A 288358-nucleotide genomic window follows, 5' to 3' on the forward strand; every position below is an offset into this window, starting at 1 on the left:
GCCCCTGGCAGCGCTGTCCAAGCTCTCCTGGAGCTTTGGCAGAGTTGGGAATGTGCCCATTCCCTGGAGAGCCTGGGCAGTGCTAGCACCCTCTGGATAAGGAATCTTTCCCTGATATCCTAAACCTGCCCTGGCCCAGCTCCAGACGTTCCAGTTTTGTGAGGAAAAGATAATCCTTTGGCTTTTTATTCCACCTTCTCATCCCACCCTCCTCCACCTGCCCTGCATCTCTCCAGGGCTGCCTGAACCTTGCTACATTTCCCATCCCAGCTCCCGTTTTCCTGCCCTGCTGGCAGTTTTGGGGAGAAACTTGAGGAGCGTTTCCATCACAATGCAGGGGACTCGTAGTCACGGAGAGCCCTTGCAGACAGAGCCTCCCTCTGGTTTAAGACAGAGCCTTTATGAGAGGTTAAGGACAAAACCTTCCCTTACAGAGGCGCTCGCTGTGACAGCCTCACTAATTAGTTGTTATTAACAGTGATAACGGAGCTATCCGATCTAATCGACAGCAGATTATGGTAATTACAGGGATTCTCCGGCTACGGGAGCTTTGGCTCTGGGGACAAGCGGGTTTTGCCGGCAGCACTCACAGGGCAGTGCGGCTCCGGGGAAGGAGAGCGCGGCCGGGAGGATGCACCAGCCCCGGAACCTGCCGTGATTTTGGCAAGCCCACGGCCTGTCCCATTAGCCACGGGCATGGGAACACCTCTGGGGACCACCTTGTTAGCGCTGAAACACATAATCCCAGAATGATTACATGCAGGTGCTTTATTGAAGAGCTCTGGGAATCAGGGGTACAGGATACAGACCCAAATCTGACTCCAGCATGGATTCGGGATGGACGTGTTTTTATACCCTTTGATTATATAACTACATATTAATTATTAAACTCATATTGTTCTGTTGTATGAATTCTCGTCGTTTTCATCAGGTCCCCCAAATACCATTTCTCATGATTCTTAAAGAGTAATCATATTCAAGTACCAAACAATCATTACATTTAACAATCAATCATTTATCATATGATGATTATGCAGGTGCAGTTTCTTCTGTACATGATCTAGTAAAGAAAAACCTAACCTTTGTTTCCAGAGCCTGCGTAGTTTTGGTTCCCTTTCCCTGGCCTATCCAGGCCCAATCTTTTTTCCACCTCCTCTGAATCTGTTGTATACAGTTCCCATGAATTTTAGAAACATTTTAACCCTGTGCTATCAACCTCACCCTCCCTCCCTGCCGTGCCCGCAGCCCCTCCGGCACCGCAGGCATTTATTTCCCTGCGCACTTGCATTTCATTTTTCTCTGCTGGATTCTTCTTCACTCAATCGGCCTTGAGAAACAAACCCCAACCCAACACACAGACACATCAGCTCGTCCCTGCCCGGGGAGGCGTTTCCCATGAGCAGCTTTCCCAGCCCCACCGCTGTGTTCCGTGTCCCTGGAGCTGGCGGGGACATCCTCCCCTGGTCCCTGTGACACACACACACAGTCCCGCCCCACACAATTCCACTAGCCCTGGGCTGGAAAGGTGATCCCCCACACGGACAACCCTGGGGCCGCTGCTCCTCCAGCCGGGACTCTGCCATGTGAGGCAGAGCCTAAAAATGTCCTTTCACATGAGAGCAGGGGTTCACAAGGGGCGGAGGAGAGGCGAGGGGCTGAGCGGATGCAGAGGTGGATCACACCGAGGTGGATCACACCAGTCCCTGCACTCGCTTTTTCAGCCGAGCTCCAGGGGTGTCTAAAGAACCCACTGGGGTCAGCATCTTGTCAGGCACCTCCCGCTCCAAAGGACACGAGAACCGGGCTGGGAACACCACGGGGGAACAGGAATTCACAGAATCTGCGAGCTTGGAAAAGACCTCTAAGATCCCTGCGGGGATTTCAAAGCCCTGTGGAGGTGGCACCTGGGGATGAGGGCATTGCTGGCCCTGGAAGTGCTGGGAGCGGTTAGACTGGGTGATCTGAGAGGGCTTTTCCTTATTTACTGCTCCGAATCCACTGAGAGCTCACGGGAACAGGAGCTGGTGTTTAGAGGCTGGGACCAGAACCAGAGAAACACCTCAGAAACAACCTCTGCAGAGGGATTTTCCTGGCAGGAGAGGGATGAGCTCAGCCAGCAGGTGCAGCACTTGCCCACTGCCATGGGCTGCTGCCTCTAGGCCTGCACTGAAATCAGCCTTTCTGGTACATCCAGAGTCATCCAGAGCTGACATTTAGGAGGGATTTTGGTTCAAAGAGGTTAGACTAAGAGGTGCACATACTGAAAAATTATCTCCCTCATTTTTTTTCTCTCTCACAAAGCAGAATGAAAATGCCACAGACTCAATTTCTATAATGTTCTGTTTTCATCTGTAAGAAGAAAATTTTCAAGCTTAGGTGCCAAAAGCAGGAAAATTAAATCTCTATTTAGACAGTTAAATAAGAGGCTCAATTTTCAAAGGCACAATACCCTGTATTCTTAATTGCTGCCAGAAGAGACTGAAACCTTACTTTACTTTTAAAAGGGTATTTTCTAAGTCTATAAAGAAAACTTTCTTATTTGTAAGCATTTCAACAGAAAATGTCCACCAGGGAATGAAGGACAGATGTTCACTGAAAAACAACATGCTGGTTTTTCCTTTTAAAGTTCAATTCCTCGCAATAGGCAACTGAGATGGATTCAGGAGCAATGGAGGGACAGAACTCAAAGGGAAATCAAAGGTCCCATGCTCAGCTCTTCTTCCACTCCTCTGCACTGAGGGGCTGCATCCAAGGTACTGCCAGTGGAAATCAGGGAATTCTGGAATTGGGGAAAGGTCTGGAGCCCCAGGAGCAGCTGAGGAAGCTGGGAAGGGGCTGGAGAATTCCTGAGGGAGCTGGGAAGGGGCTGAGCCTGGAGAGAAGGAGGCTCAGGGGGACCCTGTGGCTCTGCACAAGTCCCTGCCAGGAGGGGACAGCCGGGGGGGTCGGGCTCTGCTCCCAGGGAACAGGGACAGGAGGAGAGGGAACAGCCTCAGCCTGGGCCAGGGGAGGCTCAGGGTGGACAGCAGCAGAATTTCCCCATGGAAAGAGTGGTCAGGCCTTGGAAGTGCCCAGGGAGGTTTGTAGTGCCCATCCCTGAGGGATTTAAAGCCATGGATGTGGCACTTGCGGACAGGGGTCAGTGCTGGCCCTCGCAGTGCTGGGATGATTGGACTGGATGGGCTCAGTGGGATTTTCCATCCTGAATGATTCTGTCATTCCAAGTTTGCTCTTTACCCCAGTTTGTGGAATTTTCCTTGCTGGGGGCAGCTGCCTTTGCTCCCAGCTCTAAGCCCTGTCCTGACAGCAATCCCACTGCCCAGACAGCTCCAGTTCCATTTTTCCTCCATCCAGGGCAGGAGAGACCCTGAGCAAGGTGACATGGAGAACCCACAGTGCCTGCGGGAGGTCAAGGCTGTGCCCACGCTGGGACAGACAGAAGAGGGAGAAGCTTTTATGGAAACTGTTCCAAATCCCAGCAGAAGGATAAGAAAACCATAGTTTAAACTTGCTTTCAACTTCATTTCTCCCCTCATACAACAGAACTTCTGCTGACACCTTGTCCTCATCCTGAGCTGAGTACATCCCTGCATTCCCCAGGTTTTAAAAGTATAATTCCATTTCTGTACACTCTTTGTTTTAATGGTGATCTCCTCAGCCCTGAGCACAGGCAGGGAGGTCTCCAAGCAGATGGGAATGTTGTCAGAGTGCAAAGCCTCAGGATCTGACCTTGACTGGACCAAGTCCTGAAAGGCTGTAGAATTAGGTCTGGTGCTAAACACTTCCCGTCATTCCTCCCCACATGCCAAGACCCAAGATTAACACTGCCAGGAGATCAGATGCTCTGAGATAACTTAATGCACACTGGAAGGGCTACCAGGGTCAGAAAGCAAAGGAAAATACAGCCCATAATTCTGAGGGGAAATGGAGATTTGTCATAAGCCATTGAAAAACAGCCTGGTGCTGGGATGAATAACTCAGTCTGGAGAAGAGCTGTCATCTCGTGATGGGTGAACTTGGTCCCCTTGTCCTTCCCAGGAGCTCTGGGAGTGCCAGCACAGTCTGAGGGGAAATGCTCCCAGGGCCACCCTGCAGGACTTTGCTCCCCAAGGAGCCTCAAGACCATCCCAACCACCCCAAAGGAAAAATCAGTTCAGAAAGCAAATGCTCAGGCTTTCCAAGAGGGTCTCCAGCCCGGGGAAGGTGACTCTGTGCCCCAGGCTGTATTTCGTGTTTTGTGCTGTGTTTATGCTTGTGCTGACTCCGAGAAGATGGTTTCAGTGTGTGTGTGATATTGTGCAAACACTGAACAAGTGAAATTTCCTTTTCAGAAAGGATCAAGGGCACCAAGCCCACATTTCAGAGTGAGAGTTGTTCAAGCAGCTGCTGTTTCTGGAAATACAAATAAATCGGTGCTGCTGTATCAGTGTTTTCATAACGCTGGGGTTGTTCTCCAGCACCAGGCACCTCTAATGAGTTCATGGGATGAACTGTGGGTCACTGCTCTGTGGAATATTGAGGGGTGGAAAGTGCAGCTGAACGAGGCTCTGTGCCCTCGAAGATGCTCCTGCATTACCCCAGACAATGATGGCAAATCTCAGTTATGAGCCACGGTCACCTGGATAACACAGCAGGACTTAGGCTTCTCCTCAGGTCATTAGAGAAAGTTTAGAAATTAGCACAATATCCCCTCGTTATTAACAAAAGGAGGAGGGAAGGAAAGCAATTCGGCAATAAAAACATCAGTCTCTGGTTTATTTAAAAAAAAACTAAAACAATGAGCTGCAAATGGGGAATCTAGAAAACTCCTTTGATAAATGTCACTACTTTTAAATTAGGACAAAGGAATTAGAAAAATGGAGGCTTATGTTTAATTCACTTGAAAGCAAATTAAAGGGTTCAGCTTATGGATGAAAGAGAAAATTAGGTTATTTTCTTCCCTGAGAGTTACCAAGGCTACTGCAGCCCAGGGAAAGCCACACAGCTTGGCGAGCTGCTCTTGACAGGGCTGTTAGCACATCCTGGGTGGATTTAGGAGAAGTGGCTTCATCTCCGGACTCGGAAGATGGAGCAGACTCTGTGTCACATCCTGGCAGGGACAGCACACTGTTGGGTCTTCTGTGTAACCCGGGGGCTTTTCCCAAAATAGTCCTTCCTCCTCCGTGCTTCACAAGGGGGGATGAGTCTGAAGCCTCCAGCAGTGAGTGTTTGATTCCTTAGAGGCTCAGGTGCTTTAAAGCACTTCCTGCAGCTGGGCATGGTGCCTCCAGCATTGCCAGGTAACCAGAAATGCCCCTCGGTCCACGTGTGCCTATCCCCGTGTGCCCATCTGCCTGGCTCAGTTCTGTCCAGCACAGAAAGGATTTTTCAAGGGCCTTTTTCAAAAGAAACTTTTACTTGCAGGTTCATGACTTCAGACTTCGAACTAATTCATCCTCTTTCTGCTCATTCTTGAGGTCTTCTGTGAGATATTCAGCTCCTGCTACGTTTCATGGAGGTTTTTCATTAGAACTTCATTTCCATCTTGAGAGCCAAAATTGTTATGGCTAATCCTAAACAAATCAGCTATTCAGTGCCAGGTTGGACAGGGCTTGGAGCTCTCTGGGACAGTGGAAGGTGTCAGGGGGTAGGACAGGATGGGCTTTAAGGCCCCTTCCACCCTAAACCATTCCATGAATCTGTAATTCTCATTTCTCAGCACATTTTATTTCTCAGCGCTCTTTGCTTTTTCCACCCTCTTCAGTGGTTCACAGCACAGAAAGCAAAGTTGTCACATTGATTTTTTTCTAAGGCATCTTACAGACACCAAGGCAAACACACAACTGGGCATCAGCCATGGTTCTTCCTTCATTTCTGGACAGTGTCTGTCCAGCTGCTGTGTTTTCCTTTTGAGCTATCCCCTGAAGGAATATCCAAAGAGTGCAGGGAGATTGGGGTCATCACATCACCCAAATCCCCTCTTCCCTTTGGAAACATCAAAATTATAAGTCAAGCCTGCCTGGCAATGAGTTTACACACCCTACAGGTGCTGAGACACTCCAGAGTCCTTGGAAGAATGAAGATATTCCTGAAAAGGTTTCACAGCAGCTGCAGTTATTGGGGTTTGGTTTGGTTTTATTTGATCCTAAATGCCAACAAGGAACTCCCCTACTCTTCTGTCCAGTTTCAGAGGCTGAATTATTCCAGAAGTTCAGCAATGTCCCACAAGAGCACATCTGCAAGCGATAAAGAGGAGCAGGAGGAAAAGTTCCTGAGCACAACCCCCTCAGATTTCAATTCCCAGCTGTTCCTCTCTCACAAATAGGAGACAGGCCAGCACCAGCACCTCCTCCTGCCCCTCCTCAGAACCAGGAGCAGCTGCCCTTGACTGGGGAAGTGATGCAGATGGTGAGAGCTGGTGAGCAGCAGGAGGGATGCACACCCAGCAGCTTCCTCAGGCCAAGAGAGGGTCACCAGCAGCCACTTCACTGTCCATGAACAGTGTCAGTGCACTTCCCTGGCCTTGTTCCCATGGCTGTTTTGGGAGTTGGAGACCATCTCTTGCCATAGGGTTGTGCCTGGCAGGGTCTTGGCAGTGACCTGACCCAAGGACACAGCCTGACTCAAGGGACACAACCTGACTGTAGGAACACAACCTGACTGTAGGAACAAAACCTGACCCAAGGACATAGCCTGACTCAAGGGACACAACCTGACTGTAGGAACACAACCTGACTGTAGGAACACAACCTGACCCAAAGAACACGCATCAGAGCTGTGCTCCAGTCTCAGTGGGAGCAGTTTCACTCTCAAGTGCATTTCCTTTAATCAGAGTGTTGGATGTGCTTTGTCTGCCCAGTGATTTCTCCACGGATCCACCCAAACAATTCCTCCTTTCATTGCCTTTGCTGAATCTGTTGTCTGGAGCTCTGGGGAGAGGCTTTTTGGGATAGGTCTAACAGCAGTAAGAGTGGGATGTTTTTCCAGCTGACTGTTCAATACCTTGACTCATCTGCAGAGAAAGGCAGCAGGTGACTTTGCAGGGGGGTGGAAGGAGTGTGGCTTTACCTCACCCCATTCATCTCAGCACCCACCCAGCAGGGAGAGGGCCCAGATCTGATGGGTGGGGCAGCAGGGAACAATGGTTCCTCTCTCTCCCCAGGATCTGTAGGGTCTTTTCTGGGTGGCCTTTCCCAGTGCAACACTCGTCTGTCTGTCCTGGTTGCCCCACAAGCAATTCCAGACAGGCAGGAAATGCCTCTCTGCTGGGATGGGCAGGGGGGTTGTCTGTGTCTGGGCTTTCCTCATCCCCAAACCCCCATTTCTTTTTTTCCCCTTCAGACTAAGGAAGAAATGATGCTTTCATTGCACTGATCCCTTGACAGCTTCCCCTTGTCCAGGGGAGGAGGCTGCAGCCTGTCCTGAGCCCCAGAGGTGACACCAGGGCAGCCTCCACGCTGTTCCTCTGCCTGCAGCTGTGAGGATGGAGGAGTTTCACGCAGCTTCTCTGGTTTGACCCAAAGGAAGGTTTTCATGCTGCTCAGACCTCACAAAGGGACAAGACAGAGCCAGGGAAAGCAAGTCCTCACATTCCAGCCCTCGTGTGTGAGGTGGGACACTGGGCTAAACCCATCCCTTCCTTCATGTGCAGGGTGATGGGGCTCCCCTCACCTCCTCTGGTCCAGGAGCATCAGAATTTCTCGTTCCTGAGGGATGCAAAGGCATTTTCCAAGGAATTTTTTTTTTTCATTTGTTAAAATCGCCACTAAAACTCACATATGTTCCAGTGATTTTTTTTTTTCCTGGACAAACAGCCACTTCAAAAATAGAACACTGAAAAAGAATCTGCAAAATAATTAAAAATAATAATAAGCAGAAAAATCCAATCATTTCCCCAGTTTCCCAGTTGATGTTTCAACTGCAGCTCAGTGCAATTTCAGCTCAAAATTTGCTTAAACATAATCATACTCTTCTTAAAGAAATCAAAAAAACCCAGCTCCAGAGCAATGTTTTTTACTGCAGATGAGGCTTTATTAACACTTTCTTTTTCCCCACTGAGTAGCTCAGGAAATGCTCATTTTGGGTGTGAAATACAGTTTCTAAGGACATTAATGTATTTACAACTTTTCAGTTCTGACAGAGGACTAGGAAACCTGTTAAATGAATAGTTCCAGACTGGAACATGGTAGAAGCTTTCAAAAGGAGAGGAAGGCCAGGGAAGAAAGCCAAGGATCACACTTTCCTTTTGATTTGCCAAGAAGGAAGTAAAAAAAGGAAAAAAGAAAATAAAAAGTATTTTCTTCACTTTTTCTGTTTGAGATATAACTTCCTCAAATGGCCGCATGAATTATTTCCTTTCTCTGTTTTACTCCTGAAAAATAAAAGTGTGCAGTTCCTCTGGTTTTGCAGGAAGGATTAATGAGGTGATGCCACGAGGAAATGCAAGTTAAGAACCCTGAACAGCTCCAGCAGAATAAAAAAACCCAAACTCTCAGAGCATTTAAATACCTGTGCAGTGAAAATACCTGAGCCAGCAGTGGGGAAAATCTACCTCTGCAAATATCCAAATATTCCAGGGTGGTGTGGGAAAACTGTCCTGGGCATCCCCTGGATCATCAGGGAAGGGAAGGGAAGGGAAGGGAAGGGAAGGGAAGGGAAGGGAAGGGAAGGGAAGGGAAGGGAAGGGAAGGGAAGGGAAGGGAAGGGAAGGGAAGGGAAGGGAAGGGAAGGGAAGGGAAGGGAAGGGAAGGGAAGGGAAGGGAAGGGAAGGGAAGGGAAGGGAAGGGAAGGGAAGGGAAGGGAAGGGAAGGGAAGGGAAGGGAAGGGAAGGGAAGGGAAGGGAAGGGAAGGGAAGGGAAGGGAAGGGAAGGGAAGGGAAGGGAAGGGAAGGGTGAATCAGTCTGTGTCAGGAGGAGGAGGAGACTGACTTGGGAACGAGGCTGTTCCTCCTCCATCGGTCAGTTCATTACTGGGGAACCTGAAGATATCACTTCACGTTCTGTGTCTCAGGTGCTCCAAGCATGAACTGGAGGCAGTGAACAGTGATGCTCCCTCATCATCATAACGATTAAGGAGGCAGGCTCTGCTGGTCCCCAGAACAGGGTCCCTCCCTGGGGATTGGAGCTGGGGAAGCGCCAGAGGATGGTGCTGGGGAAGGTGTGGGAACTGGATGGAAAGTTAAGGAAGCACATCACCTGAATGTACAGAGGGTTCTGGAGGAGAACTGGGAGGGCTTCACGTTGCAGGGGATTAATGGCAGATGTCACGGCCGGGAGGGGGGCAGGACGTGGCCCAAGTCCTCAGGTCGCTGCCAACAAGCAGGAGCAGGACACACGTCCAAGGCCATGAGGCCGATGCTGCCACCCGAATGGGAAGGTCAGGGATGTGAGGAGAGGAGCCGGGACGCTCCGGGAGTGCAACGGGTGAGGAAGAAGCCAGCCCGGGGCTTGCAGGGTGAAAGGGGCCGTGCAAGACACAGGAGCGAGGAGAACCCGCCTGGGGCCGGGGGATGCGGGGCCGGGATGCGGGGCCGGGGAGGGAGCGGGGGCAGGACCACCAAGCCCCTCCCCGAGGGCCGCGGCGGGGCGGGGGCGGCCCGGGGAAGGCGGCGAGGCTGCCCCGGCGCTCGGGCACGGCGGAGCAGCGCCCGCCGCAAGTTTCGCTGCTGAGAGCGGAGGGAGAAAATAGAAAATAGAAAATAGAAAATAAAAAACACACCGCAAGGAAAAAAAAAGAAAAAAAAAAAAAAAACACAAAGGAAAAAAAAAGAAGACAATAAGAAGAAAGGAAAATTAAATAATTAATCCGCATAAATTGATTTTAAACGCCACGGGAGCGGCCCCTCGGCGGAGCATGGGGCGGAGGGCGGCCGGCAGCCCGCGGAGCCCGGCGCGGCTCGGGGCATGAGGCGGGCCCGGAGCGGGGCCGGAGCGGCCGCGGGAGCGCTCGGGCCGGGGGGGCCGGGCCGGGGCGCGGGGCCGCCTCCCTCCCTCCGCCCTGCCCAGCCCTCCGCGCATCCTCCGGCACCGCCGAGCCGCGCCGAGCCGCGCCGGGCCGGGCCGGGGGTCCGAGCCGAGCCCAGTCGGTGGGGCCGAGCCGTGCCCAGCGGGAGGATGAGGGGCATCCTCTGCTTCTGCACCCTGATCCTCCTGGGTGAGTAGCGCGGCGCGGGGGGAGCGGGGGCACAACTTTCCGCCGGGCTCGCTTGCGGGGGTATTTGGGGCAGCCCCGGGCAGGGGGATCTGCGCTCCCCAGCCCTCCGGGAGCGGCGATGAGCCCGGGGGGGTATCGCCGGAGCCGGGCGGGACGGGCTGGGGACAGCCCGGGCGCTGGAAGGTGTCGCTGCCCTGGCAGGGGCTTGGAACGAGATGCTCGCGAAGGTCCTTCCCAGCCCAGACCGTTCCACGACCCCGCGCTCATCATCCGCTTTCTGTGGTCTCCCGTGCTCGGACCCGAGCGCTGGACTCTGTCATGCCGTCATTTGGGATCGTCCTGCTCGCCGCGGAAATGCTCCGATCCACCCCGCGGGTTGAGGCACTTGGTGGGGAGAGGAGCTCGGAGGGGCTGCGCTGGGGCGGCGGAGGCGGATTCTGCACGGCGCCGGGAATCCCCCGGCGGTGCCGAGGCTGGGAGATGCCGGGGCTGGGGCAGGTGTGTGCGGGGCGGCAGCCCCAGCCCTGCCCCCGCCTTGTGCAGCCCCAGCCCCGCGTCCTGAGCCCCGACTGAGCCGCACTCGGGGGTCCTCGCTGCGGGTTTCCTCACCCCCGGAGCCCAGCTGTCCTCTGGGCTTTATCCCTGCACCCAGAGCAGGCAGTAAGGACCCCAGATGTTTCTCCCATCCCCGGGGAGCCCTAAGGGCAGCCCAGGTCCCCCGGCGGGGCCGGGAGCCGCTGTCCCCGTGTCCTCGGGGCTGTGGCTGCAGCTCCCGAGCTTTGAGCATCCCGCTCCCATCCTCGCTCCGCTCCGAGCGGGTGCTTCTCCCGCGCGGAATTCCCGCCGCTCCCGCGTCCCTGGGGAGAGGGAAACGGGGGTGAAGGGGCTCCAGCCCCCGGCGGCGGCTGGGGACCGCCCGGCTGCCACCCCGGCTCCTCCCCGCGGGGTATTCTGTCCCCTCCCTGTGCTCCGGTGAGGCAGCGGACCCAACATCGAGCCTGTGCTTGAACAGAGCAGGAGAGGCTGTGAGGAGGCTGGGGACGGGACGCGCCCGTTCTCTCCGGGCGGCCGGGGGAGGAGGAAAAGGTCGTGGGGTTTCTGAAGTGGCCGGGACCCCGAGGAGCGCCCGGGGGTGGCTCCGTGCACGGCCCGCATCCCGCTGGAGCCCCGCGGGCTGAGGCTGTGCCGGAGCTCCAGGTGACTCCCTGTCACTAGATGTCACCAGCAGCAGCTCCTCCGAGCCCCAGAAGTGGGGGGAGGGGAAACTCGGTCCCCCAGGAGGGACAGACCATCCCCAGCCGGGGAAGGCTTTGCTCCAGGGCTTGGAGCGCGGGACACGGCCCGGGCTGGGTGTGGGATGGGCGCCCGGAGGGGCAGGAGCTGTGCCCCGGGCTGGGGCTGGTCCCAGCCTCCCTCATAGCTGCAGCTTTTCCCCGTGGCTCCCGGGGCCTCTGGGTGCGCGTTCAGGTGTCTGCAGGACTCGTTCTCCAGGCGGTTGGGATTGGCTGCCTCATTGATTGACTGCCTGATTGACTGACTGGTGCCCGATTGATTTCTCTGGAGAAAGTGGAGAAAAGAGCAAATGGCCAGTCCTCCATCATGGGCAATGCCACTGGGAACTGGGGACATGTGTTAAGCAGTTGTCACCTCTGCTCCAAGCCAGAGCAAAGCCATCAGCTGCCGTTCACCCTTTGCCGTTCTCATCCTGGGGTCTGCAGAGGGACCTTTCCAGCCCTGAACTGACATTTGACTCCTGCAGGCACAGCACCACCGCAGCGGGTGCTACTGCACACCCTGAGCCTTTTCTCTGGGTAATTCTGGGGTGTTTGTGCCCTGGATGGACATGTGCCTGGGGGATCCCTCTGTTGCAGGGATCCAGGGTGCCAGGCTGGGGAGGGCAGACACGAGCCTGGCAATTCCCAGCTTCATCCCCGCTGGCTGTGCACCCTGTGGGCTGCAGTGCCAGCTCCTCACTCTTGGTGTGTCCCCCTTTGGCATTTTGGGATGATCCTGGCTGGGGGAGGCAGCTGTTGGTGAGGTCAGAGCTCTCCAGGGTGGCACTGGGCAGTGTCACCATCACCCAGCCTGCATGGAGGTCCCAGCTTCCTGAACTGAAGAACTGAACACAGGGTTGAACAACGTGCAGAATTGAACAAGGTTTTTGTTTTCCTCACCTGTTTTCCAGGCAGATCAGCTCCTTGCCCTGTCTGCCCAGCAGCCACACTGATGGCAGTGCGGGGACAGAACGGGAGCACAGTGCCACCCCCGGGGACAAGGGGCTGCGTTTGGGGAAGGTTGTTGCTGCTGTAGTGTCCCCTGATATTTTCCTGGATGGCATTGGCTGGAATTCCCAGCACGGGACAGTGGTGAGGCATTCAGGAAGACTCCATGGAAAATCAAGGGTGCAGAAGCACTGATGCAGTTAGATATAAAGTTATATTAATTAGTTATATTAATTTCAGGAGCACCCTGGGCCCCACCTGTACCCAGCTCCTAGGGAAGCGTGCAGGTGTCAGAGGACACAGCCCAAGGGTGAGGATGAAGTGCTGGGCACCGCTGGGAGCAGCAGCTTGCTTTGGGATCCCCCTGGGTGCAGGAGTCAGTCGTGGCCCTGTGGAGGAGGGCAGGACCCTCAGATGGCAGCGGGGCTGGTTCCTGCTGCAGCTTTTCCTGCGCTGTGTTCCTGCATCATTCCTGCCGTGTGTTTCCCACGGGCTCTTCACAGGTGCAATCAAACATCTGAGGTCGTCTGGCAGATTTTCACCTGGTTTGGGAACTCAGATCCCAGGGGAAAAGAAAAAAAATCCCTTGAAAAATGCATCTGTGTGTGTGTGTGAGAGAGGGAAACTCTCCTTAAATTAGTGGCTTTGTCAGTTCTGACAGCAGCAATCCGTTATTTGCATCAATAGGAATGTGATATTTATGTCTGTCCGTGGTGGTGCAGAGGAGAAATAAAACTTCTCCCTCAACAGGCTGCCCTCAAACGCTGTGCAGATCCCTCTGCAAGGATCTTACCACACCCAGAAAATATTTTTTCCAGAGCTCTGGAGCCTTAAATAGTAATTATTGCTGGGCAAAAATTAGTACTACTTAAGACTAGTAATTAGTATGAATTACTGTGAATAGCATTTTATTTTGCTTTTGGAGACAGAAATGTCTTCCCTGCTCTCCTGGCAATTTTCACAAATGATTCCTATTGTGCCTGAAATTCCCTTCATCATTTCCACACAAGACTTGTTCATTTTTATAACTTTCCACTTGGTCATTTTAAAACATGACTTCTAATGTCTCTAAAGTTTGCCACCTTTTGATAAAAATACCTTGCTACCAAGATATTCATGATTTCTTTTTCCCTCTAGTGGACTTTATATTCCTTTTGCTTCCTTAAAAAAAATATAAATGACCTCTTTCTTCTCAACCCAAAAGTGCGAGAGGACAAATTGAAAGGTAATTCTCCTTCTAGAAGAATTTTTTCAGAAAAACACATTTCACTGGGAAAAAAAAAAAAAAAAAAAAAAAAAAGGAACAAAACTGTGAAAAGCTTGTTCCTGTCAATCTTCAGCTCAGTACAGCTCCCTTGTTTTAAAAGTATCTGTCAAAATCCCCTCTGGTAACACCTCCTGGCAGTGAGCTCCGTGCCCGGATGGGCTGAGGGTGGGAGCTGAGGGAGAAGACCAAGGGAGATGTTCCCAGCTCCTGGATGGGCTGAGGGACAAGGGCTGAGGAGGGACATTTCCTGTGGCTGCCTCCATCCCTCTGGTCCATGCCATGTCCAGGTTCAGCTGGGGCTGTGTGGGCCTGGGTTCCTGGGAAAGCCGAGAGCAGCCTCCTGGTGGGGAGGGTGAGACTGCAGAGGTGGGAGGGAAGTGGGGCCGATTTCTCCTGCAGATGGAAAGGGAGGAAAGCCAAGCTGGTGTGGCTGGGCAGGGGTGTGTGCAGGAGGGGTTGCGGTGATGGAGGCTGAGGTCCCAGGGCTGTGGCACACAGGGCAAGAGGGGCTTCCAGAGGTGAAGCCACTGTTTATCCTGGGCAAGGAGATCCTGGAAGAGGCATAAGGAGGGAAAATGAGTCTGCAGGAAGGTCACATCACACTTAAATCACCCGTGAGCCTGCCAGGATCTGGCGCTGATGCCACAGCTGATGGCTGAGCTGCAGTGAGCTTGGTGGGTGTTCTTGGAGAGATTCTTGAGTTCATGGATATTTCCAAGCACCTCCCTGCATCACCAGAGAGTGGTGGATGGAAACATTCAAGCTGAGGCTGGACGGGTTGTGAGCAGCCTGGTCTAGTGGAAGATGTCTGCTCTTGGAAAGCTCCTTTCAACTCAAACCAGTCTGTGATGGAGATTTTTGATTAAATTAACTTTGAAAGGTCCTTTCCAACCCAAACTGTTCCATGACTCTGTGGTGAGAGGTCCTGCCCCAGCTGCAGGTCTGCCTTGGGGCCCTTGAGTCCCTCAGCAATGACACATCCCTGCCCTGGGGTGGATCCCTGCTCAGCACATCCCTGCTCATGTCCTGCCCCACCTGACAGGAGCTGCCGGGGCACTGGGATTTCCCTGCCTGCAGCAGGTGGCTGGAAGGGCTGGATGGCCCCCAGAGAGACAGAATAAACCTCACTGTCCACTGTCTCAGTGTCCTCATGGGGAAAAAGGTTTTCCCTGTAGCCTGTTGTACTGGATAAATATTCTCCAGCTCAAAACTGCTCTGGTCACATCCTGCCATTCTCAAGTCTCATCTCTCTTCACCTCCCCTCATGTCAATCCATCTTCTGCCTCCACAGGTGTCCCCTCCCAGCACAGGAGGCTCAGGGGGGACCCTGTGGCTCTGCACAAGTCCCTGCCAGGAGGGGACAGCCGGGGGGGTCGGGCTCTGCTCCCAGGGAACAGGGACAGGAGGAGAGGGAACGGCCTCAGCCTGGGCCAGGGGAGGCTCAGGGTGGATATTTGGAATATTCCTGCATGGAAAGGGCAGGGCTGGAGTCCCCATCCCTGGGGGGATTTCAAATCCCTGCAGATGTGGCACTTGGGGACATGGGGCAGTGGTGGCCTTGGCAGTGCCAGGAGTGGCTGGACTCAACGGTCTTTTCCAATTTAAAGGGTTTTTCCAACTTAAATTATTCTTAGACTCTGTTTTTCTCCTTCTATGCAAATCCATCTGGGAAGCAGCTTGCGTGAAAGATGCAGTAAAAGCAGTTGTGCTGTGGTTGTGATTTATGGAATCCAGGTGGAAAAGCCTGTCTGTGGTACCTGTCCCCCCCAGTGCTCTGACAGAGTTATTGCAGCTGTCCCCACCCCGCTGGTGACACACGGCTTCCAGGGCTGCTCTGGCACACAAGGGCAGGTTTTGAGGAGAAAGGAAAGGGATAGATTTTTTGGTGCTTCTTCCAAAAGGAGGATCGAATTGCTCATCTTTGAGACACCTCTGAGCCCAGCCATCTCTTTGTTACCCCCAAGGGGGTGGCAGTGCACTTTGGGATGGGAGTTTAAACAGCTCTGGATGCTGATGGGCTGTGAGTGAAGGCCTGAGGAACCGGTGGGGTTTTACCTCCTCACTCCCTGTTACTTGTGAAGCAGGCCAAGCCCGTAATTTGGGCTGGAGCTGCCCTGCATTGCTGCTGCCCGAGCTGCAGGTTTGAGGCTGCAGGGTTGGGGCTGCAGGGCTGGAGCTGCCCACAGCACACCCGGCCCAGGGGATTCAGCTCTCCTGTGCCACCGAGGGCTGCAGGGAGCAGTGGAGGTGCCCTGGGAAGAGTTCAGCTCCAGACTGGCAGCAACAGGAGCAGCTCGGGGAGTCCCTGTGTGCCCTGAGCTCTCTGAGGCCCCAAAGCTGAACTGGACCCAGCCAATGCTCAGGACAGGTCCTGAGAGAGCTCCAGGGTGCCTTAAGAGGTGGCAAATTGAACGCAATCTCTGCAAAATAATCAGGCTTTGGCTTCAAGCTTTGCATCAAATGAGGCTGGCTGGCGCCTCCTGGGAGATCCCATCCTCCTCGATTAATCAGAGCAGAGGAAATACGGGGCAGCCACAGCCCCGTGGGAGGGGAGCCTTCACTTGGAACACGGCTGTGAATTTCTGTTTTCAGCAAACACGGTGTCTGGGCCACCACTCTGCAGAGTTCATGTGGTCCTGTCCGTGAGAATTTTACATAAACGCTCAAATCAATCATAAAGGGGGTTGAATTTCTCAATTCATCTTCTTTTACTGTTGCGGTCTTTATTGAACTCTTTGCTCTTTTTTTTTTTCTCCCTCCTGCTGCCCAAACTGGACCCCCCTAAGCGTCACCTCCACCTTATTTTACTGTTGCAGCCTTTATTGAACACTTTGTCTCATTTTTTCCTCCCGCTGCTCTAATTGGACCCGCCAAAGGCATCACCTCCGGCGTGATCGGAACTTCAATGTCCTTCTGTTCCTTGCTCAGGCTCCTGGAAGGTGTCCCTGCCCTGGCAGGGGGTGGAACTGGTGAGCTTTAAGGTCCCTTCCAGACCAAACCCTTCCACAACTCCATCCCTGTGCTGTGCATCCCCAGAGCTGGGGTCTGGCGTCTGCACTCCAGCTCCAAAGGTAAATGCCATGATGTGTCCTGCAGCCAGCCCGTCTCCCCTTCCTCAACGCTGCTGCAGTGAGAAAATCCAGGAGGAAACTCACAGTCCCCTGCGTCTGGCTGTGGATAAACAGTTTTGGGATCAGGCTCCCCGTTTGTCCTGGTCCTGTAACTTCTCCAGGGGGTGCAGAGCCATGACGTGCCCGCGGCAGCCTGCCCGGGGTGTCAGCCCTCCTGCCTCAGTTCCCTGCAGAGGCAGCAGCTGGCCCCTGCAGTTCCCTTCCTTTCCCGCGGCCTCTGGTGTTTGCTGTGTACAGCACGAGGCACGCTAAAAACCTGACACAGGCTGGAGCTGACAGAACGCCCTGGAACCTTCTGGAATGAAGGCTGCAGGTGAGCAGATGCTGTGTGGTAATGGAGAGGAGAGCAGAGCTGCTCGCTGAATTATCAGCCGGGCCTTGGGAAGAGCCGAAGGCGTTTATTTGGCCTGTTTGTGTGAGCCCCAGGCGAGGCTGGGTGTGCTGCAGTGGCTCCTCCGCCTGCTCAGGAGTCCGCTCCTCCCTGCAAGGGTAGCTGATCTGACACCAGTTACGGCAATTTCACGGTACATTTTTCCCCCTTCCAAGACATTTGTTTTGTTTCAGCCTCTTGGTGAGAGAACATAAGGCAGGGAGGCTGCCTGAGAGACAAAGTGCTCACCTCAGGCTGCTGCCACAGCCCTGTCAGCCCTGGGGGGAGCACGGAGCTTTCCTCCCAGTGTGGCAAAGTGCTCAGGGGGTCGTGGGGCCCAGAGCCCAGAAAAACTTTCATGGATGTCTCTACAAGGAGCTGGGATGAGGAGCAGCTCCAGCTGTGTGTTGGGAACGTGGTACCTTCAGAACAGATCGTGCTGTGGCTCTGACACCTCACCCTGAGCGCCCCAAATTTGGGAAGACTCTGGGCTGGCACCTTTTGTCTGCTGCCTGGCAGGGAATTGCTGCTGGAGAAACTGAGATCACTGGACTCTCTGATCTCAGAGGTCTTTTCTAACCTAAAAGATTCTGTGATTCTATTAAGAAAAGCTTTGATTTCAAATTACTTCAAGGAAGGGAGAAGAGCCAGTTTCCCCTTAGGGGGTGATGAGATACCTGGAGGACTTGTCAGGCTTTGGGGAATTAACAAACCTTAAAGCAAAAGTGCTGCCCCATGGACTCCTCCAGGGTACTCGGGTGCCCCGTTCCCTGAGAAAATGATGATTTTCCCTACCCAGATAGAAATCTTGTCTCCTTTTTGTGATCTCTTGGAATGTTAAAGGGAAATGTCCTGAGAAACCTCCTGTAGGGCTGAGCTTTAGGGGCTCTCCTGCTGCTCTGGGAGCTTTGCTAAACTTGCCCTACAGGAGTTCCCCGTCAGGGCCAGAGGTTTGGGGAAGGGAACAGTGGAGAACGTTCTGAGCAGTGTCTGGGCTGGGGCTGGGAGGGCGAAGAGGCTGCTGAGGGGTCGAGCAGAAGGGGCAGATGGAGCTGCCCGTGATAATGGAATTCAGGAGTGGGGAGGAGGAACGTGTGGGACTGTAAAGGTCTGAGAGGCATTCTGGTCCAGGAAAGCCCTGAGGGTTGGGTTTCCCTTGCGCAGGAGGGGATGTGGCTGTGTGCAGGTGCAGTAGCAGCTCGGGGAGCCATCTGTCAGCCAGGAGTGTGGACACACATCCCGGGAAAGGCAGTGTCGGAGTTACCTCTCTCCTGGGACCAATGCAGGGAGATTTATCTCCCTCTCCTGGTACTGCTTCATTCCTCCTCCCCACAGAGCAGCCGGGGCAATCCTTAATGTGTGCTGGGAAGCCTGTCAGTAATGAAGTGCCTGACTCCAGGGGGTCCACATCTCTAATTGAGTTCATTAGATGCTATTGCATTACCAGTAAGTTTTGATCATAATGGAAGGGCTGGAGCAAAAAAACAAAAGAACAAACACCAATTTAAAAAAAGCCAAATAGCAAAAAGAAATCCAGTGAATCCCCCCAGAAGTGTTTAATCTGCAGACTGGGTCTGTCCCATGGGATGGGGAATTGCAGCATTTGTTTCTGGGTCTCTCAGGTTTTGGATAATGATGCAAATTCACTCATCCAGGTGTAAAATGAGGATATTTTTTAAGAAGGGGAATTGTTGTGAGGCAGAACCAGGAGAGAGCTCTGTGTTGGACCCTGGACATTTGTGTTTGTGGGAAGCAGCAAACCACAAGCTGGGATCCAAATTTCTGTGAGGAGCGGTGTGACTTTCAGCAGCTCCTACCTGAGCACAGCACTAACTGGGCTCTCCTTGTGCTCAGGCAGGAGCCAAAGTCAGGGGATGCTCTGAAAACCTTCCCCCATCCCATGCACAAGGATCAGGGATCCTGCCTTGCCCTGGGACTGGGGATGAGCTCTGCTCAGGGCCTGGATCAGCCAGGAGCCACAGAGGGGGAGCAGCCCTGGAGGGTGAAAGGTAAAACCTCTGACAGAAGAGCAAGCTGGAAAACAGAAACTCATTTCCCAGAAAAATATTGGGCTTTTGGTACAGTTTGACTTTCCAACAACAATGACAGATCAGGAGCAGTAAAATTTGAAATAAAAGATAGTGAGTGGAAAATAAAATGCTTATTAAGTATAATTCCAAGGGATGAAAAATGAGGGCTAAAATGAAGCCGCAGATGTTTCTCTTCTGTTTTATCTGCTTTTATTAAGGAAACAGAAATTGGTCTTCCCGGAGGGACCCTGGACAGGGAGTGAAATGGAATTTGTCTCTCACTTGTCCCCTGCCCACACACAGACAGGGATGGTCCCAGCAAGCTGCAGGAAATGGGTTTCATACCACCTGCTTTTCACCTGGTCTTCTGAGCTCCTCCTTTCAGTGGAGGGGAGAAGTTGGCAGGCCTGGAGGGGCATTGGCCCTCTCTGCAGGTTGGTGTTACCTCCATGGGCTGCAAAGCCAATCCCAGTGACACCTTGGCTCTTTCCTTGACCAGTGAGATGAACCCAACCCAAGCCTCCAAGCTCTCGTGTCCTCCAAGGGAGCAGCTGATGCTGGAGGGAGAAGTCAAGGACCCATCATTTCAATCTGTCCAGCTAAAAAACTGAAAGATAAAGAAAATCAGATTAAAACATTATTTAGTGTTTTGTTTTTCTACTTGCAAAGCCCAAATTTTCCCAGGGAACATATTTTCCATGGTTAAAAGAAGAAGAAAGAAATCCAGTGAGAAATTTCTGTTTCACAGACCTGATGGCTCCAGTCCTCATGGTGGTTGGAACCACGTGGAGTTGGTGACAGAGGTCACAGAGGCCACCCAGAGGCCAGGAGCATTGGGAGCCATGGGAATTTGCCTGTCCCACCTGTTAAAATCCCTGAAGAGGTTTTGGCCATGGCTGGGCATTGTTCTGCAGCCAGGGACCATCCCCAGCTGGGTGCAGGGAGTTGCTCTGCTTTGCAGGGCAGGAGAGTTCAACAGCCTGAGCCAGTTCTGGGTCAGCTGGACCAGCACCTCGGGCTTCCTTAATGGAGTGCGCGAGGCAGGGCACTGAGAGCACCCTTTTCCCTTTCCCTTTCCCTCCCAGGCACTGCCCCTTCCCCAGGCAGCTCCCAGGTACTGCTGGACAAACATGTTTCAGTTTAATCTCCTCCAACCCCCTGCATTCATCTTCCTCCTTGCTGCTCCCAGCTCAGGAAGCAGAACACTCGCAGTGACACCAGATAATACAAACAGATGATGGTACCAGCTGACGGATGGGAAGCGGGTGAACGTGGCTGTGCAGGACATGGAGGTGTGTGCACATCCACAGCTCACACCCCCAGGCACAGGCCAGGCTGTGCAGGCAGGACAAGGCCATCAGGAGCTGCCTGCAGCAGCCCTGCCTTGCCCTCTCCAACAGGCAAAGCCTCTCCTGGCTCACCATTGCAGTGTGTGACCTCAAGGAGCAGGAGATGGCATGTGAGAGATACCTGGGGCTGCTTGGTTTATCCAGGGTTGGAGAGGGAAGAGAGACACAGGAAAGAACATGATCACACTCTATAAATACCTTCAAGGTAACAGTGCCAGGGAAAGAAGAGGATTAGTCACACTCCTGTAAGACAGGGAGGGGAGGAGAGGCAGCAACAGCGTGAAGCAGCCAAGGAAAAAGTTTTGAGTGTTAGGAGTGAAATGTTTAGGCTATTTTTCTGTCTCATTTATAATGAAAAAAGAAATTGCAGGGTCTCAGTTTGAGTTCTCCTTGAGGCTTGATGGAATTTTTTCAGGAGAGTTGTGAGTCATAGGCATGAGGAGTAATGAGTGCATGGTTGTGTAGGATCTGCAGGTTCTGGGTGCAAAACAAGGGGCCAGTGTGGCCTTTGGGACAGCAGCAGTGTCACCAGGCAGAGGGTCACACTGATGCCTGCAGCACCTGGAGCCCAGGGTTGGCCACAGTTCCTTCCCTTTCCCCCAGAACATCCCAAATTCATGTTGAAGGTGCCATGGGAAGATGGTACTGCTCAGCCCGTGGTCTCAGTGGCCATGGGGTGGTGGAGCTGGGAGGGCTCAATGCTGGATGCTGGGTCTGGGCAAGCCCTGAGCTCTGCTCTGGCTCCCTGGTGAGGAGCCACACCCAGTGTCACCCTCTGCACCTCCCAGGCCCCCCTTGCTCCCAAGACAGAGCTCCTGCCCTCACACCTGGCCCAGAGTTTTGAGGTGACCTCCCTGAGGGGCTGGCTCCAAGTCAAGCGTGGACAATCACTCCTCTTGTCACCTTCCATTATGCTGGCACTCAAAAGTAAATGTTTCCAAAAATAATATGGGTTGCTGCTGCCAAGATTTCCCCCCTCTCCCCAAGTAAGTGCCAAGAACTCTGTCTTCCCATAACAAATCAAGTGGGCAAATACAGGTGTCCCTGGAGAAAAACTTTCAGGCTGGTAAGAATTAACAAGTTGATTCAACTAAAGGTAAACAATTTAATTATGTCATTCTTCCAGGTGTGTTTTCCAGAGAAAATGAATCTTGTGTATGTCAGTCTGTCCCCTCTCACTCGTTTCTGAGCCCCCTGGGCCAATCAGACAATCAGAGATCCATGGAAAGGTTTGGGTTGGGATCTAAAAGCTCATCTCCTTCCACATCCTGCCACCTTCCATAGACCAGGCTGCTCCAAGCCCCATCCCAGATGACCTTGTTTGACAAGAAGTTTCAGAAGTCCAGATCCCACAGGTTTTGGAAATGGGAGTGAGCTCCTCATGCTGTGGGAAAAGTTAGTTCAGAGCAGAGAACGTATGTGCGGACTGAGAGCGAGAAATCCAGCTGCTTTCAGGGTGCATTTGCTTTGTCCCAGGTGAATGTTTTTTGTCTGGAGTGTGGGTGGCTTGTTGCAGGACCTCCCCAGGCTGTGTTTTCCTGCTGTGGTGTCACCTTGAACATGCCAGGGATGTGAGAGAATCCCTCGGGGGCAGCTGGTGGCTGCTGATGGTGAAGGGAATTGGGGAAAGGACTGGCTGGTGCTGAGGTTTGGGGCGGTCCTGGGGTTTGGGTCCCTCTCAGTGGGCAGAGCCTGGAGGACAGGGAGCACCTGCCATGCCAGGGCTGTTAGTCAGCTCCAGGTCAGGGTCAGTGCGAGCTGCTGTGGCTCCCACGGGCTGCTGGCTCAGGTGGGACACACGGACAGCTGTGTCCCTCCCCGTGGGTGTGAGGGTGGCAGAGGGCAGTGCCAGGGCAGGAACTGGCTGGGCAGCTCCTGTGGCCTTGCTCAGGGCAGGGATTGGGGAACTGCCTGGGGCTTTCTCTGCTCCTCTGCCTTTGAGCTGTGTGCACCCACCTGAACCTCCCTGCCCCTTCCCCTCATCCCTGTCCTGCTGCCCCACAAACCCAGGGCCTGACCCAGGGCAGCAGAGCTTCTGACCTGCCCCTCTGAGTTAGACAGAAATCACAAAGTGATAGATCCCAAAGGAAAGAGGCTGAAAGAGCAGGAGGGAAGAGACGCGTGCGTCTTCATGGTGCTTTTGTTTTCTAACAGTGTTGACATTATGTGGAGTAACCGAGTATAAAATCTGCCTATCGTTGGGGAGCTGGTGTGCAGGAAGATGTTATTATCCAGCCTTTTATGCCTCTTTACCCTGTCTGCATCAGAGGAGATAAATGTGTAGATAGGAGCCTCAGCTCCTGTCTTTATTTAAGCTGTCAGGTACTGCTGCGTTATTTTATGATGATTGTTATAGAAAGCCTCCACAAAGAGATATATGTTTCTATATTCCCCCTTGTTTGCTATTTTAATCTATAATTTAATAATAAAAGAGATGTATTTCCCTTTATTATTTTTATTTGTAGTGTCAGTGCTTCTCGTTCACTCTTATTTTGCAAATAAACATTCACAGTCACAAAGCACTTAAAATATGCACATAATCAATTTTCTGTGCTCTCTTTTGGGCTCCCTTTTGACTATTATTGCAGTCGTACTTTAATTTACACATTAATGCCAAAGCATCTTTAGTGTAGAGCAGGTTCCCGATGGGGACACACCCAGGAACACACGGCCATTGTCACCTCAGCCACACCCCGCGGCTCAGGTCAGCACAGCCACGCGTGGAGTGAGGCCGGAGCACTTCTGTTAATAGTCCACAGGGTTAGGAACAGTTGGGAACAGGTTCCCCGGAGAAGCTGTGACTGCCCCATCCCTAAAACGTTCAAGGCCAGGTTGGAGGGGGCTCTGACCAGCCTGATGTTGTTGAAGATGTCCCTGCTCATGCCAGGGAGAGGTGGACTAGGTGACCTTTAAAGGTGCCTCCAACTCAAACCATTCCATAATTCTGTGTTTCTGTCACCCCAGAGGCAGAGGTGCTGTCCAGGCTGGTTTTGTGGAGGCATGCAGCTAAACCTCAGTGCCTGGGCTGAGCTCAGCTCCCAAAGAAACACTTCCCAGCGGCACCTGGCATTTCTCAGCTGCCCCTTACAGTGTGCACACTCCGGGGCTGAGTCACACGGGGCAGCAGCCAGTGAATGTGGATAGGAAATACACGAGGCCCAGAGCTTTGCTGGGTATGTCCATCTTCACCATCCTGCTTCTTCACAAGCTTCTTCACAGGGACTTTCTCTTCCTTTCCTCTGCTTAAATCTCTGCTGGTTTTACCTGTTCATGCCCAGGCAGCCAATGGCCCTATGCTGGTGGAAGGGGTTGCTGGAAAAGTAGGTGACACATCAAAGGACAGAACCACCGAGTCACAGACTGGGTTGGGTTGGAAGGGACCCAAAAACTCCTCCAGTGCCATCCCTGCCATGGCAGGGACACCTCCCACTGTCCCAGGCTGCTCCTAGCCCCAGTATCCAGCCTGGCCTTGGGCACTGCCAGGGATCCAGGGGCACCACAGCTGCTCTGGGCACCCTGTGCCAGGGCCTCACCACCCTCCCAGGGAACAATTCCTGACCAAATCCCATCCAGCCCTGCCCTCTGGCAGTGGAAGCCATTCCCTGTGTCCTGTCTCTCCAAGTCTCTTTACGTCTTTCTTCTCTGCTCCTTTCTGTTACTAGAAGGCCACAATTAGGTCATCCCACAGCCCATCCCAGAGCCTTGCCTTCTCCAGACTGAACAATCCCAATTCTTTCAGCCTTTCCTCATAGCAGAGCTGCTCCATCCCTCAGACCATCCTGGTGCCTCCTCTGGACTCATTCCAAAAGTTCCAGGTCCTTCCAGTGCTGGGAGCAGAGGGGGAGCTCTGATGCCCAGGAGAGAAATGTGGGGGCCAGGAGGGACAGTGCAGATGCTGCCCTGGGTAACTGACCAAAACTGCTCTGTTTATAATCAAAAAGCCTTCAGAGATCAAACCAATCACTTTGATGTTTCATTATATTATTAATAGGAAAAAAATCTTTACCATGGGAGCCATGAGGCCCTGGCACAGAGCAGCTGTGGCTGCCCCTGGATCCCTGGCAGTGCCCAAAGCCAGGCTGGATGGGGCTGGGAACAGCCTGGGACAGTGGAAGCGTCCCTGCTGTTATAAACAGGCCAGGAGACCTGCTCCTTTGAAAAGCCTTTATTAGTCAGCTCTTTCAAGGGGAAACTCGAGGGGTCGCCTGCACCGTCGCCGCTCCCGTCGCCGTTCTCGTTCCGGCCACCGCTGAGAAGGTGTCAGGCGAATCTGCTGCTCTCGTCACAGAGTCGGGAGTTCTTGCCTCGTGGGAATCCCCAGGAGCTCAACTGGGCTCGTGTGGTCTAGGGGCGTCACTTCTTCCCAGTCTCTTTGTGGTCATGGCGAGGTGGCAGAAGCAGAATTCGGTCTCTAGGTAGCTGAGGGTCTTCTCGGTGTTGTAGTGTTTCCCTTTTATCTGGATTTTGTGCTGGGTCCCGGCTTTTGGGTCCGTTTGCCGGCAACTGCACTTCGGTTTGGAGCGGTGCATCATGGAAGTCCTTGGATTTTCCTATTAGGCGGGGCCAGCAGTTCGAGGAGCCGGCGATAATGGCGACAGTCTAGCCCGACGGAAGGGGAGGGAACCTGGGGTTTTAGAGGGGGTATACAACTTGGAATAAGATTTTTGAGGTTACAAACTTTGGTACAAACAGCTTAACAGACAGGTTACAACTGGCATAACATTTGAAACAGTACAACTTTTTAACAAATGACAGACTGTGTAAGAAAGTGGGAATCTCTTACATTTTATTCATTTCACCTGCCATGGCAGGAACTGAATGGGCTTTAAGGTCTCTTTCAACCCAAACCATTCTGTGATATTCAGTGGTTCTATGATACTATTAACAGATTCTGGGATTTAATTATCCATCAATGCTTTTATAATACCTTCCAAAATATTGAGGTATTTTCATTTCATTGAGCTTCCCATGGGTTCCTGGGGGAGCTGGGAACCAGAGAAGGAGGTGCAACTGTGGGCCTGAACCAGATATCTGCTGTACCTCCAGGTTTTGGGTGAGTTTGAGCTGAGCTCATCACTGTGATTTCTCTGGTTCTTGTTCTCCCTGAGTCCTGTGGCCTTCCCTGCCTGAAACATCCATGTCCTGCAGCCATGGACTCCAGAAAGCTCCACAGGAGTGACCAAGGTGGAAGCCAGCAAAGGGCTGGTGAGCTGGTGCTCTCCTGGGTTAAACAAAGGTCACTGAAAACATCTCATCCCACTTCTTCCTCTGCAGATCTGTGTCTTTTATCCTCTATAGAGACTTAGAATCCCTTGTCTTTTGGGGGAAAATATCTCTCTTCTGCTTTGTCTTTATTTGTATTTAAAATTATATCAGAGCCTTTACAGAGCTAAAACTGTTCAGCAGGCAGGAACAGGGCAGGCTGGGGAACATCACTGTGATGGACGCGAGGATGGGCTGTGGGAGCAGATCCATCTCCCAAGGTGCCCCATGGTCACGTGGGAGCCTGGTAACGACAGCTGCTTGGGCCCTTTCCAAGTAGGAACTTGGCACCACTTCAGATTTAAAATACAGACAATTAGTGGAAGTGGTTTCAGTCTCGATTATATCCCTCTTATGGCAGAAAAAGCATCTGTGAAAAGCTGGACAGTTTATTTCCAAGAGTGTTGAAATCGTGTCCAAAGGGAAGAGGAGGGAATCCCAGAAGTGGTTCAACATCTCTAATTCCTGCACATCTGAACCCTGTGCCAGGCAGTGCCCACCCCTGCCCAACATTTTCTCAAGTCCCGGCTCTAGAATCTGCAATAAGAGTTACAGGGTTTGTCAGCAACATTTTTACTCTGTTTAGTTTAAATTCAGTCACTAACATCCAAATCAAAGGAGTTACATTTTTTAGAAAAAAATAGGAACAGTGAACATATAGAAATGAATCCTTCTGCTCCCAGGCTGAAACTTCCAAGAGAAAAACCCACATGAAAGAGCACTGGGACACTCTGAGCCTAATGCAGACTTGTCTCTGTTCCATGGGGATTTTTCTCCTGGGTAAGCTGATATTTCTGTGATTGCACTCAGCTCATGCTCCTGCTGGCAGGTCACAGGCTGGAGGACGTTTCTCCACATCCATCACTTGTTACAGCAGCAGTGGGAGGGTCCTGGGAGATGTCCAGGAATCCAGACCCATGGATGGCCCAGGGCACAAAGAGCTGCCCCCACGGCACTCAAAGCAGGGAACAGGAGAGCAGAGGACGAAAGCTGGTTTGGACTCTCCTTAGCTGGCATTTAACCTGGCCAGGTGCACAGACCATCATTTCCAGCCCATTTCCCGAGAGCCAGGAAACCTCTGTGCAAACTCTGAACTGTTCTCCCTGCACCCCTGACCCGTGGTGGCTGTTCCTGCACTTGCTGTGCCCCTGAGACATGAACCCCATCCCTGCACACCAGAGCTCCATTTCTCCGGGGACAAACTGCAGGACAGGCTCCAGCAGAGGCTGGGGCATTTCCTGCCCCAGGGACCTGTCCCCATGTTGTTGTTCAGCACCCATCAGCACCCAGGCCTGCAGGATCTGCAGGGATTTGGAGGAGCCTGTTTGGGGTCACCTGCTGCAGTCCTGGTCCCTGCAGCCCTCCCAGAGATGTCCATGTGGGAGTTGTCACTGGGACTGACAGCACAGACAGTGGGTGTGAAGGGCTGGAGTGGTCCTGGCGCTACCCATGACCTGAACCCCTGAGGAATGACACATTTTCTTATTTTGTCTTCTTTCCTACACAGGCAAGGGAAGGGCAGACATTTTGGCCTCATGTAGGAAATTATTCAAAAGCTTATGTGAGGGAATGACCAGCTTGGTCTCACTGCAAACTTTGTCCTCCTCCACCCCTGGCCACCTTCCCTGGCAGTTTGTGACAGCCAAATTCTCCCTGTGGCTGTGCCACAGGCCCTGGAAACCTGCCCATCTCCCCAGAGCCTGCCACCCCCAACCTCAGAGATCTGGTCTGGCCAGAAGGTTTGCAGAGAAAATGAAGGTTTTTTCTTCCTGGCTGGCTTCCATCAGCAGCAGCTCCCCTCTCCAAGGCACATCTCAATTAATTAATACAGTCAAACCTTATTAGAGACAATCGTTGGGCAGGAATTATCCAGTCCAGAGTTCTCTTTTCTTTTCTCCTTGTTACTTCTCACCGTTGCTCTCCTCCCTGGTGCCTTTCCCTCCAGTGCAGCATCTCCTGCAAAGCCTGGTGTGGTGTGGGAGCACTCAGGGTGGAGCAGAGGCTCAGCCTCTCCCCAGCCCAAAGCCCAGAGCTGCAGCTGGGGAACCTGAGTGGATCCCAGCACAGCCTGGACACATTGCCTGTCACCATCCACGACTGGGCAGCAGCAGGTTCTGCCTCTCAGAGTCCTGCAGCTCTTCTGTCACCTCAGATTTGGTGGTGTGGGAAGAGCAGGGAGTTGGTTTTGTGAGAAAAGTGAGAGATGACCCTCAAAGCCTCTGAAATGGGTGGTCCTGGAAATCCTCCAGGGAGTCTGAGGTTTGACTTGAGAGATTGAGGACGGAAGGAAGGAAGGAAGGAAGGAAGGAAGGAAGGAAGGAAGGAAGGAAGAAGGAAGGAAGGAAGGAAGGAAGGAAGGAAGGAAGGAAGGAAGGAAGGAAGGAAGGAAGGAAGGAAGGAAGGAAGGAAGGAAGGAAGGAAGGAAGGAAGGAAGGAAGGAAGGAAGGAAGGAAGGAAGGAAGGAAGGAAGGAAGGAAGGAAGGAAGGAAGGAAGGAAGGAAGGAAGGAAGGAAGGAAGGAAGGAAGGAAGGAAGGAAGGAAGAAGGAAGGAAGGAAGGAAGGAAGGAAGGAAGGAAGGAAGGAAGGAAGGAAGGAAGGAAGGAAGGAAGGAAGGAAGGACGGAAGGAAGGAAGGAAGGAAGGAAGGAAGGAGGAAGGAAGGAAGGAAGGAAGGAAGGAAGGAAGGAAGGAAGGAAGGAAGGAAGGAAGGAAGGAAGGAAGGAAGGAAGGAAGGAAGAGGAGGAAGGAAGGAAGGAGGAAGGAAGGAAGGAAGGAAGGAAGGAAGGAGGAAGGAAGGAAGGAAGGAAGGAAGGACGGAAGGAAGGAAGGAAGGAAGGAAGGAAGGAAGGGAAGGAAGGAAGGAAGGAAGGAAGGAAGGAAGGAAGGAAGGAAGGAAGGAAGGAGGAAGGAAGGAAGGAAGGAAGGAAGGAAGGAAGGAAGGAAGGAAGGAAGGAAGGAAGGAAGGAAGGAAGGAAGGAAGGAGGCAAGAAAGCAAGGAAGAAAGCAAGGAAGGAAGGAAGGAAGGAAGGAAGGAAGGAAGGAAGGAGGAAGGAAGGAAGGAAGGAAGGAAGGAAGGAAGGAAGGAGGAAGGAAGGAAGGAAGGAAGGAAGGAAGGAAGGAAGGAAGGAAGGAAGGAAGGAAAGGAAGGAAGGAAGGAAGGAAGGAAGGAAGGAAGAGGAAGGAAGGAAGGAAGGAAGGAAGGAAGGAAGGAAGGAAGGAAGGAAGGAAGGAAGGAAGGAAGGAAGGAAGGAAGGAAGGAAGGAAGGAAGGAAGGAAGGAAGGAAGGAAGGAAGGAAGGAAGGAAGGAAGGAAGGAAGGAAGGAAGGAAGGAAGGAAGGAAGGAAGGAAGGAAGGAAGGAAGGAAGGAAGGAAGGAAGGAAGGAAGGAAGGAAGGAAGGAAGGAAGGAAGGAAGGAAGGAAGGAAGGAAGGAAGGAAGGAAGGAAGGAAGGAAGGAAGGAAGGAAGGAAGGAAGGAAGGAAGGAAGGAAGGAAGGAAGGAAGGAAGGAAGGAAGGAAGGAAGGAAGGAAGGAAGGAAGGAAGGAAGGAAGGAAGGAAGGAAGGAAGGAAGGAAGGAAGGAAGGAAGGAAGGAAGGAAGGAAGGAAGGAAGGAAGGAAGGAAGGAAGGAAGGAAGGAAGGAAGGAAGGAAGGAAGGAAGGAAGGAAGGAAGGAAGGAAGGAAGGAAGGAAGGACAAAACCCAGACCCAGCACACCCAAAACCAAAGCCCACATCAGCAGTGGAGTTCAGGAGTTTGATTTTGTGCCACCAGCCACAGCTGCTGCAGAGTCCCTCAGCTGTTGCTGGGACACTTTGGGAAGTACCAGAGTGCAGGGCAGGGTCTGTGGGGGCAGGATGGGATGGAGGAGAGGAGCTCCAGGACGGGGCCATGGAGTTGGGGCAGCAGGATCCCCTGCCACCCTCCCTGGGGACAGATGCTGCTTCCCTGGAGCCTGTGCTGGGGCTGGGCTTTGCTCCCAGCTCTGCAGGAGCACCAGGAATGTCCCCAGGCCTCAGCCCCTCGCTGCCCCAGCTGCGCCGTGGCCACGGGCCCAGGTGTGGGACACCAGGGACACCAGGGCATGGAGCTGGCAGCTGCCCCAGTGCCCCCAGCCAGGGAACAGAGGATACAGGTGCCTGAGGCAGACTGGGGGTGATGGGGGGGTTTGTCCTCAGCGGGGAGCAGCCGTGTCCCAGACCAGGCAGAGCTCTAAAAGCAGAGCTGGCACTGCAGGAGCAGAGGCTGCTTTGTGTCCCTGGCTAAATGAGAGGCATTTTCCAGCATTGTCAAGGCAGAGCTTTTCAACAGCCTCAAATTATTGTTATTATTTTCTTTTTACAGGAATGCAAATATGTCAGCCTTTCTAGGTGGCTTCATTAAGTACCCAGCACATCACTCAGAGCCTCACAATTCTTGTCAAGTGCTGACATCCCCATCCCTGCTCAGGGCAGAGTCTGATTTCCTCTGACTCTGCCTCGTGATGACAAACAGATTCACAATAGGATTAAAAAATACCCAAAAGATAATAACAGTTGTTTTTCTTCCATACAGCTGCTAAATAGCACAGTAAAGACGTGCCAGGGTCACTGCAGCTCCCACCCCGAGTAACTCAGTGCTATGCTGTGTCATGACTGTCCTTATCCACAGATAAGGAATTAGGGCTCCTCCTGGGGTTTAATGGGCTTGTTCTGAAATGTGGGGCAATGCCTCGTCCCCTCTGTGTTCAGGAGGGAGAAATTCCCATCTTTCTCATTTTGCTGTTTCTTGACTGAACAGGAGGGACCAAGAACAGTGCTGCAGGGTCATTATTAAAGCTGATCAAACTGAGACCAAAATAAATGGACTAACAACAGAAAAATCTTTTTATTACATAAAGGTCTTGATTAGTCTGGTTATTTTCATAAATGCATTGAACTGTTCTCTGACCCTCAGCACATGACATTCCATCTCCCAGGAACATTACCCACCTTCTCCCCAGATATCAGATCAGGGGTGTCCATCACTTTGCTCAGAGTGTCTCATGGTCAGATACCCCACAAGTCTCCCCCGTGTTTGTTGCACCCTTCTGAGCTGCCCCAGCACCTCAGAACATTCCCTCTTCTCGAGTCTACCTCCATCCCTGTCAGGTCTGTCTGGGCTCATTTTCCTTCCCCACTGCAGCTCCCTCCAGTGCCTTGTAAGAAGCTCTTTCACTCCTCAGGCTCATCACATTGAGAAGAACTTCTTCAGAGCCCTCTAAACACGGGACAACTCCTGAGTAAAATTCCTGAGTAAGTGAAGCACAGAGAGGTGCTTTCTACATCATATTCAAGTATGGGGCCTTCAGTTGAGAGATTTGGGAGCACAGAAGCAAACACAGTTATACACAGGGGGTTTTAAGAAAGACAAATCATGACCAGCCACCCTGGTCCTAATGCATTTCAAGAACAGTGACAAAAATGTGTCGAATATTAAAACAGAAGGCATAGCACATGGACTGGCACAAAGGGGGATTGCTCCAGATGTGGGTGGACAAGACTCTGCTGGCTGATGTGCAGGGAGAGGCAGATTTAAGTGTATTTTAGCAGCACTATGTCTAAAATGCCTGAGCCTTGACCTCCATCTGTACAAAAAAATCAGGTATTTCAGAGTCCAAAGTCTTCCAGACTCTGTGTTTTAATGAAGGATAGGCACTCCAAAAATTACAGACTGAACTGGCAGAAGAAATGAAGGCATTTGGAGGCACTAATTAAAACAGCACGGGTGCTGTTCTGTCACTCACACAGCCCTGAAAGCTGTGGGGAGCTCACACCGAGCTTTGCATTTGATGATGCAGTAATGTTCTCTAGCTGAGATAACTTAGGCTGGGTTCATTATCAGCCTCTGCAGAACCACACCTGGTTTCTGGGGGCTGTGACCCCCTGGCCACTGCCGGTGACCCTTTGCACATCAAAGGTGCTGTGGCACAGACGAGGTCTGGGGGATCTGAGAGCAAAGGCAGCTTTGGAGAGTTCACAGCTAAAACTTCCCCAGGGCCTGGTGGGGAGCAGGGAAATGTGAGTGGGAAACAGCCTGCCAGCCTTTGGAGAGCAGGGCTGGGAGCTGTAACAGCCACTGTGTGTGCCAAAGCCAGCAGAAGTTGGGGAAGAAGAAAGACCAATCTCCTGAGGTTAAATTCTTCCAACTTGAGCCAATTATTCATTCAATACAAACAACCATCAACACTTGAGGGGGTGTTGTAAAAAAGATGACAACAAGCTTCTTTACAAGACCCTGTAGTGATGGAAAAGGGGGAAATGGTTTTAAATTAAGAAAGTATAGGTTCAGACTGGATATATGGAGGAATTTTTTTATGAGGGTGCCAGGCCCTGGCACAGGGTGCCCAGAGCATCTGTGGCTGCCCCTGGATCCCTGGCAGTGCCCAAGGCCAGGCTGGACACTGGGGCTTGGAGCAGCCTGGGACAGTGGGAGGTGTCCCTGCCATGGCAGGGGTGGCAGTGGTGACGTCTACATGTCCCTTTCAACCTTTTTGTGATCATGTAACATCCATTGGCTTGGACCAGGCATTGGGAGAGCAAACCCCTGAGGAGAGCACACCCTCAGCCACAGGGAGAGAGGAGCCGTGACCAGCTCAGGATGCATGGAGACACCAAAGGCAGGTGGAGCTCTCTGGTCCCTAGGAGTTCACCCAGGGGTGTCACAGAACCACGGAATGGTGTTTGCCTGCCCTTCCAGCCTTGTGGCTGGGTTTGGACCCGGGGAGAAATGGGCACTGGGAGGGTTTGGCTGTGCTCCCATTGCTGTGCCCGCAGTGGTGACACTGCTGTGGGACAGGCACAGCAGGGCTCAGGGCTCCTCTGCACTTCTGCCGTGCTTCGTGCTTCGGTTGGCAATTCTTCACACCCTCACACTTCAACATACCCTGGACTCTTGACTCATTGTCTTTGGCTTTTCACAACAAAAGCATTGCTAATTTCCAGATTTATCCATCTGTGAGCGTCTCCTCACCCCTCCACCCCAGGATGATCTGCATGTGAATTGTCAGCATAAAATCTGACCAAGCCATGAATTCACCTTTAAAGCACACATTCCTTCACTCCAAAGCCCCCACAGCAGAGGAAACTTTGTGCATTCCTGACTCCGTGGCACAAACCCCCATCTGTGGGTTTGTCTTTATCTCCTGGCGCAGGAGCCCAGGCTGGAGGCCTCAGCTTTGTGGGCTTTCTTTGCTATTTAGACCTTAATATGCAAATTGGAATGGTTTGCAGTATTCTTTGTATGACTCCAAAACACTTTGCTTGGGAAGTGCTGCCAGGCACAGTTCCTGGCAGGCTGCTGAGGGAGGTTTCTCTCTGCGCTGTGAGCAGAGGTGGGAGCTCTGGTCTGCAGAGTCTGTGCAGAGCCCGAGTGCTGCCTGTGCCCACGGGGCTCCAGCAGTGGACAGAGATGTCCCAGGGCTGCAGCAGGAACAGCCTTTATCGTGGGAGGGTCGGGCCGGGAGGAGCAACAAAGGAGTTGAAAACAAGGATTTTTAGCCCAGCAACCAAACTAAAATGAAAATCCATCTCGAGCTGGTGGTTAACAGGCAAAAATGGGCTGTGCAGGCTCCAGTGGCTCTTGGGGGAGATTCTCTTCCACCCATTTCTTAGTGTCTGGGAAAGCACGCCCTCCCTCTCAATTAAAAAAAAAAAAAAAAAAAATTAACTCCTCAAATTCCTTTAAGAGCGAGTGAATGCTGGGGAGAAGTTGCTGCTCTCAAGGTCATACTCGGGGGGCCTGTCAGGGGATGTTTCATGCGGGTTTTCTCAGCACCCTGAGACTAGAAACTTAATAAACTTGGACAGGAAAAGGAACATGCCTGCACCCCAGCAAAAGGGAAACCCTATTTAATGATGCTGGTCCCCGTGAGTGGGGCCTGGGGCAGTGGGAGTCAGCTTTCCCTGGGATTTCTGACCCTGCTGGGGGCAGTGGACACAGGCTGTGGTGGGGGAAAGGGGCCTCACAGTCCCCCTTCAGAGCCTGGGTCACAGACATGGCACTGACAGATTCCTGGGGTCTCTGAGAATCCAGGGTCTTGTTTCCTTGTCCATTTGTCCCTGTGGGAACAGTCTCTCCTCAAATCCAAAAGCAAGCAGCTGAAAAACCATTCTGTATTTTACATATTTGCAATGGATTTCCTCCTACCTACACTCTCATTTTCACTCTTTTTCCCTTCAAAGGTCTGACCTTAAGGCAGAGAGAGTGATTCTCTTAAATTTTACTTATGGCTGCAGTTGTCCTGTGGCTCGGGGCTGTGGTTTCATGGCCACTCCAAATATCTCTTGATATTTTCCCTTCTAACTTCATTTTCTCCTAATCCAAGAAAAGATCCAGTAACCAAAGCCAAGTAGTTAAATCATCCAACTCTGTTTCCCCCCACAGCCGCCTATTCCTCTTGCTTGCACAGGACCAGTCTGTTGGCATCACAAAAGGTTATTTCTCCTTTTTTGCAGCCTTTCTGTAATATTTTCTTTATTTAAAATATTTCAAGGAGGCTTTTACACTCTGCACTAGGCAGCATTTGTTTTGCATGTTGTGTCAAACACCCATTGTATTGTATTTATAGTGTTTAAAACGTCAGAAGAACTTTTCTCCTCCTGAACAACATTTCAATAGAGATAGCCCTGGGGTGGATGATTTCTTCTCTATTTTCCTCAGCCTGGGGAGAAGGTTTACAGGCTGGTGAATCACTTTTTGGGTTCTGGGTGTCACAGGACAGACAGAGGAGCCACAGCTGAAACCCTCCTGCAGCAGCAGCACCACCAGGCACCCAGGGTGGAGGGACCCTGATGGGAACTTCAGCATGAAATGTCTGTCAAAAATAAAGCTGAAGGGATGGAATCCCTCTCCTGTGTCTCTGCATTGTGCAGATCCTCCCTGTCACTCCAGAGAGGATCCTTCTCTGGAAGTTCTGGGGTTCATGGGGTGGTTCAAGGCAGCAGATGTCAGACAGACAACCCGTGGAAATCCTCCCAGTGGAACATTGTGGGTGTTCACGTGGAGAACCTGGATGTGTTCCCCAAAGAGAGATCTTTGAGGGTCTCTGATTTGCACAGAAACCACTTTGTGCTCAGGGAGGGTGTCCCATCCCTGGGGTGTCCAAGGCCAGCGTGGGCAGGGCTTGGAGCCCCCTGGTCCAGTGGGAGGTGTCCCTGCCATGGCAGGAGGTGGGACTGGAGGTCTTTTAAAAGCCTTTTCCAACCCAAATAATTTTGTGACTTCATGGGCACAGGATGAAGAGCTGAGGCTGGAAAGGTACCAGGGACAGCATCATGTGCTGCTCCCACTTTCACTGTCCTCCTCAGGCATCTCCAGCTGGTCACCACACCCCACAGGGACCCTGGGAGAAGAGGGGCTCATTTTGATTTTTGCTCATTTTGAGCAGAAGCCTCCTCAAAATCTTGTGCCACGATCCTGCAGCGTTTTTCAGCCTCAGAGGGAGGAAGGGAGGGAGGGAAAACAGAGAGATGAACACAGCAGAGGGCTCTGGCTGAGACCCACTCGTGAGATAACAGAGTAAGACTGAGAGGGAAAGCAGGGAGAGAAGGGGGTCTGGAAAGTAACTGAGCACAAACAAAGTAAATGAAGTTCGTGTATGTGTTTGGAGTTTGTGCTTGCACAAAGATCAGCAGTGCAGGACCTGTGAATGCTTGGCAAGGGTAGGAGGAAGGAGTGTTTGTGTCCTGGGATTAATTTAAATCACAGAAATGTGATCCCAAGCAAATGAGATGATTTCCAGTGCCCAGGGCAAAAGGAAGGGAAAACAAAGTACACAAACCAAATTGAAGAGAATTGCAAAGATATGTAAATAAACACGGGTGTATCCACACCAAACTCCCCAGATTCCCAGCTAAATTCTTGGCTTTCCATCCCCGTGTTTGTGAGCGATCTCTGCTGGTCCAGGTGTGCTGAAGTTCTGGTACAACAATTTTAAGTGGCCACCATTCCTTTAAAAGACAATCGGTGCCTGCAAAGGCTTTTCTTCCTCCTGTCCATCTTCTCACCAGAATAAAAGATTCTCCCACACAGCAATTGGCCAAAATGGAAATTGCCCACGTTTTTCCCTAAGGTATGCACAGCCAAGCAGCTGTGGTGTGGTCTCAGCTGGGAAGTTCGATTTTATTCTGCCATTCAGCCCAGGTGTTCAATAAAAAATGCAAGAGCGACAACAACAACAACAAAAAAAATCAAAAATCAAAGGGCAAAGGAAGGGAATATTGCTGCCAGCTAAACAGCTCCTTTTAATCTGAGCTCTGTCCTCCTCCTTTTGAGGGGGAATGGTGTTGCTATTAAAGTCAGATGAGAGGGAGAGATGGGATCCCAAGTGTGTGGAGCTGGAGTGGTTTGGGGAGATAAGATTTAATTTTCAGAGGCAGAGGCTGGAGCTTTGTTGTTGCAGGAGGAGGTGTGTGTGTGTTGGGAAGGCTGAGGGGAGTGTGAGGGATGTTTAACTTCCCTGGGTGTCAGTGCAGAGCACGGCTGGAGCTGTGTGCTTGTCCAAATGCAAATCCAGCTGGGAAAAATGCCTTCTGTGTGGTTCTGGGTGGGTATTTGGTCTGAAAGCTTCCACCCCTCGTTAGAAAGAGGTGGGAGCTCCTCGTGACACAGCCCTGCCCCGGGGCAGCTCTCAGGACCTGTCCCTGCCTCCTGCAGCCCTTCAGTGGCACTGAGCCCCATCCTCCCATCACAAACTGCTCCTGGAAGTCCCTTCATGTCCCTGGCACTGGGGTTTCCCCCTCCTGGTCCCTGGTGGTGGCTGGAAGGACCTTTTGCTGCTGATGAAAATGCTCAAGGACATTTAGCCACAGAGGTTTTGGAGGAGGGTTGGAGATACCAAGTGCAGTGCAAGTCCAATTTCTCCAGACAGAGGAATCCCTGGACACCAAATAACCAGCTCCTTTTGGACAGCTGCTGACTGGCCCTTGTGATGCCTTGGTTCTAGAGGAGCATGGACAAGGTTTGGCACCTCTGGCAGGCAGGACACTGTCATGGCAGAGCAGCTGAGGCAGAATAGATCCAAGGCTCAGCTGAATTCCTCAAGTCAGGAGTGAATACAAACTGGAAACCACAGGACTGCTGTGAGACCTGGGGAAGTTTGGGTGTCTCTTCTCTGCCACAGACTCTTTGTGTTCCCTGGGGAAACCTCTCCACACTGCCAGGCCCATTTGCATTGTCTGGATGGATGGAGGCATGGATGGATGGAGGGATGGAGGGATGGATGATGGATGGATACTGCTTTTTGTTATTTTAAAAAGACTTCAGAGTACAATAACTACTCTCAATGCAAGATAGCAGTGAAATAGAGCAAAGTTCAGCAATAATCTCAACTTGACAAGAACTAGGTGTGCTCCAAAATGTCCATTTCTCTTTGTCCCAAAGCCCTTAGGTGCTACTGGGAGAAAAGGCGAGAGAAAAGGGGAGGATTTCCTTGCTCTGTGAAATTGGAATAGTCTGGACACCAGTCTGCTAAGGAAGAAAGGGGAAAAGCATCAGTCAGAGCAGGGTTTACAAATTCCAGCTGAATTTGACACTGAGCCTCCTGCTGCAGTCCTTGCTGAAAGACCCAGCAGTGTTCAGTTTGAGTCCTTTTGCAGCTCACCCCAGACGCAGCCTCAGGAACGGGTGCTGTGGGTTATGTTTGAGTTGTGCCCATGGATCCCCATCTAGAACCTCTCAGAGAGCAGCTCCAGGTGCCCGTTGGGCAGAGAACAGGACCCTTGTGTTCGTCCTGGCAGGAGGGGATGGAGGCCTTGTGTGGGTGCTCGGTATCAAACGTTGGTGCAGTGCACTGCTGCTCCCCTGTTCCCAGCTCTGTTCTGGTCCACTCTGCTCTGGAACTGCAGGGTGGGCACCAGAGGAGTCCCATCATCACCTGCTGTGGACTGAGATCCGTTGAATGAGTTCCCAGAAAAGGCACATGATCCCTCCCAGGCTCTATGGCAAAAACTGAGTTGGGCTGGTCTGAAGCTGAGAACACTCTTGGACTCCCCACATCCCAACACCACCTTTCCAGTTATCCTTTTTTGTAGGATCAGGGCTTTCTCTTTGGTCTTGAAACCCTTCACAGCAGGGACGATCTCTCTCTCTGATTTGGAACAGGCTCCCCAGAGCAGCTGTGGCTGCCCCTGGACCCCTGGAGCTGTCCCAGGCCAGGCTGCACTGGGCTTGGTCTAGTGGAAGGTGTCCCTGCCCATGGCAGAGAGTGGAACTGGATGATGTTTGAGGTCCGTTCCAACCAGATCATTCCATGATTCCATGCTCCAAAGAGAGGTGGTGATGAGGAGGGGACTCCTCATCAAGGGACTGTTTTCATTCAGTCCCAGAATGAAATAACAGAGAAAGGAAGTGGCTTGTCCAGGGCTGTGCCACCAGTTTCTTTCAGAAGTGGGAACAGCCCTGAGGATTCCTGGTTGTGTTTGACGCTTATTAAGAGGCTGTCAGGCTTTTCAATGAGAAACTCAACCTCAGTCCTCACTATCTTGATGAGCTTTTTAGTGTGTTAACCAGCTGCCAAACACTTGATCAGGAAAGTGTCTCTGAGCTAAACAGAGTGAGAAAAAAACCACACACTTCCACAAAAAGGCAGGGACATGAGCTCCCAGAGCAGACATTGGTGTGAGACAATGAGAACCCTCGAGATACTGAGTATGTAACATCCAGACATTCTCCTGCATCCATAAAATTGGGGTCAATAACACCATTATTGATGCTAACTATGGCAGCCCCATTTCCCTGAGTGTCAGCTGTAATAAAACAGCTCCCCAAATGTCAGGCTGAGCATAAAGGATATTAGGAGGCTAATGGAGCACATTCATACTTCTAATTGGGAGTAAAATATCATCAAACAGCCGAATACTTTGACAGGGTTGTTTAATAATTAGGCCGGGATGCAAGAGAGAGAGAGTTCATCTTGCTGCTGAAAATGAGGCAGGGCTTATGATGAGGGGAATAAAGACAGTCTTTTACAAAAGCAATTTGAGAGGAAATATTGCTGAAGAGTGCTGTAAAAATGTCATGGCTGTGGTCTCAGCCTGCACAGTCCTGGGGAGGGTGAGTCCAGTGCACAGACTGCCCAGGGAAGAGTGTCAGAACTAGATGTTGGTGAATAAGCTTAGTTTAAAGAGCAACTCTGTCCTGTTTGCTTTCATTTGGATTTTTATATCAAAGACCTCATTTATCCTCTCCTCCAAGCAAAGGCTACAACAGGCAGAGACGCCCTTCTACCTGAGCAGTAAAAAAATCCAGAGGCTTTGAGCTAAAAACATGAAACACCATCTTTGTGACCCAGCTTTGACTCTGACAGTCTCTGGAGATCCTCCCTGTCCCTTGATGACTGAACTTCTCCAAGTGACACCATCCCTCCTGGAACTACATTAAAGGGGCAGGGAAATGTTTGGCTCTGCAGAGATGGGAAATTTTCTTTGTCCTACGTGCGGACACAGCTCTCTGACCTCCTTTCACCACCATGCAGCAGCACCTGCTGCCCCAAGGCTGCATCCCACAAACTCCCACAAACACCCTGGGGGCAGAGTTTGGCCAGAACTGGCCCCTGGATCTGTACGGGGCAACAAGGGTGTTGTGAGGAATGGCTGAGGGAGCTGGGGTTGTTTATCCTGGAGAAAAGGAGACTCAGAGGTGACCTTCTCACTCTCTACAACTCCCTGAAAGGGACCGTGCTCAGGTGGGGTCGGTCTCTTTCTCCAGGCAGCAGCTGAGAGGACGTGAGGACGCAGTGTTAAGCTGTGCCAAGGGAAATATAGTCTGGATATCAAGAGAAAGTTTTTTACAAAAAGGGTAGTAAAGTACTGGAATGGTCTGCCCCGGGAGGTGGTGGAGTCACCATCCCTGGATGTGTTTAAAGCAGACTGGATGTGGCACTTGGTGCTGTGGTTTAGTTGAGGTGTCAGGGCTGGGTTGGACTTGATGATCCTGGAGGTCTCTTCCAATCTGGTGATTCTGATTCTGATTCTGAATACACACAGGAGAAGTGTGAGGAGGTGACCAGGTTCTGCTGTGGCAGAGGCTGCTGAAAGCCTGTGACACACACACAGGAGGTGTTTGAGAAGAGCAGAGTGGATTTTAGGGTGCAAGTTTCCTGCCAGCATAGGGCTGGCTGGATTTTGGGAGAGGAGAACAAAGGGATGGAGCACTGCTCCTACAAGAAAAAGCTGAGAGACCTGGGGGTGTTCAGTCTGGAGAAGAGAAGGATTCGGGGGCAACTTTAAACACCTTCCCGTGCCCAAGGGGACTAAAAAAAGATGGAGGCAAGGGTTTTAGCTGGACCTGCTGCAACAGTACTAGAGGTGATGGTTTTAAAATAAAAGAGGGTTGATTTAGATTAGATAGAAAAAAAATGTTCTGAAGATGAGGGTGGGGAGGCCCTGGCACAGCATGCCCAAAGAAGCTGTGGCTGCCCCTGGACCCCTGTAAGTGTCCAAGGCCAGGCTGGACAGGGCTGGGAGCCCTGATCTGGTGGAAGGTGTCCCTGCCCATGGCAGGGGTTTGGAAACGGATGGGCTTTAAAGGCCCCTCCCATTCCAGCCCAAGCCATTCTCTGAGCAGGTGAAATAATCTTCTCTTGCCCCCACCAGTTGTGCTAACAGAACAACTCCCGTGGCACCTCTGGCAAGACCAGCAGAGTGGGATCTCAGCATCCTGGCCCTGCTCCAGCAGCAATAATTCCATCCTGCCTCCCCAAATTCCTCCTGTTCTCTCAATTAGAAACAATTTTCTTCTTCACTTCATGGCCCAAACTGTTGCCTCAATTAGTTGCTCAGTGTTGATTAAACAAGCCAGTTCCTATAGATGGTTGGAAAGGAGTCTGTGGGGATTCAAGCACTAATGGAATGCACAATATTAACTGAAATCAATAGAATTAATGGGTTAATTCCATGCTAATACATAGTGCTGGAGGAGAAGTTAGGCTAATGAAAATGCATGTATTCCCTAAACTATTCCATTTGCATCAGATGATTCATCCACCACTGCTTCTTTCAAACATTAATGAGATTAAAAGCACATTTACTAAGTGTACGTGGCCAAGGCACCAGCTCTGCCTCCCCAGGTTCTCTGGGTGAGGTGCTGTCTCTGTTCCTGTTTCTCTGCAGGTTAGTTGGGCTGCAGAGGAGACCTGGGGATCTGAGAAGAGAGGCTCTGCCTTGAAGGCAAGCAACTCTTTGCTAATGACTGCAGGATGATTTGACACGGACCTGCCCCTAGGTCTGCTCTGGGCTTGTGACAGGGTAGTGAGAAGTGAGAAATGAGCAGCTGTGGTCATTCTGATGCCCAGATAAATCCTTTTTGCTGAAAAACAAAACTTCTAGGCTTTTCTTCTCATGTTGATTTGTAATTGGAAATGGGTCTCAAAAACTGCAAATGTCTGAGCATTCAAGAAGAAATGTACATTTTCATCAGAGTCATGGAATTGTGGAATCATTAAGGCTGTCTTTGGGCCCCAGCCTTTTTCAGGGGGAAGCAGAGGGGCAATGGGATTCATTTGGTCTGGAGGTGTAGGGGGATCCAGCTGGGAGCAGCAGAGGAGGGGAATCCATCCATCCATTGCACACTTTCATAAAAGGAAAGGAGTCAATAGCTTAACATAAGCCAAGATTAGAGGTTTCTGAGCACTGGGAGGAGAAACACTGGGCTTAAAGATGCCATGGAAGTGTGCCAGGTTAGGTGCACATCTGTCAGGGATGCATGTGCAGGGCTCAGAGATATCCAGGTACCAAACTGCCCAGACTCCAGTAAACTTTTCAACCTTCTCTTGTCCATGCAAAATCTAAAGATCCCCTCAGGTGAGCCCTGATGACCACAAACCCAGGTTTTCCTGCATAAGATAGGGTTGATAGAAACATCACAGAATCGTTTAGGCTGGAAGAACCCTCTAAGACCATCAAGTGCAATCATTCTCCAGCAGTGCCAAGGCCACCGCTGACCCGTGTCCCCAAGTGCCACAGCCACACAGCCCAGGGATTCAGAACCAGGTGGCATCTGAGTGAGCAGACACTGGGCACTGAGCACACCTGGAGCTCTCTGTCCCCTGTGCCACGTGGTAAAGCTGCCTTGTGATGCTGTGCTGCCTTGCACTGCTGTGCTGCACATGGTGGATAACACAAGTGCGTTGTTGCACATGCAGGACCAAAGAGCATTTTGGCTCTGTGTGGTGGGGCTCATAAAACAGCCCTTTTCCTCCCCAGGCCACCCAGGAGGATGTGACTCACCCCAAAAAAGGCCAGAGCTGCTGTGGGGCCGTTCTGACATGGCCCAGCCCCAAGCTTAATCCAGCCCCAGGGAGTGGGTGGAGGATCTAACTGAGAGAGGGCTGCAAAACCTTTGGAGTTTGTCTCTCCTCTGTGGGAAATACTGACAAAATCAGGGGCAAGAAAGATGGTCCCAGCAAGCTGATGAATTTTTGGCAAAAGAGAAAATGGTTTTGGCCAAAAAAGAGGTGGTTTGGCTCCTGAGCTGCATCTGTAGAGATGAACTCCAGCTGCAAAGCTCTGAGCAGAACTGACCAGATTGCAGGACACCCGGCGGCAATACTTCAGAGACCACATTTGTCTTGGTTTGGGGACATTTGGGTTTTCTATTTATAGGCAAAAATATGACATATTTTTGTCTGTGCATCTCCATTTGCTCTGTGGGTGGGTAAAAAAAAATGTTTGATCCCACAGCACCTTGGGAGACCATTCTTGGAGAGATTATTAATTGGGAATTGAAACTAGATGACCTTTAGGATCCCTTCTAACCTTTAATCTATGATTCTGTATAATAACTCATTCCATGATTCTAGAAGAAATTCTCTTTAAAATTTTGATATTTGGGACAATTTTCCCCCAAACTGAGAATAGGCCTTGCCCAAAATAAAATGTAGGGAAGAGTTTGTCTCATTAGAGGAAGGGAAGGATTGGTTACATAAGTTGAAGCAAACCCTTCCTTTTTGGTTTCGGTGAAGTTTCTTATCAAGTCTGGTTGGTAGAGTGACTCTATTGCTGACCTTGGGTCTAACCCTGCAATTTCACCACTCCGTGGCAGAAGCAGTGAGGTAACAGAGGGTCTCTCCCCTTCTCCATGGGCAGCCACCAGACAGTGCCTTCACCCAGCCAAGCACTGGTCAATACAGGATTTTTCTTAATTAAGAGAAGTGACATCGATTCCCAGCTGAACTTTGCCATTTCTCTGGACTTGAGCACCACTGTGGTTTTCACATAAGGAGCTCTGTGTTCTCTGTGTTCTCTGTATTCTCTGTACTCAAAAGCCCTGAAGGGATGTGGGAGCCTCATTTGCAGAAGTGTTCTTCAGTATTAGGAGCGTGTCCCTCACAGAGCACAGGAGAAATCCCTGGTTGCTGTGCCCATTGCTGGCCATGTCCCAGCCCTGCACCAGGGGCTCAGGCTCTGCCTCCAGCCCTACTCTGACCTGTGCTGTGGCAGCCATGGGAAGGCAGCCAGGAGGCACAGCCTGGAAGGACCTGGGGAGCAGCAAGACAGGAGAGCTCATTCCTGTGAGTCCTCCTCTCCTATCTTGTAGTTATAAAACCCCAGAACAGTTTGGTTGGAAGGGACCTGAATGCTCATGCAGTTCCCTGTCGTGTGCAGGGACACCTTCCCCTGGAACAAGCATGGGTCAGTTTGCTGTGTAGAGGAGGACGAATATTCCCTGGGACTCCCTTGAGTGGTGGCTGCTTGCACAAGCCGTGGATGTGAACAGCCATGGCACACACAGAGTCACCTGTGCTGTGTGTGCACAGCCAGGTCTGGTTCACACTCCAGCCAGAGGCAACACAGACATGAGGTATCTCTACATTTTCACCTGACCATGACCAGCACAGACCCTTCCTCTATTTCCAGCCAAAATGGGAGATCCCACCTGCCCCCAGGTGCCTTGTGGGGACACCAGGGGCTGCAGAGGGCGAGTCTCCTGTAAATGGTTCTATGAAGGTGCCACAAGGCAAGGGATGGCACAGACACATCCAGCACACAATTCTCTGCTGCTCACATGCATTGGAGGACTCTGCTCTGCTCTCAGAGTGGATGCAGTCCTACAGCGCTCAGCAGCAGTTTGGTTGTGATGCTCCATTTGGTGCAGTCCTATAAGTGGCAGAGGAAAACCAAGCATTCGGATTTTCATTTCCTGATTTTCACCCCAAAGAGGACGTCACTGAATATTGGGAAGAATTTCTTCACATTAAGGGTGGTCAGGCCTTGGCAGGGGCTGCCCTGGGAGGCTTGGAGTGCCCATCCCTGGGGGTGTCCAAGGAGCACCTGGATGTGGCACTCAGTGCTCTGGGCTGGGAACGAGGTGGGATCAGCCACAGGGTGGACTCCATGGGCTGGGAGGGCTTTTCCAACCCAAATGATTCTGTGATTCAGAGCAGAAATTCTGCAACGACCTTGCTGAGCGCTGGCAGGGCCAGGGCCTGCCCAGGACACGTTTGTGAGTCCAGGAGAGGAAGCAGAGCTACCCAGCCACACCAGCTCATGAAACTTGCCTTTGATCTCACACTTTTATACACCACTGACTCCACTGCAGAACTGACACCATCAAAAATAAGATCAAAGCCTGTTCCTTGTGCACTGGAGGCATCTGTGATGTCAGCAAACACCCAGAGTCACCAAACTGAGCTCTGTGGAATTTCTGTGGTTTGAAAGTGGTGTAGCTGTGATCAAAACCTTGTCCTTACATTAATTCATATTTCACAGGCCTTTTTTGAGATGCTTCACATTGTGAGTCTGCTGGGGAAATTCCAGCTGCATGTTCTAGATTCATGATCTCTGATTCTGTCATCTATTCATCCTCTTGTCCCCATGGCTACTCAGTCAAAGGGAAGAGGAAGCAGTGTGGCTTTCCCCCAGGCTGGTGTAAATCAGCATAACATCAGTACAGTCTGAGTCAGTCCCGTCCTTACTCAGCTGTGCCAGCTTCTAATTCCGTGAAATTGGGGGTTTCTACGTGGACAGTGGCATTGGGAAAATGCAGCTCCAGTGTAGAATAAAATTCCCAGCTCACAAAAGCCAGCCAGAGAGGGACTGCCTGGAGGGATGGGTGGACAGGGGTGGTTCTCTCCAGGACCAATGGACAATGAAGTTTGTGACCAGCATCACTGCCAAGGGAACTGTGTGCTCCAATTCCTGGTCCCCAACCATCAGCCCAGACCTGCAGTAGATGTGGGAGGCTTGAGGATGCATGCTGAGCTCAGAGGAACTTCTCAGGTCACAGTTCAACCCACCTCAATTGTGTTTCCGTGAAATCTGTCTCTGAAATGTCCTGTGAGAGCTCAGAGGAAACTGGAATTGGGTGCAGCATGAAATAAGCACTTCAGAGGGGATGTGGCCATCAGTGGTCCAGAAGCACCTTGAAAGAGAGAGGATTCAGCTCCAGAAAACAAAGTTAGGCTGAAATGATCAAAACTTCTCAAGGATTTAGGAACTTCTTCCTTATTCAATCACACACTTCTGAACTGGCTCCTCGCTCAGCCCTGGAGGCTCAGTGTGCCCTGGTGGGATCAGTGGCACTGACTTTGGGATCTGTTCCCAGGCACAGCCCTGAGCAAATGCCCCTGGCCAGCTGAGCCAGCCATGCACAGACACAGCTCTGCAGTGCTCCAGTTCACTCCAGAACCAAGAAAAACAAACACCCTGTGACTGTCACCTACTTGGCAGGACACCCAGGCTCTCAAAGCTGTGTGCCAGCATCTCCAGACCCACCTCCCAGTGGGAGAAGCCAGGGCATGAACTGGCTGAGGGAATTCCAATCCCACTGCTCGAAGCTGGGCCAGGAGCCCTCACCTGAGGTCATCCCAAACCAGGCTGTGATCCTCCCTTGAGGGCATGGGGCTCACTGCTGCTCCCACACGTGCAGATCAGAGGGGTCAGAAGGGAGGAGGTTCAGCAGGGCAGGATGGTGCCTGTGCTGCTCTCCAAGGCAGCTGGGAAACTTGAGAAATGTTTAGTGTTTGTTTTGTGTTTATTCTGGAGATCCTGAGGACAGGGGGAGGTCAGCACAGGTACATTACAGCCCCTGGTACCTTGGCAGGGAGGATGGCCAGATATTATCAGGGAAGGGTGAGGTAGAGCAGCCAAGCAGTCAGAGGACAGGCGGTGACAGATCCAAGGCTGTCTGTGCAATGTAATTCCTTTCCCCCGGTGTGTTTCCAGTCTGATACTGTCTTTAACTGCATGATTAAAAATATTGATACTCTTCTTGGACAAGATAAAAATCTGTACTGTGGAGGTATTGAATAACTGAAGACACAAATCCTCATCTTTGGTAGACAAGTGAGGCAGATGCTGTGAGCATTTCCTTTAGCTGAATGCAGGCTCTGGGTTCCCGGGATGGGAGGAAAACACAATCCCTCATGACAGAATGGTGATATTTCAGCAGAGAGAGGAGTTAGGGGCCGTGGCAGACAGGCAGTGCCGATGATTTGCTGAGATGTTGTGTGCAGTACTCAAACCCTTCATGGGCACACAAATGAAAACTCCACACTGTGGAGAGCTGAGGTGGGTGTCAGAAAAGTGGGGATGGGCACCTGCGCCGCGCCTGGGAGGGCAGATTTTGAGCCACTGGATCAGTGGATTAAAGGACTACAGTAATCATCTGTAATTCTGCAGGGATAACTGTGTCCCAGGGACAGAGGAGGGAAATTGTTGCAGAAGGAAGGTGAGTGATTCTGTTATCAAAAGGTTTCCAAGAATTTAATCCTCACAGGAAAGGATTAAAGAATCCTCAGCAACAAGAGGTGGGGGAAGAATTTGGACCAGTTACAACCAAAGGAGCCAAAGAAAGCACGTTTTGGCAAGAGGAGTGATTGACCATTGGAACAAACTTCCTGGGATAACAGATTTCTTTCTCTCTTGAGGTTTCCTTATCAATGAGAGCTTTTCTCTGGGAAGCAGACTTGAGCCAAAGACAAATTACTGGGGCCATCACCACCGTGAGTGGATGCAGAGCTCTGTGCTGAGTGAGGGAGGAGGTGAGCTGTGCCTCCTGGCCCTGAGCTCATCAGTCACACGGTGCTTTGCTGTCTGTGGGCCCTGCCTGGCTCCCCCAGGCTGAGTGTGATCAGTGGCTGCCTGAGCTCAGCAGAACAGGACAAAGCACAGGGCAGGGCAGGTCCTAGCAGGGGAAAGGCAAAGGCTCCCCCTCTTCCACCCATGGGTGGTGTTTACTCCAAATACCTTACACTGACCTGCTCCTAGACTCTGTTCTAGACACATTGGCTCTGTTCTGATCTGTGAGCACACCAGCCTCTGTTCACCCTCCATTCCTACAATCTCTGTGCCCACCCTAATCTGCAGCCTCTCCTTGACCGTGTTTCCTCCATGACCCCTGCCAGTGATTCAGGACGAGACCACACAGGCTGAGGAGTTTGCACTCACTCCACCATCCAAAAAGGGCCCACGTGCTGCTTCTCCAGCACTGTCCTTCTCTGGGATCCCCCCAGCACTGTCCTCCTCTGGGATTCCCCCAGTTCTTCATGGGCGTTTCTGGTCTGAGACAGGATCCTGCCTGTGCCCTCCTGGCTGTCCATCCCTCGTGGTCTCTGTCTTTTCAAGTGGGTGAAGCCATCCTTTGTGGCCCAGGGACAGCACCAGGGCAGGGCTGGAGCTGGGCCAGGCTCAGGCTGGAGATCAGGGAAAGGCTCATCCCCAGAGGGTGCTGGCACTGCCCAGGCTCCTCAGGGAATGGGCACAGCCCCAGAGCTCCAAGAGAGTTTGGACAGCACTGCCAGGGGTGCCCAGGGTGGGATTGTTTGGCGTCTGGGCAGGAACAGGAGCTGCACTGGATGATCCCTTTGCATCCCATTCGTATCACGGGATTCTGTGAGTCTGTGATCTTCTTTTAACAAGCGCACTGCAGTCACTACTGGTTTAGTGATTCCCAGCCTGCACAGAATCCCAGAATCAGATATTCTGAGTTAAAGGGGACCTTCCAACTCTCTCCTGCATCAGAACCCTTCTGCTGTTGAGCAGAAAGGCCAATATTGAGGGTGCTATGGGGAAATGCTGTAGCAGCTTAATTCTTCCTGGGGCACTGGGATCCTCAAGTCCATCCACAGCTGAAAAAACACTTCCAAGATGGAAATCAGCCCTTTGCCTATCCCTGCACTCAGCCAGGAGCGCTGCCCCTGACTGCAAGAGCTCTTGCAAACACAGCTGTGACTCTATAAGGTGAAAGGCAGCAGGGAACTGGACTGGATAGGAATATTGCTCCTGGCCAGGCCCCAGAAAACCCAGAATGACTTTTCCTCAGGAGGTGGAGGAAGGGGCTCCTCACAGTCGGCTGCTGGCACAGTTTTGTGTTTTCTTCAGTGGAGTAGCACAAGGCTGGGAGCAGCTCCATGATGGGGAAAAGGGTCATTGAAATAACAAACACCATTCAAGGAGAGCTGTGATTAGCTGGATTTTAGGCACTTAGGACCAAAGCTGAACTTTATTACTTCTGGCTTTTTCAGTTGCCTCTGGTCTATTCAAAATTCATGACACTTAAAATTATATTGAGCGCCGAGCTTTTCTGCATTGAGAAACTGAAGTCAACAGGGAACAGGGAAGAGAGACCAACAACACTTTTACCTACATTGATTAGATTATAAAAAATGTGATTTTCCTTTAAAGGTTTTGTTGATTTAAGTGTCTGAAATGCACTGATGTGCAATAGAGTTTTTAATAGTACACATGTTTCTGGTAAATCTTCATAATCAATTTTCTTTATACTCTTCTCTTGTGTTTTCCATCATAATCATCTTTCCCCATCTCTTCTCAGCAAGTAATTCTGAATTTCAGGCTTGTTTGCAACCTGCTGACCTCTCCCCGCCCCCAATATGAAACCTATGAATAATCATTGACAGTGTGTCATAAATAATTGCGTGCGAACTGCAACCAGTAATTAAATATTAGGATTCTGCTCCTGTTGCTGGGTGAACTCTTGTTTTACAAGGGTAAAAGAAGCCTTCAAGCAAGTCACTAGACCTTTGTATGGCTCAAGTTGTCTTGGATTACAAGATAATTTCTCAGAGCAAAATTCCTGTTTGGTTATTTAGGCTGAGACCGAAAACAGATTTCCATGACAGAAATAGTGAGGGCACAAGGAGAAAGTTCAGCACAAAGGTTCAAACCTTGCCTAATAACTTATTATTATTTAATTTCCTTCCATCCCCTGGGATCTCCGGGATGGAGAGAACACCTGATTTCTGTAGCTGCAGATCTGGTTCAGGTACGGACACCGTGGCCCCAGGATGCTGCTCCTTCCCTGGGGTTTGGGCAGTGCAGCTATCGGGGTGTTTGTGGCAGGAGCTCTGCTGGCTCTGTGCTGCTGTGCTGAGCAGGGAAAACTTGCCCCAGCCTCAGCAAACTCACTCCAGGTGCTTGTTTTGGTCCCTGGCACAGGTCAGGGCTCTTCTCTGAACAATGAAGTTCATGGTCTCTGCTGTGGCCACGTTTAATGCCTGGGACTTGCATTTTCACCATCAGTTCTCCCTGTTTCAGTGCACCTTCAGCCCTTGTTGCTGTGGGAGCAGGACTGGGCTCCAAGGGCTGTATCCCTCCAACTCCATGTCTCAAACCACAGTTGAGCTGCCGCCCTGCCCAAGCTCTGCTCAGCTCCTGCTCCAGAAAGGGGCAGGATTCCCACGGCACATCTGTAACCCTGTTCATAGCTTGGAGCACCCCAAGGTGCACTGAACACCCACAGGTGGGCAGCTGGCTCCCCCAGGGATACAGAAACAAAGATCCCCATGCCAGGGGAGGGAAACCAAACGACTGTCAGCACCATTGTCAGAGAACCATGGAATGGTTTGGGCTGGATGAGACCCTCAAGCTCACCTTGTTCCACCCCTGTTCCAAGCAGGCCTGGACTTCTTTCCCTCTGTACCACTCCTCTATGACAAATAATTTACTATTTGCTTTATACTCTATACTTTATATTTTATTTTTTTACACACTGCCTTTGTTGTTCATTATCTGCCCATTTCTGCCCAATGCCTCAACTCAGCAGCCCTAGGGGAAACCAATTTATCATCCTGGTTTTGGAGCCACCCCAAGACATGATCCATTTGTCTTCTCTCTTTCTCATCATGTTTCCACTGTTTTTCCTTATTCTGTGTCCTCCACATTGGTTTTCTGCTTTTTATGACTCAGTTACCCAGCTGAAATATCTCTTTTGCTCTCTCTTTTATGAGATGTATTAGAGAAGCCTTGCCAAGGCTGTGTAGATCTCACAATGCAGCCTCTCCCTGCTCAGCAGAGCACTCTAAATATTACACGAGGTACAGCCACAAGGCTTCATTGCTTCCAAAGGTACAGTTCTCACCCAAGTTTGATGATTAAAATAGAATCTGTGGTGTGATGGTCAGCCAGCTGATGTTCTGGGCAAGGCAGATACGTGTAATGGGAATCACTGCTGTGTGTGAGGATGTGTTAATGCACAGGCTGGGGCTGCTGTGTGACTGTGCTGACACAGACTGTGCCCCTGTTGGTGTGGGATGGGAGGGTGGATTTCAGCACCTTCTGGATTATTCATGGCATGTCTCAGATTGTGAATCTTTTCATTTACAGCCTCGATACCTCTTTAGTGTGGAGTCTTGTTTATTCCAATGTAAGTTCTCATGGTTTTGTGGTTTTGCTGTTCCAACACATCCTGCCTTTTCCATCCACGCCCTCCCGCCCTGTTTGTCTGACTCCCCCTGAGCCCCACAGGCTGTGGGGGTGATCCCAGCCAAGTGAGGATCCCCAGGCTCTCCTCAAGCCACTGAGGGCACACAAGTGATTCCAGAGAGTAACTGCAAGTACTTAATTTAGGTTCCTCTTTGTATTTCCTAACTATTTTCCTATATATGTAAATACGTATGTGTGGCTGTGTGCCTGAATTCCAGTTGTGTCACCACTCACTTCTCACTGCCTTTTCCCATCCTCAGCTAAAATCTTCTCTTGTTCTTCCAACTTGGCTTCTTCTTCAGATTTCACTGTATGCCTTATTCATTCTCACCTGTGATTTGGGCTTACAAACTCCAGCCTTCATGTCTAATATTTAGTGTCAGAAGAAAAAAAAGTCAGTGAGAGATGAAGGGATGATGGATAGATGCAATGACCTGTGCTGGTATGGACATGTACACAATTTTGTCTTTGAACCCAGGGCTGCCTGGAAAAGTGGCACTGGAGGACATTTATTGGAGCCCTGTGATTTCATAACGTCAGGAAAAGAATCTCTGGTCCTTGATTTTAATCATCATTAATCTTCATCAATCTTCAGGAGGGTTTAGCTTTTGTTTGAATGAATTTTGCGACTTCCAAAGAAAACAGAGGTAGGGAGTACAATTGAGTGCTTGTTTAATGCCAAATTCATCTTCAAGCAGGGAATGCAAGTCTCATAGCAAGTGTTGAATTATATATTATTAAAACAGTTTCAGCCCTTGCAAAGAAAAAAAAATGGCCTTTTTATTCACTAGTTAATCATGTGCAAAAAAAAGTCTATGGAACAAAAATGAACTTAATCACAGGAGAAGGGGTCACAGCTCCTGCTTGACACATGGCTGGGATCCCCATCACAACCACGCAGTGCAGAGCACGATGGCATTTAAGTGCTTCAAAGAGGTGCATTAAGAAGAAAGTTCATTGATAAATGACCCTTTAAAAACGAGGGAGATTCTGTCCTTAGCAGTGAATGCTCAAGGTCTGCACAGTTGTCTTGGCCCATCTTGGCTGCTCTTGTGTTTTGCAGGCAGAGCTGGGAGGTTTTCCAGTGCTTAGTTACAGGGAATGATGTGCAGGACAGATAAGAGTGTTGAAATGGCTGAAGGCAGCATCCAAATACTGTCCATTTTTGCTAACAATTGTTAGTCTGGCAGCAGTTCAAACTCAACACCCGTGGACTTTTCCTATTCAGCAAATGCCAGAGATCAAACGAGGAAAATGTAATTTTCTCCTCAGTTCTCTACAGCAAGAACAGGAGCCTGAAAATGACTCCTGGACCCTGCTGAACCAAGTGCATCACACGTTTTTAGGGCTGTTTGATGCAGTGGGCATCACAACTCCCCCGGAGAGCTTGAGGAGCTCTGTGTTCTGGGAGCTCTGCCTTTGAAGGCATTGCTCTTACTTTGTTACTGGCAGCACTGACAGGGGGCTGCAGCCTGCTCTGCCTTCCAAGCTGCTCCGGACACAAAGGAGGTGCAGAGTGAGCAAATGGGCTCAGCTTGTCCTGGAGCAGCAGCTCCCTCACATCTCTGGCCAGGATGGCAAAGGAGGACACAGACCTCCAGCAAGGTGTTGCACGTGCTTTAAAGCTCCAGCCGCCTTTCTGCAGTCTGGTGGAAGTGTCAGCAGTTGGTGGGAGCCAGTGGATAAAAACAGAGTGTTTGTAGCAGTGCTAGAGCCTGGTGAGGCAGGGAAGAGCTACCCAGGGAGTGCTGGCCAGGGGCACCTTCTACCTTCCCAGGTTCTCCAAGCCCCAGTGTCCCACCTGGCCTCGGGGAGGAGGGAGATGCCTTGTTCTGGGAGAGCCACACTTCACAGGGACCTTATCCCCCTTCCATTTGTGCCTGTCTCCAGTGTGGTTTGTTTGATTTGGAGGTGCCTGTCCTCGTTTTACAAGTCTACACCTGACACAAGGTCTCCCCTGGACGGTGCCACAGGGACAGAGGAGGGGAAGTGACCACGCGTCACTGCTGCTCCAGCAGAGAAGGGAGCATGCTGGAGTTGTTTCTGACAGCTGATTTTGTAAATAATTCCACTGCTGGGGGTTAAACAGACCTTCCATAATCTGTTCCACTTTTTAACTTCCCACGTAACATTTTTCTTAACATTGATCTAAATCTCCCTCACTGCACATTTACTCAGAATTACTTCTCATCCTATGTCCCACAACAGTAGAGGGATATCTATTACTGTCCACATCTAAAATGTCTTGTTTGTGTATTTGAGTGCTCTGATCTTGTTTCTTCGCAGCCTTCATCCTAAAGGATACAAATCCTGTTCTTTTATCCTCCTCTCAGCCTGCAAACCATTTACAATTTTAATAAAATTCCTCTGGGATCTTGTCATCTTCCCTAACATGTGTTGTCCTATCAAAAAATGACCCAAAGTCCAGCTAAAGCCTTCCTGGAGCTGAGAAGTGCAGGATAATTGCTTCCTGTGATAAATGTACCCCTTATGCCCTAGACCACGTTTTCTGGTTTTCATCCTGTTTCCTTTCCCTGTTCAACCTCTCACCTCATGGTTACATCCCCCTTGCTTCTATTTCCTGGGTTTGCTTTTCCCTCCTGTCTTTTCACACTCACATCTCCCAGTGTCACTTTTGCTTCTGGTCAGTGTCATCCTCCTGATTTCATACACTGCCTCAAACAGACGAAGACAATTTTGAATTCCAGTCTTGTCTTACCCATCACTTGTGACCCCCTCCTCATCTTCTGTCAGCCACAAATTACAGAAATCTATTCTCTGTTCCATCACTGGAGTCATTATGGGAATATTGAACAGTACCAGGCTCAGGACAGACTCTCAAACACCTTCTTAGGCTGAAAATGTTCCTTTTCTGGTTTTGGAGCTCCCTGTTCATGGGCACCCACTTGGCTGTGACTGCTCAGAGGCCACTCACTCTTGTAGCACCCCGTGTGGACCTGCAGCAAATAGCCTGGAGAGGTCAGATCACACATCACCCCCTGCTCTCCTGGACAGCCTTACCCATGAGATTGATTCATGATTCATCTGATTCCTTTGTCTGCTTCTTTAAAAAGGGAATTCCTTTTCCACTCCTTTGGGATCTCATTCTTCACAGGAGTTAGAGAGATAAGGATATTACTGTTCTACCTTCTCTAGGAGCTGATACACAGACTCTGAGAGGTACCAGCAGCCCCTGGGAGAAGGTAGCGCTGTGTAAGCAGTTCTGTGGCATGAGGGGAAATGGATTTTAAAGCAGAATTTGGAGAGGAAAATCTCTTATTCTGTGGAGAGTGCAGTGGGACATGACAGAGGCAGCCTGGAGGTCACTCTTGCCCAAAAGGGTCCAAATGACTTTATCTCCTTGGAGCTGCTGCCCCTCTCATCACTCATCACATGTTCTGGCCTGTGCCACAGCAGAAGTTCAAGGTCTTGTTCTTGGTTATGTCCAAGAGGGAGAAACCCAAGACACGAATGCCAGATCCATTTCTGTTCCCAGTGTGTGAGGCAGCAACTGTCCATCAGTGGATCACCAGCACAACCATCCCTCTCCTCACCATCAGCCTCACCCCATCACCTCTTCTTTGGGCAACAGCTCCTCCACAGGAACTGGCTGCAGCCAGAGACTCCTGCAGGTGGAATGTTCCATGTGAATGTGAAAAAGGATGTGAATCACTGGATGGAATCTGGAGCAGGAAAGTGATACACTGCAAAGAAGTGTAGACCAGGGAAAAAAAGAGAAAATATGACAGTGCTGAGATGTCTTTAATGGCACTGGTGAGCAGGGCATAGAAATCTATGCTGTCAGCTCCTGAGCCATCAGTGCCTCAGCCTCCAGAAATGCTGCTCTGTCCATGAGACAGGAGTTAAGGGAAGGGTTTGGACTATCTGCAAACACTGAAAATATTTTTTTAAAATAGAAGTCACTGCAATATTCCTGCCCCTGGGAGCAGCAGAAGAGAAGGACAAGTCACTCAGATAGAGATTAGAGCCCAAACAACTCAATAGGAATATTCAGGGAATTTTTTTTCCCTTGTGTACCAAGGGAGAAATTTTGAAGACAATAGCTGGAGATGTGGGGGTTTTCCATGCTGTGATCTGCCCCTCTTGGGTCTTTGCAAATTGCCCTGATCAAGAAGACTTTACAAGTTTGCATTTCCTGTGCCCCTGGTGGGACAAGTTCCTTATAAAAATCTCCCTCTGGTTTTTAGCTTGCTCCTTAGGTTTTCGACAGGGAAGTGCAAGAATTATTTGAAAGAAATAAGGACATTGCAATTTACATAGACTGGGGGGTGGGGGAGAGGGCAGAAAAAGGGTCAAAAAATGGGGCATGGCAAAAGAAATCTAATTTAAAATCAGAAATGTGGGATATTTGGAAGGAAGTATAAGTGAATTGACATCTACACGGACTCTGGCCAAAGCCACGTGATTACAGAAATGCTGCTTTGACAGCTAAGAAAGATTTGCAGGCTTTGTCTCCTGGAATTAAATGAGCTGGCTGTTCTTTCTGAGATGTTATGCAAAAGGATTCCAGGTGAAACAGGAGTGCCAGCATGGACAGGGAGTTTTGCCAGCCAAAGAGAGGAAATCAAGCACCTGAGTTTGTGCAAGCTGTGCCAGATGATCAGAGAATAGTTTGGGTTTTGAAGGTCATCTGTGCAACCCCCTGCAATGAGCAGGGACATCTTCCACTAGATCACACTGCTCAGATCCCCTGATCTTGAATATATCACCCCAAGATCAACCATCTGGCCAGTAAACGCCTCTGTGAATGACTCAGGACAGTGTGACAGAACTCTTGTGCACTTTGGTGGAATTGTTTTCTCAAACACTCTGCAAAAAGCACCTTCATGTACAGAGGGATGTCTTTGCTGCAGGAGATGTTAAAGAAGAGTATCCAGGTAGGGAAAATGGATCTCAGGAAAAAGTTGACCTCAGTTTCACTGTTCCTAAAGAAATAACTCGTTTACCTGTGAGAAGACAGGAGGGTGTTCAGCTTGAATTTCCCAGCTGCATCTGCGGAGTCTGGGCAGTGTAAACCAGGAAAACAAGAGCTGAGAATAGGCACTGTCCTGGGAGTGTTTGAGGCTCATTCTTGATGCTGTGGGGAGAGCTGCACAGGCCACACAGATCTGGTGGAAGAGATCTTATCTCTTATCTCAAACATCATTGGGAATAAACTTCTGGAGGCCATGGCAAGAGAAGGCACTGCAGAAATCTGTTATCAGTGCCACTGGAAGGAGGCTTGGGAGCTGCACATCAACCCAGATCAGAGCTTTCTGTAATTGAGAGTACAGGGCACAGACGCAAGAATTAGCAGTGTCAGTGCTACAGCCCTGAGGGATTCTATAGGATCTGTGAGATCATGAAAAATCCATTGCAGTGGCCACCAGTGAACACAGGGAAGGAAGAAATAGATATCTGTGAAGTGTGTCAAGCGTTTCTGCCTTGGAGACAAAACCCAGCGATGCTGGGTCAGGTGTGGTGGACCTGTGGGATTATCCATGGAACCCTGAGACTGCATTATTAGATACTCTCATATTGAGTTACCCTGTAGGAAACAATAAACCTTTATGTGGCACATATGGGCTTCCAGAAGTGGTCATTTTTTACATCAGTGCACAGTTAATTAATAGGACTTTGCAAGATTTTGAAGAGTTGGTGAATGCCAGGACTCTTCAGTCAAATTATTTGAAGCAAAGTGGAGCTAAGGGATTTAAAAAATCTCAGATGTTTAATTGTATATGTGTATAAAACCATTACAGGCACTGAGAAAGATCTGGATCTCACTCTGCTGGGCTTACAGCAGCCTGCCTTTAAGGCATTGGGTACTGTTAGCTGAAATTTTGCTCAGAAAGATGAAAATTAGACTGCATTGCTTATCTAAATCTGGGCTGGGAAGCTGAGCTCATCTTGATGCACAGATAGAGAAAAGAAAATACATGTACAAAATCAAGTGATGTTTGAGGAGCTCAGTTACTTCTCTGCCTGATGACTCCTGAATGCTGCTTTAGCGGCAGACGAGCACAAACTGCAACATGAGAAGAATTTTTGCTTGTGAAAGGAGAAGATGCAAAGGGTTTAATGATGGCATTGGTCTAGGAAAGACACCCAGAGAAAGTCGCAGTGTGTGCTCCAGTATCCAGTCACAATATTGGCCAATGAAACTTCTCCTTTGAAGATCAGTCCTGTCCCATGTGTGAATGGTTGAGGAACCCCAAGCACCACTGTGCTGAGCTCTCTGGGGATCTCAGTGAGTGCAGCTAAGGATATTGTGTTGAGGCTGCTCTGCCTTGAGCAATGCAGCCATTTGGAGCACCAGGGACAGGTTGTACCAGGAGCTGCAGCACACAGCACTTTCTTTCCTCCAAAGGCTGGAAAATCAGCCCCAGGGCAGTTACTGATCAGGAACCTGAGCATGTAACCCCAGTGGGGGGAGACTGTTGAGTGTCCAGCATGTTGCTGATAGCACAAATACTGCCCTGCTCAAATTAGTCTTTAGTTCTCCCAATTTCCCCATATACAGACCTCACCTGACTTTGCATGCCTCTGCACATGGCCAAGACCCCTTTTTCCTGTGCTTCCAGCATCTGCAGAATGCTCGTTGCCTTTGACTGATACCCTTCTGCTTGTTCCTCATCTTAGACTTATATCTAGGGCATGGAATTTTGATTTCTTTTGTGTGTGACAAACCCAGCTCATGACCAAGGTCATTGGTTTCTTGGAGCTGGCACTAAGAAAGTCACCAACATTACAGCTGGAATTGTTTGTCCAAGGAGGTATTGGCTGCCCCATCCGTGGCAGTTCATGCTTTCCCTTTTGCAGCCGTGGCCACTTGCACTGTGCTGTAGCTCTCCAGGAAAACACGTAAGGGATGTGTTCCTCTTTGTGGCAGGGTGCTCACAGGGTCTTGGGATCAGCCAAACTTAAAAGTTAAGGTCATCTGAAGATCACAAATCCTCATTATTCTTACTGAGTCACCTCCCTTGTCTTTCTGCAGATTTTGGTCAGGCACTGGGTTATGATCAGGCATTGGAACAGGCTGCCCAGGGCAGGGGTGGGGTGTCCATCTCTGCAGGGATTTCAAAGCCCTGTGGATGTGGCACTTGGGGCATGGGGCAGTGGTGGCCCTGGGCAGTGCTGGGCAATGGTTGGACTTGGTTGGATCTGGGAGGGCTTCTCCAACCTAAATGGTTCTGTAATTCTAGTAGTTCTTCAGGTCAAATATTAGACTTGAAGCCACAAAAAGACAAAGGAACAAACTTTGTGCTCACCATCATCTTTCAGGTGAACAGGGACATGTCTGAGCCCTGTCCAGCACATGGGGAGATGTCTGCATGAAGAACATCCAGGTCAGAGGTGGGAAAGAAGATCACAAGGTGATATGATGGAGCAGACCCAGGCAGAGTTAGACCCAAAAAGGAGTTGTCCTGGTTCTGTTTTGGTCTGCCTCTGCCATCAGCTAGGACATTTTAAAGTCAGATTTAGGTGGAACTTGAGGCCTTACATACCTTCTGTAAATACTTATAGATCACCTCTGGCCCTTGAGACCTCTGTTGTCCTTACTGCTGTCTGCTAAATGTTGTCTCATCTTGACATACAAGGAGCTGATATCCAGAGACCACCAGTTATCCCCCAGGATGGGATGCTCTCTTTTAGGCACCAGTGTTTAAGTCAAGACCCTGTTGATCACAAACCCCCATCACCCTGTCTGGTATGACTGTCTAGCTTTGGGAGTAGGGGAAGAGCCTCTGTTCCAGCAGAAACCAGGGGCTGAAGCTTCCTAATGCACCAGTATCATGGTGTCCCCAGATTTCAGCAAGGAATGGATGTGGCATGCATCATTTTCTCTCGCAGAACCTGTGGCTAGTTGTGTGATCTGTGTTTTAGATACCCAGTATTTCAGAATAACTTGTACCCACTTTGGGACTTCATGGATCCCCAAAAGTTTTAAGCCTTCTTCCTGGTCTGATGGATTAAACTTATTTAAAATAGAAACACAACTATTTGCAACCAGGTCATGCACTGAGCGTGATGGTCTGATTTTCATCCTCCTTTCATAAGAATATTGTTTATAGCTGATTTGCTGGTTAGTCTGGCTGAGTCAGTCCAGCAGGATGGGGCATTCCAGAGGCATCTTTAGAAAACAAAGGCTGAAGCCTTGTCAAAAAGGATGTGTTAGTGTAGGGGAATAATGATATCTAGGGAGACTTCACCCCAAGTCATCATGAGTGTTTTCATGATGAATTTTGTTCTCCTTAAGGGTAATGGAGACATGATACAACTTGTCATGGTATCTGGGTGTCATGTGTAAATCTATGATAAACAGCAAGACAGATCAGAGGAATGTTTTCTTCTGGATTTGAGTCCATACAGCGAGTGATTATCTCTTAAATGGATCAGCAATTAGAGAAGAGGGAAATATCCCGTGAATGTTGCTGTGTTTATTTGTATCTCCTCGGCACCTGTAAGGTCCTGCATGGAGACACAGATCAAACACAGAGAAAAGATTGCCCCTAATGTGGAAGGAAGGGGTGACAGCTCAGAACTGGAGGGACAGAGAGTCAGGCAGTACATTTTTAATGCCTGCTCAAGACACCCCGCACATTATTGGTCTGAACTTTCCACCCTCAGACCTTACATTCAGTATTGCTTTACACCCACAGAGCTTACATTCCTGAGATATTCCCAGAAAATTCCACTACCCCAGTGCTGTCTGGGAAGGGTCCCTGGGGAAAGACCCGTTTGCATTGTAGGGTTTCACCTTGTGTGTGTGTTATGTTTGTAAAACCATGGAGGTCCACAGAGGACTGTCAGCAATGAGGGGTGTTGTCCTCCTCAGGTGAGCTCCTCTGAGTTCACACAGGAAACACTGGAGCAGCCCTCAGGGTGGCCATGGTGTTGCGGCATGGAACCTGCATTCAAATCAAGGCAAGACAGGTGGAGGAGAAAGAAATTTTCCCTTGTGTGGAGAGCAGCACCCCAAAGGAGGTTTCTGGGCACTATGAAGTCCAGGTGACAGCTCCAAGTTCTGGACAGGGCATGTGGGATCTCGTGGGAGGGCTGTTCTCAAGCAGTTTGGGGGAAGGAGCACAGGTATGGCAGAGGTGTTCATTGGGGCTGCTCTGCAGGGATTCCAGCAGCAAATGGGAAATGAAATCTGAGCTGTGTACAAGAGTTTGTTCCTTGTGTGATCCTGAGCATTTGGCTATAAAATCATGACATGAAAACACAGTTTAAACAAGGTTTAGCAGGAGTCACCTGCATTAGCCACCTGGGCCCATTCATGGAGTCATCATAGGATTTATGGAGTGGTGGGAAATAATAAGAATATTTCTTCAAGATTACCTTTCCCATCATTTTTCATTCCAGGACAGCTGTAATGACCTGTTTCTGACAGCTCTGGGGAAGTACAAATGTGCTACATATCAGACAGTTGCCTATTAGCAAGTACCAACATTTAGTTTGTGTTTGATTTAATCTGACCCGGACTGTGAGGATGGTCCAGTGGTGGCCATTCCTACCAGCCAAACACCAAGGATAGTCTGGTGCCCAGTCCCTGTTGCTGCCAGTGTCTCTCACACCAGCACAGGATCCAAGTGCTCCTTGCAGTGCCCTCTCCCAGCCATTTACAGGCCTGGCTGGAAAACCAAACCTGGCACAAGGGCCAGGATGCGGGACTTGGAGCAGCCTGGTCTAGTGGAAGGAACCAGAGGGGCTTCAAGGTCCCTTCCAGCCCAAATCTTATGTGGTTCTGCAAAGACAACCATCCACCTTTGCACCACAAATCAAGGCTAACCTAGAAGGGTAGTAAACCACTCCTGTGGCTTTCTTGGAAGTTTTAGGTGGTTATTCTCCTATTAGCTGCAAATATTGTAAAAGCAAGTACCAAATGTTTTGGAGTCAATAGCTTGTCATGGAAATAAAGTGTTCATCACTCCATGAGCTGTGTGTGGATCACAGAATCATGGTGGAGTTATTGAGGCTGGAAAAGATCTCCAAGACCATCAAGTCCACCCTGTGACTGATCCCAATTTGTCACCCAGCCCAGAGCACTGAGTGCCACATCCAGGCATTCCTTGGGCACCTCCAGGGATGGGGACTCCAAACCTCCCTGGGCAGCCCCTTCCGAGGCCTGACCAACCTTTCCATGAGGAAATTCCTGCTGCTGTCCACCCTGAGCCTCCCCTGGCCCAGGCTGAGGCCGTTCCCTCTCCTCCTGTCCCTGTTCCCTGGGAGCAGAGCCCGACCCCCCCGGCTGTCCCCTCCTGGCAGGGACTTGTGCAGAGCCACAGGGTCCCCCCAGAGCCTCCTTCTCTCCAGGCTCAGCCCCTTTTCCAGCTCCCTCAGTTGCTTTTCATAGCATTTACTGTCTACCTCCTTCTCCAGCTTCATTGCCCTTTTCTGCCCTTTTTTCCCAGCCCCTCAAATGAGGAGTATGAAAAGATTCATGCCGAATTCGTCTATAAACTGGAGCCCCCAGTGGAACTGGTGTGGTTCCTGCTAAAACATCTAAAGCCCAAGCTGGGTAAGAAAGGGGGAGTGACAGGGCTCCACGTTGGTGCTCTCCAGGCATTTTATTCACTATTTCCAGCCCACACAGAATCACCTTCACACTTCTGTACCCCAGGCACAGCTGCACTTCCCCGAGAAAGGAAATTATCTCCTTGGAGGAGAGTCAGACCTGCTTGGTCAGCACAATGCGCTTTGAGACACGTATATGAGAGGAACTGAGGGTCTGTTAAAATGGGAAGAGACAGGTTTTTCTCTCACTCCCACAGCTCCCAAGTAACTCTGGGTGAATGGCACTGAGATAAGAGTGAGCAGAAACAGATGTGGAGCACAGCTACAAACAGGATGTGAAAATAAACTCATTACTCCATCTGCCCACCGTAAACAGCGTGAAATTAGCAGGGAGTGAGGAATAAAACTCCAGACAAATGGCCTTTTAAAGAGAGCAGAGGGAGCTGGAAGGGCTGCTATTAGAAAAGCTGAGACACACAAAGCCCCAGCCACACACAGCTCGGTGCCTATCCCAATTCCCTGGTCAGTCAAGGAGAAGGAAAGCCCTGCAGCACAGAGCCTGCCAGGAGCTATTTTTAAAGGCATAACCAGAAAGGCCACTCCATCTTTGGGAGAGAAGACCTAATATTGCTCTTGTCCCTGCCTGTTAGGAAGCACCATCAATTTTATAAGTCATGGAGATTTATTTTTTTTCCCTAAGAGGTGCTGTCTTAATGTTGCATAAAATTACTCTCTCAGGGGCAGTGTGAGGAGAAAAACGTGGTGTTATGTTGTCTCAGTTGCAAAGACATTGCTAACAATAAAAGCCCCTGAATGATTTGGGTTTTAAGTGACACAATTACGGAACGGGTCATTCGTGACACTCCAAGCGGCTTCAAGCACCTCTGCCATAAAGTCTGAATGGGGGTGTTTTATGCCATGGGTTTGGGTTGTAAATATTCACCCCTGGCCTTTGTTCTATGAAGCAAGGCTCAGTTTGAGGATATATTTACTTAAAATTTTGCAGGAAATTTTCTCAAATGGTCAATTTGCTTGATTTATTTAAAGTGAGATCCCAAAGTGTTTTACAGCTTTTACAGGCTGGTTGTGTTTATAACCATCCTGGGGAGTATCTTCTGCAATTCACGTAGCAGAGAAAGGGAAGGAAGGTCATAATTTCTATTTTAACCTACTTTTCTAGCAGCTGACAGGACACTGACAAAGTCATCTCCTCTAGAATACAACCTGCTGGGCTTTATCCTCATTCAGAGGAGATCCTTTGGAGAAAGCCAGAGTAAATTAAGTCAAGTATTTTTTCCATTACTCCTATGGATTCTGCACAGATACGTTCTCTAGCTCATTTTTATGGATCTCAGTGAAATTGCAAATTGCCCAAATGATATTTCAAGGAAACTGGTTCCCTGTGTTCGAAGTTCTTCAGTATATGACAGCCCAAGGCAGAGTTTCCCACATGTTGGGAATAATTTCTCTCTCCACATTTGGCAGATCCAAACCAGCCTTGAGTGCTAAATAAACCAGGTCTATGAATAAATCAGGGGCAGGAGAACTCAAATTTGAGATGGTGTGAGATTTGAAATACCTGAAAACTTGACATTGGCCATGAGGCACTTTGATATAGTCTGCAGTTAGATGAAAGGTTTTTCATTTGAGATTCCACTGGGATATTTCAGGAGGAAACCTCCTGGTGGGTTCACCCAAAGTTTGTAATAAACATAATTGAAGTATCTGAACTCCAGCTGCTACTTTCTACTCTAATCAAGAGCAACAGAGGCAGCTCCTTCTTAGCAAACATACTGTGACTGCTGAGGGAGCAGAAATGGAAATACTGGGCTTGAGTGCTGAACTGGGAGGTGCAGAAATTAAGGAGAGGTAGCAGATGGAAGGCAGAAAAGGGGACTTTATGAAGAGATTTGTAGAGTCATGGAGAAAGCAGAGATTTCTTTCTCCTCAGAGACGGAGGTCAGGGACTCACATTCTTTTCAGGAAGCAGGATTTTCCAATATTGTCCAAGCTGGGTCTCACCAGAAGCAGACACTGGAGGGAGTCAAAAAGCAGACAGTCTTTTCTCTCCTTCCCCTTCTGGTTCCTATACAAAGAGAAGACAAGTTATGTTAGAGACAGAGAGTTCCTTTGGGAAGTATTTGAGAAATTCTCCTTCAAGGTCATGACAGCAGTTTATGTTTTTATAGTACAGCAGGATCCAAAATTACTGTACAGGCACTGGAACTGATTCTCCCCTTCCATAAACCAGGTTTCCCTCTCCCTCAGTCTCCCAAGCTGTGGTGCAGTCACGCCTGAGCTGTGTCAAATGCTCCAGACCATCACACCAGCCACCTCTCTGCCACCTGTGTGCCACACAACCACGTCCTGCTGAGCACAGCTGGGCTGCTGGCTCTGCCCTTTGCCAGCAGCAGCAATGAGGACATGAGCCTTGGGGTGGGCTCATCCCCAGGAGCCAGGCTGGATGTGTCCAGCCTGCTTTAGAGAGGAAGAGCAGTAAATAATACGGGATTGGTCTGCTCCTGGCACTGAGGCACAGCACCACTGAGCCCTGATGAACTAATTTAGTAGTGTATGTGTAGCAATAACATCTTTCTCCCAGGATCGGCCTCTCCTCTCCAAATGGGGAACACAGCATTTTGTGCTGGTAAAGAAACTCTGAGGATAATTTACAAAAACTTGGAAAAAGCCAAGACAGAAACAGTGGGAGTCCTGGGGAGATGGTGACAGTGAATAAGGGCCACTTCCTGGGATATATGTGGGCTGACTTCATGTCAAAACACCCACACAGAGCTATTTATACCTCTAGGAAGGTGTAGGCACAGTTAAATGATATTCAAGGAGCAGAGGCCAGGGTCTCCATGACACTGGGCTATTGTTAACTTTGGAGGGCAGAAATGAGATAGGGAGCTGGGAAAGAAAGGGTTTGAAAATATTTTTGTTCTCCAAGAAGGAGAAAATTAATCAAAAAGTTAATCAGGAGCTGGTCAAGTTTCTGTCACTTATAATCCTGCTACCAGGCAGTTCCTGTCACAGAACCATAGAATGATTTGGGCTGGAAGGGACCTCAAAGATCATCTGGTTCCACTCATCTGCCATGGGCAGGTGTCGTTGTAAGACACAAAAGAAAGATGAGAGACTCTAAATATTTCAGAAGGCAAATAGCATAGAAAAAAGGCTTTATTGTCTAATTCTTACTATTTTTTATAAGGTGTTCTGATACAGACTTAACATGATTAGTGAATAGGAACAACACCTCTCTAATCCCATTGGTTAAACTAGAGAAACAGCAAAGCACCACCTGGAGAAAGATTGTTTTGAGAAAGGATAGTTGTTTGCCAAGATTGTTTTGAGAAGAAGTTTTCTTGAGACGTTTTTCCTCGGGAAAAAGTTAGCAGCTGCCAGCAGGCTAAAATCTCTCAGATCCAGAAATATGAGGCCCACAGGCAGGGACACCTTTTACTATCCCAGGTTGCTCAGGGCTCCATCCAGCCTGGCCATGGACACTTGCAGGAATGGGGCATCCCCAGGTTCCCCAGGCAGCCCAGAAGGAGGAGATTGCAGAAGTCCATTTCCTACGGGGCTGCTCTGTAGCCCTGGTTCCATGCCTGAGGTGTTTTGGTTTTCTGAAATTCTTTTCCTAGGGAATTTTCTGCAAATAAGAGGAATGTTTTTGTAACAGTACCTATATTATTCATTCCTTTTCCTAGGAGGGACTTCTTCTTGATGTCCCTCTGGACTGACCAAAGTGATTGAAGAAGTTTGCCTTTGTTTTACCAATCAAATTGGTCTGTGTGAAATAGTGTAAAAGGGAGACACATCCCAAAAATACCGGAGTGATTTTCAGCCTACGGAATGTCAGAGTCTGTGTGGCTGTGACGTAAAACAACGTCACTGCTCCATGCACTGCCTCTCCGTTCCCTTGCAGACGGCATGGCACAGGCCGCGGGCTCCAGCAGGGACTGCCTGCAGGCGGGGGAGTCCTGCACCACCGACCCCGTGTGCAGCGCCAAGTTCCGCACGCTGCGCCAGTGCATCGCCGGCAACGGCGCCAACAAGCTGGGCCCCGGCGCCAAGAGCCAGTGCCGCAGCACCGTCAGCGCCCTGCTCTCCAGCCAGCTCTACGGCTGCAAGTGCAAGCGCGGCATGAAGAAGGAGAAACACTGCCTGAGCGTCTACTGGAGCATCCACCACACGCTGATGGAAGGTCAGTGGGACGGGGCGCTCCTTTCTTGTCGCTGTAGGACACGAAATGAATGACACGCACTCAGTCAAGTCGTCAGGGCAAAAAAGAGGGGAATTTATTTTTCTACTTCGGTTTATATAGATTTTGGATGATGACCACGGATTGGAGGATGAGGTTGCCACCTCTCCAACCACACTGGTCAAACTAGAAGTCCGTCAATTGTCCCTCCTCAAGAGAAAAATGATAAACAAGAAAGACAGTTGCCATAACGTCACTTTGTTTGCATAAAAATCTATAAAAACTCCACTACAGAAATGCAAACATCAGAAGGCTGAAAAAAATAAAAGCGACACTTTCTGATGAGTTTCCTAAATAGGAATTGCTCATGGGCCGTTCTACAGAGCTCTGAAGTTGCTACAAAATACCCCTGTATTATCCTGTTCTGTCCCAAGACATACTGATAGGGCATGAGGGAACAGCATGGAGCTGTGTTGGAGGGGGTTAGGTTAGATATCAGGGAAAGGTTCTTCCCCCAGAGGGTCTCAGACACTGCCCAGGCTCCCCAGGGAATGGTCATGGTCCCAAGGATGCCAGAGCTCCAGTAGCATTTGAATAACACTCTCAGGCACAGGGTGGCATTGTTGAGGTGTCCTGTGTAGGGCCAGGAGTTGGGCTTGAGGGTCCCTGTTGGCCCCTTCCAACTCAAGAGATGTGATGATCCTATTGATCCCTATGGTATTGACATGTTGGGGAAAGTAGTACTGAAAATATGAGATGCATCTTTTTTTTTTTTTTTTTTTTTAATCCAGCTTCTCTTTTATGACATTCCCAATATACATTGAAATCTTTTGCTGGAAAAATGTGCAGCCTATTTTGTATCTAAGTATGTTAACCAAGACGGTGAACACTGTAGATTTTATAGAAACACAATATAAAGCACAGGCTCTGAGAAAAATAGCATGAACTTCAAAAAAATCACTCTCTTAGAATGTCTCAAGTGCATCAGTGTCTTTGGGTTAGTGAAGATCTGGGGCTGGTGACATCAAGTTGGAACTTAAAGTGTTGCCAGAGCCAGTATTCAATAAGTTTGGATTTTGACATTTTTTAAGAGTCACCATAAAATTGTACCTCAGTGACCATAACTCTTCCTTGTCAGGCTAGTGAGTATTTTATGCACCATGAAAATTAAAATGGGGAATAAAACAGACCCTTCCAGCCATGGGCTGTGAAACACTGCTGGCTGAAACCCAAAAGGAAAAGTGCAGGGGTGAGACCACAGGCCAAAAGGCCAAGCAAAACAGAGAGGATGGACACTGCAGTGCACAGGCTTGCCAGGATGGAAACTGGTTGATCAGGTTCCAGGACGCTTTCAGGTGCCACAGCTTGCAGGGTGCAGGGCTATGAGCTGACTGGGGAAATACAAGACTTCAGCACCCTCCAGTATCTGGTCTTTCCCATAATTATGTGTCAGATTTGTTTCCATTGAAGGAGAGCCTGGGGAAGAGGTGCCAATCCAGCTTCTCCAATTCATCTCAGTGGGCCGTGTCACAGACTACCTTCAAGGCTCAAACTTTGGAAACAGGTCACCTGTGACATGGCTGTGTAGGGCAGTGCTGCCATGAGGGTTTCCAGCTCTGGGACACAGAATGGTTTATGATGGAAGGCAGCTGAAAGACCATCTAGTTCCCAGCCCCAGCCATGGGCAGAGAGGGCCAGCTTCCACTGGAAGGAAGAGAAGAGAGAGGCTGGCAAGGAGTGCTGAGAGCAGGCAGGGGCCAGCTCTGGTGCAGATGCAGAATAGCAGTTTGGTGTGGGATGGACTCCCTGCTCAGTGTCTTGGGACTTCCACCTTGGGAATGACTGGGAGAGGGCTGTTCTTGGAGGCTGACAACAGCTCTGCTCCACTTCTCCGCTGTCATGTCCTGAGCCCCACACTTCTTCAAACAACTGACTTCATTTGCAATGCAGATTCACACCCCAAACTTTTGATTTCCTTGCCTTAATTTCCCCAGGGAAATATGTTTCGTAGAAGTCCCATGTTTCAGAGTCCTTACACATGTTTAATTGACTGAGAACGGAAGCTAATCCACACGGTCCGTGTAGAGCTTTGTTTCTCAGTCACATACCCGGGAGGCTACAAAAAGCTTCCTAGAAGCCCCTTGCAAAAACAATCGTGGAAGTGTGTGCTCAGGGAATTTACAAAACACACTATTTACTCAGCTTCTCTTGAGCATACCCGTGTTTAGCCACCTTCCCATTTAGAGACACAATAACATGATGACAACGCGATAACAACTCTCTGATAAGGTGCTTTATCATCAGGACATAAAACTGTTATGCTGGAAAATACAAATGGGCCCCTCTCCAGTCAGTAATGATGCAAGATATTTCAATGAAGGTGTAAAGCTGCCTTGTAATGCACCGGTGGTAATTGCACACGGCTGTGGACACCGGAGCCATTTCTTCCTGCCCACAGCTGGAGGTCAGCATATGCCTGGAGCGTGAGGTTGGACACTCCTTTTATCCCAGCCAGTACAGCTGCTGCTGCTGTCCACATCCATCTAAATGTCTAATAAAAGAACCAACAGGTACTGAGCTGTTTGCTTCGATAGTATTCCATGGTATCCATCAGAAAGATGGGGCATTACAGACCATTGCACAGATGAAAAGGAAGCACCAGTTGAATAAAATCAGGCTCCCAGAGATGTAAAAACAAAGAGAGGAAGTTTCTGCAGGGGCTGTGTGTCATTAGCTTTGTGCCAAGTAAGAAAAGGCTGTTGAAAAGGAGAAAGGGAAAGGTGGCAGTAAATATGGAGTGTGTTACCACACACATAACCCTGTGCACAGCCTGTCTGTGTCCTAAAAAGAGGTGAGGACCTTTGACCCAGGGAGGGCCACAGAAGAAACAGCAATAATGGTGATGGAAACCCTGTGTGTGTAGGGAGCTGGTGATTTGAGCTCTGCCTGTGAGCAGGAGCCTGTGCTACAGCCTCTCTGGCAACCCCTGAAGTGTGCCCCAGAGCTTGAGCTGGAGTTGCAACTCAGCAGTTCCTGACAGGCTGCCCCACTCCAAAACTGAGATATATTTTTAAGAGCCAGTTACATTTTATGCCCTTCCCCAAGGATGTGTCGACACGCCTGTTCCTGTGACTCTGAGTATCCATTTCCTTGTGGCCTTTAGAGCAAAGTTCCCTTGGACACACCAAACAATCTTTCACTGCAGATGTTGAGCCTTGCACATCTCAGCCATCCCTCAGGAGCCTCATCTGCTTTCTCACCAACTTCTCTCTTCCCTCAGGCATGAATGTCCTGGAGAGTTCCCCTTACGAGCCGTTCGTGCGGGGCTTTGATTATGTCCGGCTGGCATCCATCACTGCAGGTGGGTGTGTGAGGATGCTCTGACACCTCCTGGGGTGGGCAAGGAGGGACCTGGCTGCGGGGCAGGCAGGAAAGTCCTTTGTGCTCCCTGTGAGCACAAAGTGCTCACATGTGTTAATCCATATAGAGATTCAGCTCTAGCAACTGTTTTTCCAAGGAGTTGCCTCTGATTCCTGTGCTAAACGGTCACATCAAATGTTCTGGGAAAAAACACTTGTGATTTTGTCTTTTGGCTGTTTCTATGGAGGACTGGATTTAGAGATGTGGTACAAAGACCCCCTCCAATGACCCATCCCAGGCACAGTCATTCTCCATAGGAGCTGGATGATCTGTTCCATGCACACACCTCATCAAACCGGAGCTGCTTGGGCATTGTGAGGTTTGAGAAGGTGCTTCCACACCAGTCACAGGATCAAACTCTGCAGGAAAAAGGGTCAATAACTCAACCTATGTATTGATCCCAGCCTTTAACCACCTGTCCTGAGGGCGACCTCAAGACCCAGAGCTGTGTTCTGCTCTGCATCTAATCCTGTTAACAGCTGAGCAGAGCAGCCTGACACCCTTTAACTCCTCGAGGGCTCAGCAGTTCAAAGGTCAGAGTGGCTGCCAATAGCCTGTCCCTCACCAATGACACAGCCTATGCACCAGAGCCGTGTGGAAGCTTTACCAAGAGTGGGTATTTCACCAAACTCCCTGTCTGGGAGCAGGTAATGTGCTCCTCCTGTGTCTCTGGCAGTTGTGCCCAAACAGCTTTTCCAAATGTGTGCCTTGCTCTGGGGTGACATCCACAGTTGGAGTCCACCCAAGCAAGGAAGGAGCAGCATGTCCCTGCAGCTAGTGAATGTCTGCAGTCTCCACCATGGCCAGGCACTTTTTGGGTGAAAATGTCCTGGAGCAAATTAACCCATCAGCCCTGGACAAGTGGAGCAGAGGGGAGGTACTCCCTGACCTCTCTCTTACTGACTCCACCTGGCAGATTGGTGCACGGACAGGGATTTTTTTTTTTTTTCTGGGTCATGGTTTTATTTACTGAAGTTTTTCCCCTTCTGCTGAATCCCAGAAAGCTTCAGAGCAAGGGGAAATCAAGGAATGGGGAGTTTTATGCATGGTTAACACACTCTAAGGTTTTTAAAGCAAATTAAAATAGGTTGTGCAGAAAAGCAAATGGGCCCAGAGCAGCAGGGATTCTTTAGGGGACTTGGCATCCACTTAGACACACTAAATTTCTTAACCTTTTTGTCTTTATTCATACTGATCAATATTTTCTACAACATAACTTATGACCTGTTGCTCTCTGCCTACCCAATGTCCAGGGTCATGTGGTCAACACTGCCAAAGGACCCTCTTTCAAATTTACCAAAAAGAAATCCCAAGAACTTGTTGAAACATAAGACACCCCTGTGACCATAGGCCAAGTGAACAACAGGTATATTAAACTACATTTTACACAAACAATATATGGCCACTACTAAAACTGCACAAATGGAACCATATTCTTCCACTCTAATTGTAGCAGTGATTTAAAAAGCACATCCGCTGGTGTTGCGTGGGAAGAGGAGAAAATCCAGCATGTTCCCTGTGATTTATTGGCTGAATGGGTAATGAAACTCTTCCAAGTAACTGTTTCCTACACGTTAGCTGGCAGCTCCCCAGCATAAACCGATGCTCTGACAATATTCATCTCTGGGCAGCTTTAAAGGTAAGTTTTTAGTGATGGGATCACAACAAGCAAAACTTTCATCCATCATAAAATAACTGAAAAACTTGGAATTTGACTTCCAGTTCACTGTAAGCAACAGGGGGCAACAGGAAGGGAAAAATAAATGCTGGGAGAAGGAGTATCTGATAAAGTCAGGCAAATAAAGGAGGGCAGCCAGCTCTCATGTGCTCAGGGAGACTGTCAATGTTTCAACACTTGTCAGCAGTGACTGGCTGGTTTTAACTTTCAGTCAAAGAGGGCTTGACTCTGTGTTGGGAATTTATCATTCTGGGGATTTTTCCTCATTGGAAAAATCTTTCTCTGCTGGGGACAAAGTCCTTCTGGTGTGCTGCAAGTCATGATTTTAATTCAGAGAGGTGAAAACCAGCTTCAAATTAATTTTCTCTCTCCAGCTTGAAGAACCCTTGTTTTATCTGTTCGATGAGACACAGTCTGATGTTTCCACTGACTCCTGCCAGGGACCCAGTAGCATTTTTCTCCTCTATAAAACAGACCCCCATCCACCTTTGTAGCAGTCCTACAATGAGTGTTAGACAAATATCTTTCCCTTTTCCCTGTACATATAGAGAAAGCTGTTGGCATATAAGCTCATGAGGTCCCTACTTTCCTACTGAAGACACTGTTTTTCTCATCCATCACTACAGTTTTTGCTTTATTTTCCTGACCTTTCCCCTTGCTGCAAGTTTCCTCCACCTTCCCTGCATCCCACAGCACATGTCTGCTCTCCCACCCAGACTGGGACATTCTTTCTCCTCCTGTTTAGGAGGGTGGACATGCAGAGTGAAGGGTGACCCTGCAAAGGGTGTGAGGAGAGCCCCACATGCACTCACGTGCAGGTAGCATCAGGTCCCAGAGGCTCGGAGCTGGGTGGTACCTCTGACCCCACCCTGTGAGGCCACTGTCACTGCTTAGGACATGGGGACACTGGGTCAGACTGGTCTGGGTGGGCCACATTGCAACCCAGAGAAGTCTCGCTTAGCTGAGCAGATCCTGGGGTGAACAAACAGAGCTGCTGCCAAAGCCAGACACGACCCTCCAGAGGCCTAAAGAAACTCCCTGTCTAGGGCAGTGAGTTCGGAAACTAGTGCAGACCACCCCTGTATCAGAGACCCAGCTTTGCCCTCGGCTCAGTCTTTGACCTTAAGCAACTTGCAGAAACAAGAAAGTTCAGTAGTGGAGATCCCAACACTCAAGTGGATCCCCTCATGGTCAGAAGCAGATGCACTTTCTAATCCCTGCTGTCTTCCAAGCTTCAGGCTGGTTAATTTGCATTAGTAAAGTGTTACCAGATGCCCAGATTAAAGCCGAATTCATTTTATCAATTATAGGAGCTTGATGAAGTGATCTCTGGGGGGTGAAGTCTGGAATGTGATAGTGGATACATCTGGGAAGGGAATTTGGTCCTACCAGGACACGGAGAGCAAACCCACACTTCCCAGGAGCAGGTGTGGTGTCCCCGAGGGGGCGGTGGATGGAGCAGGGTGGGCAGGGACGTCTCCGGGGCGGTGCTGCTGGCAGAGAGGCCAGCTCAGAGCTGCCTCACCGTGTCCCACCACCCCAGGCTCTGAGAACGAGGTGACGCAGGTGAACCGGTGTCTGGACGCTGCCAAGGCCTGCAACGTGGATGAGATGTGCCAGCGGCTGCGGACCGAGTACGTGTCCTTCTGCATCCGGCGCCTGGCCCGGGCCGACACCTGCAACCGCTCCAAGTGCCACAAGGCCCTGCGCAAGTTCTTCGACCGCGTCCCTCCCGAGTACACCCACGAGCTGCTCTTCTGCCCCTGCGACGACACGGCCTGCGCCGAGCGCCGCCGCCAGACCATCGTCCCGGCCTGCTCCTACGAGACCAAGGACAAGCCCAACTGCCTGGCGCCGCTGGACTCCTGCCGGGAGAACTACGTCTGCAGGTAACGTGGGCAGGCAGGGCTGGCCCGCGTGGGGAGCCCTGCCCCGGGCAGGGATGGGTGACGGCCCCGTGACAGAGGCAGAGCGCTCACCCACAAGTGAGCCCTGCTCCGGGGCTGCTCCAGCCCACCACAGCCGCAGACACGCCGGGGCCCTTCCCGTCAGCCGTGGCCTTGTACCCCGCAGAACGTCTCAACGGGCAGAAGGAGACGTGATCATGCTGAAGTGTTTTAGATGTTTTCTATGGATTTTTGGCTTTGGTCCTAGGGAAAGACCTGCTGTAGAAACAGTTCCAGGAATGTGCAGGCTTAGCAGGAATATGGGGAGGGGTCCTTACAGCCACTTTCACCAATCCATCTCCCTCACTGGCCCTCTTCCCCAGCCCAGAGCACCCTCAAGGGGCACCAAGATAGCCTGACAGCCACACACACTTGTGAAGGCCTTAAAACCATGTTTGTTTGCTTGCTTGTTTAATTAGAAAAATTAATCTACACATGTAAAAAAATATACCCTTCTGGTACAAGGCTAAATGTTGGAGAGACCCTGTAGCACCTTCCAATACCTAAAAGGGGCCCACAAGAGAGCAGGAAAAAGACTTTGAAGAAGAGCAAGAAGTGATAGGACAAGGAGGAATAGCTGGAAACCGAAGTGGGGTAGATTTAGATGGGCTGTTGGGAACGAATTCCTGGCTGGGAAGGTGTTGAGACCCTGGCACAGGGTGCCCAGAGCAGCTGTGGCTGCCCCGGATCCCTGGCAGTGTCCAAAGCCAGGTTGGACACTGGGGCTTGGAGCAGCCTGGGACAGTGGGACGTGTCCCTGCCCATGACAGGGGCTGGAATGAGATGATTTTTAGGTCTCTTCCAACCTAAACCATTCTGTCATTCTGTGATTCAGGGAGTCTGTGTTTTGGTGATTGCACCAGGAGTTTTACAGTCCCAGTGTCATTCCAGATCCACCACACCGTCTGTGGCCACCTTGGTTTGCTCCTCTGTTTCCATGCAGCCACAGTCACACACAGACCCCTCCCATGTGCACACTCACTGCAGAACCCCTTCAGTGCTTTTCCTTCATCTGCACTATTTTCACCTCCCTGTTCCTCAAAAAGAGTTTGATATTCCAGAGGGTTAATCCACATAAAGCTCTCAGGAGCGGGGCCCACCTGGCAGTGAGAGATGTAAGGCAGTAACAGCACCATGGGGGCCCAGCCCAGTGCCCTGCATGCAGCTGGGCCGTGAGCAGACACCTGGGGAAGAGCACAAGAACAAGTGTAGGACATACTCCCTGTATTGTCTCAGTCTCTAATTGCTGTGGGGTTTGGGAGCTCTGAGCTGAACTTCCATCAGCCATCCCCTACCAGCACATCATCTTTTAATTACCATAAAAATATTATGTATTTTCACAAAGGAAAGTGAGAGCAGCGGCATCCTCTTGGAGGCACAAAAGTACAAATACCCTCAGTACTCTGCACCCCAGAAACACAGAGGCAGGAGAATGACTGAACTGTGCAGAAGTAGATTCTGAAAGATGAAAAGCCTTGGGCTGACCAGGCCCTGCCCAGATGTTGTCTCCTGGCTACCCAGGGAATCCAGAATGGATAGATGCCGCCCTCTCCCAAACAGGACAAGAGGGCCCAGTGAGGAGGAAGAGGTTCAAAGGGGAGACTGTTACTCCCCAGGAGACTGGAAACTATTTCCTGCAAGCAGCACAGCTGTTAATTATCTGGTCCCTTGGCCTCTGGATATATAATATAAAACATCCTCTAGAGACGCAGAGGGAGCACGAGGTTGACATATGACCTGGTCAATGCCAGCAGTGCAGAATCCACAGGGAGAGCCAGGAATAAATCATAAAGAAATGGGGTGAAACTCTCCAAGTCTCACCCTGTCTGTACTGCAGCTCCTGCACTGCTCTTGCCCTTTGAACTTCCAGGCTCAGAAGGGTGGGTTCTACAATATGGATTGTATAAAATCTGCCGTCACTATCTCCCTTCTCTAAATCTCTAAACAATGGAGTAAGTTCTGGAAAAGATTTTTCCTGTCCATGTTACAGGAGAAAAGGGTTGGTATGGGGCAAATATGGGAACAAAGATGAGGAAGAAAAAAGAAGACTGGAGTATAGGGGAGAAGTGGGCTGGAAAGAGCAAACTGGAATGCTGACACTGACCAGGAGCAGGAGCAATGTGTCTGGAATAGAGTGGATGAAGAGAGGGAGCAGCATGCTGAGTTTTTCTGAGGTTGCTCAGGCAGGGTAAACATTTGAGGTTCTCAGTTCTCAGCTCAGACAGTGCAGGTTGTCACAGAAAGGACCCTCCCTTCAAGTGTTGTCAGTGGTGATGCTTGCTTGAGTTTCTGTGAATTGAGTGAATTGAGATGGATCTGGATCTCCAGTTGTTGCCATGTCCTGCCTGAAAGCCCTGTGTTGATGCCTCAGATGTCCTGTGATCTTCAAACACCACCATGTGCCAAGAGCTGACTGATGCCTAAAGAATTACATGGCAGATAACTGGTTGGCAGAATGATTTGCCAGTTCCACAGGCTCCAGAGGGTTCTCCTGAGAATGGGTATCTGCAGCAGAGGATGGGGCACAGACGTGGTGATGGGTAGGACATTTCGTATCTGAACCTCTGGACATTTCCCTTGATCTGAGGTGGCCTCAGCTGTATTTAGAGTCTTTGGAGACAGAAACTGGGCCAGAGCAATTCTCTATTTCATCAAATCAGACAAAAAATGAAGGCTGGGGTCTTCAGGCAAAGTTATTACCCAAAAGAGAGAAAATGGAGACACAGACTGATTTCCTTCCTGGCTACAGCTCGTCCCTCAAAAACCAACCTCACACAACAGAAAACAAACATTTCTTCCAAGACTCGACTTTTCTTGCAGTCCTGGAGGAAGCCTGTAAAACATTAACTGCAGAACCTGTTCAAAACCTCCTCCTGGGTTTGTTGGGGTGAGCAGGAGATTGTAAAAGGATGTCTGTTCAAACTGTCCAGAGAATACCCACAGCAGCATTCTGCAAAGGCTTTCCCTTCTGTAAACACCACGAGGGTGCTGTTGCAGCCCCTTTTTCCCAGTTACCTTTGATAACGTGTCCTGTTTTGTGCTCTGGCTCCATCAGGTCTCGCTACGCAGAGTTCCAGTTCAACTGCCAGCCGTCATCCCAGGCCGCCAGCGGCTGCCGCAGGGACAGCTACGCTGCCTGTCTGCTGGCCTACACCGGCATCATCGGTAAGGGCTGTCCTGCCAGGCCCTGCCCAGCCTGGGGACACCTCTGCCCAGGGGGGAATGTCCCCTCTGCCCAGGGGGCAAATGCCCCCTCTGCCCTGGGGGGAAATGTCTCTTCTGCCCTGTGGGGGAAATGTCCCCTCTGCCCTGGGGGGAAATTTCCCCTCTGCCCTGGGGGGAAATGTCCCCTCTGCCCAGGGGGGAATGTCCCCTCTGCTCTGGCTTGAGGACAGTGAGTTGGGCTGCTGAGCTCCCAGGGACACCACAGAGTCATGGAATGGTTTAGGTTGGAAGGGACCTGTAAAGCCCATCTCATTCCAACCCTCTGCCACAGGCAGGGACACCTGTCACCAGACCAGGCTGCTCCAGGCCACATCCAACCTGGTGCTAGTCTTTCTCCCTTCATTGACATGACTAAGCCATGGGTATGGGGTAACTTGAGGATGGCTGCAGTGGAGGGAGAAAAAACATGGGCTACTGCAAGATCTGACCTTCTCTTTCTGGTTGAAATAGATGAGTTGTCCCAGAGTGTCTGCTCTGCCAGGGATTCCCTGATGCCATCACCAGTGATGCTACTGGAAATTACCATGCACTGCCATTTTTCTAACTTCAAAGGGTACCACATTGGGGTTTCAGATGCTGCAGAGCCCAGCTGGCAGCAGTTGGCACAGGCACAGACAAGAGTCCAAAGAGAAGTGCCAGTGGCTCTTGGACAAGGTCTGTCCTGATGGATGAGACAGACTGACATTTTTGGGCCAACATTTCATTCTGTTTTAATCCTTCATTCTGGAGATTGAGATTGGCTTTTTCAATGACAGCATGAAAATCTTTATATACATTCCCATCCAGTTTTTGAATGCTCAGCTGGGAAAATAAAAGGCTTCCAGAAGAACTTAGAGCCCCTTGCAAGGTCTAAAGTGGCTCCAAGAGAGCTGGAGAGGGACAGAGGACAAGGGCATGGAGTGCCAGGAAAGGGGGAATGGCTTCCCACTGCCAGAGGGCAGGGATGGATGGGATATTGGGAAGGAATTCCTGGCTGGGAGGGTGGGCAGGCCCTGGCACAGGGTGCCCAGAGCAGCTGTGGCTGCCCCTGGATCCCTGGCAGTGCCCAAGGCCAGGTTGGACACTGGAGCTGAGAGCAGCCTGGGACAGTGGGAGGTGTCCCTGCCATGGCAGGGGTGGCCCTGGGTGGGCTTTTTAAGCCCCCTTCCGACTCAAACCATTCAATGATTCTCTGAATGTTATTAGGGAACCTGAATTCCCAGAAACTGCCCCTTCCTTGGACTGATACACTTTTTAATTGACTGAAGGCTGTGGTGATGGTGATGTGACCAAAAGGGTTGTGACTGCTCCTCTTCTCTCCCCTGGGAGCACAGCAGCCCCATGACACCAGCACTGGAAGGGTTGTGCTGCTGTCATGGAGGGGCCTGGCTGAGGCAGAGCAGCCCCGGAGAGCAGCACGAGGGGATGTCCCTGACCCCCCGTGTCCGGCTGCAGTAACACTTGTCCGTCGGTCCCGGCAGGCAGCCCCATCACCCCCAACTACATCGACAACTCCACGTCCAGCATCGCTCCCTGGTGCACCTGTAACGCCAGCGGGAACCGGCAGGAGGAGTGTGAGAGTTTCCTGCACCTCTTCACCAACAACGTGTGTCTCCGTGAGTGTCACCGTGCGCCCGGGGAGGCTGGCTCTGCATGGGGACATGCCATGGGGTCTGTGGGCATCCAGCTCCCTGTGTCACCAGCAAGGAGCTCTGAAGAGCCTCAGGCATCCATTTGGGTGATGCTGAGAAAGAGGCTGGGAAAGGGATGCTTTCCCCTGCCCTGACAACCCTTTTCTCCATCTTTTCCACACAAAGAAAATGCCATTCAGGCGTTCGGCAACGGGACTCACCTGAACACGGCCGTGGCCCCGTCCATCCCCCCCACCACACAGATGTACAAGCAGGAGCCAAATGCCAACAGAGCTGTGGCCACCCTCAGAGAGAACAGCTTGGAGCACCTCCAGCCCACCAAGGTAGGAGAGGGCAGGCCTGGCCCAGAGAGGTGATGGGCCATGTCTGTGCCTCCTGCAGCCTCCTCACCTCAGCTCCTTCCACCTGTGTCATTTCAGTCACACGCAGGCATCGAACCTACCCTCCACCTCCTGGAGGCCTGATTCACCCTTCCCTTCCCTTCCCTTCCCTTCCCTTCCCTTCCCTTCCCTTCCCTTCCCTTCCCTTCCCTTCCCTTCCCTTCCCTTCCCTTCCCTTCCCTTCCCTTCCCTTCCCTTCCCTTCCCTTCCCTTCCCTTCCCTTCCCTTCCCTTCCCTTCCCTTCCCTTCCCTTCCTTCCCTTCCCTTCCCTTCCCTTCCCTTCCCTTCCCTTCCCTTCCCTTCCCTTCCCTTCCCTTCCCTTCCCTTCCCTTCCCTTCCCTTCCCTTCCCTTCCCTTCCCTTCCCATTATTCAGAGATATGTCTCATTTAGAAGTACTGGGAAATCCATGGTGTTTTCAGCCAGGACCACTGGCTTGGCTCCTCACCATCCCCCAGAGCATCAGTTCAGCTTCAGACAAGCATTTCAGCTTCCCAGGACACAAGTTCCTCCCTTGTTAGATGAGGATTCCAGAGGTCATAATGCAGAGGTTTAGCTAAGGTTTGCTAAGCATTGGAGAATTTGAAAGTAAAGGTTCTGTTCATCAGCAGATTATTACTATCAAAATAATATTAAATTGAAATTATTTTAAAACAAATAGCATGTTCATTTACTGATGATGTCCGTGATAGGCATTAAATATTTTATTTTTAAATTTAAAAAAATGACCTTGACTTGCCACACCAGAGTAATTTTCAGATTCAATTATTTTACTATTGAATAATTAACAGTGACCCTGATTTGCTGAATGTTCAGGTTACAGAAGCTGTCAGTTTTAACTAGACTCTGAGGACCAAGCGTTGGCTTTGCACAGGGCTGACTGATACCTTCAGAGAGCTTCCAAATGTGGGTTACTTTAAAGCTTATCCCAGCTTCCTTGCTGGGAAAACACCTGATTCACCTCTCTCCACCCTGTTTTCACAGAGCAGTTGGTTGGGAGGTGGAGAAAAGTGGCCTCAGTTCCCCTCACTGCTCTGCAGGGCACTGGTGGCACTGCTGCAGAGCCCAGGGATACCTTCACTGGGCCATAGGCTGGGCACCCAGCAGATCTGGAGCATTTCCCTCAAGCTGCTGCTACCCAGACCTTAGAGAAATCAAAGTAGTGGCCTCAAGTTCAGATGTAGCCCTGAGAACTCCATCCTGGAAGTGATGGGGAAGCTGTGAACTGTCTGTGACCAGGACAGTGTTCCCAACAGCAAGTGGGAAGCTGGAAAAGGCAGCTGCAGTAAAGGATGGCCCTGCCACATCTCCATCCTCCTCGTGGCACCAGCACGTCCCTCTGCTGAGGTGTGAGTGCTGCTGGCACCTGATCCCTGCTGGTACTGCAAGAGAAACCAGAGATTTGGGTCTTGGCTTCAGCCTCAGCTTCAAATCCAGGTCCCATTCATTGTTTAATAAGGTTGGCACCTCTGGACCTGAGGGGGAAAGCTGGTGAAATGTCTCCTAGCACCATGGAGGTACATTCCACACCACCTTTAAGGTCACCAGGGCAAGCCACTGGATGGCCATTGACGTCACACACACCTCCAGCCTGTGTCCAAACATTTGTGTGCCCACCCATGACTCTGCTGTGACACCACCTTCACCAGCATCCCCTGAAGGGCTGTGCTGACCTCCAGGTCAGAGTCTGGGTGCTGGAATCAGCCCTGGCCTCTCTGCACATGCACACACCTGGGGCTGCACAGCCTCGAGCCCCAAATCCTCTGAGGCACCGAGGAGGGGCACCAGTTTGGTTAGAGAGATGGAGCCCCTCTCCTGTGAGGAAACATAGAGAACCGGAATTTTTTAGTCTGGAGAAGAGAAGATTCAAGGTGACCTAACTGTGGCTTTCCAGTGCCTGAAGGGGTTCCAAGACAGCTGAAGAGGGACTTTGGACAAGGGCCTGGGATGACAGAACATCCAGGGCAATGGGGAGTGGCTTCCCACTGCCAGAGGGCGGGGTTGGATGGGATATTGGGAAGAAATTCTTGGCTGTGAGGGTGGGGAGGTCCTGGCACAGGGTGCCCAGAGAAGCTGTGGCTGCCCTGGGAAGCTGCTCCAGGCCAGGGTGGACAGGGCTTGGGGCAAGCTGAGATAGTGGAAGGTGCCCCTGCCCATGGCAGGCGGCTGGAATTGGGTGGTGTCTTCCAGCCTACCCCATTCCATGATTCCATGATCAGCCACACCCCTCAGGCTGTCTCCTTTCTCTTCCAGGTGTCTGGAGAGGAGAGGCTCCTGCGTGGCTCCACTCGTTTGTCTTCAGGGACCTCCAGCCCAGCAGCCCCTTCCTGCTGGGCAGCCCCTCTGCTCCAGGTGTGGCTGCTCCTCTCCCCTGCTGTGCTGAGCCTCCCCGTGATGTGAGGCAGGGCGGGCACACTCCAGGCAGAGACTCGATTTGTGTGGGTTTCCTTACTGAACAACCAGAGCAGTAACTTTTTCAGGAGAGCAGGGAGAAGGGAGGGGATGGAGAGGCAAGGTGAGTGTTTGGGCATCCCTTCCTCCTCCTCATCTGTCTGCCAGTTTATTTGATTTTATATGATCAGCATTGTTGACAACCAGCTCATTCTTGGTCCTGGCCACCTTTCCACACCACAGCTTGGTTGTTTCTCCAGCTCTCTATGGATAGGGCTGGAGTCATGGACAATCCCCTTGAAAAAGATGAAGGAGAGAGTTGATCCAAGAAATAAGAGCTGCAAAGGAAATGCTTTTTCCTGCCCCAGCCAAGAGGGGAAAGACTTTTGATGGATGGACAAATGGATGACCTGTCAGGAGGTTTCCTGAGACCCACATTGAGGGGCTCTTGACAGGACATGTCAAGTGATGTGGAATTCAAACTGTCTCCAGGGTTGTTTGGGACCTGAAGGACAATGCACCTGGTTCCTTCAGACTGGAGAAACCAGAAGACTGGTGAGAAGGCGGTTGGTTCACTGGAAAGGAACCTGAAGCACCTCTGGGGAGGACCAAGTAACCACATTCTGAACTGGCTGGTAGGGATTTTCCACCCTCTCAAAACCATGGCCCGAGTGCAACCAGCATCCACGTCCCAGCTATCACCTGCCCCTCAGGCCCTCCTCCTTAGGGGAACCTGTGTCCTGTATTGATGGTTTTCAGGAAGAAACATGTGTGTTGCATTTTGTTTACAACAGAATTTTTTGTGTCCCCACACAAACATCTCTATCCACTGGTCCTGTACAGTGTTTGGGGCATTTTTTGTCACATCCAAACAACCAGAGGCAAATATTGTCCCTCCCCAGGCAACCCTTTCTGCATCAGGGGCCAGTGTGTGAGCCCATGGGCAGGATTTGATGTGAGCCCAACATATTCCACTCTCCCGCGCTCCCTGTCCATCCACTGGTCTTGTAGGCACAGGGTCTCCAGCCAAGGGATTTCTTTAGTTTTCCTGGGGAGAGACAGGATAGGAGATGTTTGCTAAATACCACCCTGAAGACAGAAATACCCAGCCAAGAAAGTCCAAGTCATGAATTGTATCATGGGTAGGGACTGGATTGCTACAGTTTCCCCTCCTTGAAGAGCAGGCAGAGGACGCCACCAGTGTCCAGGTGAGCAGGTGAAGGGCTTTGCCTCTTGCCATGCCCTGTTTTTTCAGTGAAGATGTCATTTAAGCAAAGGCTGCTGAAGTGGCCCTTTCTGCCGAGCCTCAAGCAGAGCCCCGGGGAGGAAAGTGAGGATGAATGTCTCCCAAGTGTCTTGGGGCACAGGGAGGCAGGTGTGTGACCTTGGACTGCCTGAGCATCCCAGGGTCTTTCCTCGAGGAGGTGACCTGAGGCATCCCAGTGCCCTCTTGGGAGGCTGAACCACTTTACTACATTAAGCCAGGAAAGAAGATGGTATGGGAGAGTGAGAAGGTTTCCCAGGATAAATCTTGCCCAGGCTGAGTGCCATGGGAGGAAGAGCAACAGCCCCAGAATCCCGAGTGTATTTAGGCCTGGCCTTTGCAGCAGTCCATTTATTCCTTGGTTTGTGCTCCTCCAATAAATATCGTTAATCCCTTGGCATTAATGGAAAGGCTTAGGAAGCATCTGACACAGGAAAGTCCATTGCTTTTTATTCCCATTTCCTGCAAAACCTCTCCGATTGTTTATTGCTTCAGATTTTCTGAGAAACTGCAGCAACTTCCTTGGCTTTTGTTCCAACAAGGAACCACTCTGGTTTTCAGCTGTGGATGTGTCTGACATGAGCAGAAATCCTCCTGCTGACCCTGTCCCAAGAGCTGCTCCTGGGGGTCCTCAGGGCTGGAGCATCTGCTTTTCCTAATCCGAGGTTCTGCAGAGGAACTCCTCAAGTTCCAAGGCTGGTGTGCAGGGTGATGAGCCACACCCTGAGCTGAAAGTCATGTGTGAGCACTTCATGGCCAAGGAGCTCACTCTGATCAGGAAAGCAGACAAGGAGGGAGAGCTACAGGCAGGAAAGTCATTTCCAAGTGACCCCACACGGGCACAGAGTTGCTGTGAACATCTCCCCTTTACCCAGGACATCAGTGTCCCCTGAGAGACCAAGTGACACAACTCTGACCTGCAGCTCTGCAAAGCTTGTGTCCTGGGAGCTGCAGGTGGCAGAGGATTGAAACCCTGATTGCTGAGCCCTTTAGAGGCAAGGAGCTACCCCAACACCACAAGGTCATGCTGTGAGTTGCCAGCAATTGTTCTTCTGCCCCTTTCCTTTTGGGCCCTGGAGTCCTGCTCTGCTTTCCCACACACCTGGCCCCATCAAACCAATCTCCAGCAGCTTTCAGTCATGCACAGGCTGAGTGTCTGCAAAGGACGGGGATACAAGTGTCAGCTGCTTTCCAGGAGCACCCACTCCTGTGTCTCTCATATGTCAGTGTCAGTGATGTTGAAGTGCCACTTTGCCATTTCCTTCTCATTCAGCAGAGAAAGAGTTTTTCTGGGTGGTCAGGATGCCTGGTGGCCCCACCTCACCTCTCCCTTCAGACTGCTTTGCTGTAAAAAGGGATGTGGAGAATCCTACTCAAGGACTGGATGGGTCCAGAGGTTACCCAGTACCGTGTCCCACATCAGCACCTCCTGTAACAATTTCAATGAGAGACATCATCATCTCCCCTGGATTTATATCATAGAATCATGAAATGAGTCAGGTGGGACCTTAATGCTCATCTCCTTCCAGCCCCCATGCCATGAGCAGGGACACCTTCCACTGGACCAGATTTTCCCAAGTCCCATCCAACCTGGCCCTGGACACTGCCAGGGTTTAATCTTGCTCTAAAGACTCTGCAGATGTTATTTGTCTCTACGCAACAGAGGCCAACAAGATCCTCAGTTCCCATGTCCTGTCCTCCCAGCCCTGTCCCAGGCCAGGTCCTGCCTGGATGCTTTGGAATGGAGTGTATGAGGCACAGAGTAAGGAGCCTCTCACCCAGCAGGAGGGAGTTGGGGGGTGGGAATTAACAAAAAAAAAATTGTCCCCAAATTTTCATGGCTTTGTTCTGATTATTTCACTCTTTTCACCAAAATTTAATGTTGATTCTCCCTCCAAGCCCGTTCATGAATCAAACTTTGCAAAAAACGATGACTTTTGAACTTTCTTTTGGAGGAAGCCAACATGATTACTCTCCTTCCACCCACCAACATGTGTGCACAGACCACTGCTTTTTCCTTGTGAAAAGTCAGTAATTTTTTTGGATGAAATTCTGTCTCTGCTGAATTCTGTGAAGTGAACCATGAATCTTCATTTTTAAGTCTCAATTAGCCACAGAAGTCATAGCAGCTGCTTGTAAAGGCAAAAGACTGAGCGAGCCAAGAGACAGAAAGGGTGACAATTTTTTTTTTAGGAATTACTCCATTCCTGACGACTTCCATAAGCACAAAGAAGAATCATGGGAAAAAGAAAGGGAAAAAAAAAACACAGTTAAAGAACCAGCCAGAATTTCTGTAACCACTGAACTCAATTTTTTTGGCAGCACAGCACCACTCCCAGTGGCTGGCAGCCCTGAGAGCCTGTGAAATACTGTTTATGTACTTCTACTTGTCACGTCACGTCGTCATGTGCAGCATTGTCCAGGCTGGAGCAGGAGCTGGGAGGAGCCCCAGGGCTGGGAGATGGTGCTGGAGCAGGAGCCCCACGTGTGCACCTGCACGAGGGGAGGGCGGGGGGTGCCAGCACAAACTGGGGTCAAACCTGTACTTACCTTTTCTGTACATGTCAATATTCAAACATATCCATGAATAAAGCACACACGCATTTTCCTGAGCCTCTGGCTGCTGCCTGCCGTGCCAGCTTGTCCCTGTCCAGGCAGTTGCTGAGCTCATGGCTCCCGTGCTGTAAGGGCAGCTGCAAGAGACTGGGGGATGTTCTGTGGGGGTTGGAGGAGTGGTGGGCTCAGATGAGCCGTGTTTGGCTGGAATCAGAGAATCCTGGAATGTCCTGAGCTGGGAGAGACCCACAGGGATCATCCATCCAGCCCCTGGCCCTGCCCAGACCCCCAACAATCCCACCCTGGGCACCTCTGGCAGCGCTGTCCAAAGGCTCCTGGAGCTCTGGGGCTGTGCCCATTCCCTGGGGAGCCTGGGCAGTGCCAGCAGCCTCTGGGGATGAGCCTTTCCCTGAAATCCAACCTAAACCTGCCTTGGCACAGCTCCAGTTGTTGGCTCAGGTCTTGTCCCTGGTCTCATAGAGAGGAGATCAAAGCTGTCCTTTGGAGGAAGCTGTGGAGAGCTCTGAGGGCTCCTCTCAGCTCCAAACCCAGCTCCAGTTCAGTGTCTCCCAGCAAGGAGGGATGGCAAACAGCTCTGCTGAGATGGAGAGACATCAGTGTCATCAGGGAAGGAGACACGAGCCCACACAAGTCCTGGGGCTGTTTGTGTTGCCTCCAGGGCTGAAACACGCAAAGGTTTGGGAGAAACTTGGGGCGGGTTTGGCTCAAAGCTGGTGCCAGCACAGGAACAGGGAGGCACTGCAAGATACAGCGGGATGGGAATAGTTGCACCTGCAGTGAGAGGTCTGGGGAGTCTCTGATGCCAGGAGGTCACCGTGTGACCCACTGTGGGAAATACCTGGGACAGGCTGTGCTGCACCCCTGTGCTGGGCACAGGAGGAGGGGAGATGGAGGAGAAGGGAGGGTGATGGTTCATGCCAGACAGGAAGACTTCTGTTCCTGCCACAAACATCTGTGAGCTATTTTTGGCAACTTAAAAAATAAAAGAAATCACAGGAAAATTGATTAGAGGCAAATGGAATGTTTTCTTGCCAATTCTGGGTAGGGAAAAAAATCTAGACAATAAATATATATAGAATCTATATTAAAATAATGAGTGAAATTCAAGTCAGTTCTTAAAGTGAGTTCAAGGTTGAACACATAAATGTTACACTTTTTCCTCCCAGAAATCATGTTTGCCTCCGTGTGTGTGCATGGAGCAGCTGAGGATGCAGAGCAAACCCTGAGGGTCATGGATGGACTTGGACTCTCCTCAAAGCCTGGACTTGGACTCTCCTCAGCGCTCAGACTGGGGCTTTGCTGACTCAAAGGACAATTCCTGTGAAGGTTCCAGGCAGCTGAACCTGGACCATGCTGGGAAAGCCTTGCAGGTCTGAGGGGTTTTCCCCGGCTCTGGGCAAGCAGCTGCTCCACCAAGGTCAGCACCCAAAAAGCTGCTGGGGCCAGTCCAGGGCCAGGCAGTGCTGGGGTGACAGGAGCTGCTGGGCCGCAGGGGGTCCTGACACTGAAGGGGATCCCAGGACTCCCCGTGGGACTGCCCCAGGCTCTGGGGGACAGGAACAGCACCTGGGGCTCAGGTCAGGGCAGAGCTCAGGGCTGGCTGCAGCAACCCTGCCCTGAGGTGTAACAACTGGCTCCAAGGAAACCTGGAAATCATCCTGAATTTAGGGTGAGGAGATTCTGGAGCAGGAGAAGCACTAAGAGGTGGAAGAAGCTTTGGCTGACCCTCACTTCTACCCCATCTTTGGGCCTGGGTATGGTTTTAGGGGTGCTGGCTGTGTACTGAGCATTTCCTTCAGCCACAGACATCAAACACTGAGGAGAGAGCACAGGAAGTCATTTTTCCACATTCCCAGAGAAAAGGTCTTACAACCTGTGCAGCCCCCAGGACAGGATGGACAGGGCTTGGAGCACCCTGTGGAAGGTGTCTGCCCATGGCAGGGGCTTGGACTAGAGGGTCTTTCAAGGCCCTTCCAGCCCAAGCCATTCCATGTTTCCACGACAGACCACAGCCTGGGGCACCACGGGAGGTTTGAGGGACAGACCAAAGTCCCCATCACGCTGACTGCAGGCACGAGTAAAATCCTGCAGCTGATGTTCAACTGCTGCCAGGGGATGTTGAAATCAGAAACAATTTACCACACGTTATCTCCAAGCAAACGGTGCTAAAATGCTGATAGGGATGGAGACATCTTGCTTCAGTTATTAAAACACTGAATTTCTGCAGAAACAGTGGATGTTTGCCAAAGGGGAAAGCTGCAGAATTAGCTCTGACATGAAAGATGTTCAAGTCATTTTGTGGGGTTTTTTCTAAGTGGAGGTGGAAATGATTTCTGGTGGGAGCAAGGATCCCAGGCAACATGAGAAAGGAAATCCTGCCAGTCACTCTGTTGGAGGCACATTGTGGCGGCAGCCTGGAAGGCAGAGCTGATAAACCAGCCAGTGAGCTGCAGGTGGGATGGATGGAGACCCCAGATATGTCTGTGTTCTGCTCTAATTCCCTGTCCAGACAGTGCTTCACAATCAGCCATCGCATTCAGACCTACCCATCAAAGTTCTGCTTCCAAACTGAATTCAGGAGTCAGCATGAGGACCAGGAGAGATTAAACCCCATCCTCCCGTGGCACTGCTGCTGGTCACCATGGATGGGGGGAGATCAGAAACAGCCTCTCCCTGCAGGCTGTGGGCTCACATGGAGCTGCACCTGTGCTTCTTGTCAGCAGCAGGGACATAAAGAGGAGAAAGATTCTGTCCTTCTTGGTAGAGCCAGAGCAGCCCAGTCGGTGGTTTTGTGGCTAAATACTCTGCAGATGTGGTTTCCGAGTGATGCATGTGGCCTGAGTGAAGGCCCAGGAACACAAAGAGGAGAGGGAAGGAAGGGCCTGGTCCTGCACCTAATCACAGAATCATGGAATAGTTTGAGTTGGAAGAGGCTGTAAACACCATCTTTTTCCACCCCCTGCCATGGCAGGGACACTTCATTATTCCAGGTTGCTCCAAGCCCTGTCCAGCCTGGCCTTGGGCACTGCCGGGATTCCAGGGGCAGCCACATTTCTCTGTGCCAGGGCCTGCCCTCCCTCCCAGGGTGGAATTTATTGCAAATATCCCATCTCACCATGCCCTCTAGCACTGGGAAGCCATTCCCCCTAGTCCTAACCCTACATGCCAATGAAAAACATCCCATTTCAATACAGTTTGAGCCCTGAGATCTTGCTCTTTGTTTGTGGGGAAGATTCATGTCTTCTGAGACATCTCTAGTGCAGATCCCAAATCCCAAATCTGTCAGAGTCTCTGGAGTGACCGAGGAGAAAAGGTGCCTCTAGGACATCATGTATCTTCCCTCAGAGCTTCCACAGGGTGATGATGGTATCCCAAAATCATGTGGCCAAGGGTGTTGGGACTCTGGCACAGTCTGGGGAGGTGTTGCTGTTCCCAGCCACCCTGCAATGGGCAACAGCGGCAGCTGAGCCCATCGTCACCCCCAGTGATGCTGACACCTGGGCCCAGCAGCCTCATTACCAGGCAGAAACCTCATCAGCAGGTGCTGACACTTCGTTAGGAAATCTCCCCCCACCTTATGCCTTTGGCATCAGGGGTTCCACTCTGTCCCTGCAATCCCTGTTTGAGTAGCTCAGAACCCAAAACTCAAAAATCTGCTAATTCTATTTTCCCAATTAGCAGTGCACTGGTGATGGGACTCTGGCTGTTTTGTACACATCTCTTCCTCCTGTCTTCCCATCAGTGGGCAAAAAGGAAATGTTGCTGCTGCTGCTCTTTTGTAGATGATTTACCACCAACCAACAATGTGGAATTACCCAAGAGCTGCCCCAAACCTCACCTTTTCCTGGGTGGAAGAAACACCACACAGCCTCCAGTCCAGGATTTCCGGGGGAGCTAAATTGTTTTTTAAAAAGGCTTATAGTCCCCTTTTTCTGTAGGTGGTTGATATTTAAGGTTTGTGGAAAGAAAAGCTGGACTCAAATTCCTCTCTGGTTCCTTACCCAAAACCATTCATTAATGGCAGCTGATGACAAAGATCATCATCCTGGATGTACACAAAGCCTTGAAAAACCTCCCTGCTCCCTTCCCTTCCTTCTCTTCCTTCCCTTCCTGCCCTTCCTTCCCTTCCAGCCTCTTTTCTTTGCTACAACACAAGAAAAATCAGAGCAGGGATGAAAAATGGCTCCAGCCCTCTGTGGTTTTTCCTGCTGTCCAAAATAAACTGAAAGCAGCTTTAAAACCACTACCCCCTGCCCATTTCATTTCAAGCCTGGACACTGCACGCTGTGCTGTCAGCCTGGCATCCTCTGCTCAGCTCTGCAGCAATTGCTGGGAATTGGGCTCCTGCATCCCAGCTTAATGCCATGGAATGAAGCAGCACAACAGTCCTCAGAGGCGATGGTGGCTGAAACCTTCATGGCTCATAAATGTCAGGTTCAACTCGGTTTCATCCCAGCAGTGCTTAATTTCAAAGTTGGAGAGTGACATAAAAATAAATGGAGAACAACGGATTGCATCCCGGCGGGACTGGAACTGTGGATGCCGGGGTGTTCTGGATCAAGTGACAGCTTTAGACAAACCCTGCCTTAGGCTCGGAGTTTTGGCAGCAGCTCTGCTTAGGTGACCTGCACCTCAATCCCTCTGGCTCACAAGTTTTTAAGGCTGGCTGATTAGGGCTATTATAAAATGTGTTATTTATTGAACAGACAGGAGGTAACAGGCAAAAGGCCTTGAACAGTTACTTACTACACCGTACAAAACAAGAGAACTCCTGGGAGATCACATAAAACAGTGCACCGTGTTAAGGTTCCTGTATTAAAGCTAGCAAAGACACGGCAGAGAACAGGAAGGAGTCAGTGGAAATACCACCAAGCTGCCAGCAGAGTACACAGGGTCCTTCTGCTCAGCCCTCCAGAGAGTAACCACAAAGTTGGTGCTCCAGCTGTGAGGAAAAGCCCCACAAATTTCTAGGGAATGTGCAGAAGACTTTTGCTTTGTGAAAGTTTGCTGTAGCTTTTGTAGTTTGTAAACTGGAGTGTCTATCAGTCAAAAATTCCAGCTTACCTTTCCACGATCTTTCTTCCACAGCAAGATGTTTATTGTCAGCAAATAGCGTCACTTTCCCTGTTCTTCAGTGCCTGAATGACCGTGGGACAGGCGGTCTTTAAAGAGTTATTTCACCACATTGCAAGCTTTTTGAAGGGTGAGAAGTCTTGCGCCAGCTAACAAACAAGAGGTCGGTTTCTGTGCTGGGAGATGTCCTGCTACACCGTGGGCACTTCTGCCGTGTCCCTCCGGCGATTGTGTGGCCCTGAAACACCAGCTGGTGCTGCTGCTGGAGACTGATAAATCAGCAGCAAAACTGGTGATGCAGTTTCCATGGAGGGCAGCTTTTCCTCTTCGGATTTAAACAAAGAAATTTACTGGGAAAATGATTAGTGAGAGTAAGAAGGGGAAGGGGCTGAGATTTCCGTTCTGTTGGGTTGTGTCATGAGGGGCAGCAGAGGGGCAGCTCAGATCCCTGTGACAGGGACAGGCCCAGGGAAGGGCTGGAGCTGGGCCAGGGCAGGTTTAGGGTGGATTTCAGGGAAAGGCTCATCCCCAGAGGGTGCTGGCACTGCCCAGGCTCCCCAGGGAATGGGCACAGCCCCAGAGCTCCAGGAGCCTTTGGACAGCGCTGCCAGGGGTGCCCAGGGTGGGATTGTTGGGGGTCTGGGCAGGGCCTGGGGCTGGACTCAATCCTTGTGGGTCCCTTTAAACTTGGGCTATTCTGTGATTCTATTTAAACCCTGAATGGAGAACCTCTGAGTTTTGGGACTGTGGAACCACTGAATCATCTGGGTTGGAAAAGATCTTAAAGACCATCAAGCCAAACCGCTGAAGGATCAGTCGTATCGCGACAGCTGACAGCAGTGCTGAGGGGATGGGAGCAAATAAATTCCTCCTTCAACCCTGACCATCCCAAACGACCTGCATGGAGGAGAATTTTCTATATAATCATAGAAATATATAGGTTGGCAAGGACCCTTAACATACAGAAACTTTGACGCCTCATTGGGATTCTCCTCCCTTCTCCCACCCTTCAGAGACAGCCAAGGAGCTCAGGGATCACAAGCTGCCCTGAGGCTCCTGGGGGAAAGTGAACCTGAGGGTAGAAATGGAAACTATTGAATGGGCGTCTCTACCTTTGAAATCTACAGATTTAACCCTCTGTATTACACTGATGCATCCCCCCATCCTCTGGCAGAGGACACGTCCCTCCTTCTTCCTCCCAAACCCAGGACTTGCCAGGAGCCCACTGATACCCAGCACCACCACTCACCTCAGCCAGGAGCCTTCAAAACCACCTTGAATTATTTCCCCTCCCATTTTAAGAAAATAAACAAGAGGAAAATTTTAACCAGATCATCTACTTTTTATTTCAGAGGAAAGATTTGCATTATTTACTTTTATTTATATACATGTTCTTCACATTTGTATTCAAAATGCACAGACCTCCCAAGAATTTTCTCGTTCCGGCTTTAAATTAGCTGTTATTTTACAATACAAAAAATTATACCAAAAAACTGCAATCCTAAATGTGTGTATGTATAACACCCACAACCCCAGCAATGAAATACTTTACAATACTTGCTCCTATTTACATATGAATGCAATAAATGCTAAATTATACATATTAACAAACTAAGCTCAAGTCTGAACACAGATAAGAATCATAAATAATTACAGAGTAAAGAGGAAAAAAAAATCCAGAGTACAATTAATTCAAGGATCTTAGTTTAAAGAACATTTATTGTGCACAAATTTCAGAGTAATATAAAACTCTTTTTCTTTTTTTTTTTTTAAAAATGGACTGACATATGATACACTCTGCAACAATTTTTTTTTCTTTCTTTCTACTGGTGAGGTTTGTGGAATCAATACTAAATGGAGAGGAGATGTCTAAAGAATTCTAGTACCTGGAAGACGCACACAAATAGTCTGTGTGTAGTGTCAGAATAAAGAAACAGACTGAACAAAACCTGCCCTGATGCAGAAAAAATCAGCATATACACATATTGTAGTAGTCCTGGCGTGGAAACTCAGCTCACTTCAGCAGCTACCAACAGAAAAAGCAGGAATTTGACTAAAATTGGAAAGAACACATCCAAAAATGAGGAGCACACCCTGAGCCATCCTTTCCCTTCCTTCTGCAGCCCCAACACTCGGCGAGCACCTAAAGGCCACTGAAGACCAGCCAGCTGCTGCTGCTGCAGCTCAGCCCCGAGGCTGTGCCAGGGCAACCCCTTCCCTCCCTTCCCTGGGCTGCTCCCAAGGGCAGGGAAGCGTTCCCAAGTTCCAAATTCCCGGGAGGGGCACAGCAGCCGCCCCTCACTGGGCTGGGCAGGGCAGGAGGGAAGTTACTCTTGGCACACAGAGTCTGCTCGGTGCTTTCTCCCAGTGCAGCAAATCCCCGTTTCCAGGGGAAAGGGGTTCAGGCTTCTGAGATGCAGCCGGTGCCTGTCCCCAACTCAGGGTCTCATGGACAAGGAAAAGCAGCCGGGACACCTGGAGCAGCACAGGACAGAGGGGCAGCCCAGTTCGGTGGCACCAGAACTCCAGCGGGTTATGGAAAAGGCCTGAAGTTTGATTTCAGCCTCAAACCCTCCTTCCAGCTCTTTCAGGGCCAAGAGCTGAGCTGCCACTGAGAAGCATCCCCAAACCCAGTGCCTGGGGACCTTGGTAACGTTTCCTGCAGAGAAATTTCTTCTGAGCCATCCTTAGTACAGGAACTGCCCTGAGGATCTGCCAGCAGAGGCTGCCATGCCCATGGCACCACACCACTGAATTTTGGGACATTATACACCACGGCGTGATGTCAATCACAGGCATTACCCCATCATAAATAGCTTTATTTTGTTAATTTCAATACAATGCATTTTAAGCCCAGGGAAAGTGATAATAACAACTGAAAAATTTGTCTCATAAATCTCCTTGTATCCAAAATACCGAGCCATAGCATGGCAAGGTCATGCTACAACAGCCCAGAGAAAATTCTGGGCTAAAAGCCATGGTAAATGGTGAATTTTTTAAAAAAACTATGTTATTTAGAGATCCACTGGCACCATTGTTTTCTAGAAGAAAAGGGCCAAATAGTTCTGAAATTTTATTACTAGTTTTTTTAAAGGCTCCTCTCAGAGAATGGAAATATTCTGAGGGTTGAGACATCGAATGCTGAATTTCAGCCAGTTATAAACACCTGAAAATAGTGATTTTCAATGGAAACACGGCCACAGTTTCAGTAACAAAGGCCTTAAACTACTGATTTAATCCTCCACGTAGTGACCACTTTAAGGACGTTTATTACTTGTCTCCAGATGTTGCTTTTCCCCCTTTCAAATGGAAAAGCCACTATTTTACTTGGTTTCTACATTTAACTGAAATGCATTTGAACACACAAAAGTCAAGTTACGGCTCCCTGCTTTTGCAAGATATCACAATATAATCTGGTGTTTAAAGCTCTGGAAAGTTACCTAATACTGATCAGATGAAGGAGTTATTAGGACAAAACTCATACATCATTTAAAATGCATCAAAAATACATTCAGTATTTTTTTTTCTGGTTTATTTACACTTTAAATCTCTCCATGTTCTGCACATTACCGTAGAGTTTATGTACAAGTGCAAAATCTGTGTGTCATTTGTCATTTATTTACAGCTTCTCCCATGAAATAAGGTTGTTCTTTCTCCCCCACCTCACCTCCAAATGAAATAAACCCCAAAATCCTTCACTTTTGATACTAGCCTGATAATAAATTGCCAGCAATTCTTCTTTCTCCTGTCCTTTTCCACTTGTTTCCCTGTTTGCCTCTGACCTGGGATGAAACTGCAGCAGAGCTACATATGAGAGTTCTCTTCTCCCTCATCAGGATGGAGATCAGGATGGAGACGCAGGGCAGAGCTACAGCCCAAAGGAGCCAGTTCCTTTTGTTTATGTAACTAACTCTTGTCACTCTGTTTACATTTTTTGGTCCTGATAAACCTTGACTTTGATCATTCTTGCTCATTTTTCCAGTACCTGACACCGCATGTTGGCCACACTCCTGGGCACACTGTAGGCTTTGCAGACCAGACAGCCCAGTTCTCCAGGAGTGGGAAAACATCTCAAACTCTGTATTTATGTCTTTTTATTAATGTAAAAAATCTATCACCCCTCCAGGCCTACAGTTCTGAAAGCTGTTTGTGATCAGGAAAACCCAACAACTTTAAACACCTGCTCAAGTGCTGTCCTGAACAGGGAAACTCAAGTGCAGGGGCTTTCACAATCTGGGCTGGCAGTTCTCCCAAAAACAGCAAGAACAAACAACAAACATGAGGATGTGCATCATGGCTGAAAACATGCAGGAATAGGGGAGGGATTTTAGTCCAGTCTTGTTTCTCCAGTTCAGATTAACCATATCACTGAGCAAGTTAGAGAATATTATCAGGAGATGAATCTGTCTGAGGTAATCCGTGCATCAGGTAAAATTAAATTGCCTAAATCCCTTCATTCTAAGACAAGCTCAACCCGTTTCCCCTCATAATTCCTTCTTCCCAGAGAGCACTGAAACTCCTAGTTTAGAAACAGATGCCTTTATATATATTTTTATATATAATGCATTTTTTCCCAGTAATTTTCTAGTCCCGATATTTTTTTGCAGTCCCACTGCACTTGTTAAATGACACATTAAACCAGAATTATCATCCACCACAGTCCTTAAACCATCAGGCTGTTCCCATCATCACCGTCCAGATACACAGCAATTCACCTCTTTATTGCAATGCTGCCAAGCTCCAAAGAGCTTCTTCAAAACACATGGTTAGAAAAAAACACCCCAGAATTGAGTGGCAGATATGTGACTGATCACCAGAACACGCACAAAAGAGGAGCAGTTATTTGGGTTTCAGTTTGGAAAGGTGCTGCCTGGCCAGGCCCGAGAGCACTCCCGTTCCACGTGTTACTTCTCCATTTATTAAAAATCAGATGTCATCACCAGAACCCACCAACTCAGTGACCTGATGGATGCACAGTTACTGTGATGAAGCTGTAATGGTTTGGCATCTTCACCAACATCTTCCCACCAGCTCCAGCCCCACGCTGGCAGCCCTGCGCCACATCCCCAGAGCCAGGGAGACACTGGCACCATCAACACACAGATGAGTGGGTTCAGTCCAGCCTTGAGCCTCCTAACACAATCCCAGCTTGCCAGAGTAGTTCAGATGGTTTGATGCACCCCCCAAAAGCCAAACCTTCTCTTTGCTGTTTGCAAGTCTCATCTTTTCACCAACCAGCCACTTCTTCAACATCTAACAGAGCTCAAGCCCAACAGGAAATACCAGGACCTGATCGTGTAGAACTCAAACCTGTGGAAAAACAAAGCTGCTCTGCTTGATTTTTATTTAAAGTTCTTTTTTACTTCATCCTCAAGTGATCAGGCACTCGGAGTGTTGCTTTTTACACCCTGTCAGAAGATGGAGTAAATCATAACCACTGAGGAGCAATGCCTCCAAGCTCAGCTCTCATCCAGAAGGATGGCGGGAGGGAAGGGGAAGGAAAGAGGCCAAAATCAGAAAAAACGTGATGTATCTGGCCTGGAACACAGACTGCTTCTGTGAAAATGCTGGTGAAACCGGGAGTTTTCATATGAGATATTGAAACTCTGTGTGCCTTCCAGATACTTCCATCTGGGTGAGTAGTTGGTTGGTCAGGAAAATGCAATTTTCCTCTGACTGCATGTGACAGAGGACACAGAGTGCCTTGGGTGACTCTAGATGTGAGCATACATACCTTTAAAGGAATTTAATTATGTTGAAAAGCAGCATGTGTCGCAGTCTCCTCACTCCCTAGATCTGTTCACGTCTAGGCACTTGTGTGTGGTGTACTCCAAGCAGGTTAAGACTATGTAAACACTGAGTCTTTCCAAAGCAACATCCAACTTTCCAGTTATTTCATGTGGTCTGAGCAACATCAACCTTTAAACCAACCCAGCTTTTGCATTCGTGGACCATGACGACTACAAAAAGGCTGTGCCTGGAAAAGAGTTCCACTGAAATAATGAAGGAACAATTAAATATTAAATGAAAACAAAGGATGAAGATGATTTGAAGATTAATAGTAGTGTTTATGTGTTGAGAGCTGACACCTGTAAACACCGGATCTTTTTCTTTTTGTACAGTTTGATAAATACATGAACTACAAAGCACTTTCCATGTAGGAACCTGAGTGTCATTCATATTGGACTACTGTTGTATTTACACTGACCAGGAATGGTGACATCGGACCTTACCACACCTGCAATAAAATTATTTTGCTTTAAACTTGAAGAAAACAAAGGAGCAATCTGAAGCCATGTGTCAGTAAAACTTAAGTGGAGCAGTTGTCAAATAAAGCCAACTAGCACGTAGATGAGAGAAAAAAACTGGGTTCAAGGAAGTTGTGGTTTTTTCCGGGTGCTTCTAGTCTCTTGGGACACAACTTGGAAATCTTCCTTCTCCTTGGTATTACTCTTCCATTTTGTTTAAAACCCTAGACAGTTTCTGATGTCCATGCATCAAATACAGGTTCCTGGCTGTGCAGGGGGCTGCTGCTTCCGATTTCGTATGGCGCCCGATTTCTCTTTGTAGGCAATTGGCATCTGTTGTGAAATGTCCACCAGTGCACTGGCCACAGCGAGACCTGGGGCAACACAGCCAACAGTCAGGGAACAGAACAGCAATAAATCCTTCAGGAACAGCTGAGAAAATCCCTCTGGGCCACAAAATGTGTACAATTTTTTTTAATAAACTAGGGAAGTGTTTTGGCTTAAGAATTAACTCCTTCTGAAAGGAGCTGAAATACTGCATGTTTAATTAGGAGCAACAGCAGGAGGAAAAGATGCAATAAGGGTGGGTGTTACTGGATGTAAAACTCTAAATACTGAAGCCTGAACCCTTAACATTGAAGGTGCCTTTCTCTGCATCAGTAGATGTACCACAATAAACCTGAAAGCAAATGTGCATGGAGGTTTCGCTGTACTTCCTGTGGATACATCACCTCTGCAACCTCCTCACAGCAGACCAGGGAGTCATGGAATGGTTTGGGTTGAAAGGCACCCTGAAGACCACCCAGTTCCACCCCCTGCCATCACCAGGGGCGCCTTCCACTATCCCAGGTTGCTCCAAGCCCTGTCCAGCCTGGCCTGGAACCCCTCTAGAGATGGGGCAGTCACAGCTGCTCTGGGCACCCAGTGCCAGGGCCTCCCTGCTCTAATCACAAACAAACCACATCTGGGACTCAACTGGTTCCAGCTCAGCACCAAACCATCCAATTCAAACCCTGCTAACTCTGCTCTTTCCAGAGCCTTTGCTTCACTGGGCACTGGGGAATCCCAGGTAAATCCCACACTGCCCAGGAGATGACATCCCAGTGCCCTGACATCAGGTTTAGACGTGAAGGGGTTGAGAACATGGAAACCTTTAACTGGATGAGGAAAACCTCTTTGTCCAGAGCTCCTATGAGGAGAGCAGAGATGCTCTGAAAGGACTTGTAGTGACAGGATAAGGGGGAATGGCTTCAGACTGACAGTGGGCAGGGTTAGATGGGATATTCTTCCCTGTGGGGGTGGGGACGCCCTGGCACAAGTTGTTCTGTGACTGCCTTATCACTGGAAGTGTTGAAGGCCAGGTTAGACAGGGCCTGCAGCAAACTGGTCTAGTGGAAGGTGTCCTTGTCCATGGCAAGGGGTGGAACTGGATGGTCTTCAAGGTCCCTTCAAACTCAAATCTTTCCATGATTCTGTCATGTGATGTTCCCCTGCAAATGGGGCTGGGAATGAAGTCAGATAGGCCAAGTGACAAGTTACCTTCACAAGTAACTACTGCAAACGCGCTTGTACCAGACCTCTCTTTCCTTCACCCAGCTGTTAATTAAAGCATAGTCCAATATCAAATGTTCATCCATCAGTTGACCTTAGTAATTCACTCAAAGCTCATGCTGGAAGCCAGCAGGGCCCAAACCAAAGAGCCTAAAATACCTCAAGCACATCCCAAGCTGACCTGTGGCTACAGCAGCTTCTGTGGGATCTGGAAAGGTGAATCTGTAAGGTTGGGGAAGGAGTACAGAGTTAATTCCCAGCCATCAGAGACAATAATAATCCTCACCTGACTGTCCGGGTGGTGGAATACCTCCAAGGCCTCGAGGCAACCTCACAAACACCGAGAGCACAGCTGCTTTGTTCCCAAAGCAGGGCTCCAGCGCAATTGGCTTTGGTACAGTCTGCAGGGAGGGAAGCAGGGGGAGAAAACAAATGTTAAACGGTGTGGTTCACCCTCCCTCTTCCCCCAGCATCGCCTTCTCAGCTCGTACAAGCCCCAGGGCATGAACCACCAGGAACCACACTGCTGTGCTGGGCGAATTTCCAGCATACAGCCAGCAAAGCTAAAACCACTGTCAGCAACAATCAAAACACGAGTCATCACAAGAAAACACATTCACTTAATAAAAATCAGGCTATTAAAAAGTCAAGCACTACATGAGGCTTGTATTTTCTCCTGAAATTCAATAACAAAGGAGCAGCTTATGTAATCAACAGGATTGAGGGTTTTGTTCCATCGACCCCATCAGCAGCATGTCACTGATATCAGCACGGTGAGTCCGTACTCCAAATTCTATTTCCAGAACTGAAGTCCATGTACCACCTGAACAGCACTCAATGCATTAACACAGTAAAGAACATTTTTTCAAGAACAAAAAAAAGTGATCAAGGCCAGGCCGAACGGGGCTTGAAGCAACCTGGTCTAGTGGAAGGTGTCCTTGTCCATGGCAGGGGTGGAATGAGATGGGCTTTAAGGGCCCTTTCAATCTGTGATTCTAATACATAATGGGCAGCCAGCTTGCTCCCACCCTGGAGGAGCAGGGGACTGGATCCCTTGCTGACCCTCAGTGTCTGTGACTGTCTCCCTCCCCTGCACTCTCGGGAAGATTTTACCTGAATGATCAACAGCCAACTTCAGTATGTCATTAGAAAGCCAAAATGCAACAGCCCAGCCCAGAAACTAAAGTCTGTTTTCACCTGGGCCTGGCCTCAATCTCACACACAATTACACAGGATCACTGCTGCTGTGGGATGCAACAACAGTCAGATGAGGATGCAAGTGTTCACCAATGAGTACAGGTTCAGAGGAGTCTCTTCTTTTGTTTCACATCAGCTACAAAAGCTGAAAAACACTATTTTACCCCAATATTCTCAGAATTTTCTGTCTTCTTGTTTAGTATGGACAAATTTCCCTCTGGTGTTAATGAAATAATTAGTGCTTTTTCCATCAGGCATCAAACTACACCACAGTTCTCAAATGTTCAACAGAAACTCAATGCAGTATCAGCCATGAAAAAGCTCAAACAGGAGTCAAACATGCTGTTAAATTACTGCTGCTCAATAAAAAAGACAAAAGGAGACAACAGCAAGCAAAATGAAACTTAAAACTTTCCATATCTCACATTTACTGCAATGATTGCAGCAGGATTTGCTGGCCTGTGCAAGGCAGATAAAGACGTGCTGCACAGGCTGGATGATGGAAGCTGCCGCCTGCCTGGTTTATGACAGCAGATTTCTTCATCTCCCCGCCCCCAAGGAAGGGATCACACTCAGAGTAAAGCTTTTCCCAGAAGGAAACAAGCACACCCTGGTGCTGTATCCCACAGCGACTCAACTGCCAGAGGGAATGGACAGAGCACGGAGAAGGCAACTGCAGGAATAAAGCCCATGGACTTTGCCATATGGGTGGGAGCAAGAACCCAACACAAAGCTGATTTTCTTTTGGAGAGACTCGAAGTATCTTACTTCTTCTACTGTTAATAAAACAGTTCTGCTGAATTCCAGAGTTTGGAGGATGGTACTTGGGTACAAAGAGCTCTTGTGCTCACCCTCAGCACTGAGCGGAACGGGCAGCAAAGACCACACAGAGAAGTGATGGAGGGAAGAGAATGAAGGAGCAACTGAATAAGAACAGATCATATTTTTAGTACTTCTTAATGTATTTGTTTTTAACGGATTAATAGCTATGGAGATACTCCCAGGGCTGGAGCCCCTCTGCTCTGGAGCCAGGCTGGGAGAGCTGGGAATGTTCCCCTGGAGAAAGGAAGGCTCCAGGGAGAGCTCCCAGCCCCTGGCAGGGCCTGAAGGGGCTCCAGGAGAGCTGGAGAGGGACTGGGGACAAGGTCTGGAGAGACAGGAACAGGGAATGGCTTCCCACTGCCAGAGGGAAGGGCTGGATGGGGTATTGGGCAGGAATTGTTCCCTGGGAGCATGCCAGGCCCTGGCACAGGGTGCCCAGAACAGCTGGGGCTGCCCCTGGATCCCCGTCAGTGCCCAAGGCCAGGCTGGACACTGGGGCTTGGAGCAGTCTGGGACACTGGAAGGTGTGCCTGGCACAGCAGACAATGGAAAGATGACCTTTAGAATCCCTCCCAACCCATAAGGATGCTCAGCAGCACACTCACTATCCTCCAGCCAAACTGCAGAAACAGGAGGCTGGAAAATCCATCTCAGGGTCACCAAATCCAGCCCTCCACTTACCCAGGCAATGGCACATAAAGGCACAATCCTCTGCTTTAAGAGTAGTTACACTTTCAGGCCATGCCATCATCCCTCTGAGACCTTTCCAGAAGCTCTCTGGTCTGGATCTCACCACTCTGCCACCAGAAACTTTCTTCTAACCTCAAATCTTTCATGATTTAATTTATTCATCTGACGTTCTTCTGTGCCTTAACCCTCTCTCTGGGCTTTCCCCTGCTGTACATCTCAGTCTTCTTTTGGATCAACTGAATGAGCCATGCTCTGAATTCCTTCTCTGCTTGAACACAAGCACTGCCTCCCCCAGCTCTCCAAGAGCTGTCCTCTGCACCTCGTTCTGCACCTCCAGTGACCTGAGAGGCATTTCATGCTCTGACAGTGCCTCTGTTGTGGTATCACAATCACACTGAGTCTCCTGCACATCATAAAATAGAAAGAAACAGAAACTGTTCATTATATAGCGCTCAGTCACAGAGCTGAAGGGACTTGGAGAGGAATTTAGCTCATCTCTCAGCCCCAGGCAAGACCCTCTCTCCTCCTCTGCCCTTTCCAACTAATGAACCCTGAGTGTGCAGCAGAAACTCTCATTATGAGTCCCTGTGGGCACAATCTTCCCTTTCCATGAAATTTTTATTTTGGTCCTCAAGGTCACACATCTTCCTCCTCTCTGCTCTCCTGGTTCCACAGCACAGATAGCTGGGGATAGGATGTAGCCCTGATCCTCCTTCCTTCCCTTGTCAACCTGCTCAGAATAGAATGAGAATCATGGAATGTTTGGGGTTGGAAGGGACCTTGAAGTTCATCTCATGTCCTGCAGTGAGCAAGGGCAGCTGCCACTGTCCCAGGCTACTCCAAGCCCCATCCAACCTGGCCTTGGACACTTCAAGGGATCCAGGCGCAGCCACAGCTGCTCTGGGCACACTGTTCTAGGACTTAGCCACCCTCCCAGGGAACATTTTCTGCCCAATATCCCATCCATCCCTGCCCTCTGGCAGTGGGAAGCCATTCCCTGTGTCCTGGCATTCCAGGCCCTTGTAAAGTTTTCTCTGCATCTTTTCTGGTGGGCCCTTCAGGTACTGAAAGGTTACAATTAGGTCAACCCAAACCCTTTTTTATTTTCCAGGCTGGACAACCCCAATAAAGATGAGAGTTAGTAAAATATTGTTAATATGTCCCCATGTGGGGAACTTTGTTTCTCTCAACCATGCACAGCGAGGATAATGATGCACCCAAAATCTGTCAGGCACTTGCAAACTAATTTGGAAGGAATTAAGCACAACACCACCTTGCTGCAGCTAAGCTCCATCTTAAAACTAAAAGGGGAAAAAAAATGGCCTGCTGTCCATCAAACCCAGCTTTTCCTGAGACAAGCTGCAGTTAATAACAACAATAACTCGCCTAAAGAATCAAGTCCGGCACATTTATTTTTGACAGCCCCAGCTGAGGCACCTGTTTTGTGAACTGTGACTCATTGTGCACGGTCTCTGCTTGCCGGGCCCAGAGACGAAGCGCAGGAGGCAATGACTCAGAGTGACGGAATGAGGGATCGGCTGAAGGAGGTCAGCCGGAGTGAAGGACACGCTGTGCCCTCTGCAAGGCACAGAACCAGTGCTGGGGTCAGACTCCGCACACAGGCAGCAAAAGGGGAGATTACAACTCACTGCAGCTTCACTGCCACCTGCACTGGGGATGTCACCCACCGCCAGCCCTGCCCCTGATGTGACCCAGGCAGGTGCCACCAAGGCACAGAGGGACTAAGGAGGAGCTAGCTGGCTTCATCATGTGGAGTTTTGTGGGGAGACCTCAGGTCTCCTTTCTTTGACACTCCAGTGGTTTCTGAGTGCTCTTACCATAGAATTAAAAAAAAAAACCCTGAGTTGAATGGGATCCACAGGGATCACCCATTCCCACCCCTGGCCCTGCACAGACCCCAAACAATCCCACCCTGGGCACCCCTGGCAGCACTGTCCAAAGGTCCCTGGAGCTCTGGGGCTGTGCCCATTCCCTGGGGAGCCTGGGCAGTGCCAGCACCCTCTGGGGATGAACCATTCCTAATCTCCAGCCTGACTCCACCCTGGCACAGCTCCAGGTCCTCTCTTGTTGCAGATCCAAGCTGTTCTCCCGCAGAAGACTTTGAGTGGACTTGGAAAGCAGAGATCAGATGTGAGAGATGGCTCTTAAAGGTAAACCTTAGAAAGATGCATTAGTTAGGTGTATTTCCAAACTTTGCAATAACCTCTATCAGATGTTTAAAACCTGCCTCTGCCGCAACTTCCATTCAGAGGTTTTGATAAACCCACTGTTGGATTATAGAAGTGATTCTTTTTTACTGAAGGCTTAATGGCACAATAAAGTAGACATTATTCAAATCTATTCAAATAAGGTGCATCTCTCAGACACTCAGCATAAGAGGACTGCTTTGAGAGGTGCAGAAGAGCAGAGTCCCATCTTGGGAGTGGATACAGAGGGGAGAACAAAACCCTGGTGCTGGACTGGGTGGACAAAGCCCACAGTCAATGGCCATGGACAGACAACTGCAGCTGCCTGAGTCAACAGACTCTGCCCTGAGGTGCCCCATGTCCTCAAAGAAATATAGAAAACTGCCCCCAGCACACTAGAGAGACAAATTCATAGAGCTGATCACAGAATCATGGAATGGTGTAAGTTGGAAAGGAACTTAAAATTCATCTTAAAGCCATGGCAGGGACAGCTCCCACTGTCCCAGGCTGCTCCAAGCTACAATGACCATCCTGGCCTTAGGCACTGCCAGGGATCCAGGGGCAGCTACAGCTGCTCTGGGCACCCTGTGCCAGGGCCTCACACCCTCCCAGGGAACAATTCCTGCCCAGTACCCCATCCAGCCCTGCTCTCTGGCAGTGGAAGCCATTCCCTGTGTCCTGTCCCTCCAGGCCTTGTCCCCAGTCCCTCTCCAGCTCTCCTGGAGCCCCTTCAGGGACTCTGAGCATTCCCTGGATTTTTCCCTTCTCCAGGGGAACATTCCCAGCTCTCCCAGCCTGGCTCCAGAGCAGAGGGGCTCCAGCCCTGCAGCAGCTCCGGGGCCTCCTCTGGACTCTCTCCAGCAGCTCCACGTCCTTGTGCTGTTGGCCCCAGGGCTGGGGCAGCTCTGCAGGTGGGGAATCACCTCAGGGGCCACAGGGACAGAATCCCCCTCCCCTGAATAACCTGAACCCTCCCCTTCAAAGGAAACCCTTCCCATGCTCCTCCACAGCAGCAAAGCAGTTGTCTATGGAAATGATGAGAAAAAAACCAAGAACCCCAAGAATTAGAAAGGAACAAATGTCAAATAAAGAGCAAAAAAGCCAGTCAAGCCCTCTTAGCCTGGAAACCATGACCATCCTTTTCTGGGTAGGAATAGGCAGTTAATGGTATCACTTTGCTAAGCAGTGACACAACCCCCTTGGTACCCAGAGGCAGTAAAAGCTGCTGTCAGCTGTTTTCCACAGATGATTCCACTGGCCCAAACCAGCACTAAAAAGTCAAGTAATTCCAGTTGTTTCTCAGTTTTGGTGTGTATTTAGCATGCAGAAAGTGTAAACCACTACAGACATTAAAAGCAATAAGAGACGTATTAGGTGGTTTAATTAGTCCAGCTTCACCAGCAGGATTTTCCACATGAACAGGGCATTTCCCAGGAATTTGTCTGGGCTATTTCTACATGACCCAGGTGTGGAATACACCACCAGTTCCCCTGGGAGTCAATTTCACAGCCAAATACTTTCCCCAAGTAGGCTGAATTGTGTGATGCTCAACCTAAATATTTTTATTTCATCTCATTATTTCTATTTACACAGCTTTTACTTGACAAATTCAAAAAGTTAATAATGTGTCACATAAAACTAATGGCTAGAACAATAAATATTCTGTATAATTTCACAAACACAGCATCAGTTTTATTTAGGTTCTGTGATACGCTGCCAGCATATCATGTTTCAAGATGCATTAAAAAAATACAACAGAGAATTTTTTTTCCTTAACAAGAAAAAATGTTTCTGTGGTTTGATCAAATAAGTCTTACATGGTTTTTCATTTCCAGGAAGGAAATTAAAATAAAGGAAAAATCTTACAGTGGTGGATGAGAAAAGGAACATTACCCAAACAGTTCAGTTTATTATTTGATTCCACTTGTTCAGGTGATTTCACTCTGTAGAAAAAGGGTCAAATTCCATTTGCAAGTTTTTAAATTGTTGCCATTAAAAGCTGAGTGAACATTTGCAAAACAAGTTACAAGCAATTTCCTATTAAAAATAGATTATTAAGCTTTAAAAATCATATTCTCAGGGTAATATGTGTGTCCTGCAAGATAGAGATGAATGAATTTCCAGCAATAATTCACACTAAATGAGTTTGGATTAAAAATTTACATTTACCTTGTTCCTGATATCTACCTTGGAATTTTAGAGGGGCTGGGGAATGAACTGACTTGGTCCCAAAACTGGGTTGCTGCATGAGAGAAACTAAACAAAAATCATATTCAACCCCTCAGATGGATGTTAACAGTCTGAAATGGAAAACACAGATCTGAGCAGCCCATATCTGGAGCCCACATGCAAGCAGCTCCAGGGGCCCCCAGGTCTGCTCCCCCCTTATTTAACCACTGCTCTGTATTTCCAGGTGCTGCTGTCAGTCCAGCAGCAGCCAGCCATCAGCTCAGGGTGAAGGGTTGGATTCTGAGGCCAGTTTGGATCTCCAAGGCAGCTCCTCCAAAATGACCAAATCTCATGTCACAGTTTGAGATTGGCCACTCATGGATGCCAACACTCCTCCTCCAGTTCCCAGCCGTGCCCCAGGGAGGGGATGGATGAGGCAGCAAATCTGGGAGATATGTGTGTATATATATGGTCAGTGGTGGGCATTTATTTTGATTTTGGACAAGTGAAGAGGCATGGCTTTTACAGAACTTTTCAAGCACTAAGCTGGTTTTTGCACAGGAAAACAGAGAAGTAAAAAACCCCAATGAAATGGGACAGTTGGATGAAGATTGCAAACATAACACACAAAACAACTACTTGGCATAAATGAATGCAAATAAGTCCTTGATAATGCTGCTGAGAAGCTGCTGGTGTTATTAGTACTTCAATCAGAGAGATGCTCGTTAGAGGGAAAAAATCAACTTAGAAAATCCTTCTCCTGTGGGAAGCTTCATGCTCCTTCCTCTCCTTCCAGCAAATTCCTCTTTATCAGCTAAAATCACAGTCCAACCTGCGGAAATGTTTACAGTCTTCAAATCTAAAACTAGTTAAAATCACTTATCAGCCAAATATTCCCTGAGGACAAGGCAGGCTTAACAGATATGTCTGCTGATCTCATGACAGCTCCCTTCCAAATATCTATAGTCGATATTATATTGTGGGAGTAGCAGAAGTTTCCCCTAATTTTTTCACCTGATTTTGCAATAAAATCAAAACAAGATACTGGGCAGTTGTTTACTGGAAATAATTAATTTAGGTGAAGCTTTTATCAGGTGTTTTTGTTGATGTTTTGGTAGGAGGGATCACAGCCAGCCTATATGGAATTCTAGTGCAGCTAATGTGCTTCACACACTTCAGCTGCCCAGGGAACACTCCCTTCCTACCACTGGCATTCCTCAAAGGGGATCCCACACTTTTCCATGCCCTAAAAGTGGGCCAGCAAAAGAGGAATAAACACCAAATAGAAAGTCCAAGCTTGGGTGTCCTCCTGGTGTGTTCCTTTCTCACCTCAATGCTCCAGGAGGCTGTCTGAAGAGCAGAAGTGGTTTTGCTGAAGACAAGGAGACAGCTAAACACAGACAGCCTTGGAATTCCTCAGTGTTAACATACAGAAAAGCTCCTGGAACGAGTAGATGCCAGAAAGCCCAGAATTAAGTCTTCAGAAATTAAGCTACCTTTCCAAAGGTATGTTGAGAAACCTAGAGCCTACCTTAGGCAGGTCAGGCAGAACCACACTGGCCTTTCTGGCCTCAAAGGCTGCATGTAATCCATCTCCAGCAACTGCCACAGCAGATCAGGACTATTCAGTTTCTTTCCCCCCCCCCCCCCCCCCCCCATCTCTCAATTTTATCCTCTTCCTGCAACTATTATCCTTCTGAGGATAGGAATGACTTTCAGCCTATTTATATTATCCTTGAAAAACCCTAAGCTGCTCTGTTCCCCTCTAACACATCTTGATCAGACAAGAAGAAAGAGGCTCAAGTTGTGCCTCAGCATGTTTAGACTGGGTATTAGGGAAAACTTCTTCATGGAAAGAGTTGTAAAGCATTGGCACAGGCTACCCCAGGAAATGGGCATCACCATCTCTGGAAATGTTCAAAAACCTTGTGGATGTGATACCTGAAGACAGTTTAATGATGAACACGGTGGTGGGGTGCTGTGCTCAGGAATGCACAGGGTGATTTAAAGGCCTTTTCCAGCCTTACCAATTCCATGATTTGGCACAGCCTGGTCATTTCTGCTTATTGTGGCTTTTGTAACTCATACCTCAAGCCTGCCCCCCTTCCAAACCTGCCTCTTGCACAGGACCCCCAGTCCCAGCTCACTGGAGCTGTCCTTGCCATGCCTACACCAACCCAGCTCACTGCAGGTGAGCAGGTTGGGAGAGGTCACAAAAGCTGGACCATCAGCAAATTTGATGGACCAAATGCAGGTCAGCAATGTGTGAAGTAAAGGGGAAAGTTAGTCATCAAGAGTGACAACTGGAACAGGATAAAAGCTGTAAAAACCATCAGTTCCTTGGCCTTTAGTTCTTCACTGAACTCCAGCTGCATGAAACAGCCCAAAATCAAGCTACATGTCAGAATTAAGATGAATTCACCCTGTAGAAGTGCTGGAGCTGGCAGATGCTTCATTTCAAATCATTCCTCACCCTGCAGCTTCCCCAAACCCTGCACCCTGTGGCACAGGACTTACTACTCACTTCTCTGCTCCTTTACTGCTGGATGCAACTTCATTGCAATATAAAAGGAATGTAACAAGGGCATCGCTCGGACGCAAAATACAAATAGACTGAAAATACATTAATTAATCTGTGGTACCCCCTACCCCCTCCCAAATCAGCTCATCACTTTAGCTCTGCACTTCTTGAACAGATGGGATCTTCTGGCAGCCTTTAAACCACTCAAAAGCACTTTCTCCCATAACAAAGCAAACTAATTACTAGAGTAAGATGCTGTTTCCCATCAATTTATCTGCTATTTTTAAGGAATCAGCTCGCTGTCTGATTCAGGATTTGCAGTGAAGCCCTCTAACAGCAGAATTAAAGGCACGTTGGTACAATGGTACAGAACACACTACATGAACTTTGCAAGTATTTTGCCCACCAAATGCCTCTCCCTTTCCCTTTAGGAAACTAAGGATCATGGATGCAAAGACAATCAACACTTAGCACTTCATGGCTTCATGTGCTGGATCCCTAAACACAGCACAGCAAAGACTGCTCCAGCTCTGCTCTAGAAGATTCCAAAATCATTTTTTTCCAACTTGAGGATAATTTTTCCCAGTGCAACAATTTTTTTGTTGACCCTATAATTGCTTTGCTCAACCTCAGCACTTGCTTGCCAGGCTATGCATGTTTTTTCCAAGGTAACTTCTTGCCTTTAGCAACTTAAGATACATGGAAATCAATGTCAAAATTATAAACTTCCCAAATTCTTTCAGGAAAGCTTCTAAAAATGGCTGCAGAGGATTACAAGACTTAGATAAATCCGATAACAAGCCCTGAAAAAGCCTGAGCTACAGCAATACCAGTTCAGACACTTGGATGAGTCCCAGGCACCCAAGGAAGTTAAATACTCTTAGAAAAAAAATTGCAATATTCAGCACCTCTGAATGCACAAAGAGCTCCAGAGAGAAGCCAACAGATTTTGTAATAACTAAGCAAATTTAGTGGTAGATTTGTGATTCAGTGGGTATTTGTTGAGTGGCAAATAAACCAAAGCAGCTAGCTACGTGTTGCCTAGCTGCAGCCTCTAATAGGAATTGCTTCCCTGCAGGTAAATCACTTTCTATTACTCATAAGTACCCCAGGAAAACTACTAATTGAAAACACAGTTCTAATACTGTCCAGCTGGAAAACATTAGCTTAGGATGGAACTAGCTTGACACTGGCTGCCAACTGGCTATGGACAATGGAATAGGAAATTAATCTTTTGCAGACAAGACATTCCATTTTCCACTTCTCCTTTGTAACCTTCAAATCAACTTGTCATTAATCAATGGTTTTGATTCCCATGGGGAAAGAAAACCATCACTGAATTCATGATAATGCAAGTCTGGCTTTCTTGTATCAAAATGAAGACTCAAATTTTGACACAGTGGATGGCAGAGGAACTGGAGGGCGGATACAACATCCAGCACCACAGTAACATTTCCCTCTTTCCTTGGCTAAGAGTTAAAGAACAGCCAGACCACAAAGCAACCACAAAGAAAAGCACAGTTGTCGAATTCTGTATCGCCCCAGCCCATCTTCCTGCAGCTCCCTCCTGCCAAGAGCTTTTTCCCATGCAGGTGCAAAATGGATGAGGAGAAAAACCCAAGCTGCTGGCTAGTGTTAAACCATAACACCCCATAGATACTCAGACTGGTTTTTCATTTCTATTTGAATTCATTTCCATGCAGGGACCAACAGGTCAGACTATCTCAGAGGCATCATTCCCCAAGCTGCTAACAACCCACAACCTTCCCAAGCCTCCTCTCCTTCTGTGAAACACTCTGGCATTTTATGACTACTTTTATTCTCTGGCCAAGTTCTCCAAGACCAGAAAAAACTATATAAACCCCATAAAATCTAGTAACTGTCCATGTCATGTAGAGGCATCCTTGTTCTGCACCCACACTCGCCTGCAGATGGTGGCAGGGGTCCTTGCCCATGCCAGTAGTTGGAACAGGATGATCTTCAAATTCCCTTCCAACCCAAAACATCAAGCAGATGATTTTATGAAGCGACAACATTTCAGGTGCACATTCATCTGCTCAGCTCCAGATTACTGTACAGGGTTGGTGCCCATGCATGAATCAGAACACCTCAATGAGAAATCCCAAAACTGATTAAGAAACATGTATCTGAATTATCAACACAGAGGCAATTACCAGTTCCTAATGATTTCTGGGTCTAAAATAGGATATTTCTCCATAGTCTGTCTAATTATGCTTCGAATCAGCTTCTCCATCCATTCTAGAGGAGCCCAAGGAGGCCAGACAAGATGTGGGCAGCAGAACAGGAGGAGAAATAGCACAGTCATTAGAACTGAAGGGATCCAAAGTTTATCCTCTCTGTAGTTTGAGTGCAGACAACTTGTCAGGGATCAAAAAGTTTATTCCGGCCTGATCCCACAGGAGAGGTGTTGTTAGCTAGTTTACTTCCAGACAACAGAAGAAGATGGAGGGAAGGGCCCCAGACAGACAAGACTGCAGCTCGAAACCATCAGCAAGGCTACAACCAGGCTACGTCCTGCCAGATCTGCCTCCAGCCTGATGCCACATCCATATGCATCCCACAGCCTCTTTGATGAGCAATAAAGTAAAGGTTCAGTCTAATTTGGTGAGTGACAATCAAATTTTGCAAGGGTGGATTCCCAAGTTTTGGTGAGCTATTTGAAGTAATGACTCCCAGTGCCAGACTCATGACAGAAGCAGAAGCAGGGAAATTATAAAAAAAATGAAAAAATATGAAGATCCAGAGTCAAACAGGAAGTCAGTGGGGAAGAAAACAAGTCAGAACATGCAAGGAGAGGTCCAGATATTCAATCACCTGAATTACTGAGGACCTTTGCAAATTTTACTTTACTTCCACTATGCTCCAAACCAGGTACAAGCCAGGATGAGTGAACAGCCTAATGCTGCACCAGGAGAGGTTCAGACTGGAAATTAGGGAAAATGTCTTCACAAAAAGGGCTGCCCAGTCCTGGCACAGCTGCCCAGGGCAGGGGTGGAGTCCCCCATTCCTGGAGGGATCTGAAAGCCCTGTGGTTGTGGGCATGGGGCAATGCTGGCCCTGGCAGTGCTGGGGGAGTGGTTGGACTCAGTGGTCTCAGAGGGATTTTCCAACCTTAACTATTCTGTGATTCAATATACTGAAAAGCTGCTTTACACAATGTCCACCCAGAACATGGTGCAGGACACCAAATAAGTAGAAAAGTATTAAAACTTGCCATGACAGACCATTTTTACACATGAATATGGAAGAGATAAAGCTGTACAGGCAACCTTAATGGTGTCATTTCCTGATACTTTGGCCAAGTCTTAAAAAGTATTACTCACCAAATAGAAGTTTTGGGGTCAGACTGCTTTCATGTGCTTTACAATAATTAAATATATGTATTGTTATAATAAGAGAATGTGAGAAACTTAGTGCCTGGACTAATCACAGAATCTCAGACTGGTTTGGATTGGAAGGGACCTGAGAGCCCATCCAGTGCCGCCCCTGCCGCGGCAGGGACACCTCCCACTGTCCCAGGGTGCTTGAAGCCCCAGTGTCCACCCTGGCCTTGGGGACTGCCAAGGATCCAAGGGCAGCCACAGCTGCTCTGGGCACCCTGTGCCAGGGTCTCAGCACCTCACAGGGAAGAATTTCTCCCCAGCACTGAATCTACATCTACCCTTCTTAACCTTGAGGCCTAATGAGAAAAACTTCCAAAAAAATTCAGTCTAAATAAAATAAAACAATCCAGCTGCCTAAGATAAGAAAGAAAAACAATCAGTGCTCTCAGGTTCTTCATTTTTTCTTTTTGTATAAAGGTCTGTGCTGGGCAAAGCCTCACATCAAAAAGACCTTTGAATTAATCCACCACCTGTTAAATATGCTTTTACTAAACATTCAACATGTTGTGTGTAAGAATGTGCCAGCCTGGTGTATGACAATGATTTCTTCATGCTCCTATTAGCTAATCACAAGATATATTGGAATATATATTTTTAATCAGAAATATGTCAACATTATCACAGTATATAGACATGATTATATTCACATTTGTTTTGAGATATGATGGGAAAGGGTTTCTATTTGCAGCACCTACAATTATTTCCAGCCCAGTGTTCTCTGGTGTAAAGCTGAATTCTCTATTTCAAAGCATAAAAACTAACAAGGCAAACCCAACACTTCAAACACAGCATCATTATAACTTCAATCTGAACCAGCCCAAAAGTTGTAAGTGAATATCTGAAGGGATAAAAGCAAATTAAAATGGCACCTGTTGGACCTCTTGGACTCACAGTTTCTTGCAGGTATATAAAAAAATGAGAGGATTTTGGATTATTGTGTTAAATATCCCTGGTTAATTGTGGTGAGGACCATCCCAAAGCCCCAGCTCTCACCTTTATGCTTCCCCCGATGAGATCTGGTGGCTCCTCATCTGTTTCTAAGGCAACGTTGATGGAGGCGAAGGGGCGACTTGCCATCTGTTGCATCTCACGCAGTAGTTGCTAATTTATTAAACAGAAAAATATTATCATCATATTGTTCTGACACGAAGATGAAAGACAAATGTATCCAAAAGGTTTTGCCCAACACAAAGGGACATACATCAATGAATACAGAAAAATAACCTCCAGGGGTTTTAATGGCCTTAAGAACATAGATAATGGTAAATATTCACATTACTACAATTTAACAAGTTATTGGAAGTAAAGCTGAACGCACAATGTGAGTCTGACACATCTGGGAGAGAAAACAATTTGACTGAGTCGCCATAAAGTAGTTATTTACTTTTTAAGCTGTTGGTTGTCATCCCCTGTCTGATTCCCACTCCATAGGATTTGTGGGAATCATTTTAAAATTAAACTAGCAGCAGTATGTAACTACAGTAAGAATGAAGTTGCTATTTTTTCATAACAGCACAGCAAAATGTTGTCAGGCTTCTATTGAATAATCCCCTTTTTTATATTGTTTCCTTGCTGAATACGGAAAATGGCAAACGTGTCCTTATTGCAAAATGTTTTACTAAAATAAAAAACCTTTTCCTGGGCAAATCCCCATAAGCCCTCATGACACGACACCTCCTTATTGTGCTCTTAAACACTTCTAAGTATTACGATGCAGCTTCCCCTTTTTTAACACACAAAAAAGACACTTTCTACACAGCTGGGCTGGAAACAGCATTTTGGTTTTAGCTGAGCTGCAGACACACTTCTCTTTGGCTCCAGTGACTAATCTCTAACAGTGACAACACAGCCTGTAAGGGCAGGCAGAAGCCAGAATTCCCTGAAGCAAGGGGTCCAATGGGACTCAGTGTCTCTGTTGACTAAGAGAAGAGGCAAACACTTTCTGCAGCATGGGAAAACTCAGTGCTCATAACCTTAAATGCAGAAACTGCCCAGAGCTCTCACACAGCTTTGCACATTTACCATCACTATTTATTAGAGCAATACCAGTTATCCTCTATTTTTAAGCTGCACTGAGGCACCACCAAATGCTCTCTAGAATTCCACTATTGCCACCTGCATTTTCCCATTAATTCTGGGCAATCTGAAGTCCAAGCCCAAACTGATCATCCACAGCAATCAAAAAGCACTACAGAAAACCCCACAAAATGCTTTGTGCCCCAAATATCTCCCATGCAGCACAGCAGAAGGTGAAAGGAAGGTCCTTTTATCCAGCAACATTGTTTGGACAGAATTAATTCACAAAATCACCAAATCCCAGAATGGTTTGGATTGGAAGGGACCTTAAAGATGATCGAGTTCCACCCCATTCCTGGGCTCAGTCCCTGCCTGTGGCTCTGGTGCCATTGCTGGGTCTGGAGCAGAGCCTGGGCACGCTCTGCCCTCCCTGCACACGGGACAGACATGGGGACAGACAGGGACAGACAGGGCTGAGGGCTCCTCTCAGCTTGGCTCCTCTCCAGGCTGAGCAGCCTCAGCTCCCTCAGCCTCTCCTGGGCACGGAGATGCTCCAGCCCTTCCTCAGCTCCAAAGCCTCCGTTGGTCACGCTCCAGGACATCCATGTCCTCCCTCCTGTCCTGAGGCTCCAGAGCTGGACAGGGCACTCCAGAGGTGCCTCCAGGGCTGAGCAGAGGGGCAGGATCCCCCCCCTGACCTGCTGGCTCTGCCCTTCCTGCAGCCCCCAGGACTCAATTGGCCTCCCTGGCCCTCAGGGCTCTGCTGGCTCAGGGACAGCTCAGTGTCCACCAGGACCTGGTGGTTGCTCCTCTGCAGCTGCAGGACCCCTGCATTTGTCCCAGAGGAATTTCAGCAGGTTCCTCTCTGCCCATCTCTCCCCTGTCGAGGTCCATCTGAAGGGCAGCACAGACCCCTCGGGGTCGCTGCTCCCACTCTGTGTCCTTGGGAGCTGCTGAGGAGGCACTGACCCCTCTCACCCCAGTCACTGATGAGCCAAACAACTCTGGGCCCAGTACAGAACCTTGGGGGACACCACTAGAGACAGGCTTCCAGCTAGACCCACTAATTACCACCCTCTGGGAACATTTTATGGTCTTTGCTTTGCCAAATCACCTATAATTCTGAGACTTTTTCAGTGCAGAAGACTAGAGGATTGTCTATGTAACTTGGAGGTGCAAGCAAGGTCAGTGCAGATAAGCTAGGGGAGTGTATGAGCTTCTAAGGCTCTCAGTCTAGCTAAAAAAAGGGTAAATTTTAATTCCATAAAAGGCGTGTGATAAAGTTTTCCACAATTTTTGAAAGAAAAAAAAGAAAAGGGGAAAAAAAGGCATGCTGAGCAGATTGTAGATACTGTCACGAAGCAAAATCCCAACAAATCCACACAAATGGAGTGTTCGTAAGCAAACTTGTGTGTAACTCACACTTGGGTAAAAGGACATGAGGAGTGTTCGGGTATTTAAAGCACACCAGCAGATTGCAGACGAAAGCAAGTGTGAAACAGATTGCTGGGTTGTTGTTCCTGTAATTGTCCCCTTCAGCTATCGCAAAGTGCTTTGTTTAATGGCTATAAAATCAATGAACAAGCTGTCCTGATGAAGATGTCCAAGAGACTGACGAACTAAAAGCTATTAGTTCTTCAAAGGAAGTTATTTTACTAAAGAAAATGTGCAATTTGGCAACATGACTCCTACTGAAGTCGAAAGTAGCTGTGAGAATACAGAATCACAGAATGGTTTGGAATGGAAGGGATCCCAAAGATTATCCAGTTCCAACCCCCGCCATAGACAGAGACACCTTCCAATAGACCAGAGTGCTCCAAGCCCCATCCAGCCTGGCCCTGAATGATTTCAGGAATGGGGCAGCCACAGCCCCTCTGGGCCCCCTGAGCCAAGGCCTCACCACTCTCCCAGGGAGGAATTGCTGCCCAACATCCCAGCCCAATGTCCCCTTTCCCAGTGGGAAGCCATTCCCTGTGTCCTGTCCCTCCAGGCCTTGTCCCCAGCCCCTCTCCAGCTCTCCTGGAGCCCCTTCAGGGACTCTGAGCGTTCCCTGGATTTTTCCCTTCTCCAGGGGAACATTCCCAGCTCTCCCAGCCTGGCTCCAGAGCAGAGGGGCTCCAGCCCTGCAGCAGCTCCGGGGCCTCCTCTGGACTCTCTCCAGCAGCTCCACGTCCTTGTGCTGTTGGCCCCAGGGCTGGGGCAGCTCTGCAGGTGGGGAATCACATGAGCATAAAAATGCCCGAACCAGTTAAAATCAGAGGTCCAGGATGCAACCAAAGCCATGAATGCCTATGGGAACATCCTTTTCCTAACACCAGCTTCTGGGGTAGCACAAGTCATGTTACAAAGTTCCCTTTAAAAATTAAGACCTAATTTAAGAAATAACTGTTCTGTAACTTGAATGCCACTCTCTCTCCCAAGGCTTGCACCATGCCTGTTCAACCCAGACACATATCTATCCTTCAGTTATTTGTTTGATGTGTCGAAATTCTAATTAAAAGACTTTATGATGTTGTAAGGGAGAAACTGTGACTTCCCCAGTCAAGAGGCTGAGCATGGCTTTACAAGTCAGCAGCTGTTAACATGTAGATACTGCCCTTCCCTCAGTCCTAATGATGGGCTTTCTGAAATTTCAAATAATGAACCTCAATACTCTTTCAGGCCAACCCTGGTTTTCCAGATGACACAATTAATAGGACAACCTGGGAATATTTTAAATCACTTACCCCCGAAGAGGATTTTAAAGGCAAAGTGTTTGACAGCCTTACAAAGTAATCACATCAATAAGCCTGGAATACACCTTTGGTCTTAAATATTTAAGTAACTGCAAACTGTGAGAATGTGCACAACTTTCATTTGCACTGAGTTTTATTCTTTTTCCACATTGCAGAATTATGGAAAGGCTTGGTAGGAAGGTACCTTAAAGCCCATTTTGTTCCACCTTCCACTAGAACAGGTTGCTCCAAGCCCAGTCCAACCCAGCCTGGAACCCTTCAAATAAAGTGATTCCTACCAGGAATATTTTTAATTCACACACATTGAGTAATGGACAATCTAAAATAAAGAGTTTGTTACTGATGGGAGAAAAACCTCCCAAGGAAGTGAGGAAAGCCCTGCCAGGCAGTAGTGCAGGCTCTCACAGAGAAGACAAACAGCTATTCAGGTTACCAGGTTAATTGACTAATATAACCTATGCTGTGTTTCCTGACAGGAAAAGCCTGGACATTTTATTCCCACCATAAAGCAGCCACGAGGTTCCATATAACCATCCTGCTTACATCCATCTCAGCAACTGCCCCCTGCTCTGACTGCTTCATGAGCACAGGGCTCCACCAGCTTTGGGGATGGAGCTCTGATATTTTCAGCCATGAAATAATGGTGGTTTTTCCAGAAGAAAGTCACACATTCTGGATTTTATTTGCTTCTTATGAAGAATGGTCATGAAAACAAGCTTATCCAAACAGCAATCTAGAAGTCGTAAGGAACTCCATTATCTACATGAGGAATTTTTTGTTTGTTTTTGTTCTTGTTTTTGTTTTGTTTTTAAAGAAGGAAAACACATCAGGAAGGAAAACAGTGAGAACTCAAGGAGGACAGTAGTGAAGGATTGGCACAGGGTGCCCAGAGCAGCTGTGGCTGCCCCTGGATTCCGGGCAGTGCCCAAGGCCAGGTTGGACAGGGCCTGGAGCAGCCTGGGACAGTGGGAGGTGTCCCTGCCATGGCAGGTGGGGGAATGAAATGAACTTTAAGGTCTCTTACAAGCAAAACCTACAAATTCTATGATTCTAAATCCATGAGCGTGTTAAGTGAGCAGCGGGCATGAATAAGCTTTCATTTTAATGGAAAGTAAGAGCAAGCAGCATCCCACAGGAAGGGGAGGAAATTGCAGCAGACAGGATGTATTCAGGCCAGGCAGCCTGAGTATGTGTGCTGGTGTGTCTGGTACCACTACACCAGCCCACGGTTAAAGAGCTGAACTTCAACAAGAGGAGGCAGAAAACAGCAATGGTCTGATCAACAGTGGGTTCTGCCCCAGGAAATTTGCAGCTCTAATTTTTTAAGGTATTTTGGAAATTCAGATATTTCTAGACCCACTGGTTGCTCTTTTTAGAAGTACAGCTACTCTGAGCATTCTGAAGACATACATTTGGTTTGAGAAGAACACTTGTTGAAGATATCCCAACAGAGCAAGCTCCACATTCTTTTAGTCTGATAGAATCACAGAATCATTAAGGCTGGAAAACCCTCTAAAATCACAGAATCCAACCATTAACTCAACACTGCTAAAGCCACCACTAACCCATGTCCACAAGTGTCACACCTGCACAGCTTTTAAATTCCTCCAGGAATGGAGACCCCACCATTCCAGTGTCAGCACTAGAAAGCCCTTTCTGTGAAAATTTTTTCCTTATAATATAGGTTCACCTTAAACCTCTTATGGCGCAGCTTGAGGCCATTTCCTCACACCCTGATGAAACAAGTAATATTAGAAGTCATCCTTGAATATTCATATGACAACCTTCAAGGCTGCAATGAATTTTAGATGGTGCCTCAAAGCTACAGTTATGACCAAGCCCCTCCTGAACTGAGTCTCTGATCCTGGAGTTCTGTATCATGGAAAACATCAAGATCCACCCCATCGTGAACAAGCAAAATCATGCAATGTGCTCTCCATGTTGTCTACAGCCAACTTTAAAACCCAGGAGACTCTAAAATCAGCTGTGTGTTCTGAGCCTTGTCAGTATTGCACAGATGGACTGGCCCTTTGGCCTAAAACCCTCACAAACCACAGCAAGTCCACAGGAAGTCCCAGCTCCAGTATCACAGCAAGGAGAGAAAGATAAGGAAGATGCAAATGATTAGAGGGATGGAACACCTATGAGTAAAAGCTGAGTTAGTTGGGGTTGTTCAGACTGGTATTTCAAGCTTATTCCTGCAAATCCTTTTGCTTCAAGGGCTCCATTTGAATTCAGCAGGCAGCATGTTCCATTTATGCACAAATAACTGCTCCCGTGTGCACATAAACTATCAACACCCTATTTTCAGGCATGATTAACTTAGCTGGGAGGACATGTCCCAGAATCCACCTGTAATGACATCTCCCAAAACTGCAGCTTGCAGGCTGCTGACAATTGGAGTGGAAAGGGGACACCACCCTCACGGGGCTCCCAAGGACCTTCGGAGAAGGTTCCAACCGTGGCAGCAGTGGCAGCTTGATGGATCTGCACGTCTGCAGGGCCAGCTCCAACAGGTGCTCAGGCCTCATGGAATCATGGACTGATTTAGGTTGGAAGAGACCATAAAGACCATCTAATCCCACCCCCTGCCATAGCAGGAACACCTTCAAGTGTCCCAGGCTGCTCCAAGCCCCAGTGTCCAACTGGGCACTGCCAGGGATCCAGGGGCAGCCACAGCTGCTCTGGGCACCCTGAGCCAGGGCCTCCCCACCCTCTCAGAGAACAATTCCTTCCAAGATCCCAGCCCAATGTCCCCTTTTCCAGTGGGATTCATTCCCTGCATCCTGTCCCTCCAGTCCTTGTCCCCAGTCCCTCTCCAGCTCTCCTGGAGCCCCTTCAGGCCCTGCCAGGGGTTGGGAGCTCTCCCTGGAGCCTTCCCTTCTCCAGGGGAACATTCCCAGCTCTCCCAGCCTGGCTCCGTTGTGGGGAATGACTGTACATTACTTGGAAGTAACATATAGATCCTGCTGTAGGAACATTTGCTTTATGTCATCATAACTTGGTGACCTTGGGGGAAAGGGAGTTACCTTCCAAAATAGAATTGGCATCAGCAAAAAATAAACATACAAGTCATAAATATTCCATGAAGATGAGCCACAAATGTCTCAGAACTAAGTGATTTAAAGTATTTAACTACAATTACACTAGCTACCATATAAGTCAACAAACAAACAATTTTCTCTGATGCTTTCATCATCACTGAAAATTAAGTTTTTAAGCCCCTAGAGCAGTGCACATATTAATGTTAGCTAATTAGTTTTGTAACTGACTTTGCAGGCTATGTTGAAAGAGAGAGGAGGAGAGAATTAATGTTCAAATCCTTCTCAACAGGCATTTCCACACTTCAAAACTATAACAAACCAGAAAGCAAAGCTGCTGGGAAGTTGCCTCATGCTGAAATGACAGAAGATATTTAATTCAGGGCTGATTAAGATAAGCAAGTCATTCATCATAATCAAGCCCGGTAGGAGGGCATAGAAATCCTGACCTTTAATAAAAAGAATGAGATCATTTCTTTTTAAAAGACCAGAAGGATCTGGTCCATGCAGACTAAAATATACACCAATACCTGATAATTACAATAGCACAATGAAGCTTTGACTGAGTAGAGCTCTTCTGGAATAATTACACAATCTCTCCCTGAATTTTCCAAATAGCTAAATTAGATACCTGTAGATGCCCACCATCAGAAAGAGACCTCGGAGTCTGAAATGAGAACAGCTTCAATACATCAGTTGTGGGCTTTTCTAAAATAAGGCTGAACTCTGCTAGAGCTGGGCTTGATAGAATCATAGAATCATGGAGTGGTTTGGGTCAGAAGGGACCTAAAAGCCCATTCAGTTCCACCCCCTGCCACACAGAAGGTTTGATCCAGCAGGTTGGTATCCCAAGTATGATACTTGAGCTTCATCCAGTCTGATACTCCAGTTTCACCTTTGCTCAAGTTCCCATCAGTTCCTTTTTGAGATATAAAACCGACTTAGTTCTCTAGCACCAACTCCACTGAAGACTCTGTGACAAGACCTCGGTGGTCTGCCAACCCTATCTGATGGTGTCCTACACAGAGAGATTAGAGATCCCACTGGTCAGCTGGAACTGGCAATCTGCAAGTTTCCCCAAGACAAGCTGCACTGGGCACAGAAGTTACAGGAGCACGTTCAAACAAAATCAGACCATCAATTCCCCCCTAAGCAGGAATCTGTTATCAGCACTAATATTTTGGGATATTTTTCCTCTTTAGGGAATCTCTTACTTCTGCTACAATCTCCTTCAGTTGGTGACCAAAGCCACATGGATCACTGCAGAGCACACAGCACTTGTATTTCGGAAAAAGCCTCCTGGCACTATGAGCTGGTTCCCATTCATGGATTTTAAACTGAGGGAGAGCGGAAAGTTACGATTATTTGATCTGACCTCCTGCCTAATACGAGTCACTGAATTGCACCATGTGATTGACCTACAAAATGTCCTTCCAAAAGCACTGCTTCTGAGAGCCATGCTTCTAAAAATATAAATTATTGGCATTGCCACTCTCACCATTAAAAACAGGAGAAAAACAGAACAGTTTTTGACTTTTTCACCCCTAGTTGCAGACATCAGGTGTTACCGACTGGTTTGGTTTGGAAATGACCTAAAGTTAATCTAGCTCCAATCCCCTGCCATGGGCAGGGACATACTGTTTAAACTTTTGCTGATCCTTTATAAGATCCTCATCCCATCATGAATCTTCTATGATTCCTTTCCGCAGCCACTGATTCACATCACCAAACCTCAATATGTTCTTCCTTGGAGAAAATGAGGAATTTGTGATGCTTTAAACTCTTGCTTATCTTCCAGACAACAAATTAATCTTTCAGTGTTGCTCTCCACCACCTGCAACACCCCAAACACTGCTGAGAGTAGTGTGGATACAGTACTTTAATACCTGGTTACACCTAATAGTAACACTGAGCTCTTATTTTAGTACTCATAAATGCAGGAAATGGAAATTTACAAACAGCTTTTAAAACACCACGGCCACCATCACCTCTGTCTATTGTCCTGGTAATAGCTATTTTGGACAGTAAGCCCACCTTCACTGCATAAAAAAAAAGATACTCAGGTTTATGTTTCCCACTGTAATGAGAGAAATTAGTGTGCTCACCACACGACTCAACCTCCTCAGTCATCTGCTGGCTGTGATTTCTCGCTCCTCCAATTCTTATTTTCCCTACAAACCACCCCAAACCTAAGCTTAGTATTTTCTTTTTGCTGACAGACACCAAATAGTGCTATCAGTGCTATGGAACAAGAAGGGATACGTGGCAAATGACTGCTGGGAGCTCGGAGAACACACCAGCAAACCCTCCAAAGCACCAGGGACTGCTCAAATCTAGAGAAGTTTGTTGCCAGCCCTTTTAAGCATAAGTTCAATATCAAATCCTTTGGAGCAGATCCTGGTCCAAAACACCACTGAACAATGGCGAAGATCCTGAATTACAGTTAGTTAATAATATTCCAAATCTAAAGCTTTCTCTTTGACCAAGGATGCCCTTAATCACAGTCTAAGAGAGAAGATCTAAGAGAAGAATTAAATACTCACAGATGAGAGCAAGAAGGGGAAGAAAAGGAAGGCAGGACAATAAATAACACACAGCACAGATCCCTTGGAACATCTTTGCTGTAAAAAACACAAGAATCTGTTTGCCTGTGTGGTATTCCGTGTGCATGGATGTTAGAGCAGAGGCTGCCAGTGAAAATAGATGTATTACTAAGTTCTGAATACACTTAGGAGGGAAAAAGGTTTCAGCAACAAGGTCGAGAAGGAGAAGGATAATTCCTGTAGTAAATCAATACACAAACCCCATCCTGAATATTTGGGTGAATTGCAGAGTAAAAATATTCAGTTTAAGACAGTCTTGGTAAGAAAGGAGGCAAAATACAGATCATTTTGCTACAGGTGAAATTGAGCTCTAGACACCCAAATTTAGTTATCTCTGTAGGTGCTTGCTATTGAAACTCCCATCTCATTCTGAAGAGGCACAGGGAGTGATCCAGCTGACCCTCACCACCCTGGGGCAGCCACACTCCCTTTGCTGGGAGGGAGCAGCTATTCCTTGCTCCCAGTGAAGGAAACAAAGACTGAGAGTGAAGAGAAGAGAAGTCAATTTGGATGTAAAAACAGACCAATAGGACAGGAAATTCCTGACAGCAAATGAGTATATTAAAATTCTAACATCGTGCTCCTATTTTGTGTATTATTCTCTATTACCACCTTGATTCCTTTAACATGTCATTTTCTACAAGAGAAAAAGGTTTCCTATCCCTATTTTCTAATGTCATTCACCTCATTCTAAGCCACCTATAAAAGCTGCCTTTTTATTTCTATTTTCTGCTTTTAATATGTCTGAAGATACTCAAACATGGGGCTCAATGGCAAGAGAATAAACAGAGTTTACAATTCTATCTCCCGAGTGCCTGATTTGACACAAATCATTCCCATTTTTACTTCAGGTCAAGTTTTACACTCCGCAAGGCCTGAACTTCAGCTCAGTGTTTCAAACTCATTTTCCTACAAGTACATATTGGCTACTCCAAGTCTGCACAGCCCACAGATCCTTCAGACAGGAGGCTGAGAAGCATTGACATAGACACGTGCAAGCAGCTGGGCAGAGATGTTTAGCTGAAATACAGAAAAGGCAAGAAGTTAGGAGAATCTTGTGTATTTTACAAGATCTTGATGGAGACTTTGGATTTGTAGCATGCTGCCTTCTTCATAAGGAGCAAAGCAAACTTGGTTTCAACCAAATGATGCTGCTGTGTTCCTTGACCCAGCCACACCAAGCAGGCTGTCTGCCTTCTCCCACCACATTTCCCAAGCAATCCTGGCCGAATAACTTTGACTACTAAACCTGCCAGCACACTCCCTTTCCTGCCCTACATGTATCTCAGAATAAGGCTCAGCAATCAGCTTTTCACTCTGCACTGTGATAAGGACTGGGCACTGGCAATGCTCCTGTTGGAAACAGGAGTGATGGACAGCTGGGAATTATCTGCACATTGCATCGTATTTTACCGGCCTCTGGGTTAAGATTAGAGAACAAGCACAGAGTTACTACACACATGGGAGGTTACTACAGACTTACTATATACACGAGAAACAGGTGATTGTAACTTGACTACTGCTAAAACTATGGCCCAATCCAGAGAAAGATCTTTCTTCAGGGCTGTAGCACTTCGTAGAATCATGGAACAATTTGGGTTGGAAGGAACCTTGAAGATCTTGAAGTTCCAACCCCTGCCATGGGCAGGGACACCTTCCACTATCCCAGGGTGCTCCAAGTCCCGTGCAGCCTGCCTTGGATGATTCTAGGGAGGGGCACTGATAATTATTTTTAAGTACTAAAGAGACCTTCACCTTGGTTTATTGAGAATCAATACAAAAAAAATCCACCTTCAAGCAATAAAAATCATCTTTGATAACAAATCTTTGGGTGGACTTTTATTTCTGGATAAAGTCTGTATCAATATATGTAATTATGGCATGACAAAGATTTTAAACTGTTTCCTCAAGATTTACAAGTATTTCTAACAGAAGATGAATGGAGCAGCAGAGATCCATGAATTACAAGATAGAGTCACTAGATAAGAGAGAGCAAGATAAATAACAGCAAAAGACAGGAATGTGCCTGGAAAACACCACTCTGATGAACTGCCTGTCAAACAGCTACACATGTAGATTGAATTCAGACTGAAACATGCCAATATGTTGCCAGTACTCCAATTCTTTTTTTTTTTCCTTAAAACATGCATCAGACTGTAACTTAATTTATAGAGGCATTTCTCACTTAAGCCACCACTCAAATACTTTCACTGAGCTCCAAAGCACAGTATTTACTTCTCAGTCTGTATTCCCTATACATTCCTAGATAACATTTAACCCCAGGAGCCACAAGGGATGTTATGCTGACTCCAGCTTAGTTTCTTGCCAAGAAAGCAAGCATGAAAAAAACAGCTGCCCTAGTAAAAATTTATCTACCTTTGGAGAATATAGAAAACCTCAAAGACTTCCATTATTTCCAAGATTAAGGGTTATCTGTTTGAAAAGCAATGATTATATTCTGCAGTGAGTTCACCAGGAAGAGCAGAAACATTTGAAGCAGAAAGAGGAAGAAGAGGAGAAGAGTTATCAGACATCATCCTGCATTATTACCAGAAAGAAGCTCCTCATATGGAATAAATTCATATTATTCACATCACTGCACTGTAAAGTACAACCAGCTACAGATTTCTGAGGATAAGGAAACAGGGATCTGCAAAAAATTCCAACACTATAAAAATTAATCCCCCAAATCCTCTTGATCAATTCTTAAGTGGGAACAAACCACTCTTGAACAGAACAGTGACACAGCTGGGTGTCTACAGCTACCAAGAGCTTCATCCCAGCAGGACAGCTGGGAGGAAAACCTAGAGGAATGGGCAGATTCCTCCCAAAATCCCACAACAGTGAAGAAACACACCTCATTCCTTGGGGGATCTGGCCTCAGGTGATGACATATAGATAACTATATACAGAAAGTGTACATGGACTCACTCAAATCACATCTAGCTTCTCTCACTTTGCATAGAAATAAACAGATCAACACAAGACAAAGCTCCTAAAAATAATTCCAGGTGCAGCCCAGCCCAACTTGATACCTGCACATTCCATGCTTTCAGCACTTAGACACCAAGAAGACCTGATGAATGTGCTTGTGGCACACGGGACTTCTCTACGAACACAACTCGTGTATGTGGACACTTGTGCTGAAAAATGAGGACTAAGGACACATTCTCTATGCCACAATTGGCCACCTCACCTCGGTCACCCTGAGTGCTTTGGGTGGAACAGGAAATCAGGTTCCACTGAGAAGCAAGACAAGACGGCAGTGAACAAAAACAAATGAGGGATAAACAAGGAGGAACCACATTTTGGGGGCATAAAGCACGAAGTTATTTACATGATGCAAACACAAAGTTGTGAAGCTCATTTGGACCATGGGTAGGTGAAGAGGAAAAACTTTGGCTCTAAAATCCACATTTTCAGGTAGTAAACTACAGATTTCCACATTCTGGGTGGCTTTCCCACCTTCTTATGCTCCTAATGTTCCATGGGGAAAAAAAAACAACCACCCAAAATATCTATAAGATTTAATTTGAAAATGGGGATTTGGTTTCTTTTTTTAACATAATACATAAAAGCTAATATTTCTATTTTCTATTTAGAAACAGATATAAAGAATCTCCTAATTTATGTGGCTTTGTACTTATGCTGTCTAGAAATAGAAGTTCTGGGAAATCAGGATATTCACCCCTATTTTTTTGGTGCTTCACAGAAACTGCAGCATCAGGATACTAAAATAACATAATTTGTCACTGAAACTGTAATCAAAAATATGTTAAAGGCCTAAACAGCAGCATTAGCTGAATTAGCTTAGCCTTCAATTTAAGGTTAATGTCATGCATATGTGAATAAATACACATCTAGAGAGAACAACTATTAAAAAGTCATTTAAGGAACAACACTTTATCCCTCTCACCTCTCTCCGCCGTGATGCCCAGCAACTTTGTTTAATCTTCCAAACCACAGCTGCCACCAGAAGCAATGACAGGAAACAACTGGAAAGGAAAGAGAAAAAACCAGAAAATAATATTTTATTGCCCTTGTTCATAACATACCGGCAGCTGAAAAACTCTAAGAAATGCAAAGTTAAATGAAAATATTGTATAATAATTAGAGATACATCAAAGAAAGATAATCCAGCACAGTTCAGTGCTGCAATGTGAGGAATGATACACTTATTTTCAGGGAAAAATATTGTTTCAAAGTTCCCTATCTGGCTTCCTCAAATGACAGTAAGGCTGAAATATTTAACCAGATTCAAAAAGCCACTATTGCCTATCTCCTTTGATGTTATCCTCTTTAAGTGAGAGGATAACCCCAAAAAGAAAAGCCCTGAAAGAAGCAGAGAAAATTCATAATTATTTCCTTTCCAAATTACAAAAATAAGATACAGTGTAGAGCAGGCAGGCTGTTGGAGAACTACAGGCATTACTTGATTTCTCCAAATCTATATTGGTTTTTTTTCAGACAAAAGAGGAGGAAAAAAGGATGAATGGATATATCAATTTCTAGGGAAAATGCAAGGAAGCAGATATAACAAAAAACAGTAGTAGTAGTAATAACAGTAGTAATAGTAATGACAATAATAATAACCAACTGTATTGACAGTTATGATCTTATCTCACTGAATACCAAATGAGCAACTTCAAGGCACACAAGCAAAGATTAAAATCTGAATCCCAGTGGAAGCCTCTTTCCTTAAGGACTGCACTGATGGGTTACAGAAAACATCTCCAAACCTCTTCCCACATTCCAGCGTTTATTCAAAGGTTAAAGAAAAGTTCATATCAAAAGGAAGATTAATCAGAACAGATGACTTCTTTGCTCAAGTGCAACAGTCCCAATAACCACTGGGCTCCAACAGGGCTTTCTCTTGAAGAGAGAATTTGCCAAGGACCACAGAGATGTTCTCACACTGCACCAGTCCCTGCCAGGAGGGGACAGCCGGGGGGGTCGGGCTCTGCTCCCAGGGAACAGGGACAGGAGGAGAGGGAACGGCCTCAGCCTGGGCCAGGGGAGGCTCAAGGTGGATATTGGGAAAATTCCTGCATGGAAAGGGCAGGGCTGGAGTCCCCCATCCCTGGGGGGATTTCAGAGCCTGTGGATGTGGCATTTGGGGACATGGGGCAGTGGTGGCAGTGCTGGGGGAGTGCTTGAACTTGCTGATCTCAGAGGGCGTTTTCAGCCTAAATGATTCTCTGATACTATGACTTGGAATGCCTATAATTAAACACCAGGATAGACAGCAGGTACCATTCCCTGAGAAATGCAAAAGGTGAGGACACTTTTCTTATTGCCATATCACATCTACAGACTACATGATACAAAAACTCCACAGATCAGGCACAGACACCCAAAGGCAGCCAGTCCCAGTGACAGAATTACAACAGAGATGTAATCACATTTTCCAGGCTTAGACATGCACAGAAATATGCTTTACTATCATATAGTATATAATATATTAAAAAATTTGTACTTGTTTGACTTGTGTAGTCCTGGCACAGGGTTGCCCAGATCAGCTGCAGCTTCCACATCCCTTGGAAGTGTCCAAGGCCAGGCTGGACGGGGCTTGGAGCACCCTGGGATAGTGTAAGGTGTCCCTGCCCATGGAACTGGATGGGCTTTAAGGTCTCTTCCAACTCAAGCCAAATTTCATGATTTTAGCTGCAGTTTATGTGCAACATAAGCTGCTGCCATGGCTTATCCGTGTTTACCTCCTCAGTACACCTCCTTTTTGGGAAACAAAATGGAAGTCCAAAGGGCAGAGGAAAAATGCCTGCAATGGCAAAAATGCCATTAATCTCAAGCACCTCTGTTAAATTGCCCATTTCAGAGGTGTTTCTCCAGAAGGAGTTTCCCAGGAGGTCAGGGACTTGCATTGTGCCACCCACAGCCAGCAAAGTCAATGAGGTCTCCACCTTTACGCAACAATGTGCTCCAGTCACGTGTATCCATCAGACAGCTCCAGAAATACACACAGCAAATAGAAGATACATATCAAAACATGCTCAGCTGCTGTAAGGATGGCCCCTTCTTAGGAAAAAAGTGATCTCAGTAATTTTAAAACTGTTGGACCTCTTATTTTGGCTTGATTTCATAGAATCACAGAATCATTTATGCTGGAAAAGACCTCTAAGATCATTGAGTCCAACCATTGACTCTGCACTGCCAAGGCCACCACTAAACCATGTCACCAGGTGCCACATTTTCAGTGGCACTGTAAATTGCCTCCCTACGTGTTATTTACTCCCTTGCAGAAGAAAGCTAGAGTGCCGAACTAAGAGGATCACCTTTATTACAAAATCCCCTTTCCAAAATGCAAGACTGCCCAAGTCTGCATGTCCCAGAGTCTTTCACTGGTTTCTCTTTCCTGCCCATTACTGGTGCCACAGCCAAGACTTTCTTGAGAAAACACAGAGAGGAATTAACAATTAAAGACTAATAAAAACTTCTCCTAAAATGCTCACCACAGTACCCTTGTATTTCAAAGGAACAGCACTATACATCTTTGTATTGTCACAAGGAGGCAGCAAATACCCACAAAAGCTATAAAATCGCTAAGGAAATAGATCTTCTCCCTTGAACTAACATCCCCTGGAAGCACTCCGGGAGAAATAAAAGGCAGAGCCTGCTGCAGTCCATCACCTGGTAGAAGAGCCCCAGGGGCAGAGCAAAGTCAAGATCTATTGTTGCATTTACTCAGCCTAAACCATCCTGAAATAATTTAAAAGACCTGATGTGAGCCTCAGTAGCTTTAAAGAAGAGTTTTTCCCCAACTTTTTCTGGAAGGCAACTTTGTAGATATGGAACCAGCAGAAAGAAACAGCTGCACGTAGAGAGAGATGTGTTGGGAAACGGTTTGGAGTGAGAGCTGTCAGCTGGCAGAGAGCTGGTTAAAGCTGTGCTCTGCCCTGCTCTCTCCTCAACAGCTTCAGACACAGCTCTGCCAGCCATGAATATCCACCTGCCAACAAATTACTTTAAAAATAAAATTTTACTACAGGATTTGCTTTGCCCTCTACTTCTCTTTTTTTTTTCTCCAAAAACAACAGCCTACCAAGAGCATCCTTCATCCCAGAAATCCACTCTTCACCCAAGTCTTCTCTCTGCAGCGTCTCCCATCTCAAAAGGCTCCAGAGAGACCTTAGAGCCCCTTCAAGAGCCTAAAGGGGCACCAGGAGAGCTGGAGAGGGACTTGAGACAAGGGATGGAGGGACAGGACACAGGGAATGGCTTCCCACTGCCAGAGGGCAGGGATGGTTGGGATACTGGGAAGGAATTCCTGGCTGGGAGAGTGGGCAGGCCCTGGCACAGGGTTCCCAGAGAAGCCGTGCTGGCCCCATTCCAGAAACTGTCCAGGGCCAGGCTGGACAGGGCCTAGAGCACCCTGGGATAGTGGAGGGTGTCCCTGCCCATGGCAAGCGGCTGAAACAAGGTGATCTTTAAGTTCAACCCAAACTATTCTGTGGTTCTATCAGCTGTGGGATTTCCATTTTCCTACAGCCTGTGATATATCCAGTTTGAGACCAGTTAAACTTTTCCAACAGAGACAAAAGGAAACCAGCAATCTCGGGTGTGAAACCAGACTGGGAGGAAAAAGAACCATCAAGAGCAATCTAACATCCTGGAAAGTTTTTCACCCCAGGGAAATTTGAACCATTTCAGTCAGGTTCTGCCAAGTAGAGCTTCCATTGGCTCATACAGTTATAAAAATTTGTGCTTACACAGCTTAAATATTGCAGTGCAGGGAAGAGATACATTTAAATTTTATGGACAATATTCTATTTGGCAAATGGCTTTATTAATTCATTCTTAATTATTCATTAGATTATTTAAGTACAATAAATGAGCAATGTGGTTATAAATAATCTCTCCTCAGTTAGCCTCAACACATACTTGAAACCTCAGTTGATCAGCTGTCAGAATACTACAAGGTATTCTCACATTGACACAAAAATCTGAACTTAAACACACTGTCTGGTTTTATTCTGGACTTTAAACTCCTTTTCACCCCAGAGAGAATATTGTCTCCACTCCTGGTATCCTTAAAGCTTTTCAAACAAGTCCACTTTCATTTTTAAACGTCTGGAAAACTCCATCAGCACTTCACTGTGATGCATTCTCAGGAGAGGAGAAGAAAATCCATCTGGTATACTAGGGCCCAATTATTAAACCCTCATGAAATGTTTATCCACATCAGAATTGCTTGTAAAAAATGGCAGCTTTAAACACCAAAATGCACAGCAGCCTCACTGCTAATGTGCTTTAACATATACAGGTCACTTAATAATTTCAGAAAGCACTACCATGATTACTAGAAACACAGCCCAAATTATTTTGATGAATTAGAAGCTATTTAAGTGCTATTTACAAGTAAATTTTAATATGCTGGCAAATTACAGGACACATTTTAAAGCACTGGATGCATTAAACCTTGAAATAATTGGAACAAGTATACAACATGCATGTGGTTGGTTGGGCTTTGTCAGACAGCTGCCTGCAGCCCATCAAGCCAGAATGCTGACCTCATCTTTCTGCTGATGATGGCACAAGACTCACCAAGCCACAACTCCCCTTGGTTGTGGCAGAGGAGGGCAATGAAGACAGGGAAGGGTCTGGAGTACAGGGCATGGCTTAACCCAGGTGGAAATTAAGCACTGTAAAGCCACTCAACCCCCTTCTCTTCTCCCTCACCCTGGTGGAGTGAGGAGGAGAATCAAAAGTAAAATTTATAGGCTGAGAGAAGAACATTTAAAAACTGAAAACAAAATAAAATACAATAACATAGCTCATAATGGTATTAAAAAGAGAAACTAAAAAACCCAAGCAAACAACTGATGCACAATATAACTGCTCACCACCTGCTGAGCAATGCCAGCCCTCCTTCCCAAATCAGACCCTTCCAGGCAACTTCCCCAGTTTATACACTGGGCACAGTGTTCTGAGGTGTGAAATTTCCATTTGGCCAGTTGGGGTCACCTGTCCCAGCTATGACCCCTCCCAGTTTGAGTAACTCCTCACTGGCATAGCAAGAGAAAAAATACCCCAGCCAACTTCTGAGAAACACCACTTAGCAAAACCCAAAGCATCAGTGTATTATCAACATTATTCTCACTCTGAACCCAAAACACAGCATTAGAACAGCTCCTGAGAAGAAATTTACTCTATCCCAGCCCAAACCAGGAGAACACGTCTGATGAGGAGCAGCTGATGGAGCTGGGAAGGGGCTGGAGAATTCCTGAGGGAGCTGGGAAGGGGCTGGAGAATTCCTGAGGGAGCTGGGAAGGGGCTGAGCCTGGAGAGAAGGAGGCTCAGCGGGACCCTGTGGCTCTGCACAAGTCCCTGCCAGGAGGGGACAGCCGGGGGGGTCGGGCTCTGCTCCCAGGGAACAGGGACAGGAGGAGAGGGAACGGCCTCAGCCTGCGCCAGGGGAGGCTCAGGGTGGATACTGGGGAAATTCCTGCATGGAAAGGGCAGGGCTGGAGTCCCCATCCCTGAGGGTATTTCAAAGCCCTGTGGATGTGGCACCTGGGGACAAGGGGGAGTGGTGGCCATGGCAGTGCTGGGGGAATGCTTGAACTCGTTGATTTCAGTGAGTTTTTCCAACCCAGATGATTTTATGATTCAGTTCTATGATTATGGAAGATGAAGTAAAGAGTGTTGAGAACATGGAAAAAGGAAGTTATGGATGCTGAACTGTTAATCTTTTTCATTTTGTTAGAAATAAAGATATTCCCAAGCTCTTCCTATTTCAAAAAAAAAGAAAAAAGGGGGACTTAGACCATATTTTAGGCACATATTTAGTAATGCCATTTGTGCAGAAGTAAAAAATTATTTAATAAGCAACAAGAGTAAATAAAGTATCTGCAGCATAACTCTAGATTTGAATTATTGCAGGAGGCCATTCCCACTTAATGAAAACACTGGGAAAATACTTATAGTCAGGAAAAACAATACACAGCACATAAAACCATCTGCCAGAGTCCTGCACTGAGAAAATAGTGCTCCTGCTCAAGTTTTTCTGAGGAACAAGTCCAATTATTTTATCAAACTAAAATTACACCATTTCCATTCTAATAGGGGCACACGAGGTTTGATGTGCCACCACAAAAACACTCAACTGGCAGCTTTTGTTCCATTTGTGAAATAACACCCATTATTCCAACAATCGCTGAAAGGTTTTGGTGGGACAGGTCAGTGCTGGATCATGGAATCACACTCTGCTTTGGGCTGGGAGGGACCTTATATCCTGTTTGAACCAGCCTGCCATGGGCAGCAACACCTCCCACTAGACTAGAGCAGACACTGGACTCCTCAGAAGGTTGTTTCAAGGACAGATAATGAAGACAAAACAAACAGCAGGCCAGAAACAAAATGAACTGTGTATGAGAACCAGAAGAGAAGTGCAGCAGAAGACACCAGAGGTATATGATAAACCAGTGTAATAAAGCCCAGGATGAGATGGAATGGTTTGGCTTGGAGAAACCTTAAATGGCCATCTAGTCCAACCTCTCTGCTGTGAGCAGGAACATCTTCAACTAGGTCAGATTGCTCAGAGCCCTGTTCAACCTGGACTGGAAAGTTTCAAAGGATGGGGCATTCACCCCCTCTCTGGGAAGCCTAGTCCAGTGTCTCACCACTGTCACCATAACAAATTTCTTCCCTAATCTAGTCTCAATAGACCTTTTTTAATGTAGTCATCACCCTTTGTTCTACCATTACAGGCCTCACTTAAATGTCCATCTCCATCTTCTTTGAAGCCCCTCTCATGTATTTAGAGATCCCAATAAGGTCTCTCAAATCTTCCCTGGGCTAAAGGTTGAAGGGATAAAAAAAGCAAAAGGGAAGGGAAAGCAAAAGGGAAGGGAAAGCAAAAGGGAAGGGAAAGCAAAAGGGAAGGGAAAGCAAAAGGGAAGGGAAAGCAAAAGGGAAGGGAAAGCAAAAGGGAAGGGAAAGCAAAAGGGAAGGGAAAGCAAAAGGGAAGGGAAAGCAAAAGGGAAGGGAAAGCAAAAGGGAAGGGAAAGCAAAAGGGAAGGGAAAGCAAAAGGGAAGGGAAAGCAAAAGGGAAGGGAAAGCAAAAGGGAAGGGAAAGCAAAAGGGAAGGGAAAGCAAAAGGGAAGGGAAAGCAAAAGGGAAGGGAAAGCAAAAGGGAAGGGAAAGCAAAAGGGAAGGGAAAGCAAAAGGGGGAAGGATTATTGGACAGTAGTATGTGCTTACAAAGCCACAAATATTTTTACACCTTCTGAACATAAAGGTAGGCTGGTGATTAATATCTGTGATAGGTATGCTGGCAGACAGATTGTTTGGAAGATACAGAAGCACAGATATAAATACAAAATGTTCACTAGAAATTGTCAAAATACCTCCAACTATGTGCTGAAAGACAGCTGTACAATCTGTAAACTTAAGAGCTGTGTTATGAAAAGCAGAGAGGAGGAAAGAGAAAATCTAGTTTACTTGCAATTCATTAGCTTTGCAAAGGTTAACAATGGTTGGAATATCATTTCACCTCCGGCTCCGATTATAATGCAATATTAACGACCTCAGAACTTCACTGTTCTACCCAACCTTTATCCACTGACATTTTCTTAGCTTAAAATAAAACATTCATGTGGTACAAATGAAGGGTCATACACAGCCCCCTGCCTGGCTTGGTGCTGAACTCCAGGAGTCCAACAGCCCCTCGAAATGCGAGGCACAGCCCACTGATGGCAGTAGCCAGCTTCTAAATGAAATGGAGACCAGTCTCGTGTCCTGCTGCACACTGCCTGGTGTTGTTTGAATGCATGACCAGTTTCCTGCTCTTCCATACCCCTGCGCATCCCACAGGCAGCCCAGCCAGTGCCTGGGATATGGCAAACTCAGCAGCGCTGGAGTTTGGCAATCCAGCAGCCCACTGCAAGGACTGGACTGACCTAATTCATCTCAAATGTCAGCAATGAAATTGAAAATCCCCCGTTTCCCTCTCAGGTGCACTCACAGCTCAAGGCACAGATGATGCCTCCAACTGCACAGCAGAGAAACACAGGATGAGATTACAACTAAGTGGGAGAAGTGGCTTCCAGAATACAGAAATGTGCTACAGTATCTCCAGCTCAGAAAAATTTCCCAAATTCATAGAATCACAGAATGGGCTGGGTTGAAAGTGATCTTAAAAATCACCTTGTTCCAGCCCCCCTGCCATGGGCAGGGACACCTTCCACTTTCTCAGGTTGCTCCAGGCCCCATCCAAACGGGCCTTGGACACCTGCAGGGATGGGGCAGCCACAGTTGCTCTGAGCAACTCCTGCACTTCCTGCAGAACAACAAAATGAAGCAGCATCCTCTAAATGTGCAAATAGAAATCCACTCTAAACATCTGTTTTCCAGAACAACATCTCTTCAGGTCTCCATTACACCTAAGAAATTGATACATATCCCAGTTTTTGAGTTTGGTGTTAGTGTTACCAACTGGTTTTAGGTTTTCACAAAGCATTTTCCTTGCCTCTGTTTTAGGGAGCAAATTCTCAGCTAACTGTTACTTATTAACAGCACAGGGGGCGCTCAGATATTATTTATGGTCTGCCTTGGATCCAACAGTAATTATGAAATGTGCCCTAGAGCATTAAAAATGCAAATGTTTCAATAGTTTCCCCTACACCCAGTGAGATGAATCACACTGTTCTAAACCACTGGTTAATTAGGGAGTTATAGTGACTGTAAAATAAAACACTTGGAGACAAGTGCTTAGGAGTATTGAAAGAATCAAATAATTTCTAACACATTATAAATGCTTAAATGGAAAGCACCAGTAAAGTGTCTTCTTTTAAATCCACATATTCTTATTCCTCAGGCTTGTTTGGATGTTAAATAATATTGCAACATTACTTCTCAAGGAGATGCATGTGATGGTAGTGATGGAGGAAAGGAAACTTGCAGCCTTTGGACATGAATGTTCAGCTGCATGTGCTCACTAAGATACATAATGCACTTATCTTCTGCTTTAACCTGGGACTGGAACCATGGGAAGATTTGGTTTGGAAGAATCCTTGAAGATCATCCAGTTCCACACCCCTGGCATGGCAGGTACACCAACCACTGTCCCAGACTGCTCCAAGCCCCAAGGTCCAACCTGGCCCTGGGCACTGCCAGGGATCCAGCAGCAGCCACAGCTGCTCTGGGAATCTCTTCAAACAATGAATTTGGAGCAATCCCTCACACTGAGGAGTTTAAACCCTCATATGCAGATGTAGTTGGGTCTGTAAAGCACTTATGGACCAGTTTTGTAGCGCAGATTTATCTTACACCATGAGAAAAGAACTAAGGAACCAACTGCTTCCCCCTTCATTGTCCTAATAAGCAATTACCTTGCCACAAAGATTTTTAGCAAAGATGTTGTCTGTGATTAATTCAGCAAAACAAATGCTTAAGTCTGAGCCAGGAGTAACCACCTACTCTGCTCCAATGGCAGGAAGGTGGTGGTTCAAACCTACTGTTTCCCAGGGACTGTACTAAAGCAGATTCTAGTCTCTAAAAGCTCCATATGAAAAAAAAATAATTATAAACCACTTGTCTGAGGGTTCTGTCTGAAGCTTCTTGCTTTAATTAAATTTAGTATGAAATCTAAAGCAAGATATTATTCATACTGCTCATTTTACACCAGGCATAATATTGCCTAGTTTAGAACATGCTGTAAAACCTGGAGTAGAGTTTACTCCATGTGTATCCCTCTTGTAGGACTTCTTATCGATCAGGTATTGGCTTATACTTCTGCAGTATTAACAGTCCCCAAAACAGAGGCCAATACACTGGATTTTGAAGCTTTGAAGAGAGGGCCTGCTGTGCTTTGGAAGTGTTTCATCTCTTTGGAAGGGCTGTATTTTTTGGAGGAATTAAGAGGAAGCAAGTATTGAAATGGCTTCAGTTGGTTCCCACTTGGAGGGAATCATCAGTTCACTTTACACTAAGAAATGAACTTGCTGCTGTGTATGAAAACCAGAAGTGTTTGGTTTCTACTGTACTGTAACAAATGTTTGTATTTAACTTGACATACTTCCAGATTTCACTTTAAAATCAAAAGCTGGTACCTAAAGAGTTGGAAACTACTCCAGACTTAACTCTTTGCAAAATAACTCTCCTAGTTTATGCCTGGTGTTCGATGAGGTGTGAAAACCTGCAGTAAGTCACATGTTATCTGTGGGAAGTCAATGTTTCCTACACCATCTCAAAAGGAACTTCTCCTTTTCCAAAACCCTCTCCCAGCCTCATCCTCCCTTTCCCTGCATGCACTGGCATGATGCACTGGCAAAGATGGGCAGATAACTAATTTTCTTAACATAATTCCTAATCAAATATTAAAATCAAACTGAAAATTTCCATTTTCTAGGCTGTGCTGTAAGCAGGATGTTTAAGTTTAAAAAACAGATCAAGAAGAACCCTAACTCTGGAGCCCAAAACCCAAAGAAATAACGTTTAGTTGTCTTAAATGAAAAGTACCTGAAAAACGTCACAAAGAACTGCACCAGGTCCATAAAGTTGCTGTGCTGTGAGAATGCAATCTGCAAAAGAAAAGCAAATTCTTTCTGTTACATACTGGAAAGAAAATTCGTATTTCAGGATAGGTAAAAAGGACTAAAAATGACAATGAAAAGCATCTTTACTCAGATCGATTCATTTTTTTGAGCAGTTTTTGAAAAAGAATGAAAATATTCTGTGGGAAAAGAATAAATTATAACTTCACATGGTTTTGAAAACATATATCCCAAAAATTAAGCTGATCAAGTAACTCTGTCCTCCAGCCATGTTCCGAGGAATATTCTTCAGGGCACACTGAAGAAAACAGTACTTCAAAAACTTAGAACAGAGCTGCAAATAATCTTTAATTAAAAGTGAAAATCTTTAATTATTGTTTACACAGCAACCCAAAATTCAATATTTACATTTCAAACAATATCCAGACAACAAAATCTCCTCGGAAAAGGAACTTACACCAAGAGCTGCAAAGAGGCATGAAACACAGAAGATGATAGATACTGTGAAAACAGCTATGGCATTCATCTCAGCTCACTGCCCTGCAATCCAGCAGCAGACAGCAGAGAAAAACAACGGAATATTTGGGACAAAAACCAGAGGAAAGAGGCGAACAGGAAACTGGGAGGTGGTTAGAGGCAAAAGGGAAGATTAGGGAGCCTGGGTAAAAATAACAACGTGGAGGGGAGGCGAGCCAAGAGAAAAGCAACTTGTGCAATATTAGGAATCAGAAGTTCTTTCCAGGTACCTCCTATTTCCTCTGCCTATCAATCTCTCAGCACCACAACAGGATATTAACTCTTTCATGAAATAACAGATTTTATTTCAGAATTAAAGTGAAATCTGCACTGACAAAAGCTTTTCATGGATATTAAATCCATTTCTGGTGTCATTTGCTGTTTTTCTCCCTTAACAAACAGTACTTATGGCGGCATTAGCACAAACATAAATCCCTCCTCCCAGCAATAGCCACATCCCAAAATGAATGAATATGTGCGAAGTGAGTCATTGCTTGGCTTTTTGTTGCTCTGGAACACTTTTTATGACCATGTTTACTTTAAATATCCATTGTAACTTGGTAAAGAATCTGCCCCAAATAGTTTTCTTATAAATAAATCATAATATTTTAAAGTTGAAAGTTCCTTTGCAGTGCACAACCACTGTGTGGCTGGAAAGTGAACTCCAAACCTGCACACCAGATGCTGCAACCTCAATAGTCCTGCCTACAAAAGACAAGAAAACACAGAGTTTCTTGTTGATTTTTGCTTCTGAAGTGCTTCCCAATAGTCTTCGGATTATTAAAAACCAGTGAGCAGTATTTCATTTTTGGTGTAAAAAATCAGTGCCTAGTAACTAAAGCAGTACAGTATTTGCATAAATGGATATTCTGGAATAAACATAATATTCTGGAATGTCTTTAAGGCAAAGATAATCCTTACTGAAATATCACATTCCAAAATACAAACATGTAACACAGCCAGTATAAAAATAATAACTTTTCTTATTATTTCTAAGACTAACCATGATGCAGAGTGACTGTAAGAGCTGCATTTCAAACTAAAGCCCTTGTTATATATCAACAATCCTTTAGCAGAAAAGGAAAATTAAAAGCACAAAGGAATCACTAACAGGCCAGTCCCCTGTGCATGACCATCAGGATCAGTTTCTGTGATGTAAACCAAAACTTGCTCCCATTAGAAGAAACAAGATTCTGTTAATTTTAAAATAAGAGAGATTCTATGAAAGATTAATGAGAGTGTTACCAGAGAAGGACTTCTCATTTTTTGATAACAACCATAGGAAACAAATAAAACAAACAAACAAAAAACTTAGGTTTATTTCACATAGAAGCTTTACAAATGCTTTACCAGTGGTAATTACTTTCTCTGCCTGTTGGAGTTCTTCTCCTATAAAGCCCAACTGATGACCTACTCCCCATACATGGATTAAAAAAACCCAGGTTGTTTCTACAATTTATTCCTCACAAGCTGAAAATACTTTGTGCCATCAAACCTGACCAATCTGTGTCACAGGCAATTTGGTCTTATAATTGTTAATGGTTTGCTTACTTAGAGCTTAATTTCCCCTAATATAATCTGTTCCCAGGATTTAATTAATTCAGTTACATTGAAAGTTTGGTTGGAAATAGCTGTTGAAAGTAGGATGTTCATTTTGGATCCACAAGAAATATGGCAACAATTTCCTAGCAGCCCGGATTTTTAATTAAGTTTAAGTTATGGTAGAAGATTCATTTATCCACTCTCAAAAACCAAATTCTGTAGCAAAGGATGAAGCAGTTTTACTGCAGGAAAGCTCCATGGGGCTCATGCTGGGGGCCTGGAAAGCCTCCCCCAGGTACAGGGCAGCACCTCAGCTCAGCTGCACAATCAAATTCCCAGATCCATATCAAAGAATCCCAGAATTGTTTCGGTTCAGGCTCTGAGCCCATCCAGTCCAACCACCCCCAGCACTGCCCAGGCGACCACTGCCCCACGTCCCCAAGTGCCATCGGGCTTTGGAATCCCTCCAGGGGCAAGACTGGACTGGGGACTCCAGTTCTGCCCTGGGCAGCCAGGTCTGGACATCTCTTTCTGGGAAGAAATCTTCCCAAATATCCAACTTCAATCTCTACCCGGGCTTGGAGTCTCTTTCAGCCACTGTCCAGCAGCACACCCAGCTCCTTCTCCATGGAGCACATCTCTGACTCTTCCCAAGCCCTACACGGCTTTCAAGGATGTTTTTACCCTGTTCTTAGGAATAACACAGCATCCTCAGGCAGCTCAAATCAGATACTTAATTATGGTACTTCCAAAGAATATTACAAAGGTTGTGTTTATCTTATCTGGAAAGGTACCCTGGAGAGGACAACCACCTGTACTGCTTTTTCTATTGACACACCATTACAAGTACCAAAAAAATCCACCTGCTTTCCAGAGAACCAGAAGTAGCTGGCTGCATGGACTGACAAAAATTTATAATGAAGAGCTTTACATTTTTTATCATTTGATTAGCATAAAATGTGAAGCCAAGAAAAAAATCTGGCTTCCACTAACTAGCCAACATCTAAAAATTACACTGGTTTTGAAATCAGTACACACAAATTTCAAAGGAGTTAATGGCAAATGACTTGGCCACAAAATAATACAAGCAAAGAGAAAGCATGTTTGAACCCAACTGACATTTCAGTAACAGTTGGTATTTCAAACTCAAAATATTGCTGGAGCTAAACTACAGCCTGTGACTGATAAAAATTTTGGAAAGCCAATTAGAGCAATTACATACCAGGACTTGGCTTGCATAAGAATCAGAGTTTGTTCTTCATGAGAAAATTGAAAAGAATTTTGAGATAACTATTTTGCACTAAAGTAGGCCAACTAAGACTTAAGTCCACCTTAAACCTGGATATGCAACATACCTAAAATTATTTAAACCTCTATTCTTGTTATCTATAAGTGTTCTGAACTCGTTAAAAACAAATTGAGTTTCACATACCACTAAGAAAAAGCAGTCCACAACCAAATAAGAAATTATGTAGAAATTTTTTGTTACCAGCAAGAATCCAATTTGAATTACTCCTCCCATTTAACTGTAATAAACAGATGTACAGGTAATTCACCACAGCATAACTCTTTTCACTTGTGCTGGAAGTTACTGATACTCTTTACAGGAAGCCAAACTACTCATCACAATGGGATTACAACAACTTCCCCAAACTCAAATGATTTCCAATATTACACACAATATTAACACCCCTAATCTAAAATTAACTAAAGAGCTGATAATGTAAGAGTTGAGGTTTTTGCAGAAAGCGCTGGGGGACCTTCCAGGGCCTAAAGGGGCTCCAGGAGAGCTGGAGAAGGACTGGAGGGACAGGACAAAGGGAATGGCTTCCCACTTCCAGAGGGCAGGGCTGGATGGGATTTGGGCAGGAATTCCTGGTTGGGAGGGTGCCAGGCCCTGGCACAGGGTGCCCAGAGCAGCTGTGGCTGCCCTTGGATCCCTGGCAGTGCCCAAGGCCAGGCTGGACACTGGGGCTTGAAGCAGCCTGTGACAGTGGAAGCTGCCCATGGATGGGCTTTAAGGTCGTTTCCCACCCAAACTATTCTGGGATTCTGTGAATGTACCACAAAATATTTCAAGTATGGCAATTTCATGCCATAATTTAGTACATTTTGGGTCTCTAAACACTTGAGAAAACACAAACAACCACAGAAAATAGTGTTTCCACAACTTTTTTACCTTGGTAGCAACTCAGGATTATTGATGCATTATATTTCTATCTTTCTTCACAAATATATAATGTGACTAAATTCCCACCAGTAGCGCCTTCCTTTTCATCCCTATTTCATATGAGGAATGAGAAAAAGAGAAACTAAAAATTATATTTTCCACAGGACATGCACCTAAAATAGAACTGTGGAAGAAAGAAAAATAAAAGCCTAATTAACTTCTGAAACTAGAGGGGCCCAACAGAGACAGCACAATGTGAAGCTGGCTCCCAGAGCTTGGGGCTTGCTGTGAATTCAGAAGGCATCAAAAGGTGCAACTGCTACATCCATTAACCTCACCTGGCAGGTGGGAGAATGCTACAGCACTCGTGGTTTGAAAGTCTACAAGACCACACAGAAATTTGGAGGGGTTTGGGCTGTGTTTTGCTTTTTATTTCAATCTAGTCTCAGCACCAAAGTTAATGAACAAAAAGCAGCAGGGAAAGGTGGAAAGCTGGGAGTTCCACAGGTTTCCAGTGAGAGAAAGCCACAAGCTAAATAAGATGCAGGTGACATTTATGCACTTCTATTTCTTCCCAAGATCTCCACTGTCTTGTCTGTTTTTTTCCTATGGTTAGAGGCAAGGATTCAATCTGACCTTGGTGAATACAGACAACGCTTATAGGACGCCATGGCCTGAATGCTGAGTGCCTGTGCCTTTCTCAAAGGACCTGCTGTAAAACAAAGGGGCTTTAAGTATTCTTGAGTGATGCCAAAGTCATCAAAACATTCATTTTGCCCTCTAGAATAATGCTGGGGGGGGGAACTTATCTTCTGCTCAGTATTGTCATTCTCTGTTCCAGTTCTCCTCTAGACACCAACACAGTGTGCTCTAATGACACTCATGGCCAAGATCCATGGGTGCTCTCCACTCCAGAGAAGCCAATTCCAAGAGCCCTGGCTGGGAGGCTTTAGGAAAGAATGTGCCAACACAGCAATCCAGCTCCAGCACCTGAACACGGTCTCAGTTCTGCCATGTGCTGCTGCTCCCTGTGTTCTGTGAATATCTTTAATGAGCCGTGGAAGTCGTTAAGGCAGCAGAGAGCTAATCATAGGAATGAAGGGCAAAAAGCCTTTCCAAAAACACCCCTCAGAAACCAGGACTTTGGAGCTGATACTGCTCACTGAGGGATGAGCAAACACAGCAGCAACCTGAGAGGAGCCTTTTTCAGGCAGGTGGCTCTTAAACTATCTCAACAATATCAGTTCCAAGGGACACTGTCCAGAAGGAAGCCTTTGTTCACCTCTGTGGATGATCTGTGGGATTCAGACACAGATTATGACATCCAAATCCAGGGTCACAGGGGTATTTCTATCAGGCCTTTACCTTCCAATGTAAACCTTATCTGTGATTCAGCTGACCAATGAGGTGCCTAATAATAAATAAAAATAAATAAATAAATTACCTGACCATTTCCATAACACAACCATAAACACTAAGGCACACAAAGACATCTATTTGTAGACCCCTAGACTTAGAGAGTTTAAATTTCCATGGTGCATCCTTGCCCTTGGTTTCAGGTTTCATGGATGCACTAGAAGCTCCATTTGTTGCCTGAAGAGGGGTATCATCTATTGCAGCTGCCCTGGGACACCTCACCTGGCCTCCAGCTGCTGCTCCAGAATCACAGAATGGAAGAGACTTTAAAGACCATCTCATTCCACCCCCTGCCATGGGCAGGGACACCTTCCACTAGACCAGGTTGCTCCAATCCCCATCCCCATCTGTTATTTTGGGTGAAATAAAAGAATTTATCCATAACCAAATCACACTACTGAAAGAGAATATCCTTCTCCTTCTGAGGCACCACAAATCTCTGTTTTAAATGAATAGCAAATCTGCACCCAAATTTGGAGGTTAGGTAGAAAATTTAACCCAATCCACATGGAAAGATTCTCTTGATAGAAAGTTAAACCTTAGGTTTCAGAGAAGAAAGGATCTTAACAGGAGTTGAGTGTAACCTGAAAACCTCTGACACAGAACAAGTTGAAATGGAGCATGGTTTGGAGGTGGGAAATCCCAGAGTTTGTTATGCACCCGATGCTGTACGTGTGGACATCAGAGCACTGGAAGGGGCTGTGAGCTCTCCCTGGAGCCTTCTCTTCTCCAGGCAGAACACCCCAGATCTCATTCTGTCTCCAGAGGAGAGAGGTTCTAGCACCTGGAACACTTCCACGGCCTCCTCTGGACTAGTTCCTCATCTACACAGTTCACCCACCAAATCCATCTTTCTCCAAATCAGAGAGAACTCGGTGCAGTTGAAGAAGTTCCCATGCTCACATTTGCATTCTATAACAAGCAAAAATAAAATCCTCACTCAAATTTGATTTTCACACCTACTACTCCGAGTCACTCTGCTCCTGCATGAAGGATGAAAGAGATTAATGGCTTACTCCTCACCTGCTGCAATATTAACTGAGCCATTGAGCTTTATGGCACAAATACTCGCTACTGTGCAAATATAAAACCTGGTTCACTTCGGAACTTATTCTGAGATGAAAATCGATTTATATTCCAATACTGTGCTGCCTCCCTGCAGTAGTCACAAATTTTCACTTCTCAGCTAATTGGCTGCAGCCAGCAGTTGGTTCAGAAATGCCAATTATACGTGTTTTGTCTTCCCATGTGAACTCTCTCATGTTGTGCGGAACGAACATAGGCATGACTGTCTCTAAATTAAAAACAGTGCTTAAGACGTGGTCCCAAATTTCACTGCATCCCAGAAATTATCACACAAATCTGACAAATGAGAAGTATTCGTTCAATAAACAGCCAGGGATTGAATTGTGATACTCATCTAAATTTAAAGTGCACTAGGAAATAAAATTCAGAAAAGTCCCGTAATTGAAACAGCAAACTCAGCTCAGACCCTGCATACCTCCACAGGACAGAAACAATCCTCAAGAAAGCCAAGGCAGGGCCAGAAAAAACTCAGTTCTTCTGAATCTTCAGTGAATTCTCCTGAATTCTTCTGAATTCTCTGAACTTCTCAGTTCTTTTTTCAGGCCACTTACAAGAAGAAATACACTGAGAGGCTGGTGCATGTCCAGGGAAGAGAGCTGGGAAGGGGCAGGAGAATTCCTGAGGGAGCTGGGAAGGGGCAGGAGAATTCCTGAGGGAGCTGGAAAGGGGCTGAGCCTGGAGAGAAGGAGGCTCAGGGGGACCCTGTGGCTCTGCACAAGTCCCTGCCAGGAGGGGACAGCCGGGGGGGTTGGGCTCTGCTCCCAGGGAACAGGGACAGGAGGAGAGGGAACGGCCTCAGCCTGGGCCAGGAGTGGCTCAGGGTGGATATTAGGGGAATTCCTGCATGGAAAGGGCTGTCCAGCCCTGCCACAGCTGCCCAGGGCAGTGATGGAGCACCCCTCCCTGGAGGGATTTCAAAGCCCTGTGCTTGTGGCTCTTCCGGACACGGGTCAGTGGTGACCCTGGCAGTGCTGGGGAACAGCTGGACTCAATGGTCTTAGAGGGTTTTCCAAGATAAATGATTCTGTGATCCTGCAATTACAACAATTATTCTGGAGACAAAGAAGCTCTGAGATACTTGGGAAAAAACCAAAGATCCTAAACCTTGAGACATAAGACAAGTCATCAGCAGGAAAACACTCCAATCCTCTGCCTGCCAGGTCCTCAAGCACCTCCCTCCAGTCCCAGCCACTTCAGTGTGGATGCATTTGGGAAGGATCCTGTCGCATTTGGGAAGGAAGGATCCTGTTTTTGGCCTCATGCCAAGCAGAGCTCTGACACTATGTGTGTGCAGGTTAGGTTACACTCAGCAGCATGCAACTATTGCTCAATAGTTTCAGCATGGAAAAATTTAAAACTTTGGCACATAACAGCTCAAACTCTCACTCAGACCCTCAAAGTCCAGAAAAAATGAGCTTTACAGTCTACTGAGCTTAAAATGAATAAAAATTGTTTTCCTAAAGAGCAGGTGATGTAAGGTGATGTAAGAATAAAAAGTATGAAACAGCCAAAGCAATATTTCCAAGGTTTTTTTTTTTTTTTTTTTTAGGCTTCAGTACAGCTGACAGATGGAAACCTTCTGCCTTGCAACATTTCTGACCGTACAAAATGGGGAAAAATGGAACACAGAGTTCATGGTTGCAGTGGTATCAATGGGGAAAACAAGCTCTGTCTCCTTCCCCAAAGAGGCTGTAAATTCCAAGGATGATATTGGATCAGAAATTTAACATGTTTATCAACCTGTAGCAAAACATCCCATAATATGCCAGCTGCAGGAATCTCATCTTTAATAAAATAAAGTAGTAAAATAAGTAGAAATCAGAATAATATTTATACATATTACATTTAGAATCATAGAATGGTTTGGGTTGGAAGGGACCTTAAAGATTATCCAGTTCCAGCCCCAAACTAACCATGTATTTATATAAAGAACCAAATTAAAATACCTTTGAATGACAACATTGTCACATTATTACACAACACTGAAGCCACAAGTTGTCCCAAACGTGGTGTCACATCATGACTTGAAGTGGCAGCAATTAAAACCCCCAAATTTAGCTTAAACCACACAGCATAAGCTCTTGCTTGCCAACACTGCTGTGAACAACATTTGCCAATACAGTAAAAAAAGTCACAGTCTTAATAATACAACGTCAGGACAATAAGTGAGAGAAAAAGACTATTTCAGGACATTGCAGGGATTTCTTTTCCCCAAAAGCAGCCCTGCAGAGTCAGCTGAGAGCTGGTAGTGGAATGCTGCTGTCTCTGGCTCTATGTTTGTAAGCTAAACCAGGCTTTTGGTTTTTTTTTCACCCTCTCTTAGTTCTGGACCTACTTTCCCCTGTGGTTTAGCCAGGCTGAATCCACTGTCGCTTTGCAGTGGGCAGATGCTTCTATTTTACTGCCAATATACTCTTCTCTCCTTCATTAACTCTGCTCACTAATCTATGACTCTTTAAATAAACCTTTGCATAAAGAGAAGTATCTTGCTCTTTTGGCTCCCCAGCAATGGCTCACAGCACTCATTTTCTGAAATATATTTGAATTTGGGGTCAATATTTACATTCTGTGGTGGGTTATGGTGTTTTCAAGAGTTATTAATCACAGAAATACAGCAACTTCAAGCAACCAGCCCTGGCCTCGCCCTGAAAAAATTAATGCCTGATTCGGACTTAGCTTCCATAGAAAATTAATTCTGCAACTTTTTATATATTTTCCAGCCCTGCATTTGAAAAAAAAAAGAAAAAAAAACCAGCTTCCTTAAAATTAAGGCAAACAATTCATATGTCACTGTCAGATCTCAATAAAACACCACCTAAGAAATGCTATGGTATCATTAAGTCTGAATTGCAGACTGTCTCTCTCTGGTATCCTATAACTTTTCTTATTTATGTAGCTAAAGTTTTGCAACAGGCATTAAAAAAGACTTCCAGTGCTGTAGAAAGATATTACAATAAACCCCACAAAAGTTATGCAAGTCACTACAGTTCATCCCAAGAAATCCCAAGTTGCAGATGTAAAACTCCAAGACTTTATTGGTTGCCCCTTGCAGGGCCTGAAGGGGCTGGCTCCAGGAGAGCTGGAGAGGGGCTGGGGACAAGGCCTGGAGGGACAGGACACAGGGAATGGCTTCCCACTGCCAGAGGGCAGGGCTGGATGGGATACTGGGCAGGAATTTTTCCCTGGGAGGGTGGTGGGGCCCTGGCACAGGGTGCCCAGAGCAGCTGTGGCTGCCCCTGGACCCCTGGTAGTGCCCAAGGCCAGGCTGGACACTGGGGCTGGGATCTACCTGGGACAGGGGAAGGTGTCCCTGCCATGGCAGGGGTGGGATGAGCTGCTCCTTCATCTCCATTCCAACCCAAACCGTTCCATGAATCTCTGATAAAAATCCAACACAGCACCCGGGAAATGTTTGGCATGAACAATTTTCAGGGTTGCTGATGCTTCGCCCTTCTGTAAAAAGGACTGAACTGGCACCACATCCTGCCACGGGTTAAATGCCTGTGAGAGAAATCCTCCTTCTAAAGGATTTAAGAAGGTGCTAACAAAAATATTACTTAATCGAAAAGGGAACAACTTCTAAAAGGAGAAAAATGTCATCGGTTGATTCCAAAAATAAGGTGGCAGGAGCAGATAAAACACAAGCAGCTGTTTCATGTTTTAAAGGACCATTCAACTGTTCTGTTTAAAATCTTTCCATCCCACAGTAGAAGATGTCAGTTTGTCTGTTCTGAAAAATCAGTATGTAATTGCAAGTCTCAAAAAGTAATTACATTCAACAGAAAAATTCATCAGATTAAGGAATTGATTTACGTTTCATTGTTGGGTTTCAAGAAAACCTCTCTCATGGTGAGAGAGATGCAGAGAGAGAGGCTCAAAAGCACCTGCAGTTACAGCTAAAGAAGGGCAAGGGACATCATTAGCAAACAATTTTGGCATTACGATGCTTTCAGAAGCAACAGAAAAAAAGAACATGTTTGGAATAAAGGGTCCCACAGAGTAGAGGATGATTTTATCTCTGCACTTAACATCACTTCCTTGTTAAATATGCATAAGGCACATGAGGACCTGGCAGGAGAGCTGTCCAGATCAGCAACCTCACTGCGATTTCAAGCCTACATAATTATTTTATCAAAGCAATCCCTACCTATCTGAATGCATTTTATTCTTTTTGGCCAACAACAAAGACACTTTTTCTTTGCCCTCACTGAGGGCTCTCATTTGATGAGCCGGTTGCTTTTGATTTGAGAATGACACTAATTTAGAGAAAGACTGGAAATCTCTATGGGCCATATCCAGACCTCAGGGGTTTTATGTCCTGTATCAAATACCTAATGCTTCTTCTAGAGAGGAATCAAGGCATAAGAGACAGTCCAGGCCCTGCCTTTTAACTGTGGATGGTTTCTTCATGCATACTTTCTCCACGTATTATCAAAGCCTTTTAGTCAGGCTGGAAACCCTAAAGAGGGAAACACGGAGAGCATCACTGCTGGCAATGATCATACCCCCTGAAAGAGGCTGAAAGTCTGAAATAAAAGGAATGTGTAATATCCGCTGTTCCTCTAGCTCTGTTTTGAGCCCTTCCTCACCTGGCAGGAGCTAAGGGTATCCCAAAGCTTTCCTTGGCTGCAGCAAAGGGTCATCCATCATTCGGCTCCGGAAAAAACCAAATTCTTCCTGAACTACACTAAACATGAATGGCAAGTAAAATTAAAGTTTAATTAAAGTGGTAATAAGATTTTTGCTAATGTAGACCACCTGTTTTAGGGATAATGTTGCCAATAAAACTCGCAGGGTGATGGGGAAGAACATTAGAAGAAGAATTTCAAATCAAAACTGCTTTAATGAAGGAGCTTTACTTTCAACAATGAGAATTTCAGAATGTTTCAGTATTTATATATCCAAGGACACAACAGAAATGAAACATTGCAATAAACAGTGATTAAGATCAGAGCGAGAGCTTTGAGGATTGTGAAGTGTTCTTAAGAATGTAATTCCTGGTAGCCTGCAAAATACTGGCTAATATTTCCAGCTTGAATAGCCATGTTCAGTATAAGAAAACACAAGAGCGATTCCTCAGCAGAATCTCAGTCTAGTGCATAATTCATCTCAACTCGAAATGCAGCTGACAGCAGGTGGCTCCACCTGAACTCTGCCTACATACAAGACAGGAAATACCTCCGGGCTAAGGAAAAGACCCATTTCCAACATCACTGCCAGCTCTGCTAAGCCAAAGAGATGTGAAGGGAATTTGCTCTCCTGCATCCCTACAGACATCTTCAGTGTATCACTGGAAAGCAGTGGGAACTGTTCCCAGGTCAAAGGAGGCAATTAACTATAAAACAATCCTTTGGAAAACCCTTGGGGTGCTGAGAGAGGCAGAGAAGTCTTTTGATGCCTGTAAAACAACAGAGCTTCCGCTATTCCCTTAAAACAACTCAGGATAGAAGAAAAGGTCTTAAAAAAATTAGTAGTCATGGGTCTAATATACAAGGCACTTGACTCCAAGAAAGTGCTGGTTCTGAAAGGTTTAATGGGAGCACAGTTGTACTCCCATATCTATCAGAAATCTCACTTCATGCAGCAGTGCAGCTCTTCACTGGAGCACTAAAAAGAGCATTTTCCTTCCAAAGTTGGATGCAGTCACCCTGGGAATTTAGGAAAAGCAACAGAAGGCAGAGAGGGAGGGCCCCAAAAGAAGGGGTTCATTAAAGAGTACATTAACTAATAGCTGACATCACCTTCCTAGGGATGGCACCTACAATGGATCTGTACAGAGCAGCTAGAGCTGTGACACTTGGATTTCTCCTATGAAGCCAGACTGCGAGAGCTGGGGGTGTTCAGCCTAGAAAGAGAAGGCTCTGGAGAGACCTTAGAGCCCCTTCCAGGACCTAAAGGGGCTCCAGGAGAGATGGAGGGGGACTTAGAACAAGGGCCTGGAGTGCCAGGGCACAGGGAATGGCTTGCCACTGTCAGAGGGCAGGGATAAATGGCATTTGGGAGGAAATTGTTCCCTGAGAGACCGTGGCACAGGTTGCCCCAAGAAGTTGTGGCTGCCCCATCCCTGCAGTGTTCCAGGCCAGGTTGGACAGTGTTTGGAGCAGCCTGGGATAGTGGAAGGTCTCTGCCCATGACAGAGGTTTGAATAAGATAGTCTTTAAGGTCCCTTCCAATCCAAACCCATCTGTGATTCTAGGATTCTGTGTACGAGTCCAAACACAGTCACCTGTGACAGTCACCTGGCTCATTACCAAAAGAAAGCACCACAGACCAAATTTTGATTTATTACAGCACATTTGAGCCTGTCCCAAATTTCCAGGTCTCCCATTAGTGAGAGTTCCTGCACTCGATCTCCTGAGACCTCCTGCCACCTCCTGTGCCAGCTGCAAGCCACTGAAGGGCCATGAATTGTTTCTACCTTTCAGTTCACCTATCCCCTTCAGCAGAGGAACCAGAGAGCAATGCTGGTTAAATTTTCAGTGAGTTCACCTGTACCTATCATAGTAAATGGCAAGCTTGGAGATAGAATAATCATGACAACACATGATGTGACTGAGTTAAGCAATCCATAGATTGTCTTTAAGGTCCCTCCAATCCTGTTTGTTCCATGAACTATCTGTGTAAAAAGGAATAAAGATATAAAAAAGATTACATGGATAGACCATCCTGAAATAAGTTAAGTAGAGGAAACCAGAAGAAAGTTTGAGAAACTAAAATTGAAGGCAGCAGAGGCAATTTTAGCTATTTTACCATTACAGCCTTTATGAAATCTGAGTGGAAGGCAACAATTTCAGTGAGCTGAATGTTTCACACTGGTTCTCAAATGCTCTTGAAACAGTGGGAGCCATGCAATGCTGCTGCAGCCCCCACCATGCTGCACATGCAGCGATGCTGCATAGTCACAGAGGCACTGTTTGAAGCCCAACGTGTTGATGAACTGCCAAGAAAATTATACATAGTGAATACCTAATGAGATTTTGCAAATAGTACATTTTAGATCCAAGAGCTGCAAAATTCCTTCTCCTCTTTTTGTTTCTTGAAGCATTTGGTTCATAATTAACATTTAAGTGTGTTCAAATCAAAATCCTTCAACCAACACTAAGGAGAGAGAAGAGGCAATTGTCAGTTAATGATACAATCACAAACTGGGTTTGCCTTAATCAGTTCCTAAACATCTTACACATTCTCAGAACGTAGAGATCAATGCAAGATGCTCAGAATCTGAGAGGAAAAAATCAAATATCAAATGGGACTGAATGTTAGTGAATAAAAACAATAGTTTGGGTATGAAACAAGACTAAACCACCAATATCTATTTAGTGAGTAGTAGCAAACACCATCAGCAGTAAATTGTGATGAAGCAGAAATCTTCCGGACAGGAAAGAATTTGCTGTACTAGGAGATCGAATTTTCATCCTCCTGTACACTCTGGAGAGGGATTCACTCACTGGTCTCTACCCCAAGTAAATACATACAAGTTTAAACAGTGTTAAAACCTGCTGACATTTACACAGGTATCTAAGAGAGTTTCAAACTCTCACCATTAACTACTTGTCAGCTCTAGAACTGCATTTCTAGTCACCTCAGAGTGAGTTGACTTTTCATGGATTGAAACCCATGAAGAGAACTCATCTGAAAGGTCCTGCACTGAATTCCTTTGCTTCTTACTGTGCTATTGTACAGCTGATTATTTATAGTCAATGTCTCTCTTCTACTCTGAGTTAAATTTGAAAAGAGTAACAAAGCAAACTCACTATCAAGATTAAGAAAACAGGAAGAATAGGGGAGAAAAAATTACTATTATATTCACATGGGTGAAATAAACTTCAATCCTTCAACGCCCACTAATGTCCTTTCCTAAAGGGTGCACTCCCACTTTGGAGGAAGGCAGGGAATGTTTAGAGCAAAGCTGAAGAGAGGAAGGTGAACAGTTGGGGTTTGCTAAATGCTTCAAAAGTCCATGCATCCAACATTTGCAGCAAAGAGGAGCTCCCAAAGCAGAAAGAATGGAAATATCCAGACACTGCAGACAGGACCTTAGCTGGATTTTCAGGAAAGCTTGGCAAGGTAAGGCTTTAAGTGAACTCCTTCATGCTTGGAACTGCTCAAAGGAGGAATTAGGAAGACAATTTCTGTATTTTGAAGGCTTTCTGCATTTTGCTGCTTTAGTTCTTTTACTGAATAATCATTTTAAGTCATTAACCAGGCAGGGAAAGACATCCTAAACCAATATATTTTAAAAAAGAAATGAACCGAAGTGGTTTGGAAAAGAGGTGGAGGAAAAGGGGAAAAAAGAGCCAGAACTGAGCACTGCAGGGACACTGCCATCTCTTACACAAAGGAACGTTTACACCTTCCAAGTGCAGATTTTGACAGGCAAGGAGAGAGAATGAATAAGAGACAGATTTCAATCAAGGACTTCAAGATAAAGTTTGCAGTACTTAGAAAACAACAAAAAAAGTGGATTCTAGATCTGCTCTGCAGTAAAAACTACATTTATAAAGTCTTTTGTTGCAAGATTTTGTATAGACATAAACACTCATGTTTAAATACATCTGTTATACTGAAATTGAAAATAAGCTAGGACAAGTGAGTGTTTGTACAATGACAGTTTACTAAGATAGTCAAAGAAAGAATAAATCCCTAAAAATATGAATTGGACATGCTGCACTGCCCAAACACACGCATGAACTGCCACATGATGCACACACCTGAGGACAAAATAATTTCCAGCAGCTTGGCAGGAGCAGAGTTTTTCTAACTTCAACATACTCTATTCAAATCAGTGTAATTTCCAAGGGGAAATTGGAACAAGTTCTGTAGCTGCGTGACAGTTTAATAGTGGAGGTGCAATGAGGAGTACTGTAGGAGACAAGATAGGAGATAAGAGAACAGTTTGCATCCTGCCCATACTGCAACATGGAGTTTTAATTAACAGGCCAGTTTGCCCTGAAGGACTGATCCCAACAGCACAAAACTCTTCTGCAGTGAAGTCAGAGATGAACCCCTTGGAAAACAGAAGGAAAGCTCTGAATAAAAACTGTTCCTGAGAAGAATATAGCACAGTAAGAGTCAAGGACTGACAGCCAGGAAGCCTTAAAATCACAGAATCAGAGAATGAGGTGGGCTGGAAAGGATCTTCAAGCTCATCTCAATCCAACCCCCTGACATGGACAAGGACACCTTCCACTAGACCAGGATGCTCCAAACCCCATCCAACCTGGCCTCAAACACTTCCAAGGATGGAGCAGTCACGGCTTCTCTGGGCATTCGTCAAAAAAATCTTTATCCCAAAAACATGTACCACGATTTAGCTTCTATTTTAACATTTTGAACACAAACTACAGAGAGCTACTTCACAAAAATTTAAAAAACTGAGATATAGAAAGGACAGGTAGGAACACAGATTGCAACTGAGGGAAGCTCAATCCATCGTGGCAGATTGCACAAGACCTGAAAGGACATGGTGAGTCCTGGTTTTCAGCTTTGCACTGAAGAGGAAACAGAAATTCTGTAGACCAGACTGCTGGTCACTGCCAGTCTTCCTCACAAAAATTGTGTCTCAACGAATAAGAGTTGATGCTGTTTTAGACTTTGTTTTGGCAAGTAACAAAGACATTAAGAAGAGGTGGTGATATAATATTAACTTGGATTGAGTCATACAAGCACATTCACATTAAATTAAGGATAAGGAGAGGTCAAGTGTTGTAAGAAAATCAAAGTTCACTCTTTAACTATGAGAAATGAAATCAAAGAGTAAAATCAAGTGGACTAAGGAGATTAGGAATGGAAAAGCTGCCATCTAAATATTTCTCTCAGGTCAAAGATGCAAAACTATTTGAAAGCTGCATCCTCAGAGTTAACCTTGAAAGGGATATGAGGATCAATTAAAGAGACTTTGTATTAGGGAGAGGAAAGGATTCATTAGCAGTGTCTTTAAAGCCAGCAAGAAGTAGAGAGATAAAATAAGAACTGCCAGAAATCAAGCTGTGCCATTGCTCAGCAAATGAAAACAAAGCAGCAAGAGACGTTTCAGCCATACAAGTAAAGGAAACCAGGAGGGGAAGGGAAGAGGGGATGCTGTAAGGAGAGGTAAGAGAAAAACCAGTTAGCTGTATCCCAAACACACAGCTCTGCCGTAGTAAATAATGAAGAAATAAATCAGGCTAAGATACAGTCCAACACTGATCACAGAAAATCAAGTATCAATCAAAATAACCCATAAGGTTAAAAAAAAATTATTATTTTCCTGACTCCTGTGATTATGAATTTGATGAAAGAGAAGCTCAGATATTTAAATAAATCATTGCACAAGTGCTCACCTTTGTACACAGATGCTACTTTCCCTACAAGTAGTATTTACATGAAAATGTGGAGGTTTGGGACTTGTTACTTGAGTATCCAATGACATAAAGATTTTACATTGCATCTCATCAACTCCTCCAAATCTAAAAACTAGAGCTTGAAAATAGACTAAGACTTTACCAGTCTATGAAGTAAAAACTCTCCAACTGCAAACTGATTACCAAAACTGTACATGATAATAAAAAGAGCCCAAAGCCAACCTGCCAAATCTTCAGTCTGCAATCACCAAGACAAAGTTTCCCAAAGTTTTCCACTAGTGTCTTTAGGAGAAAGTGATAATGACATTTCACAAGTATTCCTATTACTTTTTTAAAAATTCAGGAAAAATATCACTACAGCTTTTTTTTCAAGTGGATCTCATTTTCTTGCTCAGTATTATCCTGTGCATTATTTTTCTTGAAAGAGTGAGTTTGCCTAACCAATACATTTGAAATACCAAAAACATTAATGTGAAGTGTCAGCTTTCACAAAACAATCAGCTGAACAAGGGTGAAGATGGCAGAATCTTAGTTCCCATATTTGACCAAGTTTTTTAAATAAGGCAGAATTCAAATATGCCAAGCTTCATTTGAGAGCTGTGGCTGCCCCATCCCCATAACTGTTCATGGTTGGACAGGGCTTGGAGCAAGTTGGGCTAGTGAAAGCTGTTCCTGCCCACAGCAGCAGGTGGAATGAGATCACCTTTCAAGTCCCTTCAAACCCAAACCATTCCATGATCTCTGTTCCAGGCCTCAAAGGATTCTGCCCTTCAAACACCCACATCACTCTGAGCACACAGTAAGTTGACACTTGACTTGGGCAAGGCTGCTCTGAATTGTAAGCTGCCTCAGCAGCTGCAGAATCTGTGATTGCAAGCGCAGAGTGATTCTGTCTGATTTTATGATCGTAAGCTTCATCCACTGCTTTGCCTGCACCAGCTTCACCACCACAGCCAGCCAGGCACTGCCTGTCAACCACCTACCCTGCATAAAGGGAAAGGATGAGCTGCTTGTCCTGCACGTGCCACCAGCCTGATGGAGCAGCAGGAGAAAGGGGGTGGCCCTTGAACTCTGCCTTTTGAGAACCAGGCACTCAAGAGCCACTAAAGCATTTCCTCTGTCTGCTCTTTCCAGGCTTCGTTTGCAGCTTTATCAGTCTTTTTCTACAACATCAATACCTGCACATCTGAAGGCAGACACCTCGTCAAGCATGGCCCTGTTAATAAATGAGTGTCTCTCTTTATTTCACAGTACATCTTCAGATCCACTGGGCTGAGGCAATATCAGAAGATGCCTCACACCTTCTTCCTCTTATCCAGGAACATCAAACCCTCTCTGCTCCGGCATTACACCAGGCTGGCTCAGCTTGGACAGCTCCAGGCACAGCAAACTGCCACAGTTGTTGAGAGAAATAAAAAAGCACCTTTAAACAATCTAACATATATTAGCAGCTCTTACCTGTATTTTTATGGGCCAGGTGAAATTGCTGACGTAAACAAAGAATGTGATGTTCGGGTTGTTGCGGAAATCAAATTTCTCATTGGAGAAACTGTCCTTGTATTCTTTTATATTGGTTCTGGAAACAACTGGAACTTCCTCCCCAGCCTGTGTGCCAGCTGTTGTAAGAGTAGCAAGAAAAGATATTTCAGTGTGTATTTAAGAAAACAAACGAAAGGGCAAACCATCCTAAATTCTAATTTAAAAAAATTATCCATTCAAAGCCAACTATGTTAAGCTGCACTGCCTTATCAAAATCACTGTGTGACAACATGTTGCATTGTTAAAAATCAGATCTGCACTTTTAACGTTTACAAAATACACTATTAAAGCTGAAACCATAGGGTTTTAAAACATTTTCCTTCCCCCCTCAACCTGAAATTCAAGAAGACTATGCAAAAAGTATGTAGGTTAAAAACCCCCCAAGTTTTCCCAATTAAATTTGCCTTTTTCAGAAACTGATAAATGAAAGAAGCTCCTGAGTTACTTATATCATCCTCAATTTACCTGCAAAACTTGTGGACCAAGTAATGTTGAGGTTGAAGTTTTTAGATGCATTGATGAACATATCCAGGTCTCTGTTTTGCTGAAGGATAAAAAAAAAAGGAAACCTAGTTTTTAAGACAAGCAATTTTACTGTTTTGTTTCCTAGGAAGTTATTGCAAAAAATTATCTTGAAATTTGTTACTTACATAAAGAAAATACATCAAGTTAAAAACTGTATACTGTATTTTCCGAAAGAAGTATTTTCTTCCTCAAGGAAAACATAGCAAAGGATAAAGAAGTCATGTCTATAGAATATCATAGGAAGTACTGAGACACAAGATATGGGGTGAAAACAAGCAAAACAAGAAAAACAGCTCTGCTCTGGAGACAGGCTGTTCAACCTGGGGAAGAGAAGTGCCTAAAGGGGCCCTGAGAGAGCTGGAGAGGGACTTTGGACAAGAGCCTGGAGTGCCAGGACACAGGGAATGGCTTCCCAATGCCAGAGGGAAGGGATGGATGGGATATTGGGCAGGAATTGTTCTCTGGGAGGGTGGTGAGGCCCTGGCACAGGGTGCCCAGAGCAGCTGTGGCTGCCCCTGGATCCCTGGCAGTGCCCAAAGCCAGGCTGGACACTGGGGCTTGGAGCACCCTGGGACAGTGGGAGGTGTCGCTGCCATGGCAGGGGAATTTAGAGCAGGATGAGCTTTAAGGTCCTTTCCAATCCAAACTGTTCTGTGATTTAAAAAAACTAGAATAGCTCAGAGGCTGTTCCAACAACTGGAAAGAATCCTCTGTGGCTCCTTAAGAAATTTTCCTGTGATGATCTGGGACTGCATAGCCAAGCCAAAGTCAAAACGCTCTGGTTGCTCCATGGAGCAGGACACACCTCCCATATCACAAGACTACACCTAAAGACCCGCGGAACTGTAACAATTCATTGCCTCCAGGGCCAAGAGAAGACAAAGGACAAAGTTAAAAGGGAAAACAGAAAGTGTACCTCTTCAGGTGTTGCTACAAAGTTGATTGCTGTGTAATAGCGATCGTCCTCCTGGGAAAGACTGAAGGTGAACTGATAGTCGATGAGAAGAGTATCTGTAAGGAATGCAGGGAGACAGTTATCCCATCTCCTGGAATACAATAACTTCCGTAAAGGAATGGCATGATGTCACTGAAGGGTTTCTTGGACAACCAGGATATGACACTGTTACAAATTATTCAAACCTACATATGATCCCACATAAAGAATAAAAAAACTCTGGGAGCTGAGCTTAGAGAGGGAAGGGAGGTGGCTTATACTTGCCAGGCAACAGCCTCCAGCCTTAAGCTAAACCAATATTCCTACCTATACACTGTAAAAAACATGCAAAAAGATTTACTTTTCCAGCCTGCAATACCTCTGTGATCTAAGGGAATAGCAGAAAAATTCAGTAGCTGTGTAATTCCCACATGGAATTGGACAATTGTCCCCTCATTCCAGGTTTCTGTACAACAGCAGATTTTCCTGGGAGAGGTTCTACAGAGCAGCTGGTTAGTGACGAACCCAGCAGTCATCCTGCTCCAGGACACATCCCACCCAGGCATGCCAGGAGCAGCCTTTGGTCTGTCTGTCCTTCCCTGCTCTCGTGTGCCCAGGCTGGTGTAAATCCACAGCCACTTGTGGGGATGCACTCACCTATCTCAGGACCCTTCCACTCAAGCACACTATTATGACTTGTGCATATTCCTAATGGCATGCAGAGATATCCCAAGCAATAACAAACAGCAATTGATAGACCAGGTGCTGTTTTTCTCTTACAGCTCCTGGTGACCTCCCGTTGGACTGACACAAGTCAGACAAGCTGCTGATGTCAATCCGCAACACAACACGGAGAAACAGCCAAGGGATGAAACCAAGCAAGACTGGATCTTCACAGCACAAGTTTCTTCCTCTAAGAGCTGGAAAGTTTTGTCTTTCCCCACCTTTTTCCCATTCAACTATCCCTGCCATTTCAGCAAGGAATTTGGTCACTGTTACACAGAGATGCCATGAGAAGCCAGCAGTGCCTTGTTTGGCCACACAAGCAGAATTCAAATAAGCCAAAACCAGCCAGCTGATCATTTCTGCGCTGGACAAAACCACGATTGGAGACTTCATGTAATTTAAGATTCCATCTCTCCACGCCTGCCAGGCTGCTGATTGCTAATATTTGCAAATAGAAGCTGGAAAGTGTCCATTAGGTAATCTGAATCTTGGCAAAGAATCTTCTGGGACTGCATGGGAATCCAACTGCTTATTTCAGAGGAAACGTTGCAATTTTGAAATCCACTCTAACATGGACCAGAAGTTAAAATAAACACTATTTTGCATTTATAAAAATTTTAAGGACATTCTTTGGTTTCTTCCTGTTACGAATATAGTTTAGAGCGCTCTCCAAAAAGACCAGATTTCATCTCTCAGTCACAAGAAAAACATTCAAAACATTGTTCAAAAGATCCAATCATCACATGGACCTTATCAAGAAAAGTATTTTCATTCTCTTTAAACAATGTATTTGAGAAAAGCAAAGGTTTTTAGAGCTATTTTTTAGTCCTTTCCCTAATCTCCCACATTTTAAACACATACTGAGGCAACTAAAACAAGTTTTAAATAAGGTATTTTAAACTTCAAGCACATTTTTTATCTCCAAACAAAATTCCAAGGGTACTCACAGTAACATGTTCCTTTAAGTGGATTTCCCTGATATCTGTTTTCAACTTCACACCTAAAAAGAATATATATTTTTTAATAAAGGGATTTTTTTACAGTTCTATTTATTCCCAGCCATTAAATACCAGAAAACACTGTGCTGGTAACAATACACAATTAAAGATGAATGTCTGAGCTAGACTAGGCTGATGAAGAAATTCCATGCTCCCCGCAAGTCCAACTCATATGCAGTAAAAATGCAATATAAAATTCTGGATATTAACGTTTGCATCCACTTGGAAGGTATTTATTAGCTCTTCACAATGCATGGAACTGGATTAGCTTAGTCATTTATGGCTATTCCAGGTTCTATCCTATAAATGTTTACTCATGTGAGCAATGCTTTAAAAATAAACCTGGCAATGAAATTATTTGGAATTAAATTATTTCCACTAACACTACACTAAAAGCATTTCTGTTATGTTACAGAGAAACCTCCAGCAAATTTGTTGCTCTAAAACTGCTCCATTAAACTGCTTGAATGTCAAAGGCTCATTTCAGATATATTTACACTCCCACTGAACAACATCAGAGAGCACAGACAGTCAAATCTACTAATTAAAAAGAAACTAATGAGGGATAAAGCAAAGCAGAACGAGTCCAGAGGCCACAGAGATGCTGCAGGGCTGGAGCCCCTCTGCTCTGGAGCCAGACTGGGAGAGCTGGGAATGTTCCCCTGGAGAAGGGAAGGCTCCAGGGAGAGCTCCCAACCCCTGGAAGGGCCTGAAGGGGCTCCAGGAGGGCTGGAGAGGGATTGGGGACAAAGGATGGAGGGACAGGACACAGGGAATGGCTTCCCAGAGGCAGGGCTGGATAAGATCTTGCAAGGAATTGCTCCCTGTAAGGGTGGGCAGCCCCTGCCCAGAGCAGCTGTGGCTGCCCCTGGATCCCCGGCAGTGCCCAAGGCCAGGCTGGACATTGGGGCTTGGAGCAGCCCGGGACAGTGGGAGGTGTCCCTGCCATGGCAGGGGGTGGAACGGGATGAGCTTTAAGCTTCCAACACAAACCATTCTGTGATTCTATCTATAGTTTGGGGTGGGGGAATTTTTTCACCCATCTCTTCTGCATGACATTCCCAGTTGAAATGTTCTTAAAACTGGCATTATTCAGGATATCATTCTGTTCATGATATTCCCCAGGGGAAGCATGGCTGGCTGCACCCTCAGTGCAGTCAGTCAATGGTCAGAGGAAAAAATGAGCATAGACATCATAATCACAACCATTAAAAATGGGGGGAGGGGTATCCAAGGTGGTATGTGCACAATTTTTTGATTTCAAATAAGAAAGGGCAAAGAACTCACAGCTGACATTCATCTCCTTTGATTCCCTTGGTTGTGCAGAAACATTTCCCTGTGTTTGTGTTGCAGACGGACGCGTGGCCATTGCACTTGCAAGCTGTTGAGCAGAGGGGGAGAAGATGCAACGTTGAATGAAGAAGAGAAACAAATTTGATAGCAATTAAGTCCTTTAGTTGTCAAACTAAGATACATCAACAATTAACGTGCAGATGAAAACCCATTTGGTGCTCTTCGCTTTCTTTGTGCTACAGAAGGCAGATGAAAATAGAACCATGCGTCAAAACAGAGCAAGCACAGGCTACCCAGGACTAGTGTTTTGTATGAAATCATCATCACACTCTGCTTTTTAGCCTCAAAAATTCATTTAACTTCCTCTCCTATTGTTAGACAGCAGGGGTGATATCATAACTAGAATGGGAAAGACAATATTTGAAATAATTTTGGGCTTGCTAACACATTTCAGCTGAACTCAAAACTCTTGAAAGAAAAGTTTGGAAAATAAAACAAAGCCTGTGGTATTTCAAGGGCTTTTTCCAGAAATAAATAAATAGGCCTTGGGAAAAATAATGTTTCATCAGTCCTATTGAGGAAATAATGTCATTATCAACAGCATCAGCAGAAAACATCTGGTGCTAAGATGATGATGTCCATGCTGGGACTAGTTGGGGTGCATTCCCCAATATATTTTAGGGTAACTTTGCACTGAATGTCATCCAGTCGTGGTTGAAGCAAACCAGCACAGCCCTGCACTACTTCAGGTTTGGGGCATGCCCAAAACAGACCACCTCATACACTTGAGTCTGCTCAAGATCCAACCCAAGGTAGCATAGGGGGGACATACAGAAGATTTTCTTACAAACATGCTCTGATTTAAGCTAAATGCTCATATTGACACACTTTGAGATCTTTAGTTATAAAGATGTAGAGGAGCAACATTCACAAAAACTCCAAAATCAAACCAACAAATAAGAACAAAACCTACACAGCCAGTTACTTTGGTATCTTGTTCACTATCACTGAATTTAACAACTTCTGGCATGTAGGTGCCTTTTAGGAGTCGTTTTGCCAATGCAGGTGCATCCATCTGGAGCTGTGCATAGCAGAGTGTACAATATAAGGAAAAAACTACACAAAGCAAAGATCCCTTGTTTATGGGCCCCGAGCTTGCTGGGAACAAGATGCTTTAAAGGCCGGAGCTCCTTGTTAAGAAGACATACTCCTCACTAAGCAGCTGTGCCAATCAGTGTACCAGCAGATTCTTAGACATGAAGGCCCCATCCTGAATATCTCTGCCAGCCTTGAACTTTATTTTAGGAATCCTTTTGATATCTTCTTTCTGCTGGCACATAATGGAAACTATACTGTATCAGGGACACTTAATTGTGCTTCTCAGATGTGGATGAGTGGTTTCCTAGCAGCAACACAGAGCAAAATAGGAAGAAGCAAAAAGGCCTATTGTGGGAACAAGGAGACTGAATGAAAATTCAACAAAATAATTGTATTCAGTGAAGGAAACACTCTTTTCATTAGTTCCACTTAAAGAAAAACAAGTCTTAGTACTATTGAGAATGTCTTGTACTTCTTTCCTTATGCTTTGTGCAAGGAAAGCAAAGTGAAGAATCAATATTCAATATGAACACACATGAAATTTCTCTTGATTCTTAAACCTCACGTTGTTTAAAGGGAGATTGCAGCATCTTGAGCTATAATATTAATATTTCTTTCCTCTCTGTGTTTTAGCGTATCAAGAAGACTGAATGCTCAAATATCTCTATTTGAAGTAACAGAATCTAATAATTTATCCACTTTCCTACAAGCCTGTAACTGGAGATCATTCACTAAAGAACTGGAATATGCACAGAGACATTTTCTCATGGCTTTTCAGACAACTTTAAACTTTGAAAACAAACTATTGATAGAATGTTCTATACAGGCTCACTGGAGTTGAAAAAGGACAATTTCCCCCCGGAGTCAGATGACAGAACAGAAACCCAAAACCACTGGAAATGGCTTTTTGACTGTGAATTGTGGTAACAGCCTCATTATGAACCACCTTCCACCAGATGAGTCTCCTTCTACCTGCTCCATAGACCACAGGTCACGGACTCATTTAGAGATGGTCAGAAGGATTTGTCACTCCTCCTTCTGTGTTTGTGATGGTCCAGCTTCCCAATGGCAACACCATGACCCACCTACCCAACACTACTCTTCCATGCCACGTGCTTTACCTGCCCTGAAGGCCCCCCCTGAGCCCTAGGAGAGGGAATCAGGCAAGAGGTCCACGGCACCAGCGACTCATGGGCCAGCAGCAAAGGCCATATGGATGTGCTCGGAAGAGCTGCCACAGCTGCAATCTGATTTCAGGCATAATAGTGTCTTCCCTTCACTTGCAAATAACTTCCTTATCTCCCACCAGCATATTTTCATGGGAAACTTTAAACAGAAAATTCAGAAAAAACCTGAATGCAGAGAAAGCACCTTGCAGCTATTTTTACATTTGATGTGCTGCATTTCCTGCCCTCCCTGATTAATACTCTTCTACTGGGACACTTCCTAAAAGCAACCTTTGAGGAGTGATTTACCTGCCATTTAGTTATTATCTGCCTAGCTCTGCCAACACCAGGGTGTATGACGTGATGCAAACAATTTTTCAGCTAAATAACTGCAGTTTGACAAAATGTTTTCAACACAAGTAATATAATCTTGTGTTGGGACCTCTTACAGGGATATGTAGGACTGAAGGCATTGAAATAAAAGAGGGCAGGGCTGGATGGGATACAGGCAAGAAATTCTTCCCTGTGAGGGTGGGCAGGCCCTGGCATAGGGTGCCCAGAGCAGCTGTGGCTGCCCCTGGATCCCTGGCAGTGCCCAAGGCCAGGGTGGACACTGGAGCTGGAGCAGCCTGGGACAGTGGGAGGTGTCCCTGCCATGGCAGGGGTGGAACAGGATAGTTTATTAGAACCCTTCCAACCCAAACCATTCCATGATCCCATGATCACACTAGGCAGTGAGTGTGCAAACATACAGATGTTTGTGTGTCAGGCTGGAGTGTACAACAGTCTGCAGCGTGGCTGTGACCCATGGGCTCTAAAAACAGAGCAGCACTAAGTATTGCTCACAAAAGCACAAAAAGAATGAAATCAGCATATTATTGGGAAAGGATGGAGGGACCACAGCTCAGAGAAGGAAGAAAACAGGAGCTAGCTCTGCTGACTGTCAGTCAATCTTTATTTGAACAACTCCCCTCTGGAAAGGTTTTCACCAACCAAGAATTACTAATAGGCACCAGTCAGCCTGGCTGCATCAGATAGGGTGATTTGCTCTTGCTTTCTCTTTCCCAATCCACCTCAGTCTTTCTGCCCAGGTTCCTGGTTCCCTCGTTCTTTCCCCTTCCCAGTAAACAGTGTTAAATCACAGCAAATTAAAAACCTAGGTCCAAAGCACTTGAGAGCAAAGCACTTCTGACATGAGCTACTGGTTCCATCAGATAAGAAACGAATGCTGTTCCACAATCTCAACACATTTTCTAATTTCTTTTTCAGGCATCTGGATGATTTCAGTCTGTCATTCATTATCTCAGCAACAAACTATTTTGGGACAATCCTTATGCACAAGAGTCCAAAGGAACTTACTCTCCATTTCCACATGCACAGAAAAAGCAACACCTACCAACAGGCACGTTGTGATCCAGTGATTAAACCTGAAAGCTCAGGGTAGAATTGTGTATTTTCTCAGGCAACTCAGTCTCAAGTTATTTATTACTTTCATGTAAACTTTAAAGCATGTCAAAGTATCTTCACCTGTAATGAGTATACTAATATCAGCAGTATTTAATCTGGCAGATAATGCTGTGAAATCAAGTGTCAGGAATGCACCTTCTCCAATGTAGCCATGCTGCTGTGCTGTCTGTTGGAATTCCATATCCCTTTGCTCTAAGGGAGGCAGCTGTATCCCTGTGAGTTTTTCACCCCCTTCACCAAATCTGTCCATTGGGAAGTTCTTCATAGCCCCAAGCACCACCACCTCCCTCCTGCTTGAGGAAACAGGACTCCATGCTCCTACTGAACCTTGTGTTCATCCAAAAGGTCAGCACTACTTCCAAGAAACATACTAAGTTAATACCCAAGTATTTTCTACTGGTTTGTCTCCACACATGGGAGAAGCAATAAAAAGTTTTCAATGTCCACTCATTAATCACCTCCACTTCATTCCTCCAGGCTGGCCACAAACCATCCATACTCATTTCACAGAAGTACTGACACTACTCTGAGCAGTATTATTTTTATTCTACCTTTTCCATTACTGCATCTAATTGTCTCATTCCACCTCACTATACTCCACTAACATAATCCACTAGGACCAGTGGTGTTTAACATCCCTGTTGGTGACAGGGGCAGTGGGACTGAGAAACCCACAGCAAGTTTGCTGGTCACAACAAACTGGTACGGTCAGCATGCTGGAGGGAAGGGAGGACATCCAGACGGACCTAGATGGCTTCCAACAGTACCTGGATAGCACCAAAGGGGACCTGGACAGACTTGGAGACACGGTACTGTGTGTACCTCAGAAAGTTCAACAAGGTCAAGTGTAAGGTCCTGCACCTGGGTTGGAGCAGGCCAGGGCACAAACACAGGATGGGCAGGGAATGGCTGGAGAGCAGCTCTGGGGAGAAGGACTTGGAGGTGCTGCTGGGTGAGAGCTGGACGTGACCCAGCCCAGAACCCCCCGAGCCCTGGGCTGATCCCAGCGTGGGCAGCAGGGGAGGGGGACTCTGGCCCTGTGGCCCCTGAGGTGATTCCCCACCTGCAGAGCTGCCCCAGCCCTGGGGCCAACAGCACAAGGACGTGGAGCTGCTGGAGAGAGTCCAGAGGAGGCCCCGGAGCTGCTGCAGGGCTGGAGCCCCTCTGCTCTGGAGCCAGGCTGGGAGAGCTGGGAATGTTCCCCCGGAGTAGACTCCAGGAAAACTTTAGAGCCCCTTCTGGTGCCTGAAGGGGTTGCAACAGAGCTGGGGAGGGACTGGGGACAAGGGATGGAGTACCAGGACGAGGGGGAATGACTTCCCACTGCCAGAGGGCAAGGATGGATGGGATACTGGGAAGAAATTCCACCCTGGAAAGGTGGGCAGGCCGTGGCACAGGGTGCCCAGAGCAGCTGTGGCTGCCTCTGGATCCCTGGCAGTGCCCAAGGCCAGGTTGGACACTGGGGCTTGGAGCAGCCTGGGACAGTGGGAGGTGTCACTGTCCATGGCAGGGAATTGGAATGAGATGAATTTTAAGGCCCCTTCCAACCCAAACAACTCCACGATTCTATGATAAAATCTCTTATTGGCAAGAAGCACCTTCCCTCACATCTGCACGTCTCACAGCTGGGTTCTGGTTTATAACTGGTCTCCTCATGCCATAACACTGAAAGATTTACAGTTCAAAACCATGCCACAAGGTTGCAGGTCAAAGCTCGAAGTCTTCCATGTATATTTCTCAATATTTCATGCATTGGTCTTTCAAGGAAGACTTTTTCTCAGTTTGTTAACTGGACCTTGCACAACTGAAAATGGTTCTTTGTGCCAGACAGTCCCAAAGCACTTTACAAACTGAAATGCAATTTTAATAGAATTCTCCTAATCCTCAACTGAAATCTAGCCAAGTCCTCAGTGAAACACAGCAAGCCTTTATGGTTAAAATTGTCTGCTTCATAAACACACAACACATTAACCAAATGGAAGAGAATGTGAAACTTACATAAGCAGAAATTTGTTTAAGACATTTGGATCAACATTTTCCTTTAAAAACAGGACCATCAAACCGTAAAATACAGACATTTTTCACTGTGGTCACTCCAAGTTTAGAAAGGAGGGTATAGGGTATGAAATCATCTTTATGTGCAATGAAAGTAACTTCACTCAGTAGTTTGAGTGTCTCTGATTTGAAGAAACAAGAACTGAGCCTCGCCTGCAGGAAAGAAAACCTGAATTATCAGGTATAATCTGTGTTAGGACAGCCAAGAATGAAAACCACAGACAACTCAGAGCAGGCAGCTCTGAGGCAGTACTTACGCTGGCACGTGCCCCCGTTGGTGGGATCCCCGTAGTAGCCCGAGATACACGTCTCACAGTGCTTGCCCGTGGTCAGGTTCTCACACTTCTCACAAATGCTCTCGTTCACACACTTGCTGTGCCCGTTACACTGACAGGCTGAAGAAAACAGGAAAACTATGAATACTGGTGCTCAAATGTAGCTCACAGAGACCCTCAGGAGTCTGCGCCATGCAGAGGACAAATGCAACCATTTCATGCACCTTCCCGAGAGGAGCTCGTCTCTTGCACATGGACCCAAAGACAGGTGTACATCAAAAACAAAAATTTAAAGCAACATACGGAAAACTGAACTGCAAAACTTTATGTGCACACTGGACTGGAAGCTGGTGGTGGGAATGGACTTACAAGGAACAGGGAGGGAAGTGTTGGTTTTGTGTCAAAAACATTAGTTAAAAATCATCCTAAGAATTTTTAACACTTAAAACAACCTTCGAAGGAAGACCTGCTTTTCTTTCCAAAAGCCTTAAAATAAATAAACAAACAAAAAGTTAAAATCTCAGTAGGTTTGGTTTGGAAAGGAAAGGAAACCTCAAAGGTTTGTAGGGAAAGGAAATTTTCTCTCAAGTAATAAACAGTATCTTCATGCAGCAAACCTGTGCAGCTCAGCTGCTTCACAGCTCCTTCTATCTCCAAGTGTGTAATTCCTATTTATATTCTATGCTCTTCTCCTTCCTCCATTAACGGGAGGGAACACAAGACACCACCACAGTCTTAAAAACTCCCTCCCCTTGCACTTGATGGAAATGTTGGACAATTAAACGCTGCTCGTTTACCTGGACACTGGATAAAGGACCAGTTATAGGTGCTCTCCACAGGACACATGCTGACGTTGAGGACAGGCTCCAAGCTGTGTTTCCCTGGCGTGGATGGGGTGGGCATCTTGACAGGACCCCGGTAAGAGCCCTCGATGCACTTCCCCTTGCCGGTGTTGCTCGGATCCGTGCACCATCCACAGCCCGGCTGCTCCAAGCACTGAGCACATGTGCAGTACCCCGAGCAGTTCTCAGCTACAAAAAAACCAGAACACCGAACTGTGGAATAAATCACTATCTTAAACACAGACAACAAAAAATGTGGAAGGTATTCCACATAACTGTATTTTTATCTCACCAAAATATTTATCTGATCAAATCTAGAAATATTTAATTTGATATTCACAATAACATATTCATTCCTATAAGCGTATTTATTCCAGAATCTAGGATAACTATTAACAAAGGTTCCAATAATCAATGAGTTACAAAACAGCACAACACAGAGGTTTTTCGAACCATTACACACCACCCTCTAACACCAGAGGTTAATGTTCCCTCTACAAAACATCTCTGATTAATTTAAAATAGATCGGGTGATGAAATGAGCCATCTGGAAGGAAAGGCTAAAAACCAGCCAGTTCAGTCACTCTGAGCCTCTTCCTACCACATTTCAGCATCACATGTTATTATTTCAAGTATTTATCTGAGTCAAAAAGCATAGAATACAAATAGGAGAATAAAATTCCACCCTTTAGCCCCTCCTTTCTGTAATGGGATTGGATTTTAGGGGTGACAAACTCTTTACATACAGAAAACTTTTTCTATTCCTTTCCCCAGACAGTCTTGAAAACTATTTTCTGGATTCTTGTTGTTGCAAGATGAGCAGATTTTCTATTTTGATGTTTAAATAGACAATATTTGCCTTTAAAAAGAAAAAAAGAGTTTGTTTTCTATTATTTTAGCTTACTCATCTCCTGCCTGATGCATCCTCCAACTTTTGACCTCTGGCAATATGGGAAGTTCATACTCTCGTGTTCCTTAAATTTATTTTCTTCATCTCTTATTTTGCAGTATTTTTGAGGTACTTGTGATGGCCCTGCTCACACCCAACTCCAGAAGAATTCAAAATAAATAAAATAATTTCTACATCTTCACTTGTTTTAACCTTTTTAGGCTCTTTTATCCCAGTTAGAAAAGAAAACACACTATTCCAAAGTGCCAAGAACCTTTTGCAGTTTGCTCACGTCTACCTAAAAGGGGCAAAAACAATAAATAATTTATTTAAAATGAGGTAGGAATTGCTACCACAGTCTGCAAGTAGAGAATACTTGAGAATAAAACACTTGTTTAAGCCCTAATTTAGATTTGCTAATCAGGCAATCACAGAATTGGGTTTGGGTTGGAAAGGACCTTAGAAATCATGTCCTTCCACCCCCTGCCACAGGCAGCAGACCTTCCAGCAGAGTAGGGTGCAAACCCCCTCTAGCTGGCCTCGCTCCTTCCCTGCAGAGGATTTCCAGCACAACCCACACGGGTCCGATGACTCTTCCCACCCGGGGCGGTCACTCACGGGGACAGCTGCTCATGGTGTACCACTCCATGCACTGCCCGTAGGGGAAGGAAGCCACGTAGGCGTTGGAGTCCACGCACTGCTTCATGTTGCTGCACCACATGCACTCGGAGCTGCCGCTGGTGCACTCCCCGCAGGCGGCGCGCAGCGCGCAGGGCGGCCGGCACTGCTTGGCGCTGTGGTTGGCTGTGGGGGAGGACAACCATCACTTCTCTGCCAGAAACAGTCCCCGAACGCTTGGGCTTGGAAGGCACCGTAAAGACCATCCCATTCCGCCCCTGTCATGGGACACCTCCCACTACCCCAGGCTGCTCCAAGCCCCAATGTCCAGCCTGGCCTTAGGCACTGCCAGGGATCCAGGGGCAGCCACAGCTTCTCCAGGCAGTGGTGTTATGAGCGTGGTCCCTTGTTCTCTGCAGCTCTGCTGATGTATTCCTTAGCTGCCCTCCCCAGCCAAGTGTAGAGTTTTTACACACGCGTACACTCATGTAAAAGAGGGCTCTGTTTTACATGAGCATGCAGTAATGTGTTTTAAGTGATTTGATCAGTTCCAGACATCAAACAAGCACTGAAAGCAGAACTAACTCAGCAGTTTGTAGTATGAGCCAATGCTTTAAGTTTTGCTTCAAGTGACTATTTTCAGACGTAAAAATCATGGTAAAGCTTAAACCCAAGTGCTTCAAGTGAAAACATAAGGAATTTTAAGTTGAGGTTCCACATTCAGGATTTGCCTCCCACATTTCCACAAAGAATGATTTCAACTGGTGCAGTGGACTTGAAATTTTTATTTTATCAACCAACTTCCCTAATATTTAAAGAGGCACTAATTGGTATTCAGAAATAATCAGCTACAATGGAGAATTAACAGACCAAGCCATCTGAAAAGATATGCAGTTTCAACAAAGCTGGAAGACTTTTCCCAAAAGCAAATAGCTTCTCTTATTCAAAGTTCTCATATCTCCAAAGTGCCTTGGCCAATTAATTTCAAACTTTGATAAAATCCTCCTCTGGCTACATAGCAGAGCAAGGGAAAAAGGGGAATTCAATTGGAAAATTACTTTGATTTTTTTATATTTTTGAAACAGGAGATTGCTCCATACCATAATTACCCTAAATGTCACATATAGGTATGCAATTGAGAAAAAAAATAATTAAAATAATGTACTTCAAATATTTTACAGTTAACAGCGTAAATGTTGAGCTATTTTTAAAATTTCTATTTCCTGCACAAAATAAGTACACAAGACACTGGTTCAGAAGTACTCTTCTTCGGGAAAGTCATGATGCAGCTGGTTTAAAATGCAATGAACTGCATTCCCTTTACTCTCTAGGAAATATAAATCAACCAGACAGCTGTTGTTACCTGGCCTTTCACAGACAGTGCCGTTGACCTCGTTGATACATGTTGCTGCCTTCAATCCCTGTTGGGAAGGCTCAGCTAAATAGCCACAAAATCCAGCATCACTTGGTTCATTGGGAAGCCACTGGAGGAGGGTGTTGGTGAAGGGAGACATGTCCTCCCAGCACCAATAGGACACATTGATTTTCCGCAGTCCAACCCACGGAGTCAAAGTTTTGGGCTAGAAATAAAGGAGCAGGTCAAACCTAAATTAGTGCTGCTGGCCACAAACTTCTTAATATAAAGATCCTATAAGACAACTATTTCTACTGGCATTTTATTTTTCAGCACACTTTCATGTTGGGGAGGAACCTTTGAGCTCTGTTGGCATAATATGTGGTTTTACTGCAAAAATAAGTAAACATCATCTACTTCAAACTGATTTTATGCACGTCTATACACTAGAGGTGTAGCTTTCAACAGCAACAACGTTACAAAACATATAATGCTAACACCAACATATATTCTTGTTATTACTAGATGTCTACATACAGTTTACTTGAAAAAGGAGCAACTGCAAAGCAGAGCCTCTTCCAGCACAGTCACCAAACCCCATCCAACCTGGCCTTGGGCACTGCCAGGGATCCAGGAGCAGCCACAGCTGCTCTGGGCACCCTGTGCCAGGGCCTGCCCACCCTCCCAGGGAACAATTCCTGCCCAGTACCCCAACCATCCCTGCCCTCTGGCAGTGGGAAGCCATTCCCTGTGTCCTGTCCCTCCAGGCCTTGTCCCCAGCCCCTCTCCAGCTCTCCTGGAGCCCCTTCAGGGACTCTGAGCATTCCCTGGATTTTTCCCTTCTCCAGGGGAACATTCCCAGCTCTCCCTCCCTCTGGCTCCAGAGCAGAGGGGCTCCAGCCCTGCAGCAGCTCCGGGGCCTCCTCTGGACTCTCTCCAGCAGCTCCATGTCCTTGTGCTGTTGGCCCCAGGGCTGGGGCAGCTCTGCAGGTGGGGAATCACCTCGGGGGGCACACAAGCAGTAGCTGGAGAAAAATCCCTCTAAATTAAAAATTCTTTTTACACAGTGTAAAAATACTGTACTATGAGGGAAGGGTTACCATGAGTCTTTAGGAATTTACTCTACATTCAGCTACTGGAATATCCAGAAACACCTGGAGCTGTCAGAATCATGAATTTTTACAAAACCTCAGGCTTGGCTTCCTCATTTTAGAAAAGGTTTAACAAACAATCATGCTTAAACTGCACCATACCTTTCTTTGGCTAAACTGACTCTTCTCTAAAACACTGTCATTGTTGAAATTACATTTTAAATTTACAAAGGGAATCAAGGCAGGGAATGTTCTTGTTTTAACAGGGGAATATTTCTCTTAAGTACTGAAGCAGGTTCTCCCTTGAAAAAAGCAGTCCTGAAGCCTCCAGCCTCATTTTTCCTAGAGAAAATGCTTCCCACAGTGGCCTCTGGGACCCAGCAATTGTTATTCTGATGTTCCATCAGGCCACAGAAGCTTTCCAGGCTAATCTAGGATTTGAGAAGAGATGCACAGCATCGTTCTTTGTTAGGGCTGTAGCACCACCTATACAACCTGCCCTGAACATCTCCCTTCTTTCTCCCACAGACTGGAAAAATATGTTTTTCTTTCATGGATGCATGAAGAGGGAAAAATTCTAATTCACTTCTCCCTGGCTTGACAGAAAAGCACCTGCCACTAAATCACACACAAATAACACCAAATAAGCCAAGCAGCTCTGTGCAATGAGAAGCCGACATTTTAAACAGCTGCTTTTCTGAGTGGAGTAAATAACTCAATACTTTACATTAAACACCTCCAGTGCCCCAAAGGGACTTTTATTTATAAAATATCATGCACAAGTCATCAGAGGGCTCCTGCTGCAGTCCAGTATTCCATCAAGGAAATGCAGGTGTGATTCCAGTACAGAAAGTGATATCTCTAAGGCACTGTGTATGTTTATATTTATCTTTCCCATTTACATTCTCTACAATTTCAGCTTAGAAGCACCCAGAGGGTACACTGAATTTCAAAAGAAAATCAGTTGGTTTTGGTTAAGAGGCATTTCCATTGTGTACAGAGCACACAACACTCTAGCAAGGACACCTCCATAGGCACAGCTTTATTACAGAAGAGACATACAAGAGAAGCACTCACCGAAGACTGAATCTTCTGCAGCTCCTTCAGAACAAATTCCACCTTTTTCTGGGTGGTGAGAGAAGCCAGTAAAGCACCATTGGACCTGCAGGATAGTTTGGCATGATCGTAATTCTCCTTGGTGCTGCTGATCTTCAGGCAGGAGTTGCCAACCAAATGCCAGTTTGTTCCACAGATGTTTTCTGGGGGACAAGGAGGGGTAAGAAAGTAAAGCCAGAGATGCAGGTGACCTTCCCAACAATCAAGGTAGTGAAGGAACCATGAAAAAACATAAGCCCAGGTGGGCAAAAGGCCACTGGAGGCCCCTGGGCTGTACCAGCTCTGGGGTGGCAGCAGGGCCAGGGCAGTGCCCTTGTCCCCTGTGCTGGCACTGCTGGGACGCCTCCAGTGCTGGGGCAGCTCTGGAGGGGCTGGAGTGTGTCCAGGGAAGGGAAGGGAGCTGGGAGAGGGCTGGAGAATTCCTGAGGGAGCTGGAAAGGGGCTGAGCCTGGAGAGAAGGAGGCTCAGGGGGGACCCTGTGGCTCTGCACAAGTCCCTGCCAGGAGGGGACAGCCGGGGGGGTCGGGCTCTGCTCCCAGGGAACAAGGGGAAATGCCCTTAAGTTGTGCCAGGAAAGGTTCAGGTTGCGTAATCAGGAAAATTTCCTCCCTGAAATTGTTGCCAAGCATTGGAAGGGGCTGCCCAGGCCAGTGGTGGAGTCTCCACCCTTTGAAGTGTTCAGAAAACAAGCAGACATGGCCATGTTGTGACATAGCGTCATGCTGAGTTTGGGACAGAGGTTGAACTTGATGATGATCTTGGAGGTATTTTCCAGCCTTAATGGTTCTATGAACCCTTTCACTAAGAAATACCTACAGTCCTGTCCCAAATGAGTATGAATCAGAGGTGTGCTCAGAAATGTTTACACACAATAATATTGGAGGAGAAGGAAATCTGTTCAGGGGAGCTGAAGTCCAAGATCAGCATTTGGTTATCTGCAGTACATAATCAAAGCACTTATTACAATGTTGAACAGCAAAACTGTTGTAGGAAAAAGAAGAAAAAAAACCAAGTTTGTATTTTGTTGATGCCTTGAAGCCACTTATCCACTCACAGTTGTCAGGGGACCTTTTGGCCGGAGAGAGTTGTTTTGTTAATCCTGTGCACTGCACAAACTTCTAGGATTAATCCCTGCTTCAACTTACCACAACCCCACTACTGAAGAACTCCTTACTCTTTGTGATTAATTATTTCCCTTTCAGAAAAAAACCCTGATGGGCATTTCTAGTATGAATTCAGACTTAACAGATGGAAAAGCTCTCAAGCGTCAATTTTTCAGATGAGCTTTTTACACATATGATCAGGTCATCCCCTTTTCTACATCAAATAAAACCGACCAAGCTCTTTATCTATCTCATTAAAAGATATTGTTCCCACTTTCACTGCTCTTCTTCAAAGTCTCCTCAATTTTAAACCGTTGCAGACTGGCAAACACCAGACCAGGACATGTCCAGACCTACCAGTTCATAGGGGAAGGTTTTCCATGTGCATTAAAATGTCCTGTCTCCCACTAAATGGCATTAAATGGTTTTCTCCCATTTCTCTACATTTTATTGCATACAAATGTCAGTCACTGAGGATCCTGTATTTCTCTCCCAGTCAGTGGGATAAAAAAAAATGTGCTGTAAGGGAACTGATAACCAACTCCTGTGAACTCCACTGGAAACACTTTAACAGGAGAATTTTACTTAAACACTTCAGGTGTTACCTGCCTCATTTGTCCAGTATGTGCCATTATGCTTTTGCACAATTTTAGCTCCTAAATTAAATAGCATGCATTATTAAATCTAATATCTTGCAGACGCCTATTATCAACAGCTTTTATCAAATGAAAAGGGAGAGATGAAATACAGCCTAATAATTATATGAGTGATCATAGCCCTCTTCAGACAACTGGGACTGAAAAATATTCCAGCAGACTTGCTGGATTTACTACAAATTAAGTTTCATATCAAAGCTGGTATGATTAAACAACACTATTTTCTCCATCTTAACACTAAAAAATTACAGATTTGGGGGTAAAACCAACAAAAATTTTTAAAAACCCACAATAACTTTTGGAGTGGGTGAATTTGGGTCATGCCACCAGTACCTACCTGGCAAAGCGATGCACTCCTGATTCCTGGGCTCCCACTGACAGTTTTGATCCATGGCACAGCTTTTACAGCTCGTCTTTTTGTTACAGTAATAGGCAGGATTATCCTTAGGACAATTCTCATAGAGAGTAACAGGAACCTAAAATAAATAGCACAGGTGAGGCTTTTCCTGATATCTAAGCCATGTGGGTTTATAATAGCCAAGATTACAACACCAAATATCACAGTTCAGCTCTACAAAGCAATTTATATATCCAAACGCTGTGGAACTGGGCACAGCCTGGACTGGTTATCCAGGATACTCCCCCAAAACACCACCTGATATGTTTTCCGTACTAAAGGTTTCACAAGAGGGCTATTTCATTTTTTTCTAGGAAAATCTCTATTGGTATCAAATGCAAAATGTGATTAATGAATAATCACACCATGGTGAAACCTGCACCTCTTCCTTTGCCCACAACCATCCTCCTTGATTTATTGAAAAATACCATGCAAAACCTTTGGATCAAACTGAAAAAATCCAAGCATGTTGCACTTTTGAGCTAGACATGCACTGGGAATAACAAAACAGGGATCATAACACTGACAGATGAAAACATGGACATTTGCTATTCCAAAGGGTAAATTTAAACTAAGGAAGTGTTAAGAACCATTACCTGTTCCTCTGTGCAGTTGTTGTGTGCTGGGATACACTGGTCAGAACACCACTGACAGCTGTTTGTGTTGGCTGTGCAGCTGTAGCAGTCTGTAATCTGATCACATTTTTCATTGTCTACAACTATTAAAGAAAAAAACCTGCATGACCAAAAACAGGCATTTCCTGACAGAGCTCTAAGAACTTGATTATTTACAGCAAAAGATACAACCAAAGAGCAGCGCCTGTAGATTTTCTGTTAGCAACCAAAATCAGGTACTTTCATGTGTCTGAACTGGTAGAAAATTGCTTTTATTTACAACAGCAATCATTTTTAGTGCCCAAGGAGCCCTAAAACACACCACCAGAAAATAATGCACCAAGACACGGAAGCACATGTACTTAGACACGTTAGTGCCCAGGGAAATGATGCCAGAGAATATTCCCTAAGGACAGGGGCCATCTCCCATCACAGGCCCATCTTTCTGCAAGCCTGGTTTTCAAGTGGAGCATTTTCATGTGAAGCTTTAACTTTTCGTTCATCCTTCCAACTATTTTTTGCCTGTGTTTTGTGAAAATTTATTGTACATTGAGAGCTCAGCAAGGCAACTTTACATTAGATTCTATTAAATAATTAAAGGCTGTACATCTGTTACAGAATCAAGGTTTGTACAGTCAAATCAGAGCAATGAATGTACCAGGATAAGTTGTTTAATATTATCCTAAGGGGAAATACAGGAATCAGACCTTAAAACATTAATTCATTTTATCTGCCTCTATACATAGACCCATAGAATTCCAGAATGGGTTCGGTTGGAAAGGACCTAAAAGATCACCTGGTACCAACCTCCTGCCAAAAAAATAAAGTAACTTTTCTTAAAGGAGTATTCCCACTGTCTCTTTTGAAGAGTACAGTATAACTCCACCAGATCCAGATGCCCTTCCTGGCCCCGTGGTGCTCTTCAGCAAATTCATGACTTGCACAAGGTCAATTCTAGGAGCAAGAATTTACAGAATGATGGTCCAGGCCTAGTTCCTGGTTGGTCATGCTTGTTAGGGACAGAAAAGTAAGTCCAAGAGGCAGGGTAGGAACAAAATCTCATGAACAACCAGCTTCAGGAGCAGGAAACAGAAACACCTCCACATCTCCATGACGCTTGGAGAGAGGAAGGGCTCCCAGGACACATGGAAACACAACCACAGCCTCCCATTTAAAACCTGACCTTGTAATGGCATACAATTAATACAGGACAGAATTTGGAAAGAGAAAAAGAGCCTGCACACCTTTCAGGAAACGGAATAGAAAGAACGTGACACATACCTGGCTTGGGAGGACAGTCTTCAAAGACCTTTTGCTGCTGCTCCACTGTTGCATTTTCCCAGGGGATGCAGTGAGGAGGGTGGGGAGCCCACACACATCTGACACCAGGACCTGCCTGCAGGCAGGATGTCTCGTTTTCAAAGGCCTCACATCTCTCAGGTGTGAACTTCAGGATGTCACTCAGGAGGAGGCTGTTGAAGCCTCCAAATACATACATGGTGCTGGACAACATGGAAGTAAAGAGAGAAAAATTTGCAGCTGTTTTCATGGACAGAGCACTGCTCCAGGTAAATGGGATTTAAGATCTGAGGGAAGTGTTTTATTACATGCCAGCATATATAAATCCAAATAAATAGCTCTTGGTTAAGGGAGGCACTAAAGAAAAGGTCAGACAAATTCCACTGTTTCAGAGAAGCCAGTGAGACTCAACACAGAGTCCAAGCTATTCAAGGTCATCAACCAACCTTCCCCTTCAGCCAAAACTTTGAGGGGACCTGATCAACATGATTATACATTAAATACTGCAAAAATGTGGGATCCTCCTGTAATCTATACTGGCAGGACATGGAGGAGGCTAAAAATTGGGGAGATGGTATCATAGCATTAAACTAGAGTTCAGAAACTGTGACAAAACAATTTGGTGCTGTCACTCTCTCTGCTCCTCTGTAAGAAAACCAAACTTTACTTGGCTGTAACAACTAAGCAGAATCATTGTATCAACCAAAAAAACCCAAACAACCCCCAAAACAAATAGTATTTTGTAGGAGGAGAAGTGGGGGATTTCAAACCTCCTCCAGTGTCAGCTGCACAAAGCAAAATCTTACATTTTAGTAGTTACATGAAAACGTCACACAAAAATTCTCTGTGCATCTGTGTCTGTCAATGCACCTTTAAAAATATGGGGAAGAAGGGCCAAGGCAATTGAAAATTGAAGTTTTGGTTGAATAATAAGTATTTTTATTATGATTTTCATTTTATTTTAGATCTAGGAAATTAACTTCTCAAACTCAGTAGCACTGATTCAGTAAGAGCTGTTCATCTGGAAGCAGGGATATCACTACAGTGTATAAGGCTTAACAGCCAAAATCTCACCTAAGATTTCACCCCAACACTGAACATCATGTTCCTGGGGAAGGGCAGCCCCACAGGATAAGGTGTGTAAAGTGAAACATGAATAGATTTTAAAAAGCATGAGTGAAATTCAGATTTGGAAATAAATGTTGTCAGTGCAGCTAAGAAATAAGTGTGAAATACATTGAAATGCACAATTATGAAATTAAAAAAAAAAGGAAAATATATTAAAATAATGGGGGAAAAATCAAATTATTGAAAAAACTAAGTGAGTTGAAACAGTTTAGCCCAGTGAACAGGGGCTGATGAGAACAGGTGAATACTGAAGACATTACAAGAGCGAAGATCTGAAAACTTTCAGAGATTCACAGAATGGTTCGGGTGGGAAGGAACCTTAAATCCCACCTCATTCCACCCCATGCCAGGGGCAGGAACACCTTCCACTAGACCAGGTGGCTCCAAACCCCATCCAACCTGGCCTTGGGCCCTTCCAGGGATGGGGCAGCCCAAACCTCCAGGACAAGGAGGTTTGTGACAGACCCCCAGCTCTCTGCTCCAGAGTTTCTATTGCAATTCCCAGAGCTGTGAACACCTCTGACCTTACCTGTTGTACAGCACAGCAGAGTGCCCAAACCTGTTCACATCGTGGTGGAGAGCCGGGCGAGGGAGCACAGACCATCGATCACAGGCTAGAGAGAAAAAAAACCCCTTTCAGAAATCACACAGCACATCTCCTCCTGAGAGATCCCAAAGGACCTGCCATCTTTCCGTAAAGATCAAAACCCTGGGAAGGGCAGGGAGCTGGGAAGGGCCTGCAGAATTCCTGAGGGAGCTGGGAAAGCGGCTCAGCCTGGAGAAATGGAGGCTCAGAGGGGACCCTGTGGCTCTGCACAAGTCCCTGACAGGACCAGATAGCCAGTTCCAGAGAACAGGGCAAGAAGCAGCTGCTTTTCCTCCTTTACTAGTAGGATTTTTCACCATGTAAAAAGATCCGTTTTATCTGTGTATACATGAATTATTTGCAGTTTTGCCCCAAACCAGTATCACTGAGAACAGAGGCTTATCTTTTTTTACTTTTTCTATTGCCATTATAGTCCTAGAGGGCAGATATCCATGTTTTTAAAAATATTTTTCACTCATCATAGCTTAAGGATTTGGGGTTGTTTTTCTCTTAAATACAATGTTAGATTATTCCATCTTTTTCTATTAGCATAAAATTGATAAGTTCTGCTTCATTTTTTACTTGGTGTCTCAGGTAATTTTTTCCTTTGGGCAGCATGGGAGAAGAAACAAACTAAGAAACATCTAACCCACTGAGCAAAGGAACAAAAGTAGGAAAAGTCAGTCCAACTCATAACACTTACACTTCATAAAGGGAATGGACCACCTTGGGGGCCAATATCCCAGAGGCATATGGATGCAATTTATGCAATTAAGACAGAAAAGTCAATCTTCTGTAAAGATCTACAGAGCCCTCAAATACTCCTAAGATTCTTTAATACAAGATAAAACCATTTTGTGATGGACTGACCCTCTGGAAAAAAAAACCAAAAACAATCCACAAACCAAAGTAGTCCATGGATAAACTGAAATGGCAAAGAAAAACAAAGCAATATTTTTTTACTAAATTTAATTGGAAAATTGTTGGATAAAACAACACATGCAGAGTAATTTTGTTTTGGAGTGCTGATAAAGAAAAGACAGAAGACACAGTTAGATTTATTACTTTGATAAACTGCGATTTTGAAATTTATTTTTACATGTCATTTGCTCCTTTTTCAAAGAATTTAACCTAGCCCAGCATCACTCCAGAGCCAAGCATGACAGTTCCAATTTTTAATAGGAGACTTCAGAAAAATTGGACAGCAATTTGCAATTTTTTAACCATCAAGTTGTGCGTTACGTGAGGCCAAGAAACATATTTTTCTAGATTAATAGAAGGCCTGGGATATTTTGCTTTCTAAGCTTTTTGCCCATTTTTAACCAGAGATCAAATATTGGAAAAACTGAGTAATTCTGAGACTACGAAGATTTTATCCTTCCTGACTTAACCAAAAACTTACACTGCCAGGATTTATTAAATGTACTGTTCAAACAGAACATAACTATGAAAACATCCAGCCTCTCCCTGTCTTTGTCATCAGACTTTTGATGGGGTAAATAGAAGTGTTTAAGTTTCTCTTCTGAGGGAAGTAGAGATCAGTTTCAAAGTAGGGCACCTTTATATAAATAACAGGTGGAGGACTAAGTGTGGCCTTTTTCCACCCAAAGCTGCTGCAGAGCAGGAAACTTTCTGACAAAGGCCAGAGAGACCATTCTGGGGATAAGAAGAGCTAACTGGCCATTTCAGTGTGCAGAAAACAGGGAAAATATTGTGAGACAGCTCTGCCCAAGCGCTCATCCAACCCAAATGTCAATCCAAAGGCTTGTCCTAAGAATCAAGAATAACACAGGCACACAACTGGACTGTTATCCTGAAACCTTCCCAAACTAGGCAGAACCTGGACAATTTGGACTGATTATGCCCCAGCTTGGTCAAGTAGAGGATAAAGGACAAGAAGCATTCACAATTTTTATTGCTCACCCCCAGCACACATCTCAGTGCAAGCTGTTAGCACTGCCTCACACAGAAAAAGGATTTTGCATCCTCCCAATACTTAACACATGTGCTCTGATTACTTGGAAATTTGAGGAGGGAAAACCAGAAAATTTTGATGATGTAAATAAAATTAGTTACTACCAAAATAAGTTTTAATGGCAAAGATTAAGGAGAAGACCTGGGTCTGACGCATTTTTTTCAGACTGGGTTTAATTTCACTTCTCTCCAGTCTTCCAGCCATCACTGTGATCATTAATCACTCAGGATCACAGCATACTATAATAGTAGGGAATGAAGACAATTATTAAGCCTCTCCACTGAAGGCTCTCAGTATCAAGTGACCTTGCTTGGTTTTCTCCCGGGTAACTTGTGCCTTGGGAACATCAAGGGATAGGTAACAGGGGGTTATATGGGCTTATGCCCATGGAGACCAACAGGAGCATGAGCAGGGTAATTAATTACTGCAGAGATCATGCATGAAGAACCACTGAAAAGGTGTTTCTGCTGTGACATAAATGTTGAGCCACCACCCTAATGCATTCCTAGTCACATGGGGTAAGGAAAATCATGCACAATGGCTCCTGCAACAAAGGGGACAGAAAATGCGGTCTTATTTCTGAAAAAAAAGCTGCTCTTTTCAGGCTGAGTCCCTTCTCTAGGGAACGAGGGGTCTCAAGAACACTTCTCACCCATCATGTAAGGTAAAATCAATATAAGTCCTACACGTCAGTGTATATCTGGTAAGAACTGGGGATGTTGACTACATCACTCATGTCATGTAACATGAACCTGGCCTGTTACCTAAAGTGAATCAAAATGAACATAATTATTGGCATATTTTGTGAAATTAATGCAATTTGTGTTTTACACCTAACAGAGTTCAGTAGGTCAGCACAGATAGCAGAATGCAGAAAGAAAAATCTATCACTGCTGCTACCAAAATTTAAAAAAAAATCAAACTGTTCATGACTGACACAGAATGACAAAATAGTCTGGACTGGATGGCACCTTAAAACAATCTCCTTTCAGCTCTGCACCACAGGCAGGAACACCTTCCACTAGACCAGGCTGCTCCAAGCCCCTTCCAACCCAGTCAAATACCTCATTTTAATTCTTCAATTAAAAAAAAAAATCAAAATAAAGCTAGCTAGGAGCACATAAAGATGCCAGAGGGATGTGACTAGAAATCACAGGAGGCAGAATGGAATGATTGCTGTAACAGAGAGCAAAAGGGCACAGGGATACCAAACCCTGATGACCCAAGTATTCACTGGCATTTTCCTCTCTCAAACCAGGAGTGAGATCTCACTGGACAGTCCCTTTGAGATTTCAGATTTACAGGATTATTTCAGGGAAGTCACATTTAGGGCATTCTGAGAGCAAAAGGTGAATGTCAGAGGAGAAAGTGGCATTCTTCCCCAGTGTGAATTATCTGGGTGTGTATGTACCTTCTTTTATGTAATTTCATCACTTCTTTCCTTGTTCCTAAACTCAGTCTCTGTTATCCAAATTTACAGACAAATGCTGCCCTCTCCTGGCTACTGAAACTCAGCAAATCCAACCAGGTAATCTGGCTTTATTATTGAATAAAGCAGTTAAAACAAGAGAGTGCACTGTACAGGTCAAGTTTTAGCAGGGTCTAGTACTTGCAACTATTCTAAGAACTTTAATTTTTGATTAATCATAGATTGATCAGAATATCCAAATAAATTTAAGGCTGACATAGCAGGACAGGAAACAGCCTCAAGTTGGGCGAGGGAAGACGCAGATTAGATATTAGGAAGTATTTTTTCACTGGAGAAGCAAAACACTGGAACGAGCTGCCTAGAGCAGTGATGGAGTCACCATCTCTGGAAGTGGTCAAAAATTGTGTGGATGTAGCCCTTGAGGATATGGTTTAGTGGTGAAAATGGTGGTGGTGCCAGGCTGTCACTTGGACTCAGTGATCTTAAAGGCTTTTTCCAACCCTAATGATTTCATGATTTTATGATTCTCTAATAATATGAAGTTTAAAACCTAATTTTTAATGCCCAAGGTTGCATATAAACTCTTGACAAAGGAACTGTTGCTGTCTGTAACTGGAAATCGCTGCACCTCATCTGCTTGGAATTCTGTAGCAAGCTAATGAGCCTCTCCTGATGGCACATCCCTGTGCTCAGCACTTCTTTGGATAATACACCCACACTTAAACCAGGCACTCTGGAGACAAACTGAGGACAGCTACCTGGGAACAGCCAAGTATTTGGGCGTTTGTTGTTATTTCTGCAAGAACTTACCAATATCATAGGCCATAAAATCTGAAGAAAAGCACTTGGCTCCATGGCTCATGGAGGTGTCATTGTGAGTGTTTCCTCCAAACACCAGCATGGTCCCACTCACTATCACAGCTGTGTGTAAGTAGCGGAAAAATCGGCTGTCTTTCAAAATAGTCCTTCAGAAATAAAAATATATGTATTAGTGAGACTGTTAAGTACCTGGAAAAGGCAACACTCTCCATAAATCCAAGCTAAAGAACATTTTGAGGGCGCTAGTGTGTGATAGTATCTAACTACTTTTCCTAATGAGGTGCTTAAGAATTACATTCCACACTGTCCAATTCCACCTGTAATTTCATTCTCATCTTCCCATTTGCTTTGCCAATTTCTAGGAGAAATATACCTATGACAGCCTCTTTCCAAAGCTATGGATCTACAAATCATCAACTCTTTCCTTAGGGATTCTCAAGTTTTCCCACTAACTTGTTTTTTGAACAAAGTCAGCCTGGGAAGACTCCAGTATTTTGTAGTAACTCTGCTTTCATAGCAATCCAAAGAATTCTTTCACACTGGGCAGCATCTGCTGCTCACAACCAAAAATTCTATTTTAAGGAAATCTATACAGCTCCTGCAAATGGAGCCCTGCAGGTTAATACCTGCACAACACGCTGGCTCGTTGGAGACTAAATCAAGGTAAGTACTAATCAAACTAATCACTAATCTCAACTTTAATCAGTATGACTGATGGCACTGAACACAGTGGGTCATCTTTTGTAGGATTTTCCTGCTTTTCTGAGCGGATTTGTGTTGAAGAAGGTTCTGCCCCTGTGGCCCCTGAGGTGATTCCCCACCTGCAGAGCTGCCCCAGCCCTGGGGCCAACAGCACAAGGACGTGGAGCTGCTGGAGAGAGTCCAGAGGAGGCCTGGAGCTGCTGCAGGGATGGAGCCCCTCTGCTCTGGTGCCAGGCTGGGAGAGCTGGGAATGTTCCCCTGGAGAAGGGAAGGCTCCAGGGAGAGCTCCCAGCCCCTGGCAGGGCCTGAAGGGGCTCCAGGAGAGCTGGAGAAGGACTGGGGACAAGGACTGGAGAGACAGGACACAGGGAATGGCTTCCCACAGGGCAAGGCTGGATGGGATATTGGGAAGAAATTCCACCCTGTGAGGCTGGGCAGGGCCTGGCACAGGGTGCCCACAGCAGCTGTAGCTGCCTCTGGGTGCCTGGCAGTGCCCAAGGCCAGGTTGGACATTGGGGCTTGGAGCAGCCTGGAAGGTGTCCCTGTCCACAGCAGGGATGGGATGGGTTGAGTTTTAAGGTCCTTTCCACTAAGGGACATCAAGTTGAGTGTGTGGTTGACATGCCTGAGGGACAGGATTTGCTCCACAGGGACCTGGAGAAGAAGAAGACTCAAGAGGGCCCATGGGAAGCTCATGAGATTTAACAAGGAAGAGAGGGCCTAAATCACTGAAGAATAATACAGAGAGTCAATGACACAAGAAAAGCAGAGATACAGACAAACAGACAGTCCTACACTCTCCATTCGTTCAACAGGGCTAGCCAGACTGACAAAATAAAGGCGACAAAAGAAAACTGGTGCTGCAGGTGTTTGAAAGAACATTTGTTACATTTGTAAAGTTTCTGCCTACTCAGCCAGATTTGTCCACTCTATGGCTGAAGTGGAAGATCAAATTAATCCAGAGAGGAATTTGGGTTATTTCTGTGTGTACAACCGAGTAGGAAGGAGGGGGTTGGAAATTAGTCACTCATTACCTTCCTCATCAGTACAGACTCTCAAACAGATGTTGCAGAAACACAAGCTATTTTAACATCCAATAAGAGATGATGCGACTCAATTTACATGTGTTAACCCAAAAGACAGTCTCCTTTGTGTCAGGAGACTTTAGAATCAATATTAAAAAAACCAAAGAATTAAGGAAGATGTATTTCAGCTCTGTTGCTCCAGGCTGTGAAGTGTGGCTATAGCTTTTTAATAAAACTCACCTTTGGGCAGAAAAAAATCACAGAAGATTTCAGCTTAAGAAATGAACATTTCAAGCAGTTACAGAGCCAGAAGAAAATAGGGTTATAATAGAAATTCTTTTACAGTCTTAACTGCAGAATGGACTATCACTCGCTTGACTGCAGTAACTGCACTCATATGCACAGGCTGTATGCCTAGCAAGAAAAAAAAATCAAATATTTTTCTTTTCAGCTTGAATCAAACAATAGATTAAAATGGATTTCTTAGCTTATTCACAGACTTGAATTATATTGATTATATCATTCTCTATTCATAAGGGGACATAAAAATATGAGATCCAAGAGCACAGCATCTATCCTGAATTCAGGTAAATATAAACCACTGAACCCTTATCAAGTCCCCATCCTCTTGTTCACTACAAACCAAACTGACAGGGTAGTAAACAGGAAAAAGACAGAAGAAGAGCCACTTACCACATACGGGAATCAACTTCATACTTGTACAAATCATCTGCCAGCCTGTACTTGTTGGCACTGAAGGCTTTGTAACCCCCGTGGATATAGATTGATCTTGTATTTGGATCATAGACACTGCTGTGGCCATATCCTCCCTGCACCAAAGCTCCACTCGTCTGTAAGATGCTCCAGGTATTTGTCACTGAAAATATGAGTGACAAAACACGGTTAATCAATGTCCATTAATAACTCATCAACATCATGATGAAATAAATTGGGATTCCCTTGACTCAGATCTAGACACTGTCTCTATCACTTCATATCGAAAAATATTCTCCTTCAAAAAGTCTGTTGTCAAGAAGCATTGCCAGGTATTTTTAATTAGAGCAGAAATAGCTCTTCCACAGCCATTTACTACATTTTGCAGACAAGCTAAGTAAACGAGAAATAAAAAGTAGACAAATAATAGATTGCATTTCAATGACATGAAAATGCCAGCACTGTGACTTGATTTGGAATGGGACTCAAGAGCACTTTTACTTTATATATATATATAAATACATATATAAAGCTAGACAGCACTAAAGCCAAGTCTGGGTGTGAAGAACACTGCAGTTAAAAACTAATATGTGATTCATGATCCTATATCTCACTCACTAAAATAACATTGGTCTGAAGCACTTTAGACATATTATAATGGCAACTGAAATAAAAATACCACATTACACACCAAATCTCTGAGGTAAGTGCTGAATGAAACTCTGTACAAGCTTCCCCACTCTAGATCAGAGCAGCTACACAAAAGGCAAAGGAACTGAACAGTCTGCAAGACCACATATGGCAAAAACAAATCACTGGCTCTCTCTGGATTTCTCTTGAGGAAGAAATCTCACTCACATGGATTCCAGAGAATCAGGCTCCAGCAGATCCTCTGGACCAGCATGACTGGAGGACAAGGATAACAGGTCCAAAGTGCAGACAGGGTCACTGTTCCTGTCTGTTCCAAAGAACAACCAGTACATTCCTGTTGTGAACTTCCTGTGCCTAACTACGATCTCTACACGGTCCATGGAGCCAGGCAAGTGCTTGCATTTCTGAGTTAGGTAGTTCAATTTCCCTGGAAAGCTTCCTGTGCTTCTCCACTGATGGTACTAAAAATCTCTGGATCCTAAAATCAGAGCCTAGACTATTCCAGGATATGGCGATCAGATCCTATCAGGGATATGGGAATCCAGAAATTCGGCAACTTTTTCCCATAGCATCTGCTGCTGGGTACATGGGAGTCAGGTTAAGCAGATACTTGGTCTGAATTGTTACAGCCATTACTATAATTGTAGTATTAAAAAATAATTTCAGAAGTGTTTGTTTTGTCAGAGGGAGAGAGGAAAATTAATCTAAATCGTCTCAGAGTTGCCCTGCTTTAGCTCTCAATTACAGCTTTATGTCTTTGCAACCTAACACTGTATTAAGCTGGAGGCACGGGGCTGCCTGCTCCTTGGGTTATACAAATATCTTAGGTTCAACTTCTTGTAAATACAAACAGGAGGAGGAAAACACATCTGCCTGTGTTTTGCTGTCTGAACATGAGTAATTTCAGTAACTTTCAAATGAGCTCTTACACTTGGAGGGCCCCACTCACTCACCCAAGTTGTACTCCTGGACGTTGCTGATGTAGCCGTAGAGGGGGCAGTGCCCAAAGAGGACGAGCATGACGGTGCTGTTGTCCCTCAGGGTGACAATGTGGGCCGAGTGCCCCACCACGGCGTACTGCTCCTTGGCCTGCGGGGCCAGCGCGGCCCAGCTCTGCCGCGGGATGTGGAACATCCACAGCTGGCTGCTCACGTTCCCCGTGGCATCGATCTTACCACCATACATGTAGATGTTATCCTGAAACAAGTCAGATAAAATAAGGTCAAGGAGCTCAGCATTTAGGAAACAGCTATTTGGGAAGGAATTAAGCTACTGGTCTGAAGTTACTTAATAAAGTCCCCTAGAGAGGGGCTGTGGACAAGGTATGGAGGGACAGGACACAGGGAAAGGCTTCCCACTACCAGAGGGCAGGGATGGATCAGATACTGGAAAGAAACTCTTCCCTGTGACAGTGGAGAGGTCCTGGCATAGGGTGCCCAGGGCAGCTGTGGCTGCCCCTGGATCCCTGACAGTGTCCAAGCCAGGCTGGATGGGGTTTGGAGCCAGCTGGATAGTAGGTCTCTGCCCACAGCAGGGCATTGGGCCTAGATGATCTTTAAGGTCCCTTCCAACACAAACCACTTTGTCATTCCATGATGAACTTCCATGCTTTGAGATTCTTCAAGTGTTCTGTTTGTGAACGACAGTGTGTGGAGTTTTTTAAGTATTTATAATTAAGTGTTGCACAGGCCTGCGCTGTTTGAGCTAAACACCATTCCAAAACCCAAAGGTCAATAAAGGATCAACTCATTTCCTTTCCAAAGACTTTGCCATCCAGCTCTCACATGGCCTGCACTCACAGCAAGGCACACAGGTGAGAAAGGAGGCAAAAACAGTCAAACCCACTTCCTGTGTCAGATGCTGGAAGATCAGATTCATAAGTTTACTTGCAGAGCAAGGAACAAAATTCCCCAATCCTCCAGCACTGCTCTGTGTCTGGGACAACAGAGCTCATAAAAATATTCACGTAATCTACATGAAAGATAGCTGGAGAACCAGCTGAACTCCTGCAAACTCAGCCTCAGCTACGTCTGGTCAGCACAGACAGCAAGAAGGAAATAACCTTACCTCAGTCACCCTCAAAATCTCTGGAAAAAGGGAAAGAAGAAACACACAGGCAAAGACACTACAGACTTCCTAGGACACTCCCCCAGGGATTCCCTGGAGCACAAGTGTACAGCCTGGGATAAGCACGGACAAGCCTCTGAACCAGGAACACTCCTCCCAAAGCAAGAGTGATCTGGGATAAGGAGTGGGAAGCAGGAGAGAAGAAGGGGAAATCAGCTGGGAAGTGAGTCTAGAACACTGAACTTACCTCGTGCAATGCCAATGAATGACCATATCTCATCTCAACTGAGTTCACAGAGTTGTTCAGTGGAAGCCACTCTTCAGAAATAAGATCATACCTGCATAATAAAAACTCAATTATCTTCCAATAGGTATTAAAGCTGAGAATATGACTGCTTGTCCTTTCTAAGATTGGGGAAAATTATTTACCAATATAATACGTTAGATATAATCATTGACTGAAATAATAAATCCTGCCATGATTTCAGCATGCACAAAGTTCACACAAACTACTTATGGGTTAAAAAACCCAGCTGAGCCTGCTCTGTTACTCAACATCCACATACTGATTTTCTTTGCCCTGTTTTCTTTTCTATATAAACCCAATAGCTAACACATTGCCTATTAAGCTGTGACAACCTACACCACCTCTCCCTCAAAGAAGTAGGAAAACTTTGCACTAAACTTAGGTAACTTCCAACTACTTGATTAAAAACATTCTGCCAGTGCTTAAAGAGCACTTTTTTATTATGTCTTCGCCATTCATGCTTAAAATAATAAAAACCCTCTGCCCTGAAAATGGCTTGTGGCTTTTTATTTAAAATAAGGCACTATATTTGCCAGGCTTAGGGCCTTGTGAGATAAAATCATCTCTGAGAAAGCATTCAACAAAGCCATAGGGTATCCTATTAAAAAATGAGGTGTGACTTTGGAGGAGTAAATTGTGGGTGCAACTAGCAACTGTTCTACATTTAAATGTGTGTTTTCAGCTCCTCTTCCCCTATAAGAACCATTACCTCAGGATGTGAGTGCAGAATACACAGTTCTCACTTAGGTCCATCAAAGTGAGGTATGTGAGTATCCCTGGAAAAAAATCCAGCTTTTGCCTAGATCTGCCCTAATACAATACAAAAGCTGGGTGTTTTTCAATGGAGTATTTCCATGAAGTACAAAATTATTACTCAATCTTTTAGTTACTGTTAAATCTCCTCAAACAATTGCATAAATGTCCTCATCCTAATGCCACTCCCAGAGTTTGGTATCCCATCCACTGTGGATTACACCCAGAGTAATCAGCATGTGTGAATAAAGAAGCCAAAAACTCAAGTCACACAGACACAACACAGGGAAGGGCAAACTACCTTCCTTGAAGAAGCAGAACTACCGTCTTTGAATATGAGGCTAGATATAATTTAGGAGCTGGCCCAGAAATATGCAGAGAATAGCTAAATGCTGTCAGACACAAATGAATCAAAAACCCACTGAACATCAGGAACCTTATGCTTTTCTTTTCCAAAACTAGCACACTTTAGCAAGATTTCTCCCTGTCTCAAATGTGAGCTTGATTTTTTTTAATGGTTGTTTTCCCCTGGAGATGATGCATAGACCAAAGCAAAGCATGTCAGGTGGCATTTCCTAAAAATAACTCTCAAATCTCAGTTCCTTTCTTTAGTTTTTATTATCTGGGTTTATACTCACGCTAAAACCTTCTGAGAGTCAGAATGATTGAAGACATAGCCTCCAACAATCCACATTTTATTGTCATGGATGACAGTTTTGTGAGATGCTCTAGGAAGTTTTGGAAGAGTGTATTCCTCCCGGGTCCAAAATGACTGGTTTGCAGGAAGAGGAATTGAACAGCCAGGACCTGGGAGAACAAGGTTTTAAAAGTTTTAAGAAATTTTTCTTCCAAAGTCTGCAATTATAAATGCAGGACGTCAATCTCTTGCTAGTGCTGTAGCTGGTTGAATTTAATCTGAGACTAATTCTTACATGTCAGTAGGTCTTTGCAAAGGAAAAATATATGTTCAGGCCAAATCACTGCCAAGTTGGGGGTGTCTGATCAGCTCAGCTGGACATGAGAACTAGGTACTTTATATGTTCAAACAGGTCAGCTATTGCAACCAGGCTCAAATATGCTTTAGGTGCACAGGAATGAGGTTTGAAGGGATGCCTGCACACCACAGGTTGGTCCCACTTTAAATGGTGACAAAATTGCTTTTAAATGCAGTCATAAAAAAACCCCACAGAATCACAGACTGGAATGGGTTGGGAAGATCCCTTTCCACTCCCTGCCATGGGCAGGGACACCTTCCACTATCCCAGTTTGCTTCAATACCTGTCTAATCTGGCCTTGAACACTTTCAGGGATTCAGAGGCAGCCACAGTTTCTCCGGGCACCCTGTGCCAGGGTCATCCTCATTGTAAAAAACTTCCTCTTATATCTAATCTAAAACAATCCAGTTTCAATTCAAAGTCATTCCCCTTCATCCTGGCACTCCAGGCCCTTGTCCAAAGTCCTTCTCCAGCTCTCCTGGAGGTGCCCTTTGGGCCCTAGAAGTGCCCTTAAGGTCCCCCTGGAGCCTTCTCTTCTCCACGTGAACACCCCTAGCTCTCCCAAACTCTCTCCAGAGCTGAGAGGCTCCAGCCCTTGGAGCCCCTCTCTGTGGCCTCCTCTTCAGCATATCCATCCTTCCAAATGAAGTGATCTTTTAAATTTAAAAAGCAGATACTGTGTTCCGTGTCAAAGCGCTTGTCATGCAGAACATTCCCATGTACTCCCAATTAAACTGCCAGTCCCATACATAGAAACTGCATCCCCAAAGTTCTGTATATCCACCAGGAGACTCACCTTGCCAGCCTGCAGAGCACAAACAGGCTTTAGAGCCATTGAGGTTGCAGTGGCCTCTCTCCGGTGCCCCACAGTTGTCCGGGCAGTAGGGGATGTCACAGGCCTCTCCCTTCCAGCGCTCAGCACACTCACACTGCAAGGCCATGGTGCTGCTGTTGAGCCTGCACTCCCCTTGGCCAGAGCAGTTGTTGGGACACATGTTGAAACTGGGGACAGAGCACAAAGCAGTTCCTCAGGAAGGAAGCAGATTCCCAAGAACTATTAACAAAGGCAAGAGTGATGCTGAAGAAAGTTAACAGAAATTGTTACAAACCAAGAGACAGGCACCTGCTACCTGGTGTGATGTGATGGATCTGTAGGGATTTGTACTCTATTCCTACAAAATTGCTTCATTTCAAAAGTTAAACTCTAAGCTCCTCTGAGAAAATTATCAATATGATTTTTAGCCATTTGGAAGGCAAATTACTTGCCTTAAAACACCCAACAGTGAGGACTTTAATCAGAGTATAAGGCAGCTGTGGTGTCTGTGCAATTTATACTTTAACTGCTCACAATTAGGTGCTATTTTGGGATCTGCTTACCAAGAGAACAACTGGAGATGAAACCCAAGCCAAAGACGTGCTTGGTTTGAATAATTTCTGATTTTATAATATCTGCAACGTAACTGAGGCAAAACCAGATACATCCTTGGTGAAGTTCCCATTTTTGAGATCATATTAATTTCCAGACTCCGTTTTTTCTTTGTTTTGTTTTGCTTTTTGTTTATTCTGGTGTATCAACCAGAATAACTCACAGATGGGAATTACTACCCATTATTCTCACTGTAATTGGCTCCAAGACATAATTTCACAAGTGTTTGTGGAATACCTACACCCAGTAGTAACCATGAAGACTGTTCTATACCATTTAAGCTACATGATGCAAAAATGTTATGAGGAAACCTTAAGAACCAGGACACAAAATAGCACTTGAAAATTGTTTGAAATTATGAAGAAAGTGAAGAATTAAAAGAATATTGTTCTTGAAGAGAGTATTTTATTGCAATGGTGCAAATCCAACAGCTGGCAGTAGATGGAGTCCTGGTTTATGTAATCAGTCAGATTGGAAAACGCTGCCTCTTCAGCTCCTCTGAGTCAAGTAACTTTGCAAAGGCTCCTCAAATTCTTCTGGAGCTTTCAAGGGTGCTAGATGGCCCCTATTTTTAAAGAATTTGCTATTATGTGGATTATTAAGCATATATTTATGTTCTTACTAATGATGAAAACACTGAGACTTGACATTCAAAAACTAAGCTCCTCATTTTAAGAAAAGCTCAATTTTTGCAAGAAGTCAGTTGTAACTGAAGTTTTTCCAGCTGCTTTTTTTCTGAAAGGGGTGAGACCTTCTGCAGGTTACTCCCAAATTAAATCTCCCAGTGTGGCACAAACATAACTTGCATCTGTAGGAGCAAAAAAATTAAAAGCTCATGATCCCTGCAGAAGCCAAATCTTCTATCTCTGTAAGTACATCCACACATTTACCTCAAGACAATACCTTTGTAAAAGCAGCTGATGAATTAGAGAGCGCACTAGAAGTACTTTTAAAAAGCCCATCAATGAGGACTAAATAGATGTCAGCGAACAGGAAACACCCATCTGTTTAGAGTATGAATGAAACAATATAAAATCAGTTCAGAATAAAAAAAAAGACAGATTAAGGGATTCAATCCAGGGATTGAATAAAGAAAGCACATGCCAAGGATGAGGATCCTCAAAAGCAGGTACAGCCCAGTGTCTCAAGTAAAACGTGTGGCTGATGGAAACATGTGCTTGTGCAGAAGTATCACTGCAGAACACTCAAGAGCACTGATGTGCACAAAACATATCATTTATTGTTGATTAGGTATAACCAAACTGATCTAGTCACAAAATAAATAATAAGATGTCTTTTGGAGCAAACATCTTGTCCACACTTGCAACTGACGAGTTGCGACACTGAGCACATCCCACTTATTATCTGTTGTGAGGGTATAATAAGGATAAAAAGCTAATTTCAGGTGTCTGCTCATAATTACACACTTCAGTGGCAATTGTTTGTTTCAAGACAAAAGTGAGAAAACGGGAAAACTTTTGATCAATCTGTAGCAAGGCTGTGGAGTGGTGCCACTTACTTATAGGTGATGTTAAACCCTGTGAGATTATAGGCAGCATCACTGAAGAAATGTAGAAGAGCATATCCAGAAGTAGCTACAACTTCGGGTACTGTTTCATTGCTGTCTTTCTCAGGAACAATAAGACCACTGGAAAAGTAAAAGAACAATATTAGAAATGAAATAAAAAGGAGCAAAGCAACAAGAGTAAATGCAGTACTTTCAAAAAAATAACTGAATTTCAATAAATTAATTGAAACTCGATGTATTTGCATTATTTGAAGTATAATGAATTTGTGAAATCATAAATAAATGTATGTTGAAAGTATTTAACCACAGAAAACTGGAAACTATTGGGCATGTTAGCTATCCTTATCAAAAACCTTTCCCTCCCTTCATACTCAGCAATAGGTCCCATTCATAAAACAAGGTGGCATGTTTAGAAACAGAAGTTAATGTGTCTCAAAATAATAAAACCTGTATTGTGAAGTCAAACTAAGGCTCTGCTAAGCCCAGATCACCTCCTGACTGTGGGCTACAAAAATGATTGGGAAAGGCTGTGACAAATCAAGCAAGTACAGAGCATTTTGGTGATACGTAATCCACCTTCCAGACACCCAGTTCAGATGCTTAGACCTGGAGAACGCACCCAAGTCAGCATAGGTAAATAAACCATTCATCCATGCCTCTATCCAATTCCTCTCTTAATCATTTATATCCTTCCCACCCGAAAAAATCTGCAGCAATGAGGTTAACAATTTAGCTCCACAACAGGAGAGGAAAGATTATTCTACTAATTTTTGACTTGCTGCCTCTTGGGTTCCTTTCCATGAGAATACGAACAGTCAGCCATAGAATCACAGACTTGTTTGCATTAGAAGCTTAAACCAGAGACTTAAAGCTCATCTCATTCCACCTTTGCCATGCACAGGGACACCTTCCACTCTCCCAGGCTGCCACCCAAGTCCCATCCAAGCTGACCTTGGGCACTGCCAAGGATCCAGGGGCAGCCACAGCTACTCCGGGCACCCTCCCAGACAGGAATTCATGCTCAATACCCCATCCATCCCTGCCCTTCCCTTCTCCAGAGGAACATTCCCAGCTCTCCCAGCCTGGCTCCAGAGCAGAGGGGCTCCAGCCCTGCAGCAGCTCCGGGGCCTCCTCTGGACTCTCTCCAGCAGCTCCACGTCCTTGTGCTGTTGGCCCCAGGGCTGGGGCAGCTCTGCAGGTGGGGAATCACCTCAGGCGCCACAGGGACAGAGTCCCCCTCCCCTGCTGCCCACGCTGGGATCAGCTCAGGGGTTGTTCTGGGTCCCAGCTCACAAGGCCAAGGCATGTCCAGTTTCTTATCCACAAGTATCACCAAGCCCTTCACCCCAGGGCTGCTCTCAATTCATCTGTCCCTCAGGCTCTTCTCATACTCGGGATTGCTCCAGTCTGATGCAGGACCTTGCACTTGATCTCGTTGAATCCAAGAGGTTCCCACAGGAAAGCTCCTTGGGCCTGCCCAGGTCCCTCTGAATGCCATCTCATCCCCCAGGCATCTCAACATCTTCCCATCATCCTTTCTTTCATAAGCTCCACCTGACTCATCACATCCACATTTGTCGTCTTTTCTATCATAGCAGCCTGTCACACTCAACTCCCATCTCATTCTCTGCTTCACACCTCTGGATGCCTTCAATTGCTTCTCTCACCCTTCCAGGTTCTCTGAGATCCTCCAGCCTGTTAGTTTCCCAGGACTGGCAGAGAGAAGCAAAGATGGTGGGCAAGACTATCTACAGTATTCCAGACACACTAAAGATTTATATAATGGTTTGTCAAAATAATTTGAATAAACTAACAAACTAAAATGAGCTTTGAAAAAAGTAGCTACTACCTATTTACCTATTGCACTAAATACTTTGTGTCTGAGAAGGAATGTTTACTCCTCATTTAACAGAAGTCTGAGAAAAACAAGAAGTTGACTCCTCCCTCATACAAAAGGCATCCAAGTGGGCACAAATTCAAAGTCTATTGAATCTATGTATTTAAAAGTCTTTATCCATGTACAGCACATGGTCTACCACCCCCTGTTCACAGTCAGTTGCTATTTTCCTGTACAGATCCATCTTTCCCCGACCTCACTCCCATTTTCACAGGCAAAGTCAAAACTTTGTGACAAGCAGAGACTTCAAGTCGCAGAGTGGAAGGTGTTGGGCAGGGAACCAGAGGTAGCTCCAGCTGCTCCGCCGGGGAAAACAGCCCAGCCTTGTCCTGTGCCCTGTGACTCCCAAGTATCCAAGGCCACCATCAACTAAAAAACAATGTTGGAAAGAATTCTCCCCTGAGAAGAACTTACTTTTCCTCTTTTCACATCTGCTTAGAATAAAAAGCAAACACAATTGAAGACAGTTTCCTAGAACAGAGTAAATGAGTTTATGCGCTTAAGGAAATCACTCCCAGATATCTACAACATCCATCAATACTACTTGAAAAGCATTTTTTTGTGCTGAACTTTTCTGAATTTTTCCACCTGAATTATCACCTGAATTTTTCTGACCCCATAATACAATACAATGTGTGCTCCAAGAACAGAACAGACACCCAGTGATCCTTTTTGCTGCAGATTTTAGGGTACTTGCACTGAAACCAGCAGATGAACAAGCTACCTACAGCAGGATCATGCTGCAAACTGCTCAACAGATCTTCCTGCACAACAAGTCTTATGGTGGATAAAAGGATATCCTTCATTTTACCAACTCACCATAAAATCACTGGAACCTGATCCCATGTTTTGGCTAAACAACTCCAGCACACCTGCTCATATACACTTCAAGAAATATTTCCTTATGAGAAAGCCAAATTTCCCCCCGCTGCTCATTTGCTTCTCAAGGATATGGGATTAAACAGCAGAATTAATACCCTTTTCATCTCTCTGAAGAGACGCCTTGTTTCATTCTCAACATTTGAGACTTCTGAAGTTTATCTCTCCCAAAGCATCATCTCCCACAAAACCAAAGAACAAAAAGCCTAAAAAACTTCTTGTTTGGTTCATAATATTCCTTTGTAATGGACACTGTATAACAGTACATCACCACAGGAAAACAAACATTTGAAAATAATTTGGGTAAGGCAAACTGCAGCTCAGGGACAAGAAAAAAATTGCTTTGTCCTAGTTTCTTCTTCAGCACTTATCACTGATATTACAGGGCAAAATAAGTGGAAAGTAAGACAAAAATAACCCACAATAATCCTTCCTAATAAAAGGACTACTACTAGACAATTCTTTGTTTTCTCATCAAAATCTCAAATTTGGGATTTGTCTGACAAGAACACAGGTACTTCCATAACAATGCTTGCATCCCACTTACTCCCTATTTCAATCTTATTCTGGTGATTCATGTGTAAATAACTAAAGAGGATGTTATCCCACCTACACAAAATTAAAACAGTCTAAGGAAACTTAATCATAGAATTGTCTGGGTTGAAAGAGACCTTTAAAGTCATCTAGTCAAACACCCTTGCCATGAGCAGAGACACCTTCCACCAACCCAGGTTGCTCCAAGTCCCATCCAACCTGGCCTTAAACATTTCCAGGGATGAGGCATTTTAATTTCTTTCAGAGAAATTCATGAAGAGAACATAACACAGTGGGAACAATCAGATCCCTGAAAGGCTGAACCTCAAAAACAGTGAATAAATCAGCCTGCTCCCAGCATCATGTGGAATTAACAGAAGCACAAACAATTTACATCTGCCATGAAAAAGAATCCAATAGGCAGAATCAAAATTATAAAGGATTATGCAAAACTTCCTTTAAATTATGATCCAGAATCTCTAAGCAACTCAACTCTGGCCAAGATCAGCATGTTTCACAACACACTGCTTTTATTTCCTTTCATAAGGTTTCAAAACATTTCGCAACCATCTCTACTCCAAAGCAAATAAACACTCCTACTCAGCTCAGCTGCCCAGTGACACCCAGGGAAAGGCAAACCTCTGCTTTTGATTGAAATAACATCTATTTTCTGTAAACTGGATTGGTGAAGCGGCAGAAAGTGAAACAGTATCAGAGAACCAATGAAACACAGAATGGCCTGAGCTGCAAGAAATTTTAAGATCATCTTGTTCCACCTCCCTGCCATGGCAGGGGCAACTTCCACCATCCCTGGATGCTCCAAGCCCTGGGGAATGAAGTGGCCTTGGACACTTCCAGGGATCCAGAGGCAGCCACAAATGCTCTGGGCACTCTGTGCCAGGGCCTCACTACCTCACAGGGAACAATTCCTTCCCAATATCCCATCTAGATCTACCCTCTGACAATAGGAAGCCATGCCCCCTCGTCCTGTCACTCCATGCTCTTGTCCAAAGTCTCTCTCCAACTCATCATAGAGGCCCACTTCAAGTACTGGAAGTCCACAATTATGACCAGGAGACCCAACTGTTCCATCGCCCTGCACACACTGCCCTGTTCTTTCCCCTAGACCATTGAAAAATCAGAATAATTTAAAACAAAGGGCATGTCCTCTATTATTTTTCCTGGATTTGCTATGTGAGTATCATGGTACTGGCATATTCCTCATTTCCTCCTGAAACACAACCTGTTAAAGATCAAAGCATGATAAGCTCTACTGAGCAGAAAACAGGCAAAATTGGGAGTCAGAAAAGAAAAGGGTGAAAATACAGAGTAGAGCTCATGGAAGAGTAAAAGGATAAAGATGATACTGAAAAATCAGCTTTGCAATCCATCAAAATCCAGTGCAAACAAATTATCCTAATTTTTAAATACTTTGATCCATCTGGACACAGATGTACACAAAATGGCAAGATTTATATGTTACTAATAACCAGTCCATGCACCTCATTTATACTCAGAACTACAAGAGTAAAACTACACAAAATAAAAAAGTTACAGAAGTCTAAAAAAAAAAAAAAAAGGAGAAAGGAGAATATAAGGAGACATCTCAAATTTATTGTCTTAAATGAAGCAAGATAACTCCCAAACAGAGACTTTTAAGGAAACACACACTAAAAAAATACTAGACAACAGACTCATTATAGAGCTGGCAGCACCTCAAAGTACAATCTTTATTGAAATCTTCTTCCCTTGTTGCAGTACAGGCAAATCCAGCTGCTGGAGCACCACCACAGGGAAGCTTGTCTATCTGCAGAACCCTCCAGATCAGGAGCTTTGTCCAAAAAACCTCCTCAGTTCTTGCATGATTGTTACCATAGAATCATGGAATAGTTTAAGATGAAAGGGACCTTAAGGGTCATCTCATTCCACCCTCTGCCATGGGCAGGGACACCTGCCACTGTCCCAGGTGGATCCCAATCCCAGTGTCCAACCTGGCCTTGGGCACTGCCAGGGATCCAGGGGCAGCCACAGCTGCTCTGGGCACCCTGTGCCAGGGCCTCACCACCCTCCCAGGGAACAATTCCTGCCCAATACCCCACCCAGCCCTGCCCTCTGGCAGTGGAAGCCATTCCCTGTGTCCTGTCCCTCCAGGCCTTGTCCCCAGCCCCTCTCCAGCTCTCCTGGAGCCCATTCAGGCCCTGCCAGGGGCTGGAAGCCCTCCCTGGAGCCTTCCCTTCTCCAGGGGAACATTCCCAGCTCTCCCAGCCTGACTCAATGGAAAGCTCCAGCCCTTGCAGTACCTCTGTGACCTCCTCTGGCCTTGCTCTGCCAGCTCCAGAGGAGCTTCTGCTGTTGGAAGCCCCTGAGCTGGATGCACATTCCCATGGCAGCAAGGTGAGTTACAGTTTCTCACAAAGAATTGAGGGAATAGAAGGAAAAAAAAGATGAGGGTCAACCATATGATTTATGTGTGAGGAGAGGTAGAAGGTATGAGGTTTCTTTAACTTCAAATAGAGACCACTGAAGGGTGATGGTGAAATCTAACTTTTGACCTCGACTACCTCAGGAGAGACTACAGAGAAGGGAATACCAGAGGTTCACAAGAAAACTACAAGAGGCAACACACACAGGTTGCAGCCAGAGACTGGCTAGCCATCAGTATAGATTAATTTTTTTATCATTATTTTAACACCAATCTCTGGACCACTAACCCAGAGGATCAACAAGATCTCCATCCTAAGGATAAATTCACACCGTGACTGAACAAAGTCTTGGGCAAAGGGCTCTGATGGTCACCCTGCTTTGAGAGAGGGATCAGACCCTTCCAACCCAACTCACCCCTACACTTAAATGTGGGGGCTCAAGTGCCATAGTGACTGGCAAGTAACACAAGGATGGTGAGCTGATCCTGTTGCCTGAGGGAATAGAACCTCACATGACCATCCATCTGGCACCTGAGAGCAACCACCGGGAGCTTCTGGGCTATTGCCAAAACTCTTGCTGAAGAACTAAGTTTGATAAGGAAAACACTTCTGCCTACCAGAGCAAAATGAAAATAAAGGTGCAAAAAACCCAGCTCTGATAAATGTTTAACGTGGAGTAAAGTTAACAAAACCAACAAAGTTCACAGGTCCTGAGTGGAATTTATCTAATTCAGATTTCTTCATCAGTGCTGACAAACATGCTGCATTTGTTCACAAGTTCTTTTACTGCATTTTTGAAGCAGCACATTTATACAGTCTCATTGTGCCTGTGGTCACAAATATAAACCAGCAAAGATATTTTTAACGCTGTTTAATAAAAAAAGCTTTATGTGCAGGACCAGACAGCCCTGGGGGCTCTCAGACTACAAGGAGTTTAGTCTATGCACGCACTTGAACTGTGCAAATGTTGGCATTAAGCAAATATTTATTGCTGCTAAAAATTGATAAAACCAATTTAAAGCTTCTCTACAGTCAGTGGTAAGGATTCCCAAGATGATCTTGTATATTTATAAGATATAGATAGACAGATAGATAGATATATACACACACACACATATATATTTTGGGATAAATAAAATCTTGTGAACAAACATAAATGAGCATTAGAAGGTCAAGAAAACAAAATGAGTTCAGTGAAGGAAGTGAAGGTTCAGGGAGCTACTATAAAGAGCCAGGGAGGGAACAAAAACTGAGTTAAGAGTGAAAGGAATTTCTAGTGTTTATCAACAAACTCTGAAAGCTTCCAGGATCCAACTGTACAAAGCTCAGTCTTGCAAATCTCCTGGCATGGTGCAAAAATAATGAGCAAGGAAATACGGTTATAATAATAAATTTAATATAACCCAAGTAAATTGAGAAAATGTGAACACTGCTCTTTAAAAATTCCAATGCATTTGTTTTGTATTAGAGAAAAGTGTTTTTCAAGAGATGCTTTCTGGTACTTTGCCAAAATGAGAAGCATGTCCCATTTCCTGAACACGGATAACTGAAGACCACTGCTTACTGCTTAATGGAGTTAAGTTCAAATGTCATCAAAAGAAGCAATTAAAATAACTGGGGCTTTTTCCTACCTCAAAAACATTATTGTACTAAGCTCACGTTTGCTTGTCCTCATGCCAAGGCTTCCTGATTTACAGGAGATTTCCCACGAAATAGCTGAACGATAGCTATTAATGCTGTGAACTACCTAAATCTTTGATTCTATAAGCCTATCAATTTTTGGAAAACACACAAGAAATGTCAGGCACAAATCATCATTTCACCTTTTCACCAGTGTATTAAAAAATAGCTTCATTAGAACAAAATGATAGTGGGTCAAGATGACATTTCCTCCTCTTCCTTACATCCATCAAGGCATGATACCACGAGAACATTTCCAGGTGGTATTGCTACGTTTTTGAAGGTTTTTGGAAGAGAAAGGTTGCTTCCTCTTCAAATGAGGTGCCCTGTTTTGACGTCACATAAGTCTGAAGCTTTACAAGGAAACATTCATTCACTCCAAAACAACTCTACATTTGCAGTTGAAGACCAAAACAACCACATGTGGGGGTTTAAATTTTATCAGCTTTTGTTCCTCTGCCAATCTTCTCTCATAGACATTACAAGGATTTTCTAGAACAAACATAAAGTATTTTTAGACCTTCATTTCACAAAGGAGAGGAAGCCCAGCAGAAGGTTAATTCTGGAAACAGTTATGCAGCCACTTGGAACAAGCAGAGTCCCAAGGGAACCACTAGTTTAGTTTTTCCACAGAAAACGTGGGTTTATTTTCTTAATTTCAGTTTAAAGACTAAAAAGCCTAAGGTGGTGGTGTCACTGTGTGACTCGAATACAGAAAAGCACAAGTTACATTTAGGTCTCAGCAGGAAATATTAACTGCTCACCAGCATCCACACAGAGTGAACAAGCCAAATACCTATAACCTACTGGTGGAATGGATACTTTTACACATCAAGAGCTGGAGAGAGACATTTGACAAGGGATGGAGGGACAGGACACAGGGAATGGCTTCCCACTGCCAGAGGGCAGGGATGGATGGGACACGGGGAAGGAATCCTTCCTTGTGACGGTACTGAGGCCCTGGCACAGGGTGTCCAGAGCAGCTGTGGCTGCCCCTGGATCCCTGGCAGTGCCCAAGGCCAGGGTGGACACTGGGGCTTGGAGCAGCCTGGGACAGTGGGAGTGTCCCTGCCCACGGCAATGGCTGGCACTGGATGAGCTTTAAGATCCCTCCCAAACCAAAGCATCCTGTGATTCTGTTTTTACAAGGTTGAGCCATCATTGCTGCTCCTGAACATGTTCCAAGTAACTAAAAAATTTGAAGTTCAAGGTACACAAAAAATAGGCATCATTCTAGAAACCTCCACATCTACATTAGTTGGCTTCTTCCCTTCTGTCTGCATTGACACAGTACAAGTTTAACTTATAAATCACATTCAAATCCCTAAATGGGGCGGTTTTCTCCTCTCAAAGGAAACTGCACACCAAATCATCTCCAGCCCAGACAGATGACAAAAAATTTTTTGTCTCTCAAAGAATCGGGACTTGGAAATGAAAACATAATACTTACATGCTAGAGCGCAGTGACACGACTTGTTCATTGTAGAAGTGAAAAACAACTCCTTAATTGTTTATACTAATAAACAGTGCACAAAAGGACACTGGCTGTACTTGCAGAGTTATAAATTTGGATTACTGGATCATATTTACAGTGTCAGAAGCTACATTTAAGTCAGGCTCTAAGTTAAGAAAATACTACTAGCTACAGTTAAGAGTCTTACCGAGGGGAACTTACCTAAAAGCTGCCAGTAAGGGAGCGTAAATTGAGTCTCCATCATACACATACAAGTGGTCCCAGCTGCACTCTGTGGCAAAGTGATTGAATCGAAGCCTGAGGATTGTGTTCGGCCTGTAAAGAAAAAAATTAATGAATAAAAGATTTGTAATTAGCCACTCAACATGAAGGGCAAAAACCCTTCAATGCACTCCTCTGGTGTGATGCACTCATCTAGATAAGACAAAACTGAGTGACCTGAGGTAACCGTAGGTGCATTAAACATGCTGTACTTCGGGGTTGTTTTTTTTTGGCGTGCAGCTCTCCTGGTATTAAGCAAAAATTTCTTTATGGTCAGAAAACTGTGTCCTGTTGTGCAGAACAGATCACAGAACATCCTGAGTTGGAAGGGACCAACAAGGACCATTGAGTCCAACTCCTGCCTCTGCACTGGCCAACTCAACAATCCCACCCTGTGCTTGAGCCCACTGCCCAAGTGCTCCTGGAGCCTGGCAGCCTTGGGACCATTCCCGGGGAGCCTGGACAGTGTCTGACCACGCCCTGGGGGAAGAATCTCTCCCTGATAGCAAAATTAAGCCTCCCCTGACACAACTTCAAGCCATTCCCTTGGGTTCTGTCCTTGACCACAGAAAGAGAACTGTCTGCCCCTTCTCTTCGCCTCAGAAAGAAAGCTGTAGACTGTGATGAGGTTTCCCCCCAGTCTCCTCTTCCAGGCTGAACAAAGCAAGTGACCTCAGCCACTGCCCAAACAAGTCAGAAGTCCTTCTCCAGCTCTCCTGGAGCCCCTTCAGGGACTCTGAGCATTCCCTGGATTTTTCCCTTCTCCAGGGGAACATTCCCAGCTCTCCCAGCCTGGCTCCAGAGCAGAGGGGCTCCAGCCCTGCAGCAGCTCCGGGGCCTCCTCTGGACTCTCTCCAGCAGCTCCACGTCCTTGTGCTGTTGGCCCCAGGGCTGGGGCAGCTCTGCAGTCAGGGCCTCATCTGAGGGGGCACAGGGGCAGTTTCCTGCTGTCCCCACTGGGGCCAGCCCATAACTGGGGGACTTTTGGGAGCCAGCAGACATGGCTGGGGCATGTCCAGGTTTTCAACATGATAAGATACCATTTGTTTCATGGCTAATATAAAAATATACATCCAAAGACAATCACAGAGAAACCACAGCAGATATTTAATTTCGGGCTCAGCTCCAGGATGGTGGAAACACCACTAACATTGTGCTTGGATCTGAAACAAATAGAAGATGAATCTGTATTAGCAGTGCTTGTTCCCACCCACAGCTGGAGCTGCTGAAAGGACAGATACAAGTGTCTAGGATCACTCCAACAGCATTTCTGCTCATCTTAATCAAATAGATTTAAAAAATGTCAGCTTCCCATAGAGTCCTTCTTTTCCACAGAAGGGGAAGTCTTTAGGAAGTTATTCTGCAAATAAATAATTTTTGATAGGTACAACAATCTACTCTAGGCATTTGGAAAAGAGTAGCAGGTGGAACTCAAGAATAAAGTCCTGCTTAAAAAAAAGGCACAAAGAGCACCTATGACTTCAGAACTGAGCAGTCTATGGAATCAGAGGGATTTGCTTCTACTTGACTAGCTTGACAGCTGTAGAGCAGAGAGAAACTGTCAATCAATAAAGGTTCAGACCACAAACAAAAAGGAAGAGTCTCTTTGCAACAGCCAACAAGCATTAGCAGACAGCCCTCATCTGCACAACCACATGGTCCTCAGGCTTCATGGAACTCATCTGCCTTGTTCACACTCCTGGGAAAAATGAAAAGGACTCCCCTGGGGTAAGAACACAGCACAGACACCAGACAAGAAAAGTCAGGAATGGTGCGTAAAGGAAATGAGACTACTAAGGAACACACGGCTTATTTTGTATCTGAATTTCTCTAGTGTGTTCAATGGCTCACTCCAATTGTACCCTGCCCTGCTGACCTAAAAGCCCTCTGCACAATGGAATGCAGCAACGAGGAGAGGACACTCAGAACTGAACAGCTCTGCAGGCACTGCTTTCCAAGTCCAGGTCTCTGGGAATTTTGAGAGCTTGGACTGTTTTCACAGGGCTGCATATTTTGGCTGGTTTAATCAGCGTGATTATCTCTTTTCTGTTTACCACCATGCCCTGACAGCAGGGTATAAACACTCACAGGCGGCAAAAGCACTCCAACATAAACACCTGGCTACAGAATAGGGAGGAACATTTCTGTCTTTCCAGCAAGAAAGATCTCACTTCAAACACCACAAAGTGATGGTTCCCTAGGAAGTATCTCAGTAGTAGTAATTACAGGCTGGAAGAGCACCTTTGGTGACATTATTGACAATCTATGAGAAGCACTTCGCTTCTGATAAAAATATGAGTCACAATATGCTTTAAAAACAGAAGTTAAGAGGGTTAAGCTGGCTGTGCTGGGATTGCTGAGGCTGGTTTTTCTGCTACAATGCTCTTGTGAAACATTTTTAAATTATTTGTAATTGCAAACCGTATTCCTATTACCTACACAAATTAAAAGCTGTAGCCACTTGGAGCATCCAACTTGTGCTCTTAACTACCTCAAACAACTGAGCTCCTTATAAAGTTAATAGCGAGTGGTTGCCTCTCAATTCCATCATTCTGGATGGTTCCACAGAGCCGCTCAGACCTCAGTTTTGAGTACCTTAGGAGCTTAGGAATTAAACTTTCTCAACTCAAATAAATGTCTGAAGCAGATGCAATGAATAATTCCTCCTAAGTCCTCAGACCTCCCAAACAAAAAACCACAGAGTGATTTGGGTTGGAAGGGACCTTCACAATCATCTATTTCCACACCCAGCCATGGACAGGTTGGTCCAAGCATCATCAGTCTGTCCTTGGACGCTGCCAGGGATCCAGGAGCAGCCACAGCTGCTCTGGGCACCCTGTGCCAGGGCCTCACCACCCTCCCAGGGAACAATTCCTGCCCAATACCCCACCCAGCCCTGCCCTCTGGCAGTGGAAGCCATTCCCTGTGTCCTGTCCCTCCAGGCCTTGTCCCCAGCCCCTCTCCAGCTCTCCTGGAGCCCATTCAGGGACTCTGAGCATTCCCTGGACTTTTTCCCTTCTCCAGGGGAACATTCCCAGCTCTCCCAGCCTGGCTCCAGAGCAGAGGGGCTCCAGCCCTGCAGCAGCTCCGGGGCCTCCTCTGGACTCTCTCCAGCAGCTCCACGTCCTTGTGCTGTTGGCCCCAGGGCTGGGGCAGCTCTGCAGGTGGGGAATCACCTCAGGGGCCACAGGGACAGAATCCCCCTCCCCTGCTGCCCACGCTGGGATCAGCCCAGGGCTCGGGGGGTTCTGGGCTAGGTCACGTCCAGCTCTCACCCAGCAGCACCTCCAAGTCCTTCTCCCCAGAGCTGCTCTCCAGCCATTCCCTGCCCATCCTGTGTTTGTGCCCTGGCCTGCTCCAACCCAGGTGCAGGACCTTACACTTGACCTTGTTGAACCTTATGAGTTTTGCAGTGTCCCATGTCTCCGAATCTGTCCAGTTCCTGTCTGATGCCATTCCTTCCCTTCAGCATCCTGACCTCACCATATGGCCTGGTGTCCATTGGCAAATTTGCTAAGGATGCCTTGATCCCACTCTGCATGTCAGCAACAGATATGCTAAACACAGGGAGGAGACAAAGTGCCCTCTGGGACTGTAGGAAATTCTAACTCACCAAGATGCCAAGAGGCCTCATTTTGCAGTGTCCAGTACAAGTTCACACTCCTGCAAAACTCACATGCCAATTCACAGAACTCCCTACCTGCAGATTCAGGGAACAACATGGAATGAGGCTGAACACACAGATGTTATCACACAGCATCGTATGTGACCATGGAAAAGCTTTAGAGACAAAACAAATGGATCTTACATTTGGCACTATCAAAAATGTATTTCAACAAGTGAGATGCTCTGAACTGCTGCACCATCAATCAGAGGGCAGAGGATAGCATTAAATATGCTACTCCTAAAAACCTGTGCAAGAAATTGCTGTAAGCCATATAAGGATCAAATACAGAAAGGGCAGCAAAGTGAGGGGAGGGATCTGAGGGACTTCTCCCAGTTTAGAAAACCTTTGCAATAAAAGGTCAACGGTTTCTCTGAAGTCCTCATGGCTCAGTGAGTAAAGAAATATCTATAGTTCATCACTACAGAAACTGATTCTTCATGAATAAAATTTCTCTTGTTTCTCAGACCACTGAAAAATCCCATGCGTAGTGAATCCCATCATCTGATTGGCCCACTATGATATCAGTTAATTCATAATCCTTCATTATTTACAGAAGTGCACTGATTTTTGTTTACCACATGCTGTTTCAACACAAACCTCTTAATCAGAAGTCAGTTTGGAGGACTCAGTTGCACAAAAATTTATTTACCAAGAACAATTAAGTGTTGCCCTATCTAGCTTTTAGAATAGCCAGAAAGAATTGTGAGACCTAAAAATATTCAGTGCAGATAAAACTCACCCTGTAAGTCCCAGTAAGCAACACAAAATCCCAAGCTGCTTCCAATACTCACCTTCCTTCAATGAGCCAGGTGCATTTTGTCTTGTATTTGTAATTTCCAGGCCCATCTGTGACATACCCTGAAGGCTCAGTGAGTCTGCAAACAAAAACACAAAGACAAGCATTAGTGTCCAATGGTTTTAAACATTCAGAAAGGATTCCCTAAATTTTGAATATCAACATTAGATTATTACTTACTTAAGAGCCACTATAAAGAAACCAACTACAGCACAACAAAACCCAGCTGGAAGTCTACTGTTGAACTCTCTGTGCAGGCCATCTGATGATTGTTCTTCAAGAATGACATCTTGAAGGACATCACCTCAAAAATGATGGTTTCTCTATCAGATTGATGTCATGGTTCCAAACCTATATGTATGGATAAACCATCTAACCAGCAAAAGGAATTGCCCAACAGAAGTTAAAATTATTCCTGAATTATTTATTTACATAAACTGTACCACTCTTGCATGCAGTTCAGATGAAGTCCATGGTGCAACCACTCACTCATTCTCACTATCTGACTCTCCACAAACTCCTTGATAACCCCCTGAATGGAGGACTCATCCCCAAGCCCCATCCCTGAAAGTGAGCAAGGCCAAGTTGGATGGGGCATGGAGCAACCTGGTCTAAGGGAAGGTGCCCCTGCCCATGGCACAGGGTAGAATGAGACAGGCTTTAAGGTCCCTTCCTCTCCAGTCATTCTGTGATTCTCTACTGTTATCAACATCTGCAAATGCTGCACAGTGCAAATTCTACACCAGCAAGAGCCGAACCATTGGGATATACATTTCCTATCTCACATGAATTGGGCAAAATATTCAAGATGAGTTCTAGTTGTTGAAATATTGCAGAAACTGATGAAAATAAATGACAAGGAAGGATAGCAGCAGCACCTAAAGGTGCGCAAACACCACGTTCTGGTGGAGCACACACAGGCACCCAAACCAGGATTCCTAAACTCCATCATCAGCACATGGCTGGAGCAAATCACAGCCCTCGGGCAAAACTCAACTGTCCTACTTACACCACAGCTTTGAAACAAAACCACTCAAAATTTAAAGTTTGGCAAAAAGAGAAGAAAGCAAGATCAGAAGTTCCCCAAAACAGTGTCTTGGAACATTTCCTGTGCCTTTCCCCAGTGATCTGTTAATGTTAATGTCTCACTTTTAAAATATTTTGCCTGAGTCAAAAATTATTTTCCAAACTCTTTTCCATCAAGCATTTTTAAGGTTGATCTGGTTCAAATTAAAAAGGCCAAACCCTTAGATTTTTAAAAACCATCTTACTCTGTCTATAAATGAATTTATTATAATATTTTTCAACCTGAGAAATTGAGCTGAAGATTTTTAACTGCCAATTATTGAAGTTCTGCAGGAAATGGATATTCAGGCAAGTGCAGAAAAGCTCAGATTTTTGGAAGCACAAGAAGCATCTGGGCCTTCTATGGAGATACAGATGTAGGTGTTAACAGAGATTAGATTAAAAAAGAATACACACACAGAAGGTATAGATTTAGGCTGGATATTGGGCAGGAATTGTTCCCTGGGAGGGTGGTGGGACCCTGGCACAGGGTGCCCAGAGCAGCTGTGGCCGCCCCTGGATCCCTGGCAGTGCCCAAAGCCAGGCTGGACACTGGGGCTTGGAGCAGCCTGGAGTGGTGGAAGGTGTCCCTACCCATGGCAGGAGATGGAATTGGATGAGCTTTAAGGTCCCTTCCAACCCAAACCATTCCATGAGTCTGTGATTTATATTTCCTTTAAAACTTCAGCATCTTTTAAACTTCACACCACTTATCTAGCAACCAGGAATTCACAAAACCAAATGATCCTTCCAAACTGGAGGCAGTAACACCTAGTCTTTTCGTCTAAAAAATCATCCAATTGAATATAATATCCATGGAAAAACCACGAATCAAGCAGTATCAACACTGATAGAACTTTGCCTGTAACCAAGAGCAGAGAGAGATTCTGAAAATTTGAGCACATCTGTCAAGCTAAAAAACTATCTCATGCCATGTGGAAAGGTCTCACGGAGCCTCTGCTCATAGAACTCTTGCAACAATTTTATCTGGAAACAACTGCAAATTCATTCACCACAGAAATGCTACCAAGAGTGAAACAAAAAATAAAATAAAATAATCCTGTTAATACCATAGCCCCAGGCATGTCACTTCTCAGGAGGAAAAAAGAGCATTTCAACATCAATGCTATTCAATGAAGTTTCAGAACTGGATTTAGTTTTAAAAATATAAGTCAAACTTCTTTGACACGCCATTAGTAAAAACATATCTGTAAGTTTTTCAGACTGCTTACTAAACTTCCTGCCATTATGGACAAATGAAGGATATTAAAATCTTGTAATAAATCAGAGTTGATATCTCTGAAAGAAAAATAAATAGGAATTAAGTTCTCACTGCCTGCACTGCCTGGCTAGAGCAGGGCAGCAGCATCCATGTTCTTCCAGAAGCCTTCTCCCAGACAGAAATAAATCTTCAGCACAAAAGCAAACTGAAAATAGAATTTCATCTTCTCATTCAATACAGAAAGCTCAACTGATCTCCAAGCTCCAGTAAAAAAGCAAACAGTCCCCTGCTCCCCATGTTCAGTGCTGCCTGTGCCATACAAGGCACAGGGCTGGGGGTTTGGATAACTGGGACATGTCCTACACAGCGTTTTGGCTCTGTCTGGAACACGTGAGTAACTCCAGAAGGAAAAACATTCCAGGAATGAGGGACTTGGATGTGGAAAGTTTTCCTGACATACATCAGACCATTCTCACACAGAAGGCTCCTACCCCATGTAACCTGTCACCAACACCACCAGGCTCAGGGGTCTTTGGCCCCAGAAAGCATTGGCCATATTTGTGATGTGGGGGTCAACAAGGCCAAGTGCCAGGTCTTGCAGCTGGTTCACAGCAACCCCTGCAGCTCCTGGCTGGGGCAGAGGGGTTGGGAAAGGCCCTGGGGTGATGTAACAGCAGCTGGGCATGAGCCCAGGTGGGCAAAAGGCCACTGGAGGCCCCTGGGCTGTGCCAGCTCTGGGGTGGCAGCAGGGCCAGGGCAACGTCCTTGTCCCCTGTGCTGGCACTGCTGGGACACCTCCAGTCATGGGGCAGCTCTGGAGAGCCCTGGAGGGGCTGGAGTGTGTCCAGGGAAGGGAAGGGAGCTGGGAACGGGCTGGGGAATTCCTGAGGGAGCTGGGAAGGAGCTGAGTCTAGAGAGAAGGAGGCTCAGCGGGACCCTGTGGCTCTGCACAAGTCCCTGCCAGGAGGGGACAGCCGGGGGGGTCGGGCTCTGCTCCCAGGGAACAGGGACAGGAGGAGAGGGAACGGCCTCGGGCTGGGCCAGGGGAGGCTCAGGGTGGATACTGGGGAAACTGGGGAAGGGGCTGTCCAGGCCTGCCACAGCTGCCCAAGGCAATGGTGTAGTCCCCACCCCTGGAGGGATTTCAAAGCCCTGTGCTTGTGGCTCTTGGGGACACCGGTCAGTGGTGACGCTGGCAGTGCTGGGGAACAGCTGGACTTGATGGTCTAAGAGGGTTTTTCCAACCTAAACAATTCTGTGATTCTATGGTAATTTTATGACTCAGATGCAGAAATCAGACACCAGAAAATATGGAAAGGCATCAAATACCACTGGTCTTTGCTAACTTGGTGAAACATTTGGCTGCTACACAAGAAGTGCTTCTGTACTACCTGAGTGTTCCATCTCCTGCTCTGCAAGAAGCAGCTGCTACACCCTAAGAAAACAGTAAGTCAAGTCCTGTACTATAATACTTACAAGGCTCTAAACTACAACATCAACTTTAAAACTGCTAGGGTAGAAAAAACAACTGCAAGGATCCATTCACAAAACTCAGATTAAAAAAATACATAAGTGTATTGCATAAATACGTATGTATACATGCACATACACAATACCTAAAGCCTATTTCAAACTTCATTCTTCACAACAATGCTGTGTACACTAAATTTTTCACTGATTTCCAAGTGGATTGCAATATATAAGAATCAAAGGGAAAGAAGAGAGTTAGGGAGATGAACCTACAGCCCACAAATTCAAAGAGCTTCAACCTTGAGTGCCGCCTATCCCAGCTTTTTAAAAGAAAACGACAAAAGGGAAGCAACGACCAAGATTTACCAAAAAAGAACTTCAAAGAAAAATATTTTATGCAAAAAGATTCTGCATATTTAATTATTCCCCAATCATTCTAGGAGCCCCTGAAAAGCACAAAACCAACACAAGAAAATCAGGCAGCAATGAATGGTATCTCCTGGGTAAACGGCCAAATCTGATATTGTAAATTGCCAGGCAAATCCGTGGGTTTTTTTAATAATATGAGTAATACTAGAAGCGTACATTTTTCAAATACTAATTAGTATGCACTGAGAAAATTCCTCCGTAGACAGGAATTGCACAACAACGCAAAGCCTCAAAGCTGTTGACTAATTACTATCTAATAAATCTAAAGCAAGCCTGTTGCTAGTGAGTACAAAAACCTCACAAAACATACCTCAGAATTTAGGGATTAAATAACTTTGCAGCACTTACTTCAAAGCATTGTGACATTAAAGGTACATTATATGCTGGGAACAGGGGTTTGAATATATTTCTTCTCATCAAATTAATAAAGAAAAAATGCAGCTTGCCTTTCCTTCATTACTCACCAGAAAAGGAAAGCAGGCTGGTTTGGTTTATAAAACACAATAGTATTTAACCTTGAAGTGGACATCACTGGGTCTCAAAACAGGTTTGTATTACTTTAGACTGCAGTGACACTGAAGGGCTTATCAGAATCTTGTCTGAAGAAGTTTCACAGCCTTTTCCCTCCCTCAAAAAAAAAAAAAAAAAACCCCAAATGCAAACTAAAGAAACAACTAAACAAAAACTAACTAAACTAAAAAACCAAACAAACAAACTAAACAAACAAGCAAAAACAAACAACCAAAACCACGAAACAAACCCAAAAGCCCTTTGTCCATCCTAATTTTGAAGTTGCTAAATCTAGAGACTGATGCAAGCAATGAGTTTTCTTCCTTTCCTCCTTCTCAAGTGCTCAAGCACTTCATAATTAAAAGTCATTGTTTTGGGTATATTTGGAATTGAAGGCACAAAGAAAGGGTTGTCACAGCCTCTTTCCAGAACAAAGGCTTTCTATCTTACATTGATTGATAATTTGACTTTGTTCATGTTCTCACTAAAAGCACTGAGGTTAAAGGACATTTACTATAAGCAAATGCTTTAATTTATAAGCATGGAACAGTGATCAGGCACACTGGGGATGAGAGAAGCAGATGAAAAATCCACACAGCTATTTCACAAATTTCTAATGTAGAACAGCTAAATCCCTTCTTCTGCCACCTCAGTTTCACGCCACAGGTAAAGCTGGGAAGAAGTAATTAATTACAGGCCAGGTTTCACAGATGAAGGTAATGACATTACAGCAAAATCCGCTTTGATAAGGATTTTACCTACACAGCAACAGGCACACAAAACAAAGAACTACTCCAGGTAGTTTCAAGTACCCAGCCTCCTGAGATAAAAGTCCTCAAGGTGAGCAAACTCCTGCAGAAGTCACCGCTGTAGCGTAATCATGGAAAAACAAATGTTTTCCATTGGAAAGGACCTTCAAGTTCATCTCGTTCCACCCCCCTTCCACTGTCCCAGGCTGTTACAAGCCCCAATGTCCAGCCTGGCCTTGGACAATTCCAGGGATCCTGGGGCATCCACAGCTGCTCTGGGCACCCTCTGCCAGGGCCTTCCCACCCTCACAGAGAAGAACTTTTTCCTCACATTAAAGATTTTTATCCTAATAATTAAAATACATAATTAAAAAAAAGTTTAATTATAAAAAACCCTAAGATTACCTAACCTGAAAACTAAGACAACAAAAACTATGAAGGAAAAACTGATTTCCCTCCTCCAACTCCATTTCTCCACATCAAAAAAACCAGAACTGTGCTGAATCCCAAACAACACCAGCACTTCCCCACTGCTCCAAAGCCATCATTTATAGACAATGCCTTGCAATCCTACTGCGTTTGCCACACCAGAAACATGCTGGAGCTCCACTCTTGTTTTTTAAATTCATACTGAAAACATCCCAAATTTAGGTCCTTGCATATTCTCCTATTCCTTTATTCCCAGCCTCATCTCAGAGACCACAAAGCAGCATTTACTCACTGCATAACCACAGCTTTATCTCTGCTGAACCAACCAGCCAAGCTGCACTGCAAATGTCAACATTACTGAGATCCCTTACTACAGATTTTTCCTCCATTTAAATTTGGGTAAAAACAACGAATAAAAGACATCATTATTATTATTATACTGAAGGGATGTGTTCTTCACACAAGCAGCACACTTTGTGCTGTTTGTCAGCACACTTTTCTGTGGCATTGTTCTATTATCTCTATATTATCTTTGATCTCTGCTTTCACACGGCAAGAACTCCAATCTTAGCACTCCTACTTCTTTGAACACCAGTTCCTGTATTTTATGCAGAAACATTACCATGACAAGAGGTCAATTCATGAGGTCCCCCTGAAGGCCACCCATCCCCACCACTCGTACCTGAGACACCAGCCATGCAGATGGTGGACACTACAACAGCTGTCTATTAATCTAATCCAACAGCTGCACTCTGCTTTCTTCCATCTGTTCCCAAATCCACTTATTGGATCTTGGCCTAGTTCTGTGAAATAAGGATAATTTCGCTAAAGTGTTTGCAATGCCAGAAAAACAGGAGCCTCATCCTTCGCTGATGGTCCTAAAATGCTCCTGGGGGTTATGGTAGAGAGTTGTCTTATTCACACCAGGCAGGAGGAGACAATAGAGCACAGTTGAAGCAAAGGCATCTCACACATCATAAACCATCTCACTATAGAAGAAAGAGAATATATCAATCCCTCTCTTTCCCTGGCACACAATGAACCCCTAAAACCTTGGGGCAAGAGCCTTTGCAGTGTCCTACCCCAAAACTTAACCCCTTCCAAGACAAAAGGCCAAAGAAACCATGTTATTGCAATGGTCAAAGAAACATCAAAGAGTCATGCACACAAGGTGATGCACACACATAAGATGATTTTTCATCCCTTTCCCAAAATTAGAAATATTCCATTATTCAATGGATCTCAAGCACCTGTGCAATCATTTAAGTTGCAGAACAGGACACCTGTGACCCTCATAAACAAAGCCTCATAATTCAAATTCTTTAAAGCCCACATGCTCAGAATTGACAGACATCAATCTTCTCCTCCAGTTGGAGAGTCCTTCACTTTGATAAGCTTTCAAGTTGTCAAGCCTACATTTAAGACCAGGAAAAACTTTCCTTGGCAGAACATGTGCTGTATTTTGAATGAAAAGAGGTTAAGCAACTGACTTAACCTTCAGGCCAGCAGGACTCAGAGTAAGTGGAGTTTAAGGCCACCCCGTGGAGCAGAGGATCATCATCCTGCTGCACCTTCTCAAATGCAAACCCACCAACTTTCTGTGAGAAATGTAAGGCAGCAGCAGCAATCCCTCCTGCTTTCCAGTGCTGTAAATGAAACTGGTGCCCTATTCCTCCTAAACACTAAACCCCAAAATAATCCATTGAACTCTCAAGAAGCCCATTTAGACTCTGATTTAGCTCCAGACTTGCCACCTCCATCACTGCTGATTTTTACTCCAAATGCATAGCTCAAAATTTGGTAGTCACATTTACAGAAAAGCACAAGCCAAAGATCAGTCAGTGTTGCAACAGAAATTAAAATATTGAGACATTCTATAAATAAATGTCACAGCCTGACCCACTTTCCTAAGGGGGATAGAAATAATTCCTTTTCTTTTCTTCCAGACATTCAAAAATTTTAAGCTACTACATAGCAGTGTTACCTGCTGGAAAAACTGATCCCTTAAAAAATAAAAGTAGTCAGGAAAAAGATTGCTGTTAACTTCTGCTTGGTCCAGGCCTCAAAACCAGATTTTGACACCGATCCTCAGATACAGATCCCTAAAATAGTTACAGTGCATCCCAAAATCCAGAGTGGCATTTGTAAACCTACAGAATGACAAATCCTTGACTTTTTAAAGCAGCACTTTGGCTGAAACAACACCATAAGAACATGCAAAGATCAAGGAATTGTTAATGAAAATATTGTATTTATTTACAAAACAAATTCTAAGCCAGTATCATAATTTAATGACACCTTGATCAATAATAAGGAAGATGTTCTCAAGGATACTATAAGTATTAAAAAAAATACAACAGCAAAAAGGAGCCTTTTAAGCATCAAGTATTAAATCTGAGAGAATGAGGGAGTGTAGTCCCCCAGAAAAAAGTCTGTATAATTATGTGATACAAGGATATTCTGTCTGTCCCAAAAACGTCCTTCTCCTCACATGTATTACTGTAAAGAATGAAAGGGATGTAAATACTTGTCTCAAAGGAGGGGACAGAAAATTTCATTGAGGGGAGAAGGAGAAGTCCATAGAGCACCAATAATAAAACAAACCAACAATTCATCACTACAATAACCTAAAATGTATTTTGATTATTCTGTTTTCTACTTCATTTCGGTGAATCTGCTCCCAGGCACACTCCCTTCAGCCACACGACGTCTCTCCCTAGCACACTCACCTGAAGGATTCTGTACAGGCTCTCAAGCAGGACTGTGATGGGTGGCTCAGAGAGCATAGCCCAGTTCAGCACCAGTGCTGGCCCAAGAATCCAGCTGAGTTTCCTGCTCTGTTCCCTCCCACGAACAGTTGATGACACCAAGCTGAGTGGTGAGGGTGACACACCCGAGGGATGGGATGGCACCCAACGAGACCTGGACAGGCTGGACAGGTGGGACACTGCAAAACTCATGAGGTTCAACAAGGTCAAGCGTAAGGTCCTGCACCTGGGTTGGAGCAGGCCAGGGCACAAACACAGGATGGGCAGAGAATGGCTGGAGAGCAGCTCTGGGGAGAAGGACTTGGAGGTGCTGCTGGGTGAGAGCTGGACGTGACCCAGCCCAGAACCCCCCGAGCCCTGGGCTGATCCCAGCGTGGGCAGCAGGGGAGGGGGACTCTGGCCCTGTGGCCCCTGAGGTGATTCCCCACCTGCAGAGCTGCCCCAGCCCTGGGGCCAACAGCACAAGGACGTGGAGCTGCTGGAGAGAGTCCAGAGGAGGCCCCGGAGCTGCTGCAGGGCTGGAGCCCCTCTGCTCTGGAGCCAGGCTGGGAGAGCTGGGAATGCTCCCCTGGAGAAGGGAAAAATCCAGGGAATGCTCAGAGTTCCTGAAGGGGCTCCAGGAGAGCTGGAGAGGGACTGGGGACAAGGCCTGGAGGGACAGGACACAGGGAATGGCTTCCACTGCCAGAGGGCAGGGCTGGATGGGGTATTGGGCAGCAGTTCCTGGCTGGAAGGGTGGGCAGGCCCTGGCACAGGGTGCTCAGAGCAGCTGTGGCTGCCCCTGGATCCCTGCCCAAGGACAGACTGATGATGCTTGGACCACCCTGGGATAGTAGACAGGCTCCCTGCCCATGGCAGGGGTTTGGAAATAGATGTCTTTAAGGTCCTTTCAATCCAAATCATTCTAGGATTCTATCTTCTAGCACCTGCAGAAACAATTGGAAATAAGCACCCAACTTCACAACATAAAAAAGCAACACTTATGTTTGCCAATATTCACAGAAAGAAAGATAGGAACAAAAAAGCTGTCTCCTAATTTTTGGTTTTACAGAAACTTCTCATTTCCACATATATATTGGTACAGAATTGTAAACATTTCCACAAACACTATCAGTTTTTCTCCCTTCCCTTTTCCAGTTCAAGCCAGCTGTTCCTCCCTCCTACAGACTGTTGTGCTAAATTCGTTATCACAGCAAGAAAAAGAACGATTTGCAACCCCTTGCAGAAAAGCACAAGTGGCGTTTTTCCCAAACAACGCATGTTAATGAAAGCAATTTCACACTACATAGGAAAAAAAAAAAAAAAAAAAAAAAAGAGCTAAATACCAAACACTTTGAGTATCTAAATGAAGACAGGTGTACGCAGTTGGCTTCCTCAAGAAGTTCCCCCTTGTAAAGGAGAATAAATCTCAAAAATAAATAATCCAGATGACTTGAATTTAGGCAGGACTACATCGACATACAAAAAAAGTGAGTACCAAGCACTCGTCCAGCTGCGTGTTCTCACTCACACCTATGGGATGGGAAGTCACCTGCAGCACTTTATACTCAAACATGCAGCCAAAATCCTGGCTCAGCAAATGAAAAAAAGACCAGACTTCATGTAGCTTTTATTAAATCATCTTAATCCCTTAAATGAAAACTTTCTACTGCTGGCACTGGTGTCTATAACCACACAGATTACTCCACCAGCCAGCCTAAGCTTTTCCACCAGCTCCTGGGAAGAATGAAATAAACCCACGGTGCTCAAACCATCCCAAGTGTTTATTTAAGAGCCTGCACAAATGAACCAAATGTGAGTCTTCCAGTAACTCAACAGCTCCAAACTCCAGGAGGTGAAGAGCTGGAGGAACTTTCAAATGCCAGAGTGTGTTTGTCAGCCTCATGGTGACCAGTCTAAATCCCTTAGGGAATGGGGTGTGTTTAGGCACTACAGATTGCTATGCCTTATTAAATGCATCTGCACAATAAATTTTACAATCCAGATCAGTATTTCCTAACCCACCAACAGAAATTCTTGGCTATTAAAATACCAAGCCTTGAATCCTTACCAGGACAGAAGATGCAACAAAAAAATTTGGTTTTGTTTCAGGAAAAAAAAAAAATCCTTCTACAAAATAAAAACTGTCTGGGAGAGCTGGGAATGTTCCCCTGGAGATGAGAAGGCTCCAGGGAGACTTTAGAGCCCTTTCAAGAGCCTAAAGGGGCTCCGACTGAGCTGGAGAGAGACTGGGGACAAGGGATGGAGGGACAGGACACAGGGAATGGCTTCCCACTGCCAGAGGGCAGGGCTGGATGGGACACTGGGAAGGAATTATTCCCTTTGAGGGTGCTGAGACCCTGGCACAGGGTGCCCAGAGCAGCTGTGGCTGCCCCTGGATCCCTGTAGTGTCCAAGGCCAGGCTGAACATTAGGGCTTGGAGCAGCCTGGGACAGTGGAAGGTGTCCCTGCCATGGCAGGGATGGCACTGGATGGGCTTTTTTAAGGTCCCTTCCAACCTAAAACACCCTGGGATTCTATGACTTTTTAAGCACTGTAATCAAGCAAAGACTACATGAAACCATTTTATTTTTGGAATAAACTTTGAAAATATAGAAACAATACACTCACTGGCACATTACACAGAATTTGTGGTCTGTGTCAATGCTGCCGTAGCAACAGTCTCGCTACAGTATCTATCTAATCCAAGACCTGCTGGCACTTCTTTCTAGGATAAATAGCGCTGGAGTGTTTGTCTGTGAAACACTCTTGGTACAGGGAAGGTCACTCTGAAGTCTCCTGATTCCTAAGCTGCAGAGGCAGATGTTCCTGCATGAGGGGGTGAGGATGGTTTATCTCTTCTTGTAGTGAGGCAGTGTCTAACATGCAGATCCCTGACAATCATTACAAAGAAACTCTTTCTTCAAAAAAATCAAGAACACAAACCAACAAATGCAACAGACAAATAGACCAATTAGAAAAATACCACAATTGTGGACATCCAACCCAGCCAGCAAAGAGCTAAACTCCCTGAGGGAAGACGTAGCTGCAAAAATCATTGCTTACATCACTAGCATGAACCTCTCCTATTGCCTCCAAAATTACTTTAAAAGGAGTTATTCTGGGACAGTAGTGGGGGAAAAATGAAATTCCATCTGCTCCCAACAGATTTGTGACAACAAAAACAAAGACAGTAGCTCAACACTTGTTATGCAAAGTTTTGAAATAAGCCCTCACTTCGCTACCAAGCTGAACATGACTGACAGGCCACCTTTCTACTAAAGAACTCAAGAAAAATCTCAATTTCTTATTCAGGATTCAGTCATCACCAATCTTTCCTCGCTCTGGTAACATCCATAGGAAATGGCCCTAAGATGAAGGAGGATTTAGATAAGATATTAGGAAGAAATTATTCTCTACAGCAGAGATAAGGCCCTGGAAAGGGTTGCCCAGAGCAGCAGCAGCTGCCCCATCCCTGGTAGTGTCCCAGGTCAGGCTGGACAGGGCTTGGAGCAGCCTGGGATAGTGGAAGATGTTCCCACTAATGGCAGTGGAATGGAATAATACAGTCTTAAAGGTCCCTTCTAATCCAAACTACTCCATGGTTCTAAAAGCCTGTTTGCACTAACAAGGAATTGTGCACAAAATACTGCTGTGCTTGCCTTAGTTTATTAAGAAAAAGAAGAAAGGAAAAGGTTTGCCTTGTTCCACTTTCCTATTTAGCTTCCTATATTTTAATTTCATTATCTCTATTCATAACCAAGATGGCTTAAAACACTATTTATAAGAGAAACACCGACCACCCCTAGTCCACACTCCTAACCCTGTAATGAAAAGTTCATTCCTGCCTTAAAATTGCTTAAGCAAAGAAATGATACTTCACCGTACCCTATGACAGAGCACTAGGAGAAGCACTATGTGGAGTCCTCCAGAGCAGTAGCCCATAAGCCACTTCACATGGAGTGCTTCCCTCCAGCACGCTCCAACACCACTGCATTGTCCATTCTCAGAAGCATTTCAAGTGCTGATGTGATTTGGGTGTCTACCAAGCTCTTTTCCCCCGGATATATTTTTGTTCCAGGCCCAAAGCAATTCTTTGCCCTGCTGAGGGGCTGAGGAAATAAGCTGTAGCTGTGTGTAACACCGAGGTATAACACCAAGGGCAATCTTAGTGTCAGCCCTCATTTCACATACTTAACACAATAAATACCAAACTTCAGGTCAAAGGAGGAAATTCCAGCTGAACATTTCCCAGACCTAATCACAGATGCATCAATGCATCATAAGGTCAGTACTTCCTCTCATCTCCTGTGCTTTAAATTAATCTGTCAGAGGTAATTTATAGCACAAGGAATAAGCAGTGAAGCAACCACAGAGATAAATTCCTCTCAGACATATGAAAAATTCAAAGGTACCAGGCACTGGACAACAGCTTTCCATTTTGTTCTTATGCTAAAATTATCTATGCAAATGTACAAATAAAAATTCCTAGTTTCACAACAAAAATAATTTAAATTATGTCTGCACAGCGTTTCCTAGGAAACTTTTAAACTCCCACATGCAATTACAGAGCCCCTCCGAGCATGCCAAGTATCTGGATCACAAGTGCTTGGCCAGGGGAGGTTCCCATAGCCCAGGTCATATCAAACCCGTTACCCCTGAACACAGAGCTGAAACCTCAAAACGCAAACACGATTCCCAAAGCAGAGGGAAAGTGGTGCCCAGCTCTCAGAAGTGTCGCTGGTCGACATGAGCTCTGGGAAGAAGGTAAACTGCCACAGTAGTCTGCGACAGGGACAAGCAAGAACAGGTTGGAGACCTAACTTGTTTTTCCCCTTCATCCCACCCGCGGGTACAGGTGCTTTCCTGCCTGCCAAGAGCTCCAAAGTACTATTTTGAGTTTTTTGCAGCTCATTATTTAATTTATTTATTTATTAAAGTCTGATGAGCGAAAAGTGAGGCAAAACTTGCTCAAAGCATTTGAGTTTCATTTCGATTAAGACAGGCTGTTCAAACTGCCTCAAATGGTTCACTAATTACAATCCCTAGTTTAGAAAGAGTAGAAGCAATTCTTGGTTAGGTCCGACAGCTGCAGAGCTCTTCACTTGGGGGTAAGTTTCTCATTCTCAGCAAGTTTAACAAGCAGGGTTTAAAGCACACAGCAATTCCCAAACCATGAAATGGCATTTCCCAGGAAATTAGTCAAGTTAAAATTGAGCTGTAAAATTAAAGCCCCTTTACAGCTCCCCATTAGTTAAATATTACAGGTGAGGAAGCAGCAGCTGGCACAGACACAGCATGAGCACTGCCTCAGTTAAAGGAACGCTAATGGGAGTAACAGAATCACTGGGGTTGGAAAAGACCTCCAGGATCACCCAGTCCAACCTGTGACACCCCACACCTTGTCAAACAGCCCAGAACGCCGAATGCCACATCCAGGTGTTCCTCAGACACCTCCAGGGACGGGGACTGCACCTCCTCCTTCCAAGGCCTGAGCACCCTTTCCATGAGGAAATTCTGCTGGTATCCACCCTGAGGCCATTCCCTCTCCTCCTGTCCCTGTTCCCTGGGAGCAGAGCCCAACCCCCCCGGCTGTCCCCTCCTGGCAGGGACTTGTGCAGAGCCACAGGGTCCCCCTGAGCCTCCTTCTCTCCAGGCTCAGCTCCTTCCCAGCTCCCTCAGGAATTCTCCAGCCCTCTCCCAGCTCCCTTCCCTTCCCTGGACACACTCCAGCCCCTCCAGGGCTCTCCAGAGCTGCCCCAGCACTGGAGGTGTCCCAGCAGTGCCAGCACAGGGGACAAGGACACTGCCCTGCCCCTGCTGTCACCCCAGAGCTGGCACAGCCCAGGGGCCACTGGCCCCCTGCCCACTCAGGCTCATTGTCCAGCAGCTGTCACCAGCACCAATGCCTTTTGCAGACCCTCTGCCACCTGGAGTACTCCATGAGGTTGCTGCAACTCAAGGGCAGGACTCAGCATCTGGCCTTGTTGACCCTCAACTCAGTGGTCGCAGCCCAACAGTCCAGCTGCCCAGACCCCTCTGCAGAACTTCCTGCCCTCCAGCAGACTGATACTTCCACAGAATTTTGTTTCACCTGTAAAATTACTAATGGTGCACTCAATCCCCTCATCCAGATAATCAATAAAATATTAAATAGGACTGGGCCAAGACTGAGCTAATGCCTGGTAGTATCAGCTCAGCTAACCCTGACCCAAACCCTCCAAAGCAATGCGGACAAGCAGCATTTAGACCTTTGCCGTCTACTCCATCACAAATTACATGTTGTTGTTTTTGGGTTTTTTTGTTTCCCCCTCCCCTAAATAACGGTCTGGTATTTCAGAGACAGAAAAGGCAAGAACTGATAAACACTGCATGCTCGTTTTTATGATCGGGACCATTAATTTCAAAGTTTAACTCAAGTCACCATTTTCTATGTGCAGGCAACAGCTTTAAGGCTGAATCCAAATGTGTTTCATGGACAGCAAACAGAGAAAAACCTTGAAAGCCAACAGGGCTTTACAGGCAAAGACAATAATTAATCTCACCACAGGACCTTTCACAACACTCCCTTTAACATCAGAGGGAAACAGAAGAGTCTTGTACAGTTCATACTAAATTTGCTGCTGCTTTGGAATCAAAAATAAAATAATCAATCAAAATAATCAATAATCAAAATAAATTTAGTTATTATGACATATTTGCGATCTCAGTGAGACACATGATTTCACAGTGTTAATGTTGGTTCCATAATGATCAATAAGTAATTCCCTCATGGACAAAAGCCATGGCTGATGCATTTATTCGGAGTTTGGTATGAGCTGTCTCTTGCCTGTCATCCTCACAGCTCCATACTGAACCAAAAAGCAGACATTTTTCCCAGCGCTTTCCATCCTCTTTTCTCTGGAGACAAAATTATTTCTACATGAGCAGTGCTGTGACTTGTCAATAAGCACAGGCTGCTCTGCCAGACAAGCCTGGAGACTCCCAGACCTCACCCAGCCATTAATTTGCAGAGCACTTTGCATCCTGCCAATCCCAGTAACATTCCCACAATTCCCTAACACAGGGGCACTGGCAAGAGGACTTTATGAAAGACTCAGTGTAATGAAGCATTACATAAAAATTACATGTTAATGCAAAACTTTTGGAAGGTTACTAACAGAATCACTCAAGCACTGCATTAAAAGCAATCACATTTTAACCCCCAAAACAAATCAAAAATCATTTATGTAAATAAATGTGGGGGGGAAGAGTAACTTGCAAACATGCTTTAATGTAATTTTACATAAAAACTTGAACATCACTTTTGCACAGGTTCCACCATTCCACGCCAAAAATACAACATTGCACATGAGGTGTGTACCTGAGTTTTTGAAATCATTGAAAGATACAATGGTTGAAATTAATGATTCAATCCTCTAGGCACAAACTATCACATGAACGGTGACTACACATCACACAAGGCATCAAAACTGGGAGAACAGAATTTCCAACCGAAAGCTGGAAACACAGAACCTTGTACTTCAAAAAAAACCCCAAAAATCAAACAAACAACAAAAAAATCACAACACTGTAAGGAAGGGGGGAAAAATACTTCCTGCAAGTTAATTTTATATATAGAAGAACACCTGAGAAGCTCCCAAAGGCTCATGATTGTCAGGATTCATCAAGCAGTGGGTTTGGGGTGAACTTCAGCTCCAGACAGAAAGCAGAGGGGGAGACCCCACCCCCAACCTGTTCTGCTGTCAGCAGCTCTACATGAGAAGTGATAACATACACATATTGTTTTGCTCAAATTGATTCCATTTGAGGCTGATGTTCTATATTAAGAGTGTGACAAGCCTCTATATATATAGTTAAATTTTAATATCAAAGTATCTTTTCCATTTGAGAAAAAGCTGACATGGTGACAATTAAGAAATAAAGCATCCACCTGCTCCCAGTGAGCTGAAGAGCAATATGTAACCAAAACTGATAACAAAAAATGTTTCTAAAATAACTTAGTATGTTCTTAAAGGGAAGATGGCATGGTAAAATGTTCTACAATTACTGACTTCCATTTCTAATCTGAGTAGATGTCACCGGGTTGTAGAGGGAGAGATGCAGAAGATCATGGAATGACTGGTGCTGGAGTGAATCATCGATGTCTCTGGATTGACCCGTGAGGACTTGTTCCATTTAAAAAACACCTTCAGTAACTGAAATAGTAATTTCAGTTTCGCACCCATGAAGCACTGTGGAATGAACACCACCAGGTTCTTAGGCTGGTAAGAAACAGCTGCAGGCCAAGAGCATTTGCCGATCAGCAGACATAAAAAACTTAAAGACAAATGACAGCCAGAGCTCCAAAAACATAACCAGAAAAATCCTCTTTGCAAACACATGATTAAAAGGAAAACAACTGATCAGAGAGTGATGATATTACCCAGGAGATAGTCCTACCAGGGCTCTGAACCACAGTATCTTTTTTCCTTCTCCTCTCTGCCTTTTTCCTTTGTCTTCCCAAATACATCATGCTGACAAGTAACAACCATTCAAAGAACCAATTACTGTTTCTGGGTTGTTTTTTTATATAACTTCATCTTAACAGGCTTTTTCTGTAAACCCCCATGAATGTGATGCCACCTCAGCCCCATTCTGTCACTTCATTCCCCCTGCTTTGCCTGGATAATGGTGTGATCTCTGCCCCTAGTCTCCACAATTACATCATCAGTGATGTAAGAAGTGCACATCCCTTTGCCTAGGTCTTGAATGAAAATACAAGATCAGGTTCCAGGTCTAACTTCCTACCCTCTCCCTTCCTTTCACAGTGTGAGAAACACTCACCAATAAAGCTGAAAGAGAACAAAGTCATTGAAGCAAAAACTATTTATCAATATAAATACAGCAGCTGGGTCAGGTGCATTTCACTGAGGATGAACACCTTCCCTAAAATGTTCAAACCTTTATGCCCTTCCCCAACCAGGGTGTCCCTGTCCTCTCTCTCACTGGCTGGGTACTAAGGAACTTAGATTCCTTCTGACCACTTACTGCCCTCAAACCAACTTGACTCTCCCCTTTCTGCCCCTCCCAACAAACATCAGTTAACTCCCCTTTTCCTCCCTGCCACACTCCCTCCCAAGGCCTAGCCTTGTGCTAGCTACATGACTAAGTATACATTCTTATGGCTAAAACAAAACATTATTTTATTGCTCACAACAGAATCAGGAAATGGTTTGGGTTGGAAGGCATCTTAGAGCCCATCCAATTCCAAACCTCCATGAAGGGCAGGGACACCTTCCACTATTCCAGACTGCTCCAAGCTCCATCCAACTTGACCTTGGACACTTCCAGAGATGGGGCAGCCACAGCTGATCTGGGCAACCTGTACCACCTCACCACCCTCATTATAAAAAGCTTCTTCCTTATATCTAATCTAAATCAACATTGTCTCTGTTTGAAGCCATTCCCTGTGTCCTGTCTCTCCAAGTCTCTTGACATCTTTCTTCTCTTCTCCTTTCTGTTACTAGAAAGCCACAATTAGGTCATCCCAGAGCCCATCCCAGAGCCTTGCCTTCTCCAAACTGAAGAATTCCAATTCTTTCAGCCTTTCCTCATAGCAGAGCTGCTCCATCCCTCAGACCATCCTGGTGCATCCTCTGGACTCATTCTAAAAGTTCCAGGTCCTACCTGTGCTGGGGGCCCAGAGCTGGAGGCAGCTTTCCAGTTGAGGTCTCACCTGAGAGGGGCAGAATCCCCTCCCTCAGTCTTTAATTCTTATCTTCCTGTTCAACACCTCACCAACTGCTCCCCTTCCATACTGTAATATGAGAAAGAGCCTGATTCATTCTCTATCAATAGAAATGGCAGGATAAAAGGATAAACTCTCCAGATTTCCTGACTACTACACTTGAGGTGGAAAGTTCTTCACAGGACACACAGTGCAGTCCAGCTCTGGGTGATGCCATTGAATCAAAGAGGCCTTCGAAGCCCAGATTCCAGTTATTTATCTCTTACAGGTGCCTTCATCCTAAATGATGCTCCTAAGACATCCAACACACATATATACTGTATTTTAAACAGCATCACTTACAAATGGCAAATCTATCTAGCATTTCCACCTGTATAGTATCATTCTTTCCTTTAACACATTCTTAAATTTTGATCTCAAGGTCAGACTGATGGGCCTGAAAATAGCAGATCATCTTTCCCTCCATTTTTTTTAATCACTATTCCACAAACCAAAGACTCAACTAACATTCCTTTCTATGACTAGCTCTTCACCCTATTTTTAAAACTGCTCTTAAAAGATTATCCATACACTTGCTCAAGGGCAAAATTCAATGACAAGCAGACGAAGAAAATGTTTTAAAAGCAAATCAAGGATATAGAGGATACAATAAAACTTTTGAAAATCTAATCAAAGCATTAAGATTAAAAGAATAGCAATGAAAAAGTAAGAAAACCTCATTTGCACCAGCAAATGTGAATGCCATCAGTATACAAATAATCAGGACAAAGCACAACATGGACTATTTTAGGGGCAACACAATGCAAATGTTATGACTACGAGTCTGACATATTCCCTTGGTGCACATAAGTAACACAACATGTATACATGTGTTCCATGTTCTCACTTCCACTGCTCGGGATGGGCTCTGCAGTTTAAAAGTCAACTTGGGAAAGGAGCCACCATTCTCCAAAAGCCTGGCATGGAAACAGTTCTCTAAAAGCACATTCAGATTGGCAGGCAAGGTTCTGATGGCATCAGTCTGATGGCGTCCAGCCTCTGTCTGCAGGGGCTGCAAAGTACCTCCTCGTACCAAATCAATTGAGCATCACAGCTGTTATCCACGTCATGAATCAGTCCTGTAATTCTATCGTGTATTAATTCACCTGGAGAGGGAAGTGTTCTATAACCCTTCTGAACTGAAATTCCAATGAAAATACAGCAAATAAGTCAAGGTACACACCATGACTGGAGAAAGACAAAATCCCCCAAAAAACCCAGGCCATATGATGTAAAGCAATTTCTGTGCCCCATTTTCAATCCTGTTGGAGTCTGCTGCCACTAGCTTGCTATGGACATCACCAGGAAGCAAGGACAGCAGGGAAGATTGCTGAACTGGTTTCCGCTTTATTTCCACATGGAATCACACAATACCCTGAGTTGGAAGGGACCAACAGGGATCATTGAGTCCAACTCCTGGCTCTGCACAGGCCAACCCAACAATTCCACCCTGTGCTTGAGCCCATTGCCCAAGTGCTCCTGGAGCCTGGCAGCCTTGGAACCATTCCCAGGGAGCCTGGACAGTGTCTGACCACCCCCTGGGGGAAGAATCTCTCCCTGATATCCACCTAGCACAGCTCCAGCCGTTCCCTAGGGTCCTATCCCTCATCCCAGAGAGCAAAGAACAGAGCGATCCCTCAGGAGGAACCACAGTTCATGGTGAGCTGTGACCTCAGTCTCCCCTTCTCTCCTGCAGGAATATTTCTGAAGATGCCCTGGAATAAAACTGCTGGTGGCATATTGGTACCATCTCCATTTAGTTCAGAGCCTGTCACCCTGATTTTTCAGCCTTCTGATAGTTTACATTTTGTACTGGAGTTTCCCACAAATTGTAAAATAAACCAAGAGTGATGTTTTGTAAATAATACATTCCTTTCTGGGGGAACAACAAATTGATGGACTTTTCGTTTGACCAGTGGACTCGGAGAGGTGTCAACCTCATCCCCCAATCGCTGGTCAAAGTCCAAACCCTATTTAAACCCTGAACCCAAAAATAAACTTCCTTCTTTTTCTCGCTTCTCAGCCTGACGGGTGAGTGCCGTTTTTCGTGTCCGTCTAGTGACAAGTGCCCATTTAGAAGAGACGTGTTCTGTGCAGTCTATGGATAGGGTTCCTCGAAAGGCAGCTCATAACAACACTTTATTTACATTTTTAGATCCTGAGCGGGGTTTAATTTCAAAATCCCACACCTAAAAAGTTTGGGTTCAGTTTACTCTACACATAAGGGAATACCTCACACAGTATCAGTGCCAGCAATGTTTTAAGATATTTTACTGTATAGCAAGACCTTTTTTACCAGGATCAGGATAAGATGATACATAACACACTTCAAATATCAAAACTACCTCCTGCAACTATTTTACACTGCTGACTTGGCCTTTTTTCTCCTTAGCTCCATTACTTAAATAGAATATCATATATTAAGAAACATAAGTGACACGCACAATAATTACTTTGACTCCACATCTGAGAAATCGTAGAGCTTTACCTACACTACAAATGTGTTACACATACTACGTAAAGAAGTAGCTGCCAAAAGAAAACCCAAAAAGGAAATTTAGAAACTTACCATTCCTAATATTCTCAGTCCTCACAGATGTTACGGCTACACACAACTCACTGGGGCCAAACTTTTCCAGAGTTTGCTTTTAAAGACCTAATAATGAACATGTACAACTTATTAAAAAAAGCTTATAAAGACGTGAAGTTGTTAGAGGACAAACTCTGATGAAATGTGAGTCAGTCATGGTAGAGCGAAAAATGTGTGTGCGTATAAATTTTACCCCATTAAAATTATAGCTATCTGGCACTTTTTAAAATTTAATTGAAGATTAAAGGGAAAGCATCTTCCAACAAGTCACAGTCCTGACCTGCCATTAATCTTCAGCAGATCAACAGTCTAGCCTGTCAAAGGGCGTCCAATGCTCAGTTTGACCATCAGGAACAGCACCTTTTAACTGCTCTTGTCACATGTTTAAGTTAAGAGAATTTAAAAACTTTCCACAATACTTTCTGACCTCAAAATGTGTGCTTTTTCTTCTTCAGATATGACAATTACCACAGAGATCATCCATAGTGGTTTATCTCCTCCAGCATCGATGGGTAGTGGCCTTCATCCACCTACTTTCATATTTTCAGTGTGAATTTGCTCCTGCTGGTCACATCAGTCAAAAAATCCTTATGTCACACGACACTAAGAAAACATCAATTTCAGTTGTGTCTATAGAATCCTGTTAATATCCAGAAACCTGAACAAAAAGATTTCCTTCAGCATATGACAGAAGTTGACTTATTATTTATTGAACTCACTACGGAAAAGCGCCTTGATGCCCAGAGCCTGCAAAGCCTAGGCATGAAGGGCTCAGGCTTCTGCAAATTTATGGCTTTAAATCAATACGAAATTTATGAAAAATTCAAGTGCAAACAAAAATCAATAGACACACACATAGTTGTGTCCTACAGAGTTTCTTCTTCAAATCAACAGGTAACAGCAAGGAATCCTATGGACACAGGCTGTGAGAGCTGACATTGATTCAGACTGGAGAAAGCTCCAGGAAGAAATTCCAGCATCTCGCAGTACCCAAAAGGGTTCCAAGAGAGCTGAAGAGAGACTTCGGACAAGGCCAGGGAATGACAGACCAAGAGGGAATGCTCTCCCACTGACTGCAGGCAGGGTTAGACAGGATATTGGGAAGAAATTCTTCCCTGTGAGGATGATTGGGAAGAAATTCTTCCCTGAGCCTCCAACACAGGTTGCCCATATCAGTTGTGGCTGCCCCATCCCTGGAGGTGTCCAAGGCCAGGCTGGATGGAGCTTGGAGAAACCTAGGATAGTGGAAGGTGCCTCTGCCCTTGGCAAAGGATAGAACAGGATGGGCTCTAAGGTCCCTTCCAGTCCAAACCAGTCTGTGTCTCCACAAACTAGATGTATGAAGTTACATCAACCTGTAAGAAAACAGGAAAGAGCTCCCTCCATGTTCCCTGGGAGAACCTCCAGCCCAGCCACAGTGCCTGACCTTATGGCACTGGTGAGCCTCATGTAGAACCTGTCTTCCCACAGGTCACTGCTGGAGGAGCCCAGGTCTACAACTACATAGGGTGAGTCACCATACTTTCATGCCTGCACTCATGTTTCAATCCTACCCATCTTGCGATACTGGAAAATCACTGGAATTTAGACAGTGGGAATACGGCAAAGGATGTCTCCTCCAGCACCGCATCCCATCTAACGCACATCCATCTTGCACTGCAAGCAAACAAAGCTCAGACACTGAAGTCACTCTGATGCCTCAACCAGCTTTGATCTGATAACACAATTTTCACACTGATTTCTTGTCTTTCCATATCACATGACAAATTTCCATAAGGGCTGAACATAGAAATTAAGATCACACTTAAACTCCATCGCTTTTAACACACAATATCCTTTTTCATCAGCCTCAGTAAAGATGATTTAGGTATATTTATAGTGACATTAACCACATTTCTTCTGTAGGGCAGTATTATTCTCAGAATAGAAAACTGAATACCAGTTGCCATGCAAAACTGTCAGTATGCTTCCAAACCTCCAAATTCCTATGTAAATAGTGTCATCATCACAACATCTTTAAACCATATAAATAATTTCTCCTAATTAATTGATAAGGAAACTCAGCCAAGGGGATTAGATGATGAACTGTACTATTTCCTGAAGTCTGTGACCATTTATTCTCAAGGGAACAGTAAAGCCTATAAAGTCATTTCAGCTTTTCCAGCTGGACCACACATTCCTGTTTCTACCAGAAATCCAAATCCCTATCCTCTCACATTCAAAGAGCATACTTGCATAGAAATTGTTATTGTACCATTCACATAAGGGGATTCTGCTGGTACTGACATGTGCCTGCTGTCCCAGAAATTCTCATCAGCTCAGGTACTGAGAAAAGCTGGAAATGATCCACAAATTGCTGGTTTACCATGCTTTCAGTAGCTCTGAGTTTTCTTTGGGCTCATCACATAAATTCAGATAAAACAAGTTAACAGACTATCAGCAGTATCCACATAAGATTTAAAATTTCAGCAGTATTAGTATGGATGTTTCAGAAAAAATGTGCATAGGCGGGAAGTCAAGTCCTGGTTTTGACTTTGAACCACATCAACACCTCCTCAAAATGATTCATCCTCCAGAAGTTGAACAAGGGCATACTTAAACACCCATTACTATTCCCAAAATGAAAAACAGTAACTTTGAAGAGTCACTGCAACCTGTACTTGTGAGAAAGACACCGACTGGCCCAAATTTACAGAGCTGCCTGTTATATGTTTCAATGTAATAAATCAATCCCTTAACAAAAGTGCAGTAACACACTGCCAAAAACAAGGAGGCAACTATACATAAATGCAGATGCAAACAGAGTGAACAATAAATTGCAACTTTTTCAACAAAACTAAGACCAACTCACCCTACAATTCTGCCTGTCCCTGATCTCGCCTTGAAAAAAATTACAATTAAAATCACCACTGACCTCAAAACTAATTATTTCACACTATATTATTTGGAATTCAATACTTTGCTTCCAGCAAGCCAGCAACTTCAATGCATGCTCACAGTTTGGATACAGTAGTATACACATTTCTAGCAGCACAAAACCCTTAATAGGAAACAATGCTGGAGTTTTCCTTGTTTGGTTTTTGGTGTGGTTGTTTTTTTGGTTTTTTTTTTCTTGTAGCACTGGCTTGTCCAGTCAGGACTTCAACTCCACACTACTCTGCTACTCAAGTCTTGCAAAGGCTGGAAATCTTTGCGGCATCACCTTTGATGATTTCACACAAGATCAAAGTATGTAGCAAGCAGACACTAGACATCTAAGCTCTGAAATCACTATAAAATTCAAGTGATACTCTCCACTCTGGATTAATGGGAGATTGACTGTGTAAATTAATCATTAAACAGACAGGTGCACAAATCTGGCAGGAAACATGCTGCACCTTGCTGCAAAAAACCTTCACAAAACCACCTTGAAAAGTTTATTTTAGAGGAACTCAAACACATTCTTGATTGTAACAAGCAATGAAATCTAAAAACTGTGCTCAGGGTAAACCTGAACCATAGATTTTCCCTAGATAGAGCAATAACATTCAAAATATCTGGGAGCAGTGCCATGACACCAACACGTGGAAAACGACCTAACTGTGGAAGTAAAGAGATAATGACACAAGCACAAAGAAACTGAGGGGGAAAAAACACACTAAAGCCATTCAATACACAGCTAATCCACTGCAGGAGTAATTTTTTTCATTGTAATGACTGAAAATTAAACACCTTTTAATTCACAAAGTAATTGAAGACACGGTTATTCCTTCCCTTTACCATGAAATAATATTAAACCCACCCTACATTTTCTGAATGGAAAAATAGCTCTCACTTTCTGTATTTGAGCTTATAAAAGGAGTTTACAAAAAATGCTAATTCATCTGTGCCAAGCTTCTTATCCTTTAAGTAGACAAGCACCACCTTGGAGACAGATATTAAATTTTCAGTCAATACAAACACTAATAAGAAACTCTTTCAAAGAGTGTTTTCTAGCACAACCTTCCTTATTTTGTGTCCTTTCAGCTTACAGAAACTAGCAAAGAAAAAAAGCAGGTTTCTGGAAATCAGGAAACAGAGGGCAAAGGCAAAAATAATAAAAAATTGGGGATTTTCACAGCTGTATTTTACATCCTGCGTAAGTCTCTATGTAAAGCCGAGCAGCACGATGGAATGGTAAAGGTCATTACGGGTAATTTTCACCCCAAAGAGGATCTGTAACACCCTGTACCTACACTAAGCAACAACTCCCTATTTAAATTTTTGCAACATGCACTGAGCACACCCGAGATGAGTTTGTGTACAGCAACGCTTTTACTTCTGCAGCTGCGAGCCCAGAAGGCACAGCAGGGAATAAAAGGTAGTTTACACATCGGAAAAACCCTGGCTGGAATGCCCAGGCTATCTCTGTCAGCATGGTATCCCCTAAACCAGCTTAATGCCACTTCTGCCTTTCCAAGGAACTGAAAATTCTGAATCTGGTGATACTGCAGAAAACTTGTTTTACCAAGTAAAGCCACAACCAGGACCAGGAATATTATCCAGATCCTGGGGTGCCCATGAATTAATTCTCACAATCTGTTCTGGAGATCAGTTGCCCCTCTTTAGCAGGAATATTGCTCAGTAAAATATTCATCAGTAAAACAGTTCATCAGTAAAACATTTAAATTATTCTTCATCATGCAAGATGCACTAAGATGATATTATCAGCCCAAAACACAGAGTCCATTTTCTTTAAATTATTCTCTGAATCCCCCACTATGCCAATGTCCCAAATTTAGGTTATCAGATTGCTACATAAAGCTTGCTCTGTGTGCAATTAAGGGCTCTTAACAACCCTAATGATGTCACAACTCTGCAATAAGGACAGAGTCCTTAAGTTCTGAATATCCCAAGCATTTCACATTCCTCAAGCCCAAACCGTGCCTGAAATCATCTGTATGCAGCACACGTCCAGCAAAACCTTGGCAAGCAACCTGCCTCTCCATCAAATAAATATTTATCTTAAGCAAAGGGAGGAAAAGTGACAGTCGCAAGTAGATCTAAAGGAACTTCTGCAAGGATCAGCCTTAAACAAAGCAAGGGAACAAAAGCAGGAAACAAAAAGCAAACATCATTACTGTTCCAGTGTTTTGGTGATTAAATGAGTATTTCATTCAAAACCGTGCACAAAAGAAAATTATCATCTCTGTTCATTGCTGTAAAATTGATTACCAAATATTCCAGCCCTGCTTCCAAGATGCTGCAGTGGTTTAATGGGCAGATGTGAGCACGCGGCTGTGCAAGAACAAAGAACTGGCATAAAACTGCTATGGTCCTTCTTACAGTGAATTCCAGTTTGGAGCAGCTCCCTCCTCCCATAAAACTACTTCACTTACAAAATAACATCATTCTCAACCCCACCTTCTACCCGTCTTACTCTGTTTTTTCACTATGCTGTAGAAGATGAGATTTAAAAGCTCCTACTTGCCAGGAATGTTTTGACCTCAGGGAAAAAAAAAAAAAAAAAAAAAAAAAAAAGCTCTACCTGGTTAAGAGGGTAATTCTAAGTGTTGCGCTTAAAACCTCAGATTGGAAAAAAAATTCTTTCAAGGAAACTGTTCAAGAAAAAAGGACCCAAGGGTATCCTAAATGAATACAGTAAGACAACTGCTTGGTCAGCAGCAGCATTTTCTAAATATAGGATTTTCAGCACGAATTTCATAGCCGTTTCAGGTGCAGGAATCTCAGGGTTTGAAATTGATTGCTCACAAAAGCTTCTGAGGAGCAAGCCAGGAAAGTCAAATCCATCACATACATTTTAAATATTATTTAAATTTCTCAGGAAACAGGATAAAGGGACTGCTGGTCCTAGGTTTTTTTGGGGTTTGTTTTGTTTTGTTTTTAATTAAAGAAAGCAACTGTTTTCTGTGAAAACGGTGGTAATTTCAGTAATTTTTTGGTATTTCAGTGTAAGTTATTTATGGTAAATGTAAATTGATGAAGACAGTAATAAACACCTGGTTGGACTCAAGCTTATTTTATTAGCTGCCAAGAGAGGCTGTGGCTGCCCCATTCCTGGAAGTGGTCAAGATCAGGTTGGACAGGGTTTGGAGCAACCTGGTCTAGTGGAAGGTATCCCTGCCCACAGCAGGGGGTTACAATGACGAGCTTTAAGATTCCTTTCAACCCAAACCATTCTGCGATTCTCCTACATCCAAAACAAAAGGAGCAACTGAGACTGAAACACCGGAAAAATCTAGAGCAGTGTCAGACAACTGCTAAGGAACTCAGGCAGGTGTTCCCTGATACTTACAGAACCAGAGAAATGAGACAGAAATGGTGACCGCTGCAGATAAGTCGGTGATATGTCCCTGCATTTGGCAGGCCGAGGAATGTGATCCTTTATCTGCTTTGCTCCAGGAGGTCTCACGCTCAGATGTGCTCAGCAGGAAGACAGGAACAGGACAGGACTTTCCTTTCTCTCACACATGCAGTGTTCAATAATTCCAACAACTAAAGCTCCAGTATAGGGAAGGCACTGGATGTGCGTGAAGCAGAGATGATGGGGAGGATCCAGCACAAGCTGTTTTGTCTGACTGCTCTGAATTTTCCACTACTGCCTCCTTACTATAAAGCAGACTGAAAATAAGCAGTGAGCTTATTGCAAACATTAACAAAACCTCTTGCAAGTCAAGTATTTATGCTGCTCATTTAATGCATGGCAAGAATAGCAGAACAACTCAGATATTTCAAAAATACTGAATTATTTCACAGGTGAAGTTTTGTTCGTAAAACAGTCCCAGTAAAATATCAGATCGTCCAATAAAACGGTGAGAGAAGCAATAACACAGAATTCAGATTAAATATTAGCCATGAGTTTCTCAGTGAACAGATCATTTCAATAGAAGCAGGAAATGGTTTGGGTGGGAAAGGACCTTGAAGACCATTTAGTCCTACGCTGCTGCCATGGGCAAGGGCACTTACACTAGACCAGGTTGCTCCAAGCCACAAAATATATAAAATTTATGTATTATATACATGTATGGATAGAGAGAAATACAGATATGCATGCGGAAAGATATACACACATACCTCCAAGAACTAAATAAAAGCATGTAATTTTTCTTTTCTTTCTCAATGTATTCATTAAAATTGATGATGTTTAAGTATTTCCTGCTTGAATAGCTTATTCTTTTTTTACCAGTGCACAGTGTTTGAGCAAGCCTTTCATTAAGCATCATGGAAGAGAAAATCATTTTAATGCACAATAATATCCTAATGAAAAGGGAGAAACAGAATGGGGATCAGGCACAAATGCAGCCCCCAGATCTAATTTGAGCACTTAAACTGATTTGATTCAAATTGCCGACATCCTTGGATCTATTAAGCAACTTCCTGACCTTCCTAAATGTACAAACTGCCTCAGGTAGCTTTTAAAAGACAACAGTTTGTATTTCAACTTTTGACCAAAGGCTCCTATTCATTTAACAAAGAGAATTGTGATAGCTCTTTTCAAGCTCACAACTCTCTCAGGTTGTGATTTACACAAATCTAGAGATAAAATTCCTCTTCACTGTAATATTCTTTGGCCAAGGACACTCTATTACCACCAAGTCCTTAGTAACATTTAATCAGCAACACATAACTACTCCCACTATATTAATAAAAAGGGAGTTTAAGGGATACACTAATCTTTTTTTTACTCTCCAACTGTCAGGCTGCATGGTTAAGTCCTGCTTAGCATTTGCCATCTCCCACCACAAAAAAAAGTATTACCATGAAAGGAGCACCAGTGCCTTTACACACAAAATTCATACTCCTGGAATCATTTGGTATTTCATTATACTGTGAAAATATTATTTTCAGCTACCATCAAACTGCCCATCAGTGAGCCTACACACACAATCCATATACACTGACTGACTGTTCAAGGAGTCAATCATTATCCTGCATTTGTTAATCCAACCCTTTACAACCTCAGGACAATAAATCTATGTGAACCAGAGGTCATTTCTTGCCCTATGCATTACCTGCCTTGTCTAGTGAGGAGCAACTGAGGAAGCTGGGGAGGCTCAGCCTGGAAAAACTCAGGCGGTTAGAATGAGAAGAGCTCATTTTCACTCACCCTCTGAAACTCCCTGACAAAAGGGTGCAGACAGCAGGAGGCAGGATCTACTCCCAGAAAACAAGCGCCAGGACCATGAGAAAATAGCCTCAAGCTGCATGTGTGGTGGGGGGTTAGACTGGACACTGGGGAAAAAGTCCTCATGGCAAGGTTGGTCAGGCACTGGAACAGACTGCCCAGCAAAGTGGCTGAGTTCCCATCCCCAGAAGTGCACAAAAACATGTGGACGTGGTTAGTGGTGGTCTTGGCAGAGCTGGGGAGCAGCTGGACTCAATGATCATAGAGGGCTTTTCCAACCTTAATTCTGCTAATTAGGCAGCTGGCTGACAACTCAGTTTAGGCAGGACAAGAGGTTGTGTCACTGAGCTGCAGACAGTGTTTTCAAGAGTCTGTTAACCAAGTGTGCAGCATCTTTTTGATTGTACAATAATCAATGCTGCCAATTTCAATCTCAAGTTTGGAGCTCCCAAGCTCCCAATGTTATCTCAGGATGCTGCTGCAGCTCTGTGACTGCGGAATTTCACATCCCTCCCAGCAGAAGCTCCTCTCCTGCCCAAATCATGGCAGCTCAAACCCCACAGCAGCCTCCAGCCAGCCCAGAGCCCTCTGGAGGTTTGTACAGAAATAGAAGACACAAACACATCAAACACATTCTGTGTTTTCTACTACAGCTTCCATTAACACCAAGATGTTTATCTTTGAACAACTACAGCGGCTGGTTCCATATCTTAAAAGTCACCTGAAGTCCTCCCTAAATTAGCCTTCTACCTCTAAAGAGCACCACTGATCTAGGGTGTGTTACTCGTACATCTAACTGCAGTCCAAAAAGAGACTTCCCAAGGAAAAAGGGAAATGGAATATTAGCAGACTGCAACTCAATGCTACAATGTTCATCCTTCGCTGCCAAGGCAAGAAGATGTGAGAGATTAGTAGGTTAGTGAAGCACAAGGTGTATCTCTACAATGTAAATCAAAACAGTCGAGGCCACAAATATAGTCATCATATACATCTAGATAAGATAGGATGATTAACATGCCAAATGTAATTACATCTCTCAGTCCAGCAGATAAGCATACAGAATACACTGTACTTGGAAAATAATTTTCACCTCTCTTCTACTTCCCTTTCCCATGTAGATACTACAGCATCTAGTAACACATTAAGTCTTTTAATGCCAAACACTTGACAACCATGAACTGAGAGAGACAGAAAAAACTCAAGGCACGTGAAAGAAGACACATGACTGCAAAACTCCGAACATCATTTGTTTGCACTTCTCAGAGCTCCAAGTTCAAAAACATTACTAGAAATTTCAACTCCTTAATACACTAATTAACAGACAAATAAAACCATCTACAGATAAAACCATGTATTATAACTCCAGGCAAAATTTTTGACTAAAATTATATGCAAGAAAGAAAAAAAAAAAAAAAAGAAGCTTTATCAAAACAGGTAAGAGGATAAAAGATTGAAGTTCTATTAGCAGCAAATATATACCAATTCTTTTTTTTTTTACTTGGCACTACCATTCAGAAAAGAAGCTTCTCAAATACAATCCCCTTAAAACGACAAATATTCTAAGTTTCTCCAAGAAAGTAACAGGTATGAGGCTATTCCTTAAAGCTTAAAGCTTGCCAGCTAAAAGAAACTGCTGATCATGACAGTGGCAAAAAGACATTAAAAGGGCAGATTTGGACTTCCAGGGCTTGCCTTGCCTGGAATTATTTCCATACAAAACCCCTTTCAAACTGTTTGCAACACACACTCATCTATAGACTGTCCATAAATATGAACAAAAAATTAAAGTCTTTTTCATCCATGACTTCAGGTTATAGAGACAGTTACCCTCCTCCCAAATCCCTAAGGAACATCATCGAAGGGTGTTTGGTACTGTCAGTAGCTCCCCAAGAAAGCAGTCACTGCCTAGGATAATCATCCTTCTTTTCCAGGAATCAGCCCTGCCAGGGAATTCACCCAATGCATGCAGACACACACATTGGCTCTCTCACTGCCACAGCTGACGAATCCAAAGCAGGTAACCATCTTACAGAAACCCTTGCCACAACAGAGAAGCCGGGGAGCATCCCTAGCCTATTCCCATGAAGAATTCCATTTTCTCATCCACTTCAGACACACAGCCCAACTGAAAAACCCAACACCAAAAGAATTTGCCCCAGCACTACAAAAACGCACCTTCCATCATCATATAGCCCAAAAATCACTGTCCTGTGCAGAAACCCCTCATTCCCACACACAGTCGTTTGCACATGGCCTGGACGAATGCAGAGCCAGGGGATTCCATCCCCCTGCCCAGAGCACTCCTTTAGCCTTTTTTTTTTCCTCAGAAAAACCTAACTCTGAAGCAGGAGAACTCTCCCTCTGTCCTGTTCAATCCCCTCTCACTGCCCAGTCTTGTCTCCCCATAAGCCTGGGAGCTTTCTTCCACCAGGCTGCTATTGCCACTGTCCATCCCCAAGAGCATCACAGTTCCAAAAGATAAGCCTCCCAAATGCCACCTACTCCCAAAAGGATATTGCTTCTCTCCCCTGCACATACCTGTCATCTTCTTTAACCAAAACCAGCACTTGCTGATCTGCCAAGAGGAGCTTCCTTTACTCCCCCCAAAACACCTCTACAGTCTCCATCCAGCCCTAGCGCCCACTTGCACGTCCTTCCCCACCAACCTGTTCTCAGTCTTATCTAGTCCTGTCTCCACATTAGTCCTTCTCCCCACCCAGGAACTGGCCCCACACCCACACTGTCCTCCTCTGTCCACTGCTCCCATCTGCTTCCAACTCCAGCCACACTCACACACAAAGCCACCCCCACTCACCCACTATCCTTAAGACATCCATTTATACAGTCCCCAAACCTAACCCTGTTGCCAAAAAATATCCCCCTACCCACGCCCCCTCCTGCCTTGCTTTCTGTCCAGACCTACTAAAACTTAGACCCAACATTTTCCTGGCTCTGCAATCCATCACACATAGACCCCCATTTATCCAGTGCCCTACAACCACATCCCTGCTCTTACACAACCCTTTACAGTCACAAGTGATTGCCAGTTATACTTCTGCAACCCCAGCCAACCAACACCAAAAATTCAGCCCCATCAGAGGTGCCTCTCTGCATTATAAATATTCTGTACTCACCAACCGGGGCACCCAACATCCACATCCCATTGCTCCCAGACCTTCCTCAGGAAGCCCCAGTCACTCACCTCCTCTGTGGACCTCCAGAGCTAGCCTTCCACACTGTCACTCCATCACACCCGTGCTGCTGTCACCCCCCAAGCCTGTTTCCGCACACCTACCTCTCCTCCTGTATCCAAATCCCTTTTGTCCCCCTGCATGGCTCATCCCTTTACATCCACACCCCCCTGAATCAGCCCCACATTCACGCCATCATTGCCCAGAGACCCAGGTCCTATTGTCTCCTGAAAATGCTCCTAATCCTGCCCTAACACCTGTATTCCTACCGTCACCTGGACCTGCCCTAACACCTGCATTCCTACCGTCACCTGCACCTGTCACTCGCCTTTATCACCGTCTGGACCTGCCTCTCATCTTTATCAGCACGAGTGTCACCATTCCTCTGACCTGCCACTCACCTTTAGTGTCACTTCCATCTACCACTCACCTTTAGCCTCGCCTGGTCCCGCCCCTCACCTTTACTATCACCCAGCGCTTCCTCTCACCCCACGACCCTACTGCCCTCACTCATCCCTGGACCCTACTCAGTCTCCCATCCCGTCCGAATGCCCATACCTGCTTCTCGTAGCCACCTCCCTATTTCCCTCAGGTGCTCCTTTGGGCAACCTGACCCGGGCCACGGAGCCACTGCTGTGTCCCCTCCTTTCTCCCTTGCCCTTTCTCCCACTCCCAGCCCTGATGTGGCCGCCACACACTCCCCTCCGTAGCCCAAACCAGCCCGATCTCCATGGACCAAACCAACTCCTCACTCAAACCAGCCCCTCACCCTTGAACCAGCCTTTCATCCCCGTACCCCAAACCTAACCCCTCACTGCTGAACCAGCCCCGAACCCAGAACCAACCCCCGTCCACACCCGACCCCACACGTCCCCGCCCCCCGCCCCGCCGGGTCTCACCTGAAGCGGCCCCCGCAGTGCTGGCACTGGTCACCCACCCAGCCGGGCTGGCACTCGCACTGCCCGGTGCCCGGCTGGCACCGCCCGCCGTTGGCGCACGGCTTGTCGCATTCCTTGGACACCGCCACCTCCTCGCCGGCGGCGGCGGCGGGGCCCAGCACCAACAGCAACAGCAGCAGCAGCAGCGCCAGCAGCGACGGCGGCGGCGGTGCCGGTGACCTGCCGCCCCGCCTGCCCGGTGCCCGCCGCGCCATCTGCGGCCGCTGCCGGGTCGGAGCGGGGCGGGCGGGGGGCGGCGGCACAACGCGGACCATCGGCCGCCGCGGGGCCTGCGCCGAGCCCGCTACGGTGGCCGCGAGTGGGGGGGGACCGGGAGGGCGGGGCCAGTGACGTCACCCTCGGCCATGGCGGCGGGGAGGGGGCGGGTCAGGGAATCACGGTCACGGGATCGGTCAACTACTCACAGTTCCGTTCAGGAAGAGTGGGAGGGGTTCTTCGTGTGGTCCTGCTGCTGCAGAGCTCTTCACTTGGGGGTGAGTTTCTCATCTCAGCAAGTTTAACAAGCAGGGTTTAAAGCACACAGCAATTCCCAAACCATGAAATGGCATTTCCCAGGAAATTAGTCAAGTTAAAACTGAGCTGTAAAATTAAAGCCCCTTTACAGCTCCCCATTAGTTAAATATTACAGGTGAGGAAGCAGCAGCTGGCACAGACACAGCACGAGCACTGCCTCAGTTAAAGGAACGCTAATGGGAGTAACAGAATCACTGGGGTTGGAAAAGACCTCCAGGATCACCCAGTCCAACCTGTGACCCCCCACACCTTGTCAAACAGCCCAGAACGCCGAATGCCACATCCAGGTGTTCCTCAGACACCTCCAGGGATGGGGACTGCACCTCCTCCTTCCAAGGCCTGACCACCCTTTCCATGAGGAAATTCCTGCTGCTGTCCACCCTGAGCCTCCCCTGGCCCAGCCCGAGGCCGTTCCCTCTCCTCCTGTCCCTGTTCCCTGGGAGCAGAGCCTGACCCCCCCGGCTGTCCCCTCCTGGCAGGGACTTGTGCAGAGCCACAGGGTCCCGCTGAGCCTCCTTCTCTCCAGGCTCAGCCCCCTCACCCGCTCTTGGTGCTCCAGAGGCTTCCTCAGCTCTGTTCCCCTCAGTGCCGTCCTGGGTTGCTCGGGGCTGCCCTGGCGGTGCCGCCAGCGCAGGGGCCGGGCGCTGCCCGGGATGGAGCAGCCCCGCGCTGCGCTCCGCGGCTCCCCGTGGACCATGCAGAGGCCTTGGCTGCGGGCCTGTCCCACCAGCATCCCGGGCTGTCGCCGTACCCCAGGGGAGTCCGAAAAGGCCCCCTCAGGGATGGAGTTGTGTTCCCCCTACCCCGGGAATGCCCCCCAGCCACCCCCACACACTGCGAGGGTAGGCCTGAAGCGTGGGGAGACTTCGAGGCTGAAGGGGAGGCAAAAAAAAGTGTTCGAGGTGAGGCTGAATGGGGCTCTGAGCAACCTAGGAAGCAATCTGGGAAGAAATAATTCCCTGGGAGGGTGTAAGGCCCTGGCATGGGTTGCCCAGAGCAGCTGTGGCTGCCCCATCTCTGGCAGAGCCCAAGGCCAGGATGGATAGGGCTCGGAGCAGCCTGGCACAGGGGCAGGTGTCCCTGCCTGTGGCAGTTGGTGGAATCAGATGAGATTTAAGATCCCTTCCAACTCAAACCACTCTGTGATTTTACGATTCTAATTGTGTAAGCAAAAAAAGAGGATTTGAAGAAAAGGATGCTCTCCTACCCTGGAATAAAAGGTGATGATCTCCAAGGATTTCTGGGCCTTAATTTGTAAAAGCAAAGACCTGAGCAAAGAAGAATAAAGAAATTAAAGGTCATCCTCTTCTGAATTTGTGGGCAAAGCAGCAAACTGTTGGACACACATCAAGGATGTCCTTTGCAGCAAGAAGGGCAAAAATTTCAGAGAAATTTTTAGCAGAGTGAAAAAGATGTGAGAAAGTCGACAGTGTTTGGAGTTCTTGGGTAACTGTTACCTTTGGTCTGTCTCCAGCAATATGATTGTGTCTGGACTTACACAAATTCTTTTGAGTGAGGAAAGATGTCAACAGCTGAGAATTTATTATTAAAAGAGAAAAAAGAGGGAAAGATACTATTCATATTTTTCCCTCCAAAAGGGTGACCAGGGTTTAGGTGCAGCAGTGCATAGACACTCAGCAGACTAGGTAGAAATAGCCAACTCACCATATTCAAATAGCTAACTTGTGTTAAGAAATTCAAATGTTAGTTACCTGTCGGAGGGAGTTCTCAGTGGGAGCCTTAGTGATTTCTGTGTGAGTTACTGGGATAATGAAGGGTGTTGAGCAGATAGGAAAGAAAACATTCTAAAGAGTGGTTGGTCTTTTCCTTGTCAGTCAATTATCTCTAGCAAACCATTGTTCAGAGATTTTGCCTTTTCTGCTTGAGGCCTCAAGAAGGAGGATGAAGGTTTAGTTTAAAACTGCTGGGCTGGGCTGACCTGGTGTTCAAAGGCAACATAAAACCAAAAAGGTGTGAGTGATGAGACATAGTTTGCAAATCCCTTGTAAGCTATACAGAAGTGGAGGCACAAAGAGGGTATTTCTACATACATCTATATTCCTGGGACACAGACAACTGCCAGCATGCCCTGAATCTGTGGATTCAGATACCCAGTCATTTCCCAAGGTGCTGCCAGAAAAGCCAGTCTGGCTCTGAGAGTCAGCCAGCTCAGGATACAGGCAGTGCATGACACTGCTCTCTAGATTGTCACTGTGGTGGAGTGACCCAGCTGGGCACCAGGTGCCTCCTAAAACTGCTCTCACTCCCCTCCTCGGCTGGGCAGGGCAAGAAAATACAATGAAAGGTTCATTGTTGGGATAAGGGCAGAGAGAGATCAGTCACCAGTTACTGTCATGGGCAAAAGAGATTGAGGAAATCAGTTTAATTTATTACTAATCAAATCAGACTAGGGCAATGAGAAATAAACCCAAATCTTAAATCTCTTTTCCCCCACCCCTCCTTTCTTCCCAGGCTCCATTTCCCTCACGATCCTCCACCTCCTCCTTCCAAGTGGTACAGTGGAACAGGGAATGGGGCTGTGCTCAGTCCCTCACACATTGTCTCTGCCACTCCTTCCTCCTCACGGGCTGCACTTCTCACATCTCCCCCTGCTCCACTGTGGGCTTCCCATGGGGTCACAGCCTCCTTCAGGCATCCCCATGCTCTGGCATGGGATGTCCACAAGCTGCAGGTGGATCTCTGCATCCCCATGCCCTCTATGGCTCCATCAGACATGGAGGGAAGCTCTGGCACTTCTTCACAAGAGCCACCCCTGTATCAAAGCCTTGTCACCCAGCCCAGCACAGTCACAAAGTGCTGCCAGCACAAGTTGCTCCCACCAGATGATGCCATAAAGTTCCAACCATTGGAAGCATTTCTGGCATGGCTGTAAAACACCACATGGATTAGCCAATATAGCCAGCTCAGGGCTGGGGTTGGCATCTACTGCTAAATATTACCCCTATCCTCTGCTTTGTCTCTCCTTGCATCTGTTTGTGTTCAGTTGCAGTTATCAGTGATAACAGTACTTATATTTTCACAACATCTGCTTCCCCCTTTCTTGCCAAACATAGCTTGCTGTTGCACAGAAGACAGAAAGTGAAAACACTGGGTAAGAGTGCAAATAAACTTGGAGAAATTGTTCCTATCCATAAATACCAGTTGAATTTCTCTTCACTGGTGTCAGATTTAGTGAACTGCTTCTGTGCTCAGCAGTTTATGTGGGTTTTTATCCACCTAGGAAGACAAAGCACAAGATGCCATCCATCCTTGGATGTCTCCCCACCCTTTTCCCAACAGTAGTTCCTTAAAAGTCATAAAATCACAGAATCACAGAATGGTTTGGGTTGGAAGGAACCTCAAAGCTCATCTCATTCTAACCTCCTGCCATGGGCAGGGACACCACCCTATAGAGCAGATTTCTCCAAGTCCTGTCCAACCTTGCCTTGAATGCTTCCAGGGATAGGGCAGCCACAACTTCCCTGGGCAACCTGGGAAATTAGCAATTCAAAAGGTTTTTGCAGTTGGGGAATCAAAAGGTTTTCTACAAGATAACTGGAATTATTCAACATGTGTAGTGGTTGAAGGTTGCTTTTTATCAAGCAAACTTTAAATCACTTTTAAAAAGCGTTGAGAAGGATCATCCAGTGAATGAGAAGAGGGAGTTCTGACATCACAATAAACCAACAGCCCTGCTAATAGAGTGTTCATCTGCTGCCTATGGCCAATCTCAAATGCTTGGGAGAAGAGTAACATCTGTGAGTGTTGCACAAGAGAAGAAATATTTTCCTAACCTTGTTAGAGACCACACTGCCCTCCCTGGCACTGTCTGCATCACATATTAGCTGCAGCAGATAATTATTGTTATATAAACTGTTTTCTGTGTCGTTTTAACATGCAAAAAGTGTTAAAAAATGTTTGGCGTTTTGGTTTGTTTTTTGTTTTGGGGGTTGGGGGTTTTGTTTGGTGTTGGTTGGTTGCTTTTTGTTTTGGTTTTGGGGTTGGTTGGTTGGTTGTTTTTATTCACAGGCAATTTGCTGACATGAAATATCGTTTGGAAGGAGAGGAGTTAGGTTAGCCCAGAGTTCTGACTGGGCTATTTTTATTTCAAAACCCAAAAATGTTTCATAATAGATGTACTAGAATGGTTAAAACATCCTTTCCTGGCAACAGGCACAGCAGGACAATGGTGCGTTTGCAAACTACACATAGGGAAGGGATCGCCTTGAGGGATGGAAGAGCCCTGTTTATCACAGCTAAAAACATAACATCATCAGAACAACACTCCAGTGACTGATCTCTGCCCTTTGGTGACGAGGGACAGGACCAAAGGGACAGCTGAAGCTGTGCCATGGAAGGTTCAGGTGAATATTAGGAAAAGATTCTTCCCCCGGAGGGTGGTCAGATACAGAATAGGCTCCCCAGGGCTTGCAGTGGCCCCAGGGCTGCCAGAGCTCCAGGAGCATTTGGACAATGCTCTCGGGCACAGAGTGGGATTGTTGGGGTGTCTGTGCAGAGCGAGGGGCTGGACTTGATGATCCTTCTGGATCCTCTCCCCCTCAGGTTACTCTATCCATGATATTCTATGACTTGCACAACTTTATGCAGTATGTGAAGCAAACCACCAATTCAACAACCATTTCCATGGACATTGATTTTAGCCAACTATGAACACGCAAGTACAACAAGCAAGTACCACCAGCACTGAATTAGGTCTGGAATGAGGGGTTACACTCACCTCTGTTCACTCTTGTTGCCAAACATTTATGGCCCCATCTGTTGTCGTTATGTGTGCAGTTGAATCCATATTTACTCAGCACATATTTGCTCTGTATATAAGCCAAGTTACTGCCCACTTCATATGCCCAATGACAGGATAGCCGGACATGCTAATTAATGAATTGGCCTCTGGGGTGAAATTATGTCTGCATTAAGAAGATCTACATTGATATTAATAAGGTCAGAACATCATTGCTGATGGCTGAGTCATGGCTGAGCTGGGTATCACAGACATGTAAACAGTGGATCTGTCCTAGGAGGCTGGTTCAATGGCATGTTTATCAAAATGGATAAAGTCATGGTGATGTCAGAGGTCAAAAATCACATGAAACCATAAGCATAATGCTGCATTGTACACACTTTTTATCTGCTGTTGAGATGAGCTCACAGGAGTCTTGAACTTCAGAAATAACTCCCTAGCCAAGGGCCTGGAATCAACTCTTTCCAATTATCTTGTAACCCAGCATCGCCAGTTTTTCTACTTCTCACCCAGCCTGCTGTTTACACCCATTACAACCTCTGCTCATGTTCCCAAATCCTCAGCACCTTGCACCCAGTCTCTTCTGTTGAAGGCCTCCCATTTTCCCAAAAACTTCTCTTTTCTTCACCTCTGAGTGCTTCATCTCTACAGCACCAGTGAAGTCAGAATCTGAACACAATCATGCCCAGACGAAAATGTATTCACTCAAGATGCTTGTTTGCTGTCTGTGGAGGTGTGTGAGGCAACTCTACGCATAAAAACTGCCATGTGGTCTTACTGTAAAATCCCAGAATGGCTTAGGTTGCAAAGGGACCTTAAAGACTTTCTTGTTCCACCCCCTGCCATGGGTGGGGCCACTGTCCAGGTTGCTCCAAGCCCTATCCAACCTGGCTGTGAACACTCCCAGGGATGGGGCAGTCACAGCTTCTCTGTGACTTCTCTGTGGGCAACCTGTACATCCTAGGGCCTCCCCACCCCCATAGGGAAGAATTTTTGCTAATATCTACTCCAACCTGCCCTCTGGCAGTGGGAAGCCATTTCCCCTTGTCCTGTCATTCCAGGCCCTTGTTCAAGGTTTCTCTCCTGCTCTCTGGTAATCCCTTTGGGCACTGGAGGGTGCTCAGAAGTCTCCTTGGAGCCTTCTCCAGGCTGAAGAGCCCCAACTCTTCCTTCAAAACACTCACTGGGTCATTTGAAGGACTTGTTTCATTTTTTTTTTTCCTCTCCAGATTTCCTGCATACAACTCACCCTTGTTTTGTTTCGGTTCCTTTGATCCTGTCCCAGACCTCATACTGGCACAAGTCCCCCTCATACCAAAGAGCTTTTCCACCTAAGTTCCCAAGCTGATACAAATTTCAGAATGGCAGGCGTAAGCACAGAAACACTCTATTTTCTACCCACCCAACTGGAAATCCTGCTATGAGCATGTTTGACAACACAAATCCAATTACTAATCACATTTAAGTATAAATTCAAGTTTGTCAAAGGTCTAGTTTGATCTCTCTTTTTCCTTTATTTAGATGTGGCTGGCTAAAGGTCCTTTGAAAAAGTGCTTAATAGGGGCAGAAATACAGTTACTCACGTGCTGCCGGGAACAAAGGTCCGAGAGATTCGCAGGGACAGAAATGATGAATAGCAGAATAATAACTACATCTGCACAGTTGCTTTAGATTTTTAGGGCAGGGGAAAGCTATTAATAAAACTTTATTGAAGCGCAGAAATTGGGATAGAAAATGAAAAACAGTGCCCTCTTCCAAAGCTGTTGAGGACATGGTGGTTAGTGAGACTGTGAAAACCTTGTGTGGACTTGGGTTATGTGCAGGGCCCTGCAAGAACTCTAGTGATTACAAAAGTTTGGCGTTTGGTTTTCCATGTAATTCAAAATAAACACTATTTCATGGATCATAGAATGTTTTAAGTTGGAAGGGACATTAAAGATCATATGCAGAATCAGGAAGGCTGTTGGATCCATCCAGGTTCAGCAAAAAGCATCTCAGTGGCCAGGTTACTTGTAGTGCATGTGCTCTGTCTCTTTCTTATAGATTTTCTATTTTGAGGTCATGTCTTGAAAAAGACTCATGGAAAGATTTGACCCATTTATCTCCATCTAATTTTAGGGGAAGATGTGTAGGCTCTGAAGAGCAGCATTTGATGGCCTGAAGTTGGGTAAGTACGAAACCAAGGTATCTGTTTGGGAAAACATTGATTTCTGTGGCCCAGGTACTAAAGTTAGGGCCAGACCTGGGAAGTGGGGCTCTCAGCCCAGAGCCATAATCTCTGTAAAACCACTAATCCAAAGTCCTGGCATATTTTGAGATAACCCGCACTTTAACAATGAAAATCAAAGTATTGTATAAAGAGCAAAGAGGGAAAAGGGGAAAATATGTCAAAATAAAGTAACTTGCATGTCCTGGGAACAGAAAAATCATTTCAGCAAGCCATCTCTGACAGATATTTTTTTAAAACTAACACAGAATAGTAAATTTGCTGCAGGGAAAAAGCCAACTACATGCTCAAAACATTATATTTATAAAAATAAAGTCTGTGTTTGCAAGCAACTCTTCTGCATAGATGAATCATGCAGTTCCAGCCTGCTCTCTGGAAGGATCATGTTAACTACATCAGCCTTTTTTCTCAAGCATGGAGCAAAGTCCCAATAGCAAGTTAGCAAACAATAGCAAGTTAGATGCAGTCAGGGGAGAGAGTCTGGATGCTGTATAAACAGCTCTGTCTCCCTCCTTCCTTCCAACAAGGACCCCAGAGCAAGAGGATAACAAAAGGCATTCAGAGTCACCGCCATAGCCTGGAATAATGTGACCCTCCCCGCATTCAGCTCAGGAAAGGGGCTGAAAAGAGAGGAGCTGCCAGCATTATTCAGGGTGTTCTTGGGAGGAAAAAAGGGAGGCAAGACAGTTTTGTATATTCAAAACCAAGCCCCAAACAAAACAGCAAGGCTGCATATTGTTCAGGGCCACACTAGACGTTCTGCGTTTCTCATGGAGAAGCATCTCTGCTGTGTCTGATCTCAGAGACTCCCTGCTCTGATGTCGGGGCTGGGAGAGCAGCTGCTGCCCGTGGTGGTTTGGTAGAGCAAGAGCCCTGGCAGCCCTACAATGGGTGCAAGACTCACCCTGCTAACCATCCCGAGGGGGCAGACAGGCAGGCAGATGGTGCCACATATGTTTGAGGAGCTCTTACCTCCCCTAGAGAGATTTACTGACGAGGAAGAGGAAGAAGGGAAGGACATGCTATTGCATTCGTGCCTCCCCATCCTCTCCTTTTCCCCAGCTCATTTGCAGAGGCTCCATAAGTGCAACACTTCCTTGCCTCAGCCCTTTCTGTTGGGAGTTGAGCAGTGCTGCCCAACCCTTGCCGACACAGCTACAAGGAAACGTGACTGCTGCCCTTGACATGCAGCCTAGCACTGGCTGACTCACATATCTGGGGTGGAAACGCCTTCTCCAGTCAGCCCCTGGTACCACCGTTCCCGTGGCAATTTTTACTTCCTGGGAACAGGCATCAGAGGGACTATGGGGAGGTCGGGCGCTGCTCCAGGGATGCAGGTGTATTTCCAGCTGCAGCACAGACAGACTCTTTACAATACCCTACCTCTGCTGGGTGCAATTCCACTACCAATTCTCTCTCCCCCCCCCCCCTCTGGCTCACATATCAAGTTGCTTCCTTCCAGCTCTTGCGAGAAATGTCAAAATGGTATAAACTCCCTGGGAGAAGATATCGAGCTCCATTTTCTCAGCTGCTTGAAGCCTTAACCACCTTCCCTGGCTACAGCCACGGAAACAGCAATGGCAGAAGACACCAGCCTTGGGCTCCAGGGCTGCTTTGGTGACTCCCTGTCAAAAATCTCTGCTGGAATGTACACCTGCTTCTTGCCAGGGGATGAAGGAGAGCTGGCTGAGGTTTCTTGGGCACCTGCCTCTTGGCTGAAGCTAACAAGACAGTATGTCTCAGGAGAGCCACCCCTGGCAAAGACCTGATGTGGCTGTACATGAAAACATGCTGTTAAAAAGCCAGTCAGTGCAAAGTCTCCTTTCTATGGTTGACTCCTCAGTGTTCCTGACAAAAACAGCCTCAGGGCTTCACATCTCCAGCTCCACAGAGCTTGGGTTGGTGGCCTTTCAGTGCTGTGCTGTGCTGCTGGTCTACCAGCTCTCGTTAGTTCTCGAGGAGCTACTGGAAACAGGACTTCATGCTGTAGAAAAGAGAAACCATCAAAAAATTACAGACTCTGAAATGTCCAGAAAAGGGAAGAGGGCTGGGAAAGGGTCTGCAGCATGTCTGATGTGGAGCAGCTGGGGGTGCTCAGCCTGGGCAAAAGGAGACTCAGGCAGCACCTTCTTGCTCTCTGCAACTCCCTGACAGAAGGGGGCAGCCAGGTAGGGGTTGAGCTCCTCTCCCAAATAACAAGTATCAGGACAAGAAAGGGTTACCTCAGGTACCTTGTGCCACGGGAGGTTCAGGTTGGATATTAGAGAAAAATTCTTCATGGAAAGGGTTGTCCAGCCCTATATTGGCTGCCCAGGGCAGGGGTGCTGTCCATCCCTGGAGGGATTTAAAAGACTTGGATTTGGCACTTGGGGGCATAGGTTAATGGTGGCCCTGGCATTGCTGGGGTAGCAGTTGGACTCAGTGGTCTTGGAGCACTTTTCCAATCTTAATGACTCTGTTATTCTATGAAAGCACAAATATCCTCGTCCTGACATTTACAAGAAGAGAAATACCTGAATGTAGCATTTGGGCTCTACTCTATCAGTAGCACATTGCTTCTCAAAGCTAATTGTTTTCCATACAACCCCCTCAGTGGTAATGCCCCAGAAGTTTCTTGCACCTTGCTTGCTCACAGCCAGACTTACACTAGAGATTGTTGTAGCAGAAATGCACTGAATCTATGGCCGAGGAATGGGAATTACGTATAACATTATGTTGTTGTGCATTTCATATATGTCTCATCCTCAAGGTGTCTTGCAAACTGCACAGCACACCAGTACCATAAAGCTCTAGGATCTGGAGCATTGCCTGCTCAGCTCAGGAAGAGCTTGCCTGAAGGGAGCTCCAGCTTCATATCAGTCGAATACCATCAGTTATAGGAGAACTGCTCCTTTTTCATAGTATAGTACTTCACCTCTGCTCAGAAGACAGGCTGTGAGAATTGGGAGTGTTCAGCCTGGAGATGAGAAAGCTCCAGGGAGACCTTTGAGGCACCTCCAGTGCCTGGAGGTATTGGAGACCAATCTGGATGCGATCCTCTGCAATGTACTCTAGGATGACTCTTTTTGAGCAGGGAAGTTGGACCAGGTGACCCACTGTGGTTGCTCCCAACCTGACCAATTCCAAATATTCTGTGAATAAAGGAGCTCCAAGAGAGCTGGAGTGGGACTTTGAAAAATGGCCTGGAGTGACAGAAAAAGGGGAACAGATTCCCGCTGCCATAGAGCAGGTTAGATGGGATATTAGGAAGAAACTGTCCACAGAAGCTTTTGCTGCCTCATCCCTGGAAGTGTTTGAGGTCAGGTTAGATGGGGCCTGGAGCAACCTGGTCTAGTGGAAGGTGTCCCTGCCCATGGCAGGAGGTGGAATGAGATGGTCTTTAAGGGCCCTTCCAATTCAAACCACTCTGTGATTCTATGATTCTGTAAGTAAAATTAGTACTGGAGCAGCAGCATTCAGCACTAAGAGTGACCTGGGCAGGCTGGCTGCTGGCTTCCCTGGCTGAAGTTATGCTGGTTTAAATCAACTTAATTACAAGCTGAGGACTGTGTTGGCAGAACATATGCAAACCCTGTTGTTCAGCCACCTCGGGCTAAATTAGTTTCCTTAGCCATGGAAGCTCTGGGATAAAGAGGCTCACAATTATAGAAAGTTTATGAAACCACACTTTATCTAAACTTTTATACAGGGACTCGTCATTAAGAGGATGACTTGTCTGGCTGACTTCTGTGGGAGGAAATGGATGTGTAGTTAAACTGGTGCTTGCAGCTGAAGAATAGGGGAACTTCCCCATAGTCTGTGGCCTGTTGAAACAGCACACAAGGAACTTGAGTTTTGGATTATATTAACGCATTTTGCTTCCTCCTATTGTGACAGGCCAAACCAGTAAAGAGTTACTGATTTTACATTGAAACCAGTTTTCCAAACACGCTTCCAAAATAGTTGGGCAAAGTATAATTGGGATAATAGAGCCCAGGATAATAACAGTGTTGAAGCAGGTATTTTGCTAGAGGTTGCATGAATAGCACTATAGAGTAGGAAATGCCCAAAAGAGGGAAATGGACATACAGAGAACACACAAAATACAGGGGTGAATTCTTATGGATAAAGAAAGCAGAACCGTGGAATCACACAAAAATTGAAGTTGGAAGAAATCTCCCCTTCTAACCCTCTCCCCTTCCACCAAACAGCTCAAACCACTTTGTAGAAATATTTGAGGCTTGAAGATACATGACTGGTCAGCACCTCTGAGCATTAAATCAAGATTAATAGTTTCATGCAACTTAGCTGCAGTACAGTTGCCAATGCCAACATACTAACTGGGCTTAACAGGGGATTAGACCCATTTTAGGCATAAAAGAACCTTGAAAATACGTTTGTTCCTCCCTTGGTAGAGATGGTGTAACTCCATCAGAAGAGTACCAGTAGGGTATGGTTTTCAGGGGGCACAGAGGGGAGGAATAAACTGCTGGGAGCAGACCTGCAGTAGCCTTTGTCCCACTGGGTGAGGCATTGCAAAATCTGGGTGCAAGGGCAGAGGGGTCATGAGGAAAGGGAGAGAGAAGTGAACAGAGTAGGAAACAGATGCTATCAAACAACTCTTTTGTGTAGGATTTATGACAGTTCATGGAGTCAGAGGCAAGGAGGGACCATCAGCTCATGCAGGCTGACTTCCTGTGTTTTGGTTCCATCCTGTTGCCTTGGATGCAGACTGTACTCCTACCCCATTCACAGTCTCAGAGGGTCTCACATCTCTGGGCTCCTGGGCTGTGCTGGAAAAGCTCGGCTCCGTGGCACAATCTGGGGTGGTGGCTACAGCCGTTTGAGCCCTGTGCATCAGTTCAAGGAAGCAGAACATTTGGCTCAAGAGTCAGATTGCTGTGGAATCCCTTGGGAGGAAACAGTTTTTCATTATAGTCCAGAAAAGTCTGGGGGATGGCTTTAATTTTTTTTCCAGTTTAAATAAATGTGGATTAAATGTAAAATGTTGTGATCTGTGAAATAATTATAGAAAAGTTTTTGACACTTCTTCCACTGCTTTGAGCTCTCCTCAGCATGATCACGTCAGTGTCCAGTCTCAGCAAAGACAGACAAGGAGGAAAGGTAGGAGGCAAAGGAATGGGAAAAAATCAACTCCCAATTCAGCACAACTGTAAGTGCAAGTTCACAGCTATTGGGAGATGACAAGACACCTGCCAGAACAAGAAATGCTGGTTTAGACAGAGTGGAACTGTCTTGTGCAGACTCTGCTGAAAGGATCTACCCTGAGCACACAAACCTGGCTGCTGCTGTGTTTGGGAATGCAGACTGAAAACAGAGAGGGCTCTTCCGCAACACAACAAGCCCCAGGGGTGTCTTTATAACAGGATTGTATGTTTTAGAAAGAACATTGGATAGAAGCATTATCTGGGAATCTGTGAGTCAGCTAGTGTTTGGTACTGGCATATAAATATACGAGTAAGCACGTGGAATAATACCCACCTTGAAGGAACAGCCTCAGCTGCTGATTTGGCCATGTTTGCTAACAATGTGCAGAGACTGGTGTTAGGAAGTCATGGTTAAGCCTTGAACAGTCAGGGAGAACCAAGAAAATGCATTCCTTGGCTGAACGGAGCTCCAGCAATGAGTAAGTGGTGATGGCCTTTCTGGAGGCTCAAAATGCCATCTTTGCTCCAGGCCAGCAGTGCTGCATGGGCTACAGGTTACTTGATATTTTACAGATAGCATTGCCTCTGTCCCAAAGGGTGGGACTCACTTCAGTAGGCCTGTGAAACTGGCAGTAACTGGGAGATGCTTAGATGAGATTTCAGGAAGAAATTTTTCCCTCTGAGGGAGGTAAGACACTAGTACAGGTTGCCCAGAGAAGCTGTCCCATTCGTGGAGTGTTCAAGGCCACATTGAAGCAACCTGGTCTAGTGGAAGGTGTCCCTGCCCATGGCAGGGGGCTGGAATGAGATTGTCTCTAAGCGCCCTTTCACTCCAAACCATCCTGTGATTATGGTTTTTTTCTGAGGCAGTCACAGAGGTTTTTTCTGTAGTCAGTAGAGAATTGATCACAAATCTGGGGTACCTCTCCTATGTGGAAAGGCTGAGGGACCTGGGACAATTCAGCCTGGAGAAGAGGAGGTTCCAGGAGACCTTATTGCAACCTTTCAGTACTTCTAAGAGGGTCTGTACAAAACAGACAGATGGGTACAAATCTTCAAAGAAAATTTTTTCTTTGAAACAGGAAATCAAAACTCTGCCATGCTTTGGTCTGCAAATGAGTGTGAGATCCAATTATCTGTTGTGTTTGGAAAGCCTTTAGAGACTCAGGATAGAGTACAGGGCTGCAATGCAGACACCTATGTACAACAGCTCAAAAAAACCCATTCAATTTCTGCCGTTCATAGAATCCCAGAATCATTTCATTTCAATCCCCTGCCATGGGCAGGGACACCTTCCACTACACCAAGGTGCCCCAAGCCCCATCCAACCTGGTCTTGAACACATCCAGGGACCCAGGGGCACCTGGACACCATCTCTGGGCAACCTGTGCCAGGGCCTCACTACCCTCACAGGTATGAATTTCTTCCCCATTTCTCCCCAGTATCCCATCTAACCCTGCATTCTGTCAGTTTGAAGCCATTTCCCCTTGTCCTGTCACTTCCAAACCTTGTTCAAGGTCCCTCTTCAGCTCTCCTGGAGCCCCTTTAGATGCTGAAACGTGCTGAAAGGTCTCCCCAGAGCCTTCTCTTTTCCAGGCTGGACATCCCCAGCCCTCCCAGTCTGTCTGCAGAGTAGAGGGGCTCCAGCCTGTAACATGTGTGTTAGACATCTTCATACACGTAACAGATGTATTTTCAGGGCCTCAGCTGAGATCAGAGGTTTGGTGTGCAGGATGTCAAGCAAAGCAAAAGATGTTTCCTGCAGGAACCTCAGAACTGAGCAGCAGGAAGGACTTGGCCAATGGAGGAGCCGAGCAAAGAAGGTGAGAGGAATGATGCGCATAGAACTGAAGAGTTGTGATTTTTGCAGATTTCAGCAAGAGGTAACCTTCCAGGCACTGTGGGGAGCAGTGCATGGGCAAGACTTAGGAGCAACTTTAAAAAAAAAGCAGGCAAAAATATCAGATTCTGGGGGCTGCAAAAGGCTGCAGCTATATGGAGAACTGAATTGCGAAGAAGGTGGAGTTGCAAAGAAGGTGCTTTGTTTGGTTTAGGCTCAGACTGTGAGGCAGGGGAAGGATGGTGTCACAAGAGCAATGTGTTTGAGAAGTGAGCTGGGAAGATGATCCCAGCAGCAATGAAGGAGCACCAACATGCTCTCAGAGAGGTGTCATAAATAACCCAGCTCCTCAGATCACCTTTCAACCTTTGGCTCACACAGAAACCTCATGACCACGTAAAGTGTCTCTTTTTCACAATGAGCCTCATTTTACGTTTATTGCTCTTTCACTCTCCCTTTGCTTAGAAATGAATGGATTACCTTTAGGGCAAAACAGCAAGAAAGAGGTGATTCACCTGCACACAGAACTCAAGGTAAAGAGTGAGGAGCAAAAGGGGAAATTAACTCACCTTGTGATGAGAGGAATTATGAATGGGAATCAGGGGGTAAATAATGGGAATTTTCATGCTGGAGTAATTTTAATGAGACACAACAAGCACCTTGCCATAATTAAGTGCTAAGAAATAACAACCTACCATTAAGTGATCACATTATAGTCTCAGCTGATCGTGTAGGAGCCTCGATATCCATAGTGTCAAAACAGGATATTCACAGGAGGATTAATGAGCAGTTAAAATATGAAAGCTCCTCACCAGAAGGCTTTCTCCAGGAAATGCGTACAAGCTCAGTTGTTGTTACTTAAATAAACAGAACAGCGTTGTTAAATATGAACACTTTTATATTGTCTTATAAAAATGTCAGAATAAAGGTGAAGAGGAAGTATTTTACAGGAAATACCCAGAAGCAAGCCTGTTTTCTGCATAATTTGCCACAGCTTTAACACCCCAAACCCCCTAATTTGCCTACAGGTACTATGCTGTGATCTGTGCTTTCTGACACCATTTTAGGAGGTCCCCTGCTCTGGAGAAGGGTTATTTCATAAAATCATGCAATGGGCCTTTAAGTTCTAAACCCCTGCCATGGGCAGGGACGCCACTCACTTGATCAGGTTGCTCAGGGCCCTTGATTTCTTCTAAAGCTGTTTTGTGAGGGATGTTAATATATCATTCTCATTTCTCTATTATTTTTCCTGGTGTGAAAATATCTTCACCTTCTTCTGCCCAGTCTCACAGAGCATAACAAACTCCTGGCTGATGGCTAGAAAAGTTGCAGAAACTTCTGTGGAACACCTCATCCAAGAATTGGGACTGCTGGTGTTACTCTCCTCAGCCTGGTATCTCTTATTAGAGGAAAAGGATTAAAAAGGCTTAGAGAGGGTAACTGGTCTTGTGTTTGGATGAGAATCACTGTGAAGATGGAGATTAAATGTTCCATTGTCTGTTTTTAGAGGATTTGCCTTGTGGGAGGTGATCCTATAAAAGTTACCTGGCTACCTAGGAAGTGCTGATGGCTGATAAACAGGCAAGGCAGGCAGGTGGATGAGGGTGACTCAGGAGGAAGGCACTCTCAGGGAAATGAACTCTGTTTGTAGACATTGAGATAATTAACTTGTTAAAGCCTCTGTCAACCTGGATTGAGATCTATTACATAAGGTCAAACTCCACTTAGGAAGTGGTGGTGGACACTTGACATGGGGTCAAGCCATGGGGTTTCATGGATCATTGGCCACCTCTTGTCTCCAGAGGGAAACTGACATCCATTTCTGACATCAGATGGGTGGAGAAACCACTGAACCAGTGTCAGTGGAGATGACCAGGTGCAGAAGTGACAACCACTCAGGATCATAGAATCACAGGATGGTTTGTGTTGCAAGGGAGTTAAAGAATATATGGTTTAACCCCCTCCCATGGGCAGGGATACCACTCACTCAGGCCCAGGTTACTCAGGGCCCCATCCAGCCTACCCTTGAAGACCTCAAGGGATGGGGCCATGCAAAACCATGTTGGGAAGGCTCAAGATATTAACTGGAAAATTTCTTCACAGTGCTAGTGGTGTTCCTCAGTAGGTCTGCAAATTAGAGGACGTGTTTGTAATATGTGAGTCTTGAGAACTTCAGCCCTGGGGTGCTCTGACACATGTGTATGCTGCCCTAAGCCACTGTACATAGGCCACCAGGCTGGGATAGTTCATCCCAGACAGTTCAGGTCACCCTCGCTTTGGCCTGTCTCCACTACAGCGTGACAGAATCAGGACTAAGAACCTACAGATGGATAGAAATTGGCCTGTCAAGTCCTCTGCTTTCCAGCTTCTTCACTGCTGAGTTAAACCAAGCTACACGTAAGCAAATTCACAGAGAGCATCCCCAGAGCTCTGTCAACACACAGAATTCACAGATGCTCCCAGACATCTTCTGTAATTATGCAGAGGACTTGTCCATCCCACTGGCATCGCTAGTTTCTGCACCAAATGCCTGGATCAAAGCCACAAGTACTCTTTCCAGGTTAAATATTAGGAAGAAGTTCTTTACTATAAGGATGGTTGAGACTCTGGCACAGGTTGTCTAAAGAAGCTGTAGCTGCCCCCTCCCTGGGACTGTCCAAGGTTTGGAGCAACCTGTTCTAGTGGAAGCTGTCCCTGCCTGTGTATGACAGGGCCAGCAGAACTGGATGGTCTTTAAGGTCCTTTCCAACCCAAATCATTCCATGATTTTATGAAGGCTGCAACTCACTTCTTGGCACAATGCATTGCAGTCCCATGACATAAATCTACTTTTGGCGTCCAGCTCTCAGAAGACAGAGGTCTTGTAGACACAGCATAAAGCCCTGTACTTTCACATCTCCTCCCGATTACCCCATATATATTTCAGCTCTCTGATGCTAGCAGGAGCACACTGCAGTCCACTCCAGCCAGCACCAGCTGCCTACAGCCCCAGCAACGTTCTTTCCTTTCCAGCTTGCAAAAGCCAGGCTACAGCACCTCAGGTTTGCGCACAGGAGACCATCCCCTCTGTGCCCTGCAGTTACCCTTCCCCATTTGACCCCAGCCATAGACAAGTTCCAGCAGCTTTTCTTTGCAGGTTTTTGTGCAACATTTAGATCAAGTGCATGAACTACTGGGAGCAAAGCCTTTTCCACCAGGAAATGCCCTTGAGAAGGCATCAGCTCTCACTGCATTCACAGACTCACAGCTTCTCGCAGCCCTTGGCTTCCCCAAAATGCACTCAGCTGCTTCTGAATGGGACGTGCTTCAGGGAGGCAAGGTAAAAATTCATTGTATGAGATTTGGTTTCTTTCTGGCATAGTTGGAAGAGAAGAAGGGAATGAAAAGGAAAAGCTTAGTGAAATCAGTCTTGGCTTTCCAGAGCAGAACATCTGAGTGCCTCACTTCCCTGCCCCACTCCCAGCATTCAGCCAGCTCAGCTCTAGTTAAATGCAGACAGATTCTTTCCTGTGAGAGTGGTGAGTGCCCAGGGTGCCCAGAGAAGCTGCGGCTGCCCCATCCCTGGAAGTGTCCAAGGCCAGGTAGGCACTAGACATGCATGGTAGGCTTGGAGCATCCTGGGCTAGTGGAAGGTGTCTCTGCCCATGGCAGGGAGGTGGAACTCACTGAGTTTTAAAGTCCCTTCTAACCCAAACCATCCTGTGACTGTATGATTCTATGATCTGACACATAAACAACTGTCAGAACAACAAACAAGAAACTTCTGGCTTTGCAGCTTTGTCATTCTTCAGTCCCCAGTGCAGGATTTTTGGTGCAGTGTCTTCTGCTCCCAGCGATTTCCCACTCCAGCAAACAGGCTGGCTCCTGCAAGGCAGGAGCACAATATATCTGCCCATAACAGCTGAATTAGCCTGAGCTCTGCAGAGCTAATCAGCCATGAAAATGCCCCTCCTTGCCATCCTGGAAGAATTGACTTAATGATGAGAGACATTCTGTTTTGAGTCTGGTCAAAAGGGTAGGACGCCTTACAGGGAGATTTCAGCTCATCCTTGGGAGCATCCCATGCAGTCAGAGAGCTCAGAGCTTTCTCTTAACCCTCTCCTAACCTGAATCCAGGAATTTCAGAAGCTCAATGCATAATTAATACAATACTTGGAAGTATAATAGATATAATTAATACAAGACTTTGTCATTTGGGTTTTTAAACTTATTTTTCTTGGAGATCATCTTGATGTGTTTCTCCCAGCCCTGACTGTCAGCAAGTGCTGATGATCCATCATTCTCCACACCTCCAGTTCCCACACCACCCTTGGCATTCTTGACCAGCAGAATTATAGAATGATTGGGCAATCAGAGAATGGGTTAAGTTGGAAGGGACTATCTCATTCCACCCCCCTGGCATGGGAAGGACCACCTTCCACTATCCCAGGTTGCTCCAAGCCCCATCCAACCTGGTCTTGAACACTTCCAGGGAGGTTATCAAGGATTATCATAGAATCACAGAATAAACTAGGTCGGAAAAAACCTTTGAGATCATCGAGTCCAACCTGTCACCTAACATTACCTTATCAGGTAAATATACCTAAATTTACCTTACCAGTAAACCATGGTACTGAGTGTGCCTTGTCAAACACCTCCAGGGATGATCACTCCACCCCCTGCCTGGGCAGCCCATCCCAATGCCACACCACTCTTTCTGTGAAGAATTTTCATCCTCTTTCTGTGAAGAATTTTTATCATCTAATACCTAGCCTAAACTTCCGCTGGCACAGCTTGAGGCTGTGACCTCTCATCCTGTCACTGGTCACCTGGGAGTAGAGGCTGACCCTCACCAGCCTACAGCTTCCTTTCAGGCAATTGCAGAGAGTGATGAGAGCTTCCTCTTCTCCAGGCTAAATACCCCCAGCGCCCTCAGCTGCTCTTCTTCGGGCTTGTGTTCCAAGCCCTTCACCAGCCTTGTTGCCCTTCTCTGAATGCATTCGAGGATCCTAAATTGAGGGGCCGAGAACTGGACACAGTACTCAAGGTATGGCCTCACCGGTGCTGAGTACAGTGGAAGAATCACTTCCCTAGTCCTGCTGCCCATACTATTCCTGGTACATGCTGGGAAACCTATAGCATCTCACTGGAAATGTTCTTGCACATTGTGTTTAGCCCAATGTCCTAGCAGAGCTAAAAGGATACAATTCCTGGCTCCTGTCCTTACATCTATGTTCTACGTTGTCTCACATCCAGGCAGCACAGAGGAGATTTATCTCAAGCATGCATAGGGCTGTTTTCTGTGCCTATGTTCAGGCTGGCAATGCCAGCAGGACCCTGTGCTGCTATTTTTGCCTCATTATTCCCTGTATCTCCCTAGGGCAGCAATTTTTCCTCACGCTTCCCCTCTCTAAGCAGCATCTCCTAATAGCCCAGTCTTAACCGTGGGAGCTATGAAATGTGATAGAAATGATGGGATATTTATCCTGTCTCCCAGCTGGGCTGCACTGACTGTCAGGGCTTTGATGAGCCCAGATTTAGGACACAGCTGCAAAGAATCATTCATGAGTCAGGGGCTGAGATTTTAAGGGGGGTCAATAGAGACCCTCCCCATTAGTGAGTTGGGTGGAGGAGATGGTCATCTTGAAAGGAAGTGCTTGTAAGGTTCCCTGAGAGGAGAATACTTACTATGGAAGAAAGCATTTCTCTCTGTGAGAACAGCCTGATCTCTCTTAATAGTTATCAGTAACTATAATAGCTAAGTTATTATTAGGAGGCTGAGAGAGCTGGGGGTATTCAGCTTGGAGAAGAGAGGGCTTCAACGAGACCTTACTACCCCTTCTAGTGCCTAAAGTGGCACCAAGAGAGCTGCAGAGGGACTTAGGACAAGGGAATGGTTTCACACTAGCAGAGGGTTAGGTGGGATATTGGAAAGAAATTCTTCCCTGTGAGGCTGGTGAGACCTGACACAGGCTGCCTGGAGAGGCTGTGACTGCCCCCTCCCTGGAAATGTCCCAGGACAGATTGGACGGGGCTTGGAGCACATTGGGATAGTAGAAGGTGTTCCTGCCCATGACATGAGTTGGAATGAGACGGTCTTTAAGGTCCTTTCCAACCATTCAGTGATTAATAACAATATTATCTGGTTTTGGAGCAGCATCTGGCGTTACAACCACAAAGGACATACTGGTTGTGCCACTCTGAAGAGGACATCCCTACCATGGGGCCGATAAGGAAAGCTGCACTTTTCAGGTCACTGTGATCAGCTGTGACCTCCCAGCTTGGGTCTGAGATGGCTCAAAATTTAGGCCCAGGAGTCATATCACCCTAGTCCCTCTCCTGCTGACTATACATCAAAGGCATGTCTTGAATCCCAAGCAAAATATTCCTATTTCAATAACCTTGGAGAAAAGAAAGTCCTGCAAGTACAACTGGAATGTAAATCCACTGATCCTCCTTCTTCTTCCACAATCCTCAGGTACTGCAATTAACAAAGTAATGGAGTAAAATTATGGATTCAGCACAATCTGCAGACAAATGTTTCCAATTTCTCTTTGAGTTCTCTGTGCCGGATTGGTCCAAGAGAGATGGTTATGGATTGATGGGACGTCTGAGCTCAGCGAGCCAGGGACTGCTGTGTCTCAGTGTTTTTTTCTGTGCCAAAACCCATTCACCCCTTACTGTGAGTCAGGAGGGAATATTCCCAAGGTAAATGAGTTTATAGTATCTATAAATTAAGCCCTGTACCACTTGCCAGCAGAACAATTCTCTGTCCAAGCAGTTCATCTCACACCCAGCCTTCCTACCATGCACTTTATTGGGAGGGAGGGGTTTGGTCTCCATCTCCAAATCCTCCCGATACCACCAAGGAAGGAGGCAATTACTCCCAACAGCTTTGCTGAAGTAGTTTGTCTAGTCTAGGGAGGCCACTAAACTCATCACACCAAACTAACAAACACATGGAACAGTGCTCAGTCACCGCACAGCCATTGTGGATTCTGGGCTGTTCTAAGCCCTGATGATTTCTTGCAGTGATTTATTTAAGTCTATATCAGGGTTGATCAAGAGCTGAGTCTGCAAGCCAAGTTCATCACTCCTGGGACTGATTCTTTTATTGTTGGACAATCCATCCTACCATGACAGTATCTCTTTATCATTGAACAATGTTGCTCAGAGCATGTCACCACCTTATTTTTCATTCATGGGTCATCTGGTTTTGTTTGTCATTCACTAGGAGACAAGCATGTGTTCAGCCATTCAGGACCATTAATAGATGATGTTGCTTTTCAGGGAGCAAGACAGGGAAAACACATACTGGGTTGAGAAGTGTTGGTCAGAGGAGTGTGCAGCAGTATGTGCTCATGAATTTTACATCCCCAGATCTCTCTGCCCTCAGAGCAGAGTTGTCCACTCTCTCAGGCTTTAGCAGGTAAACTTAGTTTTGGTTTCCTTTGTTGATCACAAATCCATCACAAGTTCATGTGCTAGCACAAAGTCAATGCAGATAGCTGGACATTTTCTAGCTCCAGGCAATGTCTCTTCCATGTCTGAGCAGCCTCAATACTGTTCCTTCAAAGCCCAAGGTTGAAATTCTTCGCTTTTTCCCAGGAAAACCATTCTGGCTTCAGAGCTGGGATTCCCTCAGTATGATTCATCTGTCCGGGCTGGGGGACTGTCTGAGGTCTCCATATTTCCCCATGCACCCGAGGTTGTGGTGATGTCCTTTGGAATGGCCTCTGATGGACCATAGGACAAAGGCAGCATGGAGGAGAGGCTCTTATGGGAATGTCCTCTGCAACCAGGGAGGAAATTATCTAGAGATGTTGTTAATTTAGCAAATAAACATCAAGTGTTGCTCCAGCTGTAGGTGTCTTCAAGAAGCTGCAAAGCTTCTTGGTCAGGCTTTTTTCTGCTAAAAGAAATTTTGGTGATCAGATATGTTATAATACAGTCAGGTTCAGAATCATAGAATCATTTTTGTTGTAAAAGAGCTCTAAGGTCATTGAATCCAACCATTAACCCAACACTTCTACCTATGCAGTTCAAATAGCAATTCAAGACAGTGTGTTGATGAGGGTTCTTCAAGCCTTCATACACCTGCCTTGAAACTGCAGATCAGTGGTTTTACCTCATTACACTGATTCCTAAAATACCTGTTCCTCTTCCTCTGTTCAGTTACCCTCATGGTGAATTTTTCCTTCCTTATATCCATTTGGATTTCTTTTTCCTGCAAATTGCACCTTATCCATTCACTGTGAATCTGTAGGAAGTCTGTCTCTCCTGTCTGTCCTCTCTGTCTTCCTCCCACTGCCAAGCCAGTAGGTTTTACAAGACCACTGTAAAATTTATTTGTATACAATCACTTCTTGAAAAATTCTCTTAAATATTCCTAGCTTCCTAAGCCCACCTGCAATCTGGAGAGCTGAAAATATGGAATTGATGCACTAGCCATGTTGGAATGCCTGGGGAAACAGAAGAGCTCAGATGGATCCTGGGAAGAAGCACAATACAGGACCAGGTCTGTCCTGAAGAACTATCCATCTGTACAACCTTTAATGGGGTTTTGTTCTATAGCAACCATCTTACAACCCTTTTCTTTAAATTCCTTTTGAGTATTTTGGCCCACTTCGCTGTGTTGCCACATCTCAGGCTGGGAGGTTTATCTGGACTCCTGGAAGTCTGGGAAGCCAGAGCATGCTTTGTGTGTATGAGCTTCTTCCTCTCTGCCTGGACTGCTCTATGTTCTCCTCCCTCCATCCTGAGGACACCTGAGATGGGTTGCACTCAACAGGCATTATCTTAGGTTTGACACCATGTTGAGTCACACAAACTATTTCCGTGTATTTCAGCTCCTCGATGGAGCCATATAACCTTCATTTTTCTGCCTGCTCCTGCCCAGACTACTTGTATCACCTCCTTAGTGGACACCTGTAGACCTTTGCTTCCCAGAGACGCATGCCTGGGCACTTTGAGCTCTGTTCTCAGCTACCTACCTCTGTGAAGGTTTTTAATATTTTTTAACAACCACCTTCAAAACAGGCCAGTGATTTGGGACAGAAGGAAGTCTCTGGACAGGCCATTTAGAGAATAATCCAAGGCTGGGCAGGTTCTGCCCCGGCTCTCTGTGCTCTTAAGCTAGCCTGACTGTGATGTGAGGGTATTTAGTCTAGTTCAACCCCATCCTGTGCCACCCCCAAGGTGTCTTTGGGCTTAAAAAATTAAATAATGCTGAGCTTTCCAAATCTGCCACACTACAACTGTTTAAATTGGAAGGAGAAATATGACTTTGATAAGACCTTTCTTCTTCTGGCCTCTCAGAGGCTGAGCCTAGGAAATCATAGAATCAAGAATGGTTTGTGTTGGAAGGGAATTTAAAGGTTATCCAGTTCCAATTCCCCTGCCATGGGCAGGGACACCTTCCACTAGCCCAGGGTGCCCCAAGCCCCATTCAACCTGGCCTTGCACAATTCCAGGGATGGGGCAGCCGCAGCTTCTCTGGGCAGCCTGTGCCAGGGCCTCATCACCCTCACAGGAAAGAATTTCGTAGTTAATATTCCATTTATTTTATATAATTAAAATTCATTTGCACAGTAAATCAACCCCCTGCAAGGCCTTTTGACACCTACCAGTACTGCAGAATCTTGGACACCCCAAATGCTTTTGGTGGCACTGATTTTCCACAGCTCAGTGAATTAATGATTTTCGGAGCAGAAATGCAGTGTGCCATGTGCCTGTGCAGCTTTGGCTTCAGCTGGGAGATGTATTCAAGCACCTTCTGAGATGCTCTCACTGGGATGTCGCCTGGCACTAAGAGCCTGGTTTGGTGGCATGGTTAAGGAAGACCCACATCCCATTTCCATCCAGCTTGCTGAATTACTTGACAAAACAACATCATAAGGAGCATTTCCAGGTGATGCCAAGTGTTCTTTGAGCCTCTTGGACTGCACAAGCAAGAAAAAGCTCATGACAGGACTCAGCTGGAGAGATGTCAGCAAAAGGAAAGAGCTTGCTCCCCACAGCAGCCCCATGGCCACCACACTGCTGCAGCCCACAGAGATGACTTGAAGACAGAGCAGAAGATCTGCAGGGAAAGAAGGAGCTATTTTCATTCGCAGGTCACAAAAAAAGCATTTGTGACTGCAGCCGCCTTACAAACACAGGCCCCTTATTGTTTGCAGAGACACCCTTGGCAACCTTTCGGAGCAGCCTGGAGATGAACCAAGAAGGCCTTTGTGAAGCCTTATAAAGGGGCATTATGAGCAGGGGGCCCCACGGGCAGGCAGGATGTGCTGGGGCGATCCTCCCCAGAGGGAGCTGTGGGAAGCAGGAATCTCTAGGAGATGTTTTGTACTGGAGCTGGTGTACCAGGCTCACATGTGCTTGGGATAGGCCCATTGCTCCCACCTTCCTGTGCAGAACATCCTCATAGTGAAGAGAAAAGCTCTTTGGGAAGCTGAGCAAGAGATGTGGATAATCTGACTGGAAAAACTTCACTGATGCCCATCATAGTTACAGCTGGAATGGGAGTTAAGGAGTTTGGGTCCTGGATCCTGGTCCTGCTGCTCTGGTGCGGAGCGTCTGATAGCATTCGGCAGATGTTCCAGACCAAGAAATTCCTATTTTCTTATGAAAATATAAAATGACAACTCCTGAAATCCAGTCCTTTTTGCTTAATGGGATATTAGTGATCAGACCCCAAGCCCAAGTCAGGTTCTTGGGTTCTGGAAAAGATTTTCCATGTCTTTGGTCACTTGGCATCATGAGGAAGACCTAACAGCAAAGAAAAAACACTCTCTGGAGGGAGGCATGAGTGTAATATGGATGATAAAACAAAGATGGCATCATCTCAAGCTTATAAGCATGGTCTCACACTTGTACAGGGATCTGCCTTTGTTGGTTCTGTGGCCAAAGGACCACCTGCCTTGAGATGCTGAGACAAGGCAGCTGAGTACACAGCCACAGCAAGAGGTACCTACAGCCTTCCTCAGGAAGGGTGATCCAAAAGTCAGGGATCATTTTCTGTTTCCATATCTTGAGGTGTCTTGTTGAGGCAGGAGGTAATGATATGGAAGCTCCGAAATTCTTCCTCTGTGCTTGTCACAGCAAGACACATCAGCTTGTCTGTGGCTGTGAGCAAACCAGCCTTTCAGAAGGAGGAGGAAATTGATTTGTGTGAAAGCCACAGCCAGGACTGTGCTTCTGCAAACAGAGCAGAGGCAGAGAAAAATCAGGCAAAGGCAACCCTGGGTGTATTTAATGGAGGTGACAGCAGCAAGGAACATTCCGGCCATGCTGGACCACAAACTCTGCAGGCTGAGGCCGCAAACCACGTGTGGACTCTGGGGAATGGTGCTCTTCCTCCTTTTTCCACTGGTTTCATGACAAGGTCTGCCCCAAAGCCCTCTTGTCACAAGTGGGGGATATGACCACACAGCAGAGGATGCTCTATTTTGTCACAAGAGCTGCACATGTGTCCCTTTACTCAGGCCAGATGGGTGAGCTGAGCTCACCCACAACCCAGCGTGTGCCCCCTGTTCAAGAGGGCTGCATTTGGGTCATTGGATTGTAGTGGTTTTGGTTTGCCAATTTTTCATTTCCCAGCCAATGCACCAAATATTGTGGTAGGTTGAGTGCCCGCTAGAATTATTTACTCTTTTTCTGTTGTGAGATAGGATTAGGAGAAGAGCAAATCAGGCTCAAAACTTAAAGGGTATAAAGAAAACTTTATTAGCAAATCTACAGGAAGAGGGGGGAAAAATCAGAATAAAACATTCAAAACACTTCCCTGCTCCCCACAACCTTCTTTCCCTTCTCACTGACAACGTATAGAGACAAAACTTGGAACTCAGGTCAGTTTACCACCTCTAAAATAGTCTTTCATCAGTTCTCTCAGGGAGAGGAGTCTCTTCTGCTATGTCATGGAGAGTTCTCCACAAGAAAACCGTTCTCTCATGGCTTCAATTGTCACAAAAAGCAATTGTGAGAAATTGAAAATCCTTCAATTCAAAATCCTTCAAAAATACACAAAATCCTTCAATTCTCACACCTGAGAATCTGCATTCATGAAGTCCTGCCCATTTCACGCAGCCTACCTACAGCTGCATTTATGGGCCATGTCAAACTCATGGGGTACTATTTTAAGGATGAGCTGTTCAGCAGCAAAGGTTTTCTTCATCCATCTCTAAGATCATCTTCATCTCTAGGAACAGAGATCTCCTTCTCCTTTTCTTTGGGGGCAGAGAATCTTCATCTTCATCTCTTTTCTTGCTGTTCAAGTTTCTCATGAAATCACAGCTACTTCAACATTTACTTAATTCAGCACAAATGCCTTTGCTCATGTCTGCAACTTTGAACACTTCATCACCCCATACATGTCTTCCATGAATTAAAGGGATATTCTAATATATCACAGTCTATCACCATGGCTTTGCAAAAGAATTTCAGCTTAAGACTAAAGGCATCTTCTCATTCTCCTCCCATCTGGGACTTGACTCCTTCACTGACATTCATGTCACGTTGTTTCTGTGTTTTCACTGTCCTTTTCTCTCACTCGAGGAGGAGTGATGTTTTGCAAGTTTCATCTGTGCAATGGAAGAGTCAGTATCTCTCCCGGGCCTGCAGAGGTCATGATGGTGTCCGCCAGGTGGTGGGCGAAGCAGTCACGGTGGTGGATTGGCCGCGCTGGGGGGAAAGCGGCTGGGATCTCAGCAGCCGCACGGCCGAGGCCGCCCTTCTCTGCCCGGCAGCGGCCGGGAGCAGGAACACACTGTGGGGGAACCGGCCCGGTGACAGCAGCCGCTGCGGCCCGGCCAGGACAGGGCTCCCTCTCCTCCCCCTGCCCGGCCCGGGATGGGACCCTGCGGGCTTCCCGAGAAGGGTACGGCCCTTCCCGAGGCGGAAGAAAAGAGACCTTTCCCGGGGTGAGTTTGGTTTTTAACATGTGCTCACAGAGACGTGTTCAGCTTTCTAGAGGTTTAACATGGTGTCAGTATTCAAAACTAGTTAGTGATTGGTTTTGTCAGGCACGGAAAAAGCTGTTAACAGCTTCTCTTAAAAAAATCACTTCCGTGATTGGTTTCTTCCCTCCTCACCAAATATCAATCAATACCAAACCAGCACAGGATGCATGTGACCCTCGGGGTGTTGGCAGAGGTGAGATCAGGGTGCGTGCCTAAAAAGGGGCTTACAAGAAAGTTGGAGAGGAACTTTGAACAAGGACTGGAGGGACAGGACAAGGGAGAATGGCTTCCCGCTGCCAGAGGGCAGAGCTAGATGGGATATTGGAAAGGAATTCCTCCCTGCAAAGGTGGGGAGGCCCTAGCACAAACTGCCAAGAGAAGCTGTGACTGCTCCATCCCTGGCAGTATTCAAGGCCAGATTGGATGGGACTTGGAGCTCCCTTGCGATAGTGGAAGGTGTCCCTGCCCATGGCAGGAGGTTGGATTCTGTGGTGTCTTGTATGTGGGCTCCATCTCCTGGCTGCTCTGCAAACCCCGCTGCCACCATCCTGCTGCTGTGCAGGCACTGCTGCCAACACCACCTCTGCTCCCTCCCGGAGACCACTCCATACAGCAAGTCCTTTTCCTAAAGAGCCGTGGAATCACATATCCGTTGCCAGGTGTTTCCCCAGGACGTGCTCCTATCACAAACCGGAGAACAACAGACTCATTCAGTTCAGAAAACCACTCCAAGACCATTGAGTCCAACTGCTTCCCCAGCACTGCCAGGACTACCACTAAGCCATGTCCTCAAGTGCCACATCCACATGGCTTTTAAATCCCCCCCAGGGATGGGGACGACTGCCCAGGGCAGTCTGTGGCGGGGCTAGGCAGCCCTTTCCCCAATTTCCCCAATACCCACCCTGAGCCTCCCCTGGCCCAGCCCGAGGCCGTCTCCTCTCCTCCTGTCCCTGTTCCCTGGGAGCAGAGCCCGACCCCCCCGGCTGTCCCCTCCTGGCAGGGACTTGTGCAGAGCCACCGGGTCCCCCTGAGCCTCCTTCTCTCCAGGCTCAGCCCCTTCCCAGCTCCCTCAGGAATTTTCCAGCCCCTTCCCAGCTCCCTTCCCTTCCCTGGACGTGCTCCAGCTCCTCCATGTCCTTCCTGACCTGAGGACTCAGAACTGCACACAGCACTCTAGGTGTGCCCCAGCAGTGCCAGCACAGGGGATGGGCACTGCCCTGGCCCTGCTGCCACCCCAGAGCTGGCAAAGCCCAGGGGCCACTGACCTTCTTGGCAGTTCCACATCATCCCCTTCTGACCTTCCTGTCAGAGCTGGATGTGTATCACTCATCAGGTCAGATATCTGTAGCACCTTCCAACTGAGCAGATCTTCAGCTCTCCAACCTCCCTGTGGTGTGAAGCCCCATCTGAGCCATGGGCTCTCCTTCCACACTGCTCAGAGGAGGCTTTGCAGCTCCCCATGACAGTATTTGGAGCAGCCCATCTTCCACAAGCTGTAATGGAGCCAGGATAAGCTTTCTCAGCGAGGATAAATTTGTCAAAATCAAGATCCCAAACTATTTACAAATTCAATTCAAATTATTTTTGCCAGGAAAAGTCCTGCAGAATCTGGGAAGAGGGATTGCTGGAGCAACGGGTGAAGCCCTGTTTTACTGGAAATATCAGTGGCTGCACCATCCTGTGCCTGCAGACCCACAGGATACCTTCAATCCCAAGCTGTAGCCCATTGGGACAATCTGAGAGTCCTTAAAATCCATGCATGACTGCTTAAACTTGAACCACTTCTGCCATAGCAACAAGGCTGGCTGGTATCTTGACATAGTTCAGGGCTCTGTGGTGTCCTGATTGAGCTGTTCAGTCGAGTGTGAAGCACTTAAGTAATCACTAAGGTGACGCTGGGAACAGCTCGAGCTGATAGTGCAGAACATTCACTCAGAACAGAGAAAAAAATGAACCCTTCTCTTTTTATCTTTCATTACTCACACAAAATTGTCCTGATGTGGACAGAGAGATGGAGAAAAGCATCCCCCCAACTCCAGCCTCTGTCTGTGAGTCTGGGATCCCCCCAGACAGGCCTCTAAGGCAGCACCCTGGTCCATGTCTCCTACTAGGAGACATATAACTGGGAAGACTATGAAGGCCTGAACTCTTTTTTTATGATTTATAGGGGCCCAAATGGCTTCATGTGAAGTGAAACATGAAGTAAATGAAGATTTTGATTTTTAAGAGTATTTTGACAAGAAAGAAGAAAGCAGCACAATTTTCTGTTTGGCGCTTAGGAAATAGACTAGGGCTGCAAGCAAGAAATAAATGATTCAGGGATGGCATAGATGAGAGAGCTGAGAGTAATGGGATTAATATAAAGAAGAACATACTGACATGGAAAATGCATTCTCTAACAGCCAGGAGCAGCTCTCCGAGAAAGGGATGAGAGCCCCAGCATGGGAACTTGCAGTTTCCAATAGAATACCCCAGAAAACATCCCACTGAGGATGGTCCCATCCTGCAAGCCCCCATTGGTGGGAAAGAGTGAATCCTTAGTTCCTCTGCCACTACCTCACTCCAGTTTCTTCAATTCTCACACATTCTTCAGAGTTGTAAGACTGGCTCTGAAAATGATGAGCAGTTGCAAAATTAATTGCTTTAAAAGCAAAAAAGGAACAGAAAATGCCTGAAGGTGCACAGACAGATAATATGCTGTATTCATAAAGGTTTTAATAATTTATTGCCAGCAGCTGTATAAAGTTGTTCTGTTCCCTTCCACCACTCCTTTTCAAGGACGACTCAAGGAACAGGAATCAAAGGATATCTTCCATCCTAGGTGGAGTTATATTTCATTAACCACAGAAACTTGTTTTCTGGTGAGAAATTAGAAGTACTTTTATTGAGTTCAAGGCTCGTGAAAAATTCCAGATGAATACCGTAAAAGACAGTGTTTGCCTCGGTTCTGGCTGGGAAAGAAAACCCACTAAATATCACATCTAACCATGCCCTCTGGCAGTGGGAAGCCACTCCCCTTTGTCCTGTCACTCCATGTCCCTGTCCAAAGTCCTTCTCCATCTCTCTTAGAGTAGAGTTGGGCACTGGAAGGTGCTCAAAGGTTTCACTGGATCCTTCTCTATGTCCAAGCAGGATGCACAAGGGATGATGCCAAAGATGATTTCATTCATGTCCGTTCCACTCTGCACCTCAATTCCATTCTTTTACCATGGTATCATGAGAACTTCATTTAATCTGATTTATGAGCTGCTGGCTCCATCCTCGAGCCAGGTGCTGGTGTCACATCATCATCACTAAGAGTGTAGCACCTATAATCCTGACGCAACCATGGTCTTAGCTTCTTCCACTGGGAAGAAGAGCAAGCTGTCACAGATATGAGACATCTTCTTATAAAATACAACCAAACCTGAGATACTTTTGTTTTAACTACCTCGGTTAAAAAATATCCCAGTCCCAAGTATCCAAGAGGAACAAAACCAAGTGGACACCTAATGTGTATTAAATTTATGCGTTCTGCTCATCCAGCATTGCAGAGATACGGCGAATAATGCTGAAATCTCAAGAAACCTTTATTCTGTGCTGATTGAGAGCCATCTCTTTGCTGAATTGAAGACATGAATCTCTTTTTTTCCATCTCCTTTTCTCATGCCCCAGACAAATTTTACTGTCTTAGAGACTGATGAAGTGGTCATTGCTCCAGCTGCACCATGCAGCCTACTCCAGAGAAAGCTCCATGTCCTCAGCTTAGGCACTGATCAGGTGCATCTGTATGTTATTGTATTCAACCCTCTCTTCACCAGAGACAAAATAGCTGGTAGAGAACTGTAGGAGAAAAAGGAATTTCATTTTCATGGATTTGGGAAGGCAAAGTATTTTGCAGGATAAGACAAAGGAGGCTATTATTGCTTTTTTGATCCTTTTTCTTTAATGAACAAGAATGAAAAGAGGAGATAAAACATTCAATTACTTGGTTCAGATTCCATTTCAGTCTGGTTTTTCTCACCTAGAAAAGGTCTGATGGACCGATGGGGATTGTTGCTGTGGTTTTCACCCAAATATAGCATCCAGCTCATCAGCTTTTTGGTTCTTTGTTCATCTGATATTTTTCTTACCTGTTAATTTGTTTCTTTGCTATGTGGTATTTCTTTCACATCTTACAGAACCAAAACTTTCAGCACTCATTCTTTGCCACCTGTTACTCCTCAGATCATTTCTGTCCCAGTCTTCATTGATGTGAATATTGTTTGTGCCATCCAAGGGCTCTCCTCCACATTAAACCTAATCCAAGCAGTCATGTCCATGGCTGAAATCCTCCTGCTAGTACTAAAGAGGCAAGAAGCTTAAAGATTCTCGTGTTTTTTCTGCCCCTGCTGAATGCTGTGTCCATCAAAGTAACTGAATCTTAATTCACATTGGTGGTAACCAGCTCCATAAGCAAATTCCACAGATAGATTTCAACCCAACTTTTCTTTCTTGAGTGATCAAGAAGAGGAAGTTGGAAAAAGGCTCACTTGCTGTCCTTCAGCTTTTTCCTTCCCTGCCTTCCTGTACTTCACATCCCCCAGGTTCGTGGATTCTTGGCACCCCAGAATTTAGAAGGACTGTTTTCCTGGTGAGCAGGAGGCACAAAGCTGGAGCAGGAGTGATGAAGATACCTACTCACATCCATAGGTATTTGTCCCTGCAAGTGTGAACCACAACCCTTTACTATCTCTTTTGTCCACTCTGGAGGAAACAGCATCAAGTTGGTCCAGAGAAGGTTCAGGTTGGGTATTAGGGAAAGTTTCTTCCTGAAAAGGTTTGTCCAGCCCTGGCACAGCTGCCCAGGGCAGTGGTGAAGTCCCCTATCCTGGAGAGATTTAAAAGCTGTGTGAATGTGGCACTTGGAGATGTGAGTTAGTGGTGGCCTTGGCAATGCTGGGATAGAAACTGGACTCTGATCTCAGAGGGCTTTTCCAACCTAAAAATTTCTGTAATTCTCTCCAAAGTTCCTTTGATCTCCCTGTTTTCTTCTCCTACTGCTATTTTCTCTGCTTCTCCTTAACAGCAACACAGAAGTGCCAACTGCCTTTCTTGTGACCTTCATGTATTTTATATTCACACATCAAATGCTTGAGAAGGGAGGGAGGTAAAGGTGTTTTGTGGTTTATATCTTATTGATGGGATTCTCTCCAGTGCTTTTGATACACAGACTTGAGTCAATCGATTTCTGGCTGTGTTTCCCAATGAGCCTCCCTCCTGTCTGCACTGAATTGGTTTTCTTGTGCAGATTGCAGTGATACCAATTCTGTGTGGGAACACGCATCCATGAGATTAACTTGCAGAACTGCAATGCAGGTAGCATCAAGATAGTTCAAAAGAAAGAAAAAAACAAAAAAAAACAAAAAAAAAACCCCAAAAACAAACAAACAAACAAACAAAAAAAAAAACCCCAACGAAAATCAGGGCTGTTGAATTGCTTTTCTTCTTTGCTCAGTTTAACAGGAAGAAAATACATGAGGACCATATCATGGCCAAGATCCCAAGAAGTAGGTGACTGGAACAAAGAATGGAGGAAATTTGTTGGTCCATGAACCAAGTCCAGGACACCAATTTTTTAAAACTGTATTCCCCAAGCTTGTACAGGTCTATTGCTTCATCATTTTGTCAGGAAACATTGTGGGCTGCACTGCTTCTCTCTGAAGCTGAGGGCTCAGTTTAAACTTTCAGTTTAAAGCTGAGTTTAAAGTGAGAGAGGGTAAGATTAGATTGAATATTGGGAAGAGATTCTTCCCTGTGAGACCCTGGCACAGGTTGCCCAGAGCAGCTGTGGCTACCCTATCTCTGAAAGTGTCCCAGTCCAGGCTGGACATTGGAGCTTGGATAAATCTGGTCTACTGAAAGGTGTCTCTGCCCGTGGCAGGGAGTGTAATGAGATGATCTTTCAGGTCTGTTCCAACGCTAACCATTCCTTGAATTTATGATTACACTAGGCCTTGACAGTGTTGACAGATCACCACATTGTTTCTGAAGTCTGGAGATTATAAGCCAAATGTTCCAGACTATTTTTGTCTTGATTAGATAAAATCAGTCATAGAAGCACAGAATATCTTGAGCTGGAAGGAATCTATCCAGGATCATTGAGTCCCCTGACACTCCAAAAACCCCATCCTGTGCCTGAGTGCATTGTCCAAATACTCCTGGAGCTCTGGCAGCTGTGGGGACATGCCCATTCCCTGGGCAGCCTGCTCAGTGTCTGACCACCTTCTGGGGGAAGAACCTTTCCCAGATATCCACCTAAACCTGCCCTAACACAGCTCCAGCCATTCTCTCAGGTCCTGTCACTGGTCACAGAGAAATGAGATAAAATATCCTATTTCCTGCCTTAAATAACTGCATGTTGTTCCTCACCGTGTTTCACTCAAACCCAGTATGTAAATCATCTCTAATCACTGGTGGGTTACAGGGAGGGCACAACATCATGAAAAATGCCACAATTCCAAAGCAGATCCTTGTTCTGAGTCAGAGAAAACATTACAACCTCTGCTAGAGAGAACCACTGAAAATCCCTCAAAACTTCTGGTCAATCAAAATGTTCTGTTTCTATTTTGACTGTTTTCTTTTTCAGTACATAAGAGACTGATGTAAGCAGCCCTTCTAAAATGAAAAATGAAAAGGCCTCACTCTTAAACTTAAAATGTTAAAATACTTTGGTTTAATACCTTTAGAATACTTGTGAACCTTTAGGTTTTTTTTTTAGGATGTGCTTTAATTAAATCTTCAGTCTCAGGGAAGCTCAACTCTTTGATCTGCCTCAGTAAACAGAACTGTAGAATCACAGAATGATTTGTGTTGAAAGGGACTTTAATGATCATCCAGTTACAGCCCCTGTCATGGGCAGAGATGCCTTCCACTAGCCCAGTATGCCCCAAGCTCCATCCAACCTTGCCTTGGACACTGCCAGGGATCCAGGGTCAGCCACAGCTTCTCTGGCCTCACCATCCTTACAGGGAAGAATTTCTCCCTAATATCTAATCTACATCTACTGTTGGTGTGAAGCCCTTTCCCCTTGTCCCTTCACATCCTTGTCCAAAGCCTCTTGCTCTCCAGCTCTTTTAGGCGCTGGAAAGTGTTATAAAGTCGTGAAATGGGGGCTTAAACTGCTCTTTAGTTTCATCCTTTCTTGGTGTAAGCCCATCCTGAAGGAGATGCACAGCCGCCTCTCCATTAAATCATGTTTCATTGTGAGTTATTTCAGAGTTTCCAGTTTGCTCTTTTAGAGTGAAACCCTTCACCCTCCTTCCTGGGTGAGTTAAATATAAGGCAAATGGTTCAGAGGCTCTGGGAACCAGTTTTTGGTACCAACTTAATCTCAGGTTGGTAGATGCTAAAGGTCCCTTTCTGATAATATTTACACAGACTAAATGAAGCCATTCAAGCCAAGGCTGAACTCACCTGAATTACAGAAATACACTTTACACAGCCAAAGTTTTTAAAAAAAAAACCTCAACATGGAAACCCCCAAGCATTTTGTGGGTTTTATTGGCTTTGCTCTTTATTGAGCCACACCTTTAAGTAATGACATTGATACCTTCTACAAACAGCATTAAATAGATTTTGCACTCTCTCATGAGATCTTTAAGCCCAAGTTTTCCAATATCTCTGTCAATACAGCAGCAGAGGTTGCATTAATTGCAGGTCCAAGCTGACAATGTCCCGTGCATCCTTTGTTCATTAATCTGTTTGTGATGTTCATTGCATCTAATCTAAGTCTAATCTGAAGTTAGACTTTTGGAACAGACAGTGTACCTCAAACCACAAGGCTTGTTAAACTTTGTTCTCTATTTTGTAAATACAGAGTGTAGGTAAGCAATTTGTCTTCTTGTTGTACTACAGAATAGAATGAAGAAGGTTCCTACAATGTTCCCATTGAAGGTGGAATGTTCAAGGATATCAGTATGATGGTTCTCAGGAATGAATCTTGTGCCCAGCAGTCTCTAGGGCACAGCAGAGCAGAGTCTTAGGGACTGGGGCTGTTTTAATGTGGAGCAATTATAGCTGGGAACAGCTGTGGGATCTGACTCTGCTAATTCTGCTTTTTCTGAAGGTGTATGAAACTGTGCTACCAAAAGGGCTATTTTCTCCTCATAGAGCTTTCCCTCTATGACCATTAATGTATGTATGTATTTTAATTATGTTACCAGATATACTAAGAACATTACTTTCAAAGTCAACATCTGTAGTAGATTTCTGTTTGGTTTGTGTCTGAGAAGTGGGATTTATGCTGGAGAGGTGCTGTTGGGAAGAAAGGATGGAGTAAATCTGCTCCAGGGATGGGAGGTAAGGGACTGAGTTGCAGGGAAGGAGAGTATTTATAAACTGTATCAATATTTCCCTGAAAATGGGGATAAAGCAGTGCTGGAGGTGCTTGGGTTTGGCCTGGGCCTGTGAGGATGAGCCATAAACCATCCAGTGGAGCCCCTGAGCCCTCCATGAATATTCAAAATGCTTCCATAGAAAGGCAAGGCAGTCATGATTCCAGAGGAAAAATTATTGGTGGTTGCTTATGATCAGTGGGAAATTTTCTTTGGAATTATCAATCAGAGTGTATTGAAGCAGAGCATTTCTTTTGTCTCTTTCTCTGGTTTGTAATTTCCTCTCTGGCTTAAATGAGTTTTCTGTGCTCTTAAGGAAGCCGTGTGTTTCCAGCTGAAAATCTGGGGTGGGATTTGAATACTCCTGGTTATTCTACACAGCTACTTTGGCTTAGGGTCAGAGAGAGACAAGGGAAATTACTTTTTATTATCTTGAAATTTTTCAAACCGAAGTTGCACATTGTCTTGCCCCTCTGCAAAGCACTGCAGGCACATGGGAGTAGCTCAGTGCTGGCCTAGTGGCTCTGAGAAATAACAGTGTTTGAGGGGTTTAAGTGTTAATGCCAGCTCTCTTATCTCTTGGTTCCAAAGATTTGGTCTTACAGTCCCACTGGGATGAGGAAAAAACCCCCAAACTTCTGTTACTCATGGAAAACCTTCTGTTATTCATTGTACAGACTTTAAATTCTGTTGTCTGATTTACTGTCCAGTATCTTTCTAACAAAACCTGTTAGAAATTTAGATTAAAGATGAAGAGTTGGGTCTGTTCATTAGAAAATCTTGTGAAGCCTGAAGGACTGGAGTGGTGACTGCTTCAGCAAAGTTTATTTATTAACATTATGTCAGATTTCCCTCAGCCCTGGGCAGGAAACCTCTGGGATCGTGTTGGAGGTCAGAATTCTGTCTGTTTGAGGCTGATCCAGGTCAGGTCAGTGTTTACCTGTAGGTGTGGGGTTTGGCCCCAGACGCTGAGTTTAAACAGGATGAGGATGACAGATGATGCATTTTGTTGCATCACAGGAGTTTATATCCCCGCCTCTGCTGGGATGTGTCAGCGCAGGGGGCAGAATTAAGCCTGCACATCCCATGGGCATTGCTGGCCTTTGTCTGTCTGTTGTGCCATCAGACCACGGGAATGTGCTGCTGCCACTGCCACCCCAGCGGGGCGCTGCATCCTCCTGGCAGCTCACACACGAGCTCCAGGGGTGCCTCTGTGCCGTGTTGGGAGTGCTTGCTGGGAATGTGCCTCATCTCTGGGAGTATCCCTTTGTTCCTGGGCAGCTGGACTGAGCCTTTGAGCTTGTCAGCTTCAGTGTTTGGTGGCAAAAATCACTGAAAGGAAGAATGACAAAGAGACTTGTCAGAGTGGTGCTGTCACACCCCACTTGACAGCCTGTGCTTTGTGTTGGAGGTTGTTGGGTATTTGCACTGCAGGGAATGAATGTCCCCTTTCCAATGCAGCCGAGAAGGTCCCAAAGGCTCTTACAAGGAACATTTCTTCTTTACTTTCGTTCATTTGTGATAACATAATCTCCAAACAGCCATGAGCAATGCCTTAATTTCTCCTGGAGAAAACCACAGGGCAGAGGCAGTTTGCAAAGCAGCCCAGAATTGTGTTTGGAGAAGAGAGTGCTGTGAGTGCTGGCAAGCTGCATCTGCCTGTGCTCGTATTCCAGGAAAAAAAATGCACTATGCCAATTAATTTTTAGTTCTTTCACCTAGAAAAGCTCTTCCTAGCACACAGGGAGCAGATCTTTATTCCTCAAGTGCTCGGACTGGACTGGGACCACCCCACAGCTGAGGAATAATTTCATTTTTCCAGATGGAAGCGGGAAAACCGCGGACTTCCATTTATGAACAGCTGGAGAGAAACTTGGAAGAAGTCTTGCAAGTCGTTTATGATTTATTCTGCTCCGGCATTTGGCCCCTCAATGCCCGAAATCTTCGGGCTCCCCGTGTGAGGGCGGGGCGGGGCCTGGCGCTCGGCAGGCTGCGCAGTGACGCGGGCACTGTCAATGACTCGCCGGTGCCGTCTGCTGGCGAGAAGCGGTACTGCAGAGGGACAGCGCGCATGCGCATTGCATGGGGAAGGCTGTCACCCGGTAAAGGGCTAAATGAGAACCCCTGAGCATGCGCAGTGTTGTGGAAACAGGCAGCGCATGCGCAGTGACGTGCCCGACGCAATGTTTTAGGGCGGGACGGAGCGGCTCAGTTGCGCATGCGCACTGGTTTATTACATGAGGCGTTGTTGCTCTGTGGGGATGGGCCGTGGGGGTGGCTTGGCTGTGCGGAGCTGCCGGCAGCGGCTCGGCAGCGCCACACGCGGGTTCTGGCTGCGGCAGTGGCGGGCGAGGGTTGTGGTGACAATGGAGGAGAACGGGAGTTGCTATGGCTGCACCGCGGTTGAAGGTGAGCGAAGAACTGCAAGTCCTGGGAGAAGCCCCGAGGATGGCGGTCCCGGGGCAGGGCCGGGAGCGGGCAGCTGGGGCTGTGCGGGTCAAAGGCTGTCCCGACGCGGGCACGGAGCCGGGGAGGAGCAGCGGGGCTGCCAGCCGCCCGGCAAAGCCTTTCCTGGGAAACAAAACCTGCGGTTTCTCCCACCCCGGCCCCATGACGCGGGGCAGCGCAGGAGAAGGGAGCAGCACCTGAGCAGCTGGGCCAGTGCTGGGGCACAGGAAACATTCGTTTAAATGAACGTGGAAAGCAGAGAGAGAGCTGGTATAAAATTCTGTGGGTGCTCGGCAGGTGAGGCATGACTCGGGAGGGAGTCGCTTTCCTGAGCTCCTGAAGTTCAATTTGCCTTTCTTAGGAGTAGACTTGAGAAGTTTCCTGTTTGGAATTGGGCTCCAAAAGGAAGGAACCTGAAACTGCTTCTTCTGATAAATCCATAAATATGGGAGGCCATATGAAGCTCACTGTTGTAAGTATCCAGTAACTTCCATGGATATTTTAACTATTAAAAATGGTGACTTTTATTTTCGGGAGCGAGTCCCGGCAAGGGGCGCTGGGGACGCTTGTGGCTTGTCAGCTTCAGACTGTGCTCGCAAAAGTCACTGAGAAGAGAGAGGAACAAACTCAACCTCGGCCCCGCAGGCTTTTCTTCCGTGGGCTTTTTTGGTATTGCTCTTTAACCGAGGCGCGCCTGTAAATAATAACGTGGGCGCCTTCTAGAAACAGAGATCAGTCCATTTTGCCCTCTCCCTTGAGAGCTTCGGGTCCATGTGTTTTCATTGCTGTGTCAATCCAGCGGCAGGGGCAGAGGTAGTTGCAGTGCAGGTATGGCGTGGGTCTTTCCGGGCCGCGGAGTGGGGTTTTTGGTGCTAGTTTGGTTTTTTGCATTGGAGTAGTGTTCAGTAGTTTTAGAAGAAGAAGAAACAGTTTAGAAAAAATTTTTTGTTTTGGCTAATAAATGAGAAGTTAAAAAAAGAAAAAAATAGGGGGTTCTGTTTATTTGTGTTAGATAATGTAGTTGAGAGAGAATATGGGGGAGGATGATAGAGGATATCATATAATATAATTTTAAGACATTTTTATTTTGTACTGTCAGCTTAATGCCCAAATTAATATATTTTAATTATAGATAGATAGTGGCAGTGCTATTTAAAAAACGGTGTTTTATAGGCATTGCCTATATATGTATAAAATATCTATGTATATTTATTCAATATTACATTCTTTGGTGGTATATAGATCCATTTTGGTGGATTTGGACGTGTACAAATAGGAAGATAGGTAGAGGGTTCTGACTGTAGGATTCTTGGGCATCCATCATTGCGGTTCTTGGGATAAGTCATCCCACTGGCACCTTCTTCCTGCAGGGTTCTCTGAGCCTGGTCAGCTCGCCATCGGTCTTACCTCAGTCATCTCATTCAGAGTTCTCTTGGTCCTCAGGCTTGTTCTTCTTGCCAAGAGTTTTGTGTCCCCTCATTTGTCGTGTCCTGTGTCACAGGTGTCAGTGTGGATTTGGCCCGGAGCTGCTCTGCCTTGCTGCTTAGTCTGGATGTAGGGGTAATAGGACAAGTCCCAGGGACTTGAAATTTGTCCCGTAGGGTGTAGTTGGCCTATAGAGGGTATTCCTAGATTGCCACAAGATATCTGGAGCTGTTAAGTTATCCTGCAGCACTTTGACTTTTGTCCTAACTTTCAGATGCAGAGGGATAAAATCTGTGGTAGAGCACCCCAGAGACCCAACACCTGGGGCTGACACTGTTCCACACTGAGAGTACTTGGTAAATGTGTAGTTTTGTGTAGTTGTGTCCTGGATTTTTTAATTTTCTACTAGGTTTTAGTCATCAACTTGGTAAAAATAAATAGTAAGGACTGAAAACATGAGGGGCTCGCAAGTTATAGGCTCCAAAGTCAGCGGGTTTTTTAATAGCTGTGAGATTTATATCTTGATTTTGAGACTGTCTTTTGGCCAAGTGTATGGTTAAAAGTATTATTTTATAGTTAACTGCTTCAACAATTTATGGTGTAAATACCCTCTAATGTCAGAAGGTTAAAGCACTAAACACCAACATGGCACTTCCTTAATTTTTAGCAGCAAAACTTGATCTTTACTAAACTTAAAACTTCATTTTTTTGCTGCTAATAAGTTAATAAAGGTGTTTATCAGCTTTTGCTGCCCTTCACTGATGCTCAAGGTCAATAAGAAATTGCTCTACTGTTCTAAAATAAATACGGATTTTAGAGCTCCCTCATTCTCTCTAGACTAGAAACATGTGGCTTAATTTTTGATCTTCTTTCTTTTGGTTTCTGTGCGTTTTAAGCTGCACGGAGAAGGTGTCTGTGGACGTGGCACCCAGGGAATAGTGCTGGAAAGGGCAGGATGGAAAGGAGCGGCTCAGGAATCCAGAAGCAGCAGTGGACTGGGAGCTGGTGATCCTGCCTCAGTCACACTCTCCTGGACAGTCTGTGCAATGATCATATTCCTGTTTTCCTTCCTGAACCTGGAGTTGGAGGAGAACAGAAGTCTTGGCATTGGTGGAAAGGGGAACTCCAGGGAAAAACTGCCATTTGTGTCCTCAGAGAGCAATGGGGAGAGCCTGAGAGAAATACAGGCTGGCTGAGGGATACTTATGACCCCTCTGCAATAAATTCCCGTGTCTCCTCAGACCTGCTGGTTTGCAGTAGAGTTTGGACACATTTTGCTGCAGCTTTGCTTCTTAATAACTGGAGATCCATGGATTGCTGGGTGATTTCCATAGGTTCTCCTGTTTTGTAGGAACTTCATGGTGAGGTCAGTGTTCTGAGGGAGGCCCTGGCAAAGCTGCCAAGGGCACGGAACACAGAGCGTCCAGGGGCCTTCAGAACCTGAGTTTCTGCTGGAGCGTGCTGCGTGCAGTGCTGGATGTTTAACCGGGGTTTGGGGTGTTCTCCCGCAGTCCCGGCTCTCCCTGAGCCGAGGCCTCGCTGTGTCCCAGCACTAAACCCGGCAGGTGGGTGTGCTTTTCCTGCCCTCTAATCCCACGGGCAATCCCCGACTCCTGGAGCTGCCTGAGGCACGGCCCGGCTTCACTGCCTGGGAGCTGCACTTGAGTCTGCCTGAACCAAGGGCACCCTGTTGGAAACTTTATTCCTGTTATGTTTCCTTTTCCAGGTAGTTGCAGGCAAAAAAGGAGAGAGCCAGTAGGAAGTGAAGCCACTGGCAAGGCCTTATCCCAGTCCAGGGTTCCCACTTTTCACTCTGACTCCTGGATAATTGCTTGGCCATAACCACAGACTGTCTGTTTGATTTCCTGCCTTTTCCAATAAATCGGTGCTTTCAGCTGGAGTGTGTTCCTGGTGTCATCCTCCTCCTCCATGGATTTGTAAATAGAATTCCTGACTTTTGCTGAGTTGAATTTTGTTATTCCAGCAGTTGTGGCTCTTTATTCCCTTGAAACTTGCCAACTGCTGAGAGTTTCAGATGTCAAATTGTTCTGGGTTGACCTGCCTCCTATCCCATATATCCCATATCTTGGATACATTGTTGTGTCTGGCAGCTTGCCCCTCCCTCTCTGGCGGGGCTGCTGGCTTCTTGCTTTGCGGCCGCTGGCTTGATCGCTGTGGCTCTCTGCTCTCGGCTGCTTGCTTTTGCTTGGCCTGTTGGGTTTTTTTGTTTTTTTTTTTTCTTTTTTTCCCTGTTGTTTCTCTTTCTTCTTTTCTTTTTTCCTTCCTTTCTCTCTCTCTCTCTCTCTCTCTCTCTCTCTGTTTGCTGGCCTGCCCCTGCCACTGGCTCTCGCTGCTTCTGTTTGGTTTTTTTCCTTCCTTTTCCCTTCCCCCTCCCCCAAGGTTTGAACCGGCTCCGGACCTGACCTGACCTGAGAAGTTGGAGAAGTCCTGGGTCTGCAAGAGAAGCTGAGTACCCTTCCCGACGGTAACGCGGTTCCTTTTCCCACTTTGGTGTTGGGGAGTGTTCTTTTCATTGTCAATAAACCGGTTTTTTCCACTTTTCCTCCCAGGTATTTTTTTTCTTTCCCGAACCCAGGGCTGGGTGGAGGGGTGGTGGAGGGTTTGGTTTAGGGGACTCCTTTAGAGGTTCTTCACTAATTTATTCCAAACCAGGACACAAATACAAGTAAGATTGGGGGTTGTTTGGATTGTTAGTCCCACAAAATACAGATAACTCTTGGACAGGAGCAACTAGACCTGTTGAATTCCAACTTCCCTTTAAAATCAGAGGAGAGGAAGCAGATTTTAAATCATCATTCCATGAACAACTACTGTTCTAAAAGTTTTCCATGTTAGAAATTCTGAGCTTGTCTTCCAAGCAAACTGGGATTTAGATGTTCTTCCTAACTTTTATTTGGTGTTTTTCCCTCTCTCTGATTTTAGTAAGGGAATATTTATTTTTTCCAATTTTCTATCCTAATTGGAATTTTTGTACATCCTAGAGCACATTTTCAAGGAAATTTATCCAATTAACGTTGGTAAATCAGGCATTGTTCAGTACCGTATCCACAGAATTCTAGGAATTCCCAGGAAAACTTGCTAAGTGTTGAATTGTCACGATTCATCTCTTTGTCAAGTTCAATTTACAGCATTTTTAATTACATGGATCCTATTAAACCTTAAATCCTGGCCTGGCTGCTGTTCCTTGGACACAGTGGGGTGTTTTTTCCTGCCTTGGCACATGTGGATGTTCATCCAAAGTGAGTTTCCCGCTAAAATAGAAGTTGTTTCCAAGCAAAACTGGGAATTGTCTAGAAAACCTCATTTTGTAGGTGGCACTGGGTTTGTTTTCCATATTGCTGTATAATCGAGGAAACTCCTGGAGCTGTGTTATGCAGTGGCATGAGGACAGAGCTGCATTTATTTAATTTTGTATTTTATTTATGGTTATGTTTTTATTTTGTATTTTTGTATTTTTTATGTTCCTTTATTGTGGTTTTTCATGTTACTTTGTGTTAGTATTGTGTTTTTTAAAAGATTTTATCTTCTATTTTTTAATTTTATTTTTATTTTCTTTTATTGTTTTTTACTTTTAATTACTTCTAGACTTTTTGTTTTAATTTTTATTCAATTTTGTTTATTTTTCTTTTATTTTTCGCTTTATTTTATTACTTACCATTTTTGCCCCTCGCTCTGTGCGAGCCCCGGGCCGAGGTGTGCGGCAGTGCTGCCACCGTGTGTGCGGAGAGCGGCACTGCAGCTCTAGCCCGTGGCAGCCCTGGGCAGCGCTCAAGGCAGTGCTGCCACCGTGTGTGCGGAGAGCGGCACTGCAGCTCTAGCCCGTGCCAGTCCACGAGGCGCACGGCAGCAGGAAAAATGCCTGCGCGTGACCTGGACCATGGCGCTACCCGGGAGCGATTTTCCGCGGCGTTTCCAGGGTGTGGGAACATGGGCTGTGGGTTCAACCGCGCCGCGGCCGGGTTCAGGCAGCCGATTTAGTCAGACGCCTGTGCAAACAGCCGGCGGGGCCCTTAGGGATGCCACAAAAAAGATGGCGACGCGACTGGAAGTGGCTTCAGACACAACCGAGATGGTGGCGAGGAAGGGAGTATTTCCAAACAGCCGAAAATAGCCGATGTCTGATGAAAATCACTGACTTTCCTCGAATAGCCAAAAATAGCTGAGATTTGACGAAAATCGCCGACGTTAGGCCCGCAGTCGAACCCAGCCGATTTAGCTGAACGTAGCCGCGGTCAGCTGAGCCGAACCGAAGGAGCTCCACAGGAACCGAGGCGAGGGCAGTTCCGGGGAGGCCCCGGGCCGGTGTCCGCCGTCACCGCCGCTTCCTCGGCGGGCGATTCGAAGGCGATGTCGGGGGCCGCCGCTGGTCCCCAGGTGGGCGGAAGGGACACGCTGGCGCCGTGCCCGGAGCTGTCGCTGCTGGAGCCAGGCGGCGGCCCGGGAGCACCTGGAGCTGGATGTTGGATGGCGAGGAGAGCGGCTGCATCCTGCTGCGCAGTGAGTGCCGGCCCGGCCGCCCCCCGCGGTCCCTGCCGCCATCCCTCCTTCCCGCCACATGTCAGCCGCCTGCGTGCTGTGGGCCCGGGGCCGCAGGTCTCCGAGCTCCCCGGGGAGGGCGGGTCCTGGCTGGACACAGCCCCGAGACAGTTGGGGAAAACACCGAGGAGACGGCCGGAAAAAGGGCCCAGAGTGCTCGTGTGCCCCTGAAAGCCCCCGGAGCTTTATTCGGGGTGGTCTGTGCAAGCCGCTTATGGCCTAAGGGAGAGAGATTTCTCACAAGGACACGGAGTGGGATGGACAAGGGGAACGGCTTCAGGATGAAGAGGGGCAGGTTTAGATTAAATATCAGGAAGAAATTGTTCCCTGTGAGGGTGGTGGGGCCCTGGCACAGGTTACCCAGAGAAGCTGTGGCTGCCCCTGGATCCCTGGCAGCGTCCGGGGGCAGGTTGGACACTGGGAATTGGAGCAGCCTGGGCTAGCGGAAGGTGTCCCTGCCCATGGCCGGGGGTGGGGTGGAATGGGATGAGCTTTGAGGTTCTTTCCACAGTTTAATGATTCTGATGGTCTTGTTGAGGTCAGTCAGCCTGAGGAGCAGTTGCAAATTCAGGCTGAAAGATGAGTGCTCGTAATTTACACTGTGTAAAGCAAGAAGGAATTTTAAAAAAAATTCTATTTTTTTTTCAAGGAAAAGCATGGGGAGAGGTGCTTCCTTTTATTTTCTTCTGAATAAATGCCATTTCTCACTTACAGCACGGTAGAAACCCTATTCTGCTCTGGCTGCTGTAGGACCCTTGGCAGCATCTCCAGGTGCACCTCAAGGCGTCTCGACTCCAAGAGGGATTTGTTCTGTTTCCCTATTGGCTCTGTTGAAAGGTAAACACAGAATGTTGATGGGTCAGCCCGCCAGCTCCACTTCACTCAGCAGGCATCGCACGGAGGGTGCTTCTGTCCTGTCTCTGGCAAGACTGGAGGTGGCTTTTTCTGCCGCTCTGTCCCAGAGTGGTTTCTGTATTGCTGCTGTTGGCATCATAGTGCTGAGTTGTGAGGAACATCCTAGGAAAAAAACCCAAACAAAACAACTGTCTGCCTTTTGTATGGGAAATTGCATTGCAGCCAAGCAAATATCACCAGGCACAGGAGGGTTCCTTCCCATTTGATGGGAAGAGCACACAAACCAAGCACCAAACGGGCCTGGCTGGAGCCTGTTAGGGGTCAGCATTAGCAGTGGGAAGGGTGGCCAGAGGGGCTCAGGCAGGACTTGGACTGGGTCTGGCCTGTACTGGCCACATCTGCTCTGTCCTTGCTAAGGTGGGCAAAGGCAAATCTGACAACTGTATGTGCTTGAGGCTCTCACTCAGCTGTCAGAAAATCTGTCTAGAAAATGGAAGCATGCTTGAGTTTGGTGAGTAGCCCTTAGAAGTGGTCTTCAAATATTCTTCAATAGCTGTAGGCTGAATTAAGGCTCCATGCCAGAGTTGTTTTGTGTATGCATTATTCTACTAGACAGTGGTTGTTCATCTGGACTGGTTTTAGTGTCTCTGTTTTTTTCTGAAGTTCCCATTTATTTTACTATGTTGCTGTGGATGTTCACCCTCGTACTCTGGACAGTGGTTGGGGGATTTTTTTTTTTCATTCCACTGCTATAATACTTTTTTTTTTTTTTTTTTTTTTTTTTTCTCCCATGGCAGTAAAATTCTGTAAAGCACTAAGCTGGCTGCAGAATGGCATTTTCTCAGAGAGTAATGCTGCTCCTCCCAGCCAGTGCTGCACTGTTCTTGGTGTCTTGGTGCAATTTTTCAGTGTATCCTGTAGCCCCAGAATCCATGGCTGTCCCTCAGGGTTCTGAAGGAGTGCTGTATTTGGATTTTTTGCCTCAGAGTGGGAAGTGCAGGATCTGAACTGTGGCATCTCGGCTCTGTTCTAGGAAGCCTGGAAAAGCACACCCTTATTCAGAACTGCTAACTCTTGAGAGTCGAGCTGCCATGCAAGAGGTGCTGCAGAGGGTGAGATTTAACCTTATATCATCCTTAGTTGAAATCACTTCTGTGAAACCTTAATAGGCTTCAACAGTTTTTGCAGGACAGCTGATTTCACCCAGAACAATTCAGTGCATTGTAACACGCACTGGACTGCTTCATGTAATTGGTATTTTGTGTTACGCAAGATCTTCAGCAACTTTTCCTTCAGTTTTCATGGCAATTAGCATTTTGTGTTTATCCAGCACAGCATTAGGTGCCTATTTATGTCTCAGTAATTTGATATGCTATTCCTAGTTAGTTCCGATTCACTTCTCCAGATCTTGACTTAACTTTGAGTTAAGTCTTCTTAACTCAAAACCCAGCCTGCCTTTTGTGCAAATGGACTTAATGCTTTTGCTGTAACTTTGTATTGAGCTATCAATCATAAACTAATCCTGATAAATCAAGCTGATGTTTTGCTCTACTAAAGTCTTGTGACTACCTTGGCAGGTAGGAGGAGTTGGCAGCAAACAGTGTAAGGAAGTTGACTGTGGAAGCTGAAGATTGTCCTGCAAAAGCTGAGTGTGTGTCTCTGATACCTAGCAAGGTTGGAAAGAGTTCCTGTGTGGACAGGGAATGTTAGAGTCAGCTGAGCTTTCAAAGTATGAAAGTAGCAAGGAAAGACTCAAACTAAAAGAATTGGTGACGTGAGATCAGATTTGAGCCTTTTCTGACGTCCACACATGCTCTTTGTGTTGCCAAATTCTGTGTGTAACCAAGTACAGTAGTTCCCTTGGTTATTTTGCAGGTCGATAGGATGCTCCAAGCTCTGGAGACAAGACTGGCCACTCTTGAGTCAGGGGTGGCTGTTCTGCGTGGGCAGGTCTGAGAGGAAACTCCTGTGGAACTGCAGAAGAACGGTGAAGGTGAAACTTGGCCCCGTAACCCTGTGGGATCTGTGGGAACGTTGTGAGGGCCGTGAAAGAGCTGGAAGCCGTGGGTGGCCTGTGCCGCGGGGCAGCGGTGCTGACCGAGGCTGGGCCCCAGCCAAGGAGCTCCTGTTGTGTCCCTTACAGGGAGATACCCCCAGGGGTTCTATTCCTGATAAAGACTTCTGGAGCAGTCGATATGTAGACTTCTGATTTAATGTAAGCATTTATTTAAATTTTTGTCTCTGAAAGCAAAGTGTTTATGTCCTGACTTCCCTGCTTTTTGGTATCTACTGAACTGGGTGTGCATTTTCCTAAGCTAATAAGAAACCTCCCTGTAATTCTGTAATTTCCAAAGGAGCAGAATTATGTCACTTTTCTTTTTCTTACCTCCATAGCTTTAGCTTGATATGTGCTCAAAGACAGGAGGAATGACTCAAGAGCTGTATGTGGTGGCTTGTTAGTTTGGTTGGGGAGGTTTTGCAAGTTTAGGACTAAAATATGATGTAAGAAAAGGCTTTTTTTGCAGCATTAGAGAAATGCTTTTGCATGAGGTGTTGAAGGTCACTTGTTTTACAACTTCAAAGCGAGGCAATCCAAACCAGGCTGATGGCGACACTCCTTTAAGCAAGGCTTGGAATATATTTGAGCAGTTAATTCAGCAGGTTTTTTTCATGTTATTGCTGCTATTTTGATTGTGTTTGGTTTTCTGTGCCTTCGACTAATTGTCAGTGTTTCTCATACTAAACAAGTGTTCCACCTAATGTTTTTCAATAAAAGCAAGCCGTTGTGGTATAAAGCAAGAATAATTTCAAAAAGTGGTTTAGGTTTTGTTTGGTTGTTGTTACCCAACACCACTTAGCTTTACTGCTGTGAGTTTTAAAGTTTTCTCTAAAAACTCTGCATGAATTTTCCCATTCTGCCTCATTGGTAGACACTGTATCTCTTAGAAAAGCTTCTCCCTTCCATCCTCGCTGCCCTGTTTTGAAGTAGTGCTCCAGTTTAGCCTGTAGTGATGGGTCTTAGATGTTTTTCTAGTCAGGTAACTAAAACATTTTGTTATTGACATAGCTGCCAGAGGCGCTTCCAGTACTCCAGTGTAATTTGTGAGGCAGTTCCTGCTCTAACAAGTTTTTGAATGCTGCTCAACAGCAATAGACGTCATTCTGGATGTTTGAAGGTGAGAGAAGAGATGGTTGCATCCCAGGAGCTTGATGGAATTGGCTGAGTAGCTTTTACTTCTGGGGTTTCCACAGTCTGCCCTTGGCAGGTCCAGCCTGTGCTTCAACTTCGAGCCCTCAGTCCACAGGGAAATGGACCTTTGGGGAAGTTCTTACAGCTCTACTTATGCTTTATGAATTATGATGATTTTCTGGAAGTAGGCTGTCTATTGTGACCCATTTTCTTCTCTCTCCTTGCCGACTGAACCTGCTGAAAGGCTGAGGTGAGACCAGGATCTGTAAAATCTCTGACTCTGTGTCTTCCTGAGGCTAAAGCCATGTTTGCTGTCAACAACGACATAGTGGAAGATATTAAAGACAGAAGACTTTGGGTTTTTTCCCCTGAATCCCAAGACTGTCTCCCATATACAGCTGTGCCCTGTATATCTGTTAAAAGAGTTTCTGAGTTTAGAAAGGTTTTTACATTCATCAATATTTATATATAACTCAATTTAAAAGAATCTTGCTGTATCAATGTGGTATTAATTACTCTGTTTGAGTTGGTTAATTAGAACAAATTATTGGTAAGGGGTTTGAGCATCCCTTGGATGGCCCTTGGAGCAGGCAGCTCTTGTTTAATTTCTCTTCATTCCTTTAATGTCTTTCAATTGTTTCTTAAGCAACTACTGCAATTAGAATATACAATAAAGACAACAGCATTTCTGCCTTGTTGGATTGGGAAAGCCAAGGCCAGTTCCTTGGAGCAATTGAGGGGAGGGGGAGCTGAGCCTCAGGCTGGGTTTTTGGCAGTGGGAACTTGATGAGGAAGAAAAGAGAGAAGAAATCCCCCAAGAGTGATTAAGGCCAGTTCTGCTGGCTTTCGGTGTTTCTACTAGCAAAAAATCATCCTGTTAAACGGGTTTTGAAGAACCAGGGGGCCTGTGCTGGGCCCCCCAAAGCCTGGTCAGGGATGCTGCCAAGTGTCAGCTCTAGAGGAACACTACAGCCGGGCTGTGCTGAGACCCCTCACATTCCAGTCAGAGATGCTGGGCACTGCTGGACCTTTGGGACGCTACTGAGAGGCTCCACGGTCTGCTGCTCCGCAGTCCGGCCCGGCTCCCCGGTTCGCCTGAGGCAGCGTCAGCAGGTGCTGCTGGGGCCCGGGCAGGGCGGCGGGAGCTCCGCGTTGAGGTCCCGGCCGGGAGTTCTCCCGGGGAAACGAGGAGCGGGCGGAATCGCGGGAGCGGGGCCTGAGGGGACAGCGGGGAGTTGCGGAGCCGAAGGCGGCGGGAACGGGAGTGCTGGGATTGGCGGGGCCGGCGCTGCCTCCGGTTGTGATTGGCTGGGCTGGCCCGGCCCTAGAGCATAAATAGCGTGCCCTGAGGGGGTGGGGGCGTTAGTTCGGCGGTGGGTCGGAGGAGCGGCGGTGTGCCGGGGCGGGGTTCCGGCAGCTGCCGTTACGGAGAGCGCCGGTGAGCACGGACGCGACTCCCGCGTCTACCTGCGCCAGCGGCTGGGAGCTGGCGGTGTCCTGGGGTAGCGGTGCCGGCCGTGCCCAGTTCTTTCCGCCGCGCCCTGGCTCGGACGGCCGGAGGCTGGTGCGGGGCTGGTCCGGTACAGGAGGACCGGAATCGGCTACCGGGGGCGGCGACAAGCGCTTCTATGGGTTTTGGATTTAAAGCAACGTTTAAAATATGGGAATTAAAGCTGGGTTTTTTGCGTTTTTTGTTATTTTATTTTGTTTTTATTAGAAGTAACTATGCTTTTCTTACTTATTGCATCCTTTCATTATTTTGCTCGCTTTAATACATCATGTTGGTTTGTTTTTGTTTTCTTTTGCTAGATATCTGATGTTAATTCAGTAAAGGTTGTGAGGCCATTGGCTACATAAAGCGCCAGGGTGTGGAATAAGGACCTTGGCCTAGAGGCAGGCCCAAAACCATGTGGAGCAATGGGAATGGGGCTGGATAAATGCCACGGGAGAAGGAGATGGAGCTGCAGCTCAGGGCCTGCAGGACATGCCTTGGGGGGGTTACCAGCCCTTGCCCTGTAGTACCAAGCAGAGGCTGAGGGTGTGGGGTCTCGGACAGCTCCATGGCCCGAGAACCAGCCCAAGGGCACCTTTTGGGATGGAAGAGCAGCGCCCAGTGGCTCTTCCCAGGCCCTGGTGCTGCCTGGGGGAAGTGAAGGGGGCCTTTGGGCAAGTGCTGAGCTGAGACTTGGGGGGAGGGGGAAGATATGTGTTGGGCTTCAGGCTTCAAGTGTTCCCAAAGTTGGGAACCCAGGAGGGTGGATGGTACAGCTCCTAAAGACATTGAAGTGATGACAGTAACTGACTTGTGGCCTTATCCACAGCGCCGGGCTGCAGCGAGAAGCAGTAGCAGCTTTTAGCTGCAGGCAGTGGGAAGCTGAGGAGCTGGAGCTGAGACAGCAGAGCTGGAGGAGACACAAAGATGGTAGGGTTTGGGGTGAAACCCCTGTGGGGCTGATCTAAGGGAATAGGGAGCCAGGACAGGAACTGTGTGGTTGGAGCTGAAATGACTGTAAGGGCTGGGATAGGGACTCATAGAGCTGTTGCTGCAGTAAGAAGTAGCAGGTCGGGCTGGAATATGGGTATAAGAGCTGTGCTGAACAACACAGAGCTAGAGTTGAAACAAAATCATAGCCTGAGAACCAAAAGCAGCATTCTATGCCACTGCTGGGTAGGTGTGGATACAGAAGTGAAACAGAAGAGCTGGCGGTGAAATAAAGCTTGTGGGACAGCTGAAGTCACTGGGGCTCAAATGGGGGCTGCAGTGCTGCAATTGCAATCACTGTCCAAAGAGGATAGTGAGTGTAGACCTGGGAAGTGACCATGAAATGGGACACAGACCCAGGGGCTGGTAATGGAATAAAGATTGCTGGGATGGGGGTGGGATAACATTTCTAGAGCTGAAGCTGAAACCTCACAACTGGAGACAAAAAAAGACCCTGTTGTCTCAACCTGGAGCAGCTACACGGAGTGGAGACAGGGCGAAAAGAGGATCTGGAGCTGGAAGAACCGAGCTGGCCGTGAAATAAAGCTTGTGGGTCAAGAGCTGAAATTACTGGGGTGGTGAAGGAGAAGCTAGGGCTGGAGCTCAACTTTCTTTTAGCTTGGCATAGAAACTCCAAGACAGACGTAGAGACTGTAGGATTTGTGTGCTGAAATGACTGTAGGCCTGTGATATCGATGTTGGGGCTGGGTCTTGAGCCTGAAAATGAGAGAGGGTGTGTAGAGCTGTAAAGGGATTGCTGTAAGCTGGCTCCTGAAATGCCGGTGCCACAGCGCCGCTCTGCTGCAATAATGCCTTTACTTCAGCGCCCCCTGCTGGCTGTGAGTCCTGCACCTCACCGCCCCCTGCTGGCTGGGAATGTGCACTACAGTGCCCAGCGCTGGCCTTGGCTTGTCCCCGCCCGTGCCCCCTGCTGGCTGGATGTGTTCACCACAGCGCCCCCTGCTGGGCAACAGTCCTTCACTGCAGCGCCCCCAGCCGGCCACAATGCCTTTTCCTAAGCGCCCCCTGCTGGCTGTGAGTCCCTCAATTCAGCACCCCATGGCGGCTGGGAGTGTGCGCTACGGCGCCC

General features: G+C 46.3%; 3 protein-coding genes and 1 long non-coding RNA gene across 6 annotated transcripts; 3 read left to right on the forward strand and 1 right to left on the reverse strand.

Moving 5' to 3' along the window:
• The first annotated feature begins 64887 nt into the window (after positions 1–64887).
• LOC136360364 (GDNF family receptor alpha-4) lies at positions 64888–80824 on the forward strand. The gene is made up of 7 exons (XM_066317555.1): positions 64888–65161; positions 68439–68519; positions 71800–72145; positions 75258–75367; positions 76888–77022; positions 77224–77381; positions 79690–80824. Exons 1-7 carry the CDS (start codon positions 64888–64890, stop codon positions 79834–79836), a joined length of 1251 nt encoding a protein of 416 aa, XP_066173652.1. The 3' UTR covers positions 79837–80824.
• Positions 80825–90062: 9238 nt separating this feature from the next.
• ATRN (attractin) lies at positions 90063–236802 on the reverse strand. The gene is made up of 29 exons (XM_066317554.1): positions 236474–236802; positions 203295–203378; positions 198777–198890; positions 189680–189808; positions 187531–187736; positions 186378–186546; positions 184927–185017; positions 183566–183809; positions 181941–182124; positions 179512–179666; positions 175241–175325; positions 173566–173786; positions 172267–172388; positions 171611–171749; positions 169476–169657; positions 167317–167533; positions 165954–166139; positions 164402–164635; positions 163587–163724; positions 157538–157631; positions 156200–156252; positions 154509–154603; positions 153533–153611; positions 152987–153144; positions 134421–134482; positions 123862–123940; positions 110544–110651; positions 96827–96941; positions 90063–95363 (listed from the first exon to the last, which is right to left on the reverse strand). The coding sequence occupies exons 1-29, from the start codon at positions 236785–236787 to the stop codon at positions 95239–95241; spliced, it is 4182 nt and encodes a 1393-aa protein (XP_066173651.1). The 5' UTR covers positions 236788–236802; the 3' UTR covers positions 90063–95238.
• Positions 236803–274553: 37751 nt separating this feature from the next.
• LOC136360365 (uncharacterized) lies at positions 274554–278084 on the forward strand. Of its 3 annotated transcripts, none has more exons than XR_010743452.1 (4): positions 274554–274720; positions 275121–275231; positions 277519–277749; positions 277911–278084. It is a non-coding gene; the product is annotated as an uncharacterized lncRNA (long non-coding RNA). The 3 variants fall into 3 exon arrangements; XR_010743450.1 differs by having other exon boundaries at positions 277536–277749; XR_010743451.1 differs by lacking the exon at positions 275121–275231 and having other exon boundaries at positions 277536–277749.
• A 3297-nt stretch (positions 278085–281381) lies between these two features.
• Positions 281382–285495, forward strand: LOC136360825 (protein Mis18-alpha-like). Its single transcript, XM_066318446.1, has 3 exons — positions 281382–281578; positions 282630–282708; positions 283472–285495. Exons 1-3 carry the CDS (start codon positions 281436–281438, stop codon positions 283550–283552), a joined length of 303 nt encoding a protein of 100 aa, XP_066174543.1. The 5' UTR covers positions 281382–281435; the 3' UTR covers positions 283553–285495.
• Positions 285496–288358: the final 2863 nt, after the last annotated feature.

Source organism: Sylvia atricapilla, chromosome 4, assembly GCF_009819655.1.
Source record: "Sylvia atricapilla isolate bSylAtr1 chromosome 4, bSylAtr1.pri, whole genome shotgun sequence".
Classification (NCBI taxonomy): Eukaryota; Metazoa; Chordata; class Aves; order Passeriformes; family Sylviidae; genus Sylvia; species Sylvia atricapilla.

Bases quoted from the DNA above. Each gene is read 5' to 3' on its own strand.
- LOC136360364 (XM_066317555.1), top strand. From the start codon at position 64,888: ATGGCACAGGCCGCGGGCTCCAGCAGGGACTGCCTGCAGGCGGGGGAG. The intron at 72,146-75,257 runs GTAACGTGGGCA...TGGCTCCATCAG, and splicing joins CGGGAGAACTACGTCTGCAG to GTCTCGCTACGCAGAGTTCC. The intron at 77,023-77,223 runs GTGAGTGTCACC...TTCCACACAAAG, and splicing joins CACCAACAACGTGTGTCTCC to AAAATGCCATTCAGGCGTTC.
- ATRN (XM_066317554.1), bottom strand. From the start codon at position 236,787: ATGGTCCGCGTTGTGCCGCCGCCCCCCGCCCGCCCCGCTCCGACCCGG. The intron at 183,810-184,926 runs GTAAGTTCAGTG...GACTTGTTTCAG, and splicing joins ATTCATTGGCATTGCACGAG to GATAACATCTACATGTATGG. The intron at 123,941-134,420 runs GTACTTTTCATT...TTTCCTTTCCAG, and splicing joins TTCTTTGTGACGTTTTTCAG to TTGTTTCCTGTCATTGCTTC.
- LOC136360825 (XM_066318446.1), top strand. From the start codon at position 281,436: ATGCCATTTCTCACTTACAGCACGGTAGAAACCCTATTCTGCTCTGGC. The intron at 281,579-282,629 runs GTAAACACAGAA...GCTCTGTTCTAG, and splicing joins CCTATTGGCTCTGTTGAAAG to GAAGCCTGGAAAAGCACACC. The intron at 282,709-283,471 runs GTGAGATTTAAC...GTTATTTTGCAG, and splicing joins TGCAAGAGGTGCTGCAGAGG to GTCGATAGGATGCTCCAAGC.